The sequence below is a fragment of the Pristis pectinata genome, chromosome 6, assembly GCF_009764475.1.
Source record: "Pristis pectinata isolate sPriPec2 chromosome 6, sPriPec2.1.pri, whole genome shotgun sequence".
Classification (NCBI taxonomy): domain Eukaryota; kingdom Metazoa; phylum Chordata; class Chondrichthyes; order Rhinopristiformes; family Pristidae; genus Pristis; species Pristis pectinata.
In genome coordinates, this window is record NC_067410.1 from 72,718,270 (window position 1) to 73,006,627 (window position 288,358).

General features: G+C 40.0%; 2 protein-coding genes across 3 annotated transcripts; both read right to left on the minus strand.

Annotated features, from left to right (window-relative positions):
* Window positions 1-7,450: 7,450 nt before the first annotated feature.
* On the minus strand, window positions 7,451-160,188 carry LOC127571700 (SPRY domain-containing SOCS box protein 1-like). 2 transcript variants are annotated; one of them, XM_052018316.1, is made up of 3 exons: window positions 94,502-95,090; window positions 83,389-84,222; window positions 7,451-8,621 (listed from the first exon to the last, which is right to left on the minus strand). In XM_052018316.1, the coding sequence occupies exons 2-3, from the start codon at window positions 84,080-84,082 to the stop codon at window positions 8,494-8,496; spliced, it is 822 nt and encodes a 273-aa protein (XP_051874276.1). In that variant the 5' UTR covers window positions 84,083-84,222; window positions 94,502-95,090; the 3' UTR covers window positions 7,451-8,493. The 2 variants fall into 2 exon arrangements, with proteins under 2 accessions (XP_051874276.1, XP_051874274.1); XM_052018314.1 differs by lacking the exon at window positions 94,502-95,090 and adding an exon at window positions 160,145-160,188 and having other exon boundaries at window positions 8,299-8,621.
* A 60,662-nt stretch (window positions 160,189-220,850) lies between these two features.
* slc25a36a (solute carrier family 25 member 36a) lies at window positions 220,851-272,848 on the minus strand. Its single transcript, XM_052018126.1, is given in 11 exon segments — window positions 220,851-222,539; window positions 222,542-222,588; window positions 225,687-225,714; window positions 225,717-225,766; window positions 225,769-225,850; window positions 225,852-225,978; window positions 226,995-227,061; window positions 239,191-239,291; window positions 242,552-242,629; window positions 252,701-252,871; window positions 272,534-272,848. Coding segments are annotated over 11 exon segments (1,047 nt in total). The 5' UTR covers window positions 272,575-272,848; the 3' UTR covers window positions 220,851-222,284.
* Between the last annotated feature and the right edge of the window lie 15,510 nt (window positions 272,849-288,358).

The following is a 288,358-nucleotide window of genomic DNA, read 5'->3' on the forward strand; positions in this document are numbered from 1 at the left end:
AAGTTCACATTACTGCGTTGCAGCATTCCTGTTGCTGAGCTGCAGTATCTAAAAGTATTTATCATTGTTAATTCTTAATGGTCTGTATCAACTGAAAATATTAGTTGCCATTATAAGTTTATAATGGCAAGCAGAGGCATAACACAAATAATGTTTGTATCTTCTTCACTTTTTAAAAATCAAATATATGAAGCTGATACACAATCTGTAAAATGACTTGGGAAGCAAGATGATAAAACAACAATTGAAAAGTAAGGCAGAGGTGTATATGATCTAAATCTTATCAAGAGGCACCAGACTAGAACTGAAAAAGAAACTAAAATTTGTCCTTCTCCCAAAAAAGAATCAAGTAAATGCCTGCCCAGTGCTGTTCAAACTATGTAAACCAAATTCCTTAGGTGTCAATTCTCATGACTAGTTGATAGTTTAAACCTTGCTTTCATATATCATTGTTATCAATGCAGATGAAATGAAATGCTCCGCAGGTGGGAGCTAGGAATTGGGGAAGACTCAGAGAGGCAAATGATGATACATTTAAAGAGGTAGGTCGTTGGCACACAATTAAAGATGAACAGAAAATGGATAGCCAAATCGAAGAACAGAATTCCAAAAAAAAATTGGGCATGACGACTTTATATTCTCCAATGAAGATGGAGCTGGAGGGAGCACCACAGTAGAGTAGTATTGAAGAATGAGGCTAGGACATTGGGCAGAGAGGTATTGCAGAGATTTGATGGGTAAAACAAAAAATATTTATAAATTTGGACACAGATTTGGAAATAAATGGCTTGAAAGACATAGAAGAAATGGAAGGTAGCAGGTTCAGATGTTATTGGTAAGCTAAACTCTACACAATATGGAATTTCAGTGAAGACATTTGGGATTAGCTGTGTTAGAAATTTGTCCAGAGTTGTCCCTGATCTTTTGTGATGATATTGAGGAATTACGGAGGCAGAGTGGTGACCAAACAAAGAAATTCCTTACCTTGGAGATTGTGTCAAATAAAAATTTAGTTAGGGTATAGAAGTAACCATTGGAGAAATGGAATAAAGGTTATTGGAGACAATATAACCATTTCAACTGACCTATAATAATATAATTGGATGCACCATTCCTGAATTAGGTATTGGATAAGACAAGTAATTGCAAGCACATTGAATGGCTCCTATAATAAAGAATATATGCATAGACATTGGACAGAAGTGGTGCTAGGCATAACTGTGATTCTCCTTAGGGTTTAAAATCCTGCAAACTCTCACTAATTAAGCTTATGTATGGAATATCTACTTGGATGTGATGAAAAGTCTGAACATTCCAGATGAGAGCAAATTGGAGTAGGACTCATTTTTTTGTAAGAAATAATTGGATGTGTTAGTCTAGGAAACATGTTTCATGTTTTGGGTTGTGGAATAGCAAAAAAAATGTTCTAGTTAAACTAAGAGATGCTTCAGATTTTAATTTCCTTTCCCAGTGTTTCCCCTTAATAATTCAAAGTAGTAAATGGTTATTTCCATGTATACATTTTGACAAGTACTGGCGAGTCAATCGCTTATTTTAACAACCAACCATCACCGTATTAAGTGATAATATTAATGATGCAAGGCTTAATTATACAGATATTTAATGTTTGCTGATTCTAGACATTAAAAAAAGGACAGAAATTATTGGGATGGCAAATCAGCTTCTTTAGAGAAAAGAGAGATCATAAATTTAACCGAGGACAAGAATAACTTCAGTTTTACTTTACCTGCCATAGTTACAGTGCTGAATGAAAAGCAATTGTTCTGTAAGAGATGGGGATCATAATAATGTTCCTTGCCTGGGCTCAGATCAGATCAGTGGATTGTTATAATATCATGCAAACATCTTTTCACAATGTAATCCACAACCATGATGTCAGCAGTCTGAGCCAGTGCAGGACACATACTTTGGATGACTTCTCCTTATAGTGCAGTAAAAGGTGCACGACAATGTTATCCCCTGTTAATCTACTGATCATGTTCATAACAGCTTTAAAGAATTATTATAAACTCCATTTTCTATGATATGTGGTACCTTTCTACATATTAATATTCTGATTTCCTTTAGCCAAGCAATCAGAAATTTCTTGACGGAAGATTTAAATTGGATCTGTTCTGCTGTTACAGCAATCCAATTATCGTGCAGTCTGAAACTGCTCCTTCTTGGACATGAAGTTGTTCAAAATCATACTCCAGAGCCATTTCCAATCTCCTCTGCTGAATATCAGCAGCCTTTTATCAGACTTGCTGTAGCTACTGGAATGGGACTGTGGAGTAACACTAAACAAACAAAGGCACCTGAAAGACAGGTAGTAAGGGATCACACAAAGTTTTTAGGTTGGCTTTTGCATGCAAATGGGACAATTTCATTAATAAATTTGGCTTGGTTTGTCTATTTTGTGCTAGTGCTGTTCTTACTTTGGAGCCAAATAGCTAAGTATTTGACTGTCAGTGGCAGAGGTAAGTAAGGGGTGTGGGACTTGGGAAATAGAGAATTGGGGTTGCAACTACTGGCATCACACACAGATGAGTTTTTCAGTGAGAGCCCAGGCAAAAATGTGCTTCCTCCCTTCTTCTTCCTCTAGATATGCTTCTACTCCTTGGCCACTTGCTGTTTAGCTGGTGGCAAAGCTGTTGCTACATGATGGAGAGGTGGTGCAGCACGCAGTAAACCACAAACTTTGTCACCCACTGTGCTGTGTACTTCATGGGAATTCCAGAGCAGTCCAGTCAGCAGAAACATTGTATCAGCACAAGGCAATTAACAAACAGCCAACAGCATTTAAGAGTTCTCACTGACATGATCAAGTGCTGCTTCATGTTTGGTTCCATAAGTCTGCAGATGGAATTCAGTTACCACTGGAAAGGATAGGCACCAAACTCTGTCACAAGTTGGTGATGGATCACTCCATGCTACTTGACTGTGGATTTAGACTTTCTGGCAGGATGCCAACTCACCATTTCCTTGTGGATACCAGTCAAACTTCTTCTGTAAGTCATCCCACCAAGAACTTTGTGGGAGAACTCAAATGTGATCTTCAGCTGGTACTTGTGGAATTCTCTCCTCCGGCCAAGCTGTAGACCGCACTTGCTAAACAACCAGATCCTGCCTCTGTCTAATCCTCTAAATTATGTCGAAGTACATTACATGAACATGCCGTGAGTGTGAAATTGAGCAAAGCTGCAATTCAATATTGCTAACTTCTTGATGTTCCTTTATTCCCTGGTCCATTGAAATGAAAAAATTACTGCAGGGCAAAGTTGTGGTGTGGGGAGCATGAAGAAGAGCTTATACCATCTGCAGCCTGAAAAGCAGAAGTGGTTTGGGATGGAGCAAGGTGGGATGTGACAATTCCATATAATTTTACATACTTTGGACATAGCTTCAGTAATGATGACCCCAAAATTGGCCAGCATAATGTCCTCCAAGGTGAGTCAAGAAACCTAATTTTCCCCTTTTCCTCTGGTTTGTGCCTGCTTGTGTGTGTCCTTGTTCTGGAAAGAAGTAGGTCAACTGGGTATACAGCAATTTCCTGGGTGATGTAGCTGTCCTGGTAAAATCCTTGGCAGTTTGTTTGAGCTGGGAGATGCAAGAGTGGGGTTTGCAACAACACTCAGTGTGCAAGGTTGGAATGTACCTATGAACATTTGGTATGAATGCTAACTGGTAATGACTATTGCTTGGCGAGTGATGTAGGTGTAGTGCATTGAGCAGTTCCCAAGATTGGTTGAGATGATAGACACACTCACAGACCTTAAACAATTACGTGAGGTCATTGAACTACTTGCAGCTCTGATTCCAGCTCCTTTGGGTTGGACCCCTAGAACTGACTTCTATGGCTAGCTAGCCACTCTGGTAACTTTTCCAAGGAGTTGACCTCAAAACCCCAGAAGGATCCAAGTAACTCACGACGTTGAACAAATATGGACCATTTGATGCGTCAGTCCTCCAGAGCTCACGTTTGGGTGCACGCGTGCAGGACCAAAGACAGGTGAAGATGAGTTTGCGACAAGCCCCAAAATTAGACTGCAATTTGAAGACATTGCCTTACTTAGTACTTACTCCACCAATAGCCTGTGTGCAGTATCTACAAACCTTGGAACCCACTGTTAGCTACGTTGTGCTGCCTTCTCATGTTTCCCAAGTTAGAATCACATCCTGCTCGGACTTGCTCCATCCACAAATGCATCTCCATTTTAAGAAGGGAACTGGAAATAACCACTCGCAACATTAGTCATCTGCTGGTAAGCCCAACCAATAAACAGCACAGTTAGTACTGGATGAAGATGGAAATCATTCAGATGAACAGGCAGTTCATAGCTGCCATGCTCTCTACATTCAATGGACATGGGCCAACCATGGATCTCGATCCTCATGTCTGTTTTTGGGGACTATTGTATTTTGTTCCCTTTAATTTAGAAACAAAATTGAATGTATAAGGATGAAATAAAAGTTATGACGTAGACTTGGACCATGATATTGTGCTCTTCAAAATTCCAATTTAAATGCATTTAGAATTAAATAATAGAACGATGGAATGACTCAGTAGGTTACTGGTTTAATAAAAATAACAGGCAAATAATGATGAGGATTTATTCATAAATTTGCAAAAATGAACAAATCTCCTGAAGTGCAATTGCATTAAAACTATTAATAGTTCACAAATTAGATGTTAATTCAAAGTGACTTAGCTTTTGGAAGAGGAACAAAATATTCTATTACAAATGTCACTAGTACCAATCACATATATTTTGTTCAAAATGCAAGTGGGAAGACAGGCAGAGATGGCACCAAGGACATTGGACTTTGCTGTATTAGTTTAATTGTTTTATAGGCAGAGGCAGTACCAGAGAGAACAGGCAGCTGGCAAATGATGGGGGCAGGCAAAGATAAGGCATGGAGTGGTGAAACAGTCATTTCTATTCCATTGCAGGAGCAATAGTTCTTGAGATTCATTGAAAGCAATTCCTTAGAGATTTGAACTATAGTTGAAATATCTATTAGCCATTGTGGTATTTATAATGACATTTAGGCAGAGCTTCTGCTCCACATCCAGCAGCAATTGTTGACTGCATCTGCAGCAAGGTCAAGTATGACATACTCCAACTAATATCACTATGCAGTTGGTTTCAAGTAGAGTTTGGAAAGTCGCTTGATGGATAGTATGTGTACAATGAGCCAAGTAGAGGAAAAGCAGATAAAAACACTGCATGGATGAAAAATAATGACAAAGTAACTTAATTCAGTTTATTGTAATTCCTTGACTGAACTCCTGCTTAAATGCTTCCAAGAATCCCATGTCTACATGTGTTATTTTCTGGTCAACTTCCAAACATTTTTTTTAAATATGTAGCAATGTCTGTTAATTTTTCTTTTAAATGTATCATCCAAGGCATGCAATGGCCAGCAGCACAAGAGAATAAATTGTAGTGGAGCACAACCATCAATTCTATAGCACATTCAATTTTGAGATACATGGCAATATAGTCCCAGCAATTTCATTTCAGAGGTATTTTATAGATTACTCAACTTTTGCTTCTTGATTTCTGGTAGCATTTTAAAAAAAAATCAGAGAAAATTATTGTTTTTATAACAACTTCTGAGTTTGTATTAATAAGTATTTAAGGAAAAAGGCAAGTTTACAGCCAATGTGGGACTATTATAAAGCATCTTTAATGTAGCTGAAGAAATTCAATGAGCTTTATAGTGGTAAAATCAGATATAAATGGACACCTGCCCAATAGTATCACTAACTTGAGTTGGAGGAATTCTTGGAGGTTAAAACAGGTCGTGTCCGATCATCAATGTCCAAAAGGATCACTGCATTTACTTAACGCAGACTACCTGTCCTGCACTTGAGAATAATTGCATATGATTACATGCCAGTGATAGCTGTGATAAATGATATTGAGGACCAAGAATTTTCTACTACCTGAAAGAATAATGGAAGCAGCTTCAACAATAACTTGGAAGAATTGAATATATATTTGACATTTGGATAGGTACATGGAGGGGAGGGGGCTTGGAGCGTTATGGGCCAAACACGGGCAACTGGGACTAGCAGGGAGGATGTTGTGGTTGGCATGGACCAGTTGGGCTGAAGGCCCCATTTCCATGCTGTATTACTCTATGACTCTATTTGAATAGCAAATATCAAGGGCTGCAGTGAAAGAGCAGGCAAGTGGAACTAATTGGAGTTTTATCAAATTAGTAGGACAAATGGCTTCTTTTCCTACTGTAAAGATCTGAGACCATGCAGCCAGCAGGTAAGAAATGGAGGATACTAAAGAGGAGAAAAGGAAACAAAGTGATTTGTAGAGCTGGGAGGGGAGGAATTTCAGAATCAGGAGGGCCTAAGGTCCTTTAATTCCTCCATTAATCAGTTATAATTTACTGAAATTGCCCATACGCTATGCTGATATTCATCCCAAAATGACAGGGCAGTACAAAATCCAGTAAGGGTCCCCATCTGATGGCAATTTTAACATGCCAGTCCTACTCGGACTCTGGTTTGAAGTCAGATCCCATCTGAAGTCAACAGCTCTAGTCCTGGAGCCTCAATCAAAGCCAATTCGGTTCTTGGACTTCATGCGGCAAAACCATGCAGTCCAGACCAATGGAATCAAACCAAGGTGATGCACAAAGGGCAGCAGGTTCAGTGTTTGGAGGCACCTCTTGCACAACAATAGTTCTCAATTCCACACCATTTTTTCTAAAGCGCTATTTGAGCTCAGATTTGATAAAGGTGGGCTTTGATCGAATTACCAAAATTACAGCACAAGCGGGACATATGGTGGAAATGCCTGGAATATGCCTGTCCAATCCCAAGAGATTCCCATGTAACTCAGGAGCATTGTGATAACCCTATAGCCCAAAGTGCATGATAGAAGGGTTCATCAGAAACCCAGTCCAAGATGTGGATTTTAAGGAATTCTTCAAAGAGGAAAAGGAAATCAGGTGGAGGAATATTAGCTCAGGCAAATGAATGGGCAACTGCATATGATGAGGTAAAGGGATTCAAATGGGAATGGCTCAGAAGAATACAGAGTTTAAGGAGTGTAAGCATGGAATAATTCACTTTGTAATCAATGGGTATGGAGGGATTTAAACAGGTTCCTGATCCTAGGTAACAAGGAATAACTGGAAACACAAGTAGCATAGTCAATATCCTTGGGACCATTTAAGGCACTGTCACATATGGTGAAGTTACAAAGGGGAAGGTCCAATTGTATGTATTTTTATAAGGGCAAGCTATGATAAGTAGAATGTCCTTCCCTTTTCATATGCATCTTGCAAACCTTACTGTCAACCAGACTGCAATAACACTGCTGACTAGTCTTCAACCAATATGTCTCTTACTGGCAGCTAGCTATGATAAACACATACATACACACATATTCTGCAAAGCATGGATTGGAACAACTTCATTGGGACAGTAAACTTTATTAGAAACTTTGTCATTCAGTGAATTCACATTTAAAACTCTGAAGGCAACACCATCCTTACATTCGACACCCTACAAATGCAAAAACTTCCAGTTTAAAAACTAAATAAATTGATCAGGCAGACACTATTAAAACAGATTCAAGAAAATTAAGCAGCAGCATCTTAAATAGTTCTGGTCTGAGCAGTAGTGAAATGACTGAACTCCACCAGTGAAAGGACTGGTATGGAGCAGTGTTATAATAGTCTCACATACTCTGCACAGACGAACTATTCCACACACAACAGTACATTGCAGTAAACAAAGTTTACAAGCCTGAATGAAGTAAAAGCTTTTCTAAAACTTTGTTCAGTTAAAAAAGTGACTTGAGCTTTAAGATTGAATATTGTGTGATCTTCCAGTAGTGTTTTAAAATTCATGCAAAGCTTCCTGAGGAAATTTGCCACTAGAAGCTCCTGCATACAGGTTCAGAGGCATACATTTTCACCGTACCTGAACAGCCAGATCTCAATTCAGTCATGCTAAAATTAATAGCACAGTGAAAGTATTCATGCCAATATCTCTGCATTTTGCTATTTTAATAGCCCCTTTGATGGCGTGTGTCAACTGATCATCGAATTCAAGAATCTCTTTAACTTGTGTTCAGTTTCAAATGGAAAAAAACAATTACAAGGAGATATCCTCAAGCGACTACCTTGTTAATATCACAGAATGCATTTGAACAATGAAATTTAAAAGGGACAACAAGCTAAATTACATATGCATATAAAGGCTTCCTGGATGAAGAGGATATCATAATGAGGTACTGTTTTGCTGTTAAAATAGGATTTTTTTTTAAAACACTGTTTGAAATAATTCTCTTAATTCAGATGATGGAATCTCCTAATTCTGGTTCTGCTAAACATACTCTATTTGGAAGTCACTATTTCAAACAACTACGGTGTCCTCCACAGATTAAAATATGATGTAAACTGCAGCTTTCCATCTCTTTGCATTGATTTTTTTTTAATTTAGTACCAGTTTATTCATCACTGGTATTGTAAATAATTCTTCAGAGAAACCGGCATTGGTAGCGTTTCTATTTCATGCAGTCGCTCTCTGCCAAGAGAAAGGCGAATGGATCTTCGGCACAAGTCCATTAAAGGCAATGGCTCCGCTAAAACAAAATAGCAAAAAGTCAAAACGTTAAACACTGAATAACAAAATCCAAAATTATTGCAATGAAAACTGTTTTTCATATACACTGTTAGTTCTCAAATAGAAATCATTTTAATTCTGTCCTAATGTACCTTTTTACAATCTTACATTTTAAATAGGAATTCCAAATGAAATAGTCACTCATTTCTCCCATCATCACTGGGTCAAAATCCTGAAATGCTCCATTTAACAGCATTGCTGATGTACCTTCAACCTACAGACTGCACCAATGCAAGGAAGCAGCTCTTCACTAACTTCTCAGAGACAAATTAGGGAGGGATAGTACATGATAGTCTTGAACTAAAAATAAGATCTCCCATTACATTTCCAGTGACAACATTGATAAAATCCATCATCTCTAATCTGCCAATAAGTGGAAACAACTTTTATATACAATTAATTCTCTCAAAAGCACTCAATTTTGAAAATTCTCCAGTGCAAGTAGTTCAAATTGTCCAAACTTTCTGATCAATGGAAGTTATCCATTCTTATCTTTCATGCTTCTGAAGGCACTAACAGTAATTCCCCAGCAAGTCACTAAATGGTCATTCTGCATACTTGCCTGCCCAAGGTGGCATTGGTGAAATATTCAGCTGAGCACAAGCACAGCTTCATGGATGTCTTTACAGATGCCTTCCAAGTAGGGGCTTTGTAACCGTAATCCCACGTATCATTCCTTTCCCTCAGACAGGCACCTGAAGTTAACTCTGGTATTCCCAGTGCTATGTCAGCTGAGAATAGCTCACACAACAGGACCAAACAGACAGGCATCCTACCAGTACAAGTGGTTGTCTAATGAGCTTAGAGTCAGGAGTTAAACAGTATGGAAACAGGCCCAACCATCAAACACGCATTTACGCTAATTCTACACCAATCCCATTTTATTCACCCCATATCCCCATCAATTCCCCCCAGATTCTGCCACTCTTCTACACACTAGCAGCAATTTAGTGGCCAATTAATCTACCAACATGACAATCCCAGAATTTTCCTATGATTTTGCTACTAGCACCAAAATGGTAAGCATCTAAATTCCATGTTCTATAAATTAATCTGCCAGAGTCAAGTTCTAGAGTATGTGGTAATAATGCTGCCTCACAGCTCCAGCCACCCAGGATCCTGACCTCCAATGCTGTCTGTGTAGAGTTTGTACATTCTCCCTGTGACTGCATGGGTTTCTTCTGGGTGCACAGGGTTTCCTCCCATATCCCAAAGATGTGCCATGGGTTAATTGATTACTGTAAATTACCACCTAGTGTAGGTTGGTGGTGGGACAATCAGGGTGGAATTAATGAGTATGCGAGAGAGAACAGGTTACAGGGAAGGAAAAGAATGGGATTACTTAGAGCCAGCATACACTTGATGGACTGAATAGCCTCCTTCACTGTCATGAGAAAATACGAGAAAGTTTAGCTAAGCTTAAGGAGTAATACACTTAAGTAAGCATTTTATAATATTCCCACATTTGTATTAAGTGCATCAAAGAACAAATGGATACTTTCAGAACATGCATTGACATTCTCCTAATTCACAAACCAACATTAAGCTAAAACTAAACTTATTACAAAGTTTTTGCTTGGCCCACTATTTTCCTTTCTGTAATACTATTTTTGAAATAGGAAATAGCTACAGTCTTCGAGCATGCACCAATCAAATGGTCAGGACTGGAGTCACATGTATACACACACACACACATATATATACACATACATACACATATACATACATACACACACATATAACCTCTCACTCAACCTCCAGTTCTTTCTTGAACAACAATAATGCTGTAATTGGCTGCAGTATATCAAAATTAGATGAAAGATCATCAACCTGAAACATTAATTCTTTCTCTGCCTACGAATGCTGCCCGACCTGCTGAGTATTTCCAGCATTTTGTGCATTTATGAGTGAAAGTAGCCTTGGCTAGATTTCATATTTTTGTTATGTAGTTATCCCTGCCAGAGAAGTACACAAGGTTCGTTACAATTATCTACACTCCACAATTAACCTGCATGCACTATCTCAAAGTCTACACATAGTTCTTATGAATGGTCACAACCTGAAGCGTCGACGCTCCATTTCCCCCATAGATGCTGCCTGGCCTGTTGAGTTCCTACAGCGCCTTTGTGTGTCATTACACATGAATAATGTTCATTTGAACAGAGCAAAAGGCATGAAATCTAATGCAACAAAAAAAGCACACAGAAGAAAGTGGAATTTGGCAAAGGTAGTCCAAACCTTCCAGTAACCAAATTTCTGCAATTTCAACAAATATTCCAAGCTTCAAATGCATCTTTTCAGTGTCGTGTACTGATATTTTTTTTATCTTGATTACATGATATTCAGATGAGATAAATGTTTCATTCAAGAACAAAAAGAGAACCAAGTATCAATATTGCTTAAAGAAAATATGAAAGGTTCCAAGGAAGAATAGTGGGCTGGAAAGTCAGGCAAACAAGGTTATGTAGCGTGAACAAGAAATGGGCTGTAACTTTACTGAGTGTATATCACTGACCTCCAACAGGAGATAAAATTCCAATATGTGGGTGTTCCTGAAAAGTGCAAAAGTAAGTAACAAGACAGTAAAGAATTTTATTACCTTGACATTAATCAGCTTAGAAATGTATATAAAGTGCAGAATTCTTTAAATGCATTCAGGAGAACTTTACTTTTAATTAGTATGCAACAAAACCAACAAGAGAGGCAGTGGTACTGGACTTAGTATTAAGGAATAAATCTGGACAAGGGGGAAAAAAATAGCAGTGGAAAAACATTTGGCAACAGTTATGGGGAGGCATAAACGGTGAACTGGAAGGGTCTATTTCCTTTAACAGGCCAATAAGCAGGGGCATGGAAGAATTAGATAGTAATTGAGGAAGAATCTTTTTTCATCTGAAAAGTGAGCTGGATCTCCAATACTGCCCGTAAGGCAGAAACCCTTATCACCTATGGAAAAAAAACAAAGAAAATTATTGCTAGTTTTCTTAAAAAGATTCAGCCAGCCTTTTTAATAATCCATATTGCTTGTAAATGATTTGTACATTGGTTTCCAAATGATTTCCCAGTGATGGGTTGTTGCCTAGTGGGAATGGGGGGCGGGGGGGGGGGGGCAGCGCGAGCAATTAAATTCCAGCTGACGTAGCCCCTAAAAAGTTAAAAAAACTGAAGAATGGCCATGACAAGTCGTTACACGATCATTGTAACTACCATCTCATGACAGTGTGGTTAGCAATACACAAGAAGTGCTGGAGGAACTCAGCAGGTCAGGCAGGATCTATGGAGGGAAATAAACGGTCGATAATTCAGGCTGAGACCCTTCATCAGGACTGGAAAGGAAAAGGGCTTTCCAGTCCTGATCAAGGGTCTCGGCCCAAAACGTCAACTGTTTATTTCCCTCCATGGATGCTGCCTGGCCTGCTGAGTTCCTCCAGCACTTCTTGTGTATTGCTCCAGCTTCCAGCATCTGCAGAACTTCTTGTGTCGCAATGTGGTTACTACAGGTTTCCAGGAGATTTTTGACTGACAGGGAGCCCAGAGCTCCAAGACTAGTTAATAAGTTACTTGCTCCAACTGGTAGCTCACACAAATATTTCATTCACATTTGCTCTAGTATTCAGGGCTGCAAAACATGAATCTCTCATCTACAAGTGTCAACATTTCAAAAGCTTATCCAAGTTTTATAATGACACATTCAAGTTAAATAATGTTTAATAGAATGATATCCCTTCTCAGTTATTTTCTTCATTTGGAATTGCTTATAAAGAACTTCCTCAGAAATGCCACAGTGAAATAAAAGAATGCTAATGCTGTGGTTTCAACTGAGTCACTAAACTATGAATTGCCATTTGGTTTTAATTCCAAAACAGGGTTTGGGCAGTTGCCCTGATTTGATGGACTAGGTTTCAGACCACAACCTTTGGATCTCATATTTGGCTACTGGCCCAATTCCCAGATGGAATGTGCAGGATGAGAGCACATACCGACTGCTGGCAGGGTAAGATCAGGTGGATACTGGTGTCAAAAGCTTCCATTTAAGGGGTAGTAAGAGAGTTTAAGGAGAGGGCCCAACAGAGGTGCCAGGCAGAGAAGGCAGTGTACCTTCATTAGGGCTTCCTGTTGAGGGGCACTCCAACTCTTCCAGGCCACTTAGCTACGGGGCTGTTTCTATCCTCCCACCAACTACCACACTGCTCCTGGCTTGGTGGGAAAGCATTTGGTTCCCTTCTGTGCTTCCATTAAAGTGTCTACCGATATAGCAAGATCCAGATTACCACCTGTACACATAGCTAGCACCCAAGTATGCCAGGCATTTCCCTCCAAAAGCCAGACTTCAGACCCATTAGTTGTTGACTTCTGAAGTGGCGTAGCAAGCCACACTGTTGTATTGCAATCTCTATATTGAAACAAAGAATGAGTAAAACTGGAGAAACCACTCAGCAATCTACCTGGCACTGAATTTGGACACAGCCAGGACATGCCAAACCTTTTCAATCTAGAGTGAGTCCGAGCAATACAGTCCAGATACAGGCCCTTCGGCCCAACGAGTCCACGCCGACCACAGTGCCTATCCAGCTAATCCCAAGTTCCTGTGTTCGGCTGATATCCCTCTGAGCCCCGCTCCTCCATGTACCTATCCAAGTGCTTTTTGAATGATACTACTGAACTTGCCTCAACCACTTCCTCTGGCAGCTCATTCCATATACTCACCACCCACTGCGTGAAAAAGTTGCCCCTCAGGTCCCTTATAAATTTCGCCCCCCTCACCCTAAACCTACGCCCACTGGTTTTGGACTCACCTACCCTGGGGAAAAAAAGAGTTACCATCCACCTTATCTCTGCCTCTCAATTTTAAACACTTCTATGTGGTCGCTCCTCATTCTCCTACGTTCCAAGGAATAAAGACCTAGCCTGGCCAACCTCTCCCTATAACTCAAGCCCTCTCGTCCTGGCAACATCCTCGTAAATCTTTTCTACACTCTACCTAGTTCATCCATGTTTTACCTATAACTGGGTGACTAAAACTGTACACAGTAGCCTCCAAGGGTAGCCTCACCAACAACTTATACAATTGCAACATAATGTCCCAACTCTTATACTTGATGCCCTGACTGATGAAGGGCAGCATGCTAAACACCTTTATCACCACCCTGTCTACCTGTGACTAGTAAGGTTTTCCTCATAAACATCTGAAGCATGTGTCTAAAGTGGGAGAGCTCTTCTACAGACTGAAGTAACAGCCTCATTTAACTGTATTTACAGAATTGTACCTTAATATTCTAGACTCTTCCCCCATAACCACTGAAAAGGCAGACCCACCAGAGGGGGCATTATGGTGGTGTACAGGAGGGAGGGAGGAGCCTTGGAGTCCACATTTACTCTAGAACACATAGTCTCGAGATATCAAGTCAAACAGGGACAGGAAAAAATCTCTTCCAGATTAAACCTACTCTCTTCCTTTGGCTGATGCTCCTCCACAGTGAACAACACTAAGATGCACCAAGAGGCATTGAACATACTCCGGGTGAGGGCTTCAATGCCATCACCAGGATGACTTCATAGCACCTCCCTGAACAAAGCTGCCCAAGTCCCAAACACAGATGTCAGACTGGGTCTATGGGTAGATAGTTAATGAACTAACATGAGAGATAAATCTACTTAACCTCGTCCTCACCAACTTATGTTGCAGACGGAACCATCCATTTATGTATTGGTAAGGAGACCATTGCATTGTGCTTGTGAAGACAGTTGAGTCTTTACATCAAAGGTAGCCTCCATAGCGTGGTGTGGTATTACAATCATGCCAAATGGGATAGGCTCAGAACAGATTTGGGAGCTCAAAAGAGGCACCATCAACTGTAGCAGGAATGTACCCCACCACAATCTGTAACCTTATAACCTTGCACTGCACTTGACCATTACAGTCAAGCTAAGGCATCCATACTGACTCAATGAGAGGTACAGAATGGCAGGCCGAGAGCAGGACCAGGCATACCTAAAAGTGAAGAGCAAATGCTGTGTGATATCAATAAATAGTCAATAGCACTGAATACATACAAGGTTATGGGAGTAGTCAAAACCCACACTTCAGAACAACAATGGCATCTGGAAAATTGCCCATGCCCTGTTCACAGAATAGGTCCAACCTGACTAATCACCACCCTGTCTACAGACTCATCACAACTTTGGTCCAAAAATGGATCATGAGATGATTTCCAGAGGTGAGATGCGAATGACTGCCCTCAATTTCAAGGAAGCAACATTCTGGTAAGGTCAAAGGGGATCAGTGGGGGCGTGGGGATCCTAATCATAATGGAATATTCACCACTTGCCTCAAAGGTTATGGCTACAATATGCAGGAAGATTTGCACCATACAGGACAAATTAACCCAGATGATATACAATCAAGCACCATAATGTTCATTCCCTTCCCCACCAGTGCACAATGGCTGCAGTGTGTGCCATCTACAAAATGAACTGCATTTACTCACCTTGGATACTCAGACAACACCTCCCAAACGTGAAATTTCTACCACCTAGATCAAGGACTTCAGGTGCACCAGGTACACCATCACCACCTGTAGGTTACCTCTAAATACCATACCATCCCAGTCTGGAAATAAATCACTGTCCCTTCTTTCTCACAAGTTTAAATCCCAAATCTCTCCACCCAGCAAGGTGGGAGTACCTTCAGCAGAAGAAAGGCAGTGGCTCAAAGGGGCAGTTCAACATCATCTTAATTAAGAATGGGCAATAATTTCTGGTCTTGCCAATGACACCAGATCCTGAAAAATAAGGAAAAAACTACCAGGGATAAATGTGAGGTTGATTAGAGACTGGGAAGTGACATTTCTTCAGTTTAGCTACTTGTCTTTTCTGTTCCCATTGTCTGGTGCGGAATGGGTAAAACTCCTTTGAGTGTCCACAGAGTATACTCTGTTCTGTTCAGTTTAGGGACCGGAGGATTAGAGAACAGGGCACAAAACAATGCACAGTGAGCATGTAATCCAATTTAAGTATCAACAGTTGCAAGACATCAAAATGAGGTGACATAAATATGGACTGTAAGTTTATCTGCTACGGTGCAGATAAAAAATAATCAGGAGGTAACTTGCAATTATTTTAGTGGACAACTAGTATTTAGTTTTAATATACCTTTGGAGAAAAAAGGTTAAGGAAATTGATGTTCAGAAATTAAATTACATCCAGTAGGCACTCTCTCTTTTGAAGAGAAAGTTCATTAATTAACTTTCTCTTGGACAAGCATAGTTAATAGCAGTCATAAAGTGGCAATCTACAAGTACTTGGATGATTGCACATTGATGAATAGCAAAAACATGGAAGGCAAATTGATAATGCCAGATTCAGGGAGATAATGGATTAAATTTCAACTAAACTGATGTGTGTCAAGCACAGATTTACCCATCAGGTTGACAGCTGAAAGTGTATGGTTTAAATGGGAACACCCATGATTTATACAGTATCTACCATCTCCACTGCCTACCTATGCTTGCAATAGGACCATAATTGAATTATAGAGATAGGCAGAAATCCTGCTTTTTTTTTGTTTTTAAACAGAATTCCTTAATATCTGCAGTGAAACACTATTGCTTGAGGATCAGAAATGATAAAACCTTAACGTAACAGCTGACACGAGGATAGTCTTCTCTTTTTTCTTATCCCTCTGTGCTACTAGTTGACCCTGTGTACATTCATAACCATCTCAGGGTCAATGTGCTGATGACCCGAGGAATGACTTCCTGTCAGCAGGTCACCTCTTCCTGAATGCAGCCCTTCTTTAAGTGATCCGCCTGCTGACATCTGCTAGTGACTGACCAGGTCACCTTTCCTGACTGCAGTACCCCAATAAGGTGTTTTTTTTTAAAAAGTAAAACCTTGCCAAGTATAAGTAACTGAAATTGCAGCATTCCCTTTGATCTAAGACCAAGTTCCACTCTGGACCATAGCTGTTGGCCCAAGCAAATAGTGCTTGGCTCTTTTCCTCTCTCCTGTCTGGCATCTGTGTCAGCCGTTTGATACAATTTTTAAATGTTACAAAGTCATAATTTCTGAATTGAATTCCATGTGGTCAAACATAATTTGAATAGTTACAATGGGATTGTGCTTTTTTTACTTCAATAAGCCTCAAGTGGAAAAACAGTTTTAATGAAAATAAATATTCACAAAGGGGTGTATTCCAAGTGGGGAAATAAAGAGTTTAAAAACTGCCCAACACCTGCTCTCTGTTCTTACAGAAATCTTTTGTTGTTTGCCTAAATGAAATCCTCTCTGTTGCCTTTTTTCTCCAATGGCTCTTGATTTAATAGTGATCTATTAGCATTTTTAAAAACTGCAAGGATAGAGCTACAGCATGAAGCCTGTTGTATACCATATTGTGAATACTGTAGTTCCAAAGACAGTCAAAATCCGCAGGGGATCAGAGAAGAAAATCATGGTTGAACTAGGAAATCACTCTCCCTCCTCTTACAGCTTATACATTTCAGGGAACCTCAGTTCTCCTAAGACTAGACTACTATATTTCTGGTCAACTTCTGGGAATGTGGTTGACAACAGTTTAGGGTTCTTCTGCCACTGGAGAGGGAGGGGCAAGGTCAGGCAAGGAAGCAGCTCAAATGTTGTAAAGATGGGATTGGGGTATCACCTCGGAGCCACACGTGTGGCATCAGTGCTGTGTTTTTTTTTATATATAAAAAGGTAACACTAAGAATTGAACTGTACACGAACGTAAAGGTTTGAACAGTTTTTATTATTGTATATAGTTTCCTATATCATGAATAAAGTTTATTTTGTTAAAAAAATTTATCTCCCATACAAATACCCATACAACTGTGCAGTCCATTTAACATAGGTACAATTAGTCACACTACCTGCAGGTATTTTTGCACTATCTTTAGGCCACATTTGATTAATTGCCTTAGTATCTTTGATGTGTTCCACCAAACGAAAGTGAACATCACACTCAAAGGTCACCAAACTGGCAAATGCAGATGTCTTAAGATGGGAGATAGTAAGTAGCATACCACAAAGTTCCTTGGAAATGGTTCCCTCTGCTCTCTAAGTTCAGAAATTCTATGTGGAAGGGATGCAGTAGAAATAGCAGTAAAAGAGAATATATTCAATCAAAATTCAATTTCTTCCAAAAGTTTGATTTTATGTGTTTTGAGGAGAAACTGCAAGGAATAGGCATTGCCAATGGTTTCAGTTCTATTTTAAACATTTATCATTTATAGTAACTTATGACAGTTTACATTTTTGTGTGTTTCTAAATGCTGTACCACACTGAACTATAAACAAATTGGAAACAAGCAGAAATAGAAAACATTTTCGATTCTTCTTGCAAGTTTAAAGGTACTGTCACTAATTGCTTGTTTTGATGAACTGACCATATTCTACAATAATATTGAACGTTTTGTTCAGGGTGACAGTATAAAGTATATGGAGAGCAAGAGATAAAACAAAGCATCTGGTTGTGGCTCCTGAGTGCTATCCATTAATTAGTAGAAAGTGTATGTGTGTGGATCTGAGGACAAGAATTGGCTTAGATTCCTTTCACTCCTCCTGCAGACGAGAGCCTGCCAACACTCTGTCTGGGTTACTTGGCTAAGATACCAGAAAGCAGTTGGCACCTATGGAAAACTTCCTCTGGGGTGATTCAGCACCTTTAGGCATCTACCTCTCATAAAATTATAATCAATCAAAAAGAGCTTCCTTCTACTATCTGTGGGATACATTAACATCTAAAAAGCATATAGCTACTGCATCAGTGTACAACTGATACCAGACTTTATAAATTATTAATGTCACATTGCTTGTTGTAGCCTGTTTTTATACAAAGGTCAAAATTATCATTAGATTTGCTTTCTACTGCTGTTTGACATAAAATTAGTCTCCATAATTCATAAGAATCTTTTATCCCTTTTAGAATTGCCAAGTCATTCCCACTTACCAGCAGCTGATTTGAGAGCTAATGACCCAATTTAAATTGGTATCTGAACACAGTATGAATTCTTTGATCAATATGAAATTAATTTTTTTGTATGATAACTGATTTTATTAGAAACTTGATACCAAAATATGTTTCCAACAGCACATCACTTAAAAATAATTCTGATGGTACATTGTGGGAATACAATACGGTAATAGTATAACCTAATTACAATATTTGAAATTTAAGGGTAATTATTGCTAACAGCCGCAGCTAAGTAACGACTACAGTTGGGGTGGGGTTGCAGTGAGACTCAATTGCTATTGACAGTATAATGTAGGTCATAATCCCAGTGGCTTCGTTGCATACATTTATCATAAAGGAAAGTAATAGAATATGGTCACCAATCATTAGCTCCAGAAACACCTCATTAACACATGAACAACAGGCCATGGGAATACAAGTTAATTGCATCTGACGTAAATACTTAAATGGTTTTTCCCAGCACAGTATTTCAACTGTATTGCAAGATTCCAATTTATCTTTCCAGGTGGATAGAAGAGACTTGAATAAAAGTACAAAAATGATGAATATAACATTTTATTTAAACAAATGGTACAGAATGTTTAACATTAAAATTATCCCAGTTAAAGGAATCTTTCGCACACCATAATTTAGCACTTTTGTACAGATCCAGTAATGCATTATTTACGATTCCGTGGAAATTCTGGTGCACCCTCCAGTGGAAGTGGTGGAACAACTGTTTTATTTACATTTATTTTTACAGAATGTGGGTGGTGCTAGCAAGACCAGCATTTATTGTCCTTGAGAAGGTGATGATCCGCTTTCTTGAACCCCTACCGCCCATTTGAAGGTCCTCCTACAACACTGTGCAATACAGAGTTCCAGGATAGAGACCCAGAGCTGAAGGAAAAGTGATATTTCCAGTCAGGATAATGTGCAATTCAGAAAGGATCCTGCAGGTGGGGTTGTTGCTGTGCACCTGGTGGCCTGACCCTATTTGGTAATGGAGACCACGGATTTAAGGAGTTGTTGGCAGGGTGGCAGAGACAAGCATTTTGTGGATGGCACACAATGCAGCCAGTCTGCTGGTAGTGCAGGGAATAAACACTCAGGGTGAGGCTAGGGCATCAAGTGGGCAGCTTTGTTCCGAATATTTTTGAACGTCAGGTTCGTCCAAGCGAATGGAAAGTATTCCATCACACTCCAGACTTGTGCCTTGTAGATGAAAAGGCTTAGCTGGAACTTTGAACTTTAAAAAGTAGTGCATTATAATCCTTAAATTTGACTATTCCAGTGAGAATTTCAAGAGGAAAAAACATTATAGATAAAAGGAGTCAGTTAAAAGATCTTGGCATTACAAACATCAATCCTACTTTGTCTCATTAAATGCTTGTTACTACTTTTTGAAAATATAAATCAGTACAGAAAATCGCCAGACTTTTGCAACACAATACTGTGGTACCATTTGCTTTAAGTCTTCAACCCGTCAGCCACTGTTATACCTCACCATCACCATTTGCTTGCATCTTACAAAATAATTCAGGTGACATCCCAATCCAAACTAAACAAAATCCAATGCGATAAGAGAAAAGCTATTGTAGATGTTGGAATCTAGAACAAAAACAGATGCTGGAAGAACTCGATGGGTCAAGGGTCTTGACCTACAATGTTGACTTACACCTTTTACTTCAACAGATGCAGGTTAACACATTGGAACAAAAACAGAACGGTAGAAGAATTCAATGTGACAAAGCCACTCTTATCTGATTGGACCTTTTTACAATCCCTGATGATTAATTTCTAGACCTTTCCCCTGAATTAAAGTGGATTGACTATTGTTTTTTTTAAAAAAGTTCATTTAAAATTAAAATGTTAAAATGCTCCATCATGCAGAAACATCAGATATTTATAACATGCAAGTACTGAAATAATTAACATTTCAGATTTGATTGAAATCTATTATAAACTCTGATTTAAATAATCCCTTTGAAGGTGCAGGTCTATTAAAATAGTTAAAGCAGAATTTTCCCTTTTTGCTAATTATAAATTAAGTTACAGTGACTTAAAGACACAATTCAGTGCTACCACTTGTTAGTTATTCTGTAATTAGAAGTTTAAATAGCTACAGGCAATTAACAGGTCAAATGTTATCATTCCAATTTCCAACAAATATCCATCCATGCTGTGCTGCAGACAGTTCTCAAGATACTGTAATGTGTTATGATCGACTCATCCTCGAAGAGATTTAAATCACTTCCAAGCAGCATCACTAGCAAATACTTGAGGAAATTGTTGACTTAATAAATTCCTACATTCAGGGTAAATAATGGCCGTCTCAACAAGACGCGTCATTTCCAATGAAACTCTAATTAGCTTGGCTCCAGAAAGCACAGTTGGATCTTAAATAATTAGGTACAAATCTCTTCAATGGGTGGTTCCTTAATTTGGCTGAAGGATATACAGCTTGGAAGCAGATCCATTTGTATCCATTTTTCATGTGCAAATTGTTCAATGAAGCAATTCAACCCACAGTAGATAATGCTAACAGTCAAACCTGGGTGAAGATGCCAACCTTGGGGGGGGCGGGGAAATATCAGGCAATTTACTTCGGTGCATCTGTTTCCTGGATCAGCCACCCACCTAACAATGTGGCCTGTTGTGCATTGCTTGTTTTTTTTTCCTTACCGTCATAAATTGGAGCTTCTGGTTGCAGCCTTTGACTTTTGTTAAGTACTCACTACCACTAGCAATACATAAATGCATGATATACATTTTTAAAGGATACTCCACTGATATCAGAAGACAGAACTGGACAGCAGAAGTAACTGCAGCCTGCTCAAACACTATCCAAAGCTCATAGTGTGCTGGGCTAAATGGGTGTGCTTTCTCCAAAATTCAAATGGACACATTTAATGGGTACCTCACTGGTGACACCGTTGGCAGCACTCCAAGTATTGGAAGTTTTGGTAGAGTAATGCCTGGATGCTTGGGGAATGCCCATCTGTGAAGAGACTATTCCAAGAGAATCTTTGAAGACAACATATCCTACTTGGACCTTTTAGTTTGTGAATACGTTGTTTTCTGAGGCAGTCATCCTAGTGGTATGTAAAAGGCTGTGGGAAAACACTTGACTATGCTCTTGTGCCTGGATTGCACTCACCACGAGGTCAAAGTCACCTCCACTCTGAACTTCCTTGCCAAAGGATCATTCCAAGTAGCTGTGACAGATCTCGACAATGTTTCACAATTTGCTTCCCATCCTAGCATTTGAGAGGTCACCCAGGCACACTATTTCAGCAGACATGAGCTCATACTTCCATTTCAGTAAGGAACAGGTGGCATCCGAGGGACTGGGATCTGACAGCATTGCTGGCTTACCACAACTGCAGGCATGACTGTGTCAGGCTCATTACACTTCCCATTAATAACCCAGATGACCTCATCAATATGAAAGTTTTCCACTCCCTCAAAGTTCATGTGGTTGTGGATCACCAGGAGAATTCCTGAATTTGAATGCCATGTTTCCTGGAAGTACATGATACATTTACCTTCAGAGAATGAACTGCCCTGCAGCCAGGACTGTGCAGAGGGCTGCATCCCAAGGGACAAGGGCTATCCTCCACTTCTCTGACCAATTTGCTATCCTACTAGAACCACTGTGCACAGATAGATTGAACCCATGCAAGAAGAAGATAATTGCAAAAAAGGCCATCAGTATTCTGAAAATGAGTGGATTGGTGTGTGGGCACTCTGCAGCACATACTGAACTGGGATTGAACCCATTACTTTCAATAAACACTCACAGGAGTGTCTAAACACAACTAGGAGTACATCATGTGGCTCTGCTGATATCAGGAGCATCTATTTATAGGGAAACACTGCTGACATCAGGAGATGTGACTGGACAGTGGCAGACGTGACGACAGGATGCTCAGATGGCTTCCAAAGTTCATTATGTGCTGCATGCTGCACAACTAAATCAATTAAAGACAGTAGCACATGCCCAAAGAATGACACACCCCATAGGCAGAGGGACACGAGGCATGGGCTGTGGAGCAGCAGGAGCTGGTGGTGTAGGACAATGACGAAGGCTGTTCAGCTGATCTTCGAGGAGAGTGCATCGATTGCTTGGCCAATGAGGGACTCCCTTAAGGAGCTTGCTAAATCATGGTCTCCAGTCCAGACAAAATGACTCTCACTGCACACCATAATACCAACAGAATTTACCAGTGACCAGCTGAGAGAACCCAGATGAGACACAACAATCTTTCATATCCTCACCTGCAGATCAATCTCCACTGATAGCAACAGATAAAAGAACAAGTCCCCAATCCATTACCCCAGATGGCTCACGACAGCTGTTGTCAGTGGAGTGCAGCTCATCCTAATACATCAGGGCATGGAACTTACTTGCTTGTTGTTTGAATGAGTGGGGATTCTCTCAACCTGGAGGAGCTGACAGGATCAATCTTCTGTCGAGGACTTCCTATGGTGGCCCTAGGTAGTTGCCAATAACACGCATTTCAGTGAAAGAGACCCAGTAATGATTCTTTCTCACTTCCCAGTCATACTTCAAGCCCTCCCCAGGTTATGAAAACTCAACTTGTGAACAGCCTGCAACTTCAAACAAGCTTTTGGGAGACCGGTGGGATGAACTTGCTGGCTGCTGCAGGGCTGCAGACACCTTCTGGCAGGTAGGAGCAGGGCATGTACCTAATGAGCCAACTCACTCGCTCACTGAGTCAGTGAGGCCGGCTGGCAGCCACTCTTCCCACGCCTGCTCATCTCCTGTCACAGTTGTTTCTGTGATTCTCTCTCATACACTGTTTTTGTTCATTTCTGACTTAGGAACTGCTCAAGTTATGAACAGGTCTCAGGAACAGAACCCTGTCATAATTTGGGGAAGACCTGCATGTGTGCCTGGTTGCTATGGAGAGTGCACCTTTAAGAGCTGATGCTCAGAAAACTGTTAGAAGCTACATTCAGTTGAATCTGGCCCCATCAGGGACAACATCAATCCCACTTTAGTGCCTTATTCTGGATATAAACTGCTGTTTCAAATGTACTGTTGGCCAATTTCACGATCTTTTACAAGGGACACACTTGGTTCAGTGCACCAAAGGGAGAAATCCTTTGTGAAGCCTCGCTAAAGCCACATTTGAACATTCTGCTGATTCAGAAAGTAACAAAGCAGCAAAAGACATTCCAACAAACATCATTAAAATTAATGGCCAGGAATTTGTTGGATAATGATGATGCTCATTGACCTGAAACATTGACGCGTTTCTCTCTGCACAGATGTTGTCTGACCCACTGAATATTCCCAGCATTTTCTGTATTTTCTTTAGATTTCCAGCAACTGTAGATTTTTTGCTTTGAGGCCCTCAATATTTCATTGGAAACTTGACAGAAGCTGGACCCAGATGCAGAAATCCAGACATTGCTGTCAGTAATCCTCTCTTAACAAGTTAGTTAACAATTGAAGCTTTCACTTCTGGGCTCTCTGCTTGGCAGAATTCTTCAATATGTTAGTAACTAAGCCAACTTGATGAAATCACTGTTGCTGAAAGGCACAGGACCCCTAATAGCTGGTAATTAATATCAGGAAATCTATGCTACATTCTTCATAGGAGGATTTCTTCGAGATCATCTGCGAGCACTATCCCTTTACTACTAAATAGAAAATGGTATGTACAGCCTAGTTATTTTCTCATTGCTTTTTGAGAGACATAACTTTGCACAAATTCACTACTGTGTTTCCTACATTATAAATGGTGACCAGATTTCAACAGCATATCATTGGTTGTAAATTGTTTTTGGATGTCGCAGGATTGAGGATACAAGGGACATTGAGGTTAGCAAAGACACAATATAAATGCAAGTTCTTTCTTTCTAATGTTAGGACTAACGCATGTCATTGCTGCAGGATAGACAGTGTTAAATTGTAGCTCGTGTCCTTGGAGTAACAAGCACAGAAATGAATGTCGAAAGGAGGATTATATTTCAATTCCCTAGCAACATCATACCTCTCATAACAACAGAGCATAAATACAATTTTAAATATTCCCCCACATGATGTGGATCAAATCTTTTTCATGGACTTGTTTTGCCAAGATACAGAAGACAGGAACTGGTACAAGGGATCAAAATGAAGCAAGCTTGGGTGATGTTAGGCGTCATTATCCTGTGGAAGCAGACTTTTATGTTTTGGCATTGAGGATCTGGAAGAGCAACCTGACACTCCTCTATCTTAATTATATTCCTCTGGCTTCAAGTCAGATTTGAATCGTCTGCGTGATTACTGAAACCCAGATTTGATCATAAAAAAATGTTTATTCAATCCATGTAATTGCTGATCTCATGATTCTACATAATCATTGCCTGATTAAGCCTTTGAGAGAAAAAGTAAAGGCACAAAATTGAACCAAAGCCTCTGCCCATAGGTTACTTGCAGTCTTCTCACTAGTGGACAACAGGTAGTACTACTACATCTATTGACTGTGCTAACTGCATGCTCACTTTAAGATCAGAATGTACAACTTACACTGCATTTGCATCTCTCACCATTATCAAAGATACCAAAGTTGTGACAAGGATTTATGGAGGCTACATAGGGATATAGTTAAGTGTGTATGCAAGAATCTGGCAATGGAGCATAATATGGGAAATGTTAATTATCTATTTTGGCAGGAAAAACAGAAATTTTAATTAAATAGTGAGAGATTACAAAGCTCAGGGATGTAGAAGGATCTGGGTAGCCACATATAACAGGCTAGGATGCAGGCACAGTGTGTAATTAGAAGAGTTAACAGAATGTTACTGTTTGTTGTGAGGTGAATTGAATACAATAGCAAGGAAATTATGTTTCAGTTATATTGCGCATTGGTGAGACCACATCTGGATGCAATGCTGGCCTCCTTATTTAAGGAAAAATGTTAATGCTCTGGAAGCAGTTCAAAGAACGGTTGCGGAAACAATACCTAGGTTGGTTTATTAGGAAAGTTTGGGCAAACCAGGTTTGCATTTTCTCAAGTTTTGAAGTGTAAGAGGGGGCTTAATTGAAACCTTCAAGATCCTGTGGGATATTGTCCAGGTGGATTTGGAGTAGATACTTCTACTGATGGGAGAATCTAGAAATGGGGTCAATGTTTAAAAATACAGGTTTTTCCAGTTAAGACAGAGACAAGATCAAACACTCTCTCTCTCACACAAAGGGTTGCAAGTCCTTGGAACTCTCTTCCTGAAAAGGGCAGTGGAAACATTATTTTCGAAATTTTGAAGATATTGGTAGATAGATTCTTGATGAGCAAGGTAGTGAAAGATGACTGGGCATAAGGAGGAATGTAGTGCTGAGGTTACAATCAGATCACCTATGATAATCTATTGAATGGCAGAGCAGGTTTGAGGGGCTGACTGACCTACTTCTGCTCCTAATTAGTATGCTCATATATTCCTATTTATGGTATTTTCATGGCTATTTTTACTTAACAGGGTTAATGATTGGCTGTTAGTGGTGACAAGGGTATATTTCTGTGATGACACTGAGCATACCATTTTCTCGCTGGTGTCCTAAAGGAACCACTGATATTTAGGACCAATTTGCAGACGTGCTTTCACTTTCCAAGTTAAGAGGGATCGATTTCAATGCAAGTTTATACACAAGTATAACAAAAGATAAATTTACGAGGCCTTCAGAACTTCCCAATCACACTTGCATTTGTCCCATTACCTCAGTTAATAGGAACAGTGGGTCCCTTACACCTGTTCCACCATTCAATAAGATCATGACTGATCTTTTACCATAATTCTGTATTCTGTCAATTTCCAAAAATCTATCAAAATCTATTGTATTTAATGAGCAACTGAGCCTCCACTGATTTCTTAGTTAGAGAATTCCAAAGATTTGCAACTCTCCAGATGAAGTTTCATTTCTTCTCAGTCCTGTCCGCTGATGCCTTACTTTGACATGGTGACCCCTGGTTCTAGATATCCAGCCAGAAGAAATATCAACCCTGCATCCCAGTCAAGCCGCAGATTTGAGCCGGTAAAATATAAATAGTCTGTGACAATATCCATGAATAGAAAGAACGCTGTCCCAAAAGCTAAGTGATTGCATCTGATTCCACCACCTCCTCTAGCAGCTCTCAGCCACTCTGTGTTTAAAGAATAAATCCCCTTTAAAACACCTTCCTCTCAGCTTAAACCTATGCCCTTTTTTTGATACTGCAATCAACAGGGAAAAGATTCTGACTTTACCATATCTATGCCTCTTAAAAAACTTTATACACTTATCAGGTCACCCCACCTTCTTTGCTCCAGGGAAAACAAGCCCAGCCTACGCAATCTCTTCCCATAATTAAAGTCCTCTAATCCAGGCCACATCCTGATGAATCCTCTGTACTCCCTTCAGTGCAACCACATCCTTCTACAGTGTTGATCAGAATTACACACAATGCTCCAGGTGCGGTCTAACCAGTGTTTTATAAAGTTGCCACGTAAGATTGCAACTTTTGTATTCTGAAGAGGACCAGAGGGTAACCTTTTCACACAGAGGATGGTGGGTACATGGAACGATCTGCCAGAGGAAGTGGTAGAGGCAGGTACAATTACAACATTTAAACAGGTACATGGATAGGAAAGGTTTAGAGGGATATGGGCCAAATGCAGGCACATGCGACTATCTCAAGTACGCAACTTGGTCGGTATGGATGAGTTGGGCCATAAGCCTTCTTCACGTCCCTATTGGCCTGTGTTGCCACTGTCAGGGAACTATGGATTGACCCATGATCCCTCTGTTCATCAACATTCCTTAATGCCCTACCAGTTACTGTATACAGCTAATCCTATTTGACTATCCTGATGGGTTGTATCTTGGTCTGCTATGGCAATTTGAATTCACAGGAATGTAAGAAGTTGTGGACTCAGCTCAATACATCACAGGCACATCTCTCCTCACCATCGAAAGTATCTACATGAGATACTGCCTCAAGAAGGCAACATCTATCAAAGCTCCCCACCATCCTGACCATGCCATCTTCTCACAGCTACCATTTGACAAGAGGTACAGAAGCCTTAAGTCCCACACTACCAGGTTCAAGAACGGCTACTTCCCTTCAACCATTTGGTTCTTGAACCAACCTGCTCAACCCTAATCACTACCTCAGTAATAGCAATACTATGATCACTCTGCACTACAATGGACTTTTTTTTGTTCTAATTGTGTTCTTTCTTGTATAATTTTGTATAACATTTAATTTGTTTTTCTTGTGAAAGTTGTGCCTGTGATACTGCTGCAAGTAAGCTTTTCATTGCACCTGTGCACACGTATTTGTGCATATCACAATAAACTCGACTTTTGACTTCCCAAAATGCACCATCTTGTACCTACCAATGCTCTGTCCAACTTTCCACTTGATTTCTATCCTGCTGTAGCCTTGGACAACCTTCCAGACTATACACAACACCACCAACTTTCGTATCATCTTGTATAGGACCCAGTGGTTGTGCTTTGTCACAGACACACCTTGTGAAGTTCAACATGGGAGTAAGGAGTTGCAGAGGTTCCACACAATCTATGATGGGGAATATTACGTAAAGATACTGTGCCAGGTCTCAGTTAAGTGGAAGGGATCATTAAATCTACTCAAGTTTTAGGCTGCTTTTTGAAAAAAAATGTTTGCATTTAATTTCCTGTCTCAAGTTTAAAAAAAACTGCAATGTTTTTGATTGTTTTTATATGCTGAAACTATTCAGTCTTGGACAGTTCTGTTTAAGTCAGTGGGTATGGGCTTTGTGGCTGACAGGCTGTTAAAACTGTACAAGAATTTCCTTTCCTTGTATTATCTTCTATAGCTATCAAAGTGATAAATTGCTTTCACAGTAGTTTTCAACTATTAAACCATGCTGCCTACTACATAATGCTATTCTTTCCCACTCTTCACACCACACAATGATCTAAAGTGACTCCCTGATGGGTTTGTGTTCTGAGACTGCTCCAGACTCCCATAAAGGCATGACCTTGGGTCCAAGTATCCAAGCTTGCTATAACCTGCCAATGAACTCTGATGCCGTGAACTCAACTCTGAAACTCAATACCGAAATATTTCTAAATCCCACACTGACCCTCCTCCCCTGTGCAATCCACTCAATGACACTAATTCCACTCAGGAGCAAAAACTCAGACATTTAAACATAAGCTATACATACCTGAAACAGATGTGAAATAAGAGCTTGTGAACCAAAGTTGTGGATACCTAAAACCATTATCCTTTAGCTTAAAGGCTTGCAATAAGATAAAATATTTGTGCCTGGCACACTACAATAGCAGTATTAATTACAAATTGTTTTAACACTAAAACTTGCAATATTTGTTGAACATTGTTTACTTCCTGTAGTTCATTCATTTGTACCTAGCAACCTTATCTTCTTATGGCTGAAACAGATGCAGCTCTTTTGAATCATATTTAGCTGCTTTTTAAAAGCTAAATTTAATTCTTTTCTCTGAATCTATCCTTCTTTAGTGCATCAAGACTTTTCAAATTCCAGTTGCCAATTTATCTGGAGGAGAAAGCATAAAAACCACATGCATCTTTTTCTAGGGTAAAAGTTCCATTTCTAAAAGTTTACAAATTTATACATGTATGATCGACCAAATGCTGCAGCCACAGAAAATCTAGCTCTGCTTTCCAACTACTGTTGAGACACCTTAAGGGCTGGTCAGTTGAGAAAGTATTTGCAATGGAAGGGAGTTGTTCAAGTTTGCGTAGAAAGTTTATTTCAGTCATCATTCAAAACCCATATATTTTCTTCTTTTCATGTTTGCATCCTTTAATTTAAATAGTATGACATTTGTTTTTTTTTTAAAAAGAGGGGGAAAAAGAGGGAAGGGAGACGTCATGCTATTTTTGTTTTGGCATTTGACCACGATTTGAGGCAAGGGCCAGTTACAGCATGTTAGCTTAAGTTGGAGACTCAACAACAACAGGACAAGAAGAAAATTCCCAAATGTCTTGAAACAAGAATTCACCCCATCAAAAGTAAAATACGTCACTTCCATTCTTGAGGGAAGTGGCTATGCTCGGCCTCCCAGTTTACATAATTAAAACTGGCTCCCATATCTCAAGGATGGACGGTGGTGCAGCCAGTAGAGCCACTGCCTCACAGCACCAGAGATCCACGCACAAGCCCGACCTTGGGTGCTACGTGTGTAGAGTTTTCATGTTCTCCCTGTGACCACGCAAGTTTCTTCCAAGTTCTCAGGTTTCCTTCCAGGTCCGAAAGACATGGGTTGGTTGGTTAATTGGCCACTGTAAATTGCCCCTACTGCATAAGTGAATGGTAGAATCTGGGGAGAGCTGATGAGAATGTGGGGAGAGTAGAACAAAAATGGGGCTAACGTAGGATTAGTGTAAATGGGTGGTTGATGGTTGTGGCAGACTCCGTGGGCTGAAGGGCTTGTTTCTGTGTTTAATCTCTCTATGACTCTAAGGTTGAATTATCCAGACTTACTCAGACACAGTATGACAGCAGTGGTCTCTACCAAATGCAAAAATACTGAGATCTGGCAAGACTATCAGGAACAGTTGCACACTTTGAAATTTCAGTGGTGGTTTAATTTGTATGCTTAAATGCAAAGGAACTGGGAGTTGACCACCTCTGGAGCTCGAGAAAATGCTTCAAAAGATCATTCAACAACAGTTCAAAGAACTTGGAAATATATGAACAACAAATGAATAGGAGGAATCATCCAGGTTGGTGATAATAACATGGGGATTTTCTTCGCCATGATATAGGCAAATAATGGCTTAAGGTGAAAATAATTTACATATATTTCGTCCAAACAGTGCATCTGGACACATGGCAAACCCAAAGGCTAGCTGAGAGTTTAAACTATCCTATAAAAAGTTTGCTGGAATGTTGAAGTGCAAATTACAAGCAAATGGAAAGTGTATTTGCACACTATTCACCCAGCATCCTGCTTTGAAAGGGACAAACCGGAATGTATGAGCACTACTTACCGTGGAAGTTGAGATGAATTTGAGTGTGGGTTTATTAAAATGTCTTGTGAGGGGGAAATATAAAGACTTCTTTCTGTGGAGCAGTTATAAAAGGGATGGGTTGAGGAACTTCCTCAAGTCTGCTTCTGGCCTGCCACTGTAATTTTGCCCCAGGTGCAAATGAGATTCAATTACATTTGTGGCAGGGGAACATTGGGTGGCTCTAGGAAAATGCAATGATCAATTTTGATACTGTATTAGATATAACATACAACAAATATACACATACATTTAAGTGTGTGCGTAAATATACACGAGTAAATACATAAACATGTAAATAAATGTTACTGACATTTGAACTATGCTCCAGCACAAATCACTAAATCAAAAGGAAGAAAGAACCCTTTGAAGCAGTGTCTAACAAACTATTCAGATATGTTAGTAACATACAAGTCAGTTGTTGTTTTGAGCAACATCCAGTCTCCTCCACTTTCAGCATGGAGTTAATGAACAGAATGTGGTAAGCCTGGATCACTTCTGTTTCCCCTCTAGCCTACTGGCTTTGAATCCAATTGGAGAAACAAAGTTACCATATTTCTAAAAGTCTCCAATAGAAAACCCAAAGCTAACCTTTCGTAGGTCTTTGTCACTGACTGAAACAGGCTTCCAGCTTTTAGACTTACAAAAAAAATTGTCATCCTCTCCATTTTTTAAGCCAAGAGAACGAAAGGAGATTGTCACCAAATATTTAGAGAAAAAAATGATTTAGTTGGAAAAACAGCAAAATTAAGTTAAAATAAAACCAAGACTGAATATAAACAGATTTAACTAGATAATAGTTTTCAAAATTGAACATTTATTTTGACACGCTTGGATTGATGCTGCAGTAGTGACAATAGCCTGACAGCTGTCCAGTTTTATTACTGTGGTATCAGCATTTTCAACAACATCATGATCCACAAACAAAACCAGATCAGTGGCCACTTCAATGGATATGCCATCAGCTGAAACCAATACATCTCTGTATATTGGAAATGACTGGCCAGCTGCATCATCCTGGTCGAATCTCCTGTTTACTGATGTGGAGTTGTTTGGTTCAGAAGTATCCAAATGCATCAGTAATATCAACGTGGTAGCAGATTATCCACAGATGGGTTTATGAACACTCGTGGGAACAGGGTTTGAAATACGATAGCTGATGCATTGTGCTGTGGTCAGAAGCTAGACACTATAACAAGCGGCTGTCCATCCAAGTCAAATGGGGATCTGCTACTCATTCAATATTTATAATGCGGTACCATGAAGATTAAATTACCACTTATACAGACACCAAACAATTTAGCAAAGCAGATCTTGGGTACAGCAGTGCCCATGGATAATCTAAACATGGTCACTGTGGCAATCAAGAACATAAAAAGATCTTAAAGTACAGGACTGAAACACTAAAAAGACTGCAAAAACAAGCTGCAATGCAAAGAGGGGATGAGATGGAGTCGACAGATAGGACCCATTTCCCTTTGCAGCGAGGTCAAAATCCAGTAGACTGCGAGATGAGGAAACCTTCCCATTCAAGGGGTGTCAGGGGTCTGGAACTCGCTGCCTGGAAGGCTGGCAGAGGCAGAAACCACACAAGGTGTGTACTTAAAGAACTGGAATGTGCATGGCCAAGGTCCTAATGCCAAACGGTGGGATTGGGCTAGGTAGTTCTTTTTTGACCACAGATTCAATGGGCTGAATAGCCTCATTCTTTGTTGTAGATTTTCCACGATCTTATGAAAATATAGATCAAAAGCATGTGGTCAAAAAGTACCAAATTCTATCTGCTTCCTTCTCTGCATCTTTCTTGTCTTCTGCAGAAAAAGGCAACGGGAGAATTAAAGCCAATGGGGTAGAACTTAACACAAGAACAAATGGGTTGAAGTTGCTTCATCCGAGGCTAAAAAGGCAAAAATCCACTTTGCCTCAAACCCACTTACCTCCAGCTCCAAATGTCTCTCGTCATTTCAATCCCATGTGATGGCTGATAGATCAACTGTTAAAATGAAGGCGATTTTTAATTCTCAACAGCCAAATTTCCCAGGCCTGGGAAATTTAGGTGGTAAAAGATGATGAATGCCTTTCCAGCACAGCTTCAGGGACGTGAGCAATGTTTCCTCTTGGTCTTCATTTTCTGATCTGTATATTCCTCCTCACCTTCACCCATCCCGCCAATCCCAATACCCCACAGCCACTATTAGACCTACAAAGCATTTCCTTGCTTGAAATCCTGACAGTCCCTCCCACAACTGCTCACACAACACCCCACCCCACAATATAGCTCAGTCATTGTTCCCCAAGCCAAGATGCTTCTCTTTGATCTGAACTTGTACTTCCTTGTCCAATACAACTATAGTCCATCAATCAGGCTGCTTGTGTGTATATGAAACAAACAGCCTTTGGTTGGGTACATGTACCTTGAGAACAAGATGTGGTAACAACAATCTACAGAGGGATTGCACTGTAGTAATCTATATCTGGCAACAGCATGGCCACTGGCAGTAGTTGTCCCTGGGCAATAATCAGAATGGGAACTCAGTGCTATTTCCCATGAAGGTCAAATCTTTGCTGGTTTAAAGTGGGAGATTGTAGAGCTCATCGACTCATCATCTTGAAGTCAGCTGAATTATTAGAGAACACTCTTTTTTGGAAAATGGAGAGTGAAAAGGAATACATTTGCCAAGTGTATCTTTTCCTTTGAGGGAAGAACTACTGCCTTCCAACTGAACTGATGTGAAAAGAGCAAGAGTTCAGGAATAGATTTAATATACGACATGACTAATTAAGCACCATTTGGGAGCAACACACAAAATGCTGGAGAAACTCAGCAGGTCAGGCAGCATCTATAGAGTGAAATGAACAGTCAATGTTTCGGGCAGAGATCCTTTATCAGGACTGGAAAGAAAGAGGGCAGAAGCCAGAATAAAAGGGTGGGGAGGGGCAGGTGGGAGGGGTAGGAGCACGAGCTGGGGGGTGATAGGTGAGAATCCAGGTGAGAGGAGGAAGGTTGGGGGGGGGGGGGGGGGGGGGGGGGTTGGCAGTGGGAATGATGTGAGAGGTGATAGGTGGAAGAGGCAAAGGGCTGAAGATGGAATCTGATAGGAGGGTGGCAGACCATGGAATAAAGGGATGGAGGTGGGGAACCAGAGGGAGGAAGGCGTGGGTGATGGGCAAGTCATTAGGGCAGGGGAGAGGAAAGAGAAGGGGTAAAGGGGGCCAGAGAGATAAGGGAAAACAAAAGGTGGGGGGGGGGTGGCAGAGGAGAAAACAGAGGGGAGTGGTTCTCAGAAGTTAGAGAAGTTGGCGTTGATGCTGTCAGGTTTGAGACTACCAAAACAGAATATGAGGTGTTGTTCCTCTAATCTGCATCTGGCCTCAACTTGGCAGTAAGGGAGGCCGTGAAGAGACATGTCAGTGTGGGAATGGGAAATGGAATTAAAATGGCTGGCTGGTACGGCAGACGGAGCTAAGGTGCTCGATGAAGCAATCCCCCAATCTGCGTTGGGTCTCACCGGATGCAATGACACCAATGGATTCACATGTGAAGTGCTGCCTCACTTGGAAGGACTGTTTAGGGCCCTGAATGGCAGCGAAGGAGGTGTAGGGGCAGGTGTAGCACTTTGTACGGTTGCAGGGATAAGTGCCTGGAGGGGGAAAATCGGTGGGGAGAGACGAGCGGACGAGGGAGTTGTGGAAAGAGTGATCCCTGTGGAAAGTGGGGATGGTGGAAAGGGAAGATGTGCCTGGTGGTGGGGTCCTGTTGGAAATGGCGGAAGTTGTGGAGAATATGTTGGATGCAGAGGCTCATGGGATGGTTGGTGAGGCCAAGGGAACTCTATACCTGTTACGTTGGGGGAGGGGAATGGGGTGAGGGCTGCATTTGAGCAATATACTTTGGCAATTGCAATTGGCATCACACTCTTGTGCTAAATTATTGGAAACATTATATCAAGAAAGGGAAGAATAGGCACAACTATGTAAAATACAAATAGATATAGTTGCCCCTGATTAATTCAATCAAGGTGCAAGTCAGGAAGGAGTGCAACTGCAGCAACATTCAAGCTCAATAGCTTCCAGGGGAAAGCAGTTCAATTTGTTAGCACCCTTGCCACAGAACTGTACATCTACTCAGTAATGTAGCTGCAGTCTGTACAATCCAAGACTGCAATTCATCAAATTATTACTAAGGTAGCCCTTTTTCCTAAGCAGGGTATGCTGTGACAAGATCATAATCACGAAGTTTTCCACCAAATTCACATACCATTCTGACTTCAACATATACAGCCTTTCCCTCATTGTCATGGAGCCAGTGATACAGGGCATCCTAACACCATGGTAGAAACTGCAACAACTCACAGCTAGTTTCTTAGGACCTGATTTGGGTAAGAAATCCAGGCTTTAAAATGCAGCCAAGGTCCAAAGAAAAATGGTTGGAGTTCAAACCTATTAAAATGATATTAGTAGGGATGTGGAAGATTATGTCCACAACAACACTAACAATAAATTTCAATAGCAGTTAACATACAATTCTGCACAACTTCCATTTTGTACCCATTAATATCTAATACTGTTACTGTAGGAATACATTCCCTTGTCAAAAGTGAATTTTGTGCAATTTTTCTCTATTAATAAATTATTCACAGTAGTTAAATGAGAGCTCACATAAAAGATGATTCTCTGGCATATTTCTTTACTTCAAAAGTTCCTGCATGATTTTGGTTTTTAAAAAAATCCTTAATTTATTATAATATGTATTTGTACCCTCTGGTTTTAATTACTTCAGAAATTCACATCCTACAGAAACTTAATGCTTATTCTGTAACTATGATCTTCAAATACCATCGATCAACCTTACCAGAATGCCTACATTTTACATTATTTTGCCCAAGATAATGCACGAGTGCTGCACCAAAAGGCAGAAAATATAAATTTCCCTGGGCATGCCTCTGACCCATATATAAAGGATTGCACAGGAAATTCAGATGGTAAACTACATGACATATTGGATCTAAAGCTGCTTTAATTCCACTTTATAAACAGTGGCAAGTCTTGGTATCTGGCTTACACAGTTGATGGTAACGGAGTCAATCTTGCCAGATTCATATGACCAGTAGCATTAACACACATCTTGTTAAACCTCAACTAAAACTTGACCAGCTCCATTAAATAAGGGCTCTAGAAGTCAAATCTGTGTTGTTTTTTTTAAACTAGACCAAAGGGCTTTAAAGCTCATGCCACATACATTGGTACATTAGCAAGATAAGCTTTTCAAAATCTGTCTATTTCAGTGGTGTTTTGCGCACATATCAGAATCAGGTTTATCATCACTGTCTTATATGATGTGAAATTTGTTGTTTTACAGCAGCAGGACAGTGCAAAGACAAAAATTATAAATTACAAACAAATAAATAGTGCAAGAAAAAGGAACAATGAGGTAGTGTTCACGGACATCTAATGACGGAGGGGATAGAAGCTGTTCCTGAATCATTGAGTGTGGGTCTTCAGGCTCCTGTACCTCTTCCCTGATGGTTGCAATGAAAAGAGGGCATCTCCCATCCCACACACAAAAATGCCTTTGTTTAAATCCATACCAGAATTCAAAACTGTGCTCCTAGACTTTTGTTTGATGGCAACGAACTTGCTTTCAGCTAAGCAAATTCATGCAGCATTATCTTTAGATGTGACCATGTGTCGTGCACTCCCACAATAACTTACTACTCAGTAAAGTATTACTGCACATCATTGAGAATAGAATGGGATCCCTTGTAGAGGACAGTGAGTGAATAGAGGATAAATATAAATAGCTGGGGATAATTCTTTATGATCATTCCCTACTAATCTCTTTTCCTAACACTGCATCCATTTTCCTTATGCCTATCAGTGAAGTTCCTTCAGATGTTTATGCCAAAGCAGATACGTAAATATTTGTGAAAAACATACATTTTATCCTGTTATGACTAATGAGTTACTTTGGTCACACCTCCATAGCTTTAAAGACAAATTTGTAGCCAATTTGAATTCAGTGAGGTCCTACAAAGAGAAAACGAATAAATAATCAAATGATCTCTTTTTGGTGGTAACGACTGAGAAAACTGTGCAAGATTTGGGGAGAATCTCAGGGCATGCAATAAACATTCTACCAATACTTGCAGAAGATAGATTTAGATCCAGATAGCCTCAGTATCAAGTGCATGGTTTTGGAAATCAATGGAACTTAATTTCTGAAAGAAGTTAAGTTTCTTGAAAGCGGAGAAAGAAACAACATCAGTGAGAAAAAGTTTTGCTGGATAAATCCCTTTCTCAGAAATATTAACTCATTCCATTTTTCCCTGGAACAGCTTCGGCAGTCTTGTCCAGATTGTTGAGAGAGCAGCTGTTCACTTTAGCAGCTTACATCATTAACTTTAAAGAAACAAATGGTTAGTAGGGGAAAAAAGTGAAATAGTTATTACTTACTTCTCATTCCTCAGGGTGTGGTTGACTTCTTGCTTAATTTGAAATATTTCAAATGCAACATGGCTGGTGTTGGAGATAAAGTCATTTGTAATTGGACTGCATGAATCATTCTATTACGAGCAATTTGCTGGACTCAAGACACTCATATAAAGCAACTATAACAGCTCATTAACCTCCAAATCTTTTAAGGATAGATCCCCCCCCCCCCACCCCCCCCCCCCATGGAACCAACACCATGATTGAACTTCCTCTACTGGGTGCATATTCCTTCCAGTCAAAAGGACACACGAGAATACACTCGGCTGAAACTAGGAGAAATAAATGCAACAGCCTATTCACAGCTATGAAATAAATACAGATCATTTTGGATTTTAGTAGTAAAAGAAACTAGATACTAGAGTTTGGCAGAACTTCAGTAATAACAGCAATGAAAACTAACTGTGCTTTTAAGATAGCCAAACGATCAGACTTCATGGGAAAAACATTTAACTGAGACACAAGGTGATATTAGAGTGGATGCACAGAAATGTAATCACTGATGTAGGCTTTTGAGGAGAATCTTAAGAGGAAGAGGGAGAGGAGGAGGCAGGGTTAGAGGGGCACTTTGAGAGTTCAAGGTCTTGGCAAGATCTTAATAGAAGAGCAATTGCATTTAGGAATGATCATAAAATCAGAACTGCAGCAACTCAGGTATTTGCAAGGTTATAGTATGGAGATTAAAAGGTAGCAGGGGATCATTATGTAGAGATAAGAAAAGGGTGAGAATTTTTTTTAAATGAGGCATTGTTAAAATGGGAGACAATGTTGGGCAGGAAGTACAAAAATATAGGCAAACAAATCATTGCTAGTTGGTAAACATCTGACTATAGGAAGGATAGAATGCAGGAAGCTTGGCAGGAGGATGGGAACCAGAGCACCAGGTCAGAAAGTGGAGGGATTCAGAGGAAGGTGCAAGTCAGAACTAGTATGAACAGGAAGGAGCAAAGTAATAGACACGATGGGATGGACGGGTTGATGTGTGTGTACTTTAATGCTAAGGTATTATGGGTAAGGGTGATGAACCTAGATCATGGATCAGTACATGGAACTATGATGTTGTGGCCATTACAGAGACTTGATTGAGAGAGGGACAGGAATGGGTGCTTAATGTTCCAGGGTTTTGGTATTTTAGAAAAGATAGAGAAGAAAGGGCTGGGGCTGGGGCTGTGGGGGGGGGGGGGGCGCGAGGGAGGGTATGTTGGCGTTGCACTACTAATCAGGGACAATATCATAGCTGCACTCAGAGGGGACATAATGGAGTGTTCATCCACTGAGTCTATATGGGTAGAACTCAAAAATAAGAAAGGTGCAATCACTCCGATGGGATTATACTACAGACCCCCCAGTAGCCGCCAGGACATTGAGGAACAGATATGCAGGCAGATTAGGGAAAGGTGTAAAACCAATAGGGTTGTTGTCGTGGAGGACTTCAACTTCCCTAATATAAACTGGGACCTCCTTAGTGCAAGAGGTTTAGATGGAGCAGGATTTTGTTAGGTTTATCCAGGAGGGTTTCTTAAATCAATATGTAGATAGTCCAACAAGAGGGGCTGTACTGGACCTGGTGTTGGGTAACGAGCTTGGTCAGGTGACCGACCTTTTAGTGGGAGAACAGTTAGGGAACAGCGGTCACAACTCCTTAAGTTTTAAGATAGTTATAGATAAGGATAAGTATGGACCTTGCGGGAGAGTATTAAATTGAAGCAGGGCAAATTACAAGAGCATTAGGCAGGAACTAGGGAGAGTTAATTGGGAACAGCTGTTTTTGGGCAAGTCCACATCTGACATGTGGAGGGTGTTTATAGACCAACTGCACAGAGTACAGGACAGGTATGTTCCAGTAAGAAGGAAGGACAAGGATGGCAGGGTAAGGAAACCTTGGATGTCAAGAGAGGTGGTGAATTTAGTCAAGAAGAAAAAGGAGAAGTATGTAGAGCTTAGGAAGCTAGGATCAAACAGAGCCCTTCCGGATTATAAAGAAGCCAGAAAAGAACTCAAGAAGGGAAGTAGGAAAGCCAGGAGGGGCCATGAAAAGTCCTTGGCAAGTAGGATTAAAGAGAATCCCATGGCATTCTATACATATATCAAGAGCAAGAGGATAACCAGGGAGAGGGTAGGACCACTCAAGGATGAAGGAGGGAACACGTGCTTGGAAGCGGAATATGTGGCAAGGTCCTAAATGAGTACTAGATAAGTCCCCAGGGCCTATTGGAATATATCCCAGGTTATTGAGAGAGGCAAAAGATGAGACTGCTGGGGCCTTGACCAAGATCTTCATGTCCTCTCTAGCCACAGGCGAGGTCCTGATGGACTGACGAGCAGCTAACGTTGTCCCATTATTCAAGGAGGGAAACAAGGATAATCCTGGAAACTATAGATTAGCGAGTCTCATGTCAGTGGTAGGGAAGTTTCTGGCGAGGATCCTTCAGGATAGGATTTATGAGCATTTGGAAAACCATAGCCTAATTAGGGACAGTCAGCATGGCTATATGCAGGGCAAGTCACTTCTTATCAACTTGATTGAGTTTTTTTTTGAGGAGGTGACAAGGATGATTGATGAAAGTAGAGCTGTGGATGTTGCCCACAAGGATTTTAGTAAGGCGTTTTACTTACGTCCTCGTGGACGGCTCATCAGAAAATTAAGATGCATGGGATCCATGACGAGTTGGCTGTTTGGATTCAGAATTGTCTTGCCCGTAGAAGACAGAGAATAGTGGTCAATGTGACTTATTCTAGCTGGAGGTCTGTGACTGGTGGTGTTCCAGAGATCCATACTGGGACCTCTGCTGTTTGTGATGTATATAAATGATCTGGATGAAAATGTAGATTGGTGGGTAAATTTGCAGATTATACAAAGATTGGTGGTGTTGTGGATAGTGTAAAAGACTGGCAAAGGATACAGTGGGATATAGGTCTGCTGCAGATATGGGTGGAGAAATGGCATATTTTGTTTAACCTGGCCAAGTGTGAAGTGTTGTACCTTGGGAGATCAAATGTAAAGAGACAGTACACTGTTAATGGCAAGACCCTTAACAGTGTTGATGAGCAGAGGGATCTTGGGGTCCAAGTTCATAGCTCCCTGAAAGTGGCTACACAGGTTGATAGGGTGGTAAAGGCGGCATATAGCATGCTTGCCTTTATTAGTCGAGGCATTGAGTTCAAGAGTCAGGAAGTTATGCTGCAAGCTTTATAAAACTCTGGTTAGGCTGCATCTGGAGTATTGCATTCAGTTTTGGTCACCCATTATAAGGAGGATGTGGAAGCTTTGGGAGAGGGTACAGAAGAGGTTTACCAGGATGCTACCTGGATTAGAGGGCATGTGCTATAAGGAGAGGTTGGACAAACTTGGGTTGTTTTCTCTGGAGCGGCAGAGGTTGAGGGGGGATCTGATAATAGGTTTATAAGATTATGAGAGGCATAGGTAGATGTTGTGGGTCAGTATCTTTTTCCCAGGATTGAAATGTCTAATACCAGAGGACATGCATTTAAAGGTGAGAGGAGGCAAGTTCAAAAGGAGATGTCTGGGACAAGTGTTTTTTTTAAAAACATACAGAGAGTGGTGGGTGCCTGGAATGTGCTGCCTGGGGTGGTGGTGGAGGCAGATACAATAGGGGCATTCAAGAGGCTCTTAGATAGGCACATGAATGTGCGGGAAATGCAAGAATATGGATATTTAGGTGGAAGGGATTAGTTGAGCTGGGCATTTGATTACTAATTTTATTAGATCGGCACAACATTGTGGGCTGAAAGGCCTGTTCCATGCTGTACTGTTCTATGTTCTATGCAAGCTTGGAATAATCAAATCCAGAGGTACCAAAACTTGGATGAGGGTTCAGCCGCAGACAAGCTGATAGAGAGGTGATGAGCAACTTTACAGAGATAGAAAGAGTGGTCTTATTAAAGGATTGAGGTGTGGTCCAAAGCAAATCTTGAACTCAAATATGATGAAACTACAAAAGCCATTTCCCAGATAGATGCTAGGGTGACGGATGAGTTAGTGGCTCCAGAACAGAGTTTGCAAAGGGTCTGAAATAGAGGCTTCAATCTAATAATTATTTGAGGAAATTTCAGCTCATATATATGTACTATAATTGAACAATCTGATATTTTAGTGACAATGGAGGGATAAGAGAAGTGGTAGTGAACCAAACTGGACATTGTAGGCATACACATTAATGCTGATGTTGTCTTTCTGGGTGACGTTACATTATCCCATTTTGCAGTGAATGAAATAAAAATGTTTACTTTGAAAGTGCCTGCTTTGTGGATGATATTTGTATAGTTTAATTACCTAATAATATATAAAAAGTTTAATTTTTAAATACTTAAAATCAGCACACTGGCTTTAGTTTAAATTGAAAACATTTAAGTTCCTGAAAGGGAGGACATGGAGAGAATGTTTCCTCCTTTGGGAGAACCTAGAACTAGGGGTCACTATTTATAAACAGAGGTTGCCTATTCATGAGAGAGGAGACACAAATCTTTTAGAGGGTTGGGTATCTTTGAAATAGTCTTCTTTGAAGTGTGTTGAAATGTTTTTAAGGCAAAGGTAGACAGATACTTGATAAAGAAAGGTAGTGAGAAAGGTACTTGATAAGAAAGGAGTGAAATCACTATGGGTAGATGGGAATGCAGGGTTGCAATTACAATTAGATCAGCCATCGTCTTATTAAATAGTAGAGCATGCTTGAGAGGGTGAGGGGCTTACTCCCAATTCATGAAAACTTTTGCACTGGAGTATTTAGTGCATACCTCAGAAACCGTCATAGCTGAACTCAAGCAATATGATTGGGCTTATTTGATTACTTCTCACTTAGTTTGTTATATACATGTTAGGGGCTGGTCCACTGAGGTTCTACCTTGATGCTTGGAGTTAACTAACGTCATCCTGAGTAGTAGTAACAGTGTTAGAACTGGGTTCTAATTGAGTCGAGTGTTAGAACTGGGTTGAGAATATCCCTTTTTCCAAGGGCTTTGCCAAGAAGGGACAATACTATGTACAGATAAGATGAAGCTTGTTTTATTTTTTCTATTTCCCTCAAACTCACATAGCCACTTTACCTTAGACAACCTATAAATACAAGTTCACACTTTTTTTTAAAAGCTTTCCTTCATCCCAGTGTCCTTTAATCCAACCAATGCTATAGACCTTCGTTGCAGTGCTCCTTGTGCCAGTAACTAATTATCTTTTCCAGTACATCTCACTAACAGTAAATCCATGAATAAGTAATAACAGTCTTCACTCTATTCTGTTAACTTCTTTCTCATCTCACGTAGATGCCATGGCCAAGAAAGCTCACCAGTGCCTCTACTTCCTCAGGAGGCTGAAGAAATTTTGCATGTCCCCTTTGACACTCACCAATATTTATTGATGCACAATAGAAAGCATCCTATCTGGATACATCACGGCTTGGTATGGCAACTGCTCTGCCCGTGGCCACAAGAAACTGCAGAGAGTTGTGGACACATCATGGGAACCAGCCTCCCCTCCATGGACTCTGTCTATACTCGCTGCCTCGGTAAAGCAGCCAGCATAATCAAAGACCCCATCCACCCCAGACATTCTCTTCTCCCATCGCGTAGAAGATACAAAAGCCTGAAAGCGTGTACCACCAGGCTCAAGTACAGCTTCTATCCCACTATGGCAATGCTATTGAACGGTTCCCTAGTATGATAAGATGGACTCTTGACCTCACAACCTACCTCATTGTGACTTCGCACCTTATTGTCTACCTGCACTGCACTTTCTCTGTAACTGTAACACTTTATTCTGCATTCTGTATTGTTTTACCTTGTACTACTTCAATGCACTGTGTAATGAATTGATCTGTATGAACTGAATGCAAGCCAAGATTTTGTTTGTACCTTGGTAAAAGTGTCAATAGTAAACCAATTTCAATTCATCCCTTCAACACCCAAATCTTGGTTTGTGACCACTTAATTTCCCTGAGCAATTTTAGCTCTACTTGCCAAACACCTAAAAAGAGTAAGAGTTTAAGTGTTTGTTCTGGCTGCAATCACACTGCTACAGTATCCCTGCAGCAGTCACTCCTACACAGGGGTTCCCAACATTATGATGTAATGCTCTTGGATTCTCTGGCACTTTTTCAGGACCAAATGAGACAGAGCTAAGACAAGCCAATGCTTTGTTAACAGCCGAAAGTTGTGCTAACCAGCTCTCAGACAAGTCCAAGAAAGAATTTCTGTTAGGATTTACATAGCATTGCAGGATTCAACAGTAAATTCAGATGACAGCCAGTTTGAGAGACCATTAACTCAAAAAGTGTGTTCTCTGTATACAGCATAAACTTTCCATTCATAGTGTATCCAGATCAGGCCAAAAACCTCCTTTTGTATACATCCTACTCAGTTCAGACAGACAGCATACATTTTTGTGTCAGTGCACAAGGACAAATGTGTATTGGATAAGTAAATGGATTAAGACCAACATTTCTACAGTTGAGTTTAATGAAGTAGAAACTCAAACTCATGGGTCTAGACTTTAATGCTCAAAGTATTAAATTTTAATATTCCACCAAGTACTCTTATTTTAGTTAGTGAACCCAGATTTTAATAGGAACACAAATTGGAGGCCTGTGTTTTGTAAAGAAACAATGTTAAAGAAATTTAATTTATTAAATGTGAAATTATTCTTAAGTCACTGATGTGGAAGTTTGGCAACCAATTCGCTAATATGATATAACTAGATTCAGACATTTCATCAACTACAAGGAGAATAAAACAAGTAACAATGCTTTAAATAATTAAATCAGCACTTTCCCAATCAAATGCATTGCACTGCACATATAACTAGACTGTAGAATAAATGCATCATTAGCATAACATGCTAGACTGGAGGGCAAGGTGCAGATCACAAACCAGAAATATGAACAATCTAAGCTTGTTTTCATAGGATTCATAATTTGATACCCTTATTCCAGCAACATAACTGTGGACCCCGTTTATTGGGAGTTCATGATTTTACTGTCTTACTAAAGGGGAGATTTATAGTGAAACTGGGAGTTGCCTTTGGACTGTCAGTTTCACAGAAATCCAACAACAATCAAGCAACAGCATAAAAAATGTAACACTAAAAAAGTAGAGCTGGATTGCAAAATAGTAGTAACCTTTTGGAAAAAAAGAGTCCAGAATAGCAGTACCCCAATAACTAGCTTTACAAACAACAGTAACATAAATTACATCATTAAATTCTGGGGATGAAGAGGCCATAGAAGTTTTGAAATTTTCAGTATTTTTCTATTATATTATGAATATATGTACCTTAACAATATACACTGCGATTAAAGCACAATATGCTTTGGGTTGCCTTCCTGAATGTTGAGTCCAGGCAGTGTATGTATCTGTGAATGGGGGAAATATCTGGATTACAGGAAAACCAAAGCGTCCTTGAAGTGCTATGTGCCACAAATCTAAGTGAAGTCTGAATTTAAAAAAAAGTTAATATTCAGAACCACCAATATCACTGAAAAGGAAGCATCTTCCAGTGCCAACATCTAGCTGAAAGAGGCCAGAGATAAACAAATCTTGACTCAAGGTTGAAAGGAAGGATATGTTTTGATGATAGATAAAGTGAAAGATAAGTTATCTGTTCTGTCTCCTTGTTGTTATTCCAAAAGTGAAAGGATGGAAGAACCTTCACAGTATTTTTCACCACCTCAGGACACTCAAAAGCAGTCAGCAAAATACCTTTTGAAGTGCAATGACTGTGGCAACATAATCAACAAAGCAGCTAAATGTGTACTCAGTCATGTTCCACAAAAGAGCAATGTGGTAATATTTCAGTGATAAATACTGCAAGGGCAACAGAGAGCTTCCCTCTTCCTTACATCTAATCTGTACAATCAAGCTGATCATTCAGCTTGGTTATGAATGGAATAAACTAAACAAACTTCATCCCCAGGGTACTAACTCTGCTCCACAAGGGGTCACTTGAGGCTGGTAGGAAGCCAGCTGGATCAGACTGGCCACTGTTTTAACTCTCCATTGACTTGAATGCAAAATATTCTGCAAGGTCTCCAACAGGCAACCCAATCCATTTTCCAGTGTGGATTGGTTTAAAAATCACATCCATATGAATTCCCCTCCAGCTCCAATGATGAATATGACAGCACTGAATGTCACTTTCACAGGTAACGGTCCATGCAGTTCATCTGCAGTAGGCTTGAAGTAAATGCAAGTTGAACTCAACATTATTACCACATGGTCTGGTTAGGATTAAGGAGGACCTGCCTCCTCTCAACTTTCTACATTCTGAAGTGGCTGATGAGGCCAGTGTGAGACCTGCAGACTGTACAAGATAGGGCAGGAGGAGGTTGACTTGGCAAGTAGTTTGAGAGGTCCTGTGCTCCTTCTGTGGTTTACATTGAGCTCCTGCACACTTCCAAAACATGGACTGGAATTGAGACCTCCCCGCTGAGGAAGTTGGCTTAGATGATGCTTGTGGGGACAAGCTTATCTAGCCAATGAATATGGAGCTTTCTGTGGACAGTGTGTTGGTGGTATTCTTCAGTGCTTTGAGGCGGCTGCTGTAGGTTGGCTATCCCTCTGAAACATACAGGAGGGCATGGATCACTGCTGCCTGGTAGATCACATAACTTTGTGCTGGCTTTGAGGTCTTGACCTTCAAACAGCCATGGTGAATCATTCATCTTTGCATCTTTGTTGTGAGGTAGCTCCTGAGAGGTGGGAGGTGGCCCACCTTTACCAGGCACTTATTGTGGGCTAATGTTGTACAGATGATCAAAAGATGTTCTTTATTCTGCAGACATCAAGCATAAAGCCCATTGTCTCCTCAGGTTCAGTGAACAATTGATGATGACTTGAAGTTCCACCTTCAAACACAATCATACACAATACGTGCGTACTGCAGCTCAATGACTGCAGTTGGGATACCCATGGTTCTGCAGTGAAGGAAATTAATATCAAACTGATTAGCTCCACTCCCAGAAGGAAGCCAAGATGTGGCAATGCAGTGGGAAAGATTGAAAGTGTAGACAGACTGATGCAGCCTTGCTCAATACCAAACTGCACTGTTTGGTTCTGTTGTGGACCCATTGGTTAAGATTATGATTTGCATTGCAAAACAGGCACAAGATGGAGATGCATTTCTGCAGAGAGCCAAATTTGAGAAGGAAGCTCCATGGTTCCTCTCCACTGACAGAATCAAGGCTTTCGTAAGGTTAAAAATAAGGCCTTGTACAGTGGATGATGCCACTCTCTTGTATTTTCCTTGGAGTTGCTATAAGGTGAAGATCATGTCTATTGTCTCTAGATAGATGGAACCCACACTGCCACTCAGGGTACAGCACTTTGGCCACTGTGTGTTTGGGGGGGGGGGGGGGGGGGGGGAAAGAGGAGGTGTTCTGGAAGGACCCCGAGTTTGAATTTCTCAGTGGCAGACAGCAGGAAAACTCCTTAGTAGTTAATGCAATTGGATACGTCTCTTTTAAAAATATGGTAATGGTTAGAGAGTCTCCCAGCACTCCATGTTCTCCTCTTCCCAGGTGTGGAAGATGAAGTTGTGTATGCATGGCCAAGTTTCCTCTTTGCCAGGTTTTAAAACTTCAACAGGGATAGCTTAGTTTTTCCAGATGGCATGTGGCCTTTTGTTAATCTTTTATCGGTCATGGGTTGGACCAGACAGTTTGCTGTTTGATAGAGTCAAGGACACTGCAGACAAAGTCACAGTGAGAACTTCTTCAAAGTGTTCTTTCCAGCCGGTGGTGACTGCTTGTCTGACCTTAAGTTCACTTCCATTCTTGGCTCTCAGAGAGTGGACACTTGGGTACTTGGACCATTGATGGCCTTGACATTGTTGAAGAATCTAGGATGTCAGCTATTAGTGAATTGCTGCACCTCCTGCTTTCTTTCCATCCACAATTTGTCCTTTAGGTCACAATTTTCTGTTGGACTTTGGTGGGTGGAATTGTTTTCTTTCCCTTACAATTCAGGAACATCTTGCATTTGCAGTTAATTAGCTCCAGAAGCTCCTGATCACTCTCATCAAACTAGTGCTGGCACTTTCTGGAAGCGTAGCCAAGATTCTCTTCACAAGTGGTAACAACAATGGACTTCAGGGCAGCACAGATGCTGTGCACACTTTGCAACTCTCGTTGGCTGGGAGTCAATGAAGAGCCATCCTTGAAGGGCCCTGGAGATCTTCAACACTGACTTTGTCGTGGCAACGTTTCTGCTGCCACCAGTGTTCTGAGGCCAGATGGATGGAGATAATTTAGTAGTTGAGATGGTGGATAATCCACTGGGCATCGATACCTCAAGTGGAAAGTTCCAGATATCTTTGTGGTCTCTCGCTTACATGATACAATTTAAAGTTGACAGTGGCTAGATATGGGGTGCTGCCATGAGGTCTCATGTTCATCACTCTTGCAAAAAAAAGTATTTACAAGTAGTTTGTCAACACTAACTAATCAAACTCTGGGTTGGTCAGAGAGAGGTTTACAAGCTGGTTGCTACATGGCCCTAGTAAGGAAAAAGGAACTGAAAAGCAAAAAACTGCCATGTTAGAAATCTGAAATAAAATCAGATAATACTAGGGATACACAGCAGGTTAATCTGTCTCTCTACAGAATGAAACAGAGTTAATGTTTCAGGTCAATAGCTCTTCATCAGACTCTCCAGCATTTTTGCTATACAAACACAAAAGAACTTGGTACATAAACAACACTGCTCCAAACTGGCTATTCCATAGAAATTCAGTAAAGGGATTACAACTGTAGGACAGCATTCTCAATTAACACATCAATTGAAGTCAAATTTTGTTTCAACATAGTGCCTCTCAAGCCAAGATCCTGATATTCTCTACTGGCAGCCTTCTCCCAAGGAGATATTTTGAGTCATCAATTATTACAGATATGATTTCACTACGAAGAAAATTATTGTGCCTTTATCTGCAGCAACATAACTGAAAATTTGAAACCATTAATGATTCTGCTGACACTCAGGCAGATTATGTTTTACTATTACAGAAGGAGTATCAGAAGAGAATTGCATACCCTTGGGCTGAACATTTCTAATTCACCTCTCAATCTATTTTTGCAACAGCATTAGCAACTTCATTGCAGTAATGTCTGATGCAAGTTGAAATGTCAATTAAAAAAATGTAATATCTTTTGGATACGCTGCATCTTTCCCTAGTCTCAATCTCATTTCTTTTCAGGTTACTCCAACTCTATAGGATTGGGTAGAGAGAGGATGATGAACGACAAAATGGTGTGCTTTGTTGTCACATTTGCTGATCCTGTCTTACACAAACATTTACATACACATTTTGCAAAGCAAATTACTCTGCAACTCACAGAAGTACAAAATCCTTGTTGACTTCCTCACGCTTGTTCTTTGTGGCATTGAAGCCGAGTCTGGTTACCTCAGTGCATATACAAGTGAGCTTCTGATCTACTTGCCTTGTTACCACACATTCTATATCTGAATGGCCAGAAGGAATTCCAAAACCGGTAGTTGCTGGGGTGGGTTCTCTTATATTCAAAGATCCCCTCTGTCTGCAAATAAATGTTCTAGTCTGTCCTAGCTTGGAGAGACTAATCCAAGGGTTCTGCAAAACTTTGAGTTAAACAGAACTAGCAGTTTGATAGAGACAAATTAGAGAAAGCACAAAGGACAAAAGCTGGAAAGGAAGTACAGTGCAAAATATCGGAATAAATACTGAAACACTGGAATGTTCAAAGGAGAATTATAAGTTAAATTATCAGCCAAAAACACCAAGATAGCCTACTAAAGTGTAAATTTGAGGCCTCTTTGGTAAAAAAAAATGTATAAAATAATTCCTGGATTGTTTTGTTTCAATTGATGAAGTAGGGAGGACCAAGGAAAATGCTAAAAAGTTATGAATTCAGAATTACAACAGACAATTCTCGATTACAAACAGGAAAGATCCAATGGAATAGGCTTAAGACTTGTGGCAAATACTAGTTTGTTGTATTTCTTCCAAGAAAATTGGCTCTATTTATAGCTGGAGCAGGGATCACATCACACATACAGATCCCAGTATTAGAAGTGAAGGTTAATGCAGACTCTTGGACTACTTTTCATCATGTAACAGAACTGAAGGTGATTTTTTTTACTGTTCTAAACCCCACCCCCGCATGCTTGCCCCCACCATCTTTGGGGATTTTATAGGGATTATGAAAGAACATGGGTGTATTACCTTCTTGAAATAATGTAAACTTCACATTCTAACCTCAAGGCACTTACTGTTCAATGAAAGCAAATCATAATAAATCAACATCTGCAGCGGCGGCTAAAACATTTTCCTAGCAAATACTGAAGATTGATGCCATTAAATTAAAACATTATTTTTTGCAAGATAAATGGTTTAAATTTGGCCACTATAAAGAAGGTGACTTACATTTACACATCCTTCACGCCCCTTCCAGGATGACATTACACCCTTTAGAACTAAATAAGTTCTTTTAATATATGCAGTTTTGAAAACAAAGCAGCCAATCTGTGTACAATAACTTCCATAAACAGCAGGGTTTTAATGACCAATGATGCCACTTTAGTACTGTTGGTTGTGGGATAAAATTGTTGCTCAAGGTAGTACTGTGAGATCTTCTACATCCACCTGACAGAGCAGGCAGGATATGTTTAACATGGATGGCTACCTTGTACAGTACAGTGCTGAATGTCAACCCAGATTTATTGCTCAAGTCTCTGGAGTGGGACATGAACCCACAATCTTTTGGCTCAATGGTGAGACTGTTGCCAAGTGAGCCACAGGTGACACTGTCTGCCTCACTGATTGGCATTTCATAACTTTGTTTTCATGGAAGACCTGCTTTAATGTTCTATGTTTCAAATATTAACCAGAAGCAAAAATAGGGTCTCAAAATATTACAATCCAAATTAATGCATTCCATCAGAATATAACAATGAATGCCCTTCTTCTCTACTTCCCCAAATAATTCCCAGCATCAAATCAAAAAATCACAAATTACCATTTTCATTATTTGATCCTTTTGGCCACAATCATCACTTTTGCATGTATAATATTGGCAGGGAGATCAATTCCAAAGTATATTCAATTCTCTATTACTGTATTGGTATGGTTTTATCCATACAATACCCAGAGTTTGCAAATGTCTAAAATCCAATAATTTAATTGTTAACTTCACTAAGGCAGAAAGGGCACATGCTTGACAACAGGTGTTAATAAGTCAACTCAGAGCAAATCCTACATGTATTACTCAAAACTGAGATGGACACTGTAGGGCTAATTCCTCTGTTGGCTCTAACACGTCATTAAATCAACCATGCAAAATCTACCTCATTCAGGCTAGTACAAACATATGTTTCTGCAAAGCTCTCTGACCCACATGGCTCCTTGTTACTGTCCTCAACCACTTGCCATATTCAGATGCATCATTTTTAAAATCCATTTCAAACATCTAATTGTTGCATCACTCTACACCCCACCAAGTACCCTTTGCTTATCTGAATTATCTTTTAGTCTCACAAAGAACCTCTTGTTAAATTGCATGTTCAGTAAAGGTCTCCAATAGCAAATTTTTTTTTGGTTTGCAGCAATTCAGTAATTACCTGTGTAGTATAAATTAATGGATGCTGTAGCTACAAACATTGGGTTCAAGAGACGTGCTTGTGCTACAATAATAACCATCTTACAGTACAAATATCATGACAATTTGAAAAAATGTGCCAGTTCAGAGCTATACATTTTCAATACCATTAAAGTCAATGTAGAGTAACACACATCATAGTGGCGTAAAGTATTCAGTGCTGGACATAACCCAGTGTACTTAAGTTGCAACAAATTTACACAATTGTCCTTGCACTCTAATTGTTCATCAATGGAATCATGTCTGCAATAAATTTGCATACATATAATAATTAATTTGTTACATTAACCAGAACCCATAGAATTAAAATGATTGGCAAAACAACCAGAAACAGAGTGAAATGTTGTGATGTGGCACATACTACCGAAAGGGTGGAAGAAGCATATTTTGTAATAACATTGAAAGAACTGGACAAAAATTTGAATGGCAACAACGTGGGGAAAAAGAAGAATGGTATTAACTAGTTAGCTGTACCCAAGAGCTGCACAAGCACTATGAGCCATGTGGCTTCATACTGTATGTTCTGTATCATTTTATGATTCCTTTTATTCATTGATTTGAATCAGGCTTTGGAAATGCTCAAATTTACCAATATAGATTAACATCCCAGATTTTACTGATGTACAACATATCATTACAGCTGAAGGAGTGCTTGTACTCTCCGTGTCATTTTCTGCTGCAACCTTAAATACATTTGCTGAAGTAGGGAATTACTTTTTGCCTTGATGTGCTTCCATGAAGAACCCATATATTATTTTGTATAAAACTCACTGTGGAAATGCAAATTGTTGTGGTTACAATTAACTCAATTGTTAACTCAAATTAACAAAATTGTTAACTCAATCTTTTCTTAAGCAAACCAAATCCAATTGAACTCTGATAATCCACCATCCAACTGTTTGGAATCCCGATAGCTCAGCATCTGACTCACAGGGACTCTGATTCCCACACTCCTTTTAACATACCGGGCCCTGTTTCCCACATTCCCTTTAAATTCACTGGGGCCATGGTTCCCACACTCTCTTTATATTCATTGGATTCACTGGAAAATGTATCATACTACTATGTAGCATCTTAAAAAAAATTGTGTGGCAGTATTAACTGGAATAATATTCAATAGTCTGAGAAAACTTCTAGTCCAGCACCACCAAAATCTCAAGCATGCCCGATTAATGGAGTTTTACTGCACTTTGTATTAGGCATACAAATTATCTGTGTTATTCTGGCCCATCACAATACATTCACATAGTAATTTCAATACAGCACCAAGAGGAAGGAAAACAGACAAATCAGGTGCTGAAAGATATGCAGCAGAAATACAAGTACCAAAAGCTGGATCGATATGGGTCTCACCAACATGCCATTGTTCACATGCGACAGCTCGAGTTGGACACAGAGCTGGAGGTATAATGGGGTGATGCCATGGAGGGATTTTTAGACAAAGATAACTTGGAACCTGTAACACGAGCTGGGTTTACTTCACATTTGTCCCATCCTACATTTTTAAACTAGCATTTGCTATGAAGATTAATTTCAAAATGCTTTTGGATTATTTACTCAGTATTTACTTCACTCATTTGCTCAGTTTCCTGGGGGTGGAATATTGGAAAGAAAAGATCACGATACAAGTGATATGGTACTGTCCTCAACCCTCTTTGCAAAGAATGCTTATGACAGAGGAGATCTTTTCAGGGAACTGTCCAAGTGCCTCATTTCTAATGTACAAGAATTAGTTCAATTACACGGTGTAATTTATTGTGTGCAATTCTGGTCGCCCCATTACAGGAAGGATGTGGGGGGCTTTGGAGAGGGTGCAGGAAAGGTTTACCAGGATGCTGCCTGGATTAGAAGGTATGAGCAATAGACAGAGATTGGACAAACGGGTTGTTTTCTCTGAAGCGTCAGAAGCTGAGGGGAGAACTGATAGAAGTTTATAAAATTAGGAGGGTCATAGTGTAGACAGTCAGAATCTTTTTCCCAGGGTAGATACGTCAAGTACTGGAGGACATGCATTTAAGGTGAGAGGGGAAAAGTTTAAAGGAGGGGGCAATTTTTTTTTAAAACAGAGTGGTCGGTGCCTAGAACGGGCTGCCGGGGGTAGTGGTGGAAGCAGATACAATGGGGGCATTTAAGAGGCCGTTAGACATATGAATATTCAAGGAATGGAGGCATATGGATCATGTACAGGCAGAAGGGATTTAGTTTAATTCGGCATCATATTCAGCACAGACATCATGGGCCGCAAGGCCTGTTCCTGTGCTGTGCTGTGCTGTACTGTACTGTTCTATGCATAGAATTGTGGCCATGAACTTTGAACATTGAGCATTGGTGGTGAGATAAACAGCAGTCACAGCAGGTTTAAAAAAAGAACAATCTTTGCCCAGTGGAACACACAGCACGGACTCTGCCAGAAACTAAACACATTTACAGCACATCGATTCCAATATTTTGGAAAGCAACTTGTCCATTTGAATCTCCACAATTCATGGAAACAAAAATCATGCCTGCTCTCAGTTATTTCCCCACTGCTCACACTCAGTGCCTCTCAGATCCCAACTTTGCTTAAGGGTGAAGCTCCCACAACAATCAGTCATTCAGCACAGAAACAGACCTTTCAGCCCACCACGTTCATGCCAACCATCAAAAGTCCATTTATACTCGTCCTATTTTCCAGCACTTGGTCCATAGCCTTTTATGCCTTAGTGATTTGAGAGCTCCTTCAGATGCTTTTTAAATGTTGTGAGAGTACCTTCCTCCACTACCTTCTGAGGTAGTTTGTTCCATATTGCAACCTCCTTTTGGTTTAAGAAATTTTTCCTCTGATCCCCTCTAACTCTCTTAATCCTCACCTAAACCTATGCCCTCTGGTTTTAGCCGTCTTGGTTATGTGGGAAAGTTTCTCACATCCCACTCTATGCCCCTCATGATTTTGTACACCAATATTAGGTTCTTTCCCCCCCCACCTCCCTCTGTTCCAAGGAAAACAAACCAAACCTATCCAACCTCCCCTCATAGTTGAAACATTCCATCCTAAGCAATATCCTGGTAAATCTCCTCTGCACACTCATTTATGTCCTTCCTGTGGTGTGGCAACCAGAACAGCACACAAAGCCCCAGTTGTGGCCTAACCAAAGTTTTATACAGTTATACCATGACTTCCATGCTCTTATCTTCTATGCCCCAGCTAATGAAGACGAACATCCTGTAATCAATCTTCACCACCTTATCCACTCAGGCCGCAACCATTAGGGATCTGTGAACTGTACATCAATGTCCCTCTGTTCCTCAATACACCCTAGGGCCCAGCTATTTATGGCATATGTCCTACCATTATTAGATGTCCCAAAGTGCACCACTTCACACATTTGGATTAAATTCCGTCTGCTGTTCCTCCATTCATCTTACCAACTGATCAATATTGTTCCATAACCTAAGACTATCCTTCTCACCAGCTACAACACCAATGTTTCTGTAATCTGTGAACTTACTGATCATTTCTCCTACATTCATACCCAAATCATTAATGTATAGGGGACAAACAGCAAGAGTCCCAACGCTAATCCCTGTGGTACCCCACTGGTCACTGGCTTCCAATCACAAAAGCAGCCCCCCCACCATCACCCTGTGTTTCCTATGATCAAGCCAATTTTGGATCCAATTTGCCACCTTGCCTTCAATCCCGTGGGCTCCAACCTTTTGGGCCAGCCTCCTGTGACACTTTGTCTAAAGCCAGGCCAAAGCCCATGAAGACCACATCAACCTCAATATATTTTGCTGTTACATAATAAATTGTGTTATTTTGCTGCTAGTTCAAAAAACCCTAATCAAATTAATCAGACTGGATCCCACCAAAGTCATGCTGATTATTATTTTTGTTATTTTTACAGCATGGTAACAGGCCCTTCCGGCCCAACGAGTCCATGTCGCCTATTTTAAACCCATATTAACCTACCCGTACGTCTTTGGAATGTGGGAGGAAACCGGAACACCCGGAGGAAACCCACACAGACCGGGGAGAATGTACAAACTCCTTACAGACAGTGACGGGAATCGAACCCCGATCGTTGGTGCTGTAATAGCGTCGTGCTAACCGCTACGCTACCGTGCCACCCAACTGACCAATGCCTGCCTTTCCAAATGCAGATTAGTCCTGTCCCTCAAAATAATTAACAATAATTTCCCAACAACTTACATTAGATTCACAGGCCTGTAATTACCTGGCTTCTCCCTTCCTGAATAATGGTATATTTGCTGTTGTCTCACCATCTAGCATCCCACCAGTGAAGACTCAGGGCCCCAGCCATCTTCTCCCTTGCTTCCCATTGCAGCCTGGGATACACATCATCAGGTTCTGGGGATTTATCCATCTTTATGCCTCTTAAGACATTGATACACCCTTCCTTTTAATGTCAACATGCTCTAAAATATCCCCATTCCCCCTCCGTGAAACCTGCAACTGCAATGTCTTTCTCCTTAGTGAATACAGATAAGCAGTACTTGGGCCTCATACACATCCTCTGGTTCCACACAGATACCCCCAGGCCATACTATTTCCCCTGGTTACCCACTTGATCCTAATATACATATAAAATATTAATTAACAATAAAACTTCAGGACATGTTTCTTTCTACCTTGTCAATGCCCTTCATAAATTTAAACTGTTCCAAGAAATCATCCTGTAATCTCCCTCTGCTGCTATAACTTTAATGAAGTTGTAGTACTCAAAACCAAATCCCACAATAATGATTAATCCAACCTGCACTGGATTTAGCACTTCCAGTAATTTTCTTGGAATTCTTTACTCATTTATCATAGGCCCTCTACAATGGCAACATGGCTTAAGTGGCAACCATAATTCATGCCCTAGGTGGACCACTACTGTTAATTTAATCACTTCAATCAGCGTTTGATGCATTAATTGTATGATGGGTAACTGCATTTTGATTGAATGCCGTTAAGGGACAAATTGAACTGCTATTCAAATCCAAAAAGACATCTTTGTGAACATATGCATCCCAACTCTGAAATGGATTTTTCAGAACCCAAGTTAAAATGTATAAATTTGCAATCACATGCAGGATTACTTAACAACAAATATTCTCTTTTCATCTTCTCCACAAAGTTGAATCACTTTAATGCAAAACAATGCTAATTTCCAGAAATTGATTTTAACCTTCCACTTAATCTCAGAATGTTGTTGTTAAGAACTTCACACCACATCAGTGGTCTCATCAGCAAACGTGCACAACAAAATAACTTCTGCACTTCAATGTGCTCTCTCCTTCCATCCTTCACTGCATGACTGATCAGCTGTTAACCTCCAGCTGACAGGCTACAACCAGGACATCATTGCAATGAAACAACGTTGTTCCTATCAAATTACAAAAGGAAAAAGAACCTAACCGAATTAAATAAATAGATTCCAGCATCTGCAGTCCTCTGTTTCTCTAAGTCAAAACTGAATTACAAAATGTAGAATTTGCAGTTGTTTTTAAATCTGCTAAGAACACAGTGAAGCATTGAAATCAAAGTACTCTGACAAATTGCTTGTTGAATCAGATTTGGTAAAATTCAACAAAATTATACTTAGACAGCATGCTGTTATAGGACATTACTTCCCCTTTAAAGTCATTTTTAAATTGGTGTCAGATTCAGAAGCTAATCCTCAGGAAATGACAATCTAGCCTAAAGAGGTCCAAGCAGTATTCTGAAAAGTGTCTTCTCATTTAAGTCATCAGTTCACTATGCCACAAGAACATTTGTTTTTGTCAGTGGATATTGTACCAAAATCCATCTGTTTGTCTGATGTGATTCATTTTTTTTAATTTCTATTCAGAATAGAAGATATAATGGGAACACAATTCTTTTCCACTGCAATATCAAAAACTCCACATTCAGGGACATCATAGGTAATATAGTTTGGACAGTAATCTAAAAGATTGAGGTACTCCTTCCTTTGTCTAAAAGAGCTTTTGATTAACTAACAACACATGACAGAAATGTGCTTCAAAGCTGCAGTCTATCTTTTTTCCTCAAGCCACTGGGAGGCTGGTTTTGTTTTCCAAGGAGAATCAGAGAGCTCACAGCAACATCATTGTAGATTGTCCAACTTCAAATATTCAAATACAAACCGAATGGAGATTTTAGAGCAAGAGGAAATTGCTAATCACCAGAAACCTGTTCAATAATCACACTAATAACCACAACACAACTTTGAAGTTCTTAATGAAGCTTAGACTGGTGACACATTTGAAGTGCTCAAGACATAAAATGGATATTATAAAGCTGGATTTAAGAACAATTAAATACATCCACTAAATAAGCTCCCCGCGTCAAATGAAGCTTTGAGATAATTAGTATTTTTTCTATAAATCGACAGTGCACATACATTACTGCACAGGCAGAAAAGTGTTTAATTTCCTGTATTCAATAAAAGCTCAAACTAGCTGCCACCAAATATAAAAATAATTGTTTCAACCAGAGGTAAACTGATAGCCAGTACACACACATTGTTACAATTACTTCATCATACGTGCAAAAAATTTGCCCCAGAATGCAATGCATCACAGCCACATAACACCTTACCCCTACTTTACAATTAATCTCCATCAACACTGCTGTGGTATCAATGGAACCAAGGAGAGAGCAAAAGTACTGAAAGATTCCACTTCTGTGTTTATCTGATCTTTCTATCAGACTGCTTCTCTGACATCCAGTATTGGATGAGCAAAAATTTCATCCAAATATTGAGAAAGCTGCTGTTCCAACCACAAAGTTGGTTCCCTTACCACCAGCTATCTTTCTGTCTGGCAATTGTTTAGTGCTTACCAAGACAGCTTGTAACTAGGCTAGTGGATTTGACTCAGAGATGAGTTTCCGTGCCACATCAAGTCAGACTACTTCCACAAGCCGACTCTGTGCCCACCTCAGCTAGGCTTCTAAAAACTTTCAACCGTGTGCTTGTTACCTCTAGATGTGACTATTCCAACCAGTTCCTGGACAGCCTTCTGTCTACCACCTGGCAGATGGTTAAACCCATCAAAAACTCTGCTGCCTGTATTACGTGGTCTGTGGTTACAAGGTTGGGCAAAACTGCTCTAACATGGTGGCCCAGACCACGCAGTTATAGCAATGGAAAAACTACCAGTGTTTGCCATCGTTCCTTCACAGAAGTGAGAGCAACTTGTGCTTTTCATCCATGGTCAAAAGTGGAAATCCAAATATGAAGGTGGTAATTCGACCAACACAATGAACCCAAGCCTGGCTGAAAATCTGAAATCATCACAGAACTTAATCGGGGAACAAGAATGTGGGATGATTGCCTAGCAGTTAGAGGAAACTGGGAGGAAGATCTTGCACTGGATAAATTTCTAATAGATCTTAATGAAAGATTTCAGAAAGCACCTTATTTTGAAAAGCACATTCCCATGGCTTATCAACTTAAAAAGATATTCAAAAATTATTGTAAGATATTTTCTGTTAAATAATTAATCTCTAAATAGTTGAGGTCAAGTCATAGAGTCATACAGCATGGAAACAGACTCTTTGGTCCACCAAGTTTGCACCATCCACCAAGCACTCACTTACACTAATCCTGTTTTATTCTCCTCACATTCCCATCAACTCCATGGGGCATGCCTTCACCTATTTGTGTCCTGATTTTATGGGCAGATCTCATCCCAAAAGCCCCACAGCACTTCACTTTTGTACCCACATAACATAAGAAATAGGAGTCGACCATTCAGCCTCTCATGCTGCTCCACCATTCAGTAAGATCATGTCTGATGGCAAGCATACAGTTTTTAGAATTCCACCAATTGCCAACTCACCATTGACTGCATTTGAAAAGCTAATTGCTATGAGATACTTATTTGTTCATTCCCAGTCTTCTTTAAGCCTTTGGTTCCGAGTGGACTATTCTTCTCCTAATTGTTTCTGTGTAGTCAACATCCCCTTTCTCCCTTCTACCTGCTCAAACTGATCTGGATTATATAAAATGTGGAAAATGACAAGAACACGCAACAGTAAATTTTTTTTAATGCCCTTGCAAATATAGACAGGGTTCTTGAAAACTCAAGCCTGCATATCTATACACATTATGAATAAAATATAACCATTCTTATGGTAGTGGGAATCGTATCACTGGTATTGGAATGAGCACTGGTGTGAAAGGCACACAGAAGCAGAATTTCTAACAGCAGTTCCAATTCTATTACCCTGCAACTTTTGAATGATTTCAGATGTGCCTTTTTGTTTATCAATGGAACTAGGTATTAGTACAGAGAACAGTACAGCACAGGAACAGACCCTTTGGCCTACGATGATGTGCTGAACTAATTAAACTAGTAATTAAATGCCTAACTAATCCCTTCTGCCTACACAATGTCCATTAGGAAGACATTGTGTAGGCAAGTGATTGGTTTAATTAGGTGTTTAATTACTAGTTCAATTAGTTCAGCACAACATTGTGGGCCTTGGCAAAGAAATACTTTATTCTCAAGAAGGAAGATTTTAACTATAATGCTATGTTTAAATAGTGCATCCATATGGCAAAAGGACCCACAAAGCTACAATCAGGCAAAAATAAGCAACGAGGCCATGGCGGCATTAGGGCAAATGATCAGAGGTCTGATCGAGGATATGGGGTCTAAACCATTTTAAAAGAAGAGATGTGACGTGGGTTAGGGAGGACAGTTTAAAGCCTTGGTAACTGAAGATATGGTTGCTGACACTGTGGCAGAAAATGAAAGCACAAGTTGGTAGGGTTAGATGAACAGTTCAGGGAGGGCTGCTGACCTGGAGAGGTTCATTAAATTAGCATTAGAAAGGATCAGATGGAGGGAATTGATCAAGTATTTTAATATTGAGGTGCAAGGCAAACAAAAACAATCACTGGAATTAGGTATTGATTTACGTCTTTGTTTAATGATTATTGAATCATATTAAAATTCTCAATATGCTGCCAGTTAGTGCGTTGGAAAGTAATTGGAAAAAATATGGAAGTTTCATTTAACTCAACTTCCACAGCTTCAAAAATGGGAAAAGAAGTGTTCTAACACCACTTACGGACCATTCCCAGGTAATGAACAGGTTCCATAAGTCGATTCTGTCCTCAAGTCAGAAAATACACAAAAATTACTCAATAATGGTAACTATACCTCTACAGTGCTGTAATGAATGGCACCAAAAGCACACGAGACTCATAAGAACACAGGGCGAGACTAGTTCTGCCATTTGTAGGAATGAAAGTCAGACTTTTGAATGTAAATAATATTATGGGAACTCCTTCATTTGTAGAGGTGCCCATAAGTCAGGTGTCCGTAACCCGGGGGCAGTCTGTACTTGGTATACAGAAAACTCACACTGACTTGATTTTGACATATAGTTTTGGAATTGAAGGCCACATAGTTAATGCAAGATTAAGAAATGTGTTTCAGGTTTTATAGGAAACAGCAGAGAGATTGAAACTATAAATACTCAAACCTGTGCACGTGAGAACAAGGAGAAAATCTGTGGCACTCCAAGCGAACAGAAATTCTGTTAAGCTTTGAAATTTATATTATGTTCTGATGCAGCCTTGGGTATAGCAGGACTTCAACAGCATCTAGCATTATTACATGGGCTCCCTGCATCATTCCGCTCAGTTTCTTCCTCATTTGTTGACAATGCAAGCCAATAATGGCACAACAAGCAAAGCAGGCCTTTTGGGATCAACACTTTAAAAAAACTGCATACCTGCTTATCAAATTAAGTTTAAAGATTGGGAAATATGCAACACGGGAGTCACTGAGAGCAGGTGAATTCAACGTCAAATCAGTTACAGAAAGTAAAATAAAGAGGGGAAAAGAAAAGACTGGATTAAGATAGAGGAAAAGAAAGTAAAATTGGAGGGAAAATGTTAACACAGTTTAATTGCACAGTTATTTTATACATAATTTGCAGCTCATTTTTCCAAAAATTCTGGCAACGTAATAAATAAATGTCTGAAAAGATCAACTTAACTGATGAACTGTGCACTTGTAATGAAATTATTTGAATTATTTGGTTTGGGAAACCTATTGTTTTAGAACTTAATGAGGCACAAGCTCACTTGTTAAAGAAAGTTTCCAGCAAATCTTAAAAGTGTGTAGTTCTAGTGGTTTAGAATTTTGAATGATTATCACTTGCAGAAATCAAAAGAGTGACAGCTGTTAACTTGACAGTCCAATTAGATGCAGGACTAACAGCTTCCATTAGTAGTGCGCCCAAAGGCAGGCAGCAGGATCATTCAAACGGAATCAGCTCACAGCCATGAAAAGCTGAACCCTTTTCCACTTACACATTACACTTGGATTCAAAATTAGTTAATAGTTGGCTTGCTTTTGATTTCAAACCCTTGATTTCCTGATCTAATAGAAATGGTACACACTCTTTGTCCAGAATGCGGAAGGTCAAGGTTAAAAATGTTGCACATTCCTGTAACAGCACAAGCCAGAAAATACTCTTTTCAGGTTACCTAAAAGCCTGATTTTAATGTAACATTATCAAAATAATCTTTCCACCCATGGGACATTATACCAGATGAAAAGAATCTGGAATTCACACATCTCTACTGGAGACCATAGAAAGGCCTGACACATGAGATCATCCTTGCTCATGCTGTTGCTTCACAGACAGCTCCTCATGTAAATAAACCCATTGAAGGAACAGACGCTCTGTCAACTACAGTTTGCCATTTTTTTTAGTCCCCATACCTTTTTGCAGCTTGAAATTTGTCATTCTGGACAGAAGTTACACGATTTTGTTTTGGACAAGGCACATCAACTCCTTTAATGATCTTAGTTCCTATAATCATATCACCTCATGACCACTGGCATCTTCACAGAGTCCCTCATTTAGCAAAGTGCTAATCCAATACGCAGTCTTAGATTAAAAAGCATCCTTCTACTAAACCTTTAGGTGGCTGAAGTCATTATCCATGGTCTGTCACAAGATAGAAGATCTTCAGCTTAATTCCAGTTCTTCGCTGCTGAGACTCTCAGTCTCACCGGTGCTCTGAGATTATTCCAATAAACCTTGACTGTGGCTAACCTTCCTTCATTTCAGCTTCCATGTGACTTCATCCAAAATTCTGCTTCCTGTGTCCCAGCTCTCATCCAGAATCCAAATCCTCATTCTTGCTGGGCTTCCAATGTAAATGTGACACTAAGCCCACAAATGTTTTGATGTTAAAATTCTGATCATGCTTTACAAATCCTTTCTTGGCCTCAGCCATCCCTGGATCTTTTAACAAGTGCACCCCACCACCTCCATCTTCTCCAAACACCCCCCCCCCCATCTCTATCTTCTCCAACCACACTCACCTTTACTTCCCACTCCACCACCACCCAAATCCTCCAAGAATTGGTACCATCTAAATTCTTGCCTTTTAGTCATCCTTTAATGTATTCTTTCACTTCTGGCAATGGACGAGGCTCCAAACTCTAAAAATTCCCTCCCTAAAACATATTCTTCCTTTACGATGCTAACTTCTGCGATCAAGCTCTTGATCATCTGCTCCAATAGTTGTGTATTTAATTTAGTACCAAATCTTGCTTGACAACACCTGCTAAGCATCTTGGGATGTTATATGCACAAACTAATGTCGACAATATCTCTTACATGGAACCTTGCGGACTTTCAGCCTAGATTTTGTGTTCAAGTCTCTGGATTGGTTTTGAATACACCATCTTTTGACTCAGCAGGGAGTGCCTCCCCAGAGCCATGGGATGATGACTGCATTTAAAGCAGATGCCTCAAGATGACGACTTTATTGTGCATTAATGCTGGCATGCACAATCTAAGTAAATAATCAAAGAGGATACAGTTGTACAATAGTTACATTACTTACATTCACAATACTGGACTAATAGCCTAGGTAACAAATGTTTAGATCTAATCATAACCATTTGAGAACCTGAATTCAGTTTAATTAATGTCAGGCACAGCTCAACTTTAGCATACTGGGCAAATCTTTATATTCAGTGCCAATGAAGAAAATATCTAAAAACATTATAAAGTACAAGTATTCTTGAATAGCTATGGTTATTTTGTTTTGTTTTTAAAAAAAGGACAAATTTCAAAACCTTCAAATTGATACACCAACATGGTCAATCAGAAATTAGAGAAGGGGAGTTACTTAACTTTTTATAATTATTCATTCATGGAATTGTCACTGACATTGCAGGCATTCATTGCTCATCAGTATTTGCCTCAGAACGGTGGGTACAGTTAAAAGCCAACCACAATCATGGTGGAATTGGAATAGACTTATGACTGATACTTCAGTTTCCCTCAACTTGTGAGGTAGGAACATGGAGAAATTTACATACAAATGGACTTAATTTTTTTTTAAATTTACAGTAAAGGCTTGAAAATAAGTGTTGGAATGACTATGGAGGGAAAATGGCTAATGGCTTTACAGCAAAACTTATCCAATTTGCAGTAGATGCTGAAATCCTGCATATTCATATGGTTACCTTGCTGTGAGTGTCAATAATACCATGAAATATTTGCAAAGACTTGGAAATAAAATGGTTCTTAGGATGGCATACTTTTAATTGGTTATGCAGAATTAAAGCAATCTGCAGCTCATGATACTATGAAAAGTTCTCACTGGAGCAGATGACCAAATTGGAATTGTGAACCTTCCATCAACTGAACTTCAACTGCCTTAAGTTATTACATGCAACAAAGCATGGAAAACTACTTCAGCTGTTGCACAAGCTGTTGATACTGACCTTCACCAGTCCAACAAATTGACTGTTTTAAATGTAAAATTAATGTCACAATCTGTATAACTAAAGCGGTTATTTTCATATTGTTCAGTTATTGGAATTTTAATAATATTGCAGGAAACTATTCTTTGCATAATTTCAAGTCCACATCAATATACAGCTCAAATTTGCTTAATTCAAATTAAGGATAGCAAAAAATTGTAAATGCTGCAATATCTTAAAAAAGAAAATGCTGGAAACTGTCAGTAGGTCAGACAGTATCTGTGGATAAACAACAATGCTTCAAATTGATGACATTTTGCCAGACTGGGAAAATTTAGAAAACAGGTGTGTTTTAAATTGCAAGGAGGGGGAGACATGGGGAGAACAAAAGGAATGACCTATTTATGTTGCTCTCCATTTCCTGTTAGCCTGTTCAATGCATCACCTGCTACACGCTGCTGTAACTGTGAGATACAGAATACAGCAATTGCTGGAAATGCAAAATAAAGGAAAATGCTGTGAAAGCTCAGCACATCAGGCAGTGCCTGTGGAGAGAGAAGACTCAGTAACATCTCGACTGGCCAGGGATTGAAAGGCAGAAAGCTACAGATGCTGGATCTCTGGAACAAAGGCAGAACATGGTGAAAACACTCAGTAGGCCAGCCAGCATCTGTAGCAAGAGAAACAGACTTAACCCTCTGGATCAATAACCTCCCAACACGAACACTGCCCCCTTCCCTACCGACGATGTCTGATCCACCAAGCACCTGGTCATTCCCTGGTCTTGCACCAGAACCTGCCAGTTGTGACAGAAACTGGAATGGCTGATTAAGTGAAGTTGTTGAATTCAAAGTTAAAGCCCTAAGGGCTGTAGTGCATTCAGACAGAAGTTGAGATGTTGTTCTTCAAACTTCCATTGGGTTTCACTAGAATAGTTTAAAAGGAGCAAAGCAGAAAGAACAGGCAATAGGAAGCACAGGAATTACCGGTGCAGACTGAACTGAGGCATTCTTCAAAAACAGTCATGCAATCCACCTTTGGTTTCTCCAATGTTGAGGATTAGGTAAATCCAGGTCACTAAATTGGATGAAATACAAATGAGTTGTTGCTTCACCTGATAGGAGTATTTACGTTTCTGGATAGAGCAAAGGGAAGAATTAAACAATATCAGACCAATAGCCTTTCCAGGTTGTGTCTGGCTTTTTCTGGTGCAAGTGCAGGGAAAGCAGGGTGGGGGGGGGGGGGGGTGGTTTGCAGGTTTGACAGCATCTCTGGGGAAGGAGAAAGGATTGGCGTTTTGGGTCATTAGCCTCAGGTGTTCATTCTATTTCTCCCTCCACAGATGCTGCCAGAACTTGAGTGTCTCCTGCAATTTGTGTTCTTTAATTTCAGATTTCTAGCACCTGCAGTTTTTGTTATTTATGTCAACCAAGTATGTCACAAATGTTACCAAAGACTCTTGCAAATTTCTACAGATGTACGGTGGAGAGCATTCTGACTGGTTGTATCACCGCCTGGTATGGAGGCTCCAATGTGCAGGACTGAAAGAGACTGCAGTGGGTCGTAGACTCCGTCAGCTCCATCATGGGCACAACCCTCCCCGCCATAGAGGACATCAAGAGGTGATGCCTCAAGGCAGTGGCATTCATCATCAAGGACCCTCAACATCCGGGACATGCCCTCTTCATGTTACTACCATCAGGAAGGTAGAAGAGCTTGAAGACCCACACTCAATGTTTCAGGAACAGCTTCTTCCCCTTCATCATCAGATTTCTGAACACTCCATGAACCATGAATATTACCTTATTATTCCACTTTTGCACTATTTTGTAACTTATTGTAATTTTTATGTCTTGCACTGTACTGCCGCCACAAACCAACAAATTGCATGACATACAGGTAGGTCAGTGATAATAAACCTGATTATGTTCTGTCTCTCACAGTGCCATTATGTTGTTTCTCTCTCTATTTACATCGTTTCTAGATTACATGCCATTACCAAAGCTACACCAGTTTCTCATGGTCTGCACCCTATCACTGACATTCCTTCCGTTCTCCCCTCCCCCATTCCTTCTGCAAATTAAAACATGTCCTTTTTCTAAATGTTCCCAGTTCTGATGGAAGTTCACCAACCTGAAACATTAAATCTTTCATTCCCCAGGTACTGCTGGCCTGCTGAGTATTTCCAGCATTTTAAGTTTTTTATTTCTCAATAAAGAGTAATGTATCATTGACTTCATTCCCATGTCTGAGGATCGGCTCAGCTTTTCCAGTTACTGTAGGATTAGCACTCATTATTCACTTCAAATAAATCTGCCTTCAAAAATTCAGTGAGCTCTGTGGCATGGAATTCCCCTTAACTGATAGGAATTAGTCATATAGAGATACGGCATGGAAATAGGTCCTTTGGCCCATCAAGCCTATGCCAACCATCAAGCATTTTTTTTAAAAACCGCTAACCCTACCCCAATCCATTTTATTCTCATGTTCTTCCAAATGCCTTATACAGAGGGTATATGGTACGTAGAACATCATGCTAACTGGTAGACAATTAGAATTAAGAATTCTGAATGGGAATAAACCAGGAAGCATGAAGCTCCAACTTTTTTTTTAAAAAGTAACTTTTTCAACATTGTTGAGAGCAATATGCAGACTTGGAAATATACATGGATTGTTATTAGCTGAATCATACATAAAATTTTACAATGAACAGGTTTTTGAAGTAATTATTCTGAGCTAATGACATACTACACATATAAAATTAGCTTCTCAGGTTAAGAAAGGTTAGCATTAACTATAACACTGAAATCTGTTAAAACTGAGTTGCATTCTTAAACAATGCCCAAGAATTTGATCATAAACAGAAACTGAAAAATGCTGTAGATACTCTGCAGGTCAGACTACATTTGTGGAGTGAAACAGATTTAACTTTCAGGTGGAGACTCAAGAGACTGCAGATGCTGGAATGCGGAGCAAAAAGCAAATTGCTAGAAGAGCTCAGCAAAGGGATTATTCCTCTGCCTCCACAGATGTTGCTTAACCCAATGAGTTCCTCCAGCGGTTTGTTTTTTGCTTAACGTTTCATGTTTGAGGACCTTTCATTACTATGCCCAGCATCTGCTGTGCTTTTTTTGCTTTTCAATTTCTAATAAATTCAATGGCTTTTACAGCAAATATAAAAAGGTACTGTTCATATTAAATCATATTAAAGGGTTGTGTTCCTAGAAAAATAGTTTACTTGAGTGAAATTTCATAAATAATAAAACTGGGTGGAAAGCATCATGAGTATTTTGGTCCAATCTACTCCAATGAGCAGAAAGTTGGGTGCTATTTGTTACAGCAAAAACACAACCTTGCAAATTGACAGAATATACATTAAAGAGTCAATGGCATTGTAGCATAAAAAACCTGTAAATTGAGAAATACCGTATTTATTGGAGTGAAGCAGACAACAATATGGCATGTCGTGGAATAACAGGATAGCAAATTCCAGATTTAGCTGTTACGTTTCACAGTCTAAATAATGAACAATGACATTTTTGCTGTCATTATGACTGCAAAATACAAGCTCTTATTTTGTCTCTTGGGCAACACCAAAATATGGAGCCATCCAGATACAGGCCGATCCCAAATAATGACTGCATTCTGTTTTTACAGGAGTCCCTCAGTCGATTTTGTCCACAAGTTGGAAAATACACAAAAACAAAAATCACTCTTTATGGCAACCATACTTCTGCAGTATTGTAATGAATGGCATCAAAAGCATGTTCAAATGATAGGAATGAGCAATTACTAAGAGTGGGGAGGGGGAAAAACTAGTTCTGCAGTTTGTTGAAACGAACCCGTGTACATTAGTTTGATTTTTGAACTTAATCATATTATAGAAGCTTATTAGTATGTAGGGGTATCCATAAGTCAGGCATTCATAATGAGGAGATGGCCTGTATCTGCTAATTTACATTACCCTCAAGCTATGGGGTCAGATAGTGAAGGGTGCAGTAGAGTCAGAGGTACACAGTACGCAAACAGGCCCTATGGCCCACTGAGTGCACATTGACCATTAACCACCCATTTACACTAACCCTACATTAATCCTTTTCTTTATTCCCATCAACTTTCCCCGGATTCTATCACTTACCTACACACTAGGGTCAATTTACAGTGGCCAATTAACCTCCCAACCTGCACACCTTTGGAGTATGGGAGAAAATCCGAGCACCCAGGGAAACCCACGCAGTCATAAGGAGAACATGCACAGACAGCAGAGGTCAGGATCAAACCCAGGTCTCTGACACTGTGAGACAGTGGCTCTACTAGCCGCGTCATTGTGCCATTATTATTGTACTATTCTTGCAATTGGGGATCTCAGTCAACAGCCTAAACTAGAATGAAGAATGATTAAGACCTTACTTGCTGGATTGTTTTAAAAGGAAAAGGGCATGGCATTCAAAGTAACAAAAAGTACACAGACAGTCACTGGAAAAACTAAGCAGCTCAGGTAACATCGGCAGAGAGATATGGAGAGTCAAATGTTTCAGGTCGATGAACCATTTATCAGACTTGACCAAAGATCAACCACAAAACATTAATTGTTTCTGTAGCCACTGTTGCTGCCCAGTATTCCCTGTTCTTATTTCAGATATCCAGCACCCATGGCAGTTTGCTTTTACACAATTTGTGCAGCTTTTATATTTTTTTTGCCTGAAGTATCCTGACATTCTTGCTGCCCCTTAAATTGCAGCAAGGGTCATAAAAACAGTTAAGCAACCACTTGCACAAGTCCTGCTGGAGCCAAGCAAGATGGATGCCAGTACCAGTTGTTGTTAGCTTAACATCACCATCAACTATCAAGGCAGCAGGTCAGAACTGCAGAGACTGAGTAACGGGTCTTCCAATGCTATAAGAATACTATGAAAACAGCAGTGCTATGCATGGAATATTATTAAAAAGTAGGCTACTAACTAAAAATTAAAATGACTTAGTAGGCTTCCCACAATACAGAACCAACAAATCAGTTGCTTGCAATCTAACTGATTGTTTACTTTAAATTATGTATATTGGAAGTGATTAACAAGAATAAAATTTGGTACCTCATTAGAATTACACACTGATCAAAATCATAGGTTATGACCGTAGGTATACATTTTCATTGACGCAATGACTGAGAGCTTTAATCGAGCTTAACAAGGTGATTACTTCATGACATTTCTCGCTGACATTTTTCAGGGAAGCTTAATCAGACTACAGTAATGATCCTAGAATAGTTAGATCAAAACCACAAATCAGAACTGCAATTTTTTTTTATATCAAGAGCACAAATTCATATGTAGATCTAGCAGAGTAACCTAACAGTGCTGAGAAAAGGATTATTATTTTGTATTCAAGTATTCATGGTGTTGAACCACCTATAATTATTTTGTTTTCAAGTGTAATCTTGAGGATACAAGTGAATGCCATGAAGGTGGTTACGGAATATAGATTAGGTTAGGACATTGGGGAAAAACAGGAGGCAGATTTTGGCAGTACGGTTTTACTGACTGACATTACAAAGGCCGCTGATAGATCATCAACAGACAGGAGGATAATAGTGAAGGAACAGAATTGTGTCCTTGAAGCACATTTCATGACCTCAATATGCCCCAAAAGTGTCTTACAACCAAAGAATGGTAATCACTGCATAATGGAGGAAATACAGCAACCAATTTGCAGACAACAAATAGTAACGTAACAATGAATAGATAACCTTTCAATAATGTTGATTTGTTCAACAAACATTGGCCAGAAAACTGTGGCAAAGTCCTACAGATCATCTTTAATAAAGAGCCAGAAATATTTTACATCCAAGAGGAACAAGATGCTATTGGTTTAACATTTCATCTGAAAAAACAGTACATACTGCAGGGATAGAATTTTGTGATCAGCTCTCTGGAGTGGGATTTGAACTCGCAACCTCTGACTCAGAGACAATAGGGCTATCCACTGGAATACGGCTGACACAAGGCTCACTTGGGCAATAAGATGGTTCTATGAACATACTGATGCAATGGGTGGGCAGGTGACAAACTGAATTTAAACACAGAGAGGTACAATCCAATTCATTGTGGAATGAAAGCTTAAATCAAATGGCAGAATTTAAAAGGGGAACAAGAATAGAGAGAGTGGAGATTATAAAAACAAATCTTCAAGTCTGGTGGAGCATGGTAACAAAAAAAAAAGCACATAGGTTTGTTAATTTTCTAAGGATTAGAATAGAAAAACTAGGAAGAACATGCTAAACCCAATCTAAATTACTGGTTGGGTCTCGAATTATATTCAATTCTCCCCATTGTATTTTAGGAAGGATGTTAAGATCTTCAAAAGGTTTTTAAGCAAGATGCCTTAAGTAATGGACTTAGAGACAAGAAAAAAAAAATGGGATTATTCTCCTCAAAAGAGGGAAAGATGATGGGAAACCTGAAGTATCCTAAATGATGATTATTTTCAAAAGCTAGCTCTTTATTTACTCTTTCAGAGAAGGGGAGACACTGTATTCACCTGTAGAAGACAAAAACTTAAGGTAAATCAGGAAATGAACCAGATGACAGAGAGAGAATGATTTACAGTGACTTGAAACTGCAATGTACAACAGCAGAGTGGTACAGCTTGAAGACCTGCAGCCACAAAGCCTCAGTGTCCCTGGTGCCATCTTGACCTCCAGTGCTGTCCGTGTGCAGTTTGCCAATTCTCCCCGTGGCCACATGGGTTTCTCCAGGGAGCTCCAACTTCCTCCCACATTCCATAGATATGCAGGTTGGTAGGTTAACTGGCCATTGGAAATTGCTCCCCCCCCCCCACCCTGTGTGAGGGTGTGTCACAGAATCTGGGGAGAGTTGATGTGAATGTACAGAGAAGAAAGTATTTTTAGCATAGATTATTGTAAATATGTGCTTGAAGGTTAACAGATTCTCAGTGGGTCAAAGAGTCTGTTCTTATGCTGTATGACTATGAAATTAATGCTGTAATTATTAATGCATCCTCATCCTTAGCAGAAAACCCCAAGTAATGTATGCCTATATTCGTTGTGTTAATTTCTGAATGCAGCCACAGAAAGCAGATTGCAAAGATCAGAGGGCAAACATCTCAATGTCTTACGTTTTTCATGGGATAGTCGGATACTGCAGGAAAAGAACATTTAAAAGAATCCCTTCTAAGATTTTCTACCTTTTTTTGGTTTGTCCCTCAGTTAGTAATGACTGAAAGTTGTTACTTGGTTTCAAGATTAAATTTTATTTTGGAACAAAAGTAAAAAAAAAATTGAAGTGAGTATCCAATGCCATAATACACTGGAGGATGATTGAGAGAATAAGAGTTGGTAAGCTAAGCAAATAAAGATAGGGATGGATGAAATTCTCTGATGACAGTCAAAAGGGATATTTTAGCATGAATAGCAGTTTACACAACATGTCTGTTGGGAATATAGGGAAAGGAGTTGATCAACTAGAAAACAAACTCAGACCAAGAGGAAACGAGACCAATAGCCAGCATGTTTTTTTTGTATAAACAGTTCAGGAATGCCATTAAAAGAAGCTTCTTCAGATAAAAGTAAAATTTTGGGTAGTTTTTGGATTTATAAATGTTGTTAAGGAAGGAAAATAGTGAACTTATGAAACCTAATACAAATTTCTTGGAGACAACTTTGGCAAGACACAGAGACGTTCCACTTGTGGTTGGACTAATAAAATCAGAAATACAGCCCTATGAAGATAGATTAATAGAGGAGATAAAAAGGCAATAATGATGGCCTTTAGGTACATTACTGAGAAATGTGGAAAATCAAAGAACTGGAAGTAGCATTTAAATGAAGAATGCACAGGCAGTAAAGGCATCAGTGAACAGTTGGAGCTCCAGTGAAAACCATGAACTTGGCCAAAACTTTCAGGGCAATGAGAATTAAATGTAATTTCATTGTGTTTAGGAAGTCTTGGTGCAAAGGGCAGAACATAACTATCTGTCAGGTAACAGAATAATGCAAAACTATGCTCGCTCTTCCTAACGTTACAGTAAACCTGAACAAAACATTTCAAAAGGTGGAACAAGGAAGTTTGAAAGGACATCACAAGACAAGGTTTATAATTGGTACCAAGCACAGAGTCATGGGATAGCCACCAGGCAAAGATCAGTCTTAATGGTGGTCAGAATAGAGTAATGGTAGTAGAGGGATTGCTTTACTAAGATGACCATGATGAAGGCTGAAGAGAACTGCAAAGTTTAATTTTGTTCTTGGATGAGCATCATAATGACAGTAAATGAAAATAAAAAGCATACTGCCAGGTTGAATGGTATGGTAAGATAGCTTTTGAATACTATTCCAGTAGTCATTGCAAAATAGCATACAAATCTTTTCAAAATTGTGGTATTTAATATTTAAATTTAGACACCAAGCACACAAATATTTGGACCAACAATACTCAATAAAATGGACAGAAAGTTTGAGAATGCCAAACAAATGAAATTTCTATACATATCATCAGACCGACAAAAAGAGGGAATAAGCTGTAAAATCTCCAAAAGCACTACAACATAAATTTAAGTACGTGAGCGTTGGTGGCCAAGCTGGCATGAAATGAAGGAAAACAGGATAGATTATCATGAAAGCATTCTTCCACTTAGATGCTTACTACATACTCAAGTGGTTGCTAGACACTATTGGCATAAGTACACATCTGTGTCACTGGAAGTCAAAGTGGTGTTTAGTTCTTTTTATAATTAAATCCTGGCTTAATCATGTGATGTGATGTCAGCGGTAAACCAAGCTGAAATTATTCACTGAAAAACAAGATTCGTCAGCATACCTACATTTAGCCTCATCAGAACTCTAACTGCAGTCAACCATTGTAATGGTCAGGCCTGCAAAATAACTTCACAAAATATAGAGATTATGGTGTGACTATGATAACATCTTCACATCCATGATCAGATAAAAATGACTGAAACAAAATCTGACAATTACTTTTGTTCAAAATTCAATGATGAAAGCATTCTCAAAACCGAGCCAGACACAAACCTGGCGGGGAAGTGGGGTAACCATATAATATGAATTGAGAATTTGAATTACAGAAAATGAACATATTTGTGCCAGACTGCTGAAGAACTTAATCGTTTTCATATAGTGTATTCTCATTTCTCAAGTACAGTGATAAACTTGCCAGCCAATTTACACATTTCCATAAACAACAATGAAATGAATGCATTAATTTACTTAATTTTGTTTTTGATTTTTTTTTACTGAAGGCAGAACGTGGAGACAGGAGCAATACCAAAAAGTTCCCAAATCCCATCATGCTACAAGTTTGGAACTCATCTGAAACCTCAACTGAGAAAAAAAACCTTTTGCAACATCTTGCCACATTTTATGCGACTGTTTCATTGCAATTTCTTTTTGCTGTCATGGTAGATACCCAGCAACCAGAGCACATCATATTAAAGAGGGAAGTCTAGAAAAAAAACACCATCTCCCAGGGAGTGCTTAGAATGTGAAATTTTCAACTGTAAAGAGTAGCTGAGGCAAACAAGAAACTAGATCAGTGCACAAGAAAATAAATGTTGCTGATAGGGTTGAAAAAAAGGAACTGATGTGCTCCACACAAAGATTAGTTGGGATAATTTCCTGTATACAGTATGCAAATATGTACAATCTGATGTGTAGTTAAGTCCAATCTTTATGCTAACAGTAAATGTACTTCAAAGTGCTTTGTTGATTATTAGATATTTTTGGACAACTGGAAGTCATGAAGTGTGCTAAACAAGTGCAAGTTACTTATTCTATAATGTTGTGATTGTGATTAGTAATGCAATTACCACAATAACCAATTATTAGACAGGGCCCAAGTTACTTCATTAAAGCTCCTTTTAAAACCACGTTGAGGTCAGATCCTGGGACACTGAGGTCACTGAGCCAGCTACTAAGTTTATACCAGTCCAACCACCCAAATTTAGTGACAAATTGTCAAGCATACATTTCTGTAGGTAACTGAGCCTGCCACCAGGTTAAATAAATTGAATTTGTTAGAAGCAGCCCAGAATCCTTTCAGCAAGAATAAAAGTGGCTTAGCTCAGACATTACTACCAATAACCCAGGGTAATTCCCTTGTCTGACAAAAAAGAACAGCAGCTTTGTGAATATAAACACCACAACATCTTCATTTGAGAAATACATGAGCTGTACTCAGCAATTACATTATTCTGATCATTCCAGACAGTACCAATCCTACAGGGAGTGAAGTTTGCTCCAACATAATTCATACTGATTTATTAACAGCTGAGATTACTTTTTGCCGTTACTTTCAATCACATTGAAAAAAAACCATTATTCAGTCCACAGTACAATACTTTCATCTGGAATCAAATTAACCCCAGCCATCCAATGGGGTTTTCCATTTCAATTCCCCAAACTATTCCACCTGCCTGTTTGCAATCACAGTGCCAACAATTCCTTTAAAATCACATCTTCTCCAGTGACAGATTTTATGAAGTACAGTAATCTGCCATACGTTTTTCTTCTATATTTACATTCCTAAAGAGTTATACTGAAATTGTGCACCCAAGGCCCCAAAATAAGCAAAAGCTATTTCCAACTCACATTTAAAAAATGGTTACCAATTGCTATTTGCTATCTGTGCAAAACATGAGCTTAAACAGAACATTAATGCACCAAAATAATCTATTATAATTCATAATTTGAGAACACAAGAAACAGGAATGGGCTATTTGGCCCCCCCCCCCAAACATCTTCAGCATTCAATAAGATCATGACTGAGCTTTTACTTTTGTGCCACTTTCCTTCACTATCCCATGACCCTCAATTCCAAAAGTCTATCAATTTCAGTCTTGAATATACTTAGCAACAGAGTATCCACAGCACTTGAAAGATTTCAAAGATTCAGGTACCCTTTGGGTGAACACATTTCTTCTCATCTCAGCCCTTAATTTGTGACCCCAAGTTATAGCAACCCCAGAAGGAAAGCCACACATCTGCACTTACACTATCAAGCCCCGAGGAATTTTCAGTGAATTCTCTAGAAAATTTCAGACAAGAATCTCCCCGTAAAAGATAATTCTCCACCCCTGCTATTACCACCCACTGTTTTCACCCCATTACATGCAATCCCATGAGTTCTAAATGTGATTAATAACTTTGCATGCAACCCTAAAGTCATCCCACAAGTCTCAACACACCACATCCATTGGTTAGTCTTGTTAATTCTGCTGGTTATCGCCTCAAAAATCACCAATACATTTGTAAACTATATAACACTTTCACAAATCAAGTTAACTCTGCCCCATCCTATTATTTATGAAGCACCCCATTTCTGGTAATTTCTCTACAACTGATGTCAGGATAACTGGCTCTCAGTTTTGTCTCCTACTCCTTTCTTAAATACTGGGGTTACATTTTGTACCTTCTGATCTGTGGAAATCATTCTAGAATCCATGCCACTTAAGATGATTTATTAAAAAGAATTTTCTTTTATGATCACTAAACCACGAGGAACAAAGTTACTTTGGAAAAGCATCAATGGACCATCTAAATTTGGTGATTTTAATCAATGGAAAGATATCCCTTTTTACATTATTAGACATTAAATACACGAGAAAACAAATGATATTGTCTTTCTTAATTCCCCTTACTCATCATTTGAAGACAGACATTCTAGCTGAGGTGCAGCTACACAACTGACAGTCATCGTCAGGTCCCTTGTCAGGGTTCATGTATCACAAATAAACATGTGTTTGCAGGCTGACAACAGTGAACATCCCATCCAAGCCCAATTCTTCTGTTAATATGATACATAGCAGTCAGAACACAAGAAATAAGAGTAGGAGTAAGCCATGGAGCTCTGAGTCCACTCTGCCACTCAATACCTCGGCTGATCTGATCACTGCATCTTGTGTTAGTGAAGCTGAAGCCAATTTCCATGATACAGACTTCTAATTATTTGCCATCCTGTTATACAATTGAAGTTTGGCAAGGCCTTGTGAAATATTTCTCATTTTTATGGCAAATGAACACCAATCTCTTCTGCTCTGGCACAAGACAACTTCACAGTCAACGATGATTAAATTGAATGTCAGTTACTTGTATTTATTTTGTTATCCAGTGGATTGCTAAACCAGCCACGTGAAACTAACATTGTGAGGTACATTATTACCTAACTATTTCTACTGTTCGTCACTCAAATCAGCTGTACAATTATGATGGATGCTTGAGGTTCCCATGTACATTACTTGGACTACTTTATTAAAACTAACATTAACCAGATTTGCAGCACTTAAACATTTTTTATAGATTGTAATGCAGATGCCCCCCACCCGCACCCCCAAGCAGAACTAATTGGATTTTCACTACCAGTGATGTAATGGCATCTCTGCTGAAACAGTTTCAAATGGGGCCCTGGAATTTTGTTTTGCTTTGTGAAATTATTCAAGTCTTCAAATAAAATCAATTTCTTAAAATTGCTTTAGAAATCAGAAGCACTACTTTAAGCTTTAAAAGAACTTGAGAATAAATTCTATGTAATGTATGAATCCTTGTGACAAATAGACGCTCAGTCACAGAATGAAACAAATCTATTTGTTAATGTCCATCTTCAAACACATGCATTGTCACTTTAATTTTTGACAGTGATGATTGCTGGGTTTCCCCCAGGCTTCAACAGCACATATTACTATGTGGCATCTAAAAAGAATAACTTCAAAAGACATTACTTGTAATGAAAATTCATTCAGATTACAAAGCAATTAGAAATTAATTGCTACAGAGAGCAGGCTTTAAAGTTGAATCAAAGTGTACAAGAGTGCACCACTGGCCAAAAAGTATCCACTATGCTATTAAACCTGCAGATATTTAACATGCTACTGCAAGTTAGATATACAAATTTAATTCCCTTAATTTCTAACCAAATCGATGAGAGGATGCAATATATATATTTCAGACAATATTTAAAACCACAAGTAGCAACAGAGCGGTCTTCGGGTCCACTGAAACCACAGATAATACTTATGTTGTGGACCTGGTCAATGGTCTGTATTGCTGAGAGAGCTAATTAAGAGTCGCAAACGCTAATTAAGAGTCGCAACGCTAATTAAGAGTCGCAACGCTAGCCATATTTCCAACTAAGACATAGGTAACATTCTGACAGAACTGTGGGTGTAATGTTTTGCCTACCACTGTTAATTATTGACTCTTAATTAACTTGTTACATAGCATTTATGCTGATCACCTCACCATGTGGAAAACCAACATGACTTGAGACTTTGAGTCCACTGCTTTCTCAAGTGCAAGGCTGAGAGCCTCAGGAGTGCCCAGTAAGTCAAATATAACAAAGGAATTTTTCTTTGACATTGGACTTAGCACAAACATTATTTAATGTCAAAAAAGGATCCTTGGAGTCCAGAACTTTCTCGGGGTTTAGTGTTTAGCTCTGAATAAGAAATATTTCACAATAAAGCAAAAAGTGGTGATAAATCAAAAATAAAATTGTGATTTATATATACACTTAACCACAAGTTATTCAGAATCACTACATCAATAAACAATGATTCACAAAAGATAATCCTTTCAAAAAGCTATGTAAAACGAGCTTTTTATTTTACCACTGAATGATAATTCTTGAAGATAACACTGAATATTGAATTTCAGAAGTTACATTTTGAAAACTGTAACACGAAAGTATACTTATTCTGCCCAAAGTTTGAATGTATTTACTGTAAATCACAAATCACTAAGGACTCGTCTAAGTACATCCTAAAAATCAACATTTTTACTTCTGTAAATGTAGATCAAAACTGTTAAAGACAATGAATTTTCAATGTTTATCTATATAAATTATTATAAATTACATTACAGTAGTATCCTGAATGGTTGCATCACAGCCTGGTATGGCAATTCCAATGCACAGGAACGCAAGGGGCTGTAGAGAGTAGTGGATGTAGCCCGGTCCATCATGGGCACAGCCCTCCTCCCCATTGATAGCATCTACAGGAGGTGCTGCCTCAAGGTGATGGCATCTATCATTAAGGATCCCCACCATCTGGGTCATGCTCTCTTCTCAGTGTCATGGTGAAGCAAGAGGTACAGAAGCCTGAAGTCCCACACCACCAAGTTCAGGAACAGCTATTTTCTTACAACTATCAGGTTCTCAAAACTACCTGCACAACCCTACCTCAGCAATGGAACACTACAGCTCATCTCTTGCACGATCATGGACTTGTCATTGATTGTGCCTTTGCTTTTTTTTTGTGCAAAAGCAAGACCTTAGTGCAAAATCTTTTGTTTAATTTCTATTGTGTTGTTGTCTGTACCCACATGCCTGTGATGCTGCTGCAAGTTTTTCATTGCACCTGTACCTCACCTACTTGTGCACGTAATAATAAATGCCACTCGACTTACCAAATATGCACAGTTCCTGCTCACTGCAGAATGATTTTTGGCTGAAGTTTTGGTTTTATTCTGTACATATTGCACATGAATGCAACTATTTTTTGGGGGAATTAAACTTTTGTGCCAAGCTAGGAGCTTAAATAAATTATATGCATGCTATCCATTTCTGTTGCTGAAACATCTCCAGGGGAGAAGAAGACCTACTGTTTTTGTCTTAGCAATGACAGGCACTTCCCTCCAAAGAGCAAGTTATTAGAATGGAATGCAAATATATACATTCTAGTGTTTTTCTTTTATAAAACAACACACACACATTGATTAAAGTCTTTCTAAATGATGCAACCAATTTGCTGCGTTGAATATCAAGCAAAGGAAATACAAAAATTTCACTCAAGTCATTCAATATCAAATAGATAATTATTAGATGTGAAATAGTATGGTCTTCCTCTTAAGTCATTAATCAAAGTGGACCAAATGGCAATTTAAAATAAGGCTGAATTTAAATTTATGTAAGCACTTATAATGGTCAGTGATAATGAAAACAGATCTTTAAGACTAACTCAAAAATACTAAAATTCAATGCAGGCAAAAGACTACTAAAATTAAACCTTTGGCAGCTGACATTGCTCACAGTTGAGGCGCTGCAATTGGCCAAAATTCTCCAGAGCTATCAATTCCAACCCCATGACCTACATCAAGAAATGCATTCACATGCAATGGACGTCACATAGTGTCTGATTACAATGCTATTCAACTAATATTAATGCATTAAAAACTTTCCTGATGATGTGATCTTCAAAAATTATGCAAGGAATAGACACCTTCAAGAAAGGGAAATGAAGCAACTAAGTCTGGTGAAGGAGGAAGAGAAATTGCTATAAATCGCTCATGAGACTTGAATTAGTTATCTCAAAACCATCATCAAATTCAAGTAAAACAGATATCCTTGACTAATAGTACTTTAACCAACTTCCACTCCATTTAAGTGTTCAGGAGATAAATTTACTACCAGTTTTTGCAGGTTCAGTCACACTATAGCACATGCTTCTCCAGGGATTTATGGCATCTACAGCATGCACTTCCTAGAAATCAATTCCAGACTTCATCAGGAAACAATCATAAATCAGTGTGAATTTATCACACATCTGAGAACTTTCAGTGTTTCTGCCAACTGATGCCAAGACCGATGATCATCAGCCAGTACTTAAAAAAAACTAATCAAAAACAGAAAAAAAATTAAACATCCAATGAGGACAGACAGGGAGAGAACAAGACCAAAAACAAATGTACACCCATTCATCAAACTGAGTGACAATTATAAGTCATGACTTTGTCCTTGCAATCTATTCATTTAAAGGGTAGGGATTTCAGCTCTTGTCAGCCGAGGATCGGATGGTGGCACTTAGGCCTTAGAGTCAGATGTTGCTGCTTTCAACTTGAACACAAAATCTCCAGGCTAATATTCAGTGGACTGATGACTGAATGCTGTCCTGTTAGAGGCACCACTTACCAAAAGAGACAAAATTGAAACCTGCTGTCTACCCTTCTGCACCCACCCTGTTCACCCTGTTCTCCAAGTTGGATGCAAAAGATCTCGCAACTCTATTTCAGACTAGTTAGGAGTTCACCATTGTACCATGCCAATATCTACCCACCTCCCTCAACTGACATTATAAAGACATAATTGACTCAAACTGGCTGCCATATTTCCTACAACATATATCAATACATTGCAGCTAATGAGTAATAAAGTACCTTGGAAATATTAGGAAAGATCTGGAAAATACAAGTCTGCCTTTCTCCAAATTCAATGATTGAATTGTGGACACTGATTCATGTGCATTACCTGCAAATTACCTGCCTCAAAACATCTACATTGTTTTGCCTCTTCATCTAAAGGAGGTACAGAGGTGAGATGCATGGTCATCTTGCTCTTCACATGAAAATGAGATCCAATTATATATTGATTAGTACTTTTTAAATTATTGGCTCAGCTTTATTTTCCCCCCATTTTGTAAAGTCTGTTGTAGATCACTTTTTGTTGTTTCTAATTTCTCTTTAATGACTAAAAGGGGAGAAAAGCTTATGGCTCTGCCAGTAGTGAGCTGTTATGTGTAATAATAGACTAAAAGAGTATTGTAGCCAAAAGCTGGAAAAACCACACAGTGACAACTAGAGTCACAATCACACAGGTAGTGAGAAAAATGTTCCATTAATAAGATTTGCCAAGTTTCCAAAAGGCCTCAATTTATAAACATTAAATATGCAGGCAGGTAAAAATTGAGAGCAAGAAACAGCATCAAATAATGTCTGCAGCACCAAAATGAAATAAAGGATGATGTTAATTGTACAGCAACACACACAAAACTGGAGAAACTCAGTGGGTCAAGCAGCATCTATGGAGGAAAATGGACAGTTGACATTTCGGGTCAAGACCCTTCATGGGGAGGGGAGGGGAGAGCTGGTGGGTGATTGGTGGATCCAGGTGAAGGGGGTGATAGACAGGTGGGGGAGGGAGAGAGTGGTGGGGGAGGGAGAGAGTGGGAGGGGATAGGTGGAAATGACAAAGGGCTGAAGAAGGTGGAATCTGATTGTAGAGGACAGTGGACCATGGAATAAAGGGAAGGGGGTGAAGGGGGGAACCAGAGGGAGGAATGTGTAGGTGATGGGCAGATGAAGAAGGCAGGGGAGGGTAAAGAGATACTGTGATAGGGGCTGCTGAGATAAGGAAACAAAAAAAGGACAGAGGGGAGTGGTTACCAGAAGTTAGAGAAACTGATGTTCATACCATCAGGTTGGAGACCACCAAGGGGAATACAAGGTGCTGTTCCTTTAATCTACATCTAGCCTCTATTAAAGTTAAATGTACAGCAGCAAAAATATAAGCAGGCTGTGGAAGGCAGAATCAATTGATGTGGGTGGAGAGTAAAGCTTGGGGCAGTTAGGTTGGCGAGATGTGAGAAACACTAGCACTTACTGTTGAGTATGAGGGAGATGGGACCTGAAAGAATGCAATGGGGCAGAGTTGGGGAGAGGAGGAACGAACACTGGATTAGAGAAATTGGTTAGCAGTGATCGCGGCTGGGCTCCCTTTGCTTATCGCAAAGCAGGCTTGCTCACCTTACAAAGGCCTACTTCCAAATAAGTGCTCCAGCAATTCACACACACTTCTCTACGAAAATGATGGAAGTGACATGCTGCTGGATGCTGTTGCTAATGTCCCAATGCCTTTACACACATGGCTTTGTAGGGACCTGGGAGGAAAATTGCAGACTTCATAATCCATGCAACAAACTCTATTTTGGTTATGGCCCGCTTTTTCTAAAAATTTTAAAATCATAACACACATCAAACAAGATCTGTGCTATGTAATAGAATTTCTAGCCTAATTATCTGAATAAAGGAGTAATGTACATTTAAAACAGGGTATTTTAACAAAATATGAACCAAAAATGATAAATTATGTGACCCAGTTTTCTGATTAATCAGACAATATTAAGCATCCAGTTCAACACTATGCAGAGCTCAAGTTCACCCAATAATTGGCTAAATGTACAAGCCTTCAAGTCTTGGTTGCAGTCTCCAGACTGCACTGGACAAGTTGACATTAGTCAGTATGAGAATAGGTACCGATTGGTCACAGCACCACACAGGTGAGGGTGTGAATAGGTAGTGGGGGTTGGGCCAGGAATCTTTCTCCTGCATGGAACGATGTATGAGAAGCAACAGAATGCACATGGCTATAGTGCCCAAAACAGAACGTATGTCAATAGATGCTGCTAAGATAAATTTCCTCCTAAAATGTTTCAAAGCCATACATTATTATAATGGCAAACTGAACTGGGGCTTATATTTTCTTCAACAGGATATTTCAGATTAATAACATGACACAGGAGGAGAAGACCATGTGGCCAATCAAACCTGTTGGGAACCTCAAATGCTGCTTTCCTGCCCCTCCCTCTATATCCCCATTCCTCTCATATCCAGAAATTTACCGATCTCAGTTCTGAATATAGACAATGATCGAGTCTCAATGGCTGTCCAAGGATTCACAACTTGCTGAGTGAAGAATTTTCTCCTCATCTCAGTTCTAAACGTCCTGTCCCTTACTTTGAGACAGTGAGCCCAAGTCTTGATTCCTTAGCCATAGGAACCACCCTCCTCCTTCCCTGTCAATCCCTCCAAGTATCTTGCAAGTCTCAACAAAGTCACTTCTTATTCTTCTAAGCTCAGCAGAATAGAGGTCTAGTCTGCTCAGTTTCCCCTCATGTGACAGACCTGCAATAGAGCATGGATACATGCCCTTCAGCCCAACCAGTCCATGCCGATCATGGTGCCCACCTAGCTAGTCTCAATTTCCTGCATTCGGCCCATATCCCTCAAAGCCTCACCCCTCCATGTACCTATCCAAGTGCTTCTTACTTGCTATCCCAGAAACCAGCCTGGTAAATCTTCATTGCACTTTACAGCAGGCATTATTTTTTGTAAGGAAACCAAAATTAAACAATATTTCAGGTGTTATACAATTGCAACAAAACATCCTTGCTCCTGTTCTCAAATCCTCTTGCAATAAAAGCCAACGTACCATGTGCCTTCCTAACTGCCTACTGCACCTGCATGTTGATGTTGAAGTCCCTTTGAGCATCAACATTTCCCAATCACTTACCAATAACAAAATACTCAACGTGTCTTCTTCTACCAAAGTGTATAACCTCACATTTCGCCTTTATCTGCCACTACGCTGCTCGCTTACTCACTCAGCTCATCTATATCAGCTTGACGTCTCTCTGCATTGTCATCGCAACTCATATTCCCACTTAGTTCAGGATCATCAGCAAACTTGGAGATATTGTGCTTGATCCCCTTGGCCAAGTCATTGAACTAGATTGCAAATAGCTGCAGCCCAAGTACTGATCCTTGTGGTATCTCAAGTTGCAGCCTGCCAACCAAAGGAGGACCCATTTATTCCATTCTGTTTTCCATCTAATAACCAACTCTCAATCCATTACTAGCAACTCAATGTGCTCTAAATCTTGTGCACCAATTTTGTGTACTTTACTGAAGAACTTCTGAAAATCCAATAAACCGATCACCCCCCCCCCACCTGCTCTACAAGAAACAATTTTAGAGAAGTTCCATAGATTAATCAAACATAATTTCCCTTTCATAAGTCAACATTAATTCTGCTCAATTATATTATTTTCCGCATCTTCATATCACATCCTTCATTATAGATGGCAACATTTTATTGACTACCTATGAAAAGCCAGATGATCAGCCATCCCTGTGTTCTCTCTTCCCAGATGTAGACAACTTGATCCCACATATGGCACTGACAGTGATTGTGACAAAATATAAATAACCATCTTCTTTAAACAATGGAAATTGCATTTACTTTTATAGATTTAACAAAATACAAAGGATTTTGAAAATTGACTTACGGTCTAGTCCATTGATGTACCTCATTGTTATTTCGCAGTGCCCCCAGACCGCACTGACTATTGGGTACAATTTTTTCCCTTTTAGTCCTCTGAAGGCCACACCTAGATACTGTCCATCCACTATGAAACTCAGCGTTCCTTCATCCATGTCCAAAATGACTAAGAAACTATCTGGCAAAACAAAAGATTCATCTAGCTCCAAAAACACTGGGTAAGTTGATCCTGGCTGATTTTTACTGTTGTGATATAGTTTGTTGCGACCCAAGTCCCAGCCCCACGATTCATTATTGCTGCCAACTAACGAGGTGTATCCCACAGAATGCAATGGAGCTTCTGATGTTGCCACTCCAACAACTGCATGCGTTCCTCTTTGCCTTGTAGGCCAGTGGATCTGCCAGACATGAAGGCCTCGAGTATACCCAACTTTACCTCGGATACAGTCTGTGCTCTGGGCTACTGGATGTCTGTGAAAGGTTACCTTGTCATCTTCTTTTACAAAAATGTTCAGAGAACGGTCTTCATTATTCCAAGCATGTTTGAGCTGAACTTCTCGAGAAGCTGACGGCATGTCCAGCAGCATATCAAGTCGAGTTGGTTTGCAAAAGTCAGGACCTCGCAATTCTCGCTTAACAGGCCTGTAGGCTGGTTCCCTCACATCCACAGACTTTATATTCCCTGAGATTTTCTGGCCCATTTCTTGGCTTAAAAACCACTGAGATGGTTGTCTTGTCCTGCTGTTACCTCATGTAAGCTCTTCAGTCATCCAACAGTGTGACAAGCAGACTGATTTACTTCTCCTATTCGCAGTCAGAGAACAAGTTCCTTCAAGTAGATCTAAAAAAAAGAAAGAGAAAGATTTTCATACATATATTTTTCTTCATTAACATTTTATGCATACTTGTTTTAGGGAATGGTGTGGTACAGACTGAACAACCTTAGCTATATTACACAGCTCCTTCTAGGCTGGAACCAGTAAAAGAACTGAAGCAGGATACAATTTTTCCCACATTAATACAAGTTCAGACAAAACTTCCTCTGATTCATCATGTGATGCAGACGTTTGCCTATCCCACTTCTTTAAGTCTGCTCCACTTTATACGGGCAGTGATGAGTCACCGTATAGAGAACACTTTGTAAAATTTCTTGCCAGACATCTTAGTTTAAATTTCCATTCATACCGTATGAAATACAGTTTCCTGTGTCCAACAAAACCTGCATTGTATATTCCCAGATCCTCCTACACTGAATTGCGTTTTAGGGAAAATTCCACATACTTAAGCTTCAATTTATAATGTAAATAATAAAAATAAACTTTGCTATGTTGGAAATTACCATTCCCAGTGGTAAGTAAGATAACTTAAAAGGTCCATACATTTTTACTACGCACTAAAACTTACTACGCTTAGCCATAACAGACATATAAATAAACACACCAAATTTAGGCAATATGCTCACTAGTAAAATTGTCAGGAAAGACTAAACAAGCTGGAATTTCTTTTCTATATAAAAGAAACCAAAGTTGACATCTAGACTTTTCAAAGTTACAAGGCATTTCAATATGTTTGAGGTAGAAAAGAGGTTTCTCTTGTGGGATTACTCAAAACTGGATATTGTAAATAAAGGGGGGTCCTGAATAAATCCAGAAAGAAATTGGGAGTTCAGGACCACTGACATTGTGGAACTCAAAATGGGGTGGTAGAGGCAATCAGCATTGATGAAATCTGAGGCGATGCTAGACAGACATGAAAGAGAAAAGAAAAAAAAGGAAATGTTACAAGGGTGAGATTGCAAAAAAAGAACACTTAAGGAAAGCTTGTGCGAAGCATAATTACCGACAGGCATCTATTGAGCTGCCAACACCTCCCATCATTGCAAACTACTGCTTCATCTCGAACCTCCTTGAAATACTGAGAAACAATAATCAGGGACAGCATCACTTTGACAAGTGTATATTGATTAGAGAAAACCAGGCTGGATTTGTTGAAGGCAAGTCATATCATACTAACTTGTTAGTGATTTTTGATGAAGCAACAAAAAGACTGATAAAGAGAAGTGTGGCTGATGTACTACCTTCAAAAGCTGTTTGATAAAGTTCCACATAATTGAATCAGGAATGAAGCCTATGGAATGAAACAGGCTGCAAAAGCACAGAGGAAATTGGCTAAGAGGAAATGGAGAGGAGAGTGAAAGCTTCAATTTTGACTTGGAGGGGATCATACAGTAGCCAGTACTAGGACAATTGCTTTTCTTTATAGGTAATGAGGTGGACTTGGGTCATAGCAAACACTTTCCAAATTTGTGGATGATACAAAACTTGAAGACACAAGGAGCTAGGAGGATGGTAAGAGACTACAAGGAGATATGGACAAATGTATGGAAAGGGGCAGATAGGTAGCAGTTAAAATTTCATGCTCCGGACCTCATCACAACCTTGGTCCAAAAATGGAGCAAAGAGTTGAATTCTAGAGGAGAAGTGAAAATAATTGTCCTTAAAATTCAGGCATCCCTTGACCAGGCATGGCATCAAGACGTCCTGATAAAACTAAAGTTGATAGGCAACATCTCACACAAAAGATGGTCATGGTCATTGGAGGTCAGTCAACCCTGCCCCACAATATCATGGCAGGAGTTCCTCAGGTCAGCATTTTCAGCTGCGTCAAAGACTTTTGCTTCCATCGTAAGGTCAGAAGTCAGGATGTTCACTAATGATTGCACAATGTTCAAAACCATGCACATCTCCTTGGCAAATGAAACAACTCATGCCTGCATGCAGCAATACCCAAACAACACAAGTGGAAGATAACATTTGTGCCAGGCATTGCCACCTCCAAAAACAGAATCTAATCATTTAAATTTGACTTCAATGGCATTACGTTATTATAGTGATTACCACTCACTAGAAACTCAACTGGACCAGTCAAATAAATACCTTATCTATAAGAACAGTTTAGATGCTGTGCATTTTGTGGCAAATGACTCACCTTCTGACAGCTCAAGGCCTTTCCACCATCTCCAACGGATAAGTCAGGTGTGTGATGGAATACCCTCCCCTTGCCTAGATGAGTTCAGCTCCAACTTTTGAAGCTCAGCACCATCCACGACAAAATACCCCATTGATTGGCAGATCAACCACCCTGAACATTCATTCCCTCCACCACCAGTGCACAGTAGCTGTAGTTACTTACAAAGGCTACTCAGAGAACATCTCCCACCAAGATAGGCAAGGCCATCACATTCATGGGAATACCTCCGGCTGCAAGTTCCACTCCAAGTCATACACTGCCCTGATTTGGACACGTGATGTTGGTCCTTCATCATCACTGGGTCTAAATTCTAGAACTCCATACCCAAAAGAACTGTGGGGGTACATCACCAGAAGAACTGAGTTACCACATTCTCAAGAGCAATAAGGAATAATAAATACTGTTCTTGCTACCAATGTCCCAGATTCCAAGATAAATAATATAGAAAAAGATACATTTAGCCAGAGAGAAGCAGCAGCAGCAATTGAAACTATATCCAAACAAGTCCTGATGCAAGGTTTCAGCCTGAAACGTTAACAATTCCTTCTCCCGCCACAGATACTACTCAACCCGTTGAGTTCCTCCAGCAGATCATTTGTTTCTCCTGATACCAGCATCTGCAGTCTCGTCTCCAAGTAGTGGAACAAGCTGGATTGCTCTTCCATTGAGCTGATATGGACTCAATGGGCTGAATGAGCTCCTTTCATGCAGTAACCATTCTGATTCCATGCTGGAATTCCAGTATATGTGAACATAAACTTGGAAGGCTGCAACCACCTTTCCAACCATGTCACAGTATCAAAGTACTGCCCAAGTCATAAATAACACTATTGATCTCCTATGCCAATCCAATGCCATCCAGCTAACACTCAGCAGGTTCCGATCTTATCCATTCAGTCAGAGACGGGAATGATCTGCAATGGCTTCTCTCCACACTATGATCTCTGACTTTTCCGAAGGAACTATTCTTAGCTCTCTCATATTTCTAATCTGTACACTGCTGCTCAACAACATCATGTAAAGACAAGGCATTGGCTTAGATGTGCAAGCTGACATCCACCAGCTCCACTGATTAGAGTCAGGAAAATACAGCATAAAAAACAGGCCTCACACTCTCCTCAAAATCCCCCCAGATTCTACCATTCATTCTACACACTATGGGCAATTTACAGTGGCCAATTAACCTACCAACCACACATTTTTAGGATGTGGGAGGAAACTGAAGCACACAGAGGATACAAATCTAATTATTCCACCATGCCTTCAGCTGGAAAGGCCTCAAGTTCTGGAATCCCCTTTTACCCTTTTCCACTTCTTACCTTCATTAAGATGCTCCTCGAGATCTCTCTCTAGCCAGGAGCCATTTGCCCTGTTAATGCTCAGTATTCTTTGAGCATTGTGCTGCATAAGCATTGGTAAATTGGTTTATTATTGTCACATGTACCGAGGTACAGTGAAAAACATTGTTTTGCATGCCGTCTATGCAGATCATTTCATCACATCAGTACATCAAGGTAGTACAAGGAAAAAAAATCACTAACAGAATGCAGAATAAAATGTTACAGTTACAGAGACAGTAGTGTAGGCAAACAACAAAGTGCAAGGCCACGATGAGATAGATCGTGAGGTCAGGAGTCCATCTCATCATACTAGGGGACCATTCAATAGTCCTATAACAGTGGAACAGAAGCTGTCCTTAAGCCTTGTGGTATGTACTTTTAGGCTTTTGTATCTTCTGCTTGATCGGAGGTGAGAGAAGAGGGAACATCTGGGGTGGGTGGGAAAAGTTCTCTTATAATCTTCACATTTTACCACTCCTATATTTAAAGAAAAAAAAAGTTTTGTCCAAGAATACAGCAATTCCCCATTTGAAGCCACGTATCAAAATTTAAAGTGGTAAGATTTTGCCAGGGGAAGTGGTAGATGCAAGTTCACTTGTAACATTTAAGAGAGGTTTGAATAGGTACATGGATGGGAGGTGTTTGGAGGGATATGCTCCAGATGCAGGTAGATGGGACTAGGCAGAAGATCAGGTTGGTAGGGAATAGATGGGCTGAAAGGTCTATTTCGGTGATTTCTAATTTCCAGAGTGAGCTAACCTTCAGTGTTTCATGAATAGGACCTCTTAGATTAACCAGAGGAAGATTAAAGGTGTGGTGTATTGAGATTACTGAAAGGTATTTGACAGAGATGTACATGAAAGGCTATTTAAATTTAAAGCAGAGTCAAAATCAAAAAACATTTGATGGAGGAGATCCATGTACAGGCAGAGAACAAGAAATAACTGAAGGGTGAATCTTGCAACATGCTGCAGGGATCAGCTCAAGGTCTGTGCAGATTCTCAGATGGATTAAAAATTAAAAGCCAAAAGAAATTCATAGATGCCAGTGAACCAGAATGTTTTTGTTTTTAAAAAACATAGTGATCTTCATTTATCATATACTAAGCTCAGACCTCTTGCAACCAGTCCCAAAAACAAAGTTAAATATCTGAATTTTCAGATCAGCAGCAGGAGTGGTGATACTTTTGCGCATTAATACCTGGCCACAGGATGATCATAAGCACACAAAAGTGCAGCAACAGTATCAGAAACCTAATAACAGATTTTAAGCTTACCCTCTTCCCCTACCGATGCCACTGTATCAGCATATGCATGTCCAATGCATGAATGACATCATCATGCTGCACAAGCACATCATTCAGAATGGATTCTGCTGCACATCATAATGAAATCAGAGAAGGGAACTGCAGAAAGTATTGAACAAATTGGAGCAGTGATGCATGAAGTTTAATTCAAAGTAAAAGTGCTGAACATGCAATTAATACATAGCTCAATTCATTTCCTTTCTGTGAATAGTGAAAATGAAAAAATAAGACCTTGGGCCATTAGAAAGCTCAGCTCAATGATAATGAACTGTTTAGACAAAAATACACGTAGAAGAGAGTTATGTCATAATGATAGTCTAGTTACCATTCTAACCATAATTTTAAAAGCAATAGCCAGTCAGTGCATCAAAATGAAAGTGATATGTTAGCATCACCTGTAATGGAATAAAGTCTGCTCACCTTTAATCAGAAATCTATAACAGTAAATTTACATTAAGAGGTGCTTAAAACTAAGTGTGAATTGATTTTAAAAAAAGGATCTTTTGACTTGAGCCTAAATATCTTTACACCACCTTTCCCCCTACTCCTCAATCCCTGTACAAAAGACTGATGCTGATTGCAAATGTCAACTGTATTGTGTAAACAATCACCTCAGGTTATTCCACAAGTTCAAAGTAGTCATCCATTCTTCAATTAGTGTTAAACTCAGCTCCATCAGTAGCACTGACATAATCTTATAAAACACATTTGATTTTCAGAGACACAAGATGACATTTTTTCCTCTTCAAGACTCAAGACAATGCTTCACCTGGTTTATTTAGTTAACCTTTTACAAATGGTCTATAACTGTTCTAACACTCTGTGTTTAATGTAAAGTCCAGTTAATGAGTACTTGGTTACAAAACTAGAGTCTAGCTTTATTGATAATATCCATATTGAAAAATGACATGTGATATCATAATATCCTACGTTTCATCCACTTTGGATTAGGCCATGAACCAAAATTCCTATTTCTAAAAAACTGTGGGTAACAGCTCTGAGACCAAGTAGGTTTACCAATACAAGTTTCCATTTTTTGTTAATTTGAATAAAGATTTGTCAGTCACCTCAATTTCACTGCCTTCCCTCCACTACAAGCATCTTATTCTGTTTTCTCATCCACTTGTTACAATCCTTATTTTTTTCAGCCTGCCCTTCACAGGACTTGGAGCATCTCATTAAGCTATCACCCTCAACTCATGCACTGAGTGATTGCTGATCCTTGATTTCTATATCCATCTCTATTCCATGAGTTCAATTATCGTGATTTTGAATTACTTGCTGTAATTGATGTAACAGGAGGCCTAGAATTACCACTAGATTCACATCCACACAAATAAGCCAAACAATACTGAGGTTTACGACTGAGTTACACATAACCGCAATACAAAGTATGAGCAATATTTTAGGTGTGCCCAGTGAAATCTGCAGTCACCCAAAATTGGCACAAAAACAAATGATTCCTTTAAATGACATTATATCAAGGGATAAGTTGCATTGTCACCAGCTTCTCAGGACATACAGTACCCTTGGCTCATATGAATGCAGTGAAAATTAGATGACCAACAGTTAATTGAAATGCCAGGCTGTCCCTGCTCTAAAAAAAATTGTGCATTTTTTTTAAATGAAAAAATGAATTGCTCATTTTCTAACTGTTTAACTACAGGGATGAAAAATTAAATATATCAGAATCTGAACAGAATGATTTAAGTTCAATTCTGTAAAACTTCAGAGAGTCAGCTGATGCCATTACATCAGCCAATGGTTGGAAGCAAGGTGGCAGGTATCTGACCAACAAATCATGGCCATTAAATCAATCCTAATCACTTATAGCCATGGAGCCTTGAGTTCTGATTGATATGGAAGTTAATCTCCTATTTTGGTCAGGAACAGTGGTGTCACAAAATGCTCTTTTAAATGCCTACAGGACTAAGATAAGTGCTGCTTATCTTCAGGTCTCTGGCAGAAATCTGCAGAGTTTTCTTTAAATCCCCCTCATCATTTACACTACCCACACACGCATCGGGTAGCTCCTTTGGCTCTATTCCAATTACAAACAGATTTGTTCATTGACTGTGCTAATCTAGCAATTCACAATTTTTCCCCTATTTTCCCTGAATTTAATCAGCTATCAGGCTAATTAACTGAAAATTCGAAAATAACTCAACATCACCCTAAGGAAGTTAATAAGCGAAGGGAATGTAGAATCATAGCAAATTTATAAACACAGAAGGCATTCTGTTCTTTGCGTCTGTGCCTGTCAAAAATGAGCTATGCAGCCTAATCCCACCTTCCAGCACTAGGTCTGTACCCTTGCAGGTCACTGCTTTTCAAGCACTGTTTAAATGTGACGAGAGTTTCTGCCTCTACCACCCTTTCAGGCAGTTAATTCACAACTCTTACCACCCACTTGGTGAAAGCATTTTCCCTCATATTCCCTAATGTATCTAGCAATTTTGTTAAGTTGTTGCCCCTCGGTTTTTGTACACACTACAAACATAAACAGATCCTACCTACTTACTCTGATTAGGCCTCTCAATCTTATACACTCATGTCTCCACTTAGTCTCCCTAGTTCCTAAAAATAAAATCAGAAACTTATCCTATCTTTCCTTATAGCTACAATTTTCCATGCCTGGCAACATCTTCAAAGTCAAGGTTATTATCATATGCACAAATACATGTATGCACAGGTGCAATGAAAAACTTACTTGCAGCAGCATCACAGGCACATGGCATCATATAAGCAATCATAAGAAAAACATAAAATAAATTATGCACAATTTTTTTTTACAACAGAATTAGAACAAAACAAAGTCCATTTTAGTGCAAAGTGAACTTTTCATGGGTTTTCTCTGCATCCTCTCTCCTGGAATTACATCCTTCGTGTAATATGACCAGAAGCATACATAGCACTCAAGCTGCAGCCCAACTAGTGTTGCACAATCTCCCTTGCTTCTTTTTACAACCTGGGGTATATTTAATGCAGGCCAAGGTGATTTATCCAATCTCTCAATATTGCTTTTGCTGTTTATCCCATTTATTGCTTCACACTCATGTGCCTTAACTACAATCTTGGCATCATTCTCCTGAAGACGGTTGCAAAATGTTCATTAGCAGTCTTGCTCATGCTCTCCAAGCTCCCTTAACAGGCCCCCATTAAGTCCTTTCTTATCTTGTTGCTAGTTATGTACTTGCCAATGTTGATTTTTACTTGCCAATATTTTTCATGCATTCTCCTTCCTCTTCCAACTTCCATTGATGTCACTCCTATACATTCTATACTCTTCCAAGCTTTGTGCTGTATTAAACTCACAGCATCTGATACAAGTTTCCCTTTTAGTCTTGTCCTCCTCTCTATGCCCCTTTTCATCCTTGATTGGTCTCTAGAACTGACAGCCCCATCCTTTTACTTTGTAGGAATAAATTTACTCCAAACCCATTGAATTTCCTTCTCAGATGTCTCCCATTTTTCTGAAACTGATTTACCCTCAAGTAGCTGCTTTTAAGTCCACTTTTGCTAAATCTCTTTTCAGTCTAAAATTGACCTTCTCCAATTAAGAACCTTTAATCCTATTTTATTGGTGTCATTTTCCATAACTATGCTAAATCAGACAATTATGATCACCACTATGAAAGTGCTCTCTCACCAGCCCAACTTCATCTTCTTGACTCTATCCAAAATTTCTACCAATTCCACCCCTAACCTTCTCACTGGGCTTTCTGCATACTGACTTGAGAAGTTCACCTGAATTTAGGAATTCTTAATCCTCTTACACCTTTCACACTAACCATCTTGTCTGATGTTTAGTTAAATGAAATCCCCTAGTGTTATTGCCCTAATCCTTTTGCACATAAAAGAGAAAGTTTCTGACATCTCATAACAAATCTCACACAGAAAAAAAGAATAAATTTGATTAGGATTTCTCCAAAAGTAGTTGCAAAGAAAGTATTTTCGATCACTACACTGAACGCATTTTCTGATAGGTTCTGAAATTAGAGACATTAAATGCAGCGCAATTAAAATTTTATCAGTAGCTTTGAAGATCAATAGTAAATAATTAATAAAACACATCCACAGAATTTTACTGCAATCAAACTCAGAGCTGGAAGTGCAAGTCAACTGCATATGGGCTTAGACCATGCTTGCAACTGCAAGGCCAAGTCCACTTGATGAGGATGTGCATAAAACAAGGGAATCTTTGGGTTCTGAAAGTAGTAAAATAAAATCCAGTTTTTCATTCCTCCATTTCTCAACAGTGGTCTCCCCATTTCTCCTGATGGGACTGATTCTTAGTCAGCTCACTTCTTGGGCATCATTCACCCATGATTTATCAACTACATGGTCATTATTTAGATGCCTACCTTTAAATGTATGTGCTAACAGGTATTTAATGAAGTTTAACATAGACTTGTACTGTACAAAAATATGATCCATGAGCCCAATCACAGAACCAAGGAAAGTCTACTTGCATTATTATTCTTATCCACTTATTTGCACCTTTTGAATATAGATCCGGAGGGATTGAATGGACTTTTCTTGGCACCACTGGTGTATAATCCTACACGATAATCAGGGCCTGATGGGTCCAGGAACGTAAAGTGTGACCACTAACATGGACAAGGGTTTAAATTTGACATAAGTACCTTGCCATGCACCCATGAAAACAAAAAAAAATTGATGTTTTCTTTCAATGCCAATCAAAAAGAGGGCATGTCGCAGATTTTCCCCTCCCAACCCCAAAAAGGATAATTAACATCACTATCTCAGATAATAAAAAGCAAAACAAGCACAAACTGAAGTCCACACTCACAACCTTCCTATCAGTATAGGTCAACTCAGCTCGAGATATCAGAAGAGTTTGGCTTCAGGTAATTTTAACTGTGCTTAAAGATAGCTAACTCTTCTGTAATTTAGAACACACAGATCATCTTTGAAAGATCCAACTTTTGTGTCTGTCACAAAATGCCCTTAAGAACTAGTGGTGTATTGTTTATTTCAATTTCACTGTAAATGCTTGCATTAAGTTAAGCTCCGAAAACCTTAAGCATTCATTGGTACCCTAAAGATCAGTGCAGATCAGAGAGTGGAGACAGAAACAGGTCTTCCCTTCTGCACAAGTACACTGCTGCCACAACTGTAATATCAAATCCTTGTAATCTGAGTAACCTTCAGGAGCAACGGATACAAAATGAATCTTGCCAAATTCATTATAAGAAAGATAAATATTATGCTTGATTCACGATCCTTTGGCAATTGTGTCCTGCAGAACCGAGTTGGACTATCGCTGATTCAACCCTACATTCTCAGTAGTACTTTTGTTGTAAAAGGTGGTGGTTACAATTTATAATGAATAACTGCTCAAACTGAATTATATTTTTAATCCAAATCCACATACACAACAATCAGTATCCTTTGAGGGAGTCATGTTAAGAAACACTCACCATAAAACCTGCCAGTATTTTGGAGCAGAATTAGAAGGTCCAGGATAGACCTAACTCAAAAACATGCTGTGTTGTCCATGAAACTTTTGCAGAAATTCCACTAGCTGTATACAAGCTCAGATGCACTTTCAGGTGAGGAAAAGCAGCTTAGAGAAAACAAATAAAAGAAAGAGGGAGAAAGCCAGAATCCTGGACCAATTCAACTTGCATTGCAGAAGCTGTGGGAAACACTTATCAGCGTCGTAGTCAGCACCAAAAGGGGTTCCCGACTCCGTGTGAAGTCAGACAGGCAGACAAAGCAGTTAAAGCAAAACATGCAGGCTAAAGACAGTAATCACTTCTGGTAAAGCATGTACCGTTCCATCACAGGGTAGTGTTAAAAGACCTTGCTTTCAGTGACTGAGAGAGAGAGAAAAAGAGAGACCGGCAGCCCAGATGGAGAAGTCTCCAGATGAAACGAGTGCAATGCCCTGCCGTGAAAGCTGATCCAGCTGATCTCATCACATCGGGCTACTAATTCACTGATCTGGGAATGAGGAACAGATGGTGACGCCCTTTCCTCCAACCACCGCACACAGGCTTACCGCCCGGGTCCACAACCAGGCTTCAAATTAAATTGGTGGCAGAACATTTTTCTTTATGTCATGTACACCCTGGAAACCAATATGCTCACACAAGTCTACACGTGCACCAACACCGATTACGAAAACGGAGACCAAATGGTGTTCTTAGAGCTGGGACAAAGATCTTGCGACACTGAAGACCCAATGCAGGAAGCCATCTGGGGCCGTTTGCACCCCGGCAGATTGGCATAGGTATGAATTGGCACCTTGAGGCCACGTTGATGTGCAGGACAAAAGCCACCCATTGTTCCTACTTGGAGGGGAGCTACAGGCATCTGATTACACAAGTGCACATTAAGCGAGAGCTCTCAGCTGGCAGACGTCAGGACAGATGGCAAACAATACAATGAAAGCACAACGTCCAGGATGATTTCCAAGTAGCAATATATTATGTTCGGAAACAAAAAAAAAATTCCAATTAATTTTGTAAACATATGTTTAAGAATGAATGCAAGCCGGCAGTCAAAATAAACCAGCCGCTTGCAAAATAAAAATCTTGCACTAAATTTCAACTCTTTTTTTAAAAAAATCTCTTCCTAAAGTTGCAAGTTGGCCTTTTAAAAGCTAAACCAAGTGACTTTTTTAAAAAGGTTTTAAATGCGAATTGTATTAGTCGGTTCGAGGAGAAGAAACAAGACCTCGGGGGAAAAACTAGAAAGAGGATGCAAACTTTGTTTGCTTTAATTATTTATTAAAGATTGAATAAAGCCGGCTGAGTCTCGGACAGATACTATGCGGTTATCTTAAACAAGGAAAATAACCAATGCAGTATCCAAACCAGGCTACTCCGGGAAGAATAATATTTTGTTATAAACTTTGTTTTTAAGCATATGAATATATTGTATTTTAGCTGTTAATAGCATACAATTAATAGACATTTCTTTGACAATGTATTTTCTGTCTGGCTACTTAATCAAATTCAATTTCAGGAGGAGGAAGGAGCAGGGACGGACAGATTAGACAGCACATATGGTGCATCACAAATCAGTTAAACTCACTGCCATGTGCAGCTAATCTTTGGAACGAGGCCAAAGCACCTGCAAGGATAGGACAAAGTCATTATTTCCATGGATCAAAGGTTAGATACGAAATCCATTGCAAATGGTGGGTCACCAGGTGGTCTGCAGATCATCCCAATCAGTGTGTGCGACACATGAACAAGCATTTATCACCTCTTCTACAAATCGACGATACTAATGCTTACGTTCTCAAGTTTTTTTTTAATTCTAAAGTCAAGAGGTTTCAATGCCAAACCAAATGCACATTAGCTACACTCCTAAAGAAAATTAAATCCATCTGTACAAGTAAAGTCCTGAAAATGTACCAAAACCACTCCATTTCTGTCTCTCTGAAGTCCCAAAGACTGGACTGAGAGAAAAAGGCACACTTTGCAAACCTTGGTCATGGTAAAGTAGAATTTCAGATATAAGTGGAGCAATTTCGGAGCTTCTGCCGTTATGTTTCTTGCTAACAAAATATATTTAATGTATTAAACTTAACAGGAGCATTTTAAATAGGTGGCATTTGAAATTTATTTTCAATTCTGCATCTGCATCGCCCCCTAATGGGTCAATTCCCGAATGCATCCACGCTAAACGGAATTTGACCGACAGGAAGTTTACTCACTTTCACCGCTTCCTCAGTGGCACGCCATAGTTGACTAGTTTTTCCAAACATTCGGTGGTGGTTGTGGGCTGGAGGTGGTCGTAAAGTCTTAAAGCACAAAATAGGCTCTGCCACCTCCCTTATGTCCATATCAATCATCAAGTATCCATCCATACTAATCCTATTTATCAGCATCTGCAACCTTCGGTGCCTTGGCGATCAAGTGTTTGTCTAGCTAAAAGGTTTGAGAGTTCCTCCTCCACACACCCTTCCCACCAGCCTTTTCCTGGCAGTGGAGGAGACCAAAGGGGCACTTGGCAGAGATATAAAGAATTATGAGAGGCATAACACAGCAGATAGTAGTGGATAACATTTCCCCCCACAGTAGAAGTGTCTAAAACTGAAGGGCATTGGGGGTTTAGAGAAAATCTGAGGATTTTTCATCCAGGCGGTGAACGGAATCTGGAAAGCACGCAAAATTCTTTGAGATTCATTCATCAGTTGTACAAGAACTGGTGAGGCCGCATTTAGAATACTGTGTTCAGCTCTGGTCACCCTGCTATAGGAAAAATGCCATTAAACTGGAAAGTGTTCAGAGAAGATTTATGAGGATGTTTCTGGGACTTAAGGGACTGGGTTATGGAGAGACATTGAGTAGGTTGGGACTTTATTCATTTGAGTGTAGGAGAATGAGGGGTGATACTATAGAGGTGTATAAAATCATGAGGGACACAAATAGGTGAATGAGTGCAGTCTTTTTCCCAGCGTTGGGGAAATCAAGCATGAGAAGACATAGGTTTGGAGTGAGAGGGGAGAGATTTAATAGGAACTGGAGAGGCAACCTTTTCACCCAGAGGGTGGTCAGCATATGGAATGAGCTGCCAGAGGAAGTGTTTGAGGCAGGTACATTAACAACATTTAGAAAGCACTTGGACAGGTACATGGATAGAAAGGGGTTAGAGGGATATGGGCACATGAGACTAGCTTAGATGGGAATCTTGGTCAGCATGGACCAGTTGTGCTGAAGGGCCTGTGTCCACTCTGACTCCAATTATTTAACATATTAAATTGGCATCATGGTCAGCACAGACATTGTGGGCCAAAGGGCCTGTTACTGTGCTGTATTGTTCTATGATTTATTCCACTCTCCAGTGTGGCATTCAGATTTCAGGATTGCAGTCTCTAGTTCTAGGGAGGCCATCTGTGTCTCAAACTTTTTTAATGGGCTAGCAACTTGGTGAGCTGCATAGTGGAAAGCATGGCCACTTTCCAGGACCATCATGCAACAGTGCTCTATGAGAAGCATCAGTTTAATATCCAGAATATATGAAATAGCAACCAGCATAGGCATACGGCATCTCCAGTCTGCTTCACCTGTAAGATTGTGGCTTTATACATTTCCAGTTTTCTGCCTCCTCCCAACAACCCCATGTCCATAAAATCAACTGGCCTCCACCCTGAATAGATACAATGACTGATCATCTACAGTCCCCTTGGGAGGGGAATTACAAAGACTCACAACACACCAAATGAACAAATTTAAATAGTGTGAGGATAGGGGGAATTAGTCAGCTATGACCCCTAACTCTACACTCCCCAGCAGAGGGGGCTTACAGCATCCAACCTATCAAGCCAACATGAATTTACCAATAAATGGAAATCAAAAAACATCAGATGCTGGAAATCTGAAATAAAAACAGAAAATGCTGGAATCACTCAGCAGGTTAGGCAGCACCCTTGGAAAGAGAAACATTTCAGGTCGGAGCCCCTTCATCTGACAACTCATAGAGTCAAATAGCACAGAAACAGGCCCTTCAGCCCAACTGGTCCATACTGACCAAAATGCCCCATCCGAGCTAATTCCGTTTGCCAGTATTTGGCCCATAACCTTCTAAATCTTTCCAATACATGTACCTGTCCAACTGTCTTTTACAAGTTATTATTGTACCTGCCTTAACCACTTCCTCTGGCCGCTTATTCCACATAGATGTCACTCGTTGTGTAAAAAAAAGTTGCCCCTCAAATTCCAATGAAATCTTTCCCCTCTCACCTTAAACCTATGCCCTCTAGTTCTTGATTCCGCAACCCTTGAAAAAAAACTGAGTGCATTCACCCCATCAATGTTAATTGTTGTTTAATTGTTATCGATTGTTAATTGTCGCTCTTTCCACAGATGCTGCCTGACCTGTTGAATGTTTCAAACATTTTCTGTTTTTTTTTAAGTTTACCAATAGCCCACTGTACAAATCAACAGGTTGTTGGACAGCAGGCAATAAAGGAATATGGAGATAGGTGTGAAAATAGAGTTGATTAGATGTAATCTTTGAAGGGTGTAGCCACAGATCCATGCAGTTAACAATTAATGCTTATTTATTTAAAATGCACAATTTTTTTTTAAATGCTAGTCTGCATTTCTACTGGAAGTGGGTTTGTTTTCCCCCCCTCCAGCTCACCAAGTCAACAATGTTTTATTTGTTGACTGCAGAAAGTTAATGTTAAGCCCCAGCTAAATAATATGCAGTGGCCTCGGGAAATCTATATTAAAAGCAGGCCTATGCCACAATAGAAAGTGTAAAACCTCAAAACTGCAGGAGTTAAATATGTGCTTTGATTCATACAAGCACAGCTGTTTGCCTTTCATTAGACAACTATCAAAACAGAAGGAGAAAACCTGTGATTCTTTGTGGAATGTTGGGGGAAGGGAAAGGAGGAGAAAAGCCAAATTATCACATTCATGACTCATACCAGGTAATTTGCATCACTGAGCTCTGCTTAACAGCCTTTTTATTTATTTACATGGCTTTCACTGGAATACATGATAGCTCTAAATACACTAAAGACACACTAAAGTTGTGCAACTTGCAGTTTTATAACCACTTTAGGAGAGTGTTTTCAAGTAATACTGGAGCATCCCAAACATAATTTCTCACCAGGTCACATAGGGAAATATCAGGGTAAACAAAACACAAGACACTGCGGATGCTGGGATCTGGAACAAGAAAACAAGCTGCTGGAGGAACTCAGCGGGCCAGGCAGCATCTTTGGAGGCAAAGGGATAGTCGATGTTTCAGGTTGAGACCTTGCATCAGCCTCCACAGATGTGCCTGACCTGCTGAGTTCCACCAGCAGCTAGTTTTATGCTCCAAATGAACACAAGCTTGATTAAACAGTAGGCTTTAAGGAGAGTCCAAATGTTGAAAATAGAGACAGAGGTTGAGAGCGGTCACATAAAAACAATACTCATTTCATTTCTGATGCTTTTCATTTTGTTGCCTGATTACTGAACTTCCACTGGCTTTGTCCTTTCATTATTGTGAAATCTTCCATTAAATCTCCCCTAACCTTCACCAGTAACAGGGGAACAATTCCAGTCTCTAACTGCAGGATAAATTCAGACACTGAGGTAAGCACAGTCTCAACAAACAAGGCTACTTAGAAACAGTTCAGTTAACATTCCAACTGAGCCAATGAAACACAAAAAAAAAGGCAAATTGTTATTAAAATCAACCTCCTTACATGATCCTCTGTAGGAAACAGATGGTGGAAAATGGAAATTGAGAAAAATCCTCCAACGTATTTGAAACTAAACTGGGGAACACTGGTCAAATGCAGGCTGATCAGTGTTTTATGCCCATCTCTAACTGGCCTTGAGTGTGGTGGTGGTGAACTGCCTTCAACCAATGGGGGAATGGGATTGGTAGGACTGCTCAGAGAGCCAGTGTAGACTCGATGGGCCAATTAACTTCTTTCTGTGCCATGAGAAATATGAAATATCAGAAGCAACACATTGCTATGGGTCTGAAGTCACATAGAGGGCAAAGAGAGACTTCCTTCCCTAAAGAACATCAGTGACCGATGAGAGTGTTTATGGCAATCCAACAGTTTCATCACCAGTCCTTTTTTGTTTTAAATTCCAGATTATACAATTGACAATTTGAACTGATTTGAACCTTGTTGTACGGAATCTCAGAGTCATATAGCAGAGATGCCTGCCCTTCAGCCCACCCTGTCCATGCCAACCATCAAGTACCCATTTATCCTCTTCGGAAACAGTTTATATATGCAAGATTTAGGTATCTGATCTAGCTCTTTCAAATTTGAAACATCTTTGGTCCCGTGCGGTATTTGATGTCGATGTTGTGTTCACGTTACAGAACTGCTTCAAACTGTAGTGTAACATCCTTGCTCCAAAACTGAGAATGTACAGGCTCAGTTGTGTTTCAGTCCTCCGTACCTTACTGGGCTGCTTTCAAGTGATGTAATTTTCTTGAAATCAAATGCAATGCAGGATCCTTAAAGCCATCAATGGGGTCACCCTGGCAATCTCTACTGTATCCATCAACACTAGCAACTCTATAAAGCAAGCATTAATGTGTGGTAGATGATCAAAGGTCAGAACTCAGCTACATTATCAAATTGCATTATGAATTTAGCTACCAAACAATCTTTTAAATATGTCCACCATGGAAACAAACATGTCTGAATTCTTCCTTTATATAAAAGCAACCCAGGCATTCATTGCTACTTCAAATGCTGCAATTTTCGCTGTTACACATTGGGAACAGCAAGAGCAATTTTAAAGCACTGATTCACAAGACTGTCAGTAGCAGAACTCACCTATTCCTGAACTATTAAAAGTGCACTCCAGATGCAGAATCCCTCACAACTACTGACACGATTCTTAAATGCAATTAAGTACTCTGGAGGATACAACCTTTTTCTGAGATCACTCTGAAATAGTTGTGCTGGTTATTTTATACTTACTCTTGGAAACTTCTCATCTTGGTTCAGATTAAAATGCCAATAACAAATTCTCCCCACACCCATTAGCTTTTTCAACCATTAGAGGGATATACCTCCTAAGTGGCCAAAACAACCTACATTCATAAAATGCTTTTAAGGGAGAAATATGCCCCTGGCCATTGAACAGAAATGTTAATGGGAATTTTTTTAAACCAAGGCTCACCATAAGATCTTAGGACAGATATTAAAACTCAGAAGGATGTTCTGCACAGAGAATGCAGGAATGTTATGTTTGAGAAGGTTGCAGAGTGCAGAGGGATGGGGTCCAAAAGGGATCGAAAAAGAGAAATGAGAATTAACCAGAAGGCAATGTAAATCAGTGACCTCAGGACTAATGGGTGAACAGTACTTGTTGCCTGTTAGGTGTCAAACAGAGCTTTGGAAAACCCCAAGTTTATACAGGGAGGAAGATGGAAGCTTATTTACATCTGGAGGTAACAAAAGGCACTTCAGGAGGCAACTGAATGAAAAAAGATATGGTATCATGGAAGATGGAAGCAAGAATTCCTGCAGAAGATATGGTAACCCCAGCTCAATACTTTGCTGATTGATGACAGGCCACTGACAAAAAAAAGAGCAGCATTCATTTTTTCCTGCATCTCATATTTATTCAATCTGCCACACAGTCATATTTGACCAACAACTCGTGAAAATATGGAATAAATGGAATAACATTATTTTACAACTTGCTATTAAATAGTTTTTTTTGTATGCAACAGAATAGCAGTTATTTTCACACAATCACATTTTGACAAAAGACCAGTCCGTAGTCGTTTTCACAATAGCCTTTAGTTTTTTTGATCCAGGTTCATATTTATCCAAACTGATTAGATATTGGCTAGGTTCTTATACAAAAAGAGACAGTCTCAACAATGTGTTACTTAACATCTAAGTCAACATAATTGGCTCTCTTTAAAAGTTACACAAGAGCCAGTGTGCAAAAAGTGTGTCCTTTAGCTTGAATACAAGATACTTTGCCCTCCAGATTGAAACCTCAATAAGCTTGATAAAGGTACCAGTGTCTGAAAATGGAAAACATTTAATTCTCTACTCTAAACTCTCTCAACTGGAGCCAGAATTTCATGAAAGTTAAACAAAACACATGATAATCTCTGGCAAACAACATACTGGTCAATTAGTGAGAACAGAGGAAAAGAAAAGGTACGAGTTCATACCTAGATACCCAGTCCTTCATTAAAACCATTGAGGGAGATTAGTGCACTTTAATGAGAAGTCAGAGTTTAATCTGTCTAACGGAGAATTGTCAGTTTGGGGGGCGGGGGGTGGGGGAGGTGGGAATAAACTGGTCTCCAAAATAACCTGCTGAAGCACCAATTTAAAACATGGCTTTCAGTAGTTTTCCTTCGAAGGGATGTCATTAATTAAAAATGCTTAGCTATGAGAACGTTATGGGGGAAAAAAAACAAATTTTATCTCTATCAAGCCCTTAAAACATAAGTGTTCAGAGAAAACATGGTAAATGAAGAAAGCAAATGAAAAATAATGGCAAAAGAAAAGCCAAGTGAAAGCTTAATTAAAAAGATGTGTATTAATTGGGCTGTTTTTATGTAAGAAAGATAGGTGCTTACAAAAGTAGAGGGAGCAACAAAGTTGTCCTGAAGAAGAAAGTTCTACCACAAAGGATGCCGGGGGTAGAGGGGATGGACAGAAAACTGGAACTGGAGAATAGAAGGTTATGAGAGGAAGATGGGATCCCACGCAGTAGCGTTTGGATAAAGTGGATGGTGAAGGGAAGGGGCTTCTCAGGAGGTTGTTGGAGAAGTAGGTCTAGAAATTGTTCCATGCCATTTCATGGCATTAAAATTTTGTGCTCAATTTGACCCTGTTTATGAAAAGTGCTTCAAAAGCAAGAGTTTTAATGGTAAGATTCACAGAACATCATTGTCTGACGTTAATATTTTCAGCACAGTGTCTCCTATCGATATGTTGCAATTGTGAGCTGTGCATTTAACACTTAAAAAGACAAACCACAATTCAAGCAACAGGTTTCCAACTAGGGGGGAGTTGCTTTTGAACAAATGGATACTGCAGTTATGGGAGGGGTTTGGGAAAGTGCTCCTAAAGAGCTCAAAGGTTTGTACAACCTGTTTGTGCTGTGAATAAATTACAGAAGCAGACCACCAAGATGAAAAATGTCATTGCTGTCAAATTTTGCAGGTTGCTCTGCTGTTCTCATCACTCTGTACTGTTATTGTTTTTACCTGTACTACCTTAATGCACACTGTACTAACTCAATGAATTGACCTGTACGAACGGTATGCAAGACAAGTTTTTCACTGTACAAGCGACAACGATAAACCAATACCAATACTTATGAAGTGCAAGAATGAAAATCCTGCCAAAAAATAAAATCCAGAAAGATGAATTTCCCGACAGGTGCTAACGCACCCAGAAGTCTGCACAAAAATCACCCTATCCTACTTAAGGAGATTCCCAACAACGCAGAACTTTTTTTTTTGAAGTTGTGTGAACAAACTTCTTAGCCTATCATGTCTGAAAGAGATAAAGATTTGGATACTGACTTCAGAAGCTGTGGGGGCAAGGAAGTATATGAGCTAATCAAGAGTGTTGAAGTGAAATTATGCGCTCTTGGTATAGCAAGGGGTTTAAAATTGGGAGCTTTGATTTGCTCTGGGATAAACAGGACATTGCAGTTGCAAATGGCAAGACACAGCCTGTAGCAGTAATGTTTATGGAATCAATGGCTGGAAAATCAAGGTTTATAACACAGACCAAAATTATGGTTTCAGGCTTCCCACTATTGAACAGGATAAAATTGTCACAGTTTATTTGAGGTAAAATATGCAGAAAGTTGGACTCAGACAGGTACACAGTTAGAGGCAAATAAAAGAAGAACGTTTCTAACCCCGGGTACAATTATAAATTCTGCATCGGATTTTATAATATACATTATAATAATCCATGAATAATCAATAAAATGGTATAAACATCACTAGAAGGCAACTCCTACATGATAGATTTTGTGTCATTGACAATGAAATATGATGTCAAGATTATTTCACTTATCTGACCATTTGTGCTGATTAGTTCAATGCAACAGCACGCCAGATTTTGCCTCAGCATTTCAATCATTGAATCAAACCTACAAGAAACAGCAAATCTAGAAAAATATTGTCCCATCTTTTCATCAGATGAAACACCTTAGCATTTCTGTTGGAATAAAAATGCAAAAGATGCTGATTTTCTTCCATATGTAAATTATATACTATGGTATCAAGAAACTTAAGTGGCATAGAACATAGATCACTCTGTAGGTCAGGCAGCATCAAAGCAGCAATGGTGCAGCTAGTAGAGACCAGGGTTCAATCCTGACCTCAGGTGCTGTCTACATGGAGTTTGCACAATCTCCCTGTGACCATGTGAGTTTCCTCTGGGGTGCTTCAGTTTCATCCTACATCTCAAAGACATGCAGGTTAGAAGGTTAATTGTCCACTGTAAATTGCTCTGGGTGTGTAGGGGAGTGGGAGGATCCATGGAGAGTTGATGAGATTATTATAGGATCAATGTAAGTGGGTGGTTGATGGTCATACTTAATGGGCTGAAGGCCCTGCTTTCATGCATTATGACTCTATGACTTCTGTTTAACTGTTAACTGCTTCCTTTTCCATAGATGATGCCTGACCTGCTGAGTTTTTCCAGCATTTTCTGTTTTTATTTCAGATTTCCAGAATTTGCAGGTTTTTAAGATTTTCATGGGATATCCTGCTTATTGTCATTAAAGATGACTAAATCATTGGTATGAAATTCAAACCCTATCCATCTAGTTTAATACTGCTTTAAAATTCAAATTTGATAAAAGTGAAATGTAAAGATTTTGGAAAATACTTAACATTTATGATAATGACAGGGAGATCAGTTTTAATGTATACAAATAAACAACAAACGTGTAGTTATAAAGAATATATGTACCATCATTAACAAAAAACAATTGGCCTAGAAATTGGTCTATCAAAGGGTATTACAGATACAATAGGAGCAGCTTGTCATCAGTGGCTCCCAAGAGCCAACTGTTCAGATATTATTTAATGGTTGTTGGACTTTGCATAATAACAAAGCATGTACTGCCCAGGATTAACGTGATGGAATGTGTATGGAAGAGTCGGTTGGTAGCCATTGGCCCAAATGGGACCCAAGGTCAGGTCAGTGTGCAAGATTGAGTCTTTAAGTCAGGAGGTTGGGTCAGGGTGGAGTGAGCTGGTCATTATTGATGAGCAAAATTAGGGCCAGGAAGTGTTGGTGGTGGAGATCAGTCCTCCATTTTGAGCCTCACCCATTACGGCTGAGGAAAGTGATCAGAGACCAAGGTCTCGGAGGGCCTGATGGATAAATCAAGTGTCAGATTTAACCTAGCGAGGTCCCTTTCCAGACTGGGCTGTGAAGATCTGTTTTTTCTGGGAGTGCCTAACTGCCACCATTCCCAGGATAACTTGTTCCTATTTCCCCTGCAATTCTCTAAATACCTCTGCATTCTCTGCATAACTGAGGCAGAAATTACAGACACAGAGGATGAATTGGGACCAAAAGCACCCCATCATATTTCAAAAGTCTCATAATTCAACACAAAAATATGACCACATTCGACTCTGGGTGAAAAAGAAACAATTTTCAAGCTCACAGCCTTAAAAAAACAGGAGACCTCCCAAATGTCTCAGCCATCAAAGATTCAGCAATTTATTATTACCTTCTTTACAACAAACCCATGATATTTAGTTCTGTTGGTCATTAAGTTTGCTGGGACAGTCACTCAATTTGGCTGATCACTGATGATGGCAGGATATGCTCTTGTCACAAAGTTAGAATTCCAGGCTACCATTTAAACTTGCTAAAATAGCTACTGTATAATCTGCTAAAATTTAGAAACATTGATTAGCCTACGACCCAAGCTGCATTTTAACCTGCTGAGCATTTAGATGATAAAATGAAACAACACAATTATAACCAGAAACATTATTCATAATATATTCATTCATTTATGGTTAAGTAGTTGAGAAGTAAACTAAAGAATCCAGTCTTGCAGACAAAAACCCTGTTCTCAGCAGAAGATCTGCATTTGGATGCAATTGCAATGTGCGAAAAGTGTCAGTAGACAGAGAAGGCACATACCATTGGATGAAGCACAGAAATACCCAGCTCAAGACTCACTTTGACTGCAGTATAGGTACAGACTGTTGTACATCATGAACTGGGCCAGTGCATGTAATGACCACCTTTCATGACTGGTTGAAGGAATTATGGTTTTTACTTTTGAGAGTTAACTGCAACCACATCGTCAATGCCGATTCCTCCCAGCAACAAGAAATGATAGGTCAGAAGAGTCACGGTCAGCCTTGAGGTAAATTTGCGAATGAGGTAAAGTTGCTGAAACCAACAGATTTTTTTTTGAAACAGAGCATGCTGTTAAGGCAAACCAATTACTTTCTTCTCAGCCCACTTATGCCTTAGACTGTGGGGAAATAATTGAAGTATAAAATTGACAGTTTTGCTGTCTAATGAGCAGGTAGGTGGCAGATGAAATTTAATGTGAGAAGAGTAAAGTATTATATTTTGGAAGGAGAAATGAGAAACTGCAGTATGAACTGCAGGGCACTATTCTAAAAAAGGTAAAAGAACAGAGATCCAGGTGTCTGTGTGCATAATTAATTGAAAATGACAGGGCAGACTGAGAAAGCATGCAGGATCTTGTGCTTTATAAATAAGAGGCATAGTGAACAAGAGTAGGGAAGTCATGGGGAACCCTTCTAAAGTACAGGTTCCGCTACAACTGAACTATTGTGTCCTGTTCTGGTCATCACACCTGAGGAAAGATGAAAACACTTCAAGGAGAATGCTGGGATATTTTACTGAAATAATTTCAAGGATGAGGAACTTTAGCTATATAGATAAATCGAAGAAGCCGGAGTGGTGTTCTTGGAACAGAGAAGGTTGCAAAGAGATCTGATAGAAGCATTAAAATCATGAAGGGTACAGACAGAATATATGAGGAGAAACCGTTCCCATTCGGGAAAGGGTTAAGAACTGGGGACACAGAATGACGGTGATTTGCAAAAGAACCAAAAATGACAGAAGGAAAAACATTTTACGCAGCAAGTGGTTAGGGTCAGGAATGTACTGCTAGGGAGGCAGATTTAATACCTGCATTCAAAAGGGAGCTGGATAAGTATCTGAAAGGAAAGGATTTGCAGGACAGTGAGGAGAAGGCAGGGGAGTGAAACTAGCTGGATTTCTCTTACACAGACCTGATGTGGCCTCCATCTCTGCTGCAACAATTCTATGATGCCATTCTATAAAACTGTCTGAGGAACCTTCGACCCTACAGAACTGATCCATGAAACCCAATGTTCTGACACTGCCCAATCAGAAGAGAGAAGGAAGGACATTTGCTAGCTCTCTGTTTATCTCATCTGGTAATCTGTTATCTAGATTTCAGTTACTCTGTAATTAAGTTATAATTCACCTGATTGCTCAATAAGGTTTCAAGCAATATTCATAAATTGAAGTACTGCAGGCAATTCTTTTCAAAATCTAACATCTCCGTCGCCTGGCTCCTTTTATTTTTCATTTCCAAATTTCCCTGAGCTAAAAATGAACATGTTATATTGTGGGTGAGAATGTAGGGTGGCTCAGAGACAGCTCGCCCAGGTCTGGATGTTGGCCAGTGGGTTGTGGGTCACAGGGTGGATGCACGAAGTGCTTTGGAGTGTGCTCCCTCAGTGAAACTTAGTATCTTCCCCCCAATTTCTCTCATGTTATTAATCTGTTATCTCCACCTAGCTCTTGACTTTTTCCATGCCAGCTTGTCCAGGCACACTGCATCATCACCGCAAGCCCAACATATTCTGTCAGTGATCATTCTCTGACCCAACAGTGACTGCTACCTTCCTATTCACACTAGCCTTCTCTGAAAAGCCCCTGATCCTAAGCCTTCAGGTACTTTTCCCCTTGAGCACTGCTGGCTCTAAGTTTTCTTCCCACCTGCTTGTGAGTAAAGTGTTTTCCAGGTAATGTAATCAGCAAATACAAGAACGCAATAGCATTCCATGTTAAAAAAATCCACCTGAAACCAGCAGAATTTCATCATGAGCCACAGGGAAGGATGCAGTGTAATAAATTGCACATTGCAAAAGAAGGTACAAATAAAGACTTGAACTTTGCTTCTTTCACAACCTCCAGTATCTGAAAACACTTTACAGTCAACTAAATACTTCTCTTGCGTTATCACCGTTGTTCCAGAGAAGGAGATGGAGCAGCTAATTTCTGCACAGCAGTATCCCATAAACAGCAGAGTGATAATGGCCAAATCCTCTGTTATTAGGCCATAGCTAAAGTAACAGCAGAAGCCCAATAAAAATGGAAAGCAACTAGAAACAGGGGTAGTAAAGGGCCCAGGAGTTGAACAGAGGCACACCAATCTAAAAAAATTGTTTTAGAATTACATAAACGGAAATTGTAAAATTAACACTAATTTCAAAAAGCCGAGTAGAATTAACAATTAAAACTGAGGTGACCAAGACTACATTGCATAATTTAAAAAAAAGTCAGCTTGATAACTGTGGATAGTTTAGTATGCCAAGTATGAAGGGGCAAAGACATAACAAATGCTAAAATTGCATTACAATCACAACTGTTTGACATAGGAAGTACAAAATGATTTGTATTTTGATACTTAAGAAATGCTTTTCTGAGATGTAATCTCAGATACCAAAGCATTAGGAAGAACATATCAAAGCAAGGAGTAAAATCTAATGCAAACATAAGTATTTAGCATATAAAGGTTATTCATCTCCAGTATCTTTAAACCTATAAATGCAAAATATCAGTTCGTTACAAGTTTCAGTTTATTTTCTTTGCAAGAAAATCACTCACGGTCACAGTCTTAGAATCTTTTTTTGTTAGGGTCTTCCTGATCAGGGAAAGCAAGAGGCAAATGGATAAAATTTACAGAGATGAGTTCCGAGGAGTAATTTATTGTACATATCATGTACTGCCATCCTATTCCATGCAATTTTCAGCTATTCATCCACATATGCAGAGATCAGAATGTGCAGATACAATACCCAACACTCATCTCCATCTTCATTATGCACCGGACACAGTGACCGACTATACTTCAAAACCAATAGCTTTATCTAAATAGTCTTTAGACAATCATTTTGAAAAATAAATCGACTCAGGGGGAAAAAAACTAAGATTAAGAAAAAGATATTTTCATACAAAGAATACATCGTCACGAGTATCTGGATGCCAAAGGGACGAGTGGGAAGTCTTATTCAAAAGCATACAAACATTTTCTAGAAGAAACAATTCTTCAGAATGTGTAAACGAAAATGTTTGAAAGAATCTTCAGAAAACAGTTTGCCACTTGCAACAAAATACACAGCAGCATTCGAGAAAAATATCAAAGAACATTTTAGATGAAAGAAAACAATGCTGGTAATAACTGTGCCCCCTTCGGGGCCTTTACCAACACAGCTTTCAAAGAAACCACAGCTTGAATACTGATGCTCAATTTAATGTCAACATTAAAAAACGACACATGGCTAGCTTTCTTCTTTTTCCACAGTATTGGTCCCACGAGACCAAACAAGTGATCGGCTCTTGGTTTTCAGCCGCCACCGCCACCAACACTCTCATCAGCCATTCACAGGCTGCATCCATTTCAAGTCAGCGACAGAAGAGAGACTGCAGATGCTGGAAATTGAAATGCTGGAGAAACTCAGCAGGTCAGGCAGCATCTATGGAGGGAAATGAACAGTTGACGGTTCAGACCAAGACCTTTTATCAGGACTGGAAAGAAAGAGGGCAGAAGCCAGAATAAAAGGGTAGGGGGAGGGGGAGGAGCATGAGCTGGCAGGTAATAAGTGAGTCCAGGTGAGAGGGGGAAGGTAGGTGGGTGGGTAGCTGGAGGAGGGGGGTAAAAGGAAATGATGTGAGAAGCTGGGAGGTGACAGGTGGAAGAGGCAAAGGGCTGAAGAAGGAATCTGATAGGAGAGGACAATAGACCATGGAATAAAGGGAAGGAGGTGGGCGGGTTGTGAGGGCAGGGGAGGGGAAAGAGAAGGGATGAAGGGGCCACAGGAAAAGGGAAAACCGGGGGAGGAAGACAGAGGGGAGTGGTTACCGGAATTTCCTGTCACCTATCACCTCCCAGCTTCTCACATCATTCCCTTTTAACCCCCCTCCCCCACCTACCTACCTTCCCCCCTCTCACCTTGACTCACCTGTCAGCTCCTCCCCCTCCCTCTACCCTTTTATTCTGGCTTCTTCCCTCTTCCTTTCCAATCCCGATGAAGGGTCTCGACCCGAAACGATGACTGCTCATTTCCCTCCATAGATGCTGCCTGACCTGCTGAGTTCCTCCAGCATTTCGTGTGTATTGATCCATTTCAAGTCCTCCCTTGCAGGGAAGAACTGGGCGTCAACCTGTATGATAATGCTTCTGTAAAGTGCTTTGGGTTGTCTTTCACACAGAAACATAGAAAAGTACATTAAAAACTGTTATCAATGGCAGCACATGAATGCAATTTAGTACAGTCAAAACCAATAATTATTTTGAGAGACTACGTCAGTATTGAAACTTAGGACCAGTTGTATTATTTCAGCTGAAAAAAATTACATTCTTGTCACATCCTGACTGGGAACATTCAAATCATTGCTTTATCACTGGGAGTTTCAGATGCACATGCTACTCAGCAAACCTGATCAAAGTAACCACTCCCCTCTGTTTTCCTCTCCGCTTTTGTTTTCTTGTTTCCTGTGGCCCTTTCATCCCTTCTCTTTCCCCTCCCCTGCCCTCACGACCTGCCCACCTCCTTCCCTTTATTCCATTCAAAGATGTCCATCCCTATCTAAATCAAAGACGAAGAAGCTGGTGGCCATGCCAACTTCTCTGTGAACCACTACAGCACTTTGGGCAATAGTGAGACCAGCTAAAACTTCAACAACAATAAAAAAGAAATGCAACTTGGAGGGGATCATTTACATTGATGATGATGATGGGAGATTAGAGGGGCTGTTGAAGAAAGAATTAGTGAACTAAATTTTATGACCGGCTATCAAAACATTTTGTTTTGCAAATATCTTAAGATCACTTATTTTGCTCCTCTGTTATTGCTGATAGTGAGGGGAAAAAATCAATTTTGGCAGAAGGACCCACCTAAAATATCAACTACAGAGACTTACCAAGGTGCTTCTGACATTCTTTTTACAATATTCATCAGGTTGTTTCATCTTTCATATAATGGATTTGTAAAATAATGCATTCATTTTAGATAGCATTAACTGAGCTCATGAAGGAACCAGAGGTTTTCCTACAAAGAAGTAATTGAAGACTATGGTGAGAAGAAAGATAGTCGAGCTTAAATCAATGAGGAAAAAAACCTTGATGGGCCAATGGCCTTTACCTAAACAGAATGTTCCCAATTTCCAAGACATGCTTACAGATTAAATGTACTGGTATAAAATAGAATATTGAGCAAGAGCACAAAATAATTCAACAATTTATACTTGGATCAAGACCCTGAATTGAACGTTATCCTCAGTTAAGAACTAATGTAATAGAAGGTAAATTAAATAGCTCTGTACGCTGGAATTCTATCCTCAAGATTAGCCATGGACAAACTTAATCTAGTTCTCATTTTCCAGTTCAATGATTTTCCTATTGGCAAGAATGCCTTTCAGTTTATAAATTATTTTGCACAGTTGCAAAGAGAGAAGATACTTCAACTTACATCAGGTACCAACGTTGTAAAACGAACCCTCATCAAGTACAAATGAGTACTAGTTCTAAAATTCAAACAATATAAAACATCCAACATTTTTAATTTGGGTTTTGTCATGCTATGCCTCTTCAAAGGAGTAACACACATCAGGAAATGATCCCACTGGTACCACACTGCCCAGCACAAGTTATATGCCAACCTTGACAGTGAGTTTTAGCTATTCTCGTAAAGGATGGTCATACAGTTAATCCACAACTTTTCCAGCAGAGACTCAAGCTCTTTGTGATCCATATCCTCGAGGCTAATAACAACCTAACTCAGACCTACTGTTTTGTTTATTTATTCACACACAGGATGTGGACACCACAGGTAATGCTGGCATTTATTGTCCATCCCTAATTGCCCCAGAACTGAGCATTTAAAAGTCCATGAGGAACTGCCTTGTACAAACGTTCTCACTTCCTGACAAGGGACAGAAATCCATGAAATCATTAACCCCAGCCTGCTATTGCTGGTCCTGAGGTAGTTTACACATTTATAAGAGCAAACAATCAATTAAATATTTTTCAAACTAGCTTTGAAAGGAACCATGAATATATCACCCAGTTTGATTGCGGTTTTCAGGGGAACAAAAGTACCTGATATTAGCCAAAGTAAGATTATGAAATTAGTTCAGCTAGTTTGCCCAAAAAAAGATTATGCCATTACAATCATATGATGTTGGCTTCCATGGGCAGGGACATAACGCAGATATGTCCATCTTCCTCACCCAATATTCTGCTCTACTGAAGTCAAAAAGAACCAAATCTCTGATGGACAGCATAATAATGCAATACCACCAGTTTTGGATCAATGACTACTCCAACATCACCACTGTGCCTATGGAAACAAAACCATTTCACGTCAATGTTCTGATGCAGGGCGGCCCTCGAGCAAATCGGGATTGAATCCAATGCAGTTGTGCACATTTATATGCAGTAAGTGAAAGCCACACTGAGGTTTAATTTTCAACATCAAAAGTTTTGGCATCCTATACTAGAATCAAACACTCAGACTCAAATAGGAGCATTTGTTATTCCAAGTGCAACGACATTTTGTAATATTATTCAAGCTGACATTATTTAGGAACTTCGTTGTAATAAGACAAAACTTGTCATGGATTAACGGATAATTACCACATCTATTCAGCGTAAGCACAGCCATCAAATCATGGGACACTAATATAGCAGGCTGTTGCTCAGCCATGAAAATGGAAAATTTGTTGCAGAAACTGCAGCAAGATTGCGTTGAACAGAAACTGTGCAAAACCACACAAAGGCAATCTCACACAAACTTTGCTTCTTGTTAAGTGCATCCACGAGAACCTAAACTTTGTAAAACAGTTAACTCCCCAAGCAATCCACTGGACTTCTTACAGCTGCATCATTAGCATTTGTTTAAAAAAACATGTCACTGTCACATTGAGGTCTGCTTTCCCTAACCAAAGACTGGAACAGATGTAGCTTTATGTATGACTTAAGTGATCATCTAGAAGGACCAATCGATGTTCATGGGCCAATGTCTTCCTTGCCCTTGTACTACAAATAAAAGAATACCAAAACAAAAAAATAACAAATGCTGGGAATAAGGAATAAGAACAGAAATAAATGAGAAACATTCAGCATGTCACCTCTGATGAAAGGTCATCAACTTAAAACATTAGCCATTTCTCTCTCTGCTGATACATTTTTACCTACTATCCGTTTTTATATACTCTTCCAAATTAACAGATTTATAAAGGAGAATTGAAGCCTCAAATATTAATCAACTTCCATCTGGCTGGGAGATAAAATGCTCAACTGTCAGGCTTCCTAACATGCTTTATCTCTGTTGATGGCATTCTCCGAGATCTCTAACAGCAGGTTAGCAATTGATATTGGAATTAACCACTCTCAAAATCTTTCCACTTGCCTGACAGCAGTAAAAGCAGAAAGTGCTAACGTTCCAAAAGCAATTTGAGCTCCATTACAGATATATTCTCTTCTACAAGATTATTTCAAAATCTGTCAGAACAAATCCCAGCTTCACCTTATCTGCCATGGTTTACTTGAGTCCGACCCAATCCAATTCTATTCTTAAACCAATTTTATTATACCAAACAGAAGCCAAATGAATGAATAACAACACCTACAGGGCATCATATTCTAATTCTGCATTTTCAGAAACCCTGTTTAGCAAGTGTTACAGATTTTGGTCTTGCACACTCAGGTTCAGAAGTACAGATTACTTCCTAATATATTCTGGTCAAGCATCAATTTTGTAGCCAGCTGGTAATGCTAAACAGTAAAACACTTTTCTGGATTTGATCGCATGTCTTACACAGGTGTAGCTCAGTCTTAAGAAGCTTAAGCCTATATTCTCTGGAGTTCAGAAGAATGAGAGGGGATCTCATTAAGCCACAAGACTGAGGGGCTTGTCAGGTTAGATGATGGGAGAATGTTTCCCCCAGTGAGTCCGGAAGGAGGTAGTGTCCCAGCGTGAGTCACTCATGTAAGAATGAGGAGAAGGACCTCTTCTCAGGGATTGTCAACCTTTGAATTCTTTACCCCAGTGGGCTGTGGAAACTGAATCACTGGGTGTATTCAAGGCCGAGTTCAACTTTTGGATTACGGGGAGAAGAGGATGGAAAGTGGAACTGAAGTCCAAGATTAGGTCAGCTAACAATCTTACAGAGCAGTAGGGCATCTTAAGCAGTCCTGGTTTATTCCCACTCCTGTTTCTTACATATTATGTTCAGGCTGTCCAAAAGGTGAGCCAACTTTTAGTTCATTGCAGAAATTGCTCTACCCCAGAGGAGGCAGAAAATATAGGACAGCAAAAAGGACTGAGGAGAATTTGACTCAAAGCAGTGAAACTTCCAATCACAGACTGCAACAAAACACATGCTTACACCACGAGTGGCAGAGTGGTGCAGCTAATAGAGCTGCCATCTCACAGCTCTTGCAATGTGGGTTCAATCGTGACCTCCGGTTGCTGTCTGTGTGGAGATTGCATGTTCTCCCTGTGACTGCACGGAGTTCCTCTGGATGTTCACGTTTCCTCCCATATCCCAAAAATGTACAGGTTGGTAGGTTAATTGGCTACTGTAATGTGTAGAGGAGTGGTAGAATCTGGCAGGTATTGATGGGAATATGGGGAGAATAAAATGGATTTGGGCAGGATTAGTGTAACAAAAAGTGCTTGATGGTCGACATGGCCTCAGTGGGCTGAAGGCCTGTTTCTATGCTGTATCTCTCAATGACTATCATTAGTATGGGCCATTACTTAACAGACAAGCACCACTCCTTCAGCAAAAAGAGGAGTTTCTTTTTGGAACTAGTTGCTACTTAATTCATTGGTTTTTTTTTTAAGCAGTCCCTCAAGATCAAGGATTACTTGCTTCCAGTCTGGTTTTAAGAGTTCTGAGGTAAATGATGAGGTCAATGCGGGAATCACAGACTTTTCCCAAAGATAAGGCAGGTGGTGGGACTGGGTTGTTTACAAGGTGGCACTCTCCTTCTGCCAATTACACACTACTTGTGTGTGCTCCAGATGCATGGCTGTCAGGTGTCAATGCCATGCCAACTGTTCCTTCCCCACTTGGAGCAACCAGGTCGCATGAATTCATAGAACCATAGAACAATACAGCACAATACAGGCCCTTCAGCCCACCATGTTGTGCTGACCTTCAAACCACTCCTAAGACTATCTAACCCCTTCCTCCCACATATCCCTCTATCTTAAATTCTTCCATATGCTTATCTAACAATCTCATGAACTTGACCAACGTATCAGCCTCCACCACTACCCCAGGCAGCGCATTCCATGCACCAACCACACTCTGGGTGAAAAACCTCCCTCTGACGTCTCCTTTGAACTGCCCACCTATTACCTTAAAGCCATGCCCTCTTGTATTGAGCATCGGTGCCCTGGAAGAGAGGTGCTGGCTGTCCACACTATCTATTCCTCTTAATATTTTGTATACCTCTATCATGCCTCCCCTCATCCTTCTCTCCAATGATTAAAGCCCTAGCTCCTTTAGTCTCTCCTCATAATCCATACTCTCTAATCCAGGCAGCATCCTTGTAAATCTCCTCTGCACCCTTTCCAACGCCTCCACATCCTTCCTATAATGAGGCGACCAGAACTGGACACAGTACTCTAAGCGTGGTCTAACCAGAGTTTTGCATCATTACTTCACGGCTCTTAAACTCTATCCCACAACTTATGAAGCTACACATCTATAAGCTTTCTTAACTACCCTATCCACCTGTGTGGCAACTTTCAGTGATCTGTGAATATAACCCCTGATCCATCTGCTCCTCTACACTGCCCAGAATCCTGCCTTGTACTCGGCCTTGAAGTTCGTCCTTCCAAAGTGTACCACCTCACACTTCTCCGAATTGAACTCCATCTGCCACTTCTCAGCCCAGCTCTGCATCCTATCAATATCCCTCTGTAAGCTTCAACAGCCCTCCACACTATCCACAACACCACCGATCTTTGTGTCATCTGCAAACTTGCCTAACCCCACCCTTCCACCCCCTCATCTAAGTCATTAATAAATATCACAAAAAGTAGAATTCCTAGAGCCGATCCCTGTGGGACACCACTAGTCACAGCCCTCCAATCCCAATGCATTCCCTCCACCACAACCTTCTGCTTTCTACAGGCAAGCCAATTCTGAATCCACACGGCCAAGCCTCCCTGGATCCCTTGGCCTCTGACCTTCTGAAGAAGCCTACCATGCGGAACCTTGTCAAACACCTTACTAAAATCCACATAGACCACATCTACTGCACTACCCTCATCAATCTTCCTGGTCACCTCCTCAAAGAACCCTACCAGGCTAGTGAGACAAGATCTTCCCTTCACAAATCCATGCTGGCTGTCCCTAATCAGTCCATGATTTTCTAAATGATCATAGATCCTTTCTCTTAGAATCCTTTCTAGCAGCTTACCCACCACAGACGTAAGGCTCACTGGTCTGTAATTCCCTGCACTATCCCTACTACCTTTTTTGAATAAGGGGACAACACTCGCCACCCTCCAATCCTCTGGTACCATCCCTGTGGACAACGAGGACTCAAAGATCCTAGCCAACGGTTCAGCAATCTCCTCCCTCACCTCACGAAGCAGCCTGGGGAATATTCTGTCAGGCCCCGGGGACTTATCTGTCCTAATATTTTCTAACAGCTCCAACACATTCTCTCTCTTGATATCTACATACTCTAGAACATTACCCTTACCAACATTGTCCTCAGCGTCATCAAGACCCCTCTCCTTGGTGAATTCTGAAGTATTCATTGAGAACCTCACCCACTTCCACAGCTTTCAGGCACATCTTCCCACCTTTGTCTTTAATTGGACCTACTTTTACTCTAGCCATCCTTCTGCTCTTCACGTACAAGTAAAAAGCCTTGGAATTCTCCTTAACCCTACTTGCCAAAGCCTTTTCATGTCCCCTTCTCGCTCTCCTCATCCCCTTCTTAAGTTCCTTCCTTGCTACTCTATATTCCTCATGAGCCCTATCTGATCCTTGCTGCTTACACCTTATGTATGCTGCCTTCTTCCTCCTAACTAGTTGTTCCACCTCTCTTGTCAGCCATGGATCCTACACCCTGCCATTCCTTCTCTGCCTCACCGGGACAAATTTATCCCTAACATCCTGCAAGAGATCTCTGAACAATGACCACATCTCCACAGTACATTTCCCTTCAAAAATGTCATCCCAATTTACACTCTCAAGTTCTCGCCTTATGGCCTCATAATTCACCTTTCCCCAATTAAATATCTTCCCGTCCTCTTTGCTCCTATCCCTGTCCATGACAATGCTAAAGGTTATTGAGCAGTGGTCGCTGTCCCCCAGATGCTCACCCACCGATAGATCTATCACCTGACCCGGTTCATTACCTAAAACTAGATCTAGTATGGCATCCCCTCTAGTCGGCCTGTCAACATACTGTGACAGGAATCCGTCCTGGACACACTTAACAAACTCTGCCCCATCTAAACCTTTGGCATTAAGCAGGTGGCAATCAATATTTGGGAAGTTGAAGTCTCCCACGATAATAACCCTGTTATTTTTGCATCTTTCCAAATCTGCCTCCCAATCCGCTCCTCAGTATCCCTACTGCTACCGGGGGGGCGGCAATAGAATACTCCCAGTAGAGTAACTGCTCCTTTCTTGTTCCTAACTTCCACCCATATTGACTCTAGAGAAGATCCTTCTATATTTTCCACCCTTTCCTGACCAGTATCGCCACCCCTCCTCCTCTTCTCCCTCCCCCATCCCTTTTAAAACACTGAAAACCAGGAATATTCAATATCCATTCCTGCCCTGATGTCAGTCATGTCTCTGTAATAGCCACAATATTGTAGTCCCATGTACTTATCCAAGCTCTCAGTTCATCTCCCTTATTCCTGATGCTTCTTGCATTTAAGTAAATGCACTTTAGCCTATCCACATTACTACTTGTATAGCCTGTACTCTGCTTCTCCTTCCTCAAAGCCTACCTGTTAGATCTGACTTTTCCCCATCCCCTTCTTCCTCTGACCTACTCCTCTGGTTCCCATCCCCTTCGCAAACTAGTTTAAACCCTCCCAAACCATCCTAGCATATTAAGGATATTGGCCCCTCATGTTCAGGTGTAACCCATCCTCTCTGTACAGGTCCCACCTTCCCCAGAAGAGATCCCAATGATCCAAAAATCTAAAACCTTCCCTCCTGCACCAACTTCTCAGCCACGCATTTATTTGCCATCCCCTCCTATTCCTACCTTCACTACCGCGTGGCACTGGCAGCAATCCCGAGATTGCTACCCTTGAGGTCCTGTTCTTCAGCCTTCTGCTTAGCTCCCTAAACTCACTTTTCAGGACCTCATCCCTCTTCCTACCTATGTCATTGGTACTGATATGAACCACGACTTCTGGCTGTTTTCCCTCCCACTCAAGAATCCTGTGGATCCGATCAGTGACATCCCGGACCCTGGCACCTGGGAGGCAACATACCATCCGGGATTCATGCTCACTGCCACAGAACCTCCTATCTGTTTCCTTGACTATCGAGTCCCCCATCACTACTAACTTCCTCTTCTCCTCCCTTCCCTTCTGAGCTGCAGGACCGGTCCCAGTGCCAGGGACTTGGCTACTGCTGCTTGATTCCTGCAAGTCATCCCGCTCAACAGGCTCCAAAGCGGAAAACCTGTTATTGAGGGGAACAGCCTCCGGGGTCCTCTGCACTATCTGTTTGTTCATTTTCTTTTTCCTTTTCTCTCCCGACAGTCACCCTTCTATCTACTTCCTGGACCCCAGAAGTACCTGCTCTAAGGGGTGGTGACTCTCTCCTGATGTACAGCATCTACATAACTCTCTCCCTCCCTGATGCTCCGCAGTGTTTGAAGCTGCAACTCCAGCTCATCAATTCTGAGCCGAAGCTCCTCCAGCCCGGGAGTCAATAGGGATGTCAATAGGACCAAATTCCCAGGAGTCAATAGGGATGCTGCATTTTTTTCCCAGGAGGCTTTGGGATCTGTCCTGGCTCATTACATCTCCACACAGAGATCAATAGAGTGATGAATCAGAATCAGGTTTATTATCACTGACATATGTCATGAAAATCATTATTTTTGTGGCAGCAGTACATTGCAAGCCATAAAGACATAAAAATCATGATAAGTTACAAAAATAAATAAATAGTGCAAACAAGTAAGTGTTCATGGGTTCATGGACTGTTCAGTGCCAGATGTTTCTCTGGATGATTTGACTATACTGATTATTTGGAGTCTGGAAATACCCAATTCTCATCTTGGCATAAATTAATATTCATCTGATTGGAGAACAAGAATTAGAATGGGGATACTCAAAACACAAGATTTAAGGGTTTTGCTCACAAAACATTAAAATCACTAATACATCAAGTAAATTCTATGAAGAAATGTTCAAAAATCTCAGAACCAAACATAATTTTTTTACAGTAAGTGAACAGATGCAGCTACAATTAACTTTGCCACCAAATTTAACATCCATACGCTGGCAAAAAAAATCAAAGCTGGTGGCAATTGTATATCTTATTGTCTTGTCAGTTTGGCACATTAGGATGCCATGGATATGCCAAAAACTGCAGCAGTCGAGGGGATTAGAAAGGTAAATGTTTAAATTAATCATGCAAGTGTAAAAAATTTACAGCAATTTACATTTGTAAAGTGCCTTTAATCTAGCAAACATTACCATATTAATGCCCATGAGGGCAGCACAGATCAGTATCCCTAAAATATTGATGTAGTTGATAAATATTTTTAACCATGTAGATGTTAACCACTAAAAAATGTTAACATCTCCATTAAATAATTTCAACATATTTGTGATTAGAGTCCCAAGTTATCACAAACAACAATTTAAAATTCAAGATTGTAGAATATGGAAAACTGTGTACAGCACTTCAGTCACTAATGTATGAAGTGCCTTAAGGAGAACAGCCTAAGAATGAGATACTGTCATATTCCAGTTAGATTCTATAAATAGATACCAAATAGCATTCATCTCTGGAGAAAGACTTTTTATTTTGTTAGTTGGAACTTTGGAATTAAAGTTCACACATTAATAGTTTTACCTCAGGCTGAAATATCTAAAGTAAGTTAATCACTTAGCATGTTAATGTGCTAGGTACTTGCTCTGACAATATACCCTGACAAGAAGTTTTGTGCTTACAAAAATAATCTTATTAGAACACAAAGAATGCCCTGTAGAATATCCTTAATATGCAACATATAGTGGAGCATCTGCAGCGTAAGCAACTACCTAATTGCTTTTCAACTTGAAAGCACTATGACACCATACAATGAACAATAAGTTAAGTGCTTTTCCTTCACCCCAACATCCAAGATAATCAGCAAAGGTAATTAAGGATCTTGGCTGATAGAACCTTCTTCATGGTTTGCAAGCTCCCAAGTTTCAATGGATCTTTTTCTAGATAGTCTGATTTCTGGAATCACGAAAAAAATTAAAAATGAAGAAGTTTGTAAGGAGAAGACTACTGACAAATCTCTAACTATCAGCACATATTTTTTAAAAATAGGTCAGTAAATGAAATGGTCATAAAAGGGTCTAACAGAGAGAAAACAGGAAGGATGATTCAATAGTCTTAAAGTTTAAAATCATTTCAGTATCGCATGAAGCTCACCTCACTCCTACTAAATGATTATGACTAGATTACTCAATGCCAATTTCTGATGAATTACAGTTGAACCATATGGATATCTGAATGAGGCAATACCTTACATCACTGTAAAGAGCGCAGAGCCATTTTGTGCAAGTTTATCTGGAATATGATGTGCTCCCTTTCAAAATTATTTCTACAGTTTACATGCAGAGAGGTTGCTAATGCAAAAGAAAGGGCTCAAGAAAGAACAAATGAAGTCCCTGCTGGACAGCTGTGTGTTATTGATTGTACTCTCACTAGACAAAAATCTGTACAATGGATAATACAAACAGCAGAGAGAAAATCAATTGTATCGTCATCTTTTTCAAGTTTAAGTCTCAGAACAGATTGGTATACTTGAATGGGAAGTGTGCCTTCCAACTGCTTTTATGAAGCTCTGCATAAAAATTTTTACAGATCTTTAAAATGCAATATGTCTCCCCACACTCAGAGAAGTCAAGCTTGTGAGTCCGTACAGTAGAAATTGATAAAGTTTACATGCTGCAGATTCACCCTGGAACTTCAGAGAGTGATAATTCCAAACCCTTCACAGGGCAGTTAATTTTTGAAAAAGTATTCTACAACTCTGTACTCAAGAGCACAATCTAATGCTCCTGCATGGTCTGCAATACAAGGACATGGAAAATGTATTTTTTTTTGATAACTGTTACAGTAAATTGGCAAAAAGCATTATTTAGAGGTCGACTTTAAAACCAGAATTCAAAATCTCAGAACTCAGTTTCTTTAAAATAAAAGGTGTTGTTATAAGAGCTCACAGGGAACAAACACTTCATTCATATCCTACTTGGGTCCCTCCCTGAAAGGGATGACCAATCATAATCTATTAAAAGTCAGTGATCTCACAAATGTCTGTACAATGCTTCTCAGCCCACTACCTGACATGGCCTAGTCTCTCTTACATCGTGTCCCCATCAAAAACACACTTACTCCAATGAGCTGTATTTTCCACATGAGAGTTTTTGAAAGCTTGTCCTTTTTCACCATTCAATGCCCCTCCATCATGCTGAGAAATATTAACCTCAACTTCGTCTGGCTTATTTTCATTTTGTATGTTTCCATCACAAGAAAATCTCAATCATCATCCTGTTCTTTTCTCAACCTCCCATTGGCCAGCTCATCTACTAGCAACCATGATCTATGCTGCCAAACAAGCCTGCCCCCTCACCTCCCTACCTTCACCTTTCCTGGAATTGACAAGGATATTCTTCTATCAATTTATCTTCCAGCTACATTCTCCAGAACCAATTTGTTCAACTACAGGGAATCACACACAAAAACATTCACCTCCTCATTTTTGTCCAGAAATCTCCTTCCATCCAGTACAGTAATTAAGGCATACTTTTACTGTTCCTGCTGCCTCTATCAGTCTCCTGTACATCCAGATTAGGTCAGCACTTTGTCAAATATCTTCAAGCTGTGCATAACCCTGCTCAGTTCAATGTCAAACCCTCTCCACTCCAACTTCACCATGTCTAACTGCCTACACTTTTCTAAGCAGCTCTTGGAAACCACATCATTTCTTTTCTCAGGACACTCCAGGGAACTGTGGTTTAAATATTGGCTACAGATAAACTCTGCATTTATTATTTTTTTAAACTGACATTCCTGGTAATATATAATATAGGGTATAAAAAGAACTGTGCAATTAATCTTTTTCCTTTGTCTGGATTTCCTGACCCATTACATACTGCCAGCATTTTCCAGTTTCATTACAGACTCGGAGAATTTGCATTTTTCCTCTCAATATCTCACCCTTTGTTTGTGAGCCTCTTCCACATCTTGGCTTTTGACTCTCATACTGATATACATATAACATGATGCCTTCCAATAAAATACTTTATCAAAGATGAAATTTTAGTTTGTATTTGGTAATCTGCATGTCATTCAATCACTTTTTGTTATAGTTTCATTTTGGCATGTCCCACTGGCGAACACCGACCCCGCCACAATTGCAAAAAATGATCAGAGTCAATGCCTTTGTGGAACTACTGCAATTGTTCCCACAATATTGTTAGGTAAAGTGTTTTTTTAAGTCCTTCATAGCAGTTTGATGTAATTACTTACAGGACTCCAGAATGGTAGTTAAGAATCAACCATGTTGGTGTGAGATTAGAGACAAACAGTTTAGAAGACAAGTGCAAGTACTTCCTCAAAGACATCACCACTCAGTGGCAGCTGCTTATTAAAAATACTGGTGGGGCACAAATCCATTGCAAACAATCCCACCCCAGATTTACCAATAGTGCTCTGTTACTAATAAAGCTGCTACAGATCGACTTTATTCCATCTCCCTTCATAACTACTGATCCACTATTTTCCCTTGGCTGATGGTTCCCTCTCTGTTTCACTAAATATCCCTTCATTTGGCCAAGGCAAAAGAACCAACATAAATGTTCCCATCTGATTGTCCAGTGAAAGTATTACAGCACATCTGCAACTGTCTGTTGGTAGAGGCAAGGAAAGGGGCCAGCTGTACAGCTAACTACCCCAAGACCGGTTAGCCCTAGCTTCCCATGCCATGTTCTACCGGCTTGCCATCTTTCCTTTTCTACCTTTGCACAGGTAAGCATTACTTTAGTTCAACTAATTTTACGTTACCTGCTTGCCCAATAGGAGTGGATATGGATGGGGGTGTGCACGAGGTCTTAAGGTTGCATCAATTGCAACCTACAAGGATCTTTATCCAAACTCACTTGGCAAAACAGAATCATAGAATCAGAAAATTTACCACACAAGGCCATTCGGCCCATCAAGAGCTACCCTGACTAATACAAACTTCCAGCACTAGCTCTCCAGCTCTTAGTTCCAGTAAACGAATACTTTTTAAATGTGATGAGAGTTTCTGTCTCCACCAGCCCTGCAAGCAGCAGGTTTCAGAAAATGTTTCTCCTCATTTCCCCTCGAATCCTTTGATCAATTACTTTAAATCTGACCCCTTTGCTAAGGGAAATAGCTCTTCCCTATTTACTCTATCTTGGTCCCATAAAATTTTATGCATCTCAATTGTCCCCCCTATATAGGAAGGCATTGGTTCCACTGGCAGAAGAGTCAGTAACCAGATGATACTAATTTATGACCACTTAAAGCAGCAATGTGTCCCCAATTTCCAGGGACAATCACCATTTGAGGAACTCTGTCCCCAGGCAAACAATAACTCCAGTACACAAAATTCAGCCCAGGCAGCTGAGTAGATTTACTGGTGAGTTGTTTGTGTTCAGAGTGGCAGCTGACACAAAACTGTATGAGTACTTCTGCACATGCATACATGCCTGAGTCATCAGGACATTGTCCTGCATTACACAATCCCCACCCCCATGCTAGCTGTGACCCGAAGCATGATTCCTCCTAGTTACTGGATGTTTTTGCTACTTGCTGCCTGCTAAGAGAACAAAGATGGAGGAGGGTGGAGGGGAAGAGGACAGAAGATCAGTGGGTGCCAGGGATAATAAGTAAAAGAGGACTGAAGGTGACAAAACCAAACTGGACTCACACTGATTGTTCAGCATCCACCACACCAGTAGCCAGAGCACAGCACACCGATGACAGTGGTGATGCAGGGTCTGAAATGATAAGTTTATTTTTAAATTGTCTCTAATGGCCATCCAATTGTGTGATGCCATTTCTTCAGTAATTACACATATATCTCATTTGCGTTTGAGTGGTACATGTAGCAATACTAAAAGGTAAGCCTCAAAAATCTTTTCCTAACATAGCGCAAACAACCTAAAAAAAAACAAGGCAACGTGTCTTAATGACGAGCGCCCGGTGACTCTGACATCCACCATCATGAAATGCTTCAGGAGGCTGGTGATGGCGCACATTAACTCCAGCCTCCCAGACAACCTCGACCCACTGCAATTCACCTACCACCGAAACAGGTCTACAGTGGACGCCATCTCCCTGGCCCTACACTCATCTCTGAAGCATCTGGTAAGTAAAGACACCTACATTAGACTATTGTTTATTGACTACAGCTCTGCCTTCAATACTATAATTCCAAGCAAACTCATCACCAAAATCCGAGACCTGGGACTCAACACCTCGCTCTGCAACTGGATTCTTGACTTTCTGACTAACAGACCGCAATCAGTGATGATAGGCAGCAACACCTCCAGCACAATTATTCTCAACACTGGTGCCCCACAAGGCTGTGCCTTCAGCCCTCTACTCTATTCCCTGTGGCCACATTCTGCTCTAACTCCATCTACAGGTTTGCGGATGATACCACAGTAGTTGGCTGTATCTCAAATAACAATATGTCAGAGTTTAGGAAGGAGATAGGGAGCTTAGTGGCATGGTGTCATGACAACAATCTTTCCCTCAATGTCAGTAAAACAAAAGAGCAGGTGATTGACTTCAGGAAGGAGGGCGGTGCACGTGCTCCTGTCTACATAAACAGTGCTGAGGTCAAAAGGGTTGAGAGCTTCAAGTTCCTAGGAGTGAATATCACCAATTGCCTGTCCTGGTCCGACCACATAGACGCCATGGCAAAGAAAGCTCACCAGTGCTTCTACTTCCTCAGGAGGCTAAAGAAATGTGGCATGTTCCTATCAACGTTTCCAATTTTTATCAATGCACCATAGAAAGCATCCTATCTGGATGCATCACAGCTTAGTATGGCGACTGCTCTGCCCATGACCGCAAGAAACCGCAGAGAGTTGTGGACATAGCTCAGTACATCATAGAAACCAGACTCCCCTCCATGGACTCTGTCTATATTTCTCGCTGCCTTGGTAAAGCAGCCAGCATAATCAAAAACCCCACCCACCCTGGACATTCTCTCTTCTCCCCTCTCTCATTGGACAGAAGATTCAAAAGCCTGAAAGCACGTACCACTGGGCTCAAGGACAGCTTCTATCCCACTGTCATAAGGCTATTGAACGGTTCCCTAGTATGATAAAATGGACTCTTGACCTCACAATCTACCTCGTTATGACCTTGCACCTTATTGTCTACCTGCACCACACTTCCTCTGTAGCTGTTACATTTTATTCTGCATTCTGTTATTGTTTTACCTTGTACTACCTCAGTGCACTGTGTAATGAATTGATCTGTATGAACGGTTTGCAAGACAAGTTTTTCACTGTACATTGACAATAATAAACCAATTCCAACCTTTTATGCCCTGGCTACTTTGAAGGGTTTGTCTCCAGATTTGCTGTAGAAAATGTATCAGCCGAAGATAAGTGACAAGAGAGAATTGTTTTTATTCAGAAAGTATAAACACAGGGGATACTACCTGAAAAGCTGAAGTAACTGGACTCAATAGTAACTAAAAGTCAAGAGGAGAAAAGAAGAAATTTGTCAGGCATGGGGAAAGAGCAGAACTAAGCGACTAACTAAAAAGTTCTTTCACAGAGCTGGCATAAAGTAGCTATATGGCCTGCTATGCTGTGATTTTTCTATATCTGCTCTGTTAATATTAATGCAAAAATTGAAAATAAAAAGTTAACATGAACACAAACCAACTAAAGATGAATTAAAAGGGAAATAAAACACTTTTCTTAAGTCTAAAGAAGAGCAAATTAAGGCTTTGTTACTCTCATTTTTAATTCATGCATGTGCAGGTTGCACAATTCTATTCAGGACTGTTCTGTCTGGACCTGCAGTCTTTTCACAGTGCAGAATAACTAATTGAAAATCTAGGGCATTGTACTAACTGCATTGGATGACTGAACCCACACTGTAATGATGATACCATACATCCTTGATCTTCTCAAGTGGTGACTGGATAATGAGGAACTATCTACCCCTATTGTTTGAGGTGAGATGGTGATGGGGGAGGGGCAGGAGGAAGAGAGAAGTGGGGCTGAAAAGAGAAGGAAGGTTTGAGAGTGAAGGGTCTACTAGTGTGGAGGCAAGATTACAAGCCTGATGTTGCAGGTATGGCATCAATTCAATTGTTTTCAGTAGATTCAGTAATTTAATATCCGAGGATAGGTCAATGCTCAATACTCCAGACAACTATGCTCAATGAACTAGGCTATCTGACGTTGGGAATTGACTTATCTTCAGAGAGTTCTGTAGTCGCTAGTCCTTGGAGCAGACTGGTACTCAGTGCATGTTGGATGTGACACATTAGTTTCTAACCAACTTTTAGTCTCACCAACTTTTACCGATGCACCTATCAGGATGTATCACAGCTTGGTATGGCAACTGCTCTGTTCAAGACCGCAAGAAGCTGCAGAGAGTTGTGGACACAGCCCAGCGCATCATGGACACCAGTCTCCCCTCCTTGGACTCTGTCTTTACCTCTCATTGTCTTGGTGAAGCAGCTAGCATAATCAAAGACCCCACCCACCCGGGACATTCTCTCTTCTCTCCTCTTCCATCGGGTAGAAGATACAAGTGCCTGAGGGCACGTACCACCAGACTTAAGGACAGCTTCTACCCCAATGTGATGAGATCAACAGTTCCCTTATACAATGAGATGGACTATGACCTATGACCTCACGATCTACCTTGTTGTGACCTTGCACCTTATTGCACTGTACTTTCTCTGTAGCTGTGACACTTTACTCTGTACTGTTATTTTTTTTTACCTGTACTACATCAATGCACTCTGTACTAACTTGATGTAACTGCACTGTGTAATGAATTGACCTGTAAGATCGGTTTGTAAGACAAGTTTTTCACTGTACCTCGGTACAAGTGACAATAATAAATCAATACCAATAGTTGGTCCACTAATAACTCTTAATATTCTTGCAAGTCCCTAACATTGATTCTACTAACTTGGCAAAGTGATGTCCCTGAAATGAAGCATCCATGTCTGCTCCATATTTGGCAAGCACGAATCTCTTCCCATATGAACTCCACCACTGCTTAGTTTGGAGACACTTCAAGAATTTTAAACGGCAGCTTGGATTTTTCTGATTTCTGAGGGACAAGATAAGCCATTAATTTTTTTAAACCAACAAGTCCCCTTGACTTCACTTTCGCTGGTCCTCCTTCTAGGTAGGGAGAACTGATTTACACCACGGTCTCCAAAAACTCATTTCTAGTTCCAATTTTGAGTCAGTTTGAAAGCTCTGGATATTGTAACACCACGATGCACGAGCAATGACACTGACACTTGATACAAGAGCTCTGGTTCTCTGGACAAAAAGGCTCCAGTTCAAAAAGGATACAAAATGAAAAGGTTCCTCATTTGCTGCAACACAAAAGCTGGTGAAAACAAAAGATAATCATCAGGAGGGCAATAAAACAAAGTGCTGAGAGACTTGTGCATCACAGAGCTACCAGCAACTGATCAAAGTCCGTGCATGTGGAACTGAAGTTGTTCAAAAACTGTAACATAGCTTGTCGTTCTACATACAAGGTTGGGATGACAGAGGTGAAAATAATTAATAAGCAGAGTATATATTTAATAATAAAAAAGAGCACACCCAGCTTTACCCACTGCTGTCTCCTCCTGGTCTTTCAAACCATGTTTGTGCAGAAGGTAACTGTTTAGCACAGGGAATGAAAATATCCAGTAACACAAATTAAGCATGCTTGAATTAACAGAACTAGACTGCGTCAGTGGCATTAAATGCCAAGCAATCAATTTTTAACACCACCATGTAATAGACCACAGAAAATTATATTTAACTGTTTTGACTCAAGTTTTCAGTTGTTCAGTTAAGTAACAATTATTTAAAAATGAAAAACTATATAATCTTATTTTGCTGACTTTGCTCATTTACCAAGTTTGCCTTTCTGGCGACAGTAGCTTCACAATAGTTATAAAAACTCTGCCAACACTGTACCTCCAATAATATGGGATCTTGCTTTGCTAGATAATGATTGCTGTTTTCCCCTACATGTACATAATTCATTCTATGTCTACCACATGAGGATGTATCTGAGAAAATACCATAAAAAAGTAATGATGGAAGAAACAACTGGACAAATACTCACTAAATCCAGCCCCTTCATGTCATGATAAAAGCAATTAATTTCAGCACATCCCAATTAAGATCAAAACTATTAAAAGGACACTATTACAACTACTTGACCCTCAGAATGAGACTGAAGCTTTCCAGTAAGTCTGGAATGTGGAGTCACTCTCACACCCCATAGTGTAAAAGCCAGTACGTTAAACAGAATGTATAAAATGCCCAGTAAGAATTTTGAACTTGCTTGTCTGCCTTAATTGGGCCTACGATAAATTTTAATGCTTTAACAATGGGGACACTGTTGCCTATACAATCAAAACATTTAAAATTCTCCTGCTGGATGAGCTGCTCTGCTTGTAAGTGTGCAAACTCATCCTTTCCTGGAATTAGTCTCCCTCCTTGCAAATTTTGAACTGGAAATGAAAGAATGTCCTTATTTTGGCCAAGGGTAACCAACAGTTCTTTTCAAATCCAAGAACTAAAATGATTGAATGATCAGTGTGAACCTTCTTCCCTTCAATTTTAAATACAGCCTGGAAGAAAACAGTTCTCAGTCACCTACATTAAATGCCTACAAGAGTTTTATCAACCAGCTGTATTCAGCTTCTTCACATTTGGTTCCATTGATTTCAGTGTGAAATTAATTATAGCTTGTGAATCTTAGAATCCTTATAATGTAGGAAGCCTACAGCTGCCATGCCAGTCCTGTGCAGAGGCACACAATCAGTTCCATTACCCCACTCTATCCCTGTAAGTTATTTTCCCTCTGTGCCTATGCAATTCCCTTTCGAAAGCGCTAATTGACTCAGTTTTCATCTCTCTTTCAGGCATTGAGTTCCAAATCTTAAACACGTTGTGTACAAAAAGATTTCTTCACAACCCCTCTGTATCTTTAGGACTTCAATTTAAAACCATGTCCCCTGATCCTTGAATCCTTCCGCAATGAAAACCGCTTCTTTACATTTATAGTATCTAAACCTTTAGGTGATCACATATACCTCCATCATTTTGCTTGAAAATGACCAATTTCACCAGAATAACACTTCTGTTGAAAATCCACATTTCTGGAATCAAATGGGATTTAAAAAAAATATCCTTACTACAGTGTGGTTTAACCAGTATTCTCAGGGTTCAATACACTTCCTGTGTTTGCACTCAATGCCTCTTTCTGAATGCTAGGAGCATAAATGATTTGCATCACCTGCATGATCATAGAAGAGTTGTAAATTCAACCAAACAGATTTTTATTCTTACAGTTTAGTTTTCCTAGGCTTGATAATACATTTTTTACAAAATGAAAAACTAGCAAATCAAAGAAACAGTTTCTGGCTTCAATATCAAATTGGAGCAGACAATTCACTTTTGGTGTTAGAATTACTCACTGCAATTCTATATACTATCAAGGTTCAACAGCAAATAAACCTTTAAGTTATGAAGGGGAGCAATGCTGCCTTTATCCAATCAGGGTGCCACATTGTATGTGGTGACTGGATTAACTGATGCTGCACATTCCCTCTTGCTGTCGGCACCATGTAGAGTGACAGTGTTCCAATAATCCGACCAAGGAAAGCATGATTGGGAAGTGGATCTTTTTAAAAAAAGATCGGCATTAAACAAAAAGATCCTAAAGGGAGAGATGAAATAGTAAAGCAGAAGGGTTAAGGAGGGAACTCCAGAGATTGAGAACAGGTAGCTGCAAGCCTGATTGCCATTGCAAGTGCTAAAGAGAAGCAGAAGACCTGAGTTTAGAGGGATGAGATTTGCAAAAGTAACTGGGGTTGTACACCCTCTCTTAGCTACAGAGATCAGAAGCAACAGGACCATGAAAAGGTTTCAAACACTAGTACTGGAATTTTAAATCCCAGTGCAGGTGACTCAGAACCAGTGTAGGATGGGAATATTGAGCTTGAGAAAGCACAAGGTATGAGCAGAAGATTGGATCCTATACATTTCCATTCATTCTGTTTTTGCAGCCATATTCTTGGAAATTAAGGAGATGGGAATCCAACCCAAGCTGGAAAAGCTACGAAAAAGGAAGATGATTCAATGGATTTTACCAAGTACAGCAATAACTCAGTTGCTGCTACTTCAGGAGAATGACAACACCTGAATTTACACATTAATTGGGAAACTGCCATCTGTAGGGTGATTGAACCTGCTGGTAAACAAATGCTCTGTGTTAGCACCATACTCACACGATGCGAGACAAAGATCGTAAATATCAAAAGTAGCTGCTAAGAAGTGTCCAGTGAACATTTAGGACTCAACCTTTTTGAAAAGCATTTGGTGAGGTTCTGTATCCAAAGCTTTTATCATGCATGGATTTAAAGGTACCTGACCAGAGTCAAATTTATTGTGACATTTTAAGTTAATTAAGTCATGAAAATGACAGACGGCTTCAGTAAAAAGTGGATCTCAATGGGGGCTGCTTTGGAATCCATGCTGTTTGCATTCTGAACAATGGAGTGAAGGGGACACCAGTTTGCTGACAATAACCAGTTAGATCAGCTGAAGTCAATTGATATGTCAATCAATGAAACAGCAAACAAAATTAATGTGTTCAGAACAGACCTGTCATTCATCTGGCAAAGGAAATATGCTCATTCGCCACTTATTGACTATTCACTGATTGCAGCTTGTCAACACAAATTGCTTTAAGGATATCCAAGAAGAATGTATGTTGGTAGCATCAGATGACGAATCAACAACTATTTAACACCTTCAATTTAGCAAGGTCATTTTTGTAGTATTGTTTGATATTCTGCCCAGTTGCACACTGAATATACTTCAAAGAATTCTGACAAAAATTTACATATCTATTAACCTTACCATTTAGAACATGAGGGAAGAGGGAGAGCAATGGAAACTAAATTAGTCTCTGGTTCCCAATAATTAATTTGTAATCTATCTGGGTTTGATCACAGACATACCTAGTCCTTGGTCCTTCCCTGCTCTACTACTGAATAAACTTTGGTTCAAGCAAAATTGAAAATACTCTCCAGCTGTGGGTAATATCTAATATTTTATTTCAGACTTGCAGTAATTAATAAAGACCTCATCTTTCAACAAAATCTTAATCTTTCAAGTGCATTCAAATATATTTTAGGAGGTGGTAAGTGTTAAGGGAAAAGAAACATTGCAATCCATGAACAATCAACTCAAATAAAACGAACCCAACCAAATTATATATCTGCCTACATATCTGTCATCTCATTCTTAAGTAGAATATTGTTTTATAAATTCCCTTGCTGCTGTATTTTGAGACATGGTACTTAGAATACAAATTAATTACCTGGAGAACAATAACAAAGAATAGGCATGTTTGATGCATTAATATCGTCACTAATAAAGTGCAAGGTATTCTGTTTTTGGCAGAACTATTCAATCTGTTAATTTAAATTAACAACCAACTTTTAAATTTTGTACCAAGCCCTTTTTGTAATCACCACACTGAAGTAAGCCTGGTTTAATATTCAAAGTACAGGCACAGACTGATAAATATACATTATATGAAAGCACTCTAACTCCAAATAAATAATTCAAATTTACTGAGGTAACATATTGGCATGAATAGAAGATTGGCTGGCAAACAACAGACAGAAGACTTCTTTTTCTGGTTGGCAAGATGTACAAGTGGTGTGCTACAGGGATCAGTGCTGGGACCTCAACTTTTTACAATTTATATAATTGACTTGGATGAAGGCATTTCAAGGTATGGTTGCTAATTCCACTGATAAGCAAAGACAGGTTGGAAAATAAGTTGTGAAGAGGGCAGAGGAAGGAAACAAAAGGATACAAGTAGGTTAAGTGAGTGGGCAAAAGTCTGGTAAATGAATAATGATGTGGAAAAATGATCGTCCATTTTGTCAGAAAAATAAAAAACAAAACATTACCTAAATGGTGAGGGAATGCAAAGCCCTGAGGTATGGTAGGATCTGGGTGTCCTAGCGCATGATTTGCAAGTCTAGTATACAAGTACAGCAAGTATTTGGGAAAGCTACTGGCACTGAATACAAAAGAATGAAGAGTATACTTCAGTTGTACTATTACTTCTCAGGCAGTCCCTCAGCACCAAGGATGACTCGCTTCCATTCCAGGTATGTGGATTTGCCAGGAGTTAATGAGGCCAATGTGGGAACCACAATCTCATCCACAGTTAGGGCAGGTAGTGGCCCATAGAGAGGGCAGTCTTTGAGGTGGTGCACTCTTTCTGCCACTTATGTAGGGCTTTTCTGTGCTCCCAAAGCATGATCTCAACGCGCTGAAATTTTGAACACATCCTTAAGCCTTTTTCTTTGTTGACCTGGAAACCTCCTACCAAAACAGAGTTTAGAACAGAGTCTGTTTAGGGAGTCTGGTGTTAATTATATACAGCACAGACCCACTCACGGGCCACATCTGGAGCACCATGTGCAACACTGATCTCCTCATTTAAGAAAGGATGCACTGGAAGCAGTTCAGAGGTTTACGACACCAGTTTCTGCAATGGGCAGGTTGTCCTATGAGGAAAGGTTGAACAGGCTAGGAATATATCTGCAAGAATTTAGGGAATGAGAGGCAACTTGATTGAAATACAAGATCCTGAAGGGTCTTGACAGGCTGGATGTGGAGAGAATGTTTTCTGTTATGGGAGAATCTAGAATTAGGAGTCATTGTTTAAGAAATGATTTTTTTATCTCAGAGGTCATGACTCTTTGGAACTCTCTTCCTCAAAGTGTGGTGGAAGTAAAGTCTTTGAATGTCTAAAGGCCAAGGGACATAGATTCTTGACAAGCAAGGGGTTGACTAGTTATTGGGACTAGGTGGGAACATGGAGATGAGGTTACAGTCTGATCACCCATGGTCTCATTAAGTAGGTAGAGCAGGCTTAAATTCCTATTCTTGCTCCCCATTTGTATGTTCCTATAATAGCTATTATGAACACATTGGTACTGTGCTAACAAAAAAGCAAAGAGAATTAAAGAAAAGAAGCTAACTTTATGTATCAAACATGACACCAGGACTCCTTAAAGAGCTTTCCAGCTGAAGAAATACTTCTGAAGTGCAATCTTTGCTGAGATATAGAAAAATACAGATTTTTCCAGGGTGGAAATGTCAAATACTAAAGGGCATAGGTTTAAGCTGAGAGGGGGAAAGTTTAAAGGAGATTTATGAGACAAGTTTTTTTTTAAATACGTAGCGAGTGGTAGGTGCCTGGAACGCGCTGCCAGGTGAGGTGGTAGAAGCTGATATGATAGCAATGTTTAAGAGGCATTTAGCCAGACATGAACAGGCAAGGAATAGATGGATATGTACCATGTACACACAGATGGGATTAGTTTAGATTGGCATCATGGTCAGCATAGCCATGGTCAGCCAAAAGGCCTATTCTTGTACTCTACTGTTCCATGTACAATTTATACACAGCAAAGTCCCACAAGCAACGAGATAAATAACTGATTTTTCTTTTTCACGATTCTGTTTAAAGGATAAATATCAGCGGATCTTTTCTGAAAAATGCCACGTGATTTTTTTTAAATTAAAGTCATGTTCTTTCAATATAAAAATGCTTACTTCAATATATCTGATATTCCATTTTATTAAAAAAATAAGTTAAATAGAATTCTCAGTATATTGTAGAAAACCAAAAGGTTTATTGCAAAAGTAAGACAAACAAAGGGAGTTAAGCTTGGAATTGCAATTGTTCAGTCTTAAAGAGCAAGTTTCAACCCCATCCCTACTTTCCACAGCCGTGATCCTGCTGGGATAGTTCCACATGAGCCAGCAGGTCTGGTGCCTAATCCATGCATGGCCATTTTTCAGCAGCCAGCCCACACAGTACTTCACAAGTTATTTCTAACAGAGGGGGCCCGGGCAAGTATGATTTCATCAGCCCAAGTGGAGCAGAAAAATTGGCTTATGTTTTTGCTTTTAATAGTTATTCTCTGACCCTGCCAATGAGGTATAATGTATGGATTTTGGATGAAATCAGGCTGTCTTGGGCCCCTCTGTTTGAAATAAGCTGTTGAGAACTGCCGTGTTGGTCAGCTGATGATAAGTGGCCATGAATGTATACAGTGCTCAGTTGAGCAACTCCATCATGACAATAGTTGGAATCAGCTGACTCTCAACGACTGGGTCAGGACTGCAGCTTTGGCTACATTCAAAGGGCTGTAAACATATTACACTCATCCTGCAAACTTTTTCCTTCCCCTGAAATTCCTGTTTAAATTCTTTTACACAATTGCCAAACCTAAAAACTAGTGTTAACCCCTATAATCATTCACAATTTTTATTAAATTTGTGATTTAAGATTGGAATTGGTGTATTTTTATTAACTTAGTTGAAAGTGGGTTTACGAGCTCTTTTGACAAGTGAGGTCCACTTGAATAATCCAACATTAAATAAAAGAAGACTGCTATACACGACTATTTGCCAATTGTAGAGTCACAGAGTTATACATCATGGAAACCAGCCCTTTGGCCCAATATGTCCATGCTGACCAAGATGCCCCATCCACGCTAGTCCCATTTGCCAGTGTTTGGCCCATAACCTTCTAAACTATTCCAAGACATGTGCCTGTCCAACTGTCTTTTAAAAGTTATTATTGTACCTGCCTCAACCACTTCCTTGGGTAGCTCATTCAACATAGATGCCACCCTTCATGTAGAAAAGTTGCCCCCTCAAGATCATGTTAAACCTTTCCCCTCTCACCTTAAACCTATGCCCTCTAGTTCTTGATACCCAACCCTGGGAAAAAGATCGAGACCCTATCTATGTTCCTCATGATTTTATACATCTCTATAAGATCACCTCAATCTCCTACACTCTAAGGAGTAAAGTCCTAGCCTGTTCAACCTCTCCCTATAACTCAGTCCCTGAAGTCCTGTCAACATCCTTGTAAATCTTTTCCACATTCTTTCCAGTTTAACAACATCTTTCCTATAGCAGGGCAACCAAAACTGAACACAATACTCCAAGTGCAGCCTGACCAGCATCCTGTACAACCACATCATGACCTCCCAACTTTTATACTTATTGTCAAATAATATTTATGTATATTTTGACAAGTTATTTGTAAATTATAAATTGGTTCAAAGATTTTAAAACATCTCATCCATAAGAAATAAGAGAAATTTTAAAAGTCTGCTGAAGGGCTTCCACACTGGTGTAGTTGGTACAAACAACCAAAAGTGATTAACTCATTGTGAATATGTGGCCAGTTTATGAGTGGGACCTACTTCTTACTCACTGTATTTTAAATTGGTGGAAAAAGCAACAAAAATTCAATTTGCACTGTGCATCAAAACTAAGCAATTAATTATGTTTTAGACTGCAAAAAAAATCAAGCTGAAACTCTTGCCCTGGAGATCAAAATACAAATACAGTTTTGAAGGTTCAATGATTCCAGCAGCTTATATAAGATACGATAGCTTTATTAGTCACATGTACATCAAAACACAAAGTGTAGAGTGTTCTGGGGGCATCTTTTGTGTAGAGTGTTCTGGGGGCAGCCTGCAAGTGTCGCCACGCTTCCGGTGCCAATGTAGCATGCCCACAACTTCCTACCTCATACGTCTTTGGAATGAGGGAGGAAACCGGAGCACCCGGAAGAAACACATGCAGACATGAGGAGAACGTACAAACTCCTTACAGATAGCAGTCAGAATTGAACCTGGATCGCTGGTGATGTAATAGTGTTACGCTAACAGCTACACTACAGTATATCCAATAATAGATAGGACAGGATAGGATAAGATAGGGTAGGGTAGAGTATGTGGGGTAGGGTAGGATAAGGTGGGGTAGGGTGGAGAAGGGAGAATTCAGATATTATTTTAGGTGAAAAATGGCTCAAAAATTATTTCTCATAGGTAAAAACATGCCATCCATTTACCACTGGATTAAGAGAAAGAGAAGGGCTTATATTTAAGTAGAAGGTCCCACAAATAGCATTGAAATACATGGTCAGATAACCTGTCCTAGTAGCAAGTGGGCGAGATGCCAGTAGAACCCCCATGCTCCTCTTTGAACCGTGTCAGGAGATTTGCTACATTTACCCAAGAGGACAGGCATCCCATTTCAGCATTTCCACATAACCTCTCACCCGAAAGACGTCACCCCTGACAGTACACTACTCCCTCAGAAATGCATTGAAACGTCAGCCCAGATTATGTTCTGAAGTCTCAAGTAAGACATTGTTCCACTTTTAAAGCATTTTGACTGAAGAAAGCTTTCAGTTTTAATCAATAAATGCAAAGAATCTAATGTCACTGGAATTACAAATGAATTAAAGTATAGACAAAGAAGTGCTTTTTTATTACTAGCTTTTAAAGCGTTGATAAGTAAATTTAGGAAGTAGATTTAGGTACAGAGTTTCAAAGAATAGGACAAGGAAAACACAGCGATGTTCTTGCCTTAACTCTACCAATGATAGAAAGGACATTAAAAAAAAGTCTGAAAGGTGGGATCTTAGTGGTTGTAAACGTTTTATCCTGGAAGTTCAATCACATTTGGCAATGGCAATTCAACATTTTAGCTGGTTAGGCCAGACTGACAATCCAAAATATTTGAGGACCACTCACGTGAACAAGCAAGCCCCTATCTCACTGAGAGGTCCTCATCAATGCCATTCTGACAGGCCTCCAGCATCGCACACCTTACAGTCCTCTTGGGAGCACCAACTTCTATCAGTTTCTCAGCACTGATGCTGGGAGATCTGCCCAATGAGTCTGTGCCAAGTCAGACCATTCATTTCCACAGAGAGAAACACCTTGGGATGGATAAGGCTACATTTCAGGTAATTCACATTTCTTTGAATTAATTTATGAAAAAGAGAAAAAACAAAATACTTAAATGCATTTAGATTTTGATCTAAAGCAAGTTTAATCTTGTTGGCAGTTTGGTTAATACCCCTATTCGCCTCATTTATTCATTCCAGATTCAACCAACCACCTGCTCACTTGAAGCCATGTGCAGTGGCCAGTTAATCTACCAACTCTGGGAAGTGGAGGAAATTGGAGCATCCGGGGGGAAACCCACACAGTTTCAGGCAGAATGTGCAAACTCTACACAGGGAGCACCAGAGGTCAGGATTGAACCAGGGTCACTGGAACTGCGAGGGAGCTGAAGAATCGAAATGAGCTTCAACTTGAAAAGCTGACCTTAACAATGGAAACAGAAGGCCTACAGGCCTGAGTTAACAAGGGAGTCCATAGCTAAAGGAGACTTTGGAACCTTCTCCATTGGACTAGGTGTCTCCACATTCCAGGTAAGATTTCTGTATTAGAGAAACAAAGGACTGTAGATGCTGGAATCTAGATGAAAAACACGATGATGCTGGAGGAACTCAGCAGGCCAGGCAGCATCCGTGGAGAAAAGCAGGTGGTCAACGTTTCGGGTCAGGACCCTTCTTCAGGACTGAAGATAGGAAAAGGGGAAAGCCCAATAAATAGGAAGGAAAAGCAGAGCAGTGATAGGTGGACAAAAGAGGGGAGGTGGGTTGGGCACAGGGAGGTGATAGGTAGATACAGGTAAGAGATAGTGAAAGGCAGATCCCCCAGGGGATGAGTCAAAGGTAAGAAGAGAGGGAAAAAAAGGGCTAGGAAAGGGAAGAAGAGAAGAAGGGGTGGTGGGGGTTGTGAGGAAGGGGGGTGGGGATTACCTAAAGTGAGAGAATTCAATGTTCATGCCTGTATTTCTAAGATTTCTGTATTCCTGTGTGTGTGTGTGTGTGTGTGTGTGTGTGTGTGTGTGTGTGTGTGTGTGTGTGTGTGTGTGTGTGTGTGTGCGCGCACGCGCGCGCGCGTGGGGGTGGGTGGTGGTGGTCGGTGTCATCACTCCAATGCTCCTATGGGTGCCCACCTACAACATCATGAAATCAGATCATCCAGAGAAGCTGTATGCATACTCATGTCTGTTCTCCCTCTCTTGGTTAGATCAGCAAATTTCACCTTCACTGCACTGCTGGAGACCGCACAGGAAACTTGGTTTTCCCACACAACTGTTGAAATGTGTGGTTACTGTGCATAGACCTGAGATTTACTCAATTCTTTGCATAATGTGCAAGCTAAATAAACTCCTCTCCTGCGGCCCTGAAACAAAATGACACAGGCCCACTGCACAGGATGGCTTTACACCAGATGTCCATGTTCTTTCCAATTTCATCTCTCCCTTCTAGCGCAAAATCTGCTTTGGACTGAGACCTGGCAGAGTCAACAAAAATGGGATGGGCAGGCAAGACATGGTGAGCATGGTGCAGACGGATTGAAGGAAGGGTGGAGGGAAGTAGTTCTGCAATAGGAGCAGTCTTCCTTATGGATGTGATTTGGAGTTTAAAAAAAACTCGGATGAAACCAAATGCCAGAACCTAGACGGGGAACCAGCATCTACTGCAGGGCTGGAGATAGAATATTAACATGGATTTATCCAAGGCTTTTGGCTTTCTGGCTGCTATTTTCAAATCCTATAACATTCTCTTCACTTATCACACAAATGCCATTCAGACAAGGTTAGATTGTGATCTCTATTGAATTACACAATTGAAGTTGAAGCAGTACTCTGTAGGGTCAAGAAAACTAACACATCAACTATATTATATTCCCTTGTGAGCATAAGATGCAACACCCACCACGAAGTAATAGATCTTTAAAGTTAGTGAATACATCCTATAAAGAGGAAATGAATTCAGTCACATTCCATTTAATGTAGTTACTTCCAGCATTCAACATCAAGTATCCTAATCACTAAGTTGAGTTGGCAAGTCCAAGTCACACTTAACAATTTGATCCGTTTATAGATAATAGATATTTGCTAAACATTGATTCAGACAACAATGTTTCTTTATAAAGTCTCTGTTGCAGATAGCCTTTTAATATCAAGCTTCACCATCATGCTAGCAAGCCACAGTGAACTATGTCACAGAGACGTAGAGGGATGTGTAGAGACTAAACGGTTATATCGTGATGTTGCATTCCCAGCACCTCTCCTCAATCTTGAGTCTCACTGTGCCACTTTGATGGCAGGCAAAGCGAGTGTTTGACAGCTTTTTAAATCTAAATTTAGCAATTCAACCCTTTATAACCACAAGTCAAAAAACACCCAATGACTGACAATAAGAGCCTGATTGTAAGAAAGCAAGGGATACTATTACTTTAGAAATTATACTAGTTATTTGGGAATGTACTGTACATACAGAGTATGTCAGTCTTTTTTAAACTGATGGAAAAGTTATACAGATGAAAGATTTTCAGAATCAAGGATCAGAATCAGGTTTATTATCATTGACTTGTATTTTGTGACATTTGTTGTTTTGCGACAGCAATACTGTGCAAAGACATAAAATTACTAAAAATTACAAAATAAATAGTGCAAGAAAAGGAATAACAAAGTAGTATTCATGGGTTCATGGACCATTCAGAAATCTGATGGCAGAGGGGAAGAAGCTGTTCCTAAACCATTGAATTTGGGTCTTCAAGCTCCTGTACTTTCTCCCCTATGGTAGTAACGGGAAGAGGGAATGTCTCGGATGGTGAGGGTCCTCAGTGATGGGATGCCACCTTCTTGAGGAACCACCCCTTGAAGGAGTCCTCGATGGTGGGGAGAGTTGTGCCCACGATGGAGCTGGCTAAGTCTACAACCCTCTGCAGCCTCTTGTGATCCTGTGCATTGGAGCCTCCATATAGTGGCTCTGACATCCACCATCATGAAGTGCTTTGAGAGGTTGGTCATGGCAGACAACCTGGACCCATTGCAATTTGCCTATTGCTGAAACAGGTCTACAGCAGGTGCCATCTCCCTGGCCCCACACTCAGCTCTGGAGCATCTGGACAGTAAAGACACCTATGTTAGACTATTGTTTATTGACTACAGCTCTGCCTTCAATACAATAATCCCAAGTAAGCTTGTCACCAAACTCCGAGACCTAGGACTCAACACCTCCTTCTGAAACTGGATCCTTGACTTTCTAACAAACAGACCACAATCAGTGAGGATAGGCAGCAATACCTCTGGCGTGATTATTCTCAACACTGGTGCCCCACAAGGCTGTGTCCTCAGCCCTCTACTCTACTCCCTATACACTCATGACTGTGTGGCCAGATTCTGCTCCAAGTCCATCTACAAGTTTGCAGATGATACCACCGTTGTAGGCCGTATCTCAAACAGCGATGAGTCAGAGTACAGGAAGGAGATAGAGAACTTAGTGGAATGGTGTCATGACAACAACCTTTCCCTCAATGTCAACAAAACAAAAGAGCTGGTCATTGACTTCAGGAAAGGGGGCTGGTGTACATGCACCTGTCTACATCAATGGTGCTGAGGTCGAGAGGGTTGAGAGCTTCAAGTTCCTGGGAGTGAACATCACGAACAGCCTGTCCTGGTCAAAGCCACGGCCAAGAAAGCTCACCAGCACCTCTACTTCCTCAGGAGGCTAAAGAAATTTGTTTTGTCCCCTTTGACTCTCACCAACTTTTACCGATGCACCATAGAAAGCATCCTATCAGAATGTATCACGGCTTGGTATGGCAACTGCTCAGACCAGGACAGCAATAAACTGCAGAGAGTTGTGGTCACAGCCCAGTGCATCACGGACACCAGCCTCCCATCCTTGGACTCTATCTTCACCTCTCGTTGTCTTGGTGAAGCAGCCAGCATAATCAAAGACCCCACCCACCCGGGACATTCTCTCTTCTCTCCTCTTCCATCGGGTAGAAGATACAGGACCCTGAGGGCACGTACCACCAGACCTAAGGACAGCTTCTACCCCACTGTGATAAGACTATTGAATGGTTCCCTTATACAATGAGATGGACTATGACCTCACAATCCACCTTGTTGTGACCTTGCACCTTATTGCATTGCACTCTCTCTGTAGCTGTGACATTTTACTCTGTACTGTTATTGTTTTTACCTGTACTACCTCAATGCACTCTGTACTAACTCAATGTAACTGCACTGTGTAATGAATTGACCTGTACGATCGGTTTGTAAGACAAGCTTTTCACTGTACCTCGGTACAAATGACAATAATAAACCAATACCAATACCAATACCAGGCTGTGATGCAACTAGTCAGAATGCTCTCCACCATACATCTACAGAAATTTGCAGGAGTTTGGTGATATACCAAATCTCCTCAAATTCCTAATGAAGTAGAACCACAGACGTGCCTTCTTTGTGATTGCATCAATGTGTTGGGCCCAGGATAGATCCTCCAAGATGTTAATGCCCAGGAACTTGAAGCTGCTCACCCCTTCCACTGCTGACCCCTCAATAAGGACTGGTGCGTGTTCTCCCGACCACTCATTCCTGAAGTCCACAATCAATTCCTTGGTCTTGCTGACATTGAGTGCAAGGTTGTTGTTACAACACCACTCAACCAGCTGACCTATCTCACTCCTGTATGCCTCCTCATCGCCATCTGTGATTCTGCCAACAACAGTGGTGTCATCAGCAAATTTATAGATGGTGTTTAAGCTGTGCCTAGCCACATAGTCATGAGTGCGTAGAGAGTAGAGCAGTGGGCTAAGCAAGCATCCTTAGGGTGCGCCTGTGTTGATTGTCAGTGAGGAGGAGATGTTATTACCGATCCACACTGACTGTGGTCTCCCGATAAGGAAGTTGATGATCCAGTTGCAAAGGGGGGGTACAGAGGCCCAGGTTTTGAAGCTTGTTGATTAATATTGAGGGGATGTTGGTGTTGAATGCTGAGCTGTAATTGATAAGCAGCAGCCTGACGTATGTTTTGCTGTTGTCTAGGTGCTCCAAAGCAGAGTGGAGAGCCAGTGAGATTGCATCCACTGCAGACCTGTTGTGGCGGTAGGCAAATTGCAGCGGGTCCAGATCCTTGCTCAGGCAGGAGTTAATTCTAGCAACAACCAACCTCTTGAAGCACTTCATCACAGTAGATGTGAATGCTATCAGGTGATAGTCATTGACACAGCTCATTCTGCTGTTCTTGGGCACCAGTATGATTGCTGCCCTTTTGAAGTAGGTGGGAACCTCCGACTGCAGCAGTGAGAGGTTGAAGATATCCTTGAACACTCCAGCCAGATGGTCAGCATTGGTTTCATTTGAGATGAAAAACACTGTGATGCTGGAGGAACTCAGCAGGCCAGGCAGCATCCGTGGAGAAAAGCAGACGGTCAATGTTTCGGGTCAGGACCCTTCCTGACGACTGAAGATAGGAAAAGGAGAAGCCCAATATATGGAAGGGAAAAGCAGATCAGTGATAGGTGGACAGAAGAGGGAAGGCAAGGTGGGCACAAGGTGGTGATAGGTAGATGCAGGTAAGCAGGTGCAGGGGAGGAGGGGAAAGCAGATCCACCGGGGGATGGGTCAAAGGTAAGGAGAGGAAAAAAAGGGGTAGAGAAAAAAGAGATAGGCTAGGAAAGGGAAGAAAAGAAGAAGAATGGTTGGGGGTGGGTGTCGGTGGGGACTTAAAGTGGGAGAATTCAATGTTCATACTATTAGGCTGTAAGGTTCCACGATGGACAATGAGGTGCTGTTCCTCCAGTTTGTGCTTGGAATTTTCCTGGCAGTGGAGAAGGCCGAGGACTGACATATCTGTGATAAAGTGGGAAGGGGAGTTGAAATGACTGGCAATGGGGAGATACAGATTGCGGTTACGGATGGAGCACAGGTGTTCTGCGAAATGGTCACCTAGTCTGCGTTTGGTCTCACCGGGTGGGAGGAGCTGTAATCGAGGTAGCTGTGGGCATCGGTGGGTTTGTGGAAGATGTTGTTGGATAAGGAATCTCCTGAGATGGATGGAAAGATCGAGGAAGGGGAGAGAGGTGTCAGATATAGTCCAAGTGAATTGGAGAGCAGGGTGAAAATTTGTGGCAAAGTTTATGAAACTGTCGAGTTCTGCACGGATACAAGAGGTGGCACCAATGCAGTCATCAATATAGTGAAGGAAGAGTTGAGGAATGGGGCTGGAGTAGGCTTGAAACATAAACTGCCACCGAAGAGGCAGGCATAGCTGGGGTCCATGCAAGTGTTAAGAAATCTCCTGAGATGGAGATGGAAAGATCGAGGAAGGAGAGAGAGGTGTCAGATATAGTCCAAGTGAATTTGAGTTTTAGCTTCATTTCAGATGTCCGATGACCTAACTGATGTCATGATGGGCAGCAACAGGCTCCTACAATTGGCTACGCCTGCCAAGCTTGGGGAGATGGTGAGTAAAAAATGGAAGTAACTAGCTAAGCAAAGAAAATCTACAAGGATCTATTGTGCAAACCTTAACAAAGCACAATGGCAAGGTAGGTTTGGATATGATCTACCAAACAGCCCATCCATGTTCATGGTACACATATAGGAATTCACCTTTTGAGATTTGCACTGATGAGTTGGTGGCAGAACCAAAACCATATTCTAGTATTAAATTATAGGAGCAGAATGGTTAAGAACTGAGACAAAACAAATGCAAATCCAAGCTTGATCAGAAATGACATCCAATATTTAATCCTTTTATTAAATCAACCAGTCTCAAGCACTGCAGTTCCAAAGATGAGCAAAACTATTGATCAAAGTAACAAATGGCATCAGGAGCATACATTCTAAAGGCTTCTGTCACCCTCGAGATATTTTGCTCAAACCCATTATAGTGAAAGATTTTGGTTGTTGCGAAATCCTCTTTTGGTTGCAGGATAAATTTAAATTTATCACTAGATTCAAGTTAGAAGATTGTCCTTCTGAGCCAAACACCATTGCCCAAGGGAAACTGTGTGCTCTTTCTGTTAAACTTTGCATTATGTCCTATCTTATTAATGTAATCATGAGTAAAGTGATAAAAAGTATTTCATCTTCATCAATGTGCATCATCTACAGTAACTTGCATAACTGAATCTCTCGGTATACCCTTTGGTGCTGACAACCTTCATTACCTTTCTTGTCTTTAAAGGTCAGATGACACCACCACAATTTGACAGACATTTTAAGTTTGCCATTAAAAATGCAAAACATCTCCATCCCATACCAAAATGTATAACAACATTTATTTTTAAAAGAACACCTTGATACCTGAAATATATAAAATGTTGTCCAAATTTAAATAAAATTACAAAAGATTCAAGATAACATGAAACAGGAGTTAATATTCACTTAATGTACAAGGAGTGTGAATGCAAACATTGTATTTTACCACCAAAACAGCAGGTTTGATTGTTGGACTTTACACCTATTATATCAGCAATCAGGCAACAAATCTTTTAGAGTAATAGCCTAGAAATTGGATTTCAGCAATTTGCTGCATAAACCATCATTGCTTTTCATTGCTCCCTCCCAAGTCCTGCATAAATAAATAGTGAAATTGAGCAAAGAGATGTTTGAACTTTAGGTGAGCTTACATTCAAATACATGAATTAAAACGAGACTCATGCAGTTTTTGTTATGATAACAGTTTGCCACACCTACCTACAATTTGATGCATACCAATGTCTGAAGGGCATTCACCCTTAAACTTGCCATGGTAACCAGACTCTGGCAACACACAGTGAAACTAACAAGGAGGAGTATGGCTTTTGGGGAGAGTGAGGAGTCTGTCCTGATTCACTTTGAGAGACACAAGAGGTCCTGGTCCAAAATCTCTGTGCCTACATAAAAAGGTTACTCAATGTCCCTCATCACTTCCATTTAGACAAAGATGACAAGGAATAGTAGGAAGGTCATAACATGGGTGGGGAAGGGGGGAGGCATGTGATTGCAATCCCTGTCTTTAAGAGACAAGGTCATCCTACCAATAATGGATAATGCGACTACCTCAAGGGCAAATGCAATCTACAGCCTGCAAGGTATGCTCAATAACAATCTTTCATTGTGATTATTACATCCACTTTGACTCAATGAAGAGTATACACCCTCACTATCATCTGTGGCACTACATAACCATAAGAATTGCTTTGCCCCAGGTTTAGAAATGCAAGAATCTCCTCATATTTTCTTATGGCATAGAAGGACATTCAGCTCATTGAATCAATGAGAGCTCTCAGAGCTTTCCCTTCAGCCCCATTCTCCCACTTATTTCCCAATAAACTACCCTCTCTTGCAGGCCCATCAACACCCCCCCCCACCCCTTCAATGTTCCTGCCACCCACCTACACTATCTACAATTGCCAATTAACATACCACCATATCTTTGGGATTGGGGAGGGAATCAGAGTACACTGAGGAAACCCACAGGGAGAATGTGCAAGCTCTGCACCAACAGCACCCAAGATCAGGATCAAATCTGCATGGATGGAGTTCTGTGGCAGCAGCACTAACTGCTGTGCCACCGTGTCATCCTGTTCTGTGTTAGGATAGGTTAACTAATTCCCCTTCCCCAGAAGAAGAGGGCACAGGAGGAGCAACAGAGGGGCGGAAGGAAATGGAAGGAAAATGAGGAGGAGAAAGAGATAATGGACACAGTATGTCATTGCACCTTACAACCCACAGCATCATCTCAAAGATCGGTATTGCGAAGGATGAGCAGACGAGATTTAAAGGTCACATGCCAGAGGGAGATGAACTAGGTACTTACAAGTAAATTCTAGGCAAGCACCCTTTCTCCAACAAAACAACCTACATGATAGCATTCACTGAAGGATTAATCATTAAGTGCCATTCTCTCCATTTTGCACCATGTCCAATCCACTGTGCCATAAATAATAGTTCTTAAAGGAAAAACACATAATGCAACTTAGTTTTGTTTTTTTTAAGCAAGAGAGAATGATAATCTTGACAGTCCCCTTTGACACTCACCAACTTTTATCGATGCACCATAGAAAGCATCCTATCTGGATGCATCAAAGCTTGGTATGACAATTGCTCTGCCCAGGACTGCAAGAAACTGCAGAGAGTTGTGGACACAGCCCAGCGCGCCATGGAAACCAACCTCCTCTCCTTGCACTCTGTCTATACCTCTCGCTGCCTTGGTGAAGCAGCCAGCATAATCAAAGACCCCACCCACCTGGGTCATTCTCTCTTCTCTCCTTTCCCATCAGGCAGAAGATACAGGACCCTGAGGGCACATACCACCAGGCTCAAAGACAGCTTCTATCCCACTGTGATGACTATTGAATGGTTCCCTTATATGATGAGATAGACTCTGATCTCACAAACTACCTTGTTGTGACCTTGCACCTTATTGTCTACCTGCACTGCACTTCCTCTGTAGCTGTGACACTTTGCTCTGTACTGTTATTGTTTTTACCTGTACTACCTCAATGCACTCTGTACTAACTCAATTTAACTGCACTGTGTAATGAATTGACCTGTACAATCGGTATGCAAGACAAGTTTTTCACTGTACTTCAGTACAAGTGACAATAATAAACCAATACCAAGAAGTATGTGAAACTCAGAAGTCGGGCCTATGGTTCTTAAAATGGTTCATTGTTTCTAAACCTTTCCAAAACAATGCTACACCTCAGTAAACTGCCGTACCCTGTTGAAATAATATGCTAAGGTTTTGTGCCGAAATATGTACCAGCTATCTTGTCTTACATAAAGATTTTAAAATCAATGCCTTTGCAATTATTTCACTCAATAATTAGGCCATTCCAATTACTTTAACACACATCAGCTATTGACCAGCAAATGATAGTGACCCAATTACATTATTCTTTCCAAACCAAGTAAATGACCAACTTCTTCACAGATCATTTGAAAATTTCATAATTATTTTGTAAAACTGACATGGTGGCTAGCTTATAAAGAGAAACCACATCTTTATACTGCTTGAATTGGACTCTGTGCTACAGCCAAAATTCAACGTATTTCAACTGCAGACGCTATCTTCTTATGCTATTTCATAATGAAGACTAATCTTTTGATGTTATTTGGCCCTGTTTGAGCACATATTTAGTCTTCACTAGTTGTATTCCACTTTGCAGCAATGCTAAAACTGTAGTATAAATTCAGAGTCTGGGTCCGACCTAATTTCAGACAGAAGCAGACAGAGATCCCCTGGAGGGCACAGTCTCACACCATTTGGTTTTGACATCATTTGCAGTACAACTCCAGTGCACTGTCATGCTAGACTTAAGAAGTGCTCAAGGGGTTCCTTGTACTGAACCTTCAACCCCATCTGCATTTAATTTAAATATTTAGATAGTGCCATACTTAAATTTAATAGTTGGGGAAAATTTCACATATGAAACCTGTACCACATTGGTCAGCCTACAAAAGTAGGCATTGTATAAAATGATTTGTTACTTCATTGGATTGGCACCAATTATTTCACTTGGATTCAGACCAATTATTTCACTTGACTTGAACACAAGAGTTCAAATGACGCCAGAACGTCACCAACAGCACACATTCTAAAGTTAATGAAACAGAAAAATTAAAATCACCTCCTTGAAAATTTTACATGGAGCAGAAGACATTACATCTCCATTAAAACACTTTTGACATAAACATCACAACTGTGAACATAAATTTATGGTTTTACATACTGTAAAACCACAATATCGTCCCTTCTAATGTTATTGATCTATAATTGTTATATATTTATTCTAGATATTTCTGAGCATTAAGTATCTTCATAATGCTGATGCAAGTCCAAATAACACAGGGTTGTACACAATTTACTACATAGAGACAGCAGAAAAGTTCATTCAATCTTAATATAAGCAAAGGGAAGTTTTCTTTTGAAAAGGTCAAGAAAAAATATATAATTTAATGAGTTTATTGATTAGCAGAGATATATAATACCAGATCAAAGCAAATATCTGCCAGACTGTCCAAATTCAGTTGTGGCGCAATAACTGGTCTTGGTATCTGATGATTAAAAGAGAATCTTTGTATGTTTTGTCTTGAATAAAACTTCAAGATCTAGCTTATGATCTCAACCACGTCTGGTGAGATCTCTGCTCAGATGAGAATTTCATTTTGTTGCAAAGCCCCACACTCCTCGTCCAGTTTCCTCCTTCCAACTTAACATTGTCAGCCAATATGACATGACAGCTCCAACGCTCCAATGGAACAAAGGGCCCCATGGTTGATATACTGATGGGTAACTGGCATTCTTGTATTAACATGTATTATTTTACATGTTCAGCATGGGGAGTGGGAATATTTCATCAAAGATTAGCTTTCCAAAAATCAGGAGTGGAAGGATATTGGTAGAAATTTGGTATAACAGAGAGTCACATTGTTTTAATCCATGTATCTAAACAGGTGGCACTGTACAACTTTTATATTGAAATATTATTAGTGCATTATTTTTACAAGTTACATAGTTTTGCAAGCAGGTTGCACTGTTGAGAACAGCGTGAATATGTTTGTGGGTACAACGTTACCTGCCACCTGACAACACTTTTAGATTTACTAAATCAAGAAGGCTTTAAAAGAAAACAAATATCGGTGTAACACATAATGACAAATAAAAAGCAATAAAAACTGCATGCAGAAAAAACTTCCCAAAATACATCACAATTGAAAAATCCACATAACAGAACCATAGAGAAAGGTGGTAAAATTTCATTTGGAAACATTTCATATTGAGGAGTGGGGTGGGGGTTGGGGGGGAAGGGAAGGTTGGAAAGAGGAAAGAGAGAGACAAAGTTTTAGGGAGTGAGCAGCAGAAAAGGGGGTAAAGGTCATTGAAGGTTCTACCACCAACTTGCCTTTAAGATGGGGAAGACCCAAAGGCTGGCCTTCTGAGACCCAAGGATGTGAGAATGAGTGGAAACAGTGGTGAAGTTTGCAGATTTCCACTGGATTTGTGGAAGGCATCCTGTAGAAACTCCAGAATCTTAGGATGATCCTCAGCACAGCAAGGCAGATAAAAACAAACTTCTAAAAAGAGAGCTTTGAGTAACTGGGTGAATTTATATTTCATTCTTTGGAGGATTTCCCTCCTCTTTATTAGTTACTAAGTTCTGATTTACTACGATATGATTTTGAAAAGAAAATCAGTGTGCAACAGTGCAGGTAAACACACGTTATGCCTCTTCCAAGTTTCATTTGGCTCTGATTTACAGATCTAAAATTTAACAAAATTTGCTACAAAAAATAATGCCAAGTATGTCAAAGTTCAACTCAGGAACATGCAATTATATATGGCTAGGATCCTTGAGTCCTCGTTGTCCACGGGAATGGTACCGGAGGATTGGAGGGTGGCAAATGTTGTCCCCTTATTCAAAAAAAGGTAGTAGGGATAGTCCAGGGAATTACAGACCAGTGAGCCTTACGTCTGTGATGGGCAAACTGTTGGAAAGGATTCTTAGAGATAGGATCTATGAGCATTTAGAGAATCATGGACTGATTAGGGACAGCCAGCATGGATTTGTGAAGGGAAGATCATGTCTCACAAGCCTGATAGGATTCTTTGAGGAGGTGACCAGGAAGATTGATGAGGGTAGTGCAGTAGATGTGGTCTACATGGATTTTAGTAAGGCGTTTGACAAGGTTCCACATGGTAGGCTTCTTCAGAAGGTCAGAGGGCATGGGATCCAGGGACGCTTGGGCGAGTGGATTCAGAATTGGCTTGTCTATAGAAAGCAGAGGGTTGTGGTGAAGGGGGTGCATTCAGATTGGAGGGCTGTGACTAGTGGTGTCCCACAAGGGTCGGTTCTGGGACCTCTACTTTTCGTGATATTTATTAATGACGTGGATGAGAGGATAGAAGGGTGGGTTAGCAAGTTTGCAGATGACACAAAGGTCAGTGGTGATGTGGATAGTGTAGGAGATTGCAGAGGGATATTGATAGGATGCAGAGCTGGGCACAGAAGTGGCAGATGGAGTTCAATCCGGAGAAGTGCGAGGTGGTACACTTTGGAAGGACGAACTCCAAGGCGGAGTACAAGGTTAATGCCAGGATTCTGGGCAGTGTGGAGGAGCAGAGGGATCTAGGGGTTCGTATCCACAGATCACTGAAAGTTGCCTTGCAGGTGGATAGGGTAGTTAAGAAAGCTTATAGAATGTTAGCTTTCATAAGTCGGGGGATCAAGTTTAAGAGCCGCGACGTAATGATGCAGCTCTACAAAACTCTGGTTAGACCACACTTAGAGTACTGTGTCCAATTCTGGTCGCCTCATTATAGGAAGGATGTGGAAGCGTTGGAAAGGGTGCAGAGGAGATTTACCAGGATGCTGCCTGGTTTGGAGAGTAACAATTATGAGGAGAGACTAAGGGAGCTAGGGCTTTACTCTTTGGAGAGAAGGACCAATGCTCAATACAAGAGGGCATGGCTTTAAAGTAATGGGTGGGAGGTTCAAGGGAGATATCAGATGGAGGTTTTTCACCCAGAGAGTCGTTGATGCATGGAATGCGCTGCCTGGGGTAGTGGTGGAGGCAGGTACACTGGTCAAGTTCAAGAGATTGTTAGATAAGCATATGGAGGAATTTAAAATGGGGGGATGTGTGGGAGGAAGAGGTTGGATAGTCTTAAGCGAGGTTTAAAGGTCGGCACAACATGGTGGGCTGAAGAGCCTGTATTGTTCTATGGTTCTATGGTATTTATTGCAAAAGATTCCCAATAGCACACAGCAAACCCAACTGACAAAAAAATCTATAAATTGCATGCATTACAAAGAGGTTCAAGCCTCAATGCTTTAAGTTTACAACTCGCATCTTTTTTGAAAAAAAAATGCATTTTATATCTTTTATGCATCCACCACATAACAGAGCAATTAGAACAGAGGGCTGGTAATGTAAGGTAGCAAAGAGTTTGTGATGTTTATAAGCAGTCCATTTTAAATCTAGGCAACTTTTAAATGAGAAGATAAATGCAAAAGCAAACATGAAAGAATCATCAGAGAATTTATTTATTAAATTGAAGCATCAATATACAGCCATTACAGACTACACAGATTTTAGTACATTTACTGCCTGTCTTTACCTATGGACATTTTGTTAAAATAGGCCTTTAAGGAGATGACTCAGTTATGCTCCAGGTATATTTGCACAAGAGGGAAAGCAAGTCAAAACCAGAGAACATTGAATGACAAAGAGATAGTGTAAAATAAAACACAATAAAAAAGTATACGACAGATATTAGGTTGACAATGTGAGTGACAACAAGACTAATTGTAGAAAGTTCAGGGGGCAAGTAAAAATGAAATAAAAAAGGCAAAGAGAAAAGTATTAGACTGGTGGGAAAGGGGAATCCTAAGAATCTCCAATAGGGTTACAAATCGATGGTAAATGGAAATATACCCAATAGCTCCCAGACAGGCAAATTAACCTTGGTCCTGATGAAGGGTCCCCGACCTAAAATGTTGATTCTGTTTATCTCCCCATTGTGGCTGCTTGACCTGCTGAGCACTTCCAGCAATCTTTGTTTTAGTTTAACCTTGCTGGTAGGGAAACTGAAACAATCAGGACACAACTAGCAATCACTTGGAAGCATGTGGATTGATGAAGGAAAGTCAGCATGGATATATTAAAGGCCAATCATGTTTAATTAACTTGACTGTGTTTTTGAATGAGGTAACAAGGGGAATACTATGAAGGAAATACAATTGATGCGGTATATGTAGATTTTTAAATGACATTTGATAAAGCACCGCATTATAGGTGTCATCAAGACTGAAACTCAGCATAAAAGGGCAGAAGTAACATCAATAGAAAAGTGGCTAAGTGACTGGAATAGTTGTTTTTTTCAGATTAGAAGGTAGTGTAGAGGAACTCCGCAAAGATCAATACTAGAACCAATCCTTTTTAATAAAAAAAGAAATATTAATTATTTGGATGTTTAATGTAAAACTTTAAATTTGCAGTTAACACAAAACTTAGAAGCATAGTGAACCATGAGCATAATACGAATACATCTTAAATATGGATAGGGAAAATGGGCAGGCTTGTGGCAGATGAAATTTAATGTAGAAAATTGAAATCTGTTACACTTCAGGAATAAAAACAAGGAGAGGCATTGTAAACTAGATGGGACAACTGTAAGAGGAGTAGGATGAGAGATATTAGGCTTTATGTGCATAAACCATTGGAAGTGGCAGGGCAGGTTGAGATAGCAATTAAAGAAACATATGAGATTCTAGGTTTTACAAATAATGGCACAGAGTACAACAGCGAGGAAATCATGAGGTCATAAACATGGGTTTGATCGGAACTGGAGAATTATGTCCTACTTTGGCACCATAATTTAGAAAAGATGCAAAGGCCTTGCAAGAGATTTATTGAGCAACACACACAAAATGCTAGAGGAACTCAGCAGGTTAGGCAGTATCTATGAAGGGAAATAAACAGTTGACATTTTGGGTCGAGACCCTTCACCAGGAATGTCGACGTTTCGGATCGAGACCCTTCATCAATTTCATCAACTTTGCCTTTCTTTGTCCACTACATTGACAACTGCATTGGGGCTGCTTCCTGCACCCATGCCGAGCTCATCAATTTTATCAACTTTGCCTTTCATTTTGTGTGTGTTACTCCAGGTTTCAGCATCTGCAGAATCTCTTGTGTCTCAGAAGATTTATTGAAGATTTTAGGGATGAGGGATATTGGTTACATGGACAGAGTAGGAAAACTGGGAGTGTTCTCCTTGGAACAAAGGAGGTTGAGAAAAAGGTTTTTAAGATCATGAGCTGTCTGGACTTAGATGAGTAGAAACTGGTCCAACATGAGAAAGGGTCAAGAAGCATAAGACATAGATGGAAGATGATTGACAAAAGAACCATAGTGCCCTGAGGATTTTTTTTTTAAAAGCACAGCAAGTGGTCAGAATCTGGAATAGATTGTCTGGGGAGTAATGTGAGCAGATTCAATCATGACATTCAAAAGGGAACTGGATACAAAGCTTCTGCTGGTGTGGTTTGTGAGGAGGATGCAGAGAGCTTTCAGCTGGATATGGACATGTTAAAGGAATGTTCAAGGCCATGGCAGATGGAATATAATGTGGAAAAAAATGAGATCATCCATTGCACGAGAAATAAATAGAAATCCAGAGTTTTTTTTAAAATGGCACTAGATTGTAAAGTGTTACATTTCAGATGAACTATTGTATCCTTGCATGGGGATCACTGGAAGTTAACATGCAGGTACAGCTTGGAAAACAAATACTGTTGCAAGAGGATTTGATTAGAAGTGTAAAGATATCATTCTGAAATTATAAAGCACCCTGGAACATTGTATGCAGACGTGCTCTCCCTCCACAGATAAGGCTATATTTGCTACAGTAGGAGTGTAATGAATGTTTACCCAGACTGGAGGTTTGTCCGATGTACAGATTTTAAGCAGACTGGGCCCTTTAATCTATCAAATAATTATTTCTCAGTTTACAATGTTTCTTTTGTGTAAACAGTTGAATAATTGGCAGATCACTTTATATACTGCCTTGCCTATAGCTACTTTCTTTATTTCTTATTGCACCATTTGGGCCATTGAGTCCATGCCAGCTCCTGACAGAGCGATTTCATTCCCACTTCCTTATGTCCCTTTGGCCTGCAACTCATTCTATCTTTCGACCATCAATTTCACTTTTATTTATTTTTAATGCCACTTATTTCACTAAGGGGTAACTTACAATAGCCAATTAACCTACCAAGCACGTCTTCGGGATTTGGCAGGAAACCATAGCATCTGATGGAAACCCACAGTGTCATGGGGAGAATGTGTAAAATCCACACAGACGGCACCCGACATCACGATTGAACCCTGGTTCCTGCAGCTGTTACGTGTCACTGTGCCAATGTTCTCCACAGTTAATTCCACTATTGATACCATCAAGTTCCAGCTATACCAAGTTTACTCAACATGTGTGCTCTGGCCTGTTATTCCATAAATTTCGACATTTACTCCATATAACTTGATTTAGTCCCAGATTAACATATTAGCAATTAATTTTATGGTGCATGAGTGGTGCTACTCACATGACATGTAAAGACTTAGACCCAAATGTTTCAAATTTTAAATATCAACAAGAACCGCAAAGCTGTTCAAGGACCCTGTGACTAGGATTCTGTGACTATGACAAGGCAATGTTCTTCCCAGCCAAATAAAGAAAGAGCCTTGCTTTCATAAAGATGTTAATTTTTAAACCATGAGAAAAATAAAAGTTGGAAAATTGTCAATAAGCATAGTGGTATACTTCAGGAAAAGGTATTTTGAGAAAATGAAAGCCATAAATAATCCCTTCTTTATACCTCTTCCAGAAGAATATTATGATTGCTGTCCCATACCATACCGTTATACAATCACCCCCTTTTGTCATCATATTCTCCTGCCCTTACCCCATACTTTAGATCTTGAAACCTACCTAGCTCTTAATTTTTCCCAGTTCTGATAAAAAGCAATCTGAAATAACAAACATGTCTATTAAAAGATGTGATCTGACCTGCTGTATGTTTCCAGAATTTTCTATCTTTAATTCAGATTTCTAGCATCTGCGTCATTTTGCTTGTCTAAAAGCAAGAATACATTTGCTCAGGAGTTCAACAGAGAGCCAAGATATCTTCCACCCCAACCCTCAAAAGAGTACAGAGCCCAATTACACTGCTCCACCATCATCCCTGTTGAGCACAGTGTCCTTTGAGCATCCATTCCAGGTCATACTAGTAGGTATGTAATCCTGCTGACCAATTAGGAAGCTTCCAGTTATTAGTTTAAACTGTGAATATGTTTTTTTTATTTGTTCTTGACACATGCTCAGTTCCATCAATGCTGGCATATATTTTCCATCCTTAATTTCTGCTGAACTGATGATGCAGTTAAGAGTGAACTACATTGGTGGGTCTGGAGTCACAATCAGACCAATCCAAGCAAGGATGATAGATTTCCTTCCCATGGGGTTTTCCATCAGAAGCTCACTTTATTCAACAAGCTACTAACTTCACTTCATATTTCAAGGGCATTCTGCTGTTGTCTGGAGTCATTTTCCTATCTCCCTGGCAACAGAGCTCTACTCAGATTTTAAACATTAACAGACTCTCCTCGTCTTCCATAGTCAGCAATGGTCCCAAACCACATGTATTTCTAACGTGTACTTCTAGTTGAATTACCAGTTGATCTACTGCCAAACAAACATTATCCCTCTTCTGCTTTAAAGATTGCCTTTTGCAATCACTATTTGTTAGAATGAAGATATGTATATTATATTCTTTACAACAATGAGGCCTTCTTTCCATAAACAAGCTGTGCCTTTCAATTCTTTCATATGTACATGTATGGAAAATAGGTGTGCAAGCTTTACAAAACAAGTTCACCACATTTGGGTTATTATCAGAGAGATTAAATTGCTAATTGGATACCTGTCATTGGAAAGATATTAATTTTAGTAACTGTTGAGGATAAATGGAATAGATGGTGCAGGGTAAGAATAGTGACTTTAATCTTTCTGGTGAACTCTTGGAGGAAATTGCCACTCATCTAAAACTAGATGGTAGGCAAGCCAAGAAACAACGCAGAGGCATTTAGTTGTAAACTGAGTGCTGATCAAGGTGCCTTCAGGAAACAATGTGAAACCTGAAGACATGGCTTTGGATAATGTTGTCACGGTGCCATCACTAGATAAGGCAGAGAAAAGCCTATACATTGGCATACAGGATACTTATACCATATAACATACTTCCCATTAGTGGAATCAGGTAAGTTGGAGCAGATTGTGATACCAGGGCCCCGTTTCCTTCTGGAAGGGTGCCTGTGAAAATGTCACGCATTTGGTCCCAGAGGTAAGGTTTAAGGAAGATTTTAAAGACAGAGAGGAATATGTAGAGATAAAGACATGTGAGAAGAGAATTCTAGAGCTTAGGTTCCAAACCAGTGAAAATACAGCAATCAGTGTTAGTCGAGACAGATGTGAAATTGTGTAGATCCAGGAACTGGGGAATGCATGAGAAGCCAGAGATGGTGAAACATGAAAGGAAAGGAATGGCATGATACAAACGATGAGCAATTAGTAACTGAACTCTGGCAGCAGCTTGAGAGGCAAGGGCAATACCAAATGAGGCAGTCCTCCCTAGCTGAACAACAGAGGCACTGGAAGAACATGAGGCACTGATCACAATAAAATTTGCAGAGAGAGGGAGACAGGTCAAGTTGTAGGGATAGAATTTAATTCAAAATGCATTTTCTTGAAGATGGACATGAACCTTGGAGATGATAATACTTTCCAGGAGTTGGTGAAGAGTGGGCATGTTGGAGATGGAAGAATACTGTCCATGGACAGAGGGGATGTGGTTGTGTTTCTTGAGAAGATGTGGGTGAGGAAAAGGGTTCTTTGCGCTTTCCAGAATTGGTAAAATAGACAGAATTTCTCCCAAGTTATATAAAGCATAATAAAGACCTGAAAATAAATCAGTTTTCAAATTGCAAAATGCCTAACAATTTCCAGTGGCCCTATCTGGAGTTGACAGTGCATTTCTATGTGACAGGTACAAATATCCACAGCCTAAAACTTCAAACACAAAACTGAAGTGATTTGAAATAATCTATCACTGATGCAAGTTTACAGACGAGATTTAAAATCCTCAGCCTGAAATCATGCTGATAATTCATTGCGTGTTAGATTCAAGATAAGGAAGGAGCAAAGTAATGCAAAACACTGTTCCTGATTTGCGCCCCAAGGAGAAAATAGCTTTTTCTTAACAGGTCAAATGATGGTTCAGTGAATAATGACACTGAACAATACAGACTAGATCCCACAACCAAAGCCAAGCAGGTGGAGAGTCAACTCACCTAAGGCGACAGTGTAAATATTGGCCTCGATTTTAGTTAGTTATGGGTGAAGGGCTTCATTCAAAAGAAAGAGTCATATTTTTTCAACTGACCGCAACTGCCACTGGTAGAGACATGATGCCAAGAAGCCACTGCTGTCATAATATCCGTTCATAAAGAATGGTCAATTAAACATGACTGGGCAGCGCTGCCACTGTACATCAAATTTTGTCCAGCACTGGTCACTACCTTCTTTGGTTTTGGAAGAGGATTTGTTTGGCAGACAGGAAGCGAGAAAGAGTAACAGTTAGGGTAGTTAATCTATAAAAGTGTCTTAGTTATGACAAACTGCTTTCTATGCCTGTCAGAAGTTTGTATCAAAGTCTGATTAACCTTTTCCGGTTGACATTGTCTCTTTCTTTCTTTCACTCCTGCCCCAGCCCCAATCATCATCACCACAGTGAAAGGCAAAATCTAAACAGAAAATGACAAATAAAAAAATTCCTGCAGATGCTGAAACCCTGAAACAAAAACAGAGAATTCTGTGAAATCTCAGCAGATCAGGCAGCTCTGGAAAGAGCTACAGTCAATATTTTGAGTCTGCAACCCTTCATTGGATGAGCGAGGGGTTTGGGTCACAAACCTGAAACATTGACTTCTTCTTTCCACAGATGCTGCTGACCTGCTTCGGTTTTCCAGCTTTTCTGTTTCTGAATCAAAACACAAATCTTCATTCAACTATTATCACAGGCATAGTCTTCGTTCCAGACCACCAATGTGTTGTGGTCAACAATCATAAATAAATTATATTCTTTTTAGGAGCAGGTACCCACAACACTTAATTATAGAATCAAGGTGAATCTATTATTTGTTTAACCTTTGATCTACCAGTTTAGAATTGTCAGTGTCAGCCCTGACCCAGTAGTAACATTATCATCTGAGTCAAAAGTTTATGGTTTTAAGTCCCACTGCAGAGACCTGAACATAAAACTCTAGGCTGACATTTCAGTCCAGTAGTGTGGGAGCCAGAAGTACAAGCTTTCAGATGAGACATCACGACCCTGCCTCAGGTGAAAGCAAAATCATCCGTGGCCCTGTTTCAAACAAGTGCCCTGGCCAATACATATCCTTGTATTTCTTTCAAAACAAGATTATCTGATCATTATCACGTGGCTGTTTATGGGAGCTTGCATTTCCTACATTACTAATGGCTGAGCGACAGAAATATTTCATTGGATGTAAATTACTTTTGGACCTTTAAAACAGCATGTGAAAAGCGCTATACAAACGCAAACCTTTTTTCAGTTGATAAATTAGTTCTGCCGAAAAGCAAAACACAATCTAATTTTTATTTCCTTATTGGAATACGGTTAACATCTTAAATGTAGCAAGTTGTAATGTAAAATACATAACCATGCCTAAATGTTTGTAGAGATAGTATAAAACTACTAAAGTAACGTAACATCTAATAGTAAAGAACATACGACCCGCTCACAGAATGTTGTTTTTGTTTTAAATTGAAAGACATATTCCAAGAAATTCTTATTTTAATACCTTATTCGCAATAGCGAGGTGGAAACATTGACACAGTAGCGAGGTAGGGGGTGGAAAGGAAGGAAATCTTACCATTAAAAGCCTGCAGGGATCCAGATAACGAGATCGATTAATTTGAATGTAAACGTCTAAATTTAAATCTACGTGCCTGGGGGATTTCTCACCCCGCAGCGACCGCTGGTGCCCGGCCACGTCCCCAGATGACCCAAACGCCAGCTGAACCCCCGCACTCAGCGGCTCCCCGGGGACTCCAACCCAGTCCGGCTCCTCGGAAGATACAACCAGCTCACTCCAATGACTGCATCCTGCCCTTCAGCTGCACGATCCAGAGAATCTAGAAAGGGCAAGCCAAGCTGAGGCAAAACTCCTTACTGCCTTATGATACCTCAAATAATACATTTAAACAGGGATTTACTTAAACATGCCAGGAATGTACCAAAAAAAAATTGATGGAAAGGTACCAGAATCTTCCGAGCAAGCCGTGTTTGGGTATAAAAATACACGAGCCATGTTCTTGTAAAAGCAAAGAACATATTTCTAGTAATAAAGCAATGCAAAATAAAATTAACACTTCTTTAAAAAAAATCCACTTTCAGCGTGCTACTCACCGGGCAGGAGTCAGAGGAGAAGTGTTTGCTTGTTTTAAGAAAATTAATCTTCTGTGTCTCTTTAATGCTGCTTTCGAGGGGAACTTTGGTGCGCGGTGCCCCGCTGGTAGCTACTACTGCTCCCTACTTCTGGGGACAAAGCCCCTCGCCCGCACCGAGATTGACAGGCGGACCCGGCGCGCGCGCGCGCTCCCTCTCCCTAACCTGCACTGGACAGGCTTTGTGTCCTTTCTCTTGCAAACCAGCTGCTCCGTTGCCGAGCCGCTCCTGCATGAACCCAGCCGTTCATCCGTTGCCCAGGCAAAACCCGATCGGACGTTGCAATCTGGGGATTAATGTTAATTGTAACCTGACCGGGGAGGCCTCCGTGTCCCGAAGCAGGTTAAGTTGCAGCAGTCATTGCTAACGGTGCGAAGACTGTGACCCCTAGAGGAAAGCGGAGATGGACGTAATTTCCAATAGATCGTTTGAATATTACTTGGACGAGAATTCTCTAAAAAGTCATGAAGCATGAGTCAAGTTCTAGGAAGACCACATCATCTGTCGATTGCGTGCTTTGAGCGCTCTGCAGCCTTCTCAACATTGAAAGTAATTTAGACTGTATAGATTTTTCTCCCCGTCTCTGTACGCGATTAAAAACAGTTAAATCTCTAACTTTAAGAAGCAGGAAAATGCAGGTGCTGGGAAAGCGAGATTAAAACCTCGTATCCAGGTCAGGCAACATCTCTAACTAATAAAACAAAACGGGAAATGTCGGAAACACTCAACAGGTCAGGCAGCACCTGTAGAAAGAGAACCAGTTTATTGATTCGATCTCTAACGTCCTGTTCTGATAAAAAGGATATGGACCCGAAATATTAAGTCGTTCTATCTCCATAAGTACTGCCTGACTTATTGTTTCCTCCATTTCTGTTTCAGCTTCAAGTTCTAGTGTTTTCAATTGTTATGTTTTTGTTCTTTGGACATTTTGCTTACATAGAAGCAAGTAGTATCCGAGATGTATCAATACAACAGGTTTCCATTACATTATTGCAAACTGGATATATGAAGGCCATTGTCAGAAGCCAAAACACTGCTGTCGATGTGTTTCACATTTCCAATGTTAACTTGGAAACACAAGAGATTCTGCAGATGCTGGAATCTGGAGCAACACACACAAAATGCTGGAGGAACTCAGCAGGTCAGGCAGCAATTTCTGGTCAAATGCCCATCAATAAAAACTATTTTTAGAAATTGTGAAGTTGTTGAATGAATCATTTGGTTGTTTTTGTTTTAACTCCCTGCTTGGTCTGTTTATCTACTTGCCTATGATTTTTTTCTAGACCTCCTCATAACTTTAAAAAAATGATGCATTTGTTCATTTCACCTATTATATGTTCCCTTATTCAAGCATGCCTTATATGGAAAAGCAATTTTATATCATCATTGGACTCGATAATCCTTCCAAGTTACCCTTCTAGTTCTGTTACAACCACAATCATGCAAACATCTAAAAATATAAGTAAGGCTTCATCTAAGATACAAGACAGGAAATACATTGGGCTGGATTCAATCCCTTGGCAAAATTTGATTTGTCTCCTCAAACTACACCTTCCTCTTTTTCAAGATATCTCCCCCCTCTCCCTCTCCCTCTCTCTTTCTCTCTCTCTCTCTCTCTCACACACACACACACACACACACACACACACAGCCCTTAACAACATTTATGAAGTACTGCAAGATGCTTTTCAATATCAGTGCTAGAGGTGACAAAGTTTGCAGTTTGAAGGATTTGTAGGAGGTCAAGTCAAGAGAACACTCGTAATATAATTCATGGCTAAGACTGTATGAGGGGATGATGATGGTTGTGCAGCAGTCAAATTACCAGACTGGTAATCCAGAGGCCTGGGCTAACAATCTGGGGACACATATTCAAATCTCTTCGTGGCAAATGGGGATCACTTTCTTAATTTGTAATTCAGAAAAGCATTAACAACTGCTCCTAGTAATGATGACTGCAAAGATTACCGGAGTGTTGTAAAAACCCAACTAGGTAGAAAGGAAATTTGCCATCTTTACCCAGCCTGGCTGATATGTGACTCCAAACCCACAGCAATGCAGTTGACTCTTTAAAAAAGCCCTCTGAAATGATTGCCACTGTCACCTTCTCAGGGGGAATTAAGGATAGACAATAAATGCTGACATTGCCAGCCATGCCCTGATCTCAAAATATGATTAAATAAAATATAAACAATAAAAGAATACAGCTATTATTACACTAAATTAGACATTATGATATGCTTAACATGAAAATCTGTGCAAATATTAAGCAGAATAATAATAAAAATATTTAAGGTAACAGGAGTAGGGATTGTATTCTCTTTAATGTTTAATGTGACAACCATGGCTATATTTATACCTATAATAAACAATAGGAATTTGACCAGTAGTTTCCCTGTCATGTCAAATCTATTTACACCCAGAGAAGTATTGTATCATTAGAAGCACTGTTGATTTTTTTGTGTAAGTACATAGCTTCTTGTAGTGCTGAGGCATATAAATCAGAACCATTTCACAAGCTCACACCTAGTTTTTTAGCACGGCAGTGAAGAAAGCAACAACACAAAAAATTCCAATGATGTTTCAGTGAATACAATTGGACTGGAGAAGATTACAGAGATAGTAAGGGATGAAGCCATTGAAGGATTGGAAAATAAAGGATGAGAATCTTAAAACTGAAGCTTTTCTAGGCAAGGAATTGATAAAAGTCAGACTGAGTGAACAAGACTTGGTCTGCTAGGATCTTGGCAACAGAGCTTCTCAAGTTATGGAAGCCAGTGTGGGAAGTGAGCTGGGTAAATGTCAGGAAATTTACAGTAAATAAAAAAATGGATTCTTCCTCTTCCTTCTCTCCTTCTTCCTCCTCACCCCCCCCCCCCCCCCCCCCCCCTTGGGATTGAGGATTACTTGTTTCCACTACAGCTCTATGGGTTCTGAGGTGACTGGTGAGTGGTGAGACCAATGTGGGATCCACAGACTCTTATGCAGAGATAGGCAAGATATTAGTAAATGTTAAGCTGAGGCAGAATGTAGGTAAGAAACAGAAGGGTCCAAGGATTGAACCTTGGGAGAAATCCAGTGATAACCATGAGAGAATATGAGAAGAAGCTGTTTCATGCTTATTTCATGCAGCAAGATGATGCCCTTGAGCTATGAAGAAGGAAAACAGGCATTATCTATTGTTTCTGATTGACTTTCATTGGCACCAACTAGAAAGTACATTGAGTTCATGTGTCATACCCCACATAGTTTAGCAATTCTTATTCATTGGTTATTGTCATATGTGACAAATTGCCACTTGGAAGAGCAATAGGATGCTGACATTTTAAAACTGCACTTCCTCAAAGTGAGGTCTTCCAGAAAGGGAAAACAAAAATCAGCTCTGAAGTAGAAAAAGAGAAGCTTACTGTAAAGAATGGAGCTATTAGGTTCATTATGATTCTGCTGACCTTGTAAAACCAATCTGAAATTAAACAGTTTGCTTTATTCCCTTCAAGAGTGTTTTGCATTATCTCCAATTCTTACAGCATTTGCTCAATGGTCTCTGCCTGAACCATTTTTTGTGACAATACATTCCATGATCAAACAATTTTCTGCACAATACAATTCTGACAATATTTTTTTTTGTTCTTGTAACCACAATTTTAAAATTGATAATTGATCGAGGCTTAGCCCCACCAGACTGAAAACCATTTTCTCCATGTTTTCCTAACAAAAGCCTTTATAATTCAAGAAAATCTTATTAAAGAAAAGCCTTTTGCCTTTGTGAAAACCACCCATTTCAATTTTTCTCACAAGCTACTTACTTACACCTGCTACCCTCTTGGTGAATTTATAATACTTTGCAATGGGTTGAATGATCACCCAGAACTGTACATAGTACTCTAAGCGTGGTTGAACCATTGCCATGTGAAATTTATTAGTAATTATTTACTGTATGTAAATTTTCAAGACTTAGATCACTCTGCCTCTTAGACAAAGGCAACTAGAGTCCTGTTGTTGCTTAACTGACACGATTCATGCACTATAATTAAAACTTTGATAATTACTTCAAGTAAATTTAGATTTTATAGTGCTTGTTATTGTTCACCATAGTTTCTCTTACAATAAGCATTCAGAAAAACTTCATGGATATCCTTGTTCTGGTGCAGTAGACAATCATAATAAAAAATGGCAGCTGACAATAGACACTTATTGTTGAATGGACATTTAAGTATCAACAATCTTAACCCGCAGTATGTTAACAAAAATTTAGACATATAAAATTGCTAAGCAAGCTAAACTTCTGAGAGCTGTAATAATGGAAAAGCTGGAAAGGAGCTTACATACATAAGTCTCAAGGAATGCAAAATTAAAATAGTGCCAATATGTATGTGCATTTTGATGTCTATATTGGTGCTCAAAATAGGAGAATTTTATATTTCCCAGCACTCCTATTCTCTTAACTGGGAACAACATAAAAAAAATCACCAAATAGATATATAAGATTCAATTTACCAATGATATACAAATTGTGGAAAAGATTGTTTGTACTTGCTCCAAACATGCAATTAATTAAATTGCAGGAAACTCTTAGCTGCCCAGACTACTGGGTTGGCCTCAAAAATGTCTTGCATGTGGAAGCTGACCACCTTTGCAAGTAGAGTTTTCTCTGCCCCTGGTTTCTGACTTATTTTGAAATCTAGTTTTTCAAATCCAAAGTATAATAAAATATTTGCTCACTATCAGGATAAGTGTTCAACATGGTCTGTGAGGACTACTGCCAGGGTGACTATGAATAGTTCAGATGGACACTGAGGAAACTGATCTTGTAACCAGATCCAGCCACAGATATCCCCTTGTGTAAACTTATTATGTGGTGACACATTTGGAGAAAAATCTGACACAAGTATTGAGAGTTCTCAAATTTGGCTCTGCACTTAATAGGTTCACATGAACAAGAGATGAAAAACAAACAAAAAAAATTGACAGCAAAACAAAAAATCAGTAATTTAAACTTTTTTGTGAACTTTTTTTTCCCTCAAAATACAGGCCACTGACCGGTTGTAATTTTTATGGACTCTTCGACAAGAAAGTGGCCTTTCTCCATGTATCACTTGTGCCATCTCAGGTAATGAGTGTCAGTAGCTTTTTGTTTATGGAGGCAATAGGAAACTACTATGGATGATGGAAATCTGAAATAAAAACAAAGTATGGTGGAAATATTCAGCAGGTCATGCACCATCTATGGAGATCTTAGATCAATGACCTTGCAATAGAACCCTTCTGATGAAATTACATTGACCTGAAATATTAACTCTGACATTTTTACACATATTTTTTCTATCTCTGACCAAAATCTGCCTATGCATACTTTCCAGCTGGAAATTTTTCAGGAGGAGCCCAGGACACTGAAGCAATTGCAGTGCCCCAAAAGTTCACTCAGGAAGACTCGGCAAATAAAAACAACAGATCTTCTAGCTCAGTGCCACACTGGACTTGGGCAGAGTATGCTTATCCAACCTTAAAGTCCATTAGTGCACAGCAGTAAGATAAAAATCATAAATCTTTATGTGAGTTCCCGCCCTAAAAACACTATTTTGCAGAACCACACTTTTGTGCATTGCATAGTAGAATTCCTTCCAAAAAACAATTCCTACAAGAAGTCTGAGATGCTCCATGTTGATCTTATAAGGCATAAACTTGCTTCCAGATCATCTGTGTTTAGGGAGCACTAATGCATGGAAATGCCATGCACATGTTGTGGTGTCAAATGCATATCTTCACTTGTGAAGGTGAATAGTATGAGCTACTCGTGTGTATTCTGCTTCAGTGAAAGTTAAGCTCCCACCCAATTTAATCTACACTGAGGACTGGCTTCAGGCTGGTTTCCAACCCAACTGGTTCACTAATATCCTTCAGGGGTTGAAATCGGTCGTCCGTACCTGATCTGGCTTTTAGACTCATCATTGCCGTTTGACTCTCAAGTGCCTCTCCAGTTTGGGAGCAATTAAGGATGGACAATAAATGCCAGCATCCACATCCCAAGAATGAATTAAAAAATTAAAAACTCACTCAGGGCCCCCTACTCTGACATTGTGACCTGACACTGGCTCCACGTCACCACAGCAGATAAACAAAAGCCTCCCAACCGAGCCTTTAAAGTTCAAATCCCTTCCCCCACCCCCACCCCCCACCTCAACCGATGCAGCAACCCTTCCCTCAAAGATTTCATATCGCCACTTCCCCTGGCAAGCCTTGAATCACTTGCCTTTCTAGATTGATTCGACAAGGTCTTAGTGGAGGAATGGCCCCTGAGCATATCAACCATGCAAGTTCTATTGTACCCTGCCACTGGTCTTGTGGGCAATAGAACTTTGCAACAATGGGCCCACACACAAGACCCTATGTTGGTTCGCCTTGCGTCACCTGTTTAAAGCACCTTTCCCTGTGCTGAAGAATTTCTGGGTCTCCTTTCTTTCCAATGTTCCAACATTCTGTGTAATGTGGTTCAGAAAATATTACAAAATAATGTACACCCTGACTGTTGCCACACAAACACACTTTAAATTCTGATGTAGCTAATATTCATCACACAGTTGACCATCACATTTTGGGAATTGTTTTATTCATTACCAGGTTCCTCCAGTGCAATTATTTTCAGAAGTTAATTCTCTGTTCAGCTCAGTATTCTTCCTTTCAGCTAAAGCATTAATAATACAATTTTCTGGTAATTTGTTGTGATGTGGAGAAATACGTGATTAATTTATCCCTATTATTATTCTATAAATAAAGGATTTTAACCTTACCCATACCATTGAGTGGACTTGATTGCTCTTGGGTTAATAAGTTAAAATCAAAAAATAGAATTTTCACAAATACTTATTACTTTCTTTAGATGGCCATGCAACAGATTGATTGTCTAACAGCTTTTCCAGAACAATCCATGCATGACAGACAATTACCTGCAAAAGAAGAAACGTTGTCATGACAATGTCAGAATCACCAAATCAATACAGTAATCTGTGGTACTGAAACTAATCAACAAACACAAACAGTCCTCCAAGGGATGGCATTACAGTGTTGAGACAAACCAAGTATATTTGATGTTATGAGTAATTCTATCACTTAAAAAAAATGTGAAAGCAATGGAATACTGAATAGTGCAAAGATCAGAGCACAGTTCTTCAAGGTAAATTTTATTTATGCATGTTTTATTCAAGAATAAATGTGCCATTTTTAACAGAAAACAATTTTGTGTGTCTGGAGTTTCAATACTACTACAATGAAAGAAAAGCAACACCAATCCTGTGAACTAACCCAACAGGTAGACTTTAGTAAAATACTAGGCTTAAAAATAAGATTTCATAGAAATAAATTACATAATATTGATTTGAACATAGCAGTCAGTTGTGCCAGCAGGAAACCCTGGAGATCTAAAGATAAAAATTGGAGTCATTTTTGAATTATGAAGATCATTCTATAGCTAACATTCATGTTAATGGCTAATTGAACACTGGGGACCTGACAGTGCAGAAATGTGCATATTTTTACAATTTTGTTGATTTAATATTCTCCTTTGGCAATCGAGTACAAAGATCTACTAACTCATTCACAGAGAATTGTGAGGGAGGTACAATTCATAATTGGGTTATTCTGCCACCACATAGAATGTTCAATAGTTCCGTAAGAAATAATATGTAGAGATATTGCTACATTAATTATGTTATGAAAAGAAGTAACATTTGATTACATCCGAATGGTCATATTCTATTAAGTGTAGACCTAATGGTACATTTAAAATGCACTTTTCTTGACTAGGGAATCTACCAGTAGGTCATGACATTACTATATGTGATATGGGGCAAGATAAGAATTTTAATTATGGGTATTATGTTTCAGCTTTATTTTTCTGGCTTCAAGGATTAATAATTGAATTTGTAGAGTTTGCACTCTAAAATGAAAGTGAAACTGTGAATTACAGATGCCAAGTTCAATCCCTGGTCTGTACTGAATTAGAAGAATTCAGTCCTAGAGTCATACAGCAGAGAAACAGGCCACTTGGCCCACCATGTCCATGCCAGCCATCATGTACTCATCCATACTAAACCCATTTATCAGCTTTTGATCTGTAGCCATCCATGATCCATGCTTTGGCAACTCAAGTGTTTGTCTTGATACTTTTTAAATATTGTAAGATTACCTGTCCATGCCACCTTTTCAGGCACTGTGTTCCAGACTGCAACCACCCATGGGTTGGAAAGAATTCTTCCTTCGATTCCCTCTAACCTTTCTACTCCTCACCTTAAACCTATGCACATTATTATGAGGAAAAGTCTCCATTTTAGGGAAAAGTTTCTCACTACCCACCCTATCCATGTCTTTCATTATTTTGTATCCCTCTCTCTGGTTCCCCCCCTCAGCTTTTTCTGCTCCAAAGGAAACAAACTCAGCCTATCCAGTCTCATCTCATAACTGAAACGTTCCAGCCCGGCCTCAGGTCCTGATGGGATCTATCTCAGGTGAAAGATCTATCCCTTGAGAGAGGCAAGAGAGGAAATTGCTGGGACCTTGCACAGAGATCTTTGTATCCTCATTAGCCACAGGTCACAGGGAACAGTCAATATTGTTCCTCTGTTTAGGAAGGGCAATAGAGAACAGTCAATATTATTCCTCTGTTTAAGAAGGGCAATAGAGACAAACCAGGAAATTACAGGCATGTGAGCCTTACACCATTGGTAGAGAAATTATTGGAGAAGATTCATAGGGATAGAATCTACTTGCATCTTAAAAGCTTTGACGTATTAGGGATAGAAGGGCCTTGTGCGGGGGAGGTCATGTCTTACGAACTTGATTGAGTTTTTTGAGAAGGTGACGAAATCAAATATTCGACAAGGTTCCTCATCATCGGCTGATCCAGAAGATTAAGGCACATGAGATTCATGGAGACTTGGTGGATTGCATTCAAAATTGGCTGGCAATAGAAACTGACATCGCAAGTAGGTAGGGTCGTAGAGAAGGCATTGGGTATACTTGCCTTCATCGGTCAGGGTTTTAAGCATAAAAGTCAGGGAGTCATGTTGCAGCTGTGTAAAACTTTGGTCAAGCCACAGTATTGTGTGCAGTTCTGGTCACCACATTACAGGAAGGGTGGGGAGGCTTTAGAGAGGATGCAGAAGAGGTTCACCAGGATGCTGCTTGGATTAGAGAGAATTGGCTATAAAGAGAGATTGGATAAACTTGGACTGTTTTCTCTGAAGCATCGGAGGCTGAGGGGTGACCTGATGGTAGTTTATAAAATTATGAGAGGCATAGATAGGGTAGGTAATCAGAACATTTTTTCCAGGTCCAAATACAAGAGGGCATAACTTTATGGTGAGACTGGGAAAGGTGAAAGGAGGTTTACAAGGCAAGTATTTTTACATAGAGAGAATCAACCTTTAAGAGGCATACAGACAGGCACATGAACAGGCAGGGAACTGAGGGTTCTAGACCATGTGCAGGCAGATGGGATTAGTTTAGATTGGCATCATGCTCAGCAAAGACATTGTGGGCTGAAGGGCCTGTTCCTGTGCTGTATTTTTCTATGTTTTATGTAAATTGCCAATATGTATGAAAAAACAATAAGGATTCCAGCACTGATCCCTGTGCTACACCACTGACATGGTCTTCCAATCACAAAGCAACGCTCCACCAACATCCTGTGTCCCCTACTATCCAGCCAAATTTAGATCCAATTTGCCAACTTGCTTTGGATCCCATGTCTTCCATGTGGGACCTTGTAAAGGCCTTACGGAAATCTGTGTGGACTACATCAACCACACTGCCCTCAGCACTATATTTTGTTTCTTCTTCAAAAAGCTCAATCAAATTAGTCAGACAGGATCTCCCACCAAGAAAGACATGCTGACCGTCCCTGATCAAACCCTGTCTTTCCAAGTGTAGATTAATCCTGCCCCACAGATTTTTCTCCCAATAACTTCCCGACCACTGATGTTAGACTCTGGCCTGTAATTACGTGGCTTAACCCTGCTGATCTTCTTCAAAAAAAGGACCACACTTCACTGTAATTTAGTCATCTGGCACCTTACTTGTGGCCAGCAAGGGTTTAAGAATCTCTGTCAGGGCCCTAGCAATCTCTTCCCTTTCTCCCATAGCAGCCTGGGATAGATTTAATCAGACACTGGGGATTTATGCACCTGCCCACTAAGATGTTTAATATATCCTCCTTTTTAATATTAACATGCATAAGGATATCCCTGTTCCCCCTCCCTGAACTCTTTCTTCTCAGTGAATACAGATGAGAAGTATTCATTTGAGACCTCATGAACACCCTTGCCTTCATGCACAGATTAAGCCTTTGTCCCTAATAAACCCTAATCTTTAGCAACGAACAATCTGTAAAATCAGCAGGTGAGCAGCATCTGTGGGAGGAAAGGAATTGTCGATGTTTCAGGTCGAAACCCTGCATCAGGCCCTAATCTTTTCCTGGTTACTCTCTTGTTCTAAATATTGTTCTAATCCCTACAGTATAGCAACACTATGACCACTTTCATCAATTTGCACTAAAAGGGACTTTTTGTTTGTTCTAACTGTGTTCTTTCTTGTAAAAATTGTGTATAATTTGTTTACATAATGTTTTTCTTATGAATGCTGCTTATATGATGCTATGTGCCTGTGATGCTGCTGGAAGTAAGTTTTTCATTGCGCCTGTGCATACATGTACCTGTGCATATGACAATAAACTCGACTTTGACTTTGATATACTTATAAATTGCCCTGAAATTTTTCTTAATCTTGTCTGCCATTCATATTTTGTGGCCCCTCTTTGCCCTTCAAATTTCTTTTATTTAAAGTACATCCTCCAGTCTAAACTCCTGAAGGAGTTTTCAATATCCCACATATCCTCTTTTTACTCAAATGCTCAATATCCCCTGACATCCAGCATTCTCTGAACTTGCCTTCCTTACCTTTCACCCTTACAGGAACATGTTGGGTTCTCACTATTCCACTTTTAAAAGACTCTTGACAGAAGTAAGATTTATCCACAAGTAGCTGCTCCAAGTCTACCTTGACAAGTCCCATCTTATGATTTTGAAATCAGCCTTGCCCCCCAGTTCAAGACCTTAATTTCCATACCACCCTTTTACATAGTTATGGTCACTACTCCAAAAATGGACACACACAGACACTTCAACTACTGGCCCAGCTTCATTCCTAAGTTTAGGTCCAGTACTGCCTCTTTTCTAGCTGGACTCTCTACACATTCGCTCAAAAAGCTCCCCTGGATGCACTTTAAAAATTACATCCCCTTTGGGCCTTTCACACTCTGATTTTAGATGGTATAGTCATATGATCACTTCATTTAGCCTCAGAGCCAATGTAATAGACCAGAAGTCTTTGAGATTGGGTTTCAACGGCTGATATCTATCCAATTACTTCTACTGGGATGTGCACATTGGGTTATGATCAGGTTCAACTATAAGAAAATCCTATGCTTGAATTGGTCTCTGTCTTTCATCTTATAAATATCTAATTTTATAACAAGTTTCAATGATTCTAATACTCTTCATTTTCTGTGATGGAACGGAAATATATTATTTTATTATCCAAATTTAAATTTTAAGGGAACACACACAATTGGGCTTAAGCATATTGGCTTGAAAGCAAGGTGGTTATAATCAATATCTATTAAATACGCGAAGTAATTAAATTTGAATGAAGCATCAAAGATATTCATTTGATCTGAGGCAGAAAACTGCCTATTTTGAATTAGAAGTCATCAGAATGGTTCAATAACTCACATTACACTTCATGCACAATTATGCTCTTATTTTTAGATACTTGTTTATTGTTGAAGAAGGCGAGTATTGTGTAGCAATTACTCGTGTCTTACAGATGTTTGTGAGAAACAAAATTCAGTTGGAAATTAGAGTCTTGAATGTAAGTTTGGACAATTACATGGATGTGAGAAGACATGGCAAACAGTTGAAGAAATATTTCATAATTCTCAATTTGCATTTCATTGAGAAATAATAACTCGTTTGCATCCAGTGGTTAACTAAAAAGATAGTATTAGGTTAAAAAAAAGAAGCTCATAACATTGCCAGGAATAGCAATGAGTCTGAGGGTTTGATTATACAAAATAGACATACATTGCAATCATCAAGTCTTTGCCATGTCCCAAGGTTCATCACAGCCAATGGATCTTATTGAATTTGGTCACCATTACACAGGGAAATGTGCGCATAGAGTTCATAAAAAGATGATGAATGAATGGCAGATTTTAGAGTCATGGAGTCCTACAGTACAGAAGTGGTTCCTTCAGCCCACCACGTTTGTGCCAACCTTTTTGCCCATCTACACTAGTCCCATTTGCCGCATTTGGTCTGTATCCTTCTGTGCCTTGCCTATTCAGCTGCCTGTTGAAATACTTTTTAAGCAGAATGATTATAACTGATGCTACCACCTTCTCTGGCAGTGAGTTTCAGATATCAACCACTCTCAGTATAAACAAACTTTCCCCTCAGTACCCTTGAAAATTCCTTCATCTCTGCCTAAACTTATACCCTTTTGTTTTTGATACCCTTACCATAAGAACAAGATTTTTTTAAACATATATGATGCTTTTGTGCAGAACACCAGGAAAACCAGGATATTTTATCAAGTACTGCTGTCTGAATTTCACAATCTGTAATTGTTTCTGTAACCTGGTGGTTCTGTTTTAAGCATATTCTCAGTTGACTTTTTATAAATTAATTCATGGGCTATGGGAGTTGCTGGCAAGGCCAGCATCTGTTGTGCATTCATGATTCCCCTTGAGAAGGTCATGGTGAGCCACCCTCTGGAACCACTGAAATCTGGCTGGTGAAAGTGCTACCAGTCTTGTTGGGTGGGGTGTTCTAAGATGTAGACAAAAGTGATGATGAAAACAACAACTTATTTCCAAGTCAGGATGGTGTGTGGCTTGCAGTGGAATCTGCAGGTGATGACACTCTGATGTATGACCCACCCTTGCCTGTCTTAATGATGGAGCTTCGGATTTGCGAGGTGCTCTTGGAGTAGCCTTGGTGAGTAACTGCAGTGTGCAAGGAGATAGAGTCAGGGCTTTAATTTCTCGTATGAAAAGCAGTGCGTCAGACAATTTTTCTATTGAAGTTAACTTAAGGAACTAACCTGGCATTAAAAATAAGCACTACAGAAGAGGGAACATTTGCAAATTGATACAGTTTTTTTAATTTATAAGTTGGAAATAAGATTGGGAGAAAATGTCTGTAAAGGTACATTCTATAAATAAAAAATATTAATTGGAATAAATATTGTGGTCAATGAGTTTAGGGTCTGTGTAACTTTTATAAAGCATGCAGAGGGAGTATGTTGCATGGAATACAACAGATTTGGTGAAAAGATAAACTAGTTACTCTAAAGGCTAAGGCCTACAAATCATGTAGGACAACATATGTTTGTACTACATGGTAGACTACAATTGGAAAATTGATCCCTAACTAGTATCCAGGACTTTGAGTGTTGATAACAATGTTCATTATTTTGCTTTCAGGTTCTCTATGGACATGAGACATGTTAACACACGGAGATGCCCAGTCTTGCGCAGATAAGACAACTTGTACAAAATTTGTTTGTGCGAACATGGGCTATGCCAAACATTGAATGTGAAGCCTTCTTCTATGATAGTTAAAGGCGACCTACCTGAGCAAGTCCCAGCTTCACATAGTGGTGCTGAGAATCAACTGCAGGTGGATGCCTCCGAGCTGTGTATTTGGTGTCCGCTGTTAAAAGGTGACCTTGGCATTAGGGCTGTTCCCCTGGTTAAGTATAGTGTCATATGTTCAGCTGCTCTCTAGGCTGTAGCAATTGTCCTTAAAGGCTTTGCAAACCAATCTGGGAGGCCCTGGGAATAAAGAGTCCTACTGTTACTGGACTACCTGAGTTTGTGTGTCTGTTCAGTTCCTAACCCAGGAGGTTTACACAAAGAACCCAAACACTACACTTGCCTCTTGCAGCAGCTCTGCCATAGGTTCTCCAGAACTCTCTGGTCATGAATCCGGTGCACTAGCAGTTGATCATGACTTGTCACACCTCCCACCCCTGACCCCATCAACCCTATGATGGTTGTCCAACCCTAAATATATTGAGCTAACACACAGTGGATGAACTGACAGTTCTCCACATTGCTCCCACCTGGGCCTCTCTCCATAAGGCTTTTCTTCTACAGACTTCACTTTCGCATGTTAGGTCAAAAGTGATAGGTGGATCCAAGTGAGGAGGGATTGATGGAGCCAGGTGGGGGAGGCAAGGGTGGAGGCAGCGATAGAGGCTGGGAGGTGAATAGCGGAGACAACAGAGGGCTGCAGATTAAGGAATCTGATAAGGAAGGAAGGTGATGAGTGGAACCAGATAAAGGAGGAATTGTGGGCAGATGGGAACAGTAGAGGAGGATCCAGTGGGTTGAGTGTGTGGGTGAGAGGCAGACAGAACCTGGTGGGGGAGGGGAAAGAAACAGGGTAACAGGGGGCTGGGGAAGGTGGGGTTGGAAAGAATGGGATGGGTGAGAGGACCTGGGTGAATCAGAAGGAGAGAGAGAGAGAGAAAAACAGAGAGGGTGTGGGTTACCTGAAATTGGAGAATTCAACATTCATGCCATTGGGTTGGAGACTACCCAGGCAGAATATGAGGTGCTGTTCCTCTAGTTTGTGTTTAGCCTCACCTTGGCAGTGGAGGAGGCCAAGGATAGACAGGTCAGTGTGGGAATGGAGAGGGAAGTTAAAATGGCTTGCATTTGGGAATTCAAGATGGAACCCCTTTGATAAAATGTTTGATGCATTCTTGTACAACTATGAGCAGGAATTCTGAAACAAATATTATGTCCTGTGTGATAGAGTTTGGGACTTGAGTGAGTAGATGGGTAAGAACTTGCTGAAAAAGGAAGGAACCAGTGGTTATGGTTCCGAATGAAATCAGCATATGCTTTAGAATATGGATCACATAAAAGTGTCTATCAGAAACTGAACAATGTAATTAGCACTCCCCACTCCCATTAACCATATGATTGATTTTGACGCTGTTCACAAGACCCATTGGTTAGACAGAGCAGTTTGGGACATAACCGTACAAGAGGGGATATTGAACTTTTTGTGCACTGGCATCACTTCTGAAGAAAGGCAAGACTGTATCACTATTAATTCTGAGACCTCCTTCAGCATGGCTGATAGGATAAAATGATAGGGAAAGGTTTAAACAGTTCTTGTTTCTCATATCCCCTTACAACTTAGAAGGGAGCCTTTCAGCCCATTAAGTGTACACTGCCTCACAGGGCAATCTCATCAAACACATCCCCATACTTATTTCTCTATAACCTGAGGGGAAACCTGATAGAAGTAAATAAAATTATGAGAGGCATAGATTGAGTAGAGTTTTTTTCCCGAGTGGAAGTGTCAAATACTTGAGGGCATAGATTTAAGGTGAGAGGGGGAAAGTTTAAAGGAGATTTACAAGACAAGTTTTTTATACATAAAGTGGTAGGTGACTGCAACATACTGCAGAGATGATAGCAACACTTAAGAAGCATTTAAACAAACACATGAACAGCCAGGGAATGGAGGGATATGGACCATGTGTAGGCAGATGGGATTAGTTTAAATTGGCATCATGGTCAGCACAGACATTGTGGGCTGAAGGGCCTGTTCCTGTGCTGTACTGTTCTATGTTCTATGCTCCATTCTGTTTCATGTGTCCATCAACTTCACCCTGATTCTCCTACTTCCTGTCTATACTAGGAGTTAATTATAGTGATCAATTAACTTACAAGCTACCAAATCTTTGCAGTGTGGGAGGAAATTGGAGCACCCACACAGTTACAAGGAAGATGTGCAAACTCCTCTCAGACAACATGAGAGGTCAGGATTGAACCTGGGTGTCTGGAACTGTGAGGCAGCAGCACTACCTATTTTACCATTGTACCGTCTTTAGGTGTTGCACTTCAGGAATAATATGGAGAAAAATAGGATAACACTGTTTAACAGGAAAGGTTAATATCTTGCTCAAAGGAAAGAACTGAGAATTGGTAAAGAAGGGGAAAGAATTGCCTTCAGTTGAATATGGCATTGTGCAGGACATAATCAAATGTGAATTGCATATTGCTTGTAAAATTTGATATGATTGCAATGCCTTTGAGTGGTTCTGGAAGATAGATATATGTAGGATGGGGCTGAGAGATGAGGTGCTATGGGAAAGTACAGGCCGTAACAGAATATTACAAAGAGATAGATACACAGCCATGACAGGGTAAACAAAAGATTAATATCTGTAACTTGTAGTAGTGACAATATATATGTGTCGGGCAGTTTAATGTGTTACCTCTAAAATCATTTTCCTGTGTAGCAGGTATAGGCAGACACAAGGAGTAAACTAGTTTTCTATTTGTTTCAACTCAAGTGGAAGAAGTTATAAAAATTAATGTAAGTAACATTTGGGTTGAGTGGTCATAAAGCTGTCAACTTTAATTGAGGATGTAACAGATAAATATGGAAAAATTACATGTCAGGAAAGCAGTCTTTGAGGGGAATTAGACTGCATGAAAGCATCAAATAAGGACAATTATTTAAGATTGAAATTTGCAGAGGGAAAACTGGGCTTCTTTGACAAAATGGTTTTCAAATTGCAAGAGAACCAGCAACACTTTTCACAGAGCCTGAATATCTTAAATGACCTGCAAACACACCCAATAGGTCATAACCTGACTTTCTCCACAGATGTCTATTGACCTCCTCCTGGGTGTTTCAAACACTTTCTGTTTTTATTGCAGATCAATCACTGTTGTTTGTTGTCATTGCTTAATGCACAAGATGCTTTCAAAATTTGAAAGGCACGTCTGTGGCCTTTATCTTTCAGGAACACAACCATTTTGTATTTGCCTTTTTTGAATTTGTGCTATTTATGGTGCAACAGCAGCTACATTATCCATTCATTCAGCTGCAAAGTCCCCATCAACATTAACTGCAATAAGGCAAGATTGCCTCTGTAATGGAAACCAGCTGGGCAGTGTTCCTGCAAATGTTGTAAGAGTTAGGGATGCTGGAGCTGGGGAATGGACCACTGCACTCCGGATGCTAAAGCTTGCAATTTCTGTTGTTTTAAGCAACAATTAAGAATATGGATTCAATGCTAGGAGGGCGGAAATACAGTAAGAAATCACAAACATTGATTTTCTTAACCATTTTATGTTCCTTGATTGCTTCATATTGGATTTAGAAGAAACTGATATTTATTATGATGTTCTGCAGTACAAGTACTTGCTCATCATATCACAGGGATTCCTTATAAGGGAATTAATTCTTGAGATTAAATAGCCAAAATTAAGTGTAAAGAAAAGGTAGATTTTGTTGAAGCTACATCTCTTGTTCCTTCCTACAATGATGACATGTACCACTTACAGGTGTTCCCCAGGTTACCAACACCACAACGTGTACAACCTGTATCTAATGAATGAGCACTTGAGAGACTAGCGGATGGATTTTCTTGCTGCCACAGGGCCACTGGCATCTCCTGCCATCTGGGATCTCAGTTCATAGCTGCATGCCGACTTGTGAACTGTCTGGGTTACGAACAGTTCACAGGAATAGAACCCTATTGTAACCCTGAGGAGGACGTGTATATAGTTCCACAAGAGAATCCCATCCATTTAGATCTCCCACAGAGAGGATGAAGAGGATAAGAATTCCAATTGTTTTTTATAAGAGGGTTGAACAGACTTTTGACTTAGCCATAAAGTGAAACAAGGGGCAATTGTCCCTCAGTTTTTTGAAGAAGAGTACATCAGGAGAGGAGTTCAGTAAACAAAGGTGGAGAGTTGTGTCAAGCGCTTCAGACAGATCCAATTGTGCTCCACCATAAATACATCACTGCAGTGATAACATGGATCAATTCTACTCTCATTTGTTTCCAAGATAAGATCCAATCACATTCAACAGATCAAAATCCAATGCAATTAGAAGTCTTTTGTCCATGTTTACATTCTAATGCACAAAGTTATTTTCCTCAACATGGAAAGCCCCATTGTACTAAAATTTGCTGGGAGACCTAAATAGATGGGATTCTCTTGTGGAGGCATATAGAGTATGTCCCATTTATCCCTTTCTCTGCACTGAAGCATTGGCCTAATTGTCATCAACTTCCTGCAGAATTTGCTTGCATCATCTCCCTGATGTTTCTTCAGAGAAATGGACCAGTTTTCAGAATCAGGATCCCTTTTAACTACTACGATTCTTTACAACATGTAATGTTATTCCCCTTCATCGTTTACTGATATAATAGTTCAGTTTGCCCAGCCAGTCTTTACACTATTGTTCTTTTAGAGTTAAGCCCAGAAGCCTTACGGTTCAATGCCAGGCAATACAAAGACTGCTTCTGTTGTTTTGTATTTAATTTTATACCAGAACCCCTTTAATGAAAATAGAGACTTTGACAGTTATTGTATTTAGCATTAACATAAACAATATATAATCTCAATTATTTTCAGTGTTCTGTTAGTTCAAGTCATTTTGCCTGTTAAATATTCCCAGAGCTGTCTGAGAAATCAACATTTTGTTTCAATTTTATTTGTTGTGTTGTTTTCCACTTCGGAATCCAGTCAATCATCCTGTGGTATAGTTAAATGTCACAAGCTGGCTTCCAATACCTTGTTCAAGTGGCCATTCTTTATTTATGTATCTGAGCAGGAATTTTCCAGTAAAATATAAATGGTTATATGTTTAACATATGTACTTTTTATGTACTTGCAATCAAAAGCCTTGGCTTATTTTGTTCTTTTCCATCTGAAGGAACTTTGCTGAATGAAAGTGCTTCGTGTTAAGATTTAATAACCAATGATATTATTCACAGTGGAGGATGAGAATAAACTATTTGACATTTAAGCAAAAAAATAATCAATGGGAAGAACTACTTAGATTCAGTGCAACACAAAAAAAGTGTTCAAAGGAGCTTCCAGCATCTTACAGTTATCCAGCAACCTGATCTCTAAAGGATTCTTGGGATTGTTGAAGCACCACACCAGGAGAGTATTGTGGCTGCATGGATTACTAATCTGCTGTCCCCCCTTGGATGACAGCAATTGTGCTTTCACCATTGCCGCTCTGCTAACATCTTTGCTGTTGTCTGTCAGCTAGCCAGTTCTCAATGTGCTGAGACGTATTCTGCAGCTAGACCTTTTAAGCACACTGCTGCTTAAGCAGTCCTCCGTGGCCATCTGTGGTCTCCACCACCGTAAGTCAACAGTCTTCCACCAATCACGCTGTAACCACTGGGGTTGCTGCTTGCAGCAATAACAGGATAGGCACAGACATACAAAACTTGGGGGAATTTGTTCAGCACCTCACCTCACAGTCAAACAAAGAACCTAAACAGTATGTTTACATACACAGGATAATTTAATAAGTGATAGGTTTAGTGATGGGCCTATGATAAACAATATTTTACATTTGCTTCTTTTTCAGTACTAATAACATAAACTCTTTGTTGGGATGTGAGAATTTTTCATTAACTTGATAGTTATTGCTCATATTAACCCTTAAAAATGAATATCCATGGGTTATTTAAGCACAAGGTTGGATTTCATGACCTTATCCAATATCCAGTAATACACTTTCATCAAAGGATGCCAGGTAATAACTAAGAGCAAGAAACATGGACATGTTTCTCCATCCATTTCTCCAAGGGTGTTGAGCCCAATTCAGTTCTCTTGAAAATTGATTTAACTAATTTAAAATAGACAAGGGTTAAAGCTTGGCATTTTTGGTATTTGTGGATCACCATCTATCTAGTCATTGAACCATTGATGGTACCAACCTTTGTTCTGAAATAGAATTTTCAAACTATATTTATATTTTCAAACATTGGAATTACTTTACATCCAGTTCTTTGTGATTACATATAACTGATGATTTCGTTTCCCATAAGAATATCTTACAAGTAATGGTTATTCTACATGTAGCTGAATATAAGTAAGTTTCTACCATGTTGTGATTCTGTATTTAGGTGCAAATACTATTGTAATTTTAATCCATTCAGCCCAGACTATGCTACCTTCCCATGCTACCTTCCTGTTCTATTTCCTCCTCCCTTTCCACACTCCAGGGCTCCAAATGCTCTTTCCAGATGAAACCAGGTTTACTTGTACCCATTAAATTTAGCATTCAATAGTCACAGTTCACAATATCACCACTCTGTTAGGAAGACTGAATACAATTGGATGTTTGCTTTGTTCATTATCTCTGTTCAATCCACAAGCAGTACATGCCAGGCGATGTGTGATTGTTAGGTGCCAGCTCTGATAATTTCCTCAGATAAACAGGTTGCCAGTGAATTTATCACGTATTCAACTTGTATGAAGTAAAATATTTTTGAGATAATACTATGTAAATATATTTTCTGGAGTTTTGTCCCCTCCTGAGGCTATTGAACTCAGTGAAATAAATAGAGTAATATAATATTCTGAGATTAGATGACAATATTTTTAATTAGTCTTTGCTCTTTAATCATCTCCTATAAAATAAAAAGTGTCAAGGCTTCAGAACCAGAGCTCTTGAGCAATAAGTAAACTGCATTATAGGGCACTGAAGCCTGTTAAGCAATGATGCAGTGAAGTGCTTGTGACGTTGACAGCCAGAACATCTGTTGTGCCTTAGCTTATTGTGAGCCTGAATTTTATTTAAATTAGGAAATAGTTCAATAATATGCTTTGATTGACTAAATAGTGCTTTAGATGCTCAGCACCTGTTTCAAACAGGTGCTAAATGGGAAATTCTTCCCATATGTTAGGACCTTTTTGTTAAAGCATATTCACTTGATGCCTGTAGATGCTGTGTTCATTTGGACATAATTTATTAATTTATTTCAATTTATCCTGCTGCTTTTATGATGTTACTGAGAGCTTCCAAAAACTGGACGTCCACTGGTTCTGCCCATTTCTTTTATTGTTGCTGTTAATCTCTGGGTGTCTTTTTGTGTTTTCAGGTTGCTGTAGAGAGGAAGCATGCTAGACAAGTACTTTGGGAGACCAGTTAGGATCAAACCACATCCATGCATGTGGTCAGACAGTGAGACCTGGACATGACCAATGAAATAAATGCAGAAACTACAATTCCCCAAGGAGGCCATTTCACAAATGCCTGTCTCAGAATCTCACAACCTGTGGTGCACATGCAATGCAGATGTCTTTTGTTGACCAGAGCTAGTTAATTTATCCATTTCCCTCAAAGACAGTAGGCTTCACCTAGTTAGGGGATATAAACACAAAACAGAAACTCCAGATTTTTCTTAGTTTTTTAAAAATTTCTTTATGATCTGGGCATCATTAGCAAGCCAGCATTTATTGTCCATCCATAATTGTCCTTAAGAAGATGGTGGTGAGCTGCCCTCTTGAACACCTCATGACAATCCTTCCATACCAGCGATCTTTCCAGTGAACTTTCTCTGAACTGTTTCTGATAATAATATGCATTTTCTTAAATAAGGAGACCAAAACTGTTTACACACTAGTGTCTTGTACACTTATAGTTAGAATTCCCTGCCTTTATACTCCAAACACCCTGAAATAAAAGTCAACATTGAATTAGCCTTCTCAACCACCTGAGGCTCTTATATGCCAGCTTTGTGTGTTTCATGTTAGAGGATCTCCAAATCCCTTTCAACTGTAATTTTGCCCATTTAAATAATAATCACATTTTATCATTCTTCCTTCCAAAGTGAACAACTTCACATTTTCCTTCATTATACTCCATTTGCCATCCTCTTGCCCACTCACTTCATCTGTAAACTGTTCTCATCCTTGCCTTCCCACTACTTTTGTATCATCCACAAATCAGGCTATGGTACATTTGCTTCCCTCCTATAAATCATAAATATGTATTGCAGACAGCTGCAGTCTCAGCACTAATCCCATGGCACCCCACTAGTTACAGATCGCCAACATGAAAATGAACACTTATCACTATTCCAAGTTTCCAGCCAGTTAGCCATTCCTCTGTATGTGCTAATATATTGCCTCCATGAACTCTTACCTTGCAAAGTAACATTTTGTGTGGCACCTCATCAAATGCTTTTTGGAAGTCCAAATATATTACATCTCCTGGTTTTCTTCTGTCTATCCTGACTACTACTTCTTCAAAGAATTCCAATAACTTTGTCAGGTATGATTTCTCCTCCATGAAGCCAGGAGGAGGCTCTGCTTGATCAGATTACGACTTTCTAAATGTCCTGCTATTAACTGCCTAATAATTGATTCTAACATTTTTCCTATAACAGCCATTAGCCTTCCTAGCCTGTAGTTATCCACTTTTTCCCTCACACGTTTTTTGAATAAGGGTATCACATTGGCAGCCTTCCATTCTCCTGGTATTTAGGATCCAGATCCAGGATCCAGAATCTAAAGATTTTTAGAAGATTACAACCACTGCATCAATTTATCTCTGCAGCCACGTCTTTTTGGATCCGAGAATGCAAACCTTCAAGTCCTGGGGACATCGACCTTTATTCCTATTGGCTTTCCTAATACTAATTTTCTTGTGATGGTGATGGTATTTAGCTCCTTTTCATTTTTTAGTATTAGTTGGATGTTGATGGTATCTTTACAGTAAACACTGATGAAGAATATTTGTTTAACTCCTCTGCTGTTTCCTTTTTCTCCATAACTATTTCCTTAACTTCATTCTCTAAGGGAGCTATGTTTTCTCTAACCTCTACTTCTCTTCTTACGCACTTAAACAAAGCTCTTAATGTCAATTTTTACATTTCATAATTGGTGTTGATGATTTCTTGCTCAGACAAATAGTGGAACTTAAGCATAATTTTCTCCTTTCAGAGATGAAGATGAGAGAGGAGCAAAAAGTTATCCAATATCTTGTTCATTAGTTAGTGCTGGATGAGCAGAAGTTTTGTCAAATTTAATTTTGGGAGGATGGAGCTATTCTTTTGCCTCCAGCTGCAAACTCTGTTCCCTTCCTATCGACTCCATTCCTGATCTTGGTAACTGCCTAAGACTGAACAAGAGAGTTTGCAACCATGGTGTTGTTATATGGTGTTATATTTAATCCTGAAATGAGTTTCTGATCACATACCTGCACTATCACTAAGACTGTATTCTACTTCCATACCATTACCAGATGCTCCGCTTACTTAGTTACCTGGTGCAGAAATCTTCATTCATGCTTTTGCTACCTCTATTCTTCCCTATTTCCACACATTTCAGGATAACCTCTGCTCTCTATTACTTAGGCCCAAATAGTCTGCCGAATATTCAGCAGCTCTGCATGAAACTATAAGTAAGTTCAGGACTCCTAGGCTTAGCATGCATGAACGTGCAAGTCCCAAAGATCCACACAGCTGATTGACACCAACAGGAGGTTGTGTACTGGAACCACACTACTCAGAGTCTAATGGCTGTGTGTGAGCTTCTGCAGTTCCCCAGCAGTTAATATGTGAACTCCATCCATGGAGCAGGCACTAGGTTAGGCCTAGTGCATGTTCAGAAACTCAAATCATTTGAATGGAGAGGAATGCTGATGAGGAAGAACGATGTGTATAAGATAATTTACATCTTTTTGATTTGAGTTAAAATAAATGCATTCTAATCATCGGTTAACCAGTCCAAACTGTAACCCCATCCTAAATCATATGAATGAGATCTATTTATATGTTAAAGCAGGTCACATAATTGTTGTATTAATTAAAAATAAAATGCTATGTTTAATTTTTAATAATCTTTGAAAATGAAGACTTGCACAAACATGTGTAGAGGGCAGGCATGGTAGTGTAGCTCTTAGAGTAACACTATTACAGTGCCAGTGACCCAGGTTCAATTCCGGCCGCTGTCTGTAAGGAGTTTGTATGTTCTCCCCGTGACTGTGTGGGTTTCCTCTGGGTGCTCTGGTTTCCTCCCACATTCCAAAGAAGGGTTAGGAAGTTGTGGGCATGCTATGTAGGCGCCGGAAGCTTGGCGACACCTGTGGGCTGCCCCCAGCACATTCCACACAAAGATGCATTTCACTGTGTGTTTCGATGTACATGTAACTAATAAAGATATCTTAGCTTATCTTAAATTCAGCCTGGGTCTGCGTGGTGGAATGAGGGCAGTTTAAAAACTATCAAAACATTTCAGTGTGGGACTCAGGCAGAAGGCACTATTCTCTACAAAGCACACTCATCAGGTCAGGAATGGATTGAAGAGGAAACTTGATCTGGTGACTTACGTGAGTATAACATTGAAACTTGATCTGAATCAATCCAAAATTAACCCAAGACTGATGAAGACATAATTTCTTCCACATCTGATCCAACATGACCTGAATATCACATCACTGTAAATGCTGTTGTCCAGAGAATCCTGTCCTAGGCAGGCACTATCACCCCACTCAATCCAGCATTGCAGGCAGGACCCCATATATGTGAAAAATAACACTTCCTAAAGCATGATTTTTGCATTTTAGTGCAGTGAAGAACTGAACCAACCTGACCTGAGCCTGAGGGCTTACAATGTTTTGCCATCCCCAACTTGACCAAACCTGATTCATGCAGTTAAATCCCATTGGACTTGTGTTAGGGAGCCAGGATCTCATGTGATCAAAGGATCCACTCAAGGTAAGAACAGGTTCAGTGGGGACGGTGACCAGTAAGAATGGCTGCAGCTCTTAGGAAGTATGGGACCATCCTCATCTAAAACCATGTTGCCTGCGTTCTAATTTATCTCAAATTCTTTTCATTAAGCACGCCTGAGTTCATTGACATTTGATCAATGCCTCAGTGTTAAAATTCTCATAAAACAGAAAATGCTGGAAATACTCTTCAGGTTAGGCAGCATCTGTGAAAAGAGAAACAATCAACATTTTTGACCTGGGCCCCTTCATCAAAACCGGGAAGTAGAGAAAAACAAATTAGTATAGGTAGCAGAAACTTGTAGGGGAGAAATGGATAGAACAAAAAGACTACCTCTAATTGGATGAGTCCAATGGGTTGATGGAAACAGAGTAGGAGATATAATCATGTTATGCCTCTTTGTCTGTGTAATGTGTTGTTGATAGCGATTCTATGAGACTGTGGTCAGCAGGCCAGAGTATACAAACTGGAAGAATAAAATTCTCGGCCGTAGTTACATGTTCCTCCACAGTCTATCCCTCTCTCTTTAATAATTTTCTCTATAACCTCCTCCAGCCCTACAACCCTCTGAGATATCTCTGCTCCTCCAATTCAGGCCTTCTGCACATTCCTGATTTTAAAATTACTTCACCATTAATTCCTATCTCCTCAACTGCCAGGGCCTTAAGTTCTGTGATTCCTCCAACAAACCACTCTGCTTCAGTTGGCTATGTTGGGGAGGGCACATCTTTCACATGCCCAGTACCAGGCTCCCAAAATAGATATTCCATTTTTTACGCTTTGTCATATCAGCTGGACAGATGCAAAGATTCAAAGGAGGAGCTCAAAGACTCTTGAAGAAATGCAACTGACTCCTGGGAATCTCTGGCTCATGTCCACTCAAAGTGGAGAAGGATTGAGAACCTTGAGGCCATTCTTCAGGAACACATTGGGGCCCTGCGTAAGTGGTAGAAGGTGTGGACCACCTCACTACCTACCTGCCTGCCACAAAAGTCACCACTTGCCCCATCTCTGGAAGAGTTTGTGGTTATCATATTGGCTACCTCAGAGCCCAAAAAGTGGACTGCATAAGAAATAGCTACATTGGCTATGGGGTATACCCCAGACGAAAATTGTGTGTTTCTCATGTTGTCACACAAAATAACTTGACACCATACTCAACGCTGACAAGTCCATTACTCTGAGTATTATCAAGACCTTTCAAAAAGAAAATTTGACCAATTATGTGGTTTCAAAATTAAATAGTGAAAAATACAAGCTTTATTTTATAGTACTGTTTGAGTCCCAGAACTCAGAAATCAGCCAGGCTTTATCTGAAATGTGCTTGTGGCTATCAGTTAGCTTAGGTTCAGGCTCAACTTGAGATAGACCCTTCTTCCTCCACATGCCTTCACATTAACTTGCCTGCAGCTTATTATTTTAAGATCAAATAAATAGACATCTAGGTGTTGTACTAAATAGCAGCATCAGGATAGAGTATGGGAGATAGTGCCAGAGAAATTGTGGTGAAGGTGATCATTAGTGCAGAGACTTGTGTGCTGATACTATTTGCATAACTTACAAAATACGTTACCTTCTATTGGATGATTTAGTATTATTCATTTGCAGTAAATAACCATGTGAGGTGCAGAAAGCAATATCTCCATGATCCACAATAAGTAACTGGTACGTATTAATTCCCAAGCAAAGTGTCTTTGCCTGTGCTGATAGTGATTGAGGCTCCAGCATAGGGTTTTTGAGGAGACAATTTTCAACAAACGAGAAGGAAATTGATGAACTTAGTTTCAATTTGGATTGCTGATTTTGTGTTGTAGGTAAGGACTGATCTGAAAACCTTGGTTTAACTAGCAGATATGGTTGAGGATGAAATTCCTTTCAAAGCAAAATGGGAGAATAAAAAATATGGTTTTGAAATGTATGATTTCTGATCTTGTAATGGTTTTAATTATGAAAAAAGACATTCTCCTTTTCTTTTAGTTATAGAATGATTGGATTGCACCATAGAGAATCTGACATAATGATAATTGTTAATTTTATTTTTAAGAAGTGCTTTGCAGCCTTTATTTTTAATAAATGGAAACATTTCATAACTCAAATAAAGGAATCAGTTACAACATAGTACCTGACATGGTTTAGAATTGAAGAGAACCACGAAAAACATAATAAATATTCCTTTGAACTAAAAGAAGATTTGCTCCAGAATTTTTAAGCTCAACTGGATCAGCTCCACTTTGCACTACATTACAAAGTGAATAATTATGTAGTAAAACCAAAATACACTCAGCAGGTCAGGCATCCATGGAGAGCAACCTTTCAATGCCCACTGAAACTGTCTCCCTCTCTTCAAGTGTTGCCTGATTTTCCAACATTTCTAGCATTTTCTGTTTATTTTCAGATTTCCAGCATCTGTGGAACTCTGATTTTAGAATAATTATGCAAATTGATAAGGATTCCAAACTCCCATCCGGACCTCTGAATAGTTCTTGGTGCTTTAGTGAAGGACTAGAATAGCCAAAGACCACCCATGATGTACATTATAAGTGAACATGACCAGTAAAGCCAAGGTGTTCCTTTGAAAATCCTATCCAGTTCATCCCAACATCCTGCTCTTTTGTGCTGTAACTTCCTCTTTTCAACTACTTTTTTCCTGCATTTCCTGATCCAAGATTGATTTGTGACAATTTTGCTCAAGAAAATCAAAACCCTGGACCTTATCATTCTTGCTCCACAAACCTGATTAAAAATATCCTTTGCTTGGTTTTGATCTTTTTGCCCAGCAGCACATCAAGTGTTCTGATCATGACCAATATCTATTACCTACTGAACAGATTTATCAAGATTTTGAACCTTTGTATCAAAAGAATTGTGAGTAGTCAATAGCTGATCTTGCTTTCTCTTTCCTGATCTCCCAGATTTTCATTCTGTTCTTGTCTCTGCCTTCATCTCTCATTCACTTAGTCTGTCATTCACTTTCATTTCCCACTTCTCCTTTGTGCCGATGAAAAATCTTGCATTCCTGGACGAATATGGTGAAACCAGGGATAGAACACAAAGATAGGCTTGATTCTGGTTTAGAGGCCTTCAGACATAATCCCGCTGATGTTAGCTTCACACCATTGGCTCCTCAGCCAAGCACATCCACCAAATGTTCAAACCTACGGTTCTTCTCGTACTGGGCAGGATTACTATTGCAACATCAAATCATCAGTAGGGTTAAAACTAACCTGTCTCATAATGGTCTAAGCCCAGCTCATTTTCCCTGTTAGTGGGTGAACAAGCTGATCCTTGGTGAATTCTACTTCACATATTAGAAAAGACAGTGAAATGAACAATTCAATTTTATGAAACATTTCATCCAAAAAAAACTGACTAGATACCTTTATATTTTGGGATAGAGAATGACAGGCTATCAGGATCAATATTTCCAGATTATTATGTTGATCAAGAAAGACATGCTTCTGCTTCAGTTTTGTTGGTTTGTGGGAGGTGCAAACACTTCCAAAATGGGACAAGAGGGGAGTGGGTGGTTAGTTTGGGAGATATTTGTTCTTCTTCCACCACCTATGCAGGCCTTCTTCTGTGTTCCTGATATATGGATCAAACTTCTCAGTACCATCTTGTATGTTTCTTCCTTACTTTGCGTAGTCATGGGCCAGGGATTCCCAAAAGTCAGTGAAAATGTTGCATTTCTTCCATGAAACTTCAAGCACATCCTTTTCAGTATCCTTGGATATCCTTGGGTTAGGGAGAAGGGAAATCAGGCGCCATTGCCCATCCTTATTATGACTCTGTGGCCTCCTAGAACAATATTTGCACGGATTTCAAGTGAGGGTGGTAATATGTTTGGTCATGATGATATCCCGTGATAAGATAGCTGACAAACCTTGAGTGATCATGTAATAATTAATAATCACTTATGGGAAATCATGGCAATCATGGAACATTAACTTGACAAGGGGGCTAACACATTCAGGAGTTTTGAAAAGAGGTAAGAAACTTATCAAGTTAAATATTTTTAAACCACTTGAATGACTCATTAAAATGACATATAATAATTTGACAGTTTTCAGAGGAATCCATTGATATCACCTTTCCTCTTCCCAATATGTTCATTTCACTTGAGAAACTCAAGGACACAGAATAACATTGTAGTATGAGAGCACATGGCTGTCACGTGACCATAACAACACTGACCCCACTGGTCGGAGGACAGCATTGCTCTTTGGATCGGAAGTGACACCACTGTCAATCAAGGTGTGACTCCACCCCACCCATCAGGTGTGGGCATAGGGATTGGCTTTGGAGAGGCACCTTTGTCCCTGAACCTGCCTGACCACTGGCTGTGGCAGGCACCTTTGTCCTTGACCTCCAGACCATTGACCTGTCTAAATCACCTGGCTAGGCTCCACCCAGCCTCCTAGAACTATAAAGAGTGTTGCAATCCCCTGGTCTCTCTCTTTCGACTGCCCCAGGAGTAGTGAGACAACGCTGCAGAGACCACTGGTAAGAATGGGCATCACCATGTGGTTTGGGAGTGTCTTAGTCAGATACCAGGGAGTGTTAGGCCCAATGCTTGTTTGAGTCAAGGTATTCAGGCATTGAAATGTTTATCTCTTGATAAGCTGTACCTTGTTTAGTGCGTGTGTGTATCTCATCCTCGTTGTGAGCCCCCCTCACATCCACGGTCTCCTGCGTGTGTGTGAGTTTGCATCTGTTCCTATTCATTCTGTCCCCGCGTTTGCCTTTGTGATTAAACTACTTTTAGAAACCAAAGCCTGTGTCTAGAGTCTTCCATCTTTAAGATTCCAAAAGCACCTTTTCACACAACAAACATAAAATATAGTTATCCAGCAGCTGTCTCCACCTGTACCCTCTCCCCCCCCCCACACCTCCATTTTTCTCCTTTTTTGTCTCCCTCCACCTGTTGTCTCCCAATTTCACCCCTCTCCCTCCCCTATCTGTTCAATCTTCCCATCCAACCATTTCTCCACTCCCTAACACCCCCCACCATCCCCACTCCCCAATCTACTAATTACCTCTGGCTTCTGTCTCACCACTCCCTCTCTCTAATTTATCCTGGCTATGTCCCCCCTCCACTCTCAGTTCTAATGCAGGGTCTCAACCCGAAACATTGACAATTCCTTTCCCCCCACAGATGCTCCTCAACTCGCCAAGTTCCTGCAGCAGATTGTTTTTTTGCATAAAATAGTTCCAGTGGCTATAGTAGAATCAATAAAAGTGAGATGCACAGCCACACTCTATCAAGAAAAAAACGTGCACATCTTGTTTTATTGCTAAGCCAGTGCTCCAGTTTGATCATTATAATTATCCATTACGTTTAACTGTTACCAAAGTATATAAAACACAGGCAGTTTATTTACACATCCGCAAAATTCCAGCAGCAGGTTAATCTTCATTAATGTCATGATCTCGCAAATTCTGGATCATCACCAGATTCTTTTGAACTTTAATGAATAAAAGAAAAGGCTTGAACAGGTTAGAGAAAGTTAAATTTAAATTTTAAAATGGGACAGGAAGTACATGCAGGAATAAGCTTATAATTCCATTGATTTTAGGTGGAATTGCTTTTTAACTGGTTAATAGTTTGGTTTGAGGTAACTTTGATGTGGTTCTTGTAATAAAGCTCTTAAGCAATTTTATTTCTGTTACTATAAAGAAGCTGTAAACAAACACTAACCTAGAAATTTATATCTTCCTTTTATTCAAAATCGAGTTTGTTTTCAAAATTTGAATCCTAAGATGCTTTGTAATATGAAATCTGTTTATGTTCAGTCACTGCATTGTGACTTCGCACAGAAATACTTAATTCCTTTTCTTTTGTATAATTTGCCAACATTTAAATCAGAAGTCATGCTGGAAGGGAAACACTTTTTTAGGCATTTTCTCCAATGGTATTGGTATTGGTTTATTATTGTCACTTGAACCGAGGTACAGTGAAAAGCTTGTCTTACAAACCGATTGTGCAGGTCAATTCATTACACAGTGCAGTTACATTGAGTTAGTACAAAGTGCATTGATGTAGTACAGGTAAAAACAGTAACAGTACAAAGTGTCGGAGCTACAGAGAAAGTGCAGTGCAATAAGGTGCAAGGTCACAACAAGGTAGATTGTGAGGTCATGGTCCATCTCACTGTATAAGGGAACCGTTCAATAGTCTTATCACAGTGGGGTAGAAGCTGTCCTTAAGTCTGGTGGTACGTGCCCTCAGGCTCCTGTATCTTCTACCTGATGGAAGAGGAGAGAAGAGAGAATGTCCTGGGTGGGTCTTTGATTATGCTGGCTCCTAACCAAGACAACGAGATGTAAAGACAGAGTCCAAGGAGGGGAGGCTGGTGTCCGTGATGCGCTGGGCTGTGTCCACAACTCTGCAGTTTCTTGTGGTCCTGGGCAGAACAGTTGCCGTACCAAGCCGTGATACATCCAGATAGGATGCTTTCTATGGTGCATTGGTGAGAGATGGTGAGAGTTGGTGAGATGATTCTGTCTGAGACAATTTCAATGGACAAACTACAATATGTAACTTCTGTAAAACTTTCTGGTAATAATTAAACTTTGCCTAATTTAATCCCCAGTGGTGGGATTTCCTCTTAGAAGCATAGCTTCAGGGTTTCCATTGATTGTTATATCTAGTGTGGTTTCAACGCATTTATTATGCATTTCCATGTGAAACCCTGAAATATTTTCCTGGTTATTGAAAACACTCACATGAAAATCTTAAGATTTCCATTTAGCTGCACAATCTATATCAGTCGATTTAGAATCTCCTATGGCATTCAATGCTACATTTTTCTCTCAATGTTGAGAAATATCTGGATTCTGCTTGAGGCCTGCATTGAATGAGATTACTAATGAATCAATCCATCATACTGTAAATACGGGATTGGGGTATCATCCCAGGGAGCCACACGAGTGTCATCAGTGCTGTGGTTTTTTTAAAAAGGTAAAACTAAAGACTGATCCATACACGAATGTAAAGGTTTGTACTGTTTTATTGTTGTATATAGTTTGTTTTTTATGATGAATAAAGTTTATTTTGGAATAAAAAAAAGATGAATTTTTAAAAAGTTTACTGCTTTCTATCAGCATGATTAGCCATGAGCAGATAACAATTAGGGAGTCACATAACCGCATTCAGGATGTTAATCAGGGACGGAATTAAAAGTCACTTGGCAAAAGTGGGTCAATTGGAGAAAGCCATCATGGAATTGTTACAGGCAAGTCATGTCTGAATGACTTGGTAGAGTTCATGAATTAGCAGAAAGGGAAATATAGTTGATGTATATGTGGACTTCAAAAATGCCATATCAAAAATGCCTTATTATCAAGACTAAAACCCATTGAATTAAAGGGAATGTAGCAGCATGCACAGAGAATTGGCCAAATTACAGGAAGTGAGAGTAATAATGAATGATTATTTTTTGGACCAGAGAGCATTCTAGAGGACCACTGCAATTCTTAATATTAATGACTGACATTTGGGTGTAAAAGGTACAGTTTCCAAATTTTCAGTTGACACAAAACTTGGAGGCATAGTGAGCTGTGAGGAAGATAATAATAAGTACCGACAGGCCAGCCAATAGAATGGGTAAATGAAAACTAATGCTGAGTAGTACCAAGTGTGACATTTTCAGAACAAGTATGAAAAGAGGCAATATAAACTGAAGGGCCCAAGGGATGTAGGGGGAAAAAAGAGATCTGGGTGTACATAATTTTGTTGAAAGTGGAGTGCAAAGTAAGGAAGCAGGTTTAAAAAAAAGCAGACAGAGTCTTGGGCCTTGTAAATAGGCTAAAGAGAAGAAAGTCACAAAGGATCTTTGTAAAACAGTGGATCAGTCATAACTGGAGTATTGTCTATTTCTAGATGACACTTTAGAAAAGAAGTCAAGGCTTTAGAGAGGGTGCAGAAGAGATTTACTGACATCATTTGAGGAATGAGGCATTGGTGGTATAGTGGAGAGTGAAGAAGGTTATCTAAGATTACAGCGGGATCTTGATCAACTGGGCCAGTGGGCTGAGGAATGGCAGATGGAGATTAATTCAGATAAATGCTAGGTGATGCCTTTTACTTGAACAAACCAGGGCAGGACTTATACAGAGCCGTGGGGAGTGTTGTAGAACAGATCTAGGGGCACACAGATAGACAGGGTGGTGAAGAAGGCATTTGGCATGCTTGCCTTCATTGGTCAGGACATTGAGTACAGGAGTTGAGACTTCATGTTGTAGGTGTACAAGACATTGGTAAAGCCACATTGGGAGTACTGTATACAGTTCTGGTCGTCCTGCTTTTGGAAAGGATGTCATTAAACCGGAAAGAGCACAAACAAGGTTTCTGAGGATGATACCAGGACTGAAGGATTTAAATTATAAGGAGAGGCTGGAAAGGCTAGGACTTTTTCCCCTGGATTGTAAGAGGCTGAAGGGGTGACCTTATAGAGGTTTATAAAATATGAGTGGCATAGGTAAGGTGAATGGCCACAGTCTTTCCCCCAGGGTAGGGGAATACAAAACTAGAGGGCATAGGTTTAAATTGAGAAGGAAAGATTTAAAAGAGACATGAGTGTCAACTTTTTCATACAGAGGGTAGTGCATAAATGCAATGAGCTGCCAGAGGAAGTGGTAGAGGTGGGTAAAATTACAACATTTAAAAGATATTTGAACAGCTACATGCATAGGAAATATTTAGAGGAATATGGGCCAAATGCAGGCAAATGGGATTTGTTCAGTGAGGCAACTCGGTGGGCATGGACAAGTTGGGCCAAAGGACCTGCTTTCCGTGCTGTATAGCTCTATGACTCTATGTGAGTAGTTAGACTGGAGAACTTCGTGGTTTTCTCCTTGGAAACAAGATGCTTGTGAAGAAATTAAAACTCTTGAAGAGTAAAGATATAGATAGAGAGAAACTATTCCCAGTAATATCAGAGCTAAGATCCAGAGGGCACAGGTTGAAGTTGATTGGCAAAAGTGCTAGAAGCAACATGTGAAAAACATTTTGCAGCAGAGAATAATTATTGCAAAGCTCAAAAGAGAGCTGTATAAGGATCTGAAGGGAAATAAGTTGCTAGGAACTTGGGCAAGAGGCTGAGTGGGACAATCCTGATCAGCCAAATAGTCTCCCACTGTGACGTTATCATTCTCTAACATCTTTGAAGTTAAATTACAGAGTTAACAAAATTTAGACTTACTAATAGCATTTTGTCAAATCTTTATTCTCCTGGTGAGTAAATGCTCCTTCTCAGCACAGTTGAAATTATAAACTCAACCTCTGAGAAGCCTTTTGGTTTGGGCCCATGTTCTACTGTACTGAATAACAGCAAGTTAAAGCAATAATTTGTACCAGCTACATGATCCAGCATCAATACAGACTTACAACATGCATTTGGAACACATAATTATAGCCTGGAAATTTGATTGCACAGCACTGTTCATTTCAGAACTATGGGATTGAAAATGCACTTTGGACAGACTGGAATTTAGTAATGAACATTACAGATCATTTGCATTACACTGGAAATACAACTCGATACAATCTGGCATGAGTCAAGCTTACTCTTCTCATGCAATTTCTGCATCAAAAGAACTTTATCTGAAGCCACTCCCTGTGCAACAATCTATTTGTAGCATTGTGAAAGAAATTATACTACATTATTCTGAGGAATAACTTGTTGTTCACTTCAGGACAGTCACATTTCATAACGCTGCCCTTAACTGGGATTCCACTGTGCTAAATGATTTCCTGTGCTTCTCAAAGCCTTCAAAGATCTCCCTAGATCTGTTTTTTACCATGTCAATGACTCCCCAGTTCTTGCTTGGCATCCACCTTTCAAGGTCCCTTCTCTCCTCCTGTCTTGAAAATCTGAACACTGGTTTTTCACCTACATGCTCAAACTCCATGTGCAAGCCCTTTGTTCTTCATACATTGAGTGCCTATAGTAGCGAAAGGGAGATTAAGAGAATGCTATTTTAATTTCATAACAGGTTTGACGGATCCATTTAGGTATCACACAGGATCTGCTGATTTGCTAATACTATTAAAATGAGCTTCAATTTGCTTTTGAAGCTACATTTTGAGCTACATTGAATAAAGGGGGAAATTATAATAGTTCAGTGCACAACTGAAGGCAGAAAAGACCAGAAGACAGTTCCTTTTATGGGAGTTGCATTGAACAACTGTTTTTCTCTTTGAAACAGATAGATCCCTTGATGGGTTCAATGCCCAAAATGGCCGAGGCATGTTGACAGAGAAAGTGAATCAGCTGCCACATCCACATATAGATAGATAATTTTCAGTATCTGTGAAAATTGCCGTGATAAGGCTGTATAGCATAGGCCTCCCTTAAAATAAATGAGCACAGGATGCATGCTATAAATGATCATTTGTAAATGTAATTTTGTTTCAGTGTGGCAGCATTCAAAATGCTTACACAATCATTGAGTGCTCTGATGCAATTCTAAATTGCTGCAGGGCAGATTTTGTTAATGGCACACAAATCTGTTCTTAATGACCTAAATAAATTTTGCTAATTAATATTCTCTGCATAGAAGCAACTGGAATCAAAAAGGTATGATATGGGGAGCATCTCTGTCAATTTTGTACCTGATTGAGGGAAAAGCTGTGAGGTATTGTACATTGGTGACATGATACGAATGGGAAGGGTGAGCTCATTCTTCCCGTCCTTCCTCGCTCACACACTCACTGACTCACTGGCATTGAGTTTCACTGACTGGAGTAGGATGACTCAGAATCTTGGAGATTAACAATCAGCCATTGCATCTCTGTGCAAATATCTGCAGTATGATTGCTCTAGACTCGTGTTTTGCCCAGTCACTACATTTCAAAGTAATATATTATTTTTAGTGTTTAGAGACATTTCTTCCTGATGACAGATAAATAGAAAAAATATTTACTCCTACTTGATTGGTTGAGTGTGAACATAGAAGATGGAGATAGAAGCATAATGAATTCCAGCGGAATGAACAATTACACAAAAGCAAAATACTGCAGGTGTTGGAAGTCTGAAACAAAAACAGATGATGCTGCAAATACTCAACAGTATCTGAGAAGCAAAATAACTGGGCCGGAATGAGCTGAGAGCTGGCTGGAGTTGCTTCAAGCTGCTTGTCAGATAATTCTAGATTTCCAATCCTGCACGCTGCCTCATGCAGACCTGTTTAGGAACAACAACTTACCTCACAGGCCAGCTGAATCCATTCTAGGTCTTCCAAGTCTGTTCGCAAGCTGTCACTTACCTTCCAGTCCAGGTGAATCCACTCCAGGTCTTCAAGGTCTACTCAGAGGAAATCACTTATCTTCCTATCCAGGTGAATCCGCTCCAGGTCTTCCAGATCTGTCCTTAAGCAATCACTTACCAGGTAGCTCCACTCCAGGACTTCCAGGACCGACAAGTCGCAGCCACTTACCTCGGAAGCATGGTAAGAGGACTGGGCTGCAGGTGATGCTGAAACAGCGTGGATACAAGACCCCACTCCCCAGCATACTACTAGCTAACGTCCAGGCCATTGAGAACAAAATTGATGAACTAAGGGCAAGACTGACCTACCAAAGAGAACTGAGGGACTGCTGTGTGCTCTGTCTAACTGAAACGTGGCTTACACCTGCTTCACCTGACTGTTCCATACAACCTGAGGGCTTCTCAATCCACTGAACGGACTGCACAGCGTCCTCGTGCAAAGTTAGAGGCAGAGGGATCTGCTTCTTAATCAATAACTCGTGGTGCTTGAATGTGACGGTCCTGGCGAGCTCCTGCTCACCCAGCCTGGAATATTTAACGGTGAAGTGTCGACCATACTACCTGCCACGGGAGTTCACTTCAGCTATCCTGATGGCAGCCTACATCCCACCCCAGATGGATGTGAAGCCTGCACTCAATGGACTATACTCTGTGGTCAACAGCCTTGAAACAGGATACCCTGAGGCCCTCTTCATTATTGCAGGTGACTTCAACCAGGCCAACCTCCAGACTGTGTTACCAAAGTACTACCAGCACATCTCCTGTCCCACCAGGGGCCCTAACACCTTTCACCATTGCTGTACAACCATCAAAGATGCCTTCCGAGCAACACCCAGCCCTCACTTTGGTAAATCAGACCACCAGGCTGTGCACCTTCTCCCTGCATACAAACAGAAACTGAAATGGGAGAATCCAGTACAGAGAGTTGTGCAGTGCCAGTCTGAGGAAATAGGTAAGCTTCTACGCGACTGCCTTGAGTCAGTGGACTGGTCCATGTTCAAAGACTCAGCTGCCAGCCTTGATGAGTATTCACCACCGTCATAGACTTTATCAGCAAGCGTGTTGAGCACTGTGTACCAAAGAGAACAATCCAGTGTTCCCAAGCTGGAAAACATGGATGAACTGGGAGGTCCACTCCTTACCGAAGTCGAGGAATGCTGCATTCCAATCAGGTGACCCTGACCTTTACAAGGAATCGAGTTACAACCACTGTGAAGCTATCAGAGCTGCCAAGAGACAATACCAGTCCAAAATTGAGTCCCAGACCAGCCATCAGTTGTGGCAGGGCTTACATGCTATAACAGGCAGCATTGCAAACAACAGCACATCCCATCCTGATGAGCTTAACACATTCTATGCACGTTTTGAACAGAAGGGGGTTGGTTTGTCACGCCCACCCTAAAAGCCTCTAATGCACCTGAACCTGTGGTCAGAATTGAGGACGTAAGATCAGTCTTCCGGAGAGTGAACCCAAGGAAAGCATCTGGCCCAGATGATGTCCCTGGCTGTGTCCTCAGATATTGTGCCGATCAGCTGGCAGGGGTATTTGCAAACATATTTAACCTCTCCCTGCTTCATTCTGATGTTCCCATCTGTTTTAAGAAGCCCACTATCATGCCGGTACCTAAGAAAAACAAGGTAACATGCCTTAATGACTACCTATGAGTGGCTCTGACATCCACCATCATGAAGTGCTTTGAGAGGTTGGTCATGGCATGCATTGACACCAACCTCCCGGAAAACCTTGACCCACTGCAATTTGTCTACCTCTGAAACAGGTCTACAGTGGACACCATCTCCCTGGCCCTACACTCATCTCTGGAGCACCTGGACAGTAAAGACACCTACATTAGATTATTGTTTATTGACTACAGCTCCACCTTCAATACTATAATTCCAAGCAAACTCATCACCAAACTCCAAGACCTGGGATTCAACACCTCACTCTGTAACTGGATCCTTGACTTTCTGACCAACAGACCACAATCAGTGAGGATAGGCAGCAACACCTCCAGCACAATTATTCTCAACACGGGTGCCCCACAATGCTGCATCCTCAGTTCCCTACTCTACTCTCTATACACTCATGACTGCATGGCCAGATTCTGCTCTAACTCCATCTACAAGTTTGCAGATGATACCACCGTAGTAGGCCGTATCTCAAATAATGATGAGTCGGAGTATAGGAAGGCGATAGAGAGCTTAGTGACATGGTGTCATGACAATAACCTTTCCCTCAATGTCAACAAAACAAAAGAGCTGGTAACTTACTTCAGGAAAGGGGGAGGTGTACATGCACCTGTCTACATCAATAGTGCTGAAGTTGCGAGGGTTGAAAGCTTCAAGTTCCCACGAGTGAACATCACTAATAGCCTGTCCTGGCCCAACCACATAGGGACAAGTGTTACACTGCCTATGTCCAAGAAAGCTCACCAGTGCCTCTATTTCCTCAGGATGCTAAAGAAATTTGGCATGTTCCCTTTGACAGTCACCAACTTTTATCGACGCACTGCAAGAAACAAGAGTTGTTGACACAGCCCAGCACATCACGGAAACCAGCCTCCCCTCAACGGACTCTGTCTATACCTCTTGTTGCCTTGGTGAAGCAGCCAGCATATGACCACCTGGGACATTCTCTAATCTCACTTCTCCCATCAGGCAGAAGATACAGGAGCCTGACGGCACATACCACCAGGCTCAAGGACAGCTTCTATCCCACTGTGATAAGACTACTGAACGGTCCCCTTATACAACGAGATGGACCCCTGACCTCACAATCTACCTTGTTATGACCTTGCACCTTATTGTCCACCTGCACTGCACTTTCTCTGTAGCTATGACACCTTACTCTGTATTCTGTTATTGTTTTTACCCTGTACTACCTCAATGCACTGGGTAATGAATTGATCAGTACGAATAGTATGCAAGATAAGTTTTTCACTGTACCTTGGTACAAGTGACAATAATAAACCTATACCAATACCATGCAAATATACATCACTCTGGAGGTCATCACACCCTGCCCCGGACTTATTGCTGAGTCCAGGAGAATATTAGAATGATGAGAGGAGAAAGTTACACTGCATATGTCTATTTTCATTTAATTAATTGTTGTTTGTGTTTTTAAATAATGCTACAACTTTATTTTATGTTTTGCAAAGTTTTTTAAATGTTCTTCAAAAGTTTCAAAATGTCTGTGATCATCAGAATAACTTGCATGATGGAACAACTGAGCTGACAAGGCTACGAGATCAATGGGGGCCGTGAGGCACAAGTCAGATCCATCATGACATGGCTCAATATTTCAGGTTAACAGTCCTTCATCAACCTCAAACATTGAGCTGAATCATCCTCACCTCTGCTCAACAGAAAATGTCAACCATGTGCTCCTTAGGTCAGCCTGTCCCTGACTTCATGTCTGCGCATTGAAACACTGAAGCCAGAGATGAGCTGGAGGTCAAACGCCAGCAAATCTGTCCTACACTTGCTGCTGGACTCAGCGGCCTTGGTGCTGATCAGAGTTAGGGGTGAGATTTGTGTTCAGCTTTACATCACTAATATCAAATTTGGACCTGTTCTTTCGAATGGAGTCATCAATCGACATTAATAAGGTAAGTTTAGCAAAGTGTTTCCTGTATTTGCACCTATATATTTTCTTTTAATTAATTTACAGTTGTCTGGTGGTGAACCACTGAAACGCACTTCACATCTGAACTCTCAGCTTTAGACTAACCACAGCTGGGGTGACTAGTGCAGCCCCAGTCTCCTGAGTGTGTCACCGATCCTGAGTGGAAGGAAGTGCAGGTAAGGAGTTTATTTCTTTTATCCTTAATGTTTTCAATTAATTTCTAGTACTCCAAAGTCTAGTTATTTCAAATTATTGAAATCTACTTGACTGTTTTTGAACATCTCTGATTATCAGGGAACAGAGAACTGGCCAAAGGCCATCATGGATTGCTGGGATTGTGCCTCAAGATCCAGAACCTGGTGGATTCTTGGATATGGAGGGTCAGCTTAGTCAGCCCTTCTTCAATGGATAACACTAGTGGGGGCAGGCAGGCAGGCAGGCACCACAAGCAGTGAGGATAGCTGTTTTTCTCTCTCTATAGAGGATGAAGTCAGCATTCTGTCTATACTACCCAACAGATTGGATGCTATTCATCATACTTTTCAGCTTGAAGCTTTAAGTTATCCACATTAAAGATTCAGAGCTAAAGTGAAGGATCCAATCACCGGGCACTTCAAGCAGAGCTGGTACAGCTTGCAGTGTTTTGCTCTAAGTGCATCTTTCACTTTCAATTCACCTTTCTATCAGAATTGAAGCTCATATATTAAGGTTGTAACACACAAAAGGTTACAGCTCTGTCCCCAGATGAATGACAGAATTGGGACTGTTTTAAAAGACACAACTCAAGGTCTTAGAGTGGAAGACATTTTATTTTTAAACCTTCATAAGGGAAGTGTTCCTCTCTGTTCTATGTACAAAAAAATTATTAAAGGCTTTTTGGGAGATTGCAACATTTCCACCTTTGTGACTAACAAAAGATTGACATTCTTATAGTGTCTTTCCTGACCTCAGGATGTTCCAAAGTCAATGAATTAATTTCAAAGTTTGGTCACTGTTGTGGTGTGGGAAATGTGGCAGTCAATTTGTGCAGAGCAAAGTCTCTCAGGCAGTCATGTGTTAATAAAGCCAGATGATCTGTTTTTAGGTGTTGATTAAGGAATAGATATTGGTAGCCAGAACTCTGGGGATAAACACCCTGTTCTTTGAAGTAGTGATGTTGGATGTTTATGTCCACTTGACAGCAGATTCTTTACAGCTGTCCAAAAGAAGCATCTCCAACAACATGGCACTCCCTCAGCACTGCACTAGATATTTTGTTGCCCAGGATCCCAGGATATAATCCTAACTTCATGATTCAGGTGAGAGTCTCCAAGGAATCCATGGGTCTCTATCATGCCATGGCCAATAATTAAATCTTTCATTAAAAGTGGATCAAATTGTTAAAGATTCTTTTTCTTTATTTTTGCACAAAGTAGAAGTTTATTTTTGACCTAACTGCCGTTTATTCCTAAAGTACAATTAAGTAAAAAGTTTCTCTTTACTCACCTAATCCATAATAGCATAATTTACATGAGGCTATTTTCTATCATATAATCAAGAGATTTTGCAACTAAGTAAGGTTCTCAGGATTTCAAAATATATTTTCTCTAAGGCTCTGAGACAGCAACACAGTACATACACTACTCAGCGGTGATTAATACAGCCCAGTAGATAACTATGATTTCTGCATTATGATAGCAGTTTATTGAATACAATACATGACTGTATATTAAAAAATAAAAGTATTGGGATCTCAATCCTAGCTTTAAAACAGTGCATTAGTGGAATTTGTTCTGTCACTGAATTGGTATCTTCTGAGGCCAGTAAGTTATTTAAAAGATCTCTTCTGTGAAATCTTGCACTTGCCTTATTGAAGAAATGAATGACTTTACCATTGAATTCTGTGGTGTATTAGTATATGTGTGTGAATGCTGGAGCTTCATTTTCTGTATGTTTTTCAGGGAAGTCATTAGTCATATTTTCAGAGTGTGTTTATGGAACCGGAACACAATTAAAGTCATATAAATACTGACAAATAAGAAATGGTTCTCCTTTCCCTTGAGTCCTGCTCAATCTAACCGAATGACTTCTAGTACGTGCTGATTTTGCTAATACTAGGGAGGTGAGAGAGAGGAACAGTGTGATTGCTGCACTTAGCCTCAGTGCTTGAGTTAGGCAGAGGTTCTTCCTATGCCATTGGATAGATAGAACTTCTGGGATGTGCTTGTTTGGTACAATGTGAGAATATCCATGAAGACAGGCATGGAGGCCAACTGTTTTCCATTGTTAAATAGGTTGCCAAAACTCATGACTTTTCTCAATTAATTCTTCCTGAAGGCAGGAGGGTGTTCCTTCTGTCCCCTTATACCCCAACACACAACCCTCAATCCATTTCTGGGTAACACTTGTCATGTGCTGCTTCTTCCAAACCCAGGAGCACTGGGATTTCCTGTCTCTCCTCACTAACACAACCCAGTGATACTCATGCTTAGAGCTAGCAGAAGGAGTAGGAAGTTTAAGTGGACATGTGGGCAGTGAGTGATGACAGAGTTGGGCTTTCTATACCGGGGTTCTTTGGCTGATGACAGTATTCAGAAAGTCTCAATCACCTTCAATGATCCTGATCAGCAGGTGTGGAGTTGGTGGTAGGATGGGGGATGTGTTGATGTGAGAGGAGAGAAGAATAATCTAAATAATTATCGCTTCCCAAATTTCTTTATCCAACCCTCCAGTAGCCTTTCAGTTTGCAAAGGACCAAACAGGTCACATTGATTAATTTTATTTCAAAAATAAATTTTATTCATAATAAAAATATATACAAAGGAAGAAAACAGTGTGAAATACAAAAGCTTAACATTCTTGATTGTTACATTCAGTAGTGTAAAACTTAAAGAGAAAAAAAACACACAAACATAGTACCATTGCCACTCACGTGGCTCCCTGAGGTGATACCCCTTTCATTGTTCGAGGGATTTCCCTACCCAAATCTACCCCTCCATGTGCAGTAGCGGAAGGAGCCGAGACTGTGGTCCTTCCCCACAGAGCCTTTGCATTGGCTGCACCAAGCTTCAGTGCATCCCTCAGCACGTACTCCTGCAGCCTGGACTGTGCCCGTCGGCAGCATTTCCTGACAGACATCTCGCCGTGCTGAAAGACCAACAAGTTTCGGGCAGACCACAGGGCGTCCTTCACAGAACTGATGACCTTCCAGCAGCACTTGATGTCTGTCTTGGTGTGTGTCCCTGGGAACAGCCCATAGATCAGAGAATCCTCTGTCACGCAGCTGCTGGGGATGGACTGGGACATGGACCCTTTTGGAAAAAGACAGGAAGGCAAGGCAGTCAGAGAATAGTCTGATCCTTAATTGAATCTTAGTGATGGGCTTGCCCCGGGTAAAGGCGCAAGTGCAGCTCCGTCCCAGGAGAAGCCTTCCGCCCTTCTCTTGGCCCTCCCTCACCCACATACCTGCCCCAGATCCTAACCCTAGACTTAGATGTTTTCTTATCCAAAAAGCCTTACCTAATTTGCTATTTAGTTTTCTAGCAGTACGTTGATCAACATATGTGTAGGCCAATTGCCTTGCGTTGGCAGCACAGCACCCGTAAAATTGCACGCCAAACTTATTTTCCCACTTCCCTCTGGTCTCTGCTGCATCTTCTCTATTCTCACTTCTACCAGTTCGCTGCTCAGCAGGAGCATAAACCTGTAAGGATAAATTAAACTAATGAGATATGCTGTGGAAAATTTTAGCCCATTACCTTTCTGTTCTTTATTTACTCACTGTCTGACTGCTAGCTCCCTCTTGTGTATGGTCAATGAATGGCTTCTTTCAGCCAGCTCATCATTTGCAGATGATACAGAAAGCATTGATCCATGGCTATCTGTCTGAATGTGGATCTTCTGCATAGATGTTGTTGACGCCAACAAACTCCAGTGCCAGATTTAGTTCGATTACACGTCTCTGCAGTGCGTGGAGATATTTTACTGTGCTAAAGGTGCTACATAAGTGTAAGCTGTTATTGTGTTAATGATCATTTTAAAAGCTGTATGATGGTGCTGTTCTTGCAGTCTACTTCCAGTGGGTTTGAGCTACTGGGGTAAGACTTAAAACCCTAGCCTCAAAACAGTCGTACAGTGTGGTGAAAATAAGCCCAGTACTTGTCCAATGGAGTGTTTCGGGGGTTAGTATACCAATGGCTTACACCAGTCTGCTCTGCTTCAATGTGTTCAACAAGTGGTGGATCATTTTCTTGTCAGTGAAATTAATTCATCTTTTCTGTGGGTGCCAAGAAACATAAAGGATGTTATAGCTTCTATTTACTAGTTAAAATGTGATAATTGCAGGACATAATTTCTGGGATTTGCTGAGGCTTATTCTTTTTTATTAGGATCTGGTCATCGCTGGCAAGGTCAGCACTTACTACCTATCCTATACCAAATTGTCCTTGATAAGGTGGTGAGCCACCTCCTTGAACTGCTGCCGTCCTTCTGGTGTTGTTGGGAATGGTGTTCCAGGATTTAGAGACAGTGACAATGAAGGAGTGGTGATGTATTTCCAAGATAGGTTACTGCATAGGTGGACTTGTCTGCTCAGGATTACAGCTGGGATGTAGTCTGGTCCCATTCCCTTTGTGTGCCCAGTGCTCTCAGCTATTTGTCATGAGTGGGTGCAATGAATTAAATTGGCTGAAGACTGGCTTCTGTGACAGTGCAGATCTTGGGAAGGAGCCAAGGGAAGAACTGTTGGCAGGTGTAGAGTGCCTCTTACATCAATCGAAAAGGGTAGAGCTCGATCAATATCCAGCTAGTACAAAATCACCAGTGCAAATGCAACTGAAAGCAAGATTCCCATGAAGTTACATAATGTCTTCATCCTCAGGTAATCTGTATTCCATCCTAGTTTGAAGGACAAGGGGCAGACTGATGGGTAACCTTAATGACATATATCTGCTGCTCACGATATGACTCCGGTCTCCACCTAATGAGGAGCAGCACAGACGGCTGAGTCCTACACAACCTTGTAATTGATAGAGGCTTTTACTAGAAGAGGGAATTTGCTGAGGTGAATGAAAATTAGCAACATGAGAATTAGCAACTCGAAGGCAGACTCAACCTCTAGAGATCTCTGGTGCACTGTAACTCTTAGATTCCCTCTTAATCTTCCCCGACCCACACAGAATCCACCCAATGTCTCTGCCACTTTCTCATCCACCTACCTCCAACATCTTAGGAATATCAGGAACACAACGCAACTTTGCGCAATGCAACAAAACTCAAACTACTAGAGGAACTCAGCAGGTCAAGCAGCATCTGTGGAGGCAAAGTAATGGTCAACATTTCAGGTCGAGACTCTGCATCAGGACTGAGAGCGTAAGGGGAAGATAGCAAATCAGAGGGAGGGGTGAGATAGGGGCAAGCGGAACCAGCTGAGGTGGGAGACGACGAACAGGTAGGGGGAGGGGAGGGGGGAGTTTGAAGATAGAGGCTGGTGGATGATAGGTGGAAACAGATAAGGAAAGAAAAATGGGAAGATGGAGTCAGGTGGGGGGAGCAGAGTGAGACTGGAGGGTGATAAGGGAGGAATGATGTGAAGATTGCCCCAGATAGGGGAGGGGATAGGAAGGGTAGGCCAAGGAAGAAGAAACTTAGTGATGAGCAGATGGAAATGGAAAGGGTGAACAAAAGGAGAGAGGACCTAATGGACCAGTAGGGGTGGGAAAGGAACAGGGGGAGAGGGGCTTGTAAAATTGGAAAATCCAATGTTCACGCCATTGGGTTGGAGGCTACCCAAGCGGAATATGAGGTGTTGTTCTTCCAGTTAGCATTCGGCATCATGGTATGGGGATGGAAAGAGAAGTTGAAATAGCCTGCAACTAGAAGCTCAAGATGGCCATTTTGGACTGAGTGCAGGTGCTCTGCGAAATGATTTCCTAATCTGTGCTTGGTCTTGCCAATGTAGAGGAGGCAGATTGAGAGCACTGAATGCAAGAGATGAGGTTGGGGGAGGCACGTGTGAATCTTTCCTCACCAGGAAGGTTTTTTAGGGCCCTGGATGGTGTTGAGGGAGGCGGTGTAGGGACAAGTGTTACACTGCCCATGGTTATCGGGGAAAGTGCAGGGGATGGGGAAAGGATGAGCAGACTGGGGAGTCACGGGAGAGTGGTGGTGGGATCCTATTGCAGCTGATGAAAATGCCAAAGGATAACATGCTGGATGTGGAAGCTAGTGGGGTGAAAGGTGAGGACCAACAGAACTCTTTCTCCATTCTCTCTCAGGACAGAGGTGGGTGAGAGCAAATGATGTCCAAGAAAAAGAGGAAATGCAAGTGAGCACAATTCAAAATTGATACTCAGCCTCTTGTTCCAACAATTGGATACTATCTACATAGAAACAAGGGACCAAGAGACAAGTTAATAAAATATTTCAGAGGCCTGGGAGATCAACAAAGCATCTGAGCACTGATAGCCTGAACTGCTACTTTTGGGATCCTGCAGAGCTCCTCTGTAATCTATCCAAGTGCTATCAGCAAGCAACACCTGCCAACAACCAGCCTGTATCTTACATACTCTTTTTAGTCAAGCAGTTGGATATTATTTTTGCTTCTTGGATTTTCAATTGTAATGTCCAATTGAAACGATGAATGCCCTCAAAGGCCACTGTTGGGGAGTGGAGGGTAGCCCAGGAGACACTGACCAAGATTTTACTGCCCTTCTGGAGACCATAACACACCTCCCCATGACAGCAGAAACTCAGTGGGTGGAGCAGTGTGACAAAGACAACTGGGGCCACAATATTCTTGCAGAAATGTACTCAGCAAGATTCCAAAAACACCAATTATCACTGTGAAGCTTTCAGCACTGCTCAGAGAAAGGCCTTAGCCCTATATGCCTTGGCTGGCTCCTAGCTGGATTAATTTTAAGGAAAATGATTTGCATTTATGTAGTGCCTTTAGCAATCTTAGGAAGCCTTAAAGCACTTTGGAGTGGGTAAGATACTGTTGCAATGTGAAGAACGTAGCACTTATGGACAACATTTACAAATAACATTGGAATAATGTTCAGTTAATCTGATTCTGACGATACAAACAATCTGCTGGAGGAACTCAGTGGGCCGAGCAGCATCTGTGGAGGGAAAGAAATTGTTGACATTTCAGGTCAAAACCCTGCATCGGGATCTGATTCCGGTGATGTTGGTTGAGGGTTAAATATTCATACCTTTACAAATTTGTAGAACTAAACAGCACAGAAACAGGTCCCTCGGCCCAACATGTTCATGATGACCAAGTTGCCTACCTCAGCTAGTCCTATTTGCCTGCATCTGGCCCATATCCATCTTAACCATTCCTATCCATGTACTTGCCAAATATCTTTTAAACGTGGATCAGTTCCGTATTGCTAAAAGCCTAGATTCCCTCACCCATTACTACCCCTACTCCCCAATATATCTACCAAATTCTGAGACTACCAACCTTCGTGTTTGAAAACCCACCACCACGTCAGAGTTGTCAAAGCCTCAGTGTCCTATGTCAGTTTTCATGATCTCTCAATGTTCTGTTAAATTCGAGGAAACTACCCTGATTCGCTAGAAGTAAGAACTTCTTCCTGATTAGTAATCACTGGGCACTCAACTCTATCCTGATGCAATTTGCTTCTAATAAAAAGTAAAAGGGAAATTGGGTGCAAAGGGAAAATGAATATATAATAATCAAGACCAATGATTTGTTACTTTCTGTGAAAAACTGACAGAATCAGGGAACTCAATCCCCAAACACTGTTGAAAATCTTAGAATACACTGTAATAAATAGCATCTTCACTTCTTCTGTCACCTTACGTCAGTAATTCTGATAGTGTTACATTGTGTGTCACATGGTGTAATACTCCTGCTGTTTTATCCTTTATGTTGAATTCTTGAGAGAAGGGTCATTTAAGATGTCAGATCCTTTTACTTTTTGATTTTTAATCAAGCAGCAAGAAATAGGAGATATATAAAACTGTTTGACCTTTCAAAATCCATACAAAATCCTATAAAGAATTATATAAAAAATTCAAGAACACAAATCTCGATGTAATGAGTGCAGTAAATGCATTCGTAGACCAGTTTTCAGAGATGCTCTCTATCAGACTTTGGAGCCATGTTGCTGTTGGAGTTATGGAATTATATGGAAATAGCAGGAATTAATTGAAGAGAGAACCAGTCTTCAGAAATAAAACCTGTTTACAATTCAACTTCCACTGATACTTTAAGGCCATCAAAACCAATCATTGGGTGTGGGACATTCTGATTCTGTATCACTGTAACTATGCAGGGGAAAGATAATAGATGTATGTTCATGTTAATTGGTACTCCTTGAAATCTTTATGATGAGATCAGGGAATCCATTAAATGGTCACCTCCTGTATTAATACATTGTTAAAAGTGTATCCCTGCTACTTAAATGCACAGTTCAGGACATGTGTTTTGTCACTTAATATTCAGGCTGTTTGTATATTCAGAAAGCCATCCCTCAATACCATAACAAAACATGTATATTTCAGGTGTCTGGAGTTTGTGCTCAGAACTTCTCAGCCCAGCCACCAGTATATGAATTTTCAAAGGGGTTCTACCAGTTGGGATGTGCTCCCTTTGTAAATATGTAATTCTGCAAAATTTACCTGTCTATATTCAAAATGTTAAAGTTAAGTAGGTAATTATAGGCATTGAAACTGTAGTTAATTGTTTATTATTGTCTTTGTGTTTAAAAAGTATAAATCATCACTGTATTGTTGAGTGTGGGGAGTGAAGCAGATTCTCCAGAAGATCTGCAGTGTTGAATAAAGACCTATTGTATCTACCAGCTAGTCTCCATGTGACTCATTTCAGCAGTCACAACAGTTGCCACCTTACTTAGCAGAAATAACAATCCATCAAGGTCCACCATCTGCTTTAAACCCATTTTGCTATGAAGGACACACAGAAAAGAATCATCAATCGAGCCATTGCTGTAATCACTCCTTACATAGAATGAAAATGATGTAAACATATGTCTGTCAAAAGACCATTCATTCTACTAGTTACCTTCAGGGTGTCACTGTGTGCTTATCTATTTTGGTGTACCTAGGAAGTATAATCTAAGTGGTTGCCACACATGAGGTAAGGGTTGCTAAGACTGTTGGTTGGTTCCCTAGTACGATAAGATGGACTCTTGGCTTCATAGTCTACCTCGTTATCACCTTGCACCTTATTGTCTACCTGCACTGTACTTTCTTTGTAGCTGTGACACATTACTTTGCATTCTGTGCTGTTTTACCTTGTACTACCTCAATGCACAGTGTAATGAATTGATCTGTATAAATGATATGCAAGATAAGTTTTTTACTGTACCTCGATACAAGTGAGAATAAACCAATTCCAATTCCAATGTCCTTTTGGATTCTTTAGAGAGACTATTAACCATGATGGTACAGCTTCAGGTTGAACCATCTTGGGGCTTGAATAGTCTGACAGGAAACTGCAAGGACAATGGTGGGGTACCAAGAGGGGGAGCAGGACCATTGAGGAGAGTAGGTTGTTGTTCTACGGTTTTCATGAGGCAGCTGGTCAGCCAGCATTGTGATCCAATGGACAACTGATTACGGTGCAGTTGAGATGCTATAACTGAAGAATCTGAGTCTCTTTGGCATCTTCTTGAGATTCCACTGTATTACTTCTCCACTCCATGGTAGGTGATCGTAGTGCAGTAGGAGATTTGTGGACTTCTGCTGCAACAATTTAGAATCAGAATCAGATTTATTATCACTGACTTAGGTGACGTGAGATTTGTTGTTTTGTGGCAGCAGTACAGTGCAAAGACATAAAATTACTATAAAAATAATAAATAGATTACTATAAAAATAAATAAATGATATTTAAAAAAAGGAATAACGAGGTAGTGTTCATGGGTTCATGGCAGAGGGGAAATCTGATGGCAAAGGAGAAGAAGCTGTTTCTGTATCAGTGAGTGTGGGATTTCAGGCTCCTGTACCTCCTCCCCGATGGTACAAATGTGAAGAGGGCACGTCCCAGATGGTGAAGGTCCTTAATGATAGATGCTGCCTTCTTGAGGCACTGCCTCTTGAAGATGTCCTCAGCGGTGGGGAGGGTTGTGCCCATGATGTAGCGGGCTGAGTCGACAACCCTCTGCAGTCTCCTTTGATCCTGTGCTTTGGAGCCTCCATACCAGGCAGTGATGCAACCAGTTAGATTGCTCTCCACCGTACATCTGTAGAAATTTGCAGGAGTCTTTAGTAACATACCAAATCTCCTCAAACTCCTAACAAAGTAGAGCCGCTGGGGTGCCTTCTTCGTGATTACATCACTGTGTTGGGCCCAGGATAGATCCTCCGAGATGTTGATGCCCAGGAACTTGAAGCTGCTCACCCTTTCCACTGCTGACCCCTCAAAGAGGACTGGTGTGTGTTCTCCCGACTTCCACTTCCTGAAGTCCACAATCAATTCCTTGGTCTTGCTAATGTTGAGTGTGAGGTTGTTATGACACCACTCAACCAACTGAGCTATCTCACTCCTGTACGCATCCTTGTCACCATCTGAGATTCTACCAATAATGGCGAATTTACAGAAGGCATTTGAGCTGTGCTTAGCTACACAGTCATGAGTGTAGAGAGAGTAGAGCAGTGGGCTGAGCACGCATCCTTGGTGTGCGCCTGTGTTGGTTGTCAGTGAGGAGGAGATGTTATTACTGATCTGCACTGACTGTGGCAACCAGTTTGTCAGTCTATGAATGTAGTCAAACTGCACTGAAAGCTGAAAGCTTGTTCATCTGACAGTGAAATTGGGCTCCTCAGGTCACTCACTGGAATTGATCTGTGCTCCATGCGGAGACGATTCGTTCCAAGCTCTGCTTCAAGTCATAAATCAAACTGGAGACTGAATCCTCCATCGTTTATAGTAACTTTTATTGTAAGTTGTAATTTTTATGTCTTTGCACAGTACTGCTGCCGCAAAACAACAAATTTCACAACATGTAAGTCAGTGATAACAAACCTGATTGTGATTGTGATTCTGATTCTAATCCTGAGCCATAAGCTTCCAGGCCATCCACTGCAGCAAGCCTCCTCCTTGTTTGGCTCCGTAATATCCTCATCCATCTTCCTCTACTGTAGAACTAATAAGTGGTCTTGCCTTGGCCTGTGGTGCCCATTTCACTCAATGTTCCACTGCCCAGAAATATTGCTTCCTTATCAGCCATCTGTAGCATTAAATTTGTTCTTAGCTACAGTTAGTGTGGGTTCAAGTATGCACATGACTGAATGAGCAGGAGAGGAGAAAATATGACTGAAAGAAAAAGGATGAAGTAATGAAAGGGCACAACTGTTCCCATACACCTGGTATCTTTGTCTTTCCAGCCTGAATTGGTTTAGGAGCTGTTGCTGGAGTTGGGTGGTGATTTCTACAGTGCTTCTTGTCTCTGCCACACTATGGTGGACTTCAAAGGAAGTGTGTGCTTAAATTAGTTGGTATGATGCAAGCTTATTCAGTTTGAGTAAGTTAGAGTGCTGACTTGGGAAGACAACCTTTTTTAAACTTTTTACAAGTTCCTCCTATCACAGGTACAATTGATGGCATCAAGAGGGGGCTATAAGTGTAGAAAACTTTAAAATGGTTAAAATTGGTATGGTCTTACTCTTTCACTGGCCATGATGGTGAAATTCACATCCATCTGCAACACTCATAATGCTCAGAGGAAAGAAATGAAATATCAGTGACACAAAGCTACAGATGCTGGAAATCGAAAACAAAACAGATGATGCGGGAAATACTCAAAAGGACAAACAGCATCCGTGGGGAGAGAAAGTGTTCATGTTTCATCAGTGGGAATTTTCTCAGGAAAAAGTCGAAAAAAGACCATAAAAATGAAATGTTAACTCCATTTCTTCACAGGTGCTCCCTGACCTGCTAAGTATTTCCAGTATTTTTATTTATGAACTATCAGTGAATCAGATTTAAAGCTAATATCAATAGCTATGTTTTTTTAAAATTGAGATTCCGCATTTCCTCCCCAGAAGTACACAATGATTTGGTTTATTTTAGAATTCTTCCTAGTTAAGCATTGATACTGTAGCCTGGTTGGAAGGTTAATGACAGCAGAATGAAGGACTGAATGATATCTACTTTGTACTTTGGACTTTGACCAGACATTGTTAACTTGCCTACTGTACTCAGTGCTGACGTTATTCTCATTAACATTTTTCATGTTATAAGTTAATCATCTGGATGACAGAATTGAGGGTTATGTGGCCAAATTTGCAAATGATGTAATGATAAGTGGAGGGGAAGGTAGTGTTGAGGAAGCAGGGAGTCTGCAGAAGGAATTGGACAGGTTGGGAGAATGGGCAAAGAAGTGGCAGATGGAATACAGCGCAGGGAAGTGTATGGTCACGCACTTTGGTAGAAGGAATAAAGATGTAGGCTATTTTCCAAATGAGGAGCGAATTCAGAAATTGGAGGTGTAAATGGAGTTGGGAGTCCTAGAGGCAAGATTCCCTAAAGGTTAACTTGCAGGTTGAGTCAGTAGTAAGAAGGCAGATGTAATGTTAGCATTCATTTCCAGAGGACTAGAATATAAAAGAAAGGATGTAATGCTGAGGCTTTATAAGGCGTTGGTCAGACCATATTTGAAGTATTGTGAACAGTTTTGGGTCCCATATCTAAGGAAGGATGTGAGCATTGGAGAGGCTCATATCTAAGGAAGGATGTGAGCATTGGAGAGGCTCCAGAGGAGGTTTACAAGAATGATCCAGGAATGAAAGGGTTAATAAATCAGGAGCATTTGATGGTTCTGGGCCTGTACTCACTGGAGTTTAGATGGGGGGTGGGGGGGGGGGGTGGAATCTCATTGAAACTTACTGAATGATGAAAGACCTGGACAGAGTGGACGTGGAGAGGATGTTTCCAGCAGTGGGAGAGTCCAGGACCAGAGGGCAATGCCTCAGAATAGAAGGACATCCCTTTAGAACAGAGATGAGGAGGAATTCCTGTAGCCAGAGGATGGTGAATCTGTGGAATTCATTGCCACAGACGGCTGTGGAGGCCAAGTCATTGGGTATATTTAAAGCCGAGTTTGATTGATAGGTTCTTGATCAACAAAGGTTACGGGTAGAAGGCAGGAGAATGGGGTTGAGAGGGAAAAATAAATCAGCACGATCAAATGGCGGAGTAGACTTGAAAGGATGAATGGCCTAATTCTGCTCCTATCCTTTATGGTCTTCTGGAGTACCAAGTTAACTCACCCCAATTAGAGATGACCGAAATGAAAGAAATTAGAGTTGAAAGAAAATTGCACATTAGCAGAGGCAAACTGCCAAATAAACATCTGTTTGTACCCAAAACACCCGTTGTGTTTAACATGTTGAGATCTGGCCTTTATAATTGATTGAAGTGGAAATAAAATGTGGTTTGACATATTTTATACTGGTTGTGTATGTGGTTTAAATGTTGGTGCCTATACCCATATGGATTTCTGAAAACTCATTTTCTGTAGTATATAGCTGAGGTGCTTAAGTGATAAAATGATAGACGAGTTTGAGCTGAAGTTAGTATCACTGGTTACTAATTTACCCCCAGAAATCACAAAGACTGCAAGGCTATTTGTGGCCATTAAAGAAATTTCAACTAAAAAGACTGTTAACTTTCTGCTCTTCTCCCTTAAACCACCTTTAATGCACACATGCAATATAGCTTCATGTTATACACAACAACCTTTCCCAACAGTGCCATCCTGTGGCTAGAGTAATATAGGTAACAATTTTTAGAAATTTTTTTGTTCACTTTTTTTTGGTCCAGGATTTAGATGCAGCAAAGAACAATGATGTATTTTCTAGTTAGTGTGCTCTGCGACTCGGAGGGTACTATGCAGATTGTAGTGGTCCCATGAGCCTGGTGCCTTGCCCTTTATGCTAATATAGGTTGCAGGTTTGCAACGTGCTTTGGAATAGCCGGTGTGAGCAACAGCAGTGCATTTTGTAGATGGCACTACCTGTGCTGGTAGTGGAAGAAATGAATGTTTAGGGTGGTGGATGGGGTTACAATCAGGTGGGCTGCTTTATCCTGGATGGTGTTGAGTTTCTTGAATGTTGTTGTACCTGCCCTAATTCAGGTAAGTGGAGGGTATTCCATAATGTTCCTGATTTGTACATTATAGATGATGGAAAGGCCTTGGGGTGTTGGAGGGTAAGTTACTCACTGCAGGATACCCAGCCTCTGACTTGCTTTTGTAGCCATGGTATTTACTTGGCTGGTCCAGTTCAGCAACTGGTGACCCCTAGGATGTTGATGTTGGGGAATGTGGCAATGGTAATGCAATGAATGCTGAGTATGAGATTAGACTTTCTCTTGTTGGAGACTGTCATTCATGCAACCAAATGTTATTTGCCACAAGTCTATGTCTGACTTGCTTTTGTAGCCATGGTATTTACTTGGCTGTCCAGTTCAGCAACTGGTGACCCCTAGGATGTTGATGTTGGGGAACGTGGCAATGGTAATGCAATGAATGTTGAGTATGAGATTAGACTTTCTCTTGTTGGAGACTGTCATTCATGCCACCAAATGTTATTTGCCACAAGTCTATGTCTGAATGTTGTCTTTTTGCAGTCTTGGACTACTTCACTTGCTGAAGAGTTGAGAATGGAATTGAACATTGCACAATTAGCAAAGGTCCCCAGTTCTGACATCAAAGATGGAAGGACGTCCATTGACGGAAATAGCTGGAGATGGTTGGCAGAGAACACTGCCCTGAGCAACGCTTTCTAAGTGTGATAAAGCTCCAACAACCATCTTCCTCTGTGTGAGCTATCACTCCAACCATTGGAATGCTTTAGCTTCAATGCCAAGTGACTTCAGTTTTAGCAGGGCTCCTTGGCATTACACTCAGTCAAGTGTGTCCTTGACATTGGCTGTCACTCTCACCTCACTTTTGGAATTCGGCTCTTTGGTCCAAGTTTGGGCTAAGGCTGTCATTAGGACTGGTGCAGAATGGTTCTGGTGAAACACGCTAGGCATCAGTGATAAGGTTATTACTTTATAAGTGCTGATTTATAGAACTGTTGAAGATGCCTTCCATTGATTTGCAAATGGTTTAGCCTGATTAAGCTCTTTAAATTTAATCGGTCCAATACCAGAGGGCATGCATTTAAGATGAGAGGGGGAGGGGCACGTTTTCTACTCAGAGAGTGGTGGATGCCTGGAATGCGTTCTCTGATTGGGTGGTGAAGGCAAATTCATTGGGGGCTTTTAAGAGGGGCTTGGATGGGCACATGAATGAGAGGAAAATAGAGGGATATGGGCATTCTGCAGGTAGGATGGATTAGCTATGTTGGCACAACATTATGGGCTGAAGGCCCTGTTCTGTGCTGTACTGTTCTATGTTCTAAATTTGTTTTGCATTTTGTGAAAAAGACTTACCTGCATGATCTTTGTCATTGTTAGATGAATGGCACCAGTGTTGTATCTGTATGGGAACAGCCTGGCTAGAGGCATGGCTAATTCACCTGGTTTACTGCCTTTGCTGGATCCGGTTCTTTCAGATATTTTCTGGTTATTACATGGAGCGAATTGAATTGGGTGAAGACTGCCTACAAGCATGGTGGGAAATCTCTGAAGGAAACCAGGTTGGATCATTCCACAGTTCTCACTAAACTGGCTTGCAAAAGTTTTAGTCTTGCTTTTAGCACGTCTGTGTTAGGTCCTGCTGAGGATATTGCAAGAGCTTTGTCCACCATTTACAACTAGATGTGGCAAGACTGCAGAGCTTTGATCTGACCCAAGGCGGAGCGAAGATTGAGACATATATTGCATGTTGGTTAACATCCCATTCTTAGGGATGCCTGGTTCTGCCCTCAGTACACCCTTCTGCACTCCTTATTGAACTTGGATCAGGCACAATGAGAGCTATGCTTGTGGTTACAGATCATCATAGTGTACATTGCTGCCGCTGTTGGTGGTCTAGAGCGACTCATCAGATCCAGTGCTGTTCTGAGCCTGTCTCATTAAGGCGTTGTCAGTTTGAAATAGGATTTTGTTTTCATAAGGATCATGTACAATTATTTTTAAATAGAAATAAGTACCTTTTGAAAGTCAATTGCACTTAACACTTTTATTTAAAACTCTGAAGGAATGATCTAAACACAACAAAGCTGTATAGTTTTTAATCATTTTTGTATGCATGGCATATTTCCCTTTTGAGATTACTTCCCCATAGTAAATCTCAGTGCTTTTTAGAATTGCTAGAAATTACTGGAAATATACTATAAAAGAACAAACAGTGCTTTTTTTTAAAAATGAAACTAAGATCAGTGTGGTCATTGGAGAATGCTATGATTCCACAGCTGATAAAACACCCTATGGTACCTCACCCATGAAACTTTGTAGGGATTTCAAATCAAGCAGCAGCATCTGGCAATCATGAATAACAGTTTAAGACCTGGTGTTATCTGTTAAATGCTGCTGGGATGTCCTAGGAGAATACTGGCTTTGGTTGATAGTACTTGGTCAAACTTGGAGTTTTGACTGAGATGAATAATAAGGATACAGTAGTTTTATTCTTGAATCCCTTTGGTAACCTAATTGAGTGTCACACCTGATGTTTCACAAAACTGCGAAACAAGGAATCTTGAAAATACACAACTGACAATCTGTCAAATGTCTTTTATGAAGCAAATTTTAATTTTTAATTATAATTCTTAAAATCTAAGAAATACTCCAGTCTTAATAAACCAGGTAGAATCTGCATTTAGTTTGTAATTCAAAATATTTCATCTTAATATGTAAATGTGGTTTGCATGTATTTATTGTAAAGGTCATAATATAGAGAATTACATTAAGCTGTTACCTTGGACAATGAAATCACACAATTAAACAATAGCCCCAGTATCCATTCTCAATTTTATTGACATCTCACAACATTCACAAATATACACAAAAATAGTTAACTGCTAAAACTATATAGGCAAAGTGAAAATTAGTTGCAAATCAGTTCAGTAGTGTACCAAATCCTGGATTCAAATTAGTAAAATTCTTCCATTAAATCTCATTAAGCTGTTTCTTACTTTTCAAAGTTAAGATATGCATAATATGAGTAACTGCCTGACAGGTAAACGTTTGCAAACCTTGCACGTACAGGCTCGGGAATATATTTTCTCACTCCAAAATCAAATACAATTCAGAACTGAGGGTTAATCTTACAAATACAAAAAACTACATATATTGAGACATGGACCATTCACAGTTTGTAGGATTCAATTTAAAAAATATATTAGGATGAGAACAGATTTTTGAAATCTAAGTACACAGTTGAAGCATAGACAAATTCCATGTGGCAAATTTTGCTTTGATTTGGAGCAGCTTCTTTAGAGTTTGGTGTGTTAATGTTTTAGAATTCTGTACAAATTCACAGTATGAAGACAGTTCACAAAGAGAAAAAAAATTCCATCCACTGACTGTAAAATTTGAAACAACTTCTAATCTCGCAAATATAAAATGAGTGGTGTGGGGTGAGGAGAACAAGGGTTGTGGCTCACAGATATTTGACTTAACTTATTCATTTGCTGAGTAAGAATTATGTATGCAAACAAAAATGAACACAAAAAGTGCATCCTTAAATGAAGAGAATGTTCCCTTTACTGCAGCAGTACCAGATGTTTTCACTGTAGCAATTGTTTATATTGTATTATGCAGAAAATAACATTTTAATAATTTGTACCAAGCTTCCATCCCCAAATCAAAAACAAAATAGAAGCTCTTTTCCCACCTCCCCCCCCACAGTAAAGTTTGCTAATATGTAGTTTCTTTATACATTAATTTGTACTGAATATTTGTCAGAAATGTGAAGGTCCACATCACAAGTTTTATTAAATACAGTAAACCTGCTTCAAAATTAAAACAGCTGCTTTTGCTCCACAAAATGTCAATGATACTTGATGCTTATGATTTTTTTGTAATACAGAAAATTGACATTTAATATTGTACTGAAAGTGTTTATCGCTCACAATCACCTGAACAGGCATCTGGTGTTTGCCACTGCAAAACATTTTAAAGTGTACTAGAACCATCCAGAAATGCATTTAACAAAGTGCTGCCAGGGAAATTAACTGTAAACACCAATTTAAATTTTTGCTAAAGAGAAGAATGCACAAAGTTATTTGATGGATTTGTGTCTATTTATACATTGAAGATCAATGACCAAAGCCTGTTACACAAAATGGGGGGGAAAAAAAATCAAAAGAATCAAACTATATCTGCACTAATTTACATGCACCATTATTTGTGTCTCAGATAGTGCTGGTGTATGACCTACAGCCTTCGATCATCCTGTTAAACTGTACACATTCTCCTCCTCTTCAAACCTGCTGTACCCACTCTTTCCCTGCCCCTCACCCCCTTCAGTTGGAACCTTTCAACTAGCACAAGCACTGTTCCATTACTTTGAGTACTCTGCCATGATGAGCTGACTAGAAATGCACTTCTGTAAACAAGGCCTAAATAGCCTTACTCCTCTAATGACGAAACTTTCAACTACAGTTTAGGTTCAATCCAATTGCTTAGCCAAAAGCAATTCAAAAGCATTATCAGAATTGGAATTCAAATAACAGGTATGCGACAGGAATATCTATTTCTTCTTCCAAAGCAACAGAGCTTTGTAACAATACAATGTTTCCCATGCATTCAGCCTGATGGTTAAATAACCAAGATGATATCTGCTCTTGGAAAAATATTGCTTGGCTGATTTAAATATTGATTTGCTGACAAGGGCACTTCAAAAATTAATTGCATGATCACACTTCGAACAATATATGGCTTTGGATGCCAATAATATTTATGAACTAGCTAGTCCTTAACTGAATAGCTGGAGTCAATTGTAGCTTATTTTGAACAAAAGTAGATTAAAAAAAGTACGATTTAACAATAGATCAATTCTGAACATCAATACTTTGATAAGTTAGAGTCAAACAATTGTAAATGTTTTAAAAATGTAGACAAACTTCTGAATGTCTTATGCCCTACTTGTACCATTTTTTAATTACAATTCTTTAAAGAAAGTAAGATAGAAATCTTTTAAGATGGAAGAGACAAACGAGTTGTTTGCTTAGATAGAAGTTTCCAGTGAACAATGGAAACACTAGTCTACACACATTTAACAGCATTCACCATGTTAGAAATTCCCTGATACACAAAACATTGATGCAATAGTTAAATAGGTTTATTAACTAAAGTGTAGTGAAATTGTAATATTGAAAAAATAGTGAGGACAAAACTCTCAATTTTAGTTACATGACTTGATCAACAAGTGTTCAAGTTAGTAAAGGGCATAAAACTTAGCACTGATCATTCACTTCAGACAAATGAACCAAAACATAAAATGCAGTTAGTTTTATTTTTTTAAAAATAGCCAGTTAGCTATAACATAAATCAGTAATTTTTCTGCTGAATCTTAACAACTATCCCATATATAAAGTTTCAAATTCAAATCTTTTAATGCAGTGGTTCTAAGGATACTATATTAAACAAATCTTGCATTGGAATTCTCAACCAGGGTAGTGGTGGGACCATTACTGGCCCCTTATAGAAATAGGTATGCAGGCACAGGAGGAGGACAGGATTATTGTTTTATGATGTTATGATGCCATGGACCAGCAATACACAAACTCAGTGACATACAGAGAATAAGAGTGGGCACTTTAGAAAGATAGAGGTGCAAAGCATTTTTAGAACCATATTTCAGCATGAGCCACCTCTTTCAAACAAATGGGGAGGGCATACTGCTCAGGTCTAGCAATTGGCCTTTATCCAGAAAAGCCAAAAATGTTACATGTCAAAAGTTGTATAGCAAAGGAACTCTCAAGCAACCTACAAGGGCAGCCATCCCCCTCCATCTTGATTTTATACTCATACTAGTAACAGCATTGTTCCAACACATTCTATATAAAAAGGTTTGAGATGGATTGTACCTGTTCATCAGTAGATTGACAATTTTTTTTCATGTAAATCCAGTCTTCATTTCTACATATCAACTGAGAAAAATATTAAACCCTGTTCCAACCTGCTGAAGGATTAATTTGGGATACCCTGATTGTTCAAATGAATTTCATTTGTTTATAATTGTTCAGACAAACAAAATCTAAAAATGTCCAATAAACTAAACTGAGAAAGATTTAACAGTGGAAATTTTTACTTTGGTCATTGTTATGCAGACACCTATTAAGATTCAACTCAACACAAGCACAGGGAGAAGTCTTTGTACTGCATGATCAAAAACTAGAGTTACTAAATCCAAATCATGTAAACTGAAGCCCTTCTCCTTACACTTATTGTACACATTCTGATGGATCTGAAAAAAGTAATTGGATGAGAGGCATGTGTGTGAACTTGTGAATGCATTTTTGTCTAGCTGTTTAAATTCTTTTGCAACAGGATATCATACTGTATTCAAAAGACATGCAGGAATACCACATACAATGCATACTAATGAAACCATAGTAGCATTTTCTAATTTGTTTTTAATCCTTTGCAATGTAGAAGCATCCAAAGCACATGAAGACTTAATTAATGATTTTGTACAGAATATGTACATACATTACTTGCACCCAAGGATGCACAATGCAAAATGGATCAAGCACACTTTAGATCTGGAATTGAACAGCAGAGCTTTTGCAAAGCATCAGCCTAAGGTGGCATATTTAGATATACTGTAGCTTTTGTGATCACAATTACAAGCATTGCCACAGTATTAAAACAAAAAATGTTGAAGCTGCACAATCCCAGCCCAAGTGCAGACGAGACTATTCCAGGTTATGACACACTCAGTAATGAGAAATATAGCAAAATAATAAAATTAAATGTAGTAATGCTAGGCATTATAGCTCAACAGGAGCTTTGTGTAGTAGAAATTCTGGATGGTTATTTTTTTCCCCCAATTACAAATAGGTGCAGATGACTAAACTGTAAAAATCACATTAATACTGTCTTGCCAGTGTTTTTTTTTGAAGTTATTCTGCACTAGTACAGCTTGCCAATTGCACTCACACTTCCATCAGCTGCATTGAAAAACGTCTTAATTGTAAATAAACTGTGTTCACATCCTCCATTATCTAATTTTTTATCTCTAAATAGTGGGACTGATTATCATCTTCTGTTTCTTAAACCATCAAAATGGCATGTTTGTGTCTGTCCATCGAACTTAACAGAATCTGGTCTATGCATAAAAGATTTGGATAAACAAGGTTGTAGTGTATGGAAATAAGGGGCGATCACAGCACTTTTTCCAAGTACAAGAGAGAAAAAAAACAAGGCAAAATACAATTTGGATATAACAATTTGTTCATCAGGATTCAACAAATGTGAAAACTGAAGGTGGCAAATACTTAAGAATACGCAATGATAGTAACAAGACTTAAGGTACCCCAAATTATTATTACACAACATAATTATGGATCTAGAAGCAATTGATACTGTAAAATGCACAACTTCAATAACAGAAACTAACTACTTTATATTGAATGGACTTTTGTGAATGATTTTATTAGCCATTTCGATAATTAAGAACTAAAGCCATCAGGGAAAAAAAAAAGTAAAACTCAAGGTAGAAAGGCCACCAAAGTGCTTGAGGAAAATGTTCAAGACAAAGCCACTTGTTACAGCATAAAATTCACATAGTGGAGTATTGCATATTTTTGTTTCCTCTTCCAACATTAGCATCTCTTTTTGTAAGCATCTATAGGCTGATTGGACAAACATAAGCATAATGTAATCATACTTTTTTTGAAGCAATTATCACAGCCTATACACATACCACAATAAGTATATGCAATTTTTTTAAAAAGGGGAACAGTAAACAAATCAGTCTTAATTATCTTGCTTTACATTCATTAGTCAAACCTTCGATGTCAAGTGAAGAAATCCTAAAAAGTTTAGAATTCATCAAAAGAGGTGCAATTCAAGTTTAATTAAATTTTCTGCATTGTTGGCTTTTAAAGCAACAACATTACTGTGCAAGATATAATGTGTTTAGGTGTTCCTGTATTCTTCTATTCCCACAGCCACCCCAAGATTTAACTCTTGCATGAGGATACTAGATTGCAATTGAGGCATTTCTGGTTTATTCAGAATATTGTAAAATAAATACTGAAAAATACAACTCTGATGAAATATCTAATGGACTTCAATAATGAATGAACTTAAACCACCTTTTTAAGTTTTTATTCTAGAAATTGATCTGAGGAGATGATTCAGGCAAGGATTTCAGCTTAGTGGAGTGCTTCCCAGATAATTGGGAGAATGCCCATGTTAAAAAGTTTTGCATCATCAGTTCAGTGAAATGACTGAAGGCAATACAGTTCTTATTACAGGGATCTCCTGCCAATTAAAATTGAAAGCTTACAAGGATAAAAAATTGATGTATATAATGAAGATAACAGGATAATATAACATTTAGATTTGTTAAATGTTCCCCATTAAGTGGTGACTATCTTTTTATGTCTTGCCATGACTACTGACAGCTCCTTGATCAGAGCATGTTCTTTTCACAAACTGGACATTCTTTGTCTTAACAGCAGCTTAAATCTTCACAATTGATTCATCTTTCTCAGCATTAAATTTTACTGGGGTTTCTGGTCCAGTCAAATCCTTTGGTCTTCCAGGTTTGCACAATAAATCAGCACTTTCTTTACCATCAAGAAGGTAGACCACAAGCTCATAGGTGGCCATCATGATAGCAGTGTTTGGAATCTGTCTGACCAGATGGGTCATGAGACCACGATAAAGTGATCTGTAACCTTCTTCAGATATTACTAATGAAAATGGTCTGAAAAAAACGATCTGTATTTTGTTCCTTCTTCACGTAGCCTAGTTCTTATGACTTCTGTAAAATAAAACAGTTTTGTTAATTATGATTAAAAAACTATACGTTTACAATATTACCCAGTATCATTGCACATACAGTGGCATGCAAAGGTTTGGGGCATCCCTGGTCAAAATTTCTGTTACTGTGAATAGCTAAGCTAGTAAAAGATGACGCTGATTTCCAAAAGGCATAAAGTTAAGATGACACATTTCTTTTAATATTTTAAACAAGATTACTTTTTTATTTCCATCTTTTACAGTTTCAAAATAACAAAAAGGAAAAGGGCCCGAAGCAAAAGTTTGGGCACCCTGCATGGTCAGTACTTAGTAACACCCCCTTTGGCCAGTATCACAGCTTGTAAACACTTTCTGTAAGCCAGCTAAGAGTCTTCAATTCTTGTTTGGGGGATTTTCGCCCATTCTTCCTTGCAAAAAGGCTTCTAGTTCTGTGAGATTCTTGGGGCCGTCTTGCATGCACTGCTCTTTTGAGGTCTATCCCCAGGTTTTCGATGATGTTTAGGTCGGGGGACTGTGAGGGCCATAACAAAACCTTCAGCTTGTGCCTCTTGAGGTAGTCCATTGTGGATTTTGAGGTGTGTTTAGGATTGTTATCCTGTTGTAGAAGCCATCCTCTTTTCATCTTCAGCTTTTTACAGACAGTGTGATGTTTGCTTTCAGAATTTGCTGATATTTAATTGAATTCATTCTTCCCTCTACCAGTGAAAATGTTCCGCATGCCACTGGCTACAAGCCCAAAGCATGATCGATCCACCCCTGTGCTTAACAGTTGGAGAGGTGTTCTTTTCATGAAATTCTGCACCTTTTTTCTCCAAACATACCTTTGCTCATTGCAGCCAAAAAGTTCTATTTTAACTTCATCAGTCCACAGGGCTTGCTTCCAAAATGCATCAGGCTTGTTTAGATGTTCCTTTGCAAACTTCTGATGCTGAATTTTGTGGTGAGGACGCAGGAAAGTTTGGAGGAAAAGGGGTGCAGAATTTCATGAAAAGAACACCTCTCCAACTGTTAAGCATGGGGAACGTTTCACTGGTAGAGGGAAGAATGAATTCAATTAAATACCAGCAAATTCTGGGAGCAAACATCACACCGTCTGTAAAAAAAAAGCTGAAGATGAAAAGAGGATGGCTTCTACAACAGGATAACGATGCTAAACACACCTCAAAATCCACAATGGACTACCTCAAGAGGCACAAGCTGACGGTTTTGCCATGGCCCTCACTGTCCCACGACCTAAACATCATCAAAATCTGATGATAGACCTCAAACGAGCAGTGCATGCAAGACGGCCCAAGAATCTCTCAGAACTAGCAGCCTTTTGCAAGGAAGAATGGGCAAAAAATCCCCAAACAAGAATTGAAAGACTCTTAGCTGGCTACAGAAAGCGTTTACAAGCTGTGATACTTGCCAAAGGGGGGTGTTACTAAGTACTGACCATGCACAGTGCCCAAACTTTTGCTTTGGGCCCTTTTCCTTTTTTGTTATTTGAAACTGTAAAAAGATGGAAATAAAAAAGTAATCTTGTTTAAAAATATTAAGAAATGTGTCATCTTTAACTTTATGCCTTTTGGAAATCAGGTCATCTTTTACTTGCTTAGCTATTCACAGTAACAGAAATTTTGACCTGGGGTGCCCAAACTTTTCCATGCCACTGTAGAATTTTTGCAGACATTAATCTTCATTTCAGCAAGTTAAACTGGAAATAGGATTCCCTTTACATTTCCGTGTCTTTACAGAACAGTTCACAAGTTCTAGATACACCAACATTCTAAAAGAGATTTAGAAAACCATTAAAAATCTGCAGTGACAAATTCTTGTCAAATAAAAAGGTAATAATTTTAAGTCAAGGTTTAGGAGATTTTGACAGCATCAAACATTCATTGACGAATTCACAATGAGATGAGATATAATCAAATGATTGCTCAAAAAAACAAATTTTAAAGGAACATCTTAAAGAGGAGAGGTTGGTCGATTTTAGAAGTGAATTCCTGATTTAGAATTAGGCAACTTAAAATGCAGTAAAAGGTGGACCAATGGGATAAAAAATGATCTGAGATCCACTAGGCAGACAGAATTTAAGGAGCACAAGCACCTTGAATGGTTATTCAAGCTGAAGCAGATTTACAGATGGAAAGGACAAAGCCCTACAGGGATCTGAAAATCAAGATGAGAATTTAAAAAAAAGAATAGTTTTCATTGACTAATCTTTTAAGCATCATCCATTGGAATCAGAGATGGCTATGTTTACATTTAGATAAACAAATATAGATGGAAGATTGGTTGGCTGCCAAGAAACAGCTGGCATAAAGTAAGTCTTATTGTGGTTGATGAGATACAACTGGTGGTGGATTTATGCTGGGGCCTCTACATTTCACAGCTTTATAAATTAAATGGTCCTACACTGAAGTCAGATGAGGAAATAATTTCTCTCTCTGGGTCCTGAGTGTTTAAACATTTTAAGCCAGGGAAGGCAAATTCTTGATAAGTGGATAGGGTAAGTGAAGATGTGGAGTTTAAGTTACAAATAAATCAACCAGGATCTTATTAAATGACAGAGCAGGTTTGAGGAGCTAAGTGGCCTTTTCCTACTCCTAAATCATGTTTGTACATAAATTTAAATGCAATTGAGAACTTTTTAAGCTAAGGATTATGAGTTTATTGCAATTTTTTAAAAATATGGATTTTTTTTTTAAAAAGATAGAATTTTATAATGCCCATTTCTTGCTAACAAAAAGCCATCAACTTGAAGCATTAACTAAGTTTCTTGCTCCAAAGATGCTGAATATTTTCTGTTTTATTTCAGATTTCCAGGCTTTATTTAGCTTTTGGCAAATAGGCTTTGTACAGCTGTAGGTCCAGAATGTTATGGTCAGAATGAACATGTTTCAAACTCCGATCAAAACAATCCAACTACAAGCTGTAAAGGAGAATCTGGGAGGCAGAGAGGACAGAAAGATCAATGAACAAGGGTTCACTGGTCGAGATATATTATATGTATCTATCTGAGGCTTAATTACAGAAGGATCTCCTTCTACAATTAAAAAATTTAGAACAGTCATGGAAAAGCATGTTGTTCATAAGTGGATAGAAGATACGCACCATGTGGATATGCTATACTGGTGGCACACACGTTTTAGATGTTGCAGCAGCTAACATCAAGGCTATAAAGTCAGAAGCATATTCACAGAATCTTCTTCAGGATCCATGTTTGGAGATGTTTTGGATTGCATCAGTCTCTGCTTTATGCTTTCATAAATTACAAAAATGAATTACAGTCTCAGAGATGCCTGCATAGGAAGCCGACATTCCTCTGTAGAAGCCTCTAACACCATCGGAGCGATACACTCTTCTCACACATTCAAAAGCACTCATCCGTGTTTCACCTCTGCTCCTACAGAAAAAAAAGACAATTTCAATGAACAATGTATGTACAACTTTCAATACATTGTTCCAACTTCAATATTCTATGCATAAAAGAACATGAATTGAAGCAACAGATAGATGCTAATTCTTCAACAGGTTGTGTGTGCATTCCAAACAAACCAAAAGCATATCCTCAATCCTCTAAAATTCATACAGTAAACTGCAAGGTAATAGATTCCTTTCAATTTTGTTTCAGTGATGATAGTGGGAACGTGTGGTTTTCACTATTAAAAGAAATATCAAAAGTCCCGTAGATTTGGTCAGCAGTTTTCTCACTGTTTCTCTTGAAGCAATGCTGTGGCGATACCCAATTCTGCAGTAGGGATTACTTTCCCCATTAACTCAATGGAGGGGAAAAATTGCTGCAAGGGACTTTTGCAATTAATTTAACACTCAATTACAAAAGATCTTAAGTGCTTTAGTATTTTAAAATTAAAAGTTTAAGCATTCAATTTAGAAACATTTTGTTTAAAAAATTAAAATTATTAATGTCTTAGTGTGCATGTTGAGTGGATGTGGTTAGTAGAGAGATACTGTAGCGGCTAGCTACACTACTATAGAATAAAGACACGGAATCTGTTGCTTGAAGTCAGAAGTTGATTGCTCGACAGGGGCGCGGCGCGCCTTTTATACTGAAACTCTTCCCGCGCTTCAGTTCCTGCGCTGACGTCACGCGCGGAGTCACCTGACCTTCCCATGTGTGGGCTTTCCCAGCCCAACGAAGGAGGAGGGCCCCGCGCCATCTTTGGGTCGGGGGCCCTCCGACGACGCTCGCGATCTCGGGAGCCAGTTCGATACCAGTAAGGTGAGTCGCCACAACACATTGAAAGAGCAAGCCATTCACATTTTAGAAAATAGTCTCATTTGTTATCACTGTGGAACTTTCAACATTTGTTTAAAAAGAAACAATTTGCTCATTTGTTAAGTTTAAGTTCTTTTTTTTCCCCTCCCATAAATACCATAGATTAAACAAGATCTACTTGCCGTGCTTCCAGTTGCAAGCGCGTCTTTATTAGCCAGATGGGATTGGTGGCTGTAATAGCAGTAAAGCCTGGGAAGAAGAAACAATACTGATAACAAAGCCTTTGAACACTGAACATATGATATAATTCTAATAATGTGCTCAAGCTTAAGTAAATCCACATTTTAATATCTACTGCAAATAACCTATATATTAAGTATACAATTACTAACTCAAATTGCCAATCTGGCATATGCCTCATTTTGCTGAAATAACATACAGAGTATAACTGACATTATAAAAATAGAAATGGATGCATAAGCAGGTCCACAGTTTAATCAAACTTTATCTGTCGTGGCACCAGTCTCCCATTATTCTCATAATAGAGAGAGTTTTGAAGAAAATTAAATGGCTTTGGCAGAGGAAGAATTGCTTTCATCATATTAAAACTAAAAATTATTTTCATGACACCACTATCGATGGTGATCAAGACAACTCTCCCAGGGACTTAAAGTTCTAATAACTGATTAATATATTTCTTCAGTTTACAAGTGCCTGTGCCACAGATTGTAACATTACATTTTTAAAAAAACAGTTGATGAATACACCTAAAGGAACGACTGTTCTTTCAGAATCTGGGAAATATTAAGATGGAAACTAAATTGGTCATCCAAGGCAATTTTCATTTACATGAGCTTTGAATATTCTAATTTCACATCTAACTGAAAAAACTGTTGGTAAGCTCCTCTGATATCTGAATAGATAAAAGGCCACCAACCTGTGTGCAACTGAACTACTGGGAACAAGGCGCCTCCAGGTTTGCTCCTTGGATTTTGTCATGCTAGTTGTTCCCTGCCAGAATGGCAGTCAACGGACTTAAGTTTCCCCAGGTTAATATAAGTTAGGCAATGCTCCTGCCACTGATCCTGTTAGAAAGCGAGAGTTGTATGTATGTTGGGCGAGGATTTAAAAAAAAAGGCTCAACTACAATGTCACCCATGGTACAAATAACCTAATGACACTCACTGTGTAGGCTCACACTTGTGAACAGCCAGTTGGGCGAGGTGCCAGGAGTGTTGACATCTGTGGAACCAGCATGAGACAACACCCTGTGGAATGGAGAGAAGTGCGAGCGTGAGTGTGTATGAGTGTGCGTGGGAGTGCAAAGGGGGTTGTTTGCTGGTGCCCGACATACTCCACTAATCACTCACGCCAAATGAGTGGAAATAAAAAAAAACCTTAATGAGGATTATGTGGACATGCTCTATCCTAATTATTCTAAACATCTACAATTATCCAACCTCAAAAAGAAAATAGCCACTTACCATCGAGTTTTTAGTGTTTATTCTACAACTCAAAGCAGGGTAATAAAAATGACCTTCTAAATTTACTTTAGGGTCAGTCTGAACTTCTGCCTGCCAACCAATTGTGAGGTTTTAACTCCCAACTTAGAGTAGCATAAGCATTTACCCGTTTCATTCCCCAAATCATGGTTGAGATGTTACTGTTATTAATTTTAGTGTCCATGATAAAAGTGCTCAAGGTATATTCATGATGAGGGAAATAAGGTAGAATGTCTTCACACCAAGAATATCTGGCTTGAGGCATTCTACTAAGTATGTAGAAAATATCAGTATAATCAAGAAAATCTGGTTCACAGGACTATAACATCAGTCCAAACTCATTAATAACATGCCTCACACATTCCACCTAAATGTTACACAACATAACCAATTAAAAGAATGGTTTACAATACGGACAATTATCCTATTCTAAAATTCATTCTTGGCCATATGGGTACCACTGGCAAGACCAGTGATATTCACCCATCCCTAGCTGTCTTCATAATGGCACCACTGTCCCTTCCACTATGGGGGGGGGGGGGGGGGGATGACGATAATGCTATCTCTTGCTGTGATTTGATATACAGGTTTACCATGCCACTTCAGATGACAGCTAAAAGAGTTAATCATAACTAGTGGAATTTTCAGCATTAAATGAGGAATCAGGCTTATTACGAGACTGCTATAACTGCTTTCTTCTGAATGCAACTTGAAAGTAATGCAGCTAGTGAGAGGCTAGCTCCACCCCACCCATTGAGAATTTAACACAGAAAAGTACCTTATGCAATGTTGCTAAAAAAAAATACACAAGACACACACAGGATATCAACTGAAAATACGTGGTGTATTTTGAATGACAAATGTTTTTAGAATCTGTATTGCAGCATATAGAGATACAGTATAGGCTGCATCAGTACTCTGTTCCACACTCTCAGAATTAAAGCTGTTATTTCTGCTTGGTGATGATTAAAAAAAACTGGTAATGCATAGCATGGGATGACAAGGTTCACTCTTTTCTTGAGAAAAAAAATGTAGTTTATACCTAAAATAGACACAGGCTTTCTGCATCACAACAACAAGTGACCTTATCAGATGAACTTGCAATACTGTACCTTTTGGTAGAACTCAAATAATTAAATGCAAGTCTCATTCAAGTTGAGATTTTTCCCCCTTTGAACAACTGTAAATTAAAGAAAGGGCCAAGAGGATATGATGAAAAAGGCTTATACTTAAACATTGTAGTACTGAGTTTTTGCTATTTGCAGCATAGCATGGAAGTTTAAACTCCAAAGTAATCATGCAAAATCATAACCATCAGTACAACAAAGTGAAAAGCATTACACTAGTAAAAAATCTAGTTGTTTTGCAAATAATTTTTGGAAATGCATAAAAATGCTAACCTTGTCTTGTCAGAATATAGCAAATATGCACTGACAAAATGTTTAAACATTAGGAGACTTAATAAAAACATAATTTCAGGAGTTCTACAAATGAACCTTGATGGACAACCAAATTTTTTACGATTTTGTGTTATTTTCTTCCCAACTTGAGTTACGGACTACTACGTAATATGGGATTGTATTCAAAAGCAATTAATATCAATAGAGATATATTATTGCATTTCTTTCCACCCAAGACAGTTTTACTGCCAGGAAGAATTTGGAATCAAAATCAAATAAAATACAGAATACTGAATATCCTAGTCTAATTATAATCACAATTAATTATTCTCTAGTCAATAAACTTTTGCAGAACTTTTCCAATCTACTCCTCTACCACAGCAACGTATTGGCTTTTTTTTGGTTAGGGAAATCTGAACCCATTGCAAATTCCATGTATTAACCTTACTTTCTAGTAGATTAACAATACAGTACACATGAAAACAAAACAGAACAGCTATTTATGCTTGCACCTTGATGTTTTTTTTAAAATCATGTGTCTACTTTGCGATTTTAAACAAGAATAAATATATTGTTGAAGTTTTAGCCACTTATACTTTGAGCAATCTAGTTGGTGTGTGATAACAATACATGACTGGTTACATGCAATCAGATCTAGGCCTTGTATCCAATAGGATACTCGTACCTATTTTCAACACTGCTATCCTACCACAAAATATTCAAGCCTTTAGCGGAATGATATAGTCTAGAAAAAAAAATTTGGAGCCCAAAAACAGCTGCCCTTCATGGACATCTTCGGGATCATATACAGAGGATCTGTTCTTTCCTCTTGAAGGCATAATTTGAACAGGATCATCCCACTGGCATTAAAACATTTTAAATCAATATGAAAAAGCTTACAAAGGCTTGCCCTTTTCCTTATGACCATCACCAGAGCTGAATGCCTTCGATATCTTATACCTGCCTTATCTCCTTTGCATTTTCCTGCATTCATGTTCCAATTTCAATGGCAGAAGAACCAAAATATTCTTTGCTACGAACTCTGGAATTCCTTCCCCAAATCCATTTTGTGGTTCCACTCTCTTAGGACTTTGTATAACCAACTATTTCAAAGAGTCTCATCTTCCCAACCACTATGCATCTGCTTTTCATCTCAAACCTGTTAATTTAGTATTTAAATACATCATGCATCCCCACTACTTTGCACAAAAATAAAAAGATGAAAAAATATAGTAGTTAAATTAATTCCTATTTATTCACAAAATTGTGTGCATTTTATCTGATGCTGCCATCAATTCATGCATCTTTAAGAGGAAAGCAAATAAAACAAACATGGGATAAAAGAACACAAGGTGGGGATGGTAGGGTGGTGGTGGTCATGGTTCGGGGGGGGGGGGGGGAAGGTGGGATGGGGATAAAGAGTAATGTGAAAATAAAATTATGTTGGATAGTTCATACCAAAAATGCAGCATTTTATTTGCTAGTGAGTACAACAAACCACCAAGAGATCAGATATAATCTGCAGCATACAACCTAATCCAGGAACAGATAGGAAAGTTACAATTTTGTCAGTAGCTCCTTAACTTTTCCCACGAGGGTAAAAGACAGGTAGTGTTCAATGGGAAATTTCACTGCTGAAGCAACTTAACTACACTTTTAAATAACTTCATATCAAATTTAGATGTCAAAGAAACAAAACTGTGATCAAATAGGAATATTTAAATGCAGTACAATATTTCATCATAGCTTCTAATGCACTACAAATGGTAGTAATAACATATGATTAGTTTTTTTATTCAATACTGTTTGAAACCCCAAAGATAATAACAAACAATAGAGTCTGGTTAGCCAACTCACAGGATAGGGGCGTAACAATAGCTGCCCCTTCCTGAATGTTGATGTAAACCCCTGGTATATACATATGGGCAATAAACAAAACTGGTGTTCATAGTGACACCTGAATTCAAACAGCCTCTCACTGTTGTTTCTTATGAACAATAGCTGCTTGGGTTGTACACCTGAGCAAGCGTGATATTCAGGACAGGAAATTAAAAAAACCATTAATAAATTAAAGTATAATAAAATATTAATGACTATTTTCCAAAACTGATGGTAAATAAAGCCTATTTCATTGAATTACAGTAATTCTTTTGTACACTGGATAAATTTTACAGATCAACCTAGAAATGGAAACAAAACAAATAGTTCCAACAGCCTGAACTCAATTCTATCTTCATTTTATAATGCTAATGTTTAACTTTAGTGAGCTGGTGTCATTATAAAACCATTATGACAGGAATAGCTGTTGTCTGTCATCATCCACAATTCAAATGCTGAGCACATTCAAGCACAATTTAAATAACATTCTACTCCAGAAAGTGTGTCGTTTTCCAGATTTACTTTCACAAATGAGAATGGAAGGTGACAGCTCCAAATATCCCACCATTTCTCCCTCTGATTTGTACATATTTCCTGAAGAAACTCTTACAATTAAACTTCAAGATATTACCCACTCTGATGAAGACATAAAAATAAGCTTAGTTTTCCTGCAAATTCAAAATGACTCTGGTATGATATTTTAATTCATAAACCAGAGCACAACTTCAGTTTGATCCTGTAAATAAACTATAAAAATCAATTCAAAAATAACTTACTTTTGTAATAACTGACATAAGTATTGAGTTACTAGAAGGGAGGAATGGGTCACTGTTTTAGCACTGTTTATTTTGTCCTTGAAACCAATCCTGAAACCAGTCCAGATGATGAGATCAAGTCTTCACTTTAAAACATAAAATAGTTCCCAAGATGTGCACATTGTGGTAAAGCCAGCATTTAATAAAGGCATAATGTTACATAGCACAGAACCGCTTACCTGAGCTAGTCCCATTTGCTTGTGTTTGGTCCATATTCCTCTAAACCATCCTATCCATGTAGCTGTCCAAATGTTTTTTTAAAAAACATTGTAATTGTACCCTTAATTCAAATTGAGAAGGCAATGGTGAGATGCTTTCTCGAACCACAGCCCTTGTTTGAAGGTACTTCATCAAGTTTTCAGGTAAGAACTCAAATTTTGATTTATTGCTAATAAAGGAAGAGTAATACACTTCCAAATCAGGATGGTATATAATAGGAGGAAACTGGTGGTATCATCACATGCCTACTGCTTTATGCTAAAGGTCACAGTTCAGGAAGTTGCTGCCAAAAAAAAAATTCGCTTGTTGCTACGGTGAACTTTGTACAAGGTACAAACTACAACTACAATGCTCTGAGAGTTCATATTCCGGACTGTTGATAGAGTGTTTTGTTCTAGATGCTGCTGAACTATTTGAGTGTTGGAGTCTTCTTCCTCCAGGCAACTAAGTATTCCACAGAACTCTTGATTTACACCTTGTAAATGCTGAAAAGGCTTTGTAGAGTCTAGAAGCAAGACACTACTTGCAGGATACCCACTTCTCATCTGCTCTTTAAATATATAATTTAAATGCAGAATCCAGTTAAGTTTCCAATCAACAGCAACCTTTTGGATGTTGACACAAGGTGGGTGTGGTGCTGGTGGTTCAGCAAGAGAAACAGCATTGACTATTGGGAGCACTAGTTAAAGACATCCTTTAGAAGATCATTACTGTCACCTGAGTGGCAAGTGGCATTTGTCTCACCCATCAAGTCTATGTTTGTCCTGGTTGTGTTATATGTTGGCACATGCTTCAATATCCGGATAGAATTAAGATGTTGCATAATCAGCTAATAAACCCACTTCCAATCCAATGCTGGTAGATCATCAATGAAGCAGCAGCTAAGGATGATTGTGCTCAGGAAACTTCTGAGGAATTCCTACAGCGATGTCCTAGAGTTGACAATGATAAATCTCCAGCAACTATAAATAAAAATAAACCTTGCAACAAAAAAGTTATTTCCAGCTTTGGGTTTAATAGGAACCCAAGGGTCAACTTGTTCACATAGACGGTGGTCCATATATAGAATGAGCTGCCAGAGGAAGAAGTGGTTGAGACAGGTACATTAACACTGACATGCACATGGATAGGAAGGTTTAGAGTGATATGGGCCAAACACTGGCAAATGGGACTACCTTAGACGGACATCTTGGTTGGTATGGACTAGTTGGGCTGAAGGGTCCATTTCCGTGCTGTGCGACTCCATGATTCTTCCTCAAACACGCTAATTAAAAAAGCTATTGCATAAATGTTTCTGAATTTCTGGCCATCTTATTTAAACAAATGTAATTATTAGAATCCAACTAGTATTCACAGCTTCATTCAAATAAAATAAAATTCTGATCAATACAGAAATTTGAGACTTTAGGCTATAGGTGTATAAAATGATGGCTATTTCCATGTGTAAATATAGAAAGGAAGATTTTTTATGTTCCCAACAAATGACAAGGTTAGCATTTTCTATAGAGTTTAAGCGTCATAACTTATTACCTCGTTTAGTTTTCCAAACCAAACTAAACCCTCCTTGACAATTTTCACAATTGATTAGAGATTCCTAGGCTACTATTCCATACAAGAATTAAAACATTTCCATATGCATTACTTTTCAGCTTTTTCCCTATAATTGCATACAAAATTTTAAAAACTGTTGCAACGCAAGGCACATGTGAAATTATCAACTAAACAACAAGTTAAAGAGAACAATGGCAATCCAACCTGAAGGCGGATCCTTGTACCACAAGGAATCCACTGTGACTGATCTCCAACATGAAAGTCTGAACCCAATTTTTGATTTCAAGATATTCCTCCAAAGTATTAACAAACAATTCTAGGCTAAGAGAACAGACAATAACACCATTTCCATGCACTAATTTTACAGAACACTTTTGTATTTCAGTGAAGTATGAATCATTTACCATAAAATCCTGGTAAAACAACATAATTGATAATATTCAGAATTGTGCTAAAACTTTGTAGTGCTATTGATTTCATAAAGATTGATAAACACCATGCTACAAATGGAATATGCTGAAAAAACAAGTTGACAAAAAGGGATAAAGAGATCTATCCAGAATAATTCTGTTATTCTTTGTCCTTATGCCTGTTTTGTCCTTTTCTGAAGACACTGACTCATGAAGGAAATTTCCCAAGATGCAAGATATTATCTGGTAATTAACCCAAGCGAAAAGCATATTTTCCACAAAATAAGCTTTATTCTGCTGTTTTACAATGGTCAGGATAATGCAGTGCAGCACATGAGAAATACATCTCCCCTGACTATATAGACACCCCTATCAGAGTGATTCATTGGATGGGAATTAAAAATGAACTGTTTGTTCTTTCAACCCAACCCAGGAACACAAAAGCTAAAGGGAAAATACCGTGGATGCTGGCAATCCAAAATAGAATATACTGAAAACACTCAGCAGGCTAGCCAGCATCTGTTGCCAGAGAAACCAAGTTCATGCTTCAGGTCAGAGAAAGGGGCAAGGGTTGTAGGAGAGAAAGAACAAAAGGAAACTAAAAGACAGGAGAGATTAAACAGAGGGTGAAAGGAAAAAGTGAATAATAATGATGCAGGAAATATGGCAGGCAGGCCTGTGTGAGAAGAGCAAGTGAATAAAAAAAAGAATCAATTGACTGAAATCCTTAAACTCAAAAGCTATAACATTTCTACTCAAATGATGAGCTGCTGTTCCTTGAGCATTTGTGTTCGGTTTTATTGGAACAGGTTTAGTTGGCCAGGAATAGAGGGAATAGGCGGAAATAGAAAATTATGACAACAGGAGATGATTACATTTGTAAACTGAACAAAGCCATTCCTTCAAAATAGTCTCCCGAATTGTATTTAATCATCCCACAGGAGAGGGAACAGTAACGAATGCAGTAACTAAATCTGGTACAAGGCTGTTATCGCAGCTGGAAAATGTGCCAGGGTGCTGAATAATAGGAAGTAAAAAGTTTGGAAATTGTATCTGCCATGGGTACAGGGTGGAAAGGAGTGAAAATACTGGTTTGGTCTTGGTAGGTAGACCTTTAAAGGTGTATAGGAGATGGTGCAGTACTTTTACTCTCATTGGTCTTCTGCATGTTCCTTACGAGATTTCAGGTTCTCCGTGCCAGCCAGGATGCTGCTCCATATTGGTCAGCCATGGACTGGACACTTCCATGAGCCAGTTGAGGATATTACACTTACAGGAGGTTTTAAGAAAGTCCCAAGAGCATTTCCTTGGTCCTCCTGGTAATCTTTTTCCCCCCCAAAATCTATTCAGTGCAGTCTGTTTTGGGACCTTGATGTCAGGCATGTGAACGACATGGTCTATCCTAAAGTAGCTGGCTAAATAGCTTCAATGAGGATATCGGCTTGGAAGAGGACACTCACACTGGTTTATTTACTCTGCCAATGGACTTGGACGAAATTCTAGAATCAGTATTGGTGGCCCCTTGCCAGTAATGGCATCATGCTAGGTGTCAGAAATGGCAACGAATGATAGTTGGCAAGGTGGAATGTGGATTGAGGAGATCCTCTCATGTTTCCAGAGAAGGGAAAAATGGGCGAGGGAATTTCTTCAGGAAGTGGAACAAACAAGGTTTAGGCCACTATTATGATGGAAGGGTACTTTGACTGAGGAAAATAGTATTCATTCTCTATTCATATTTCTTCCTCTATCTCGTACCTCCCTCTGTCCCCATTGACAAACAGGGCAAAGTTAGTATGCTGTCAATGCAGTCTCTTATGTCAAGTAGCCATTTTAAGGAATATCTGTGTCAATTTAGAAGTATAACGAAATTTCTGTTGTTCTGCTACTTTAATTTTCTATCCGACTCCCATTTGGCCTCCAAAGTTATTTCAATGAAGTTTAGTGCAAGTTTGATCAGTAACTTCTTGCCTTTTGAGTTGACACATTTAAACTAGGTAGTCCAGGTTTAATACTGTGATCAGCAATTTGAAGTAATGGTTTTGCTATGCCTATTTACATCTACTTTCAACCCTTCTTTTGTTCCTTCACTTATCCAATTACCACACCCTGTTGCCTTGTGCAATGGTCCCTTTGACATGTAATTTCTCCTATGCCTTGTCACAGACCTAGCAGCCTTATTCTATTCCTATACCAACTTCATTTTCTCCATCTTTAAACTTTTGCCAATTTGAAATAGGTAAATTTTCCATTCCCGATGAAAGGTCACTGATTTAGTGTTTCCTCTCCCCAGATGCTAGCTGACCTTCAGTGTCAACATTTTACTCTGAATGCCAAATGCAGTTGCATGGTTTCCATGCCTGCAAACAATTTAACATGAACCAGTGATCGCATTTCCAATAACAGTGATACAGTCCTATTTTTTTTAAAAAACAAGCAGCTTGATTTTCACTGTTCATATTGAATGGATGTGGGAACAGCCAGTTATTATTTATTTTGATTTCATTCTGTTTCTTCTGCTCCGTTGTTTCCATGCTGGTGGCAAGACTTTCCACACTAGTGTTTCCAAGAGGTCTTCCTTTTCCTTTAATCATGGCTCTCTTTTTACCATCATTGATAGAGCTCTCAACTACATCCACTCCATTTCCCATACTTTAGCTCCACTCTCTCCCCTTCCACCCAGGGTAGTTGCCTCACGTCTCATCCTCGACTCTTCAACAGCACCTTCCCTTTTAACTCTTCCATTCACTCCATTCAGAAACCCAGTTTTTAGCAGATGAAGCAGTGATTCAGCTGCAGTTTTTCCAACTTAATGCACTGGATTCGGTGTTCACAAAGTGATCTCCTCCACATTGGAGAAACCAAAAAAGCATATTGAACAAATGCATTGCAGAACACCTCCATTCAGTCCACATAGGTGAGCTTCTGGCTGCCTGTCACATTAATGCTCCATCACTCTCCCACTCTGACTTCTGTCTTTGGCTTCCCATGCTATTCCAATGAAGCCCAACACAAGTTCAAGGAAAAGCATGTCATCTTCTAATGAGGCACATTGCAGCTCTCAGGAAGCAATATTAAATTCAACAATTTCAGATAATGCTTTTCCTGCTCGTGTCAGAACTGGCCAGTTCTGAATTATTAACTCTGGTTTTTCCTCTCCACAGATTCTGCCCGATTTGCTGAGTATTTCAGGCGTTCTCTTTCATTTCTGCATCTCAGTTCCAGCATTCCTTTCCATCCCTCTTATTGCATTCCATTTACACACCCTTCAGACAAATCAGCTATGATTAACAAGCCTTCACCAATCTCAAGTGGCACCAGCAGCACAAGATCACCTCCGTCTTATCATAGACATCCCATCCCCAAAACCTCCTTCTGTGCAACTTAAAAAGAAAACACCCATTTTCTCACTTTTTCCAGATCCAACGAAAGGTCAACAACTTGAAATGTTGCTGCCTGACCTGCCGAGCATCTCCAGTGTTTTCTGTTTTTATTTCAGATTTTTAAGCATTTCTTCTGGCTTTTGGAATACTGCAACTTACACAAGATGCAGTTGAGCATCCATGGCAACATTCAGCCTGTGTCTGGTGTTAGAATGTATTTTTGAACAAAATCATTTCTTCTTTTGAACACTATTAAAGTGCAAGGAAACCTGCAACTATAACATGTTATTGTAGTGATATAAATGCTCACATTCATCCAGCAGTGCAGCAATTATCCCTTTTGTTGAGTGTGTCCTGCTTTTAATTTGCTATCATGATGTAATGATATTAATGGTAACAATTACACAGGGAAGTATGAAACATCATTGTACATTAAGGTACTTCTGTCTTTTTTTAAAGTTTAATGAACATATCAAAAAAAGCCATTCCCTATCAAGTTGCTAAAATGTAATAATTATGAAACTGATTTGCAATGCTATAGCTCTTTTTAAAGATTATGGATTGCTTTATTGGTTTATTTTCTCATTAACAAGATTATACATATTTAATATAGCTTAAATCATTGAAAACTGCAGAAATGAGACAAGGAAAAGAATAATAATGATTTTAAAAATATGGGATAGTAAGAAAGTCAGACAAGACACTTCAATCATGTCAATTAAAACAGTCAATTGCCCAACCCCTCAACTTGCCAAAAATATTCAAATGATTCTATATTTGAAACACACAGATAATGCAAATTCAAATAAATTTGAATGTTTTCTGACACAGAACTGTCATACGTTTTAAACAGCAAGTAATCTATTCTCACATACAAAGGATAAAAAATTTTCAGGTGATTTAAACATTCTTGGAGATTACTTTAACTGCTTATATCACAGTGATCTCTATATTATGTATGTACACTTCAAAGATAAATAATGCACATCCAAATAAAACTTTGGCTTTCAAATTTGATATTGAAACAGAATTGCAAATTACAATAAAACTATAACAGTCATTCTTTATAAATGTTGCATAGGCAAAATTTGACTGGTGTTTAAAAAGTTGCTTGACTGCAGTGAGAATTTACAAATATTGTGGAGATTTAAGACTATTCCCTATAAATACTCTGAAGCATGCTACAAAAACTTTCAGATAGCAATAGCACTTCTCACTCTTACCTGCCATTCCAGCAGAGAGCATGTGCACTAGGCTTGAATCTGGTTCCAGGACGGCGTTCAATTTTTCCTTAGAACTGGAGTAAGCAGCAAAGTAAATAGCTCTACAAGAAGAAGCAAGATCGCATAACCAGTGAAAAATTAGTTTTAGGTGAAACCCATTAACTAAAGGATTCACATACACCAAATGTAACCCTGCTCTTTTCTACATAGGAAGACAAGAGTTTTGTCTGCAATTTTATTCCTTCTCTATGTAATGTTACCTTGCAGAAGAGGCATGCTTTTTTAAATTTATAAAATGCATTTTGGTATTATTGTTCAAGAATTATTTTCCATTAAACAAACACTCAAGAAACAGATACATAAAACATGAGAGCATTGTTGATTTCCGTATATAAACTATTTGGAGGATATTGTCTGCGTCTGCCTATACTCCATCCCACCAAGCTATGGATGTAGGTAATAGTAACTTTAGCTGTTACTGCAAAATAGGTTAAAGAACCAGTACCAGTTTTCCTAATCCAGAACATACCAATTTTCTTAACATACTCTTCCCCCACAAACCGCACCCCCCCCACTATTTTTTCCTCCACAGTTTCTGTACTCTTCTAGTACATCAAGAATCAGTTCCATTAATCCATCCAAGTGCATGCCACCTATTTCCAAGCCATTTGCTAGATTTCCAGCCCTGACAGATGTATGCTACCTTATCAAGCTGGCCATACTATGGCCACAGGTTCAGATGACAGCTGCTCAATAATGGCTGTCATAACGATAACTATTAAAAACAGAATGCTGGAAATATTCACGTCAGTCAGCATCTGTGGAAAGAACAAACAAGTTAATGTCTGGCATGCAGTCACTTTGCCAAACTAATGCAGAATGTTGTCCTTACTTTGAATTACTTGTAGGACATAAAATTTGTACAGTCTGGGATATTTCCAGTTGCTCAACTTTCAAACAAAAACCTCAACATTTTCAGGGGATCTTCTTCCTGGACATCTGCTCGTGTAAAATTAAAAGTAGATCACCACCAAGCCAGTGAACCCAAACTGAGCACCATTATCCCCCATCTGTCCTGCCTGTCCACTGCCACAATTATAACAATCCTAAACACTTTTGACCGGTTTTAGGATGAAACACCAAATATCGATTCGGATCAAAGGATAAATGCGGTATTACTACACAAACCATTCTGCCTCAGAGAAGCTGACCTGGTCCAAAAGCTTTATCAGAGTATACTCTTGACCCAAACATGCACATCATGGCAGCTGGTCCCATTGGGCCCAGGTCAGATGGCCAAAGTTCTAATTCTTCCTATCCAAAGGTAGAAAGAGCAAACTCACAAGTTTGATCATCTGAACTGAGGCCAGCTGACTGCAAAGGTTTCAAACAAAACCAGATCTTACTATTCTAGGGTAATTTGCAATATTTATCAATGTTATTATTTCATTTGGGGACAGCTCTGAACATACTGAACATAAGTGAAAAGCAAAATAATTGATTCAGCAAAATAAAAAAAAATATCCACCAAGAAACATGTTAATGCTTTTCATAAATGGCTATGAAAACCTGCCTAGTCTATGTTATACTAATGGCAATGTACTGCCTTTATTCTTAAACACAAGACCTTGTGTTACGATCTTGGTAATTTTCCTCCTACAGTCAACTTTAGTAAAACATATTACTTTATTAGAATTCCCCTAACAGCAGGTTGATTACATACATCTAACAAGCTTCAGAAGTGTACTTTGGATATTGACAGATGTTTTGTATTCATGCTCGTTAATGAATTACTTCTCAAGTGAGGGATCTATGACATTTTAGTCCACTGTAACCAATGCTCTTGTTCAACAAATAGGCTGAAATTGTTGCGACTTAACTCACCCACCCATTACAGCTTTTAGCTACAAAAGGAAAATTCAACCACACCACGTACAGCTTGTTAGGTTTTATGATCATTTTGCACACACATCATTAGTCACATTTATATTAAGTCTGCAACAGGTTACTTTAGTACTGAATGGAACATTATGGGCAAATAGTACTCAAGTTAAACAAATCACTTATTTTGTGGTGTCAATTAATGCTCAGCGGAAAAAGAAATGAGATAACCCTAATTCTACTAAATTAATGGAAGCCAATTTCTCTCTCAAATTACAATCTTCATTTGCAATGCATCAATAGGTGCCCTAAATATGTCAATCTGTTCTGATATATTTATATACAAAAGATAAATGGGTAGATAACATGCTAGTTGTGAGCACAAAATTAGCCAAATCAGCACACAAGATATGACTTTTCAAACTTGAATGGTTTAAAAGTCTTTTTGCTTGAAGCTAGTCCCATTTAGGGAACTGGACAGACAAAAAGAATGAAATACTGAGGATGCAAAGTTTTCACCCACTGTACCTGTTCAATGAAGGATTCAGACAAGATCATGTGCTGAGATGTACTTCGAAAATGATTTTTTTTTTAAAAAACACTATACCAACGAAACATGGAAATGGTTTTGAATGCATTTTTAAAAATTCAATATTAGGTTATTTACAGGTACAAGACTAGACTAAAGGTGTTTTTTTTTTACGAAATATTTTTAAACTGCATTGATGAAACTTTAGATTACTATGCCTTACTTAGTGCAAGTTGAAAGAAAATTGTCTTCTATTACTAAAACCAGAATGGTAACATCTTTACAAAACTTAAACAAGCTGTTTCCTCAATTTCCCATGCTTAAATCCTACTCCAAAGCTTGCTGGAAGTATAAGTTTTAAGACCCCCTATTTAGTTATCATGAAGCATAATTTAAGCCTCAAAATATGAGCAAAATATGTGCCCACAAGAATTATTTGTAGTTACTGGTGGTTCTTCTCAACCATTCCATCTCTAATCTCATTTGTCAGACATTTTAGGTTGTTCTGTTGGTCTTTTTTGGCTACCCCACCCATCGCTCAATTTATAACAAGACTGACACCCACGGCACATGTTCAAAATTTGCCTAGGAGATAATTACATAAAGTTTATAAATGGATATCCAGCATATAAAACTGTTGAGTATAAATTAACAAGAGAAATCTTAGATTAGTTTAGCATGGTACCTGCTTCACGGGTACTAAAAGTGGCTTAGAAAACCATTTAATTCGCTGCAAGAGAGTTACATTCAAAATGTGATCCATTTAAAAAACACCGAAAATAATTTTCAAAGACACAACTATTTTTCAAATTCAAAGCTTGCAAATTACAAACTTCTGTCAAAAAGTAACAAAACAAGCATTACAGAAACTTTCCAAGAATGCATGATAAATTCCAAGAGGATTCCATGATAAAAGTTTCCCCACAAACAACATCTAGTCTCACTGCTTACCTGGACGGGGCAACGCCTATCAGATTTGGTCCTAGCCCTCTGAAAAGAGACCGGGGACCTTCCTTTTCCAGAATCATCCTGCAAGAAGTTACACAGTTCAGAAACTGGATTGCTCATCTGAAAAAGCACATTTGCTGATAACACAAAATTTGTTCAATCAAAACAGAACACAATTTATCACACAGAGGATGGCTATTTAACGGATCATGACCACAATGGCTTTTTGCTATAATTAATTGCCGCTATGGACTTTCGCAAGATCCCGCATGGCAGGCTGATCTGGAAGGTTAGGTCGCATAGGATTCAGGGGCAGCTAGTGAGGTGGATTCAGTACTGGCTCGATGATAGGAAGCAGAGCATGATGATGATAGATTCTCTGACTGGAGATCTATGACTACTGGGGTGCTCCAGGGGTTGGTGTTGGGAGTACTGTTATTCATTATGTATGTAAATGATTTGGATATAAAGGTACATGGCACAATTAGCAAGTTTGTTGATGGTAATAAATTAGGGGGTCTTGTTGATAGTGAAGCAGGTTACAATGAATTGCAAGGAGATCTTGAACAGTTAGGGAGATGGGCTGAGGAATAGCAAATGGATTTCAACTTAGATAAGTGTGAGGTGATGCATTTTAGACAGTCAAACCAAGGTAGGACTTGTACAGTGAATGGCAGGGCACTGACGAGTGCAGTGAACAGAGGGATTTGGGAGTACAAGTGAAAGCAGCCACACAAATAGACAGGGTGGTGAAGGTAGTGTTTAGCATGCTGGTCTTCATCAGTCAGGGCCTCTAGTTTAGGAGTAGGGACATTATGTTGCAGTTATACAGGTTGTTGTTGAGGCCCCACTTGGAGTGTTGTGTACAGTTTTAGTCACTGTTACAGGAAAGACAATGTCAAGCTTGATAGAGTGCAGAAGAGATTTAAGAGGGTGCTGCCTAGACTAGAGGGCCTGAGTTACAGGGAGAGGTTGGCCACACTGAATCTTTATTCTTTGTAGCGTAGGAGAATGAGGAGTGACCTCATAGAAGTTTATAAAATCATGAGGGGTATGGACAAGGTGGACAGTCAGTCTTTTCCCCAGGGTTAGGGAGTCCCTAACTAGAAGGCACAGATACAAGATAAGAGGGGAGAGATTTAAGAGAGACTCAAGGGGCAATTTCTTTGCAGAGGGTAGTGAGTACCTGCAATGAGCTGCCAGAGTAAGTGGTCGAGGCAGGTATATTTGCAACATTTAAAAGTGGCATTTGGATAGGTATGTGGAGGGGAGGGGCTTGGAGGGTTATGGACCGAATGCAGGCAACTGGGACTAGCCGGGAAGATACTGTGGTTGGCATGGACCAGTTGGGCCTAAGGCCTGTTTTCATGCTGTATTACTCTGTGACTACAACTAATTCCAAGGAGCTTTGCAAGCCTTAAATACCTGAGAAAACTTATATCTATTTACATCGTCAATAAAATGAATGAATGTTAAATACAACTCAACAAATCCATGCGAATTGTCTTTGGTTAATCCATGCCTTTTTAAGTATTCACTAAATTTTAAAATTTTGTATTATGTGTCCCAAGAGTTTACTTGTAATGGTTCTATTATTACATGATTACTGATTCACTAAACTATTTACATTTTGGTGAACTAACCAAATTATTAACTGTAGATTCTCAAAATTAGTAAAAAGCTGTTGATGCAATATTCTGAAAACAAATGGGCATGTATAACTTAAAAGATAAAAATCCAAATCAGATCCAAAAATTTTCTTGTAAAGCAATGCGAGTACTGCTTAGCAAGTATCTCCTTATTTCAAATGTACATCAAGTTTACCATTCCTTAGTATAGCAATATTAAATTCACTACCAGTTACTTTGGCCTGTGCAATCAATAAACTACCCAAGATCAGTACAAGTTTTAATACAAATAAGTCAGTAAAGTTTATTTTAAATAGCAGTTTATGGAAATTCAGTTAAACCAATACACAAAACTGACCATTTCCCATGGCTGCAAATAATAGCATTAAGCTTACAAGTAAACTAATATCACACTGCAAAATATTGAAATACTGAGCATCTCCACTGAGCTTAGAGGTTCCCATCTTCAACCAAATCAACTGACAGATGGAACTAGTAGTTCTTCTGTTAGTTGTACAATTACAAGGAAATATTATTTTAAATGTACTCTTGAATTTGGGAGATACGTGTTTATTCTGTACAAGGAAAAACTATCAAAATTACATTAAATATTATTGAAGAGTTTCATTTATGTTCAGGAAATTTCTATGGCACATCAGTTGCAATGTTTATTAATTTCAAGGTTACAACTACTGCTATTATATTGCAATACAGTGAGGTACCCCAGTGCAAAAGCACAGGACAATGTTTGCCAGCTTATCTGAGACTTATCTTCCCTTGGAGACAAAACAGGATTGGCAACAGGATTTGTTTAATCTTAACAAACCAAAGATTACTGTGCAATTAAGTGAGATGGTAAAGCCAAAATCTTGAGATGAAATAAAAACTCCCTGAAGTAGGTATTATAACCCAAATCACCTTTTAAATAGGAATAAATAAGATTGCAAATAGTAGTGAATGCATCAGTACTAGATATCTAAGATTTTCTTTGCATAGTGCAAATGCATGAAAACCACTGTAAAAGTGATAAACACCTGAAGCATTCCTATCCTCCTGTCTTATTACACAATAGTTGCCAATTGTGCATTTGTGTACAAAAATAAAACCAACTCAAATCACAACTTAGATTACATCATTACAGCTTCAGGAAAACTTTTCATTGTCTCTACTACGGCTAAAATAGGGATGCTTTTGAGCTTCTTGAAATTGGATCAGCTTTTGATCTTTCCTAGATTAGTTAGGCAAGTGTCACTGGATTAACGACTGATTTATCTGATGGCAAAAATACCTAGACTATAGAAGTACATTCTAGACAAGAACCATCACTTCAAAAAACTCATAAGTACTGAACGAAAGCATAATGGATATTAACAGAGTAGTAATTATTGCAAGGCAATCTCATCAAATGAAGGAAATAGAAATTAAAGAAAATACCAGTACTTGAATATCCATATGCAGGAAACTAGACTTTCTTGCAGGTCCCTGCAGTATTTTGCAGATACTACAGATTGCAACTGACATACCAATGTCAAAAGAGGCAAACATTACGATAGCGGATAGGTTCCAATCAAATAGGCTACTTTGTCATGAATGATGCTGAGCTTCAGTGTTACCGTTGCTGCACTCATCCAGACTTTGAATATCACACTCTTATGCTTTGTAGATGATGGAAAGATTACAGGAGTTGGGAGGCAAATCTTACAACAAAATACCAACCTTTAATTTGCTCTTGCAGCCACAATATTTCTGAGAATTAAAGAAACATTTCCTCACAGAAGGCCACCATATGACAAGTCCGTGCTAACTCTGGTAATCAGTTCCTTTCCCCCATTCTTTCCCTTTAGCCTTGCAAGTACACCTTCAAATATTTATCCAATTCCCTTTTTATAGCTGCAACAATGTCTAGTCCTCATACCAAGAGGTGTCAACTGTTGCTTGCCAGCACTCCTAATTCAGGAATAATATCTTTATGTTTGCAACAAAGTCCATCTAGTTCCTTGGTTTAACACATCTGCGCTCTACCCTAGACACAAGAGCAGAAAGTTAGATGTGCTAGCATCAGACCTTCAGCTCATTCCTGACTTCTGCAGAGGAACATACAGATCACATGAATCAGAGGCAAACAGTGCACAAAGATCACCTCACCAGAAGTTTTACGCAGAACTACCAACAAAAAGGCACGAACATATGGGCCTTTATTTGTCATTCATGAACCAGACATTACAGATTGCTTGACATTTCTTAAATTTAAATGCTGACTTCATGTCAAAAATAAAAGAAATTAAACTCAATTATAACTGCTCCTCTACTAAGTCCTTGATGGGCCACAGTTCCACCTTTATTACTTCAGAAATGTACTATTTCATATTCAAGCCTTAAAAAGGTTTCAGCAGATACCAATGCAGAATTCAACTCTACTTAAATTGTCAATGAGAAATTTACACCCTATGATAAAGATAAGAAACCATTTCAAATATTGTGAAGGAAATTTAACACTACTTTCTACAAGTGAATATGGAGCAAAACTAAATAAAAAGCATTCTGTTGTGAGAACCATTGTACTTTTAAAGACAAGATTTATGGACAGGTAGCAAAATTGCTAATCATATACAGACTGGCCACAATTTAACACAGACCTTGTTCCTGCAAACTACCTATTGCAGCCCTGCTCATTATTGTAAGCTTATGATCTGATCAAAAGAAAATTACAGACACTAACCATCTGAATCTAATACAATTTAGAGAATGAGAACACAGGCGACCCGCAGTATAACCATTTGGGTAACAGAAATTCACTTTTACAGAATTCATAAATCACTACCCGAAAATTGGAGATCAGGATTAAAATTCACTCCGAGTTTATGTGGAAAAAATAAATAAATATTCCCCCCCTCAACTCGTGATTTTTGATTCATGCGCAGATGATGCAGCTCTGCATTACGGAAGTTGTAATGCAGGCTATTTTCTAGGAAGGCAACTACCTCATAATAAGGGAGTCACCTATATTAGCCTGTTGCAATTCATGCACTAGGACACATGGATCTCTCTGCATTTAAGAGCTCTGCCATCTTACCATTTGGATAATGCATTCCTTTTTTATTGTGTCTACGGCAAATTTAACAATATTCTCAGTGACTTCATTTGGATTATTCATAAAATTGAAAAGTTCCAATCTGTGTGGCACACCATTCATTGTATCACATTTACTTGAGAAAACCCGGTTATGCCTACTGTTTCTTGTTATCCAGTTGATCTTCCATCTACACCAATGTACAGCACACTGGCACAGCCATTACAACTACTCCCTAACATTTCTAGGCACCTGGGTTCAATCTGACCTCAGGTGCTATCAGGTGTTCTGCCAATGATTGGCTGTTCCAGTTTCTTCCCACATTCCAAAGAATTACTGGTATATTAGTTAGCTACTGTAAATTATCCCTTAATGATGGCAATTGAAAACTGAAAAATTGCAAATGCTAGAAATCTGAAATTAAAAAAGTGCTGAAGACACCACCTGACATCTTCCCTTCCCTGTCCCATTCAGCATTCCAAAGGGATTGTTCCTTTTTGCGAATCCCTGGTCCACTCTTCCACCTCCATCAACCATTCCCCTCTTCATTTTCCTATGCAACTGCAGAGTACACAACGATCGCTCTTTAATCTCATCCCTTCCCACCATCCGTGGACACAAACAGTCCTTCCAGGAGGGAGAACTAATCAACTTGCAATCTAAAGTACTGCATTTGGTACTTACATCTTTGTCTCCGTGGAAATCAAATAAAGACTGCGTCAACACACAAGTGAGGAAAAGCACCTCATCTTCCATCTGGGCACGTGGCAACATTTGGCTCTCAATATCAAATTCAGCAATTTCAGGTGGCTTCCTTTTTCCATTTGTATTAACTCAGTTACTACCTGATCAGCTGGGCATTCTGATGTTCCCTTTCTTCTATGCATTCCTGCTCAACTCGTTCTGCAACTTAATAATGCTTTCTTGGTTTTCACGTTCATAAAATGTCTTCTACTCAAAATGTCAACTATTTCTTCTTCTACAGATTTTGCCCAACTTGCTGAATTTTTCAGCATTTTCTGGATTTTAATTATCTTAGTGTCAGTAAGTCACAAAAGAATCAAATGGGGAGTGCCAAAAGGGTGGGGGTGGGGGGGGGGGGCGTGGGACAGAAAATGGGATTGCTCTGCTGAGAGATGAATGGAACCAAATGGGCCAAAAAGCTTCCTTCTGACATGCTGGGAAACAAATGAAAGTTTGTACTTGGTTGCTAGGCAACAAGCTCAACAGCAAATGCAGTTGAGAAACTATCGATCAGCTACGTGGAAGTTTTAAGACTTCTCTGCTTACACAGTCTGATAAATATCAGCAGTTTCACATGGTTCCACTAACATGTCTACTGAAGATCATTTTGGCTTCTAGTTATTTGCTGTGTACATCTCCCAACCGTATTTTTTTTAACGTATACATCTTCTGGGGAGATGTGTTTCCTCTCCTTAACCAATATATTTGGATACTGGTTGACAGTCAGAATTAGTTTCAGCTTTTAATTACAGTAACCATTAACCATAATTCACATCTTAATAGTTAGCGTTGATACGATCAAGCTGACAAATCTAATAGCAGTACTATATGTCACAAGAACTGCTTCCCACCCTCCCCACCCAACCTGATCAGCATAGCCTTCTAACTCCTTTCTCCTTTAAGTGCTTGTGTACTTTTGCAAGATCACATTTATTCAATGACACAAATCTGGGATTGATGTTCTCAGATAGAAGTCAAATAATTGATGTTAAAGTTTCAGTAGACACAGACAGTCTTAACTTGAATTTGTAATCTTACACAAAGACATTCAGCCTCACGTGCTTAAGTAGGTTGTGCTTTCCATACCAATTTTTTTTTCCCACAAATACTTAATTGTTCACTGGGTCAAGAACCCCTGCTTTCTACAGTTACAGATACTTTTCCTGGAAGATCATTAGACTTTTCCTTTTGTAATTATCAGAAAAGAAATGTTTTTTGGGAAATCTGCATGCAAATTCCTGTTTCACCGTTTTCATTATCTGGAAATAGAAATGGTGGTTGTTGACATGATCAATTTAAATTTTCAATAAAGCTGTCACGCTTAGGGCAACTGAACAAGATGAAGCCTTTGTCTGATTGGGTGGTGTTTAAGGTATGGTTTAAGGATGGATTAGCAATTGGTTACATTCTCAAAAAGCAATTATTAAAGACAAATTCTGCATGGGGTATTCTTTAACAGGGTTATTGCTCTTCACTATGTTTTAAATCAACTTTATAGATAAATCAGCAAGCTCACATCATGGCCCATGACTCATACCACCTAAAGCCTCCTAATGAGGAAATGTTTCTTGCGTGCTACACATTCAAACGTAAACAGAACTGAAATTGCTAAAAGCAATCAGATGCTTTGTGGATAACACAATGCCGGAAATTTGGGAATTTTCATACATGTATGGAGCCTCCAGGGCAAGAGCAATATTAAATATCAAGCAATTAAGTGCTACGGAGTTTTGCATGTTGCAGAGGACCACAGGCGGTTCAATTTTTGAACACAAAATCAAGGCTTCAATTGGAAACTGATTTGGCATTAGTTTACAGGGAGCTAACCATGCCTGGTCCACAACCAGAGACTTCAAGATCTATTATTTTCCAGGCAGGTCCTCCTTCAGGTAATTTTCTTAGTGTTGTTTAGTTCCACAGCACTCACTCCCATCCAAATGGAAGTCCACTTATTGTCAATATGCCTCTCATACCAATGCCCATCCTTATCTACCCAATTATCTCCTCCAATCCTTCAAAAAGCATTTCCACCATGGACATCCAGCTTCCCTGCACCTTCATTACACAGCAAGATGGCAGGAGGGCCCTTTACTTCTCTGAACCGTTTCAACCAGCTCCTCTGCACATACACACACCTGGCTGAACATTGTCAGTGAACAATCACTCCTTTAATTTGCTCACTTCCACCAAACTAAAGGATCCAGCATGCCTGCTTCTAAATGGGATACGTGAAACAGTTGTTTCAGTCCTAATTAGTACCACTCCCTCTTTTTCTGGTACATTGGTGACTTAAGTGGTTCTGCTTCTGCTCTTCTATAGAAGTAAAAACATTTATCATCTTTGTTGCCAATTTTCAACCTTGGTCTCACTCTTACATAGTCCATTTCTGATTCTTCCCTTTCTCCTCCATCTCAGGCGATGAGTTAGTGCCCAATATCCATTTTACAACCACGCAGTCCCTCGATTGTCTTGATTAAATCTCCTCTCATCCTCCTTCCTACAAGGATTCCAATTCATTCCCCCCAGTTTCTCCAGCTCCATCACACCTGTTCTGATGACACCAACTTCTACAATAGTGCTTCCAAGTTGCCTTCCTTTCTCCTCAACCATTATTTTCCTTCCAATACTGTTGACTGGGCTCGCAATCACATTCTGCCTTCAATCCCACTCCTCACCCAGAAACCATATGGCTCCATTTGTCCACACCTTCAACTCCACTAGCACCCACATTGAATGGGACATCTCTAATCACCAGGCACATCTTTTCCTCCCTCCCCTCAGAATTTCCAAATGACTCAACCAATTTATCCTTCCATCTCCACCAACATCTACTCTCCTCACTGCAACTTCCCATGAAAATGCAGATATTGCCTTTTTATTTCTTCCCTACCCACCAAAGAACAAGGCAATACTATCAGATGAAGGAAAGTTTTACCTCTACTTTTTCAGATTTAGTGTATTGCATTCAAGGTTCACAATGTAACCCACTCACTGGGGAAAACAAATACACATCAGGTGACTAGTTTGCAGAACACATCCAGTTTACAAAAGATAACCCTGAAATTCCAGTTATCTGTTCTTTTAATTCTCCATCCCACTGCAACTTGTTTTTAAACTTTTTACACCATCCTACCAAATCATAATACCAATTAGAGGAAAAGAGTCATGTTCTGGCAGGCAAATTTCAGTTTTACGTCAAGGAAGCTTTATTCAAAAATGTTGGATGCCCGGCTCTGATGAAAGGTTATTGTCCTAAATCATTCCCTTTTCTCAGGTGCTGCTTAACTTGATGTTTCCAGCAGTCTTTCGAGTTTATTTTAGCACTAGCATCAGCAGCACTTTGCTTCTCCAATTTGTATCTCTTTTCTCCTGGGATTTCATTTGGCTGCTGTTTATATCTTCACGATGAATCATTTCAGATTAACCACCCTCTCTATCAGTATCGGTACCATCACCACTTGCAGTATTAGTCTCTCCTGGTCTTTACCCTATCTCAGGCATTCCTTTCGTTCTCACCACCTCTTTGCCTTTTGTGACTAAAAACTTCAAGTATGATTTTTACATTTTCTAGGCACAATGAAAAGCCAGCGACTCAAAATAGTAACAGCATCTCTCTTTATCGCTGCTACTCAACCTGCAAGTATTCCCAGCGGTTTCTGTTTTTATTTCACAATCCCCTCTTCAGTCAGTCCTGAACTCTAATCCCCTATCCAACTGATTTCCTCCAATTCCTCTACCCTGCAATCCTCTCTCCTACCCACCGCAGTCTACATCACTTCTCCTTCTGTCAGAGGAGCAAGCAGAGGAAAGGCCTTGGTGCAAACAGTATCTTGGGTAAAAGAATCTAGCTGCTGGGTTGCACCACGTCCCACCAACAAACTGGGATGCCAGTGGAACACCATGTCCAGGATCATGCTGAAAGAAATAGCACGGCCCAGTCCCAATATTTTAGGCATAAATGTTTATTCAGTAGGCGAGGAACAATGGGTGTAAGAAACAGAAAATAGAACAATGATCAGATTAGATCCTAAAGTTTGAAAGTTTGTCAGCTAGTGGATTTAGACGTACCATATGCACAGCAATCAGGTTCAAGGAACAGACAAATAATAGATTTTAGGAATGATGTCAATTGGTAAAGTCAGATATTGAGGTGGCTTTGGGAGATATAATGCTGATGTGCCATAAATTTTCATCATGGTAGTATGTAGTACTCGCAAATGACAGACAGGAAATGAGGCACCATAATCACTTGCTTCACATATACTATGGATTCTTCTGAAATGAATTTCATTGGGAGATTCAATAAAATGAACTTCTTTGCGAGACATCTCAATACAAAAGGAAAGCAAAGCTAAGACTTGTAGGATACTGTTCATTCATGAAAGAAAAAAAACAAGCCAGACTTGTCCACTTCTGACTGCCCAGGACTCCCACTGGAAGATGAATTCAGTTGTGGCATTATACTTGGGCAAAATGCTGGCTGACATTCACTATCTAGGCTTATAAATGAAACATGACCACTTTGATTAACATATCAGAAGACAAGTGTCCCCAGTACATTGATTAACTATTTAAAAATAGGCATGGGGAAAACAAAAGTCATCCACTCATTCTACTTGTAACTGATTATTTAGCTAAAAACCTGCATACAGTACAAGCTAAAAGGTACTTAGAAGCAAGATTCACATCTTGGGAATACCCCGTACTTACTTTAAACAATGCAGAGGGCCAGGGGAAACACGAGCCACTCGACCCACACGGGCTCCATTTATTGTACTGAGATCAACTTCTGGGATATAGAATGTCACAGATGATGACTGCAGTCTAGTTTTCACCACTTCTAGAGGACACGTTAAAATGGCTCCGACTGTCCCCCCGCAGCTGCAAATACAGAAAAAACATTTAATTTAGTGAAAAAGTGTTTAACACAGAAACAATCAGATTGTTATCAGTGTTTGCAGAATGGTAATGGCTCGGTGGATAAGGCCTTTATGCTGCTGAAGCATACAAACCAGGGAAGTCCTGCTGTTAACCCTTGGATTTTGATAATCTGGCTTTCTATTACTCTTGCAAAAAACAAAAAGCACTGTAAACTTTATACAGATAGGTAGTGATACCCACATTACTCAAACAGTCTGCTAGTGGGCTCTGGCTGAACATGTACCAGAAAGATTAAATAGAATAATTTGTCTAAATAAAAGCAGTGAATATGTTAAAGAACAATTTAGCTCATTGAGCTGATTCAAACAGTGGCTTAACGAAAGATTCTTATTTGTAAGGTTATTTGAAACAGTCTTCTTCTTAAGCAGTCCCTCAGGACAAAGGATAACTTGCTTCCATTCTAGTTTTGTGGCTTCTGAGGTGGTTAATGAGAGCAATGTGGGAACTGCACTCTTCCACAGATGGGGCTAGAAGTAGCTGACAGGGTAGCCTGGTGGTTGGGTTGAGATGGGCTTCTGTGTGCTCCCAGTGCATGGCCTTGAGGATATCTATCCCAAATATTCCTTTGTCACTTTGAGCAGTCAAGGGCCCCAAGGTTCCCAGGAACCAGTGGGATGCTGCATTTCTTCAAGGATGCTTTGAGCAGATCCTTGAATCATTTTCCATAAATAGAGGAGAGTTTGGAAGAGAGTACGTTTTAGAACAAAATAGGAGCAGCTGTTGTTGGAAATCTGGTGTCAGACACAGCAATATTGACCAGGCCATGCCATTTACAAACAAGTAAAACTAGGGCCTCAATACTGTCAATGTTGGCATGGGAGAGAAATATCTAGGGCTACCTCCAAAACAAAATGTCCCATGCAAGTGGTAAAAACAAAAGAGACCACCTATGTATTGTCTATTTAAAAGTTGGTAGTTGAAGTATTTTATATGCTCTGTTAATTTTAGCAGAAAAAAAGTGTTTTCTCAGTCAGATTCATAGAGTTATACAGCACGGAAACGGGGCCTTCAGCCCAACTCGTCAGTGCCAACCAAGTTGTTTACTTGAGCGGGTCGTATTTCCCTGTGTTTGGCCCATATCACTTTAAACCTTTTCTATCCATATATCTGTCTAAATGTCTTTTTAACATTGTAAATGTTCCTGCCTCTATCACTTCTCTGGCAGTTCATTCCATATACCCACCACCCTCTGCGTGAAAAGGTTGCCCCTCAGATCCCTTTTAAACTCCCCCCCCCACCTTAAACCCAAGGCCTCTACAAGAGGTTTATAAACCTGTGTACAGATTTCAGTTTTGTTTTAAAAACAATTTAAAGCATGGTAAGGGTTTTAGTATCAAATATCAGTCATGTTAGCCATTGCCAAAAGTTAAAATTACTTCCAACAGCTGCAAAGCATAAACAATTTCTTTCAGGCCAGATCAATTCCATTTCCTTTTGTTTTTTGTAAAGACTTCCCTCCCCAATATCCTCCCCTGCAAAAGCTGTAGCTCCACAGGTGAATGCAGTGTCTCTTCCTGGCCCCCTCTGATGAAACAGAGGTAGCAAGAATGCCTTATGCACAGTGGAAAGCAGTATAGCTTACTCTGATCATATCTTTAGATGTACATCCCAATATCTAGATGATAATGGATTATAATGAAACCACTCACTGGTATCTCCCTCTTCCTAGTTCAAGGAGAGGGACATTTTATCCGTCCTTCCCCCAAACATTTGAGAGATGGCGGCACTGGTGAGTTGCCTTTCAAAACTCTGCAGTTCTTCTGGTGAAGATAGTTCTGGTGCTGCTGGGTATGGAATTCTAGGATAATAGACCCAGTGCTAATGAAGGACTAGCAAAATATTTCCAAGTCAGGATGGTGCGTGACATGGAGCAGAAGCTACAGGTAGTGGTGTTCTCATCTGCCTGCTAACCTTGACTTCCTTGGTGTTGGACTTGGGAGGTGTTGTCAGAGTGTTTTAGGCAAATAATGGCAATGCATTTTGCAGAGGCGATACACTGCATCCATGAGATACTGGTGGTGGAGGGAATTAATATTTTGGGTGGTAAGTGGGATGCCGTTCAAGCAGGCTGCTTAACAAGGTTTCTGCAGGATTGTGACCATTATGTCTACTGTGTTCTTTCATCTGCCACAAAATGGGGGACAAGGTCAAGCAGGTTCGCAACCTGTCGCAGATCCAGCCTGCCAGCTGTGTCGTTCAGGTCTCAGCTAGCTTGGTGATGGACATTGTAAACGCCTCCAAGAGTACATTCGCCCCTCTTGCTATTTTCAGTGCTTCAGCCCAAATGTTGTATAACATTGAGCACGATTCATCAGCTAAGGGAGAACAGCTGGTGGTAATTACATTTCATTGCCCATGTTTGAACTGATGTCATGAGACCTCATGGGGTATACAATCAATGTTGAGGAATTCAAGGGCTACTACTTCCTGCCTGTATATCACCGTTCTGCCACTTCTAGTGCGACTTGCCCTGTCCTTGGAACAAGACAAAACCAAGGGCTGTGATGGAACAGTCTGGCACACTGTCTGCAAAGTACGATTTGTGCATAAACGTCAGCCTGTTGCTTGACTAGTCAATGGGATAATTGTCCTATCACCAGATGTTTGCAAAGAGGACTTTGCAAGGTTAACTGTGCTGGTAATGGCTTTGTTATGTCTGAATTTGTTGCCTTCATCAATGCCAGGTGGTCAGTTTGTTCTATCCTTTCTAGTGATCTTGTCTCCGAACAAAAACAGACATCATAATGGCACTGGGTGACAACTTCAGCATTTCAGAAAAATTCAAAAACAAGAAACAATATTAATAAAATTATAGAATTTCACATTAATAACAGTTCTGCACATTTTGCTGCAGCACATTCAGACTGAAATTGATCATTTGTAAGTAAAGACAAAAGACACAGCATCAAAATCTACATCTGTTAGAAATGGGTATGATGAACTTCCTAAAATCACCTGATCCAAAGGAGCCACGAGATTAAGAAATAACACTATACATCCAAAAGTAAATCTGCTTTCTGCAATTAAGTTTGAAGGTCACATGACATTCAACAATATGAATACATTTCAACATCGTGCAACAGACTCATTATACTGCCATTTTCCTTTGACAAAATTGCAAGGAATTAAAAAAAATTGCCTCTTGGCTAAACTAACAAATAATAAATCAAATATCCGTGAGTCATATCTAAATACACGAATTTCAGGACTGAAATACAAACATGAATGTGAAATTTCCGATGGAATTCATCTGCAACCTGTCACCATGCTACCAGTGGACTTGCATGGATTTCTGTAATGGAACACGATCATACACACACAAGGTTCATGTAACAAAAAAAAACAGGGCATTGTGTACACGGAAACTTAAATAGCTTTTTTAGAATCACTTTTTAAGCCACAATGCTAACTGAAGTAAAAGCTGAACAGACTCCGTGCAAACAACTTTGGTACTTCTTTCAGCATGCTCTAAGCTATTGGAAACATTATTCCTGCAATGACAGCTCTCTATGTAGTCAGATTTCAAGAATGAAAACTGCAATGTAACAACTATGACCATGATCTAATAAAACACATAATTAACATGCAGAACTAATTGTAGAATTAAAAGTGAGCACATGACTCCTCAGCACCCGAAACAAGTTAAAGGATATTAGTCCAAATCAAAGAATTAAAACAGAAGGATGTTTTACAAGATTAAAATAGCAACATTAGAATTATTCTATTGGTTGGGTGGGGGGGGGAAAGAAAGGGAGTAGAGACTTTGGAAATCTACCTCAAATTGAAGACTGAATAATGAGGTACATTAGTACAAGAGATGTCAGAAAAGACTTTATTAAGCAATTATTCAAAAAGACACAGGAAATAAAATACAGCAGGATTTGTTTATTTGCAAGCAAATGAATGGACACACACGAAGAGGAAAGTTCAACATTGTTTTTTGTTAAATATATAAACATCAGACAAATGGCAGATAGGTGAAGCACATATTCACAAGTGTCAAGGTCAACAGCTCTCAAAATTAGCAATTCCAATTTATTAATTCCAACATTCTTTCAAAAAAAGGTATTTTAATTAAATATAAATATCTGGAATTATGTTCTGTATTTCATGAGAGAAACAAAGACACAGCACTGACAACGCCAGTAAGACTAAAGAACTAATTGTTTACTTCAGGTAGGGGAAAGAGGGAGAACATGCACCAACCTATATTGGTAGATCGTGGTGGAAAGGGTCAGTAGCTTTAAATTCCTGCCTGTTAAGATATCGGATGACCTGTTCTAGGCCCAGAACATAGATGCAATCAATCACAAAGCAGGCGTGCCAGTGTCTTTACTTTCTTAGTAAGTTACGGAGGTTCGGCATGTCCCCGAACACTACAAACTTCTACAGATGTACAGTTGAAAGTATTCTGACTGGTTGCATCATGGTCTGGTACGGCAATTTGAATGCACAGGAACACATGAAACTGCAAGAGTAGTGGACTCAGCCCAATAAATTATGGCACCCCTCCCCACCATCAGAAGTATCTTCATGAGGCACTACCTCAAGGCGGCAACATCTATCAAAGATCCCCACCATCAGGCCATGCCATCTTCTCACAGCTACCAGTGGGCAGGAGATACAGAAACCTCAAGTCCCACATCAACCATTTGGTTCCTGAACCAACCTGCACAACTCTAATCACTACCTCAGTATAGCAACACTAAGACCACTTTGCATAACAATGGACTGTTTTTTTTTGTTAATTGTGTTCTTGTATAATTTTGTATAACAGTAGTGTAGCAGTTAGCGTAATGCTATTACAGCGCTAGCAACCAGGGTTCAATTCCGGCCACTGCCTGTAAGGAGTTTGTACGTTCTCCCCATGTCTGCGTGGGTTTCCTCCGGGTGCTCCGGTTTCCTCCCACATTCCAAAGACATATGGGTTAGGAAGTTGTGGGCATGCTACGCTGGCGCCAGAAGCGTGGCAACACTTGCGGGCTGCCCCCAAAACACACTACACAAAAGATGTATTCCACTGTGTTGTGATGTACATATGACTAATAAAGATATCTTAAGATATGTTTTTCTTGTGAATGTTGTGTATCTGATGCTATGTGCCTACGATGCTGCTGCAAGCAAGTTTTTCATTTCATCTGTGCATACAGGTACTTGCACATATAACAGTAAACTTGACCTTGACATCAACATTAGAACTGAAAGTGCTGCAACACATGCATGCATCCAAAATCCCTGAAAACCATGGGGTGAAGAAAATAAGAATGAAGATCTCCAGCACGAAGAATAACTGTAATTGAATACAACTGACATGTCACGATTTAGGGTCTTATTTGGTTCCTATAAAGTTCCTATGATCTGAGTGGTTAACAAAGTTGGGTGTCCAGCACATTCTGTGAAAAGCTTTTAAAAATATCAAGAGAAGATTATAGTTGAATATTGGTCTTCCAAAAGGTAAAGCATTTGGGAGCCAACTATGGCGCTCAGATACTTTTAAGACTCACAAAAGATCTGCTAGTCAGTTTTCTTTAGGGTCACATCACAATGATTTCTGTCAACCATCCAAAAAAAGTGAATATTGTTAGAAATGAAAATTACAGACAAAAGAAAAATTGATTCCAGTTTTCTTCAGTTTCTACAAGCAACCCTTAAGCGTTAGCAGCATTCCAAGTACTTTTCATTGTATCTTTACAGATCTGGTATTTATTAAATATTAGAATAATTGTAGAAACCAAGAACCAGTGATTTGCTAAACTGTTCATATTCAATGTCCTAATAATAAGAGCAGATAAACTTGCAGAATTCTTCTTGAAGTACAACAACTCCATGCTTAAACAAGTTGGAAGCTAACATACAAGGAGAAGTTAAACTAGACATTCCAAAAGTTTCTTCTCTAAAATTATCAAGTTTTGATAGACAGAGTACAACAGAAATTTACAATTAAAAGCACAGTAAAATAACAAAGTATATTTGGACTTGTCTGCAAAAATGACTAAACTTTCAGATTTGACTCCATACAGTAACGATAATGCATCTTAGCCAGGATGGCAACTGAAATGTCACTGCTATCCTGTTGTACATGCCAAAAATAAGTGTGTATGTGGATATTGTGATAAAAAGGATCAGCCCTGGGAAGAATACTGTTCAAAGTACAACCGAAGTTACTCCCAATGCTTGTGTTCAACAACGGAAAAGGCACATGAAGCTTTTCAAAATCTTTGAAACTGTAAGTGTTGTTTAATTCCAAAGAGAAGCAAAAAAAGTGAATGACTTAAAAAGAAAAAACTCTTACTGTCACACATTATCTTCATAGGATCAGACCAATTCTCTATGAAGTTGAACTGAACAGTACAGGTTTACAACACTGCAGAGAATGGAACCTTTACACACCTGGGTGCATTAAAAAACAATGCACATGTAGAGCATAAATTTGGACTAATCAGTAGCTTTCAGGGAAAAATGAATTTAATAGAACTAAAGGAATCACATCCACACAAATTGAGAAAATAGTCTTTGTATTTCAGTTCCAAGTTTAAATAATATTGTCAACATGAGGGAATCAATTAAGATAATTTACCATCTTAAGTTGCGAATTAACCTAGCAAAGCGTGTATAGGTTTATCATGCAACTGCAGGCCAACATAGATAAGTAATATACCAAAATTAAACTACAAATGTTGAAAGATCATGAGATTATACACTAACATTTCACACTAACGTACATTTGAAAATCCAGATGTCTTTTGTTCCTGTAAAGATAGGAATTGGGACACATTTCATTAATGGTATGCATCAGTGGTATTCACTGGTGTCCAACAGTATTACATGTTTCCGTTACTCACGAGCCATCTTGTGGCCCTCAACTCAGATCACCAGTTTTTTTTTTACTTGCAAGCATTTTTTACATTAATAATCAAGCATACAAATTAACTAATTTTAAATACTTGAACAAACAAGTAAGATAAGAAATCTCTATTAGTCACATGTACATCGAAACACACAGTAAAATGCATCTTCTGCGTAGACTGTTCTGGGGGCAGCTCCCAAGTGTCGCCACGCTTCCAGTGCCAATATAGCATTATGTAGTTCAACTACACAACAAACATGTACAACTAGGACCTATGCTATTCTCTTGTTAACTTTATTCTAAAGTTCAGTTTCCCAATTAACTAACTCACAGAGATCATGTTGCTTCATGGCAATGCTGAGGGTGATTGTGCCTCTCGTTTTCAAAATTGTGTCATGGGAAATTGCCTAGAATGGCATTTGACTACTAACTGTGGTCATGTGGCATAGAATGGATAGGAAAATTGTGACCAAGATAAAACACCAATTGTTACTAGCAATTGTAAGTTTTGAATTCAGATCTCGATTGTGATGATCAGCATCTTTCAGTATCAACCACCTTTCAAGTAAAACTAACAACTTTTGTTGTGATGATGTGAAAATCATTTCGGCAGTTAAAACTCAAGGAATTAAATGTGAATGAAAAGGAGACAAAAAGAACTTCAGGATTGTTCTGTTTTTCTCTCTAAAAGCATTACAGAGATTGAAATTTATATGTTTATATTTTACAACAAGAATAAGAACAAAATCAATACAAGATAGGCACTACCTAGGCTGTATAACAGATGGTTTTCTAGTAACATGTAAAATCGATCACAAAAAGCAAAGGTGAATTCTTTTGAACATTAAGTCTATTAACTCATATCCAAAGATTACAAAGGCCTGTATAAATTAAACATGTGACTGAAAACATGTGATTGGAGAGTTAATAAATGTTGTATAGTTTTCAGTCATCAAGACCTTCAATGTTTTGTTAAAATGAAAAAGATCCAATTCACACAAACTTTTGTTGGCTTCAAATGGAACTCTTCAGCTTGGAATTAAAAAGAGTAAACAAAGTAATGACCAGAGTCCAAATGTAAAAAACCAGCCAAATAAAGCTGAAGCAAAATGTTTGATGTCACGTCACTTTATTTCAGAAAGGGATATAAAGTTACAAAAGTGAAAATGTTTGTGGAGTACAAAGAAGTTGAAGATTAAAAATGAAGGAAAAGGATTAGCCAAAAGCATTTATTGCAACAAGGGCATTCAATGTCAGAAAGTTAAAGAATAAAAGAAAAGCAACGCAACGCATGAAGGGATGTAGTACTAATTAGAGACTACTGTAGTGGCTACAGCTGCACAATTAAATACAAGCCAAAACAAATTATGAATTTAGCAAACAAGACATAAAATTCTGAATAGGAACCCCAATACCTAAAAGGCAGCCATCAATTTTGCTGTCAATTTCTTCATTAATATGCACAAAATAGCAATAAGTTACAGCATTTTGAGATTGTTATTAATTAAACTCGTCACAGAATTAAAAAAAGTTAGCAATCCAAATTATCTTGTAGCACTAATCATCATCCACGCTAAACTACTTCTGTCACAGAAAATTAGCTATCATTCTTTCAGCTAGTAATTACTGGAGATTTGAAGACAATTTTAATAATTTTGAGAAATATTATTTTTCTTTTTCTCTCAAATTATCTCTCGTGCCCTCTCAGAAGTCACCCACTAAATTGTACTTCTTAGTCCTTCTGCTGTTTACTTCCCAATTCTTTTTAATCTGATTGGTTTACAAGATACCCCATCGGTTGCACTAAGGTCCTGGATACCAGCTCTTTTGGTGTACCATCTTCTGTTTTCACTTCTAGCAACTTTGTTTGCCTAGACTGAAGATTTTGGAGATTTAGAACATACAAGTTTTAAACATCCTTTAAAACTACTGTAATCCTCGTGAACCTTGCAAATACACAAATAGCACAAAAAAAACTCTAGCTAGAAGCTCAAATCCAGCTTAAAGCCTATGATAAAGTAACTATTACAAACGTGACTGGGAGCTAGATAAGAGAAATTGGGAGAGAAGTGGCAATTTTGTTAAAACATACAGTATATGTTCTATGGTTAGAGTAGGATGAAAATCTTACTGGTTAGTAGTAATGTAGTGCTGATGGTAGGGAAGAGAAAGTGCTTGTTGCATATAACATATAAAAGGATGTCATTTTCAAATGACTGAAACCAGAACAGTTCAAGTAATAGGAATAGTTTTCTGAACAGTGGAGTTTGAAAATAACAAGATAGTAAGCCAATTTAGCTAATTTAATAAATAAAAAATAATAATCTGACAATTATTGTCTAGTGCTTTAAACACTTACAATCGAATGATAAAGGAACAGCTTTAAGTAATGAAACAATACAATTTGTATCATCAAGAGAAAACGAGTGGCCTAAATTAAGGTTTGTAATTTTTTTTAAAAAACTATCCCTTCAAAGGGTAGAAGAAATCTGTAAAACTATTCCCCAAAAGCCTGTGGGATAATGGGTCAATTGAAATTTAGGAAAAAACCCATGGACTTAAGTATGAGTAAGATATCAAAGGCAGATAACTAACTCCTCTTCATCTCTATTTAACTGATCCAAGAGAATATTAGAAGCTGATAAAGGAGCTAACGGCCTTTTCATTTGTATTTTCCTGAGGCTTTTCTAAAAGTTCAAAGTAGTTTATAAAGTTCCTTCTCAATCCTTGTCTCCCCAAATATTATTCACAAGGCACTAACTCACACTGCATTTGTACAACTCTACAGGCACTAGGAGTCATTCCAAGAACCCAAAAAGCATGTGTTTGAAAAGGACACAGCAGAGAGGGGCATTGTGCCTGTAACTAATTTGATCTTCACCCAACATGTTCCAACACAAACTAAGTGACATCTTGGTTCCTTAACTACTGTGACATTCAGTATGGTACCATGTACTGCATTTATCCATGAAGTATAATGGCAGTTATTGGTCATCAAATTCTTAAGTAACTAGTAACATGCCAAATAAGTTTTAACATGTGTAGTCTGAACAGTGGATAATTTGAGGATGAAGGGCCACCTATAGCTGAACTAATCGATGAACAAATTCATACTCTAAAGTCTAACAATTTTGAAGATCTCAGAACTTGCAAATCAATAAAAATGTACATTAGGAAAAGACCCTCAAAAGTATAATGTCAAAAGATACTGCCATTTAACTCATCTTACTTTTTGTTTCCATTCCCACAAACTGACAAAACATTCAGATAACAATGAATGCGTTCACAAACTTCATACAAAGAACCAAGTTACAGAACTCTTTAGAATCTACGAAGTTGAAGAATCCATAGATAACATATTATTGGTAATGAGGTTCAAAAAAAGGTAAAAGTAATCTAAACCCCATACCTACTGACAAATAAAGTTCACCATTAGGAAAAAGTCTCAAGTATTCTAATCACTTTCAGCTGATGAACTTCATGAAGAAAGTTGAATGGAAATGCAGTTAAGACCTCACTCAATTTTGCAAGACCACGTTAGCTCACAAGATGACAAAAAGAGACTGCAAACGCTAAAATCTAGAAGAAAAAATAGAACATTGGAAGAACTGGTCCTGATACAGTGTTTCCATCCAACTTAAACTTTTTGCCTCTACAGGTGCTGTTTAACCTGCTAGTTTTTCCAGTATTCTCTTTTATATTACCTCAAATTGATCCGAGAGGTGTTTGCCAAATAACCTAAAAGGGTCACAAGGTAAGCATGACAACAACGTCCTTGTATAGTGCACATCACCCACAGACACGCATAATACTTACGCTCTTTTGGGAGCATAATATGATCTTTTTTGATACATGGACATGGGCAGCAGGTAGGTACAATGAATGTACCATGAGTTAAATGGTTCCACTGTTGCATGCAGTGAACCTACGATGATAATTCCAGCTGAACAGCCAAAGTGCAATGAAGTTGACGACACTATTTTTTCCAAAATGCAAATTAGTAATATTCCCCTCGGTGAATAATGAAACAACAGCAGACTTGTCATTTTCTCTATACGTCCACTGGTATGAAGAAATGTCAGTAATAGAGCAGGCTACAAGGACCCTCAGTAAACTGATGTTTGCCTTTACGATATTCAGCAATAACTGCTTTTAACGTGCGTTGGTCCAGAGCACCTGAAAAAGATTCCTCCCCACCACCATTTCTTCTAAACACTCAAATCAATTTGCTAGTTCTTCCCCTCTTCCCCCCCCCGTTACAGCGTTTCTTATTCTACACTTAAAATATCACTTTTATTCTAACTGGTTCTGTTAGATTGGACATCTGAAGATTCTCTTAACGTTGATGATCAGTGAAATGTAGTTGCATCTACTATGCAACTGGTGGAGGAAAAAGTACACAGAAACAATTGCTAGTAAAATAACACAGGGCAAGAGGCTTCAAGGTGAATGGAGCTGGTAACAACAAACTACAAGTCCAGATAATCACACGAAAACTGAAAAGCTAGAACAAGTAATTTTTTTTTGAAAAAGAGTTCCTTCTGACCTTTACATACTGGGTAAAATATTATGAACACTGAAGACATGAGATGCATTGGTAGGGTTTTTGTTATCTCTTTATTCATGTGCTAAACAGGAAACGAAAATTACTTGTTTGGATGAATGATTCACTAAATAATATTGGGCAAGAATTTTGTGCAAACTATGATTTATGTACAAACTACATAACTTAAGGGCAGATAAACAGTTAAACTTAACCGTTGACCAAACTTTGCCTGCAGGTTTTTGCAAAAATGACATCCAGTATCACTGGCATATGTTGTGAAATTTGGTTGTTTGTGGCAGCAGTACAGTGCAAGACATAAAAATTATTTAGTGAATCATTCATCCAAACAAGTAATTTTCATTTCCTGTTTAGCACATGAATAAAGGGATAACAAAAACCCTACCAATGCACTAAATAAATAGTGCAAGAGGAATAATGAGGTAGTGTTCATGGAGCTTTCAGAAATCTGATGGCAGAGGTGAAGAAGCTGTTCCTGAAATGTTGAATGTGGGTCTTCAGGCTCCTGTACCTCCTCCCCAATGGTAGTAACATGAAGAGGGCATGTCCCAGGTGGTGAAGGTCCTTAATGATGGATGCTGCCTTCTTGAGGCACCACCTCTTGAAGGTGTCCTTGACAGCAGGAAGAGTTGTGCCTGTGATGGAGCTGACTGAGTTTACAACCCTCTGCAGCCTCTTTCCATCCTGCACATTGGAGCCTCCATACCAGGCGGTGACGCAACCAGTCAGAATGCTCTCCACTGTACATCTGTAGAAATTTGCAAGAGACTTTGGTGACATACCAAATCCCCTCAAACTCCTAATGAAGTAGAATCGCTGGCGTGCCTTCTTTGTGATTGCATCACTGTGTTGGGCCCAAAATAGATCATCTGAGATCCAACTGTCTGGTAAAGCATTAAACAGAGAGCAGTTCCTATACAGGCACATAGATAGGAACTGAACATACTTTGCCACAGCAACGGCAAGTGCATTTCAGTTTAAGTACCTTTAACAGCAAACTAAACCTTAGTTATTGCTGGGCAACTTCTCTGACATTGATAAATAGGAGTATAGAGTTCCTTTGCTTCAACAATGCACTGTCAGTGCAGATTTTAAGCATGCTTTCTTTCAGAAACAAATCACTATTTTCCTTTCTGTATCTGCTACAATATATAATTTATTATTCTAACTTACAGTCCCTGTATAGACAGTAATGTTCAATCCTCAGCATAATTGATGATGACACCTAGCAGCTTGCCCCAGTATGTACAGGTGCCAGATTGTCTATTCAATGCACTGTGTCACTTTGATCTGTAAATTCAGAGCAACTTCTCTCACAAAAGTTCATGGAAATACAACAGATAAAAGCAATGACCTGTCTAATAAAATAGTGCCATCATTCTTTCACTTCTGGCCCCATTGAAGAACCTCACACTTTGGGAAAAGGATGGGGGAGGGGTGAAATTTAGGGATGCCTCAATACAACAATATAACACACCTGTAAACTGAGAAACCAAAAACAGGAGAGTCAGAGATTTTGCATCAAAATAACACAAGATCTGTTATTAGGTGACTAAAACTGATCTTCATATCCCCACTGGAGGCTGAAGGAGAAAGAACAAAAATAAATCAGCCCCCACAGCTTATATTCATCCAGAAATTACACTTGGAATTGATTACAGAGCTGATCTCAGAAACACAGAATTCTGAAACAGTCAGGTCAGGCAGCATTTGTGGAGAGAGATGAAGAATTAATATTTCAAGTCAATGACCTTGCATCAGAAATGTTCTGATGAAAGGTCAATGACCCGAAACATTCTCTGCTTCTTTCCAATTCTGCTCAACCTGCTGCATTTCTCTAACATACTATCATAATCCTCGCCTGCTTCTCAACTGATCTGTACTTTCACTCTACTTTTGCTTGTTTCAGCTATAGGATTCACATCATTCAATGCCGTTTTTCTACTGTAAATATCCAAATAATGTTCTTTCCCAAATACTGACCTAATGCTTGCTGTTAATTTTCTGCTCTCCTCAGATATTGCCTTCAGTGTTTCCTTCAATTGCAAGTTATCAGCTGGAGCTTAGGTCATTAGAGGTCAAGAAAGAACATTAATTGGCATTCAAAGTTACACCAAAGCACAAGTGTACTAAGGTGGTAGTGTCGTTAGGCCTACTGCTTTTGAGGAAAATGTTTCACTTTTGAGCAAGTCTGAAGGAAAATGAAAATTGTACAGGTCAACAAACTCTACTTCTGACTCCCATGTTCTAACACATTAAGCTTTATTTGATAGAATTAGCTCGGTACCTATCTATTATTTATCCATTACAAATATCAGTAGAGCTCCCAAACACTACTACTAGCAGATATTCTGCCAATACAAAATGAGTTGGGATAAAATTTTATTTACTAGTTTGGCAAAAAGACTGCAGATACTACTAAAGTGGTGACAACATTCATTATTCACACCTAGTTTTTTTTTGCTAAATTTATTAGAGTGGAACTTCAACCAACATCTTGAAATTATAAACTCTCTATACTGTAATGGTAATCTAAACCAATAAGCTTTACTGCAGGGTCACCTTACTACTATAGTGCCAAATGACCCGGGGAAATGCTTTAAATGGAAACAATCTGGAAGTGTGTCAATGAGCATAGTTGAAAACAAAAATTCCATTGAGGTTTTACATATACAGAGGTCAAAAAAGTTTATATTTCCAATGTAGACACTAAGTAATCTGGGGAAATGAATAAGATGTAAATTCATAATTCTTCTCAAAGCACAAAGAAAGATACATGGAGCATTATCATCAAGTGAATGTCAATAAATCCAAATTGCCTACATGTATTACTATAAATTATATTCACAGTCCATTAGTATATAATATTTCTTTCTTCCTCCATTTTTACACACGATAGAACTGTGGATTGCTGATAGACTACAATTATGGAGCATTTGTAACAGATTAAAAAAAAGTTTTTTTAAAAACTTATTTTTGGGATGCAGGCATCACTAGCAAGGCCAATATATATTGCCCACCCCTAAATATACTTGTGAAGATGGTGGTGACCCTCTTTCTTGAACCATTGCAGACCTTTTGCAGAAAGTACATCCACAATACTGCAAGGAGTTGTAAGATTTGTATCTGGGATGAAGGAATGGCAAAACATTTCCAGAAATTTGTTGCCAAGCACAAGCTCCATTTTCTCCTCAAATTTACTGAAAGAGAAACAAATTTCTCCACTATTCTACACTACCTTTTCAAAGTTGTAACATTTGGTTTACTTATTATACCATTGGAGGTCATTCAGCCCATTGGGTCCATGCCAGCTCTGAGAAGGGCAATCCCATCAGTGCCATTCCCTTTTCCTTATTTCCCTACAACCAATTCTCTCTCATACGCCTATCAACTCCCTTCTGGTTCTTTTGCCAGGTAATGTACAGTAGCCAAGTAATCTATCGACACATGGAAACATAGAAAAACTACAGCATAATTCAGGCCTTTCTGCCCACAAAACTGTGCCGAACATGTCCCTAACCTAGAAATTACTAGGCTTACCCATAGCCCTCTATTTTATTCAGCTCCATGTACCTATCTAACAGTCTCTTGAAAGACCCTATCGTATCTGCCTCCACCACCGTTTCCGGCAGCCCATTCCATGCACTCACCACTCTGAGTAAAAAAACTTACCCCGACATCTCCTCTATATCTACCTCCCAGCACCTTAAACCTATGTCCTCTTGCAGCCACCATTTCAGCCCTGGGGAAAAGCCTCTGATTATCTACCCGATCAATACCTCTCATCATCTTATACACCTCTATTAGGTCCCCCCCATCCTCCGTCTCTCCAAGGAGAAAAGGCCGAGTTCCCTCAGCCTGCTTTCATAAGGCATGCTCTGCACTATACATCACTTCCTTATACAACTGGAATACTCATTACTTAAAACACAGTAGTCCAATTAATTCTGGATTTTTCTATCAATTATCTCGAAACATGTTTCAACCAAAACTTTAGTTATTCTAAAAACAATGGGTCAAAACCGAAAAGAAAACTGGCCCTGTTTATTTAGTCAAAGATATTCATTTCTAACAAGCATGTGATTTTTCCTGAAAGCACTATAATACCAGTCTTTAGGATGTGGAAAGAAAGTAGCAGAAACCCACTTGTTACATGCAAATTCCAGATAGATACACTGAGGTCAGGATCGAACAAGGGTCCCTGTAGCTACGAGGCATCAGCAACAACTGCTATGCCACCAAGCCAACACAACACTGGCATCTACCCAAACACTATGGAAAATTGCCCAGATAAGTCCTATCCAGAAAAAAAACAGGAAAAATCCAATCCAGCTAACTCATCATCCACAAAGTGATGGTGAGGATGTCATTGATAGTTTATCAAGTGGCAATTATGAGTACAGGCCCTGCCCTGATTATGAATGCCTGACTTATGGACACTCCGTACAAATGAACGAGCATTTGGGAGACCGGTGAGATGGATTAGTTGGCTGTTACAGGCATCTTCTGATGGCGAGGATGGGGCACTTGTGTGTGCCTTCTCTCCCCACTCCACCCCGAGCTTCAACAATCAGAGGCCAAGTCAAGCTGAGGAGAGGTCGGAGTGCTGAGGAGACTCACTCACTGAGTTAGTGAGGCTGGTGAGCAGCTGCTCTTCCCATGCCTGCTCGCTCTCCTCTCACAGCCATTTCTGTGAACCTCTCCCACACACAGTTCATTTCTGACTTATGAAAATTTTCATGTTATAAACAGTTCTCAGGAATGAAACCAAGGACTGCCTGTAACCTGCTCATCAATGCCCAGACTGGGTTTCACCAGAGTTCCAGGCACCGGAAGAGCCTTAATCCAAACATGGGCCAAAGAGTGACTAGACTGGACATCAATGTAGCATTTGTTGGGAGTGTGATAAATCAAACCAACATTTGACCAAAGTGAATCCCCAGGTGACGGTGGTCCCATGACCCTGCTGCTTGAGTCCTCCTTTACTGATAACAGTCATGGACTCAGTAAATATTTTTTAAGTAGCTTCAGCAAGGCTCAAGGACAGCTTCCATCCTACTGTTATGACTATTGAACAATTCCCTAGTATGATAAAATGGACTCTTGACCTCAATCTACCTCATTAAAACCTTGCACCTTATTGTCTGCTTGCACCGCACTCTCTGTAGCTGTTATACTTTATTCTTCATTCTGTTATTATTTTACCTTGTACCTCAAACTGTGTAATGAACTGATCTGTATGAACAGTATGCAAGACAAGTTTTACCACTGTACCTCAGTACATGTGACAATAATAAACTGATTCTAATTCCAAGAGATTACAATGCATTTTGTAAATGGCATTCACAGTAGTTGGAGGGAATGAATACTTAGGGTGATGGATGAAGGGCCAATCAAGCCTGTCGTGCTTTGAGAAACAAAGGTCTGCAGATGCTGGAATCTAGATGAAAAACATGATGATGCTGGAGGAACTCAGCAGGCCAGGCAGTATCTGTGGTGAAAAGCAGGTGGTCAACGTTTCGGGTCAAGACCCTTCAGAAACGTTGACCACCTGTTTTTCTCCACAGATGCTGCCTGGCCTGCTGAGTTCCTCCAGCATCATCGTGTTGTTGTGCTTTGAGTCTTGTTGGACCTGAACTCATCCACTGGGCAGCATTTCACCACTCTCCTCTCTTCTACACTGCAACGTTGGAAAGGCTTTGGAGTGTCAGGAGAATTGCTTGCCACTGGATACCCAACCCTCAAGCTGCTCTTGTACTTTTTGTACTTATCTAGTTGGTTTAGTTGAATTTGTGGTCAATGCTGACCCCAAGGCATTGCTGGTTGGGAGCTCAGCAATGGCAATGTCACTAAACATTAAGATTAACTATTGGAGATGGTTGTTGGCTGGTACCTGTGTGGCATAATCATTACTTTCCACTTATCAGACCATACCAAGACGTTGTCTTGGTCTTGCTGCATGCAGCCATGGGCCGTTTCATTTGCTGAAGGTTGTTATGCAACCGAACAATGTGCATCCATCAGGAAATATTCCCATTTTCCCAAACCAGCCCTTATGATGGAAGGCCAGTCATAGGTGAAGCAGCTGAAGTTGGGTCGAGGACACTGCCCAGAGGAGTTCCCATAGTGATGTCCTCAGGTAAGATGATTGATTTCCAACAACCACAACCATCTTCTTTAGTGTAAAGTAAGACTCAACCATTTTTAGCACTTTCCCATGTTGCTAGCTGCTTTGATTTTACTACGCACAGTTAAATGCTGCCTTGATGTCCAGGCCAGTTACTTTCACCTTTCCTTGAATTTAGGTCCATGATACATGTTATGCATGTCTGAAGCTGAGTGAAGCTCAAACTGGGTATTATTGTAGTTATTCATAAGTGCCACTTGATAGCTATGTCAATGACAGCTTCCACCACTTTCTGATGAGACAAGACCAATTAGGCAGTAATTAGCTGGATCGGATCTGTCCCCGTTTTATGGACAGGATATACCTAGGCAATTTTCCCCCTTGTTGGGTAGATGCCACTGTTGTAACTGTACTGAAACAGCTTTGCTACAAGCTGAACTTGTTCTAAAGTCTTGAGTACCATAGCTGAGACATTATCTTGATCAGCATACAAAAATGTGGTTTGGGGCACCTATATTTATCAAGAACAGAGATTAAATACTATCCATTACACTTGCTGTCAAATCTGCAAAGATAAAGGTGACAACATGATCGACAAATTACAATGAATGGTTAGAATCACCAACATTATGATAACTGACAAAGCAAACTACAGCAAAATCTCAGGTAATAGTTAAGGTGCTCAGAATTTTAAGAAAGTAATTTTAATTTTTCTCAATCATAAGCATTGGGGCACACAAGGTCAGTGGCTATTGCATGTTACATTAGCTACAACTATTACAGTTGTTACAAAACTTCTGTTCTTCCCAAATCTTTCCTCACTGTCAAATAATGCCCCTCATTGTACAAGAATGTTATTACTAACTAGTGCTAATGCACAAGCTTTACCCCAATCTAATCTTTATGATAGGATGAATATTCAGGATCAGCTTTCACCACTGTATACAGATTTCATTACACCCTATGAAAACAGACTTCATCACTCTTCCATCCTGGAAAATTAGAGACACAAGAAACTGCAGATGGTGGAATATGGAGCAAAAAAAACAAACTGCTGGAGGAACTTAGCGGGTCAAGCAGCATCTATAGAGGGAAATGGACAGTTAGACATTTCAGGTCAAGACCCTTCATATGGGCTCAGTGGTCCAGATGAAGGCTTTTGAGCTGAAACATTGACTGTCCATTTCCCTCTACAGATGCTACCCGACCCACTGAGTTCTTCCAGCACTTGTTTTTTTTTGCTTTAAAATTAGAGAGTGTTCTAATTTCCTAGATGCAGGAACTACAATTTAGCTTGATTTACTGTGAACAACACTGCAACACAGCTGAGAATGGACTGTGCATATCATTTTCTGGGTCAAGTGAACTATTCCAACCATTTGCATTAAATATTGATGGAAACAACTGGATTACTGAAGGAATATCAATCAGACATACAGAGTAACTTGTAGTTTATGGATTTTATGCCTTCAAGTTTCATTCCCTCCAATATGTCGTTTAGTAGCAGCTATATTTCAAATTAAAAGTATGCATAATATAGTTTGTGTGTCACAGAACAGACTTAAAATGAGAAATAATTCTTGAAATCCTGAACTCTTACACCGAACAGGTTTATGGAACCACAGCACAAGGGATCAACCGCAAAGACAAGCAACATAACCACCACAGACAGGCAAATTTTTAAAAAATGGATAAATAAATCGTTTGCTCTGGTGGCACTGGAGCACTGCCCGCCCGTCAGTCAGGCAGGCGGCAGTTCACCGCCGTGCCGTCACCACCCCGAGGCGGCGGCGACGGCCGAGTGTCAGCAAGTCGGCAGGGGCGCCAGGCAAGCCCGCGGATCGAGCGGGGCCTGCACTCCTCGGCGGGCAGAACAACCCCACACAAAAGCATTTCTGACCGGACGCGGGCGATGTATAAATAGATAGACAGATGGCCCCGGATCTCCTGCCTCCGTGCAGACCGAGGCGCAACCCTGATGACCCTCCTCCCCCCCCCTCAGAAAAAAAATCCCCCCCGACAGATAAACCTGAGGCGAGCGGCAAACCTCCCGGCCCAACCTACCCTCCAGCAAACAGATGTATCAAGGGCTCCCTCTGATTCATGGTGAATCATTATTGTCCTGAGCCAGCGGGGCCGCCGCCTTCTCTCTCTTCCCGGGGCCGCTGCTGCCACTGACCGGGAGGGAAGCAGCTACGCACCCACACACACACGATCGCCCTGCTGCTCCGCTGTGATCAATTATTATTAATCTCCAGCACAAGGGCTGCCTGTCTCCTTCTAATAATTTTCTTCTCTCGCTCTCTCCGCCGGCGGTTTCACCCAATCACGCTGGGAGCATTCACTCGACGCGAATGCAGTCACGCTGTTTCCGTCCCCCCCCCCCCCCCGTCGGCGCAGTGCAATGTTGAAATTTTGCCACCGCTCACGCTTGCAACGCGTGGAGAGAGGGTAATATCGCGAGGGACATCGCTGCCGAAAGACAACGCGACCGATTTACGAAAGGTCAGGTCGATCGTCACCGTATTTCACGGAGGGTTTCAAACCTGCAAGGGTCTGTACGGGCGCACAGAGGGGGGAATTAGACCACTCAGCCCCTTCAGTCTGTTGCTCATGCCTGAAACGTACTTCAATTCTGTTTAACTGACTTGCACCATAAAGCTGCATGGACTTGCCTGTCAAAAATACCATCCTGAGGATTTAAATCAGATTGAGAAAGAACCAATGAAAAATTCAGGCAATAAGAAAAGCACCTTTTTGCTGATTAGATATAAAAAGACTATCAAAATGACTACTTGAGGGTGTTTGCCCTGTCTCTGATACTTTTCCTGCACCTGCGTTAATACAAGGTCCATGCCAAGTATAAACCTACCAGCTGACCCTTTGGATAAAGATATTCACAACTTGGAAATATGGATCAGGCCAAGGAGGATTTTGACTCTGACCTAGGGGTGGGGGGTGCAAAGAACCCTGGTCAGGTTTCTGGAGGGATCCTCCAGGGTGACTTCAACACCAGGGTGGGAAAAGGCATGCCCTTTGGCAAGGTGTGATTGGCAAGGGGGGCAGGGCAGGGGTGTGTAGGGAGGGCTAATACCAAGGCAGACCTCCTCATGAAAAATGCTTGGAGTGTGGCCTTATCATAGACACCAAATCATCATCAACTTATCCACTTAAACTTCTAAGGTGATGAACCTTCCATTCAACATCCACAAATCAAGGGTCTCGCTGTGCAACATTACCTTCCAACAAAAAAAGTTCATTGTGAGACCCTGGAAAACATGAACCACTTACAATCTCTCTGGAGTCACTTATCAGCAAAGATATTGATGATGAAATTCACCTTCCCTTTTAGTGCACTACCACAGCTTTTGGCTGACTGAGGGAAAGAGTGCTTGAAGATCAGGATTTCAAGCTTGGCACAAATCTCATGGACTGCTGAGCAGCAGTGATCCCTGCCTTGCTGTATGCTTCTGAGACTTGGACTACCTGCAGCAGCACCTCAAGGCACAGAAATATATCACCAACAAATTCCTCCAAATCCACTGGAAGGATAAGCAAACCAACTTCAATATCATTTCCCAGGTTAACAGCCCCAGCATTGAGGCCCTAATTATACTCAGTTGACACCATTACAAGGCCATGTTGTTTGCATTCCTGACTCCTGATCCCAAAACAGACACTCTATTCCGAGATCTGTCATGGGAAAACATTACCAGGTAGGCAGAGGAGAAGACAAGGATGTCTTCAAAGCCTCCTTGAAATAATGCAGTATCCCCTCACGAATGAGAAGGAGAACTGTGGATGGCGCTGAGAACCTTAGTCCACATGTGGAGAGCACACAGAAGCCCAACATAAACTATGGAAATGCACCAGCTCACAAACTACTCATCCTCTTATGCCATCAGGTACCTCTTGCCCCATTTGTGGTAGAACCTGCAGTTCCCATTTTTATCTCTTCAGTCACCATGAGAATCCACATACTGAAGTGGATCCCGAGGGACTAAGAAGGAAGGAAAGATACTTAACAGATATTTGTATTATTTTGAGAACCAAGTGCTTTCATGGAAATATAGAACAGTACAGCACATGAACAGGGCCTTCAGCCCACAAATGTTGTGGCAAACTAATTAAATGCCAACTAAACTAATCCCTTCTTCCTATACAATGTCCATATCCTTTTAAACACCTCTGTCGTATTTTCCTCCATTACCTCCCCTGGCATTGCATTCCAGGCACTCACCACTCTCTGTGTAAAAAATTTGCCCCACACATCTCCTTTGAACTTACCTCCTCTCAACTTAGATGCATGCCCTCTATTACTAGACTGGGAAAAAGATACCAACTGTCCATCTATGCCTCTTACAATCTTATAAACTTCTATCAGGTCTCCCCTCAGTCTCTGCCGGTCCAGAGAAAACAACCCAAGTAATACCCAAGTAACAACCCAAATAATATTGCAGAGATTATTTGAACTTTGGTTGTGCATTTTTCTGCTCTTAAGCAATGGATTGATAGTTAAATCATAATACCATCTATCCAGAAGGCAAGTGAAATATTGGCATGCTTTAAACTTGTCAATGTTTCAAATACTTTGAATTTTAGATAGAGTTATATGTGTGTGGAAAAAGCCGATTTGTAATGTGGGAATTGTATATTAGATTTGCTCACTGCAGCTGGTCCATATACTAAACGCTCCACACTAAACCTATATATATTCTAGTTTGTCCTCACAGCTATTCACTCTGGAGCGTAATCCTGTGTCCTTGGAACTTGAACTGTCCCATGAGCACAGAGCACACAGTTTCACATTTACAGGGCCTAACCAGGGGAGAGAAAGGCCATCTCAAGCAGCAAGCTAGTACTGCTCTGAATAGCTGGAAAATAATGCCTCCTTCCTCCATAGCCCATCCACATCTGATATATGTAACATATTCACAGATCAGGAAGAATAGTCCTGAATTTCCATTTATATCTAAAGAAAACCCAGCCAAATAATGTAACCTGGAATACTTGCCTCTTTGCAATTTATTTGAATGGTTGCTGATGTTAAGAACACAGAAGTATTTTAACTCTATTTTGTACTTAGACATTATTGAAAGAAGGATATGAACTTTGAGGACAAAAGATTTATCTTCTGGTCGAGGGACATGGGTAAAGGGCAACGTGGACCTATTAAAGATATATACATTCAGAAGAATAATTCATAGTTGTTATTGTTAACTAATTTTCATTTCGTTGTGAAGAAAGAAGACAAAATACCAGCAGCAAAAGGGGACCAAGAAAATATGGTAAAGGGAAGATCAAGTAGATTCAATATAAAAAGCGGCAGGGTAAAAAACAATGGAACATAAGATAGACATACCTCAAGAAAGTGTTGATTTTCTGATATAAATAATTTTCAAAAGGTTCCAAGATTATGAATTGTGCTTTTGACTAGAACACATAATTACTTAACACAGAATAGAAAGAACTGCAGTACTATCAATTGTGAGGAAGTTACTGAAATCTGTCATTGTAAATGGATTGACTGAGTTCTTGGACAAGTAAGAGCTGAACATTGATGTATTTTTGGCTTGCATTCGGTAGGTCATGGGTTTAAGTCAGTTTAATCTTTTGAGGAGGCCACTGTGATGGCCAAGGGAGTGTCTGTGGATATTGTCTGTTTGGATGTCCTGAAGGCACTTGATACCAATTTTACAGGAGAGATGATGAACAAGGATAAGAAGTCGAAGGTGGTTGTTAATTTGGTGGATGTTTTGATGTGGTTGTTAGGTTGTTAATTGGTTATGAGGTCAAAGGCAAATAATGGGAGTAAAATGAACATATTGTAGCGGTTGCTACCGCGGAATAAAACAAGACTCACTCGGAGGATTGCCAAACAGAACTGGTTTATTTTCCCGCCTTGCGCGGGCCCTTTAAGGGAGAAAACTCCCGCCCAAAAAACCAGCAATGATGTAAGTCCTACGTCATCAGGACTTGCCCGCGCGCGGGTTCTCCCCGTCGCTCGGAAAGACGAGGCCCGCCGCCATCTTGGGCCTCGTCGCTCCGACACCGCGCGACCCAACTGCCGAGCCGGTTCGCCCGACTAGACGGTGAGTCGCCACAATATTCTAATTTGTGGAATATGATAAGTCAGTGTTTCCTGGGGAACTGTACTGGGGCCTCACTGTTTCACCATAGACAGTAATGGCATGGGTGAAGAAATAAGGAATTAAATATTCAAGTTTTCAAAGATTTCTGTTATTAAGCAGATGGGAGTAGAAAATTAGAAAGGGATGTGGTCAGATTAAATGGATAAACTAAATTATGACAAAGTTCCAAATATAGATGTTTGAAGTTATCCACTTTGGATCAAAGAAAGATAACTAAGAATGTGCTTCTTAATTGTGAGAGTTTAGAAACAGCAAAGAAATAGAGGTATTCATTTATACAAACCACTGAAATCTGTCACATTATATTGTACTCAGAAGGGATAATTCATTGATTGCAATTATTTTTATTATTCCAAAAATATACTTTATTCATAATAAAAAATATATACAAAGGAAGAAGCAGTGCAAAAACAAAACCTTAACATTCATGGTTGTTACATTCAGCAGTGTAAACTTTAAAAGAGAAAAAAAACAACAAATAAACATAGGACCATTGCCACTTATGTGGCTCCCTGAGGTGATAATCCCTTTCATTGTTTGAGGGCCTTCCCCACCCAAATCCACCCCTCAATGTGCAGTAGCAGAAGGAGCCTAGACTGTGGCCCTTCCCCACAGAGCCTTCGCATTGGCTGCACTGAGCTTCAGTGCGTCCCTCAGCACGTACTCCTGCAGCCTGGACTGTGCCCGTCGGCAACATTCCCTTACAGACATCTCACTGTGCTGGAAGACCAACAAGTTTCAGGCAGACCAAAGGGCATCTTTCACCAAGTTGATAACCTTCCAGTGGCACTTGACATCTGCTTCGGTGTGTCTCCCCAGGAACAGCCCGTAGACCAGAGAGTCCTCTGTCACGCAGCATTTGGGGATGAACTGGGACATGGACCCTTGCATCCTTCTCCACACCCTCTTAGCAAATCCACACTCTGCAAAGGTAATGGATTGCAATTTTTAAATTATTATTACAAAATAAACTTTATTCATCATAAGAAAAAAATTATATACAAGAATAAACAATGCAAACACTTTACATTCGTGTATCGTTCATTCAGTGGTGTTAACTTATTTTTTTTAAACCCATAGCACCGATGCCACTCATGTGGCTCCCTGGGGTGATACCCCAGTCCAATATTCATAAGGTTTAAGGGGCTTCCTCGCCTGACCCTGCCCCTCCGTGTCCGGTAGCGGAAGAACCCTAAACTGTGGTCCTTTCCCCACCGAGCCCTTGTGTTGGCTGCACCCAGCTTCAGTGCGTCCCTCAGCACGTACTCCGGCAGCCTGGAATGTGCCAGTCGGCAGCATTCCCCTACGGACATCTCGCAGTGCTGGGAGACCAACAAGTTTCGGGCAGACCAAAGAGCACCTTTCACTGAGTTGATGACCTTCCAGCAGCAGTTGATGTCCGTCTCCGTGTGTGTCCCGAGAACAGCCCGTAGATCAGAGAGTCCTCTGTTACGCAGCTGCTGGGCATGAACTGTGACAAGGACCCTTGCATCTTTTGCCACACCCTCCTCGCAAACCCACAGCCTGTAAAGAGGTGGGCGACTGTCTCGTCCCCAGCGCAGTCATCCCAGGGGCAGCGCACGTTGGGAATGATGTTCCGACCATGCAGGAAGGATCTGTCTAGGAGGGCCCCTCTCACTGCCAGCCAAGCGAGGTCTTGGTGCTTGTTGGTGAGTTCTGGTGATGAGGCATTCTGCTAGATGGTCTGCTCAGGGAACCACCCCACAGTATCCATTGAGTCCTTCTCCTGCAGCGTCTGCAGGATGTTCTGTGCTGACCACTGCCTGATGGACGTGGTCAAAGGTGTTGGTCTGGAAGAACTTTTCCACAAAGGACAGGTAGTGTGGCAACGTCCAGCTGACTAGGACATTGCGCAGCAACAGGGCCAGGCCCATCCTTCGCAACACCAGGGACAGGTAGAACCTCGGCACGTAGTGACACTTGGTGCCCACGTACTTTAGTTCGCCTGATGCAGCCGCAGACAAAGGTGGTCATCAGGATGAGGATGACGTTGGGGACACTTTTGCCCCCATTGTCCAGGAACTTGTGCATTGTGGCCCATTGGACTCGATCCATCTTGGATCCCCAGATGAACTGGAAGATGGCACGGGTGATTTCCTAGCCAGAGGAGCAGGGGACGGGCCACACCTGCACCAAGTACAGCAGCCCTGAGAGCACGTCACACCTGATGACCACGTTCTGCCCAGTTATTGATAGGGAGCGCCGTTCCCACAGTCCCAGTCTCTGTTTCACCTTCCCAATCCGCTCCAGCCAATTCTTATTACACACCTCAGCCCCTCCGAAACAGACCCCCAGCACCTTCAGGTAGTCAGATCTGACGGTGAAGGGGATGTTGGATCAGTCGGGCCAGTTGCCGAAGAGCATGGCCTCGCTCTTTGCATGGTTAACTCTGGCCCTTGATGCCAACTCAAACTAGTCGCAGGTGCTAATCAATCTGCGAACCGACCTTGGGTCCGGGCAGAAGACGGCGACATCGTCCATGTACAGGGAGGTTTTCACCTGGGTGACCCCACTGCCTGGCAACGTCACCCCTCTGATGCTCTTATCCCTCCTGATGGATTCAGCAAAGAGTTCTATACAGCACACAAACAAGACAGGGGAGAGTGGACAACCCTGCCTGACTCCAGACTTGACTGGGAAGCTATCTGTTTCCCACCCATTGATTTGGACTGCACTACAGATGTCTGTGTGGAGCAGTTGGATCCAATTCCTGATTCCCTCCCCAAAACCCATTTTGGAGAGCATGTCCAACATGTGCGTGTGTGATATCCTGTCGAAGGCCTTCTCCTGGTCCAAGCTGACCAGGCAGGTGTCCATCCCTCTGTCCTGCATGTAGGCGATGGTATCCCTGAGCAGCACAAGGCTGTCAAAGATCTTCCTGCCAAGTACAGCACAGGTTTGGTCCAGGTGGATCACCTTTCCCAGAGCAGACCTGACCCTGTTGGCGATGGCCTTGGACAGGATCTTATAATCCACATTCAACAGTGAGATGGGTCTCCAATTTATGATGTCCTCCCTCTCTCCCTTCTGCTTGTTGATGAGGGTGATGATGCCCTTCCTCATAGATTCTGACATGCTAAGCCAGAAGCACAGTGTTGTACACTTCCAGCAGGTCCGGGCCCATCCAGTCCCACAGAGCCGAGTACAACTCAGTTGGTAAGCCATTGCTTCTGGGAGTTTTATTCGAATCAAAGGAATGAATGGAGCCAGTCAGCTCCTCCAGGCTCAGTGGTTGGTCCAGACTCTCTGGTTTGCAGTCATCTAAGACCTCCATGATAAGAGGACGAAGTTCTGGGAGGCTGTGCCGTCTGTGGCCTTTTTGTCACACAGACTGGCATAGAAGGATCTGCAGATCCTTGATATGTCTGCGAGGATGTTACTGAGCCGTCCTCTTCCTTAAGGCTGTGGATCACAGAACTTCCCCTGTGAACCTTTTGGAAGAAGAAGCGTGAGCACGTCTCATCCTGCTCCATGGAGCGGACCCTGGATCGGAAGATTATCTTGGAGGATTCGGAGGCATAGATAAGATAAGATAAGATATCTTTATTAGTCACATGTACATTGAAACACACAGTGAAATGCATCTTTTGCGTAGAGTGTTCTGGGGGCAGACCGCAAGCGTCGCCACACTTCCGGCGCCAACATAGCATGCCCACAACTTCCTAACCCATACGTCTTTGAAATGTGGGAGGAAACTGGAGCACCTGGAGGAAACCCACGCAGTCACTGGGAGAATGTGCAAACTCCTTATAGACAGCGGCCAGAATTGAACCCGGGTCGCTGGCGCTGTAATAGTGTTATGCTAACTGCTACGCTACCGTGCCTGCCCAGACCTGGGCTTGCCGGCTCTTTGCCTCTCGGAGTTGCTCCCTCACATCCACCCTCCTTGACTACAGAAGGAGAAGTTGCTGCAAGTCTGTTTGGAGTTGACACAATTCCCTCTGACTCTGTCTTGCTCTTTGGACCCCTTTGCGGATGAAGAACCTCATGATGTTCTCCTTTGTCACCTCCCACCAGTGCACAGGGGAGTCAAAGAGGGGTTTCACGGTTCTCCAATCTGCGTAATCCCTCTTTAGTTCTTGAATGCTCTCTGGGGTCAGCAGCTTGACGTTCAACTTCCACGTCCCCCTGCCTACCTTCTGGTCCCCCTGTAAGTGACAGGAGGCTCGAAGGAGATGGTGGTCAGAGAAGAACACCAGCGTGATGCCGGTGGATCTGAGCGTGACTGTCTCCAACATGAAGAAGAAGTCGATCCGGGACCGGGCTGAACTGTCTGATCTCGACCAGGTGGGTTGTGGCTGTGCTCGGCCTGCAGGGGCGCTGAGGGCGTCGTGCAACTTGGCATCTTTAACCGTTTCCATCATGAGTCTGGAGGTGCTGTCCAGTCTGCTGTTGGCACTGCCGGATTGTCCAGCCACATCGATGATGCAGTTGAAATCACCGGCCAGAACGACCAGCTGGGATGCCGCCAGCAGCGGTGGGAGCTGCTGAACGACAGCTAGCTGCTCGCTCTGCACTGGCAAGGCGTACCCGTTAATTAACCGGAGTGGAATGTTACGATACATTACGTCTTCCGTGAGAAGATTCCCACCAACCACCTCTTTGACTTTGGTGAGTGAGAAGTTGCCTCCCTGCAGCAGAATCCCCAGGACGGAAGCGCGTCAATCATTGCCCCCCCCCCAACCACACCGACAACCCATGGGACCACCATCGCGACCACCTCCAATAGTTGTGGAGGTGCTGCAGCCTGCACTCTTGAAGGAAAGTCACATCCGCCTTGACCGTGGCAACAAAGTGCAAGGTGTTAACACATTGTGCAGTGCGCTTCACACCGAGATGCCAGTTTTATCTCCATGGCTATTTTGTTCAGTACCGATCACACCGTCCATTATCATTCATCCAGGGCCCTCATGTCCACAGCTTTGGTGAACTGCATCCCCGATTCTGGGGTCAGATATTGGGAGTGGTCTCCCCCGGGTGTGGGGTCCCTTGTGGCGAGGCTGGTGGTGTCGCTGGGGGGAGATTCATCTGTGCTCCTTTTCTCTGGTGATCCAGTTCCCTTCATCACCCGGTGCTGGGGTGCAAGAGGAGTTAGACTGGTTTTCCAATCAGCATTAGGATCCACCTCTGCGTCAGCAGGTTAAGCTCTCATCAGGTAGCCACTTGATCGCAAAGAATCCTCATTGTTTTTCCTTCAATGTCTGTGTCCACAGAGATCCACTATGAATTGGTACCCACAGATACTACATTTGCTCTTAGCCAAAAGGCCCAGAAGAAATTTTTATATCAAAATAAACTTTATCCATAATAAAAGACAAACTATATGCAATTATAAAACAGTGCAAGCCTTTACATTCTTGTACTGATCATTCATTAGTGTTACCTTTTTATATAAAAAACAGCACCGATGCCACACGTGTGGCTCCCTGGGGGCTACCCAATCCCATATTTACAATATCTAGGGGCTTTCCCGCCTGACCCCGCCCCTCCCTCTCCAGTGGCAGAAGAACCCTAAACTGTAGTCCTTCCCCACTGAGCCTTTGCACTGGCTGTACCCAGCTTCAGTGCGTCCCTCAGCACGTACTCCTGCAGCCTGGAACATGCCAGTCGGCAGCATTCCCCCACGGACATCTCACAGTGCTGGGAGCCCAACAAGTTTCGGGTCGACCAAAGGGCGTCTTTCACCGAGTTGATGACCTTCCAGCAGCAGTTGATGTCCATCTCCGTGTGTGTTCCCGGGAACAGCCCGTAGATCAGAGAATCCTCTGTTACGCAGCTGCTGGGGATAAACTGTGACAAGGACCCTTGCATCTTTCGCCACACCCTCCTTGCAAACTCGCAGCCCGCAAAGAGGTGGGCGACCATCTCGTCCCCAGCACTGTCCTCACGGGGGCAGCACACTGGGAGTGAGGTTCCGACCATACAGGAAGGATCTGACTGGGAGGGCCCCTCTCACAGCCATCCAAGCGAGGTATTGGTACTTGTTGGTGAGTTCTGGCGATGAGGCATTCTGCCAGATGGTCTGGACAGTCTGCTCAGGGAACCACCCCACAGTATCCATTGAGTCCTTCTCCTGTAGTGTCTGCAGGATATTCTGTGCTGACCACTGCCTGATGGACTTGTGGTCAAAGGTGTTGGTCTGGAAGAACTTTTCCACAAAGGACAGGTAGTGTGACAGCGTCCAGCTGACTGGGACGTTGTGTGGCCACGGGGCCAGGCCTATCCTTTGCAACAGCAGAGACAGGTAGAACCTCGGTATGTAGTGACACTTGGTGCCCACGTACTTTGGTTCCACGCACAGCCTGATGCAGCCACAGACGAAGGTGGTCATCAGGATGAGGGCGACATTGGGGACACCTTTACCCCCATTGTCCAGGGACTTGTGCATGGTGACCCGTCAGACCCGCTCCATCTTGGATCCCCAGATGAACCGGAAGACGGCACAGGTGATTTCCAAGCCAGAGGAGCGAGGAACAGGCCACACCTGCGCCAAGTACGAATCCATGAGGAAGGTCATCATTACCCTCATCTACAAGCAGAAGGGGGAGAGGGGGGACATCAGAAATTGGAGACCCATCTCACTATTGAATGTGGATTATAAGATCCTGTCCAAGGCCATCGCCAACAGGGTCAACTCTGCTCTGGGGCAGATGATCCACCTGGACCAAACCTGTGCTGTACCTGGCAGGAAGATAGCCTTGTGCTGCTCAGGGATACCATCGCCTATGTGCAGGACAGAGGGGTGAACACCTGCCTGGTCAGCTTGGACCAGGAGAAGGCCTTCGACAGGATATCACACACGCACATGTTGGATGTGCTCTCCAAAATGGGCTTTGGGGAGGGAATCAGGAATTGGATCCAACTGCTCTACACAGACATCTGTAGTGCAGTCCAAATCAATGGGTGGGAAACAGACAGCTTCCCCATCAAGTCTGGAGTTAGGCAGGGCTGCCCTCTCTCCCCTGTCTTGTTTATGTGTTGTATAGAACCCTTTGCCGAATCCATCAGGAAGGACGAGAGCATCAGAGGGGTGACGTTGCCAGGCAGTGGAGGCACCCAGGTGAAAACCTCCCTGTACATGGACGATGTCGCCGTCTTCTGCTCGGACCCAAGGTCAGTTCGCAGATTGATCAGCATCTGCGACTAGTTTGAGTTGGCATCAAGGGCCAGAGTTAACCACGCGAAGAGCGAGGCCATGCTCTTTGGCAACTGGCCCAACCGATCCAACGTCCCCTTCACCATCAGCCTGACTACCTGAAGGTGCTGGGGATCTGGTTCGGAGGGGCCAGGGCGTGCAACAAAAATTGGCGGGAGCGGATTGGGAAGGTGAAACAGAGACTGGGACTGTGGGAACGGCGCTCCCTATCGATAACTGGGAAGAACTTGGTCGTCAGGTGTGAGGTGCTCTCAGGGCCAAAAGGCCCAGAAGCAAGAAGAGAAATGCAAACCAAAAACGAGTAAGCACTGCTTTAGTCATTTAGAGGTTTGGCTGGTTACAGGTGGAGTATCACATTACACCTAAGAAAAGAAGTAAAGCCCTCCCACCAAATAAATGTTTCCGTGATTAGTACCAGGGTTTGTATTTCTATAATACCTTTAACACAGTTAAGTGACCTGAGGTGTTGTATCAGAACATAATCAAACGGCATTTTTGATTATGTAAATAGTTAACAAATCAGAGGACTAAAACGTGGACAGGAGGTTCAGAGACAGGTTTGGAGAGGGAATTATCAAGTTTTGGACTTTGGAAACAGAAGGCAGGACGCTGATGATGGAATGATTAAAAGCGGAATGTGCAAAAGCCCAGAACTAGGCAATCCTAGATACCTTGATATAATTAATCCTCAGATAATGTAGGAAATTGAGGCAAAAATAGGCTATTCAGCCCCCTGTACCTGCTCTGTCATTCAATAACATCATGACTGATCTTTTTTCTCAGTGTCACCTTCCTACATTAACCCCATATGCAGTGATTCACTTAACATCTTAAGATCTATTGATCTTTTTCTTAAATGTTCTCAGCACTAAGTTTCCACTGTCCTTTTGTGCAAAGAATTCCAAAATTCACTACCATCCGTGTGAAGGAATTTCCTCTCATATGACCAATGCCATATTTTGGGACTATGACCTTTGGTTGTAGATACCCTTGTCAAGAGAAATAGTATGGCAACCCTGTCAAGACCCTTAAAAATGTTGAATGTTTCAATGAGATCACTTCTCATTCTTCTAAACTTAATGCAGGCCTGCCACAGATAACCTCTCATATACAACAAGGCCCTCCATTTGAGAAATCAATCCAGTGAATCTTTGCTGCCCCCCCCCCCCTCAATTGTTAGGGATTTGTCCTCAGGAAGGATATCCAGAATTGTCACCTGGGCCCTATGTCCATGGCATAAGATACCTCTACTCTTGCAGTGAAGACCACAATACATTTTGCCTTCCTACATACTTCTTGTACCTGCAATACAACTTCAAATAATTCATATGCAAGAACACGCAGATTCCTCTCAATACCAACACCTTCAAATTCTCACCATTTTAAAATATCCTATCCTTCTAATTTTTTTCAGCAAAGCAGATGACTGTATATTTTTCCACTTTATATTCCATTTCCTGTGGTCTTGCCTATTTACTTAATCCCCCAGTATCTCCCTAAAGCCTCTCTCAACCCTTATAGAGTTTTAAATGGTCATAGGGACAGGGAGAACAGAGGCTTTGGAAGGACTTGAAAGGAGAGAGAATATTAAAATTAAGTCATTAGTTAGTTGTACTGCAATGTAAGGCAGAGAACACATAGATAATAGGTCAATAGGGCTTAATGTGAGTTAGGACAGTGGCAGAAAAATTTTGGATGACTTTCAGACATTGGAAGATGGGAGGTCAGCCAGAAATGCATTGGAATAATTATTTAGATAACAAAGCTTTCAGTGACAGCTGAGCAGAGAATGACAATATGGAGTTAGAAACTGGCAGTTTCAGTAACAGTGTCGATAAAGCAAATAAGCTCATTTCAGATCCATGGTAAGAGGAGATGAATGAAATCTGAAATACCAGGAAACGAGAGAGAGAGAAAACTCTTGGATGTTTGGTGTTCAGTTACTGAAACTAAAGAAAGTCCCGGACTACCTTGCATGAGCTGTGAAAAATGGGACGCTGGCACTTATTAACAAACATGGAGGACTGAATCTGTCAATTCACTCCACGACTAGCCTCCAGGGCATAATCCTTCCAAGATTCCCCACATTAAATCTAATTCAAACCCAAGGCCCCATAGATTGCAATGGAGATTAGAGCACTAAAATCTAGTAGGCAAACTGAAAATTGATTTACTTTTTAAAAAATAATGTTGTGGTTTAACTTAATAATTTAAATTATTTACATGTTTTTAATTCACTATATTTAAAAACTGTTCCGGTGATGGGTTCCAGGTAAATGCTGATGTAGGCAATGATTCTGAACAGACATCTGGACCATTGCAATTCAGTGCTTTGTCTTTGATATCAGCCACAAACTCTAAAACCTAACCATCACCTTCATTGCTCTTGTGGGAGCTATCCGAAGCTGAAGCATATTGTTTGCAACCTTGGCGCTGTATATCGCCCTGAAATGACCTTTTTTGCTTTATCAACACTGTTACATCATACATTTACCACCCCCTTTTAGCCAGAAGCATTATCGCTTGTGTCATTTCAATCTCTCAAACCTGTTACACCCTCTTTTTCTTCAACTTTAAACTTGTTTCATTCCTAAATGTAATTGAAAATCTTATTTCTGACAATGGTCCTCAATTTTGATCTACTTCATTCGCAAACTTAATGAAAAGGAATGCTTTCAAACATACTGTAATCCTTCATGTCATCGGACTTCAAATGGAGCAGCCATAAGGTTGGTCAGAACTGTAAAAGGATTCTCAAGGAGCAAGTGTCACGTCAATGTTAAAACTCAGCTTGGTGTAACTTGGCCAATTTCTTCCTGAAGTACAGAACAACTCTACACACTACCACAGGGCATACACCTGCAGGATACTTAATGAAGAGATGATTAGGAACACACTGGAAACTTGCTTAATGAAATTGTTTCTAAAGTCAAACAGAAACAGTTGAACCAAATATGTCACTATAACACTTCTAGCTCACACAGATAGAGGTAGGAACCATAATGGAGATTTGTAGAACCAAACAGTATTTGGTTGAAATTGTTGAATCAGAAAAGTTAATGTAGATCATATGATCTTTGCTGGAAATGAACCAAAAAATGATGGTTAACTACTTGATCATGAAGTTGTGTCCAATTGGATCTTGTGTAAACTTTAGGTTATGAATTACCAAATCCAACTGTGTCTTATGAAGTAGAAACCTTCTCTGAGTTCAGATCTAATGTCCAGTTTTAGTCAGCATGTACATGAAGGAATGAATGGTTTCCTTCTGAGTTGTACATTTCAATGATTCTATGTTAAAGTGTATTTCTTGAAACAATTTATCCAATTAAAAAGTAAATCAGCCTTTGGGAATGTTGGAGATGTGCATGTAAGAGCATCTGTGAGAATTATATCAGCCAAATGATTTAGCAAAGGGAACAGATTTTTAAATCTTATTCACCACCCCTAAAATAATATTACTTGATTTTGGGAGTACAGATAAACTCCTGAGGGTGTAGAACATAAGCCTACAAATTTGGCACTGAATTCAATAGAACTGTTAAAGTGCAATGTTAGTACTGGTGAAAGGGTATAGTTACATTATGATTAGTTGACATAAGTAATTTATATTATATAGGATAACATAGAAATTGTATCAAGTGAAATGTTGGCACAAAACATGCACTGATGTAAGATTTTCAGCAGATTACTTGTTGATCTCTGGAGTTATTAATTATTCCACAACTAACTGTAATTTCTAACATGTGGGGTGTCAGATCATTTAATCATTATACATTCCACCTTGAATAAACCCATTGGTAAATGTTACAGCTCATGGTGCAGTATTAGGAGACTGATTCTGTCTGCATGAAATGGTCTTGAGCTAGCACAGGTGTTATAGTGCTTTAATTGGTCTCTAAGGTTCAAGACTGGAGAAATTAATGTCAGCTCAAGTTCTTTTGTCACCATTGATAGAAAATTAGGTGAGAATAGGGTTAGGAGTACCTCAGGTGTCTTATATTTAGATGGCATCTTTACTTACATTTGTCATGCATTAAGAAAAAAAAATTGAATGAAATAACAAAAGATGCCAATTTTTTTTAGAACTCTCTACTAGCATGAGTTAATGAGATACAGTTTAACCATTATGTGACTGACTGACGAAGTATACGAGCTGGTCAATTGACTGACCAATAATATTAACGAAAGACCCAGACTGTGCTGAAGGCTGCATTTTATCATCCTACAGCCAATAGTACAAGTAAAAGTATTCCAAGGAAATTCAGTGAAGAGTTACTGAAGGATAGGCTGCAAACATCGAACAGCCTCAGGGAACAGGAATGACATGTAGAAATTGGCGTCAAGTATCAAACACAATTTAGATGCGTCAAATGTATTGATTGTGCAGAAGGAAAGATCAACAAAAAAGAACTTGGAGTAGTTTGAGTTTGCAGGGGATAGGACCTTGATGAGGATTTCAAAAGTGGAATAGATTTGATGGAGTTGGTACAGGAGATAAGATTACAGAGATGGAAGCAGGCACATAAATAGTAATTGGAGAGCTTGAGGTTGAACAGA

Bases quoted from the DNA above. Each gene is read 5' to 3' on its own strand.
- LOC127571700 (XM_052018316.1), bottom strand. From the start codon at position 84,082: ATGGGCCAGAAAATCTCAGGGAATATAAAGTCTGTGGATGTGAGGGAA. The intron at 8,622-83,388 runs GTAAGTCAATTT...ATTTTGTTTTAG, and splicing joins GTACATCAATGGACTAGACC to CGGAGCCATTGCCTTTAATG.